Here is a 224,238-nt window from a genome sequence, read left to right on the forward strand (position 1 = left end):
ACGGCTACCCTGTGAGCCTGGGGGCTGTTGCCCATCTCAGGGATGAGCGAGGTGAGGCTGCAGTTAGGCCACGGCTCCCGGTGCCGAAGACTGGTGAAGCAGCAGAGCTTCCTGAAGGCAAAGCTGCATGAGGTCTGTCTGAGTGGACCTCAGCCTCCCCCGGTGAGTTTGCCCGTGGGGGGAGAATGAAGTCAGGACCCTCCACGTCAGCAAGCACCTCAGTAGCCGCAGCAGCCCCTTCCTGCCTGAGGCTTCGGCCTCCCCCACTGTCTTCCGAGAGGGTGGTGCTGCAGGGTCCCGACCTGTAGCCAGTCCATCTGCCCCATGTCCTCCTTTCTCTGGACCCCAGAGCCTGGCCTAGATCCCAGGCCCGCTATCTGTGTATGCACGGCCCCTCACGGGTCCTGGCCATGGTGCAGCATGAGAAGGGATGGGAATCAAGTGCTCCTAAGAACCAGGGGCCTCATTCTGATGGACTTTGTCTGCATTCCAGGGGAATGAGATCAACCACCAGAAAAGAAATAAGGTGAGCATATGTGGCGCTTCCCACAGGGAAGGGTAGGGAGTGGGCCTCAGAGATGTCCCTTGGAAGAACATTGCTTGGCTCCATCCCCTCCACCTCACATTTCCTGGGATCCCTTGAGAAGAAAGCAGTGCAAGTCCCATCCCGTTAGAAGATGGGGACAGATGCATGGCATCCAGGAAAACTTCCCGCAGGAGAGGCTACTGATATTCATCTCTGAGAATAGGTGGAGACCAGATGAATCTGCAGGCAGGAGGGTGGCCATGTTTGCCAGGACCTGGGATGGGTCCCCGGTCCCGCTCCTCAACCGTCACCAGGCCCTGCAGCTCCCCCCCCCCCCCACCCCAGGCTCCCTATGCATCCTGTGCTTCTCTCTCTGCTCAGGAATACCAAGTCATAACGGACATCATGCTGCTCCAGGTGGCTGCCGAGAATTACACTCTAGAGCCCGAGGATCCTTTTTGGGCCTGGTTCCAGGCTATGGAGCCGCTCAGCGAGGCTGAGAGGTGAGGCCCATCAGGAGCTGGGTCGGTGAGGTTCGGGGTGGACTCTTTCTGCTGGCCACTCCTGGGATCCTCCTTCCCTGGGCAGCCTCAGGCCTTGTTGCCGGGGCGCCTGACTCCAGCTGTGGGCAAACACTGGCAGGGACTCTTGAATGGAAGCTCCTGGGCAACTCACAGGTGTCCCTCTGTCCTTAGCTACACCCTGTCCTGCCAGCTGGAGCCCCGGTCCTAGCTGGTCAGCAGCACTCAAGAAGGAGAAGAACTGGCCGCAGTCAACCTCAGGGCTGAGCAAGTGTCCAGTGGCCCTGCAGGGATTCCTCAGCAGCTGCATCCTTGCGCCCATTTCCTCCACACCCCTTCCCCCCATCTATTTCCTTATGTAGGGGGCACCATTTAGTTGTTTTAAATAGTACCGTGATAGATTTGCATGTTAGGAGATTAAAGCCCTTGTTTTGTTTTAGAACCCATGTGTGTGGTTTGGGTCTTTTACTTCCTGCAGTAATGGAAAACTTGCACAGACTCTCATATTCGTTCCTGACCTAGGAAATCTCCCAGAGTCATCAGCTACTGTATGTGGGAGGAAGGAGAAGTGCCAGCCCTTCTCCCTAGCCACTGGAGGGCACCCCAAAATCCCCCTTACTCAGAGCACGGGTCCATTTCAGTCAATGAATTTGGGCAAACAGCAGAGACAGCCCCTCAGAACTCCTGAGATTTAGAGGTTGCAGGGACTTTCCCAGGAGTAGCAACAACCACTGAAAGTGGGAGTCTTTAAGACTTCTCTGCCCCAGAACTCCTTCCTGCCCCAGGACTGGGGTTGCCTTTCTCCGCTCTAAGGCCAGGAAGACTGTGTCCTGCTTCTTCCATTGAGATGCTTTTTTAGTTTTGTGTTTGGTTTTGGAACTTGTCGTATTGTAGTTCAGTCTCTGGAACTGCATCAGCACCTAGTGGGGAAAAACACGGAAGGAGATCAAATCCTGCGTGTGAAGGGGACAAAGCCAGAGGAAGATAATTTGCAGATGGACTCAGGGCAGGCAGGACTTTCCAGCCTCAGTCTCCTTGTTGGCCGTTTACCAAGTTTGGCATCTTTCTGGGATTCTTGTCAATGATCTCTGGATACTCTTTCCTGCTTGTTTTGTGTGTTGGGAAAAGATGGGAGGGGTACCTTAAAGGGCACACCTGAGCCTGGTTCCATGAACATCTATGCTGACCTAGGAGCCAGGATTTCCAGCCTTCGTGCATCTCCTTATGTGGTTCTTCTGAAGCAGCAGTTCCCTCCAGGCCCCAGGCTCTGGGTCAGATGCACAATAGCTACTGTTCCCTGGCTGGCATCTGATGGATCAGGGATGGGTTCTCTCTTGCCAGGATAATGGGATTTTTTTTTTTTAATTTTTTTATTATGTTTTGTTATTCCCCATACAGTACATCATTAGTTTTTGATGTAGTGTTCCATGATTCATTGTTTGCCTATAACACCCAGTGCTCCATGCAATACGTGCCCTCCTTAATACCCAGCACCGGCCTAGCCCAATCCCCCACCCCCTCCCCTCTGAAACCCTCAGTTTGTTTCCCAGAGTCCATAGGGGAAGACTTTTTTAAACAAACCCAATTTGATGAGTTTTGACACGTGTATATACCCATGATAATGAACATAGTCATCATTCTCAAAAAATTCCCTGATGCCCTTACAATCCTTCCCTCCCCCAACCATCCCGTCACCAGGTAATCACTGGTCTACTTTCTGTCTGTCTGTGTTTGTTGGTTTATTTTTATGCAAGGGTGCTCTTTATTTTTTTATTTAAATCCAATTAATTAACATATAATGTATTATTTGTTTCAGAGGTAGAGGCCAGTGATTCATCAGTCTCATATAATACACAGTGCTCATTACATCACGTGCCCTCCTTAATGCCCAGCACCCGGTTACCCCATCCCCCACCACCTCCCCTCCAGCAACCCTCAGTTTGTTTCCTATGATTAAGAGCCTCTTATGGCCTGTCTCCCTCTCTCTCATCTTGTTGTGTTTTTCCTCTCTTCCCCCATGATCCTCTGTTTTGTTTCTTTAATTCCACGTATGCATGAGATCATATAATTGTCTTTCTCTGATTAATTTATTTTGCTTAGCGTAATCCCTCCAGTTCCATCTACATCATTGCAAATGGCAAGATTTTATTGTTTTGATGGCTGAGTAGTATGCCATTATTCATACCACGTATATATATTCCATTCCATATATACCACATCTTTATCCATTCATCTGTCAATGGACATCTGGGCTCTTTCCATAGTTTGCTGGTGTGGACATTGCTGCTATAAACATTGGGATGCAGGTGCCCCTTCGGGTCACTATATTTGTATCTTTGGGATAAATACCTAGTAGTGCAATTGCTGGGTCATAGGGAAGTTCTGTTTTTAACTTTTTGAGGAACCTCCAAATTCTTCTCCAGAATTAGGTACCAGTTTCCATTCCCGCCAACAGGGCAAGAGGGTTCCCCTTTCTCCTCATCCTTGCCAACATCTGTCATTTCCTGACTTGTTAATGAGGTGGTATCTCATTATGATTTTGATTTGTATTTCCCAAGTGATATGGAACATTTTTTCATGTGTCTGTTGTCCATTTGTATGTTTTCTTTGGAGAATGTCTATCCGCGTCTTCTGCCCGTTTCTTGCTTGGATTATTTATTCTTTGGGTGTTGAATTTGATAAGTTCTTTATAGATTTTGGATATTAGCCCTTTATCTGATTAAGACATTTGCAAATCTCTTCTCCCACTCCGTCGGTTGTCTCTTGGTTTTGTCGACTGTTTCCTTTGCTGTGCAAAAGCTTTTCATCTTGATGAAGTCCCAATAGTTCATTTTTGCCCTTGTTTCCCTTGCTTTCTGTCACTTTAGGTTAATGTTGCATCCCCTGGAATTTTATATACACGGAAACAGGATGGACAGTATGTCCAGTATGGTTTGTTTTACTCACCCTAATACTTTTCAGATTCACCTTTGTTGTGTGCACCAATAGTTTGTTACTTTCCATTGTTGAGGAATATTCCATTATATGGATATACTAAAATTTGTTTATCCATTCACCGGTTGATGAAAATTTCAGTTTTGTCCAGTTTGCTTTTCTACATTAAGCTGCTATGAGCATTCATGTTCACATCTTTGTATGGACATACGCTTTCATTTCTCTGGGAATGGAATACCTAGATCGAATGGGAAACACATAACTTTTTTAAAAACTGCCAAATTATTTTCCCAAGTGGTTTTACACTTCTATCAGCAGACAGGGCACGGGATGGGGCCACTTTGCCATCACAAGCGGGAAACTGTGAGACTGGACCCTAGAGCTTCAGGTGGGGAAGCAGCCTCGAGAGATGGGCCTTAGCCAGCCTGACCCGAAGTTCGATGAGTGAGTGAGTCTAGTCCTTTTTTTTTTTTTAAGCTTTTATTTGTTTATTTGAGAGAGAAAGAGATAGAATGGGGAGAGGAAAGTGGAAGCTGGGAGAGAAAAAACAAAGCTGAGAAGATGGGAGAAGTGGGAAATCTCCAAGGGCAGTCTGCTCACCTTGCAGACACCGGAAAGCGGGCAGCCTTCTGTGCTGAGCACGACACAAAATCTGCAGAGAGAACACTGCTTTCGTGGGGATTTAATACTGATAATGACTTTTGTCCAGCCCACGATAGAAACAGGTCCAGGGGAGCCCCTGCAACTGCATTGTCTTTGCTAAACCAGGATGCACTGCCTGTTCACCCTGGAGAGAAGGTGAGGGAGCCTCCTCTGGACTCAGAACTGGTCCTCCCCTCCCCCACCCTGCCTTGGGAGGCTGAGGAGCTCAGTAACTGAGAGCACAACTTTGGAGCCACACGAGCTGGGTATGAATCCTTTCTCTGCCATTTACTTGCTGGGTAGACTTGAGCTGGGTAGTCATCATCTTCTGGCCTCAGTTTACCCATCTGGAAAATGCATTTAATAGCACTTATCTGATGAGTTGTGACAATGAAATGAGAGAACCAATGGTTTGGGGCAGAATTTCCCAGAAAATGTACATCTTTTCTTCTCTAGAGGCTGGTGCAGGTATGTGGGTGCTCTGGATGGAGGCTAACTTGAGCCCTAGCTACAAGTTTTCCAGGCCAAACGGGCATTTCCGGTTAGGAAGATGGGAGTTTGTCCCCGTCCGGGACCTGCTGAGTGCTGTACAGGGAAAGGGTTTCCCCTCTGTGTGTTGGGGGGGGGGGGGCGGGTTGTGAGTAATGGGAAGTGGGTGTGTGGCCAAGACCTGAGAGCAGTATCCCTGGAGAGCCCCACGGGTGAGGTCCTGGGGTCACTGCTATAGGCGGCTTAGCCCCTAGGGCTGAGCCTCTGGACAGGGCCTGGAAGAGGTCCAGCTAGTGTGCCCTGTATCCCAGACACCTGGAACGCCATGGCGGGGCAAGGAGTGGGGAGATCTGTGTGAGCAGGTGAGCAGGAGTGGCTGGGGCACCCCTAGCTCCAGCTGAGGATGAAACCACACCTGGGGCAAATCGTTCACATGTCCCCTCAAAAGAGCTGCATCCACTGCAGGCACTACTGGGGGGCATGACCCTTCCCCCCACCCAGAGGAGTTAATAGTCCCACATTCCAACATCCCTACATTAAATTCCTGTGGGAAGTGAAATTTCAAACATATTGTAAAACGTCCATCAGCAGCCTAGTTCTGAAAGTCCAGAATGTTCCCTCCTGGGCAAGGAGCACATGGTGGTTGTGGCCCATCTTGCTTTTACGCTGGCCAGAGTTGAAGGAGGGAATCTGGCTTCTGGTCCCTCAAATTGTCCCTCCTTTGTTGTGCTTCCCCTTTGAGCATCTTCCCTAGGGGTGCCCCCTGGCCCCTTCCCTTCTGCTCTTGCAGCCTCCCCCCTCCCCATTTCACTGATGAGGAAGTTTAGACTCAGAGAGGTAGAGCAGTCCCCTTAGGGCCACTGGGCTGTCACGTGGGGGAGCTGGGGGTTGAACCAGATTGGTCGGACTCCTCTCTCTGTTCTTCTGCAGGGTGTCCCTCTTCCCTGACCAGTCTCCTGGTTCTGACCACCTGAGGGCCAGCATCCCCGGAGGGCAGGTGGCACACCCATACCTCCCAGTGGCCCATCTTACTGGATCTTCGAGTGCCCCGGGCACCAGTTTCCTGGATCCCACTTTTTCTCATTCCAGTGTCTCTGTGTGGATCTGCAGGCTGGTCAGCGCCTTGATGTGGGCAATAATGTGGGCTTCGGTGTGTCCTTGGTGACACCAGCTTCTTACCGCCCACCCTCTTTACTGTGCACCCACCCCCAGTCTTAAAGTGTGCTTCTGTTTCCACTATGAGCAAGTCCCTCCTAGGGACAAGCCCTCATCAGACTAGGGAGGTGGGAGGGTGCTTTTCAAGGAGGAAGTGCTCCCAGGATGCAGCTGCTTTGCCAATACGCAGGAAGCCCTTCCTGAATGCTTCCCACAAAAGGTCAGCGCTCAGCCTGTGTGGCGCAGTGCAGGAAGGGGAGAAGCCGCATGGTCTTGTGTGTTTTGTTTTTTTATGTGGGGTCTGAGCGTAGCAGAGGCTGCACAGGGAGAGGGAGGAGTGCATGCTTTGCAGTGGGACAGACTGCAGCTTTGAGCTCCAGCCCTGCCACCTGTTCCATCGCTTGCATTTTTCCTTTGTCACGGTTTTCACAACAATAGAATGAAGATGATGTTAACATGCCCGTGCTGCAGGGCTGCTATGAGGTTTGGAGACTGTGGACACAGCATCTGACCCACAGAGCTGAGGAAAATCAGCTTTTACTAACACTGCACTCTGGGCGGTCCTTTGAATGATCGCCCCTCCATGATCAAGATGAACAGTAACCTGTACAGGAATGCTATTGCTACCCCATGATACTTATGGAGGGTATATTGTGCCAAGCACTCTGCCGAGTGTTTGACAGGAACAGTTCATTTTCTCCCCACAACAACCTAAGGTTATGGAGCTTCTCTGTAACCTCTATTAACAGATGAGCAAGGACGTTATGCCACCTGCTCAGTGTCTGACCCTGGGGAACAGTTGAACTTGAGCCTGGGTCAGCTTCACTGTCCATGGACTCCTGAACCTGAGCTCTTGGGCACCACAAAGTATGCTCAGGGGATGAGGAGGGTCTCGGCTGCACAACCTGCTGCTCATCTCCTCCGTCTACCTTTCGTCCTCTTTGTATCTGTTTGCATCACTTTTTGTCTTGCCCTTTCCTGATTTTCTGCTTTTATTAGGCAGAGGAATAATCAAAGCCGGCCTCCAGAACATCAGTTTTGAATGCATCATGATAAGGTTGAGGTCATCAAATGTGTCAGTTATCCATGGCTGTGTCACCATGCTAACATCTAGGGCTTAAAACCACAAGTATTTGATTTGCTCGTGATTCTCTGGTTGGCTGGTTGGGGCTGAGTGCATCTCCACAGTTGTGCTGGTCTGCCTGGGTCTCTGGTGGCCGCAGCTGGCTGACTACTTGGCTAGGGCTGGGTGGTCAAGCACAGCCTCACCCACGTGTCTGGCAGGTGGCAGCTTGTCAGCCAGGGAGGATCTGCACTCTTCTATGCAGCCTCCTCACCAGACCTGCTTGGACTTGTTTAGAATCAGGTGACAAGAAAGCCAGACCATCTCCTGCAGCTTCGGCTCAAAAGTCACACCACATCCCCTGTGACACATTTTCCTGGTCAAAGCAAGTTACAAGAGCCATCCGCATTCAAGGGGTGAATGACTGGATTCAATCTCCTGTGGGGAGCAGCGTCAACAAGTTGGTGGCCATTTTTAGTCTACCAAAGCGCCCCCACCGCCCTGCAAAGATCCCCTCACTATAATCCCCTTTGTCCCTCCACTCCCTTCCCTGACTCCCACTCCCTTCTTACACTTTAAATAACAGTTTCTTACTTCCCATCACCCAAAGCTGTACTCAGTTACTCCACAATATCTCATTATGTGCCAGGGACCCAGAAGTGAACAAAGTCCCTGCTTGAATGAATCTAACGTTCTGGGAGAGGGACACACAACCAAGAAATAAACAAGCACACAGTGTAGGGCTGTGGAGGACAACAGCTGCTTTGCAGAACAACAGAGCAGAGTCAGGGGGTGGGGGGTGGGGGTTCCTATTATACACAGAGTGGTCAGTTGGCATCTGATGAGGTGACACATAAGCCTCAAAGACATGAGGGAGTGACACGCTCCAGAGGGAGGAGAGTTCCAGGTGGAGCAAACTCTGGGGACCAAGGCCCTGGGGCTCACATTCAGAGACACACTTCCTTGCAAACTTGGATGGAGTTAAAAAAATTCTACAAATAACCATAACACATTTCATTAAAGAACAACAAAAACATATATAGTAAAACTCTTGCTACGCAAAATTGTTTTATTTTACCTGCTTCTGTTACAACTAGAGTCAAATGATAGCTTCTGAGGACAGAACGGTGGGTTACCTTTTTGGGCTTCAGGAGTTCACCTTTGAAAAGGAGTGTGGCCCTAACCTGCCTCCTGGCTTGTGGTGAGGATCAAAGTGACACCATAAAGATGAAAGTTGCCCTGCCTCTGGTTTCATTTCCTACCGCAAGGTTGTCATTTTTTTTTTTTTAAAGAACACAAATCAGATATTACTTCCTGCTTGAAACCCTCCCCAGGCTCCCTGCGGCCTAAAGAACAAACGCCAGGCTCCTAAGGATGCCTGAAGAAGACCCTGGACGAGTGCATTTTTGCCCCTTCCACTCGGCGTCCTGGGTCTGCTCAGCTGCCCTAGGCCTGGTGACTCCCAGATCCCCGGGGTCCTCCTCTTCTGTCTCCAGCCCTGAGACCAGCACGCAGGCCCCACATCTGTCTACCTCCAGCCACCTCCCACAGCCTCTTTCAGGCCGTCTTACAGGGTTCAATCTAAGTACAGCCCAGCATTAGCTGCGATGCCACGGAACACACCCCTGAGCCTCACTCTCGTGTGTGCAGAGGGGCCCGGGACACCTAACTCCTCGGGGTGGGCAGGAAGCCTGGCGAAGACACGCGCGAGGACTCGGGCCAGGCCCCGGCCCACTGCGGGGCGCGACTGCGCGGGTTCCGGCCCTGGGGCTGGGCTGCAGGGCGGCGGGCTAGGGAGGCCCTGCAAAGGGGCCGCGTCCGGGCTGTGCGGGGCAGGGCAGCGGGTGGGAGGGCTTCCCCGAGGTCGGTCCAGCCCCGCCGGCCCAGAGTGCCGCCAGTGGGACCTCCGGGACCTCAGCTCGGCGGGCCGCGCTTCCCGGCCTCCGCCGAGGCTTCCCCAGACCCGGCCACCACATGCGCGCTCAGTCCCTTGCCGTCCTGAATTCCCGGCGCGACTGTCTGGCGCGGTCTCGGAAGCGGAGCCCCGTGGCGTGCAGGGCATGCGCGGGCCGCGGGGCGCATGCCCGGTCCTCCCAGCGCGGGGGCAAAGATCGGTGCGGGGACTCGGCCCGGCGCGCGCCTTGGCGGTGAAGCCCGGCTCAGCCGGTCGCCGCGCACGCGCGGCCCGCGCCGACGGACGCAGCACGGCCCCGAGGGTGCAAGCCCGCTGCCACCGCTGCCGCCGCCGGGCCGGGACGGCTGTGCGCCCGCGGCGTGAGGCGTGGGAGGGAGCGCCGCCCGTCGGTTCGCGGCGCCGCCTCGCAGTGGTCTGCCCTCGCCTCCCGGCGCCCCGCGCGGTCCGAGTGAGTGCGGGCCTGGGGAGGGGGCCGGGACGCGGGCGGGCGGGCCGGCTCCTGGAGCTGGGGGTTGGCGGGGCCTAGCGGGGCCAACGAGCCGGTCCGCAGGGCGGATGTGGCGGAGACGGGCCCCTCCCGCGCGGGGCTCGGGAGGCCGAGGATGTGGGGAGGCCGGAGAAGTGGGGAGGACGAGGGAGGGGCCCGGGGAGGACGGCGCTGTGGGGAGGACCGGGGCGCGGGCCGGTCGGGAGATGTGGGGCGGACTGGCGGTCTCCGGGAGGACGGGGATGTGGGGAGGCCGGCGTGGGGACACGAGAGGCCAGGGAAGGGGGACGAGGGGGCGGGTTCTGGGAGAACGGGGATGGGTGGAGGACGGACCTGTGGGGAGGTGGGCGGGCTCCGGCAGGCCAGGGGACGAGGGGAGGCTGAGGGCTCGGGTAAACGGGGAGGTTTGGGGGACATGAGAAGGCCTGGGGGGCTTCGTGAAAGATGGGGAGGTTGGTGGATTCGGGGGTCTCGGAGAGACGGAGGGGCTGGAGGCCGGAGCGTACAGGGAGGTTGGGAGCTTGGGGAGGCCAGCTGGCTTTCTTGGGAGCCAGCGGATTGCCTCAAAAACAAAAGCGGGGAGAGAGGAAGGAGGAGGAGGAGGGAAATCCATAGACGGGGCGTCTTCCAGTAGGATGGTCCACAGCATTACTGAACAACAGAAGCTTAACCAGAGAAACACAAGATCTGGACCGGGACACTGGCTGCTGGGGTCTGCCAAGCCCTTCCCCTGTGCTGGCGGGTGCGGGGTGGTCCCCACACAGAGCCCGGCCCAGGAGGACATGCCCACTTTAGAGCCAAGGAGGCTGAGGCTCAGTAAGGGCTGGCACCTCACTCAAGGCCACAAAACTAGAAAGCAGCCACGGCCAGGCCGGTTAGCAGGCTCCATCAGTGCCGACACCCACACTCTCCTCGCTGGAGCCCCGGGAATTTAAGGGGACTGGCACGTGACACGGGGTCCCGGCGCCCAGAACCCCCCAGCCTCGAAAACACCCGGAGGACTGCAGCAGGATGGTGCAGACGCGCAACAGCACCCCGCGTGCGTGGAGCCCAGAGCACGAGCCCCAGGGACAGGAGTGCCCACCCTCTCCCTGTGGCCAGGGCACGGGGCCCTCCCTGCAGGGCCCTTTGGAAGCCCCTCTCCGCCAGTCCCCACAGGGGTCACAAGGATCTGACATTCTACAGCAAATGGCCAAGGCCTAACCTTGCTGACTTCTTCAAAGTAGTCGAGGTGGCAGCCCATGAGGAAGGACGTCGGTGCCATGATGAAGTCTAGCATCTGGCGCGACAAGACGGGCACGAACGTGTGCTGCCACTGCAGGGGGTACAGGTAGGCCAGGAAGCACTCAGCGACCAGCGGTAGCAGCGCCCAGCTGGAGGAGAAGAACACCATCCGCTGCTCCATGAGGAGGCACGTTAGGATCTGGGGGAGATCAACAACACCGTGTACACACCTCTGACCACGCGCCATGCACTGAACATGCGTGTGAATGCGCCACCAAAACCACGTGGAGCCTAGGTCTCACCCAGTTTCCCTGCTGTTTGCCAAAACGAAAGCCCCTTTAACCCCCAAAAGCACTGCTTGTAAATGGTGTGCACAGTCCTGAATGTCTGCTTGAAGCCAAAAAGCAACTATTCCCAGTGTGTTGTGGAACATTTGGAACATTCTGGAATGTTCTGGAACACACGTGCCCTGGAATCACCCTCCAGACGATGACAGCTTAGATGCCCCACCAAGCCAACCAGCACGGACGCCCCAGGTCCGGAGGGACGCTTACCTGCCGCACTTTCTCGGGCCTGAAGCACAGCAAGGGCAGGTGAAGGTCCAAGTCGATGACCGGGCTCTCAGGGTCCACGCGGGAGGGAAACACGATCTGTAGTGGCTTCATGTTAAATATCTGTGACGACCAAGTTCCGTAATTAGTTCAGAGAGCCGCTCCCAGCAGAGGCCGAAATGCACTGAGACTCTCCGTTCTGGCACCGAGGGTGTCTGACCTAGGATACGTGTTTGAAGACTCACGCTATCCCCGTATATGTCACAGAACCAAACAGTCCAGAGACACACAGAATTGCTGAGCAAGGCTCAGACGTGAATCAAGTACTGAATGTCTTTTTCGGCCAAACTTCCCTAAACTCTTTACTTCATTAGCAGACTGCCCATCGGCAAAGATAAACTGACACCTGGACATCTGTCCCGATCAGCACAGGTTCTAAGTCAAACACGATCGGGTTACTCTCAGAACACTTACTGCATATTACAAATTCTCTTAGTATTTTCAACGTAATTGTCAAAGCTCTTTAAAGACGTGCACTTTAAGAAATCGCTGAGAAAGACTTTATTTTTCTCAATGATGGTATCTCAAAATTACACTTTGATTCAAATTCAGTATCTGCAGAATGCCCCTTCTGTGTAAAAGGACGCGGTAGATGGAGGGGGACGGTAGGGGCCCCTCCACCGAGAAGCCTTCCAGCTCATTGGCAAGTTCGTTCCTGACCGTGGGTGTCAGCCTTTTGGGGGGCACCCAGGAGCGTCCCTGGAGCCCTGGGGACCAGCAGAACGGAGTGACCCAAGTGTGAGGAGCACCGGGCCACAAGCACAGAGAAGATTCGAATCTGAGCACAGAGAAGCTCCCGCCAGGAAAAGTGTGGAAGGAGGACACACGGAGAGATGCGGAGCACTGGCTGGAGAACAAATGTTCGCCTTCCACACGTGCTCACACCTGCATCACCACGGCTCTGCGTGAACGCTTGTGCAAAGAACCTGAGGGCAGGAGAAGCCTTCTTTCTGCAAGGGCTCCCCGACGGCACCGTCTTGTCACCCACTGGCCCACAGAAGCAAGACACATCAGAATCAAGGCGGACGCGCTGTGTGGACAGTAACATCCTTTTTATTTAAAACAAAACACGGTAGAGCAGAGTTACATGCTCCCAGCGGTGATGAACTATGAATCATTGTAAAGTTTATATGAAAAATTCCCCTCAATATTTCAAAAAATAAACATATCGACCAGCTTCCCAACTACAGGTAGAAACTAATACAAACACCAGTCATTCTACCAGGGACGCTGTTGGGCCCCCGGGATGCCAGCAACCTCACGTGCGTGAGACCCACACCCTCTGAGCTGGGCTCTGCTGTCCACCCCACCTCTCAGGTGAAGAGACTGAGGAGGGAGAGAGATTTCGGGGAAACACTTTCCAAAGTTCAGCTTTGACTGTAGCCCCACGCAGACAATAGGATCCACGCACAAAGCAACACAGGAAGTGAGTCCGGTAGAGTGAGACGGAAAAGGCGCATTTCACGTGCACACCCAGCGACTTGGCCGTGCTCTGAAAGCACGTAAAATCAGACCCGCTGGTGGGCAGAGAAGCGGCAGAGCGGGCCCAGGGACGCGGGGTGTCTGCTGCTCTCGGGCCGGTGGTCCAGGCGCCGTCCGCGAAAGGGCACCGAGCCAGGCCTGGTGGAGGCTGGGCGCCACCGCCCCTGACGCAGACAGGAGATGCCCCACCCGGCGCCCACACGCTTGATTCACAGGAACCACAGCTCCTGACCACTAGCTACACAGCATCTCCATCAATGTTTGCTTGTAGTGGGTTCTGGAATTCCATGCTGAATCGGCTCCGGGGTTAGAGAAGAACCTTGGCCTTGGGTTTTTCCAAAACAAGGAACAGCCACAGTGGTTCAACACTCCCAAAGATGGGTCAGGGCCACGTATCAATGAGGACCCCAGAGCTGGTGAGGCCGCACGAGGGGGATCACAGCGGCTAGTCTGAGCCAGACTCGGCTCATTCGGACAAATGCGCAAGAACCAAGACGCAGGCCCTGCTCTGTGAACAGGACAGGCTAACGCCGAAACACGACCCATCCGTTCATTCATTCACTCGACAGCTGTGGGAGCAGCAGGCATGGTAACAGCGTCGCAAACGCAGCTCTGAACAGGGCCTTTTCCTCATGCAGCTTGGAGGCCGATGGAGAAGATGGACATTGAACAAAACACACACGTGTGCGGGCCCTAACTGCAGACCATGCTGGGCTCTGCAGGAAGGGAGCAGGGCACAGAGAGACGGGTGGGAGGTCACACAGAGGCCATCCCGAAGAACCTGACTTCCAGGAACAGCATATGCAAGGGCCTGGGGGCAGCACCTGCGAGGGACTGAGGGAAATCCAGTGTGGCTGGACAACAGTCAGCAAGGGAGTGAGGACATGAGACAGAGCAGGACACTGATACAGGGGCTAGGGATGCAGGACTGCGGCAGCTACGCAGCGAGAAGCCATTGTGGGGTTTTACGCACAAGAGGAGAGTCCAATGGATAGATGTTAACAGTCCCTGCAGCCACTATGCAAAGGATGAACTGAATGAAGGGTCAAGAATGGACGTGGCCAGACCAATGGCTCCCCAAGTCACGCAGATGGGACCCAGTGGCCCTGCGTGGGGTGGTGGCCGTGGCCAACTAGAGGCAAACGCCGGGAGCTGGCCGGTCAGGGATGAGCCATGGATGGAATGCAGGGGTGAAGAGAAGAGGCATCAAGAACGACCCCCAGGAAACTTTCTCACGGGGGTGGTAAAAGTCGGAGAACCAAATGTGAGCTCATCCAAGACTCCGAGGTACAGAAGATGGGTATGGGCGCGGTTCGTGCATTACTCATGCTCAAAGGCGGAACATAGTACATACGGTTAACCCTCAAACTGCCCTGAACTCAGCTTTGTTCACTGCTTAGCCGGTCCTCAGGGAACACTTGTTGAGTGATTAGAGCAAGAACAGAAACTTTGATGACTTCACTGAACCATAAAAAAATACCAATTATCCACATAATAAAGATGAGAGCCTTGCACAAAACAAGAACCCAATAAACGTCCCTACAAAGGTTTCTGGGAGCGGAACCAAGGTCCTGGGGCAACTTGCTCTGTCTCTGGGCCTGGAATGCATCTGGCAGGGTTCCCTCCCCCATCCCACACACTGTAGTGTGATATTAAAAATATACATTTTAAGTTCATGATCACATGTCTCCTGCGAAATAAAATTAATTTTTCAACTGTGAATAATAATCAATACGTAGAGAACCGAGATCTCTATGTCTAAGCTTCCAGAAAGGACTGAGTGAAGCAGAGTCGACATCTATGACCTTCTTCCAGACACTAATCTGGCAGGTGCTTGTTTGAGAACGAGGAAATGCCCGGTGGTTGCGTCAGTCTGGAAGATGCCAGGCCAGACAGGTGTCATCACAGCTCAGCCGTCTTGGCCCATTACTCGGCAAAGGGGGAACGTGGGCTGCCTTTCTGCAACTGTCCTTAGCCCGAAACCCTCAAGTGGTGAAAGAGCCAACAACATCTCAGGACGAGCGTGCCAGGGAACCCAGACCCACGGAAACGCTTGGCCACTTATTCAACAACACGGTGGCACTGGGAAAAACCAAAAAATAGGAAGCCAGGTACTTTTCATTAATCACCCCGGACAGGAGAAAACATGAATCAGTTTAATACAATACCCAATATTCCAGACAAATAAACCAAATGAGCCGGTGTGTTAAGCACTAAGGGGGCCCATCACCAGCTCCACACCACGTATCACGGGCCGCCCGGCAAACGCATCTCTAGAAACAGCGTAAATAGATGATTCTGTAAGGAACCTGAGAAGCGTAATTTAAACACCCTGGAACGTAAGAAACAGTTTAAAACATTAAACCCATCGTCGACATAGGACTTTTACTATTCATAAAGAAAAGACAAAATTCCAGATTTAATGACCAAATGAAGCGGTCCAGGCGGCGGGCTAGGTGTCAAAGACAGTTTTGCAGCAAAATCTTTTATGTGATTGTCAACTTCAAAATCTTTACAGAGCTTCAGATGAGTCAATAAACTAAAATAAAAAAAAATCAAATCACAAAATAAGTATGAGTATCCAATTGTCATCTTAGCATTTCTTTTTTTATAATTTTTTATTATGTTAGTCACCATACAGTATATCCTTAGTTTTTGATGTAAAGTTCCATGATTCATTACTTGCGTGTAACACCCAGTGCTCCATGCAATACGTGCCCTCCTTACTACCCGTCACAATGGAATATTACTCAGCCATCAGAAAGAACGATTACACAACATTGCAGTGACATGAAGGGGACTGGAGGACATCTTAGCATTTCTAATCAGCGCTGACCTGTCTGCCAGTGTCGGCAGCCCCAGGGCCTTCCAGGCTGGGGGCGGGGGAGGTGGCGGGAGGACACTGACGACAACCCTAGGCCTCAGACAGCAAGGTGAGGCTGCCCAGGGTCAGGACCTGCCTGCAGGGGGGCACAGGAGAGGTGGAGCGTGGGGGGATGGGGGCTGGTCATGTTCTGTTTCTTGCTGTGAGTGCTGGTTACACAGCTGGAATTCATGCAATTTTCTGTCTGGGTCATACTTCAGCAGCGAGTAAACATCTCAAAGGAAAGTGCTTGGCCACGTTTGTTTCCCAAATGCATTCTGACTTTTGAAGTACGGTTGGCCCTTGAACAATGTGAGGGGTTAAAGGTGCTCTCCCCCACGCAGTTGAAAACCTGCATAGAACTTCTCAACCCCCAAAAAACTTAATTGCTGATAGCCCGCTGCTGACCTAAAGCCTTACCGACGACACGAACGATCGATTAACAGGTATTCTGCATGTAATATGCATTATATCCTGTATTCTTAGAATAAAGTAAGCTAGAAAAGAGGAAATGTTTTTAAGAAAATCCTGAGGAAGAGAAAATACATATATAGGACTGTACTGTATTTGTTGAAAAAAATCCAGGTGTACGTGGACGCGCACAGTTCAAACTGCGTTGTTCAAGGCACAGCGGCAAGTGACTGAAACGCATGACGGACCAGCAGGTGCCTGGGGGCAGGCGGCTGGGAAGTGACCACAGGGTGTAAGGGAACTTTGGGGCGTGGTGAAAATGTTCTCTGTCTTAATGGCAGTGGTGGTGACATGGTGTCTACATTAGGCAAAATTCAGCCAACTGCCCTGGAAACCCCACCTCTGTGCCCTGGGGCGGTCCCCGGCCTCACTCGCCACAGCAGGGCCACAGCAGGGCCCACGCGTGTCCCGCAAGCCAAGCGCTTACGCTGTTACTTTAAGTAACAAATCATAAGTCCGCCTGGGGTCAGTCAGGGCGCCTAGGTGGCGCAGTCGGTTAAGCATCTGACTCTTGATTGGAGCTCAGGTCGCGATCTTAGGGTCATGAGATCAAGCCCGTGTCAGGCTCTGCACTCAGCATGGATCCTGCTTGGGATTCTCTCTCTCTCTCCCTCTGTCCCTCCTCCCTGCTCTCTCTCTAAAAATAATAAATGAATAAATCTTTAAAAATAATAATAGCTCTTCCTGAAGTTAGTGTCAGGAAATGGAGATAATTCAATATTCTTCCATATTTTAATTATTGTCAAAGAATAGTATCGAGTTAAAAAAAAAAAAACCAGACTCTCCATAATCTAATTCCCCAAATACAACTAAGCATTCTCTCCCAATTTCTGTCCACACAGAGGCCTAGTTTACACGCCACCATTATAGCAGAAAAACAGATTTTAAAAATCTATAAATCTGTATTTATAAACTGCCTTTTGCATTTCTGTCATCTGTTTTTCTGTTTTCTAGTTCGGGTCATTTAGCAACGACCATCAGGAGACAGAAAACTCGAGGAGCAGGGAAACTGAACACGTTTTTCGAGTTAAATGTTCCTTTGCATTAACGTCTAGCAGGATGGTATTTGTTGCCAGTCACACGTGAATGATCACGCGTACAAAGGCCGAGAAAGTGAAGCAGGTGCTGTCCTCCCCGCAGGCCCGAACCCGTTCCGTTCGAGAAAGGGTGGCAACACCACCCCCAATTCACAGAAGAGGAAACGAGATGGGTGCACAAGCCACCTACCCTCAGGTGCTGAAGATTACCAGTTAATTAACGAAAAGGGACCCTGTCCTAATTTATCATCCTATCACTGCCCACGCCCGGGCAGACACGCCCTACTGAGCACGCAGTCCCGGAGGGAGACCCGGCGAGCGCTCTGTTCTGTGTCGGGGGCAATAAAACGCAGGCTAGACCCAAACTATGGGCAAACACCAGCCACATTTTGAAAACTAAAACATTAAGGCGCTGGAACTTGAGCTCCGAAGGTGGTGAGTTTGGTCAGGAAGGATTCCTGCTCATCCCTCTGACCACAGTGTGAGAACCAAAATGATGGTCTTTCCAGAAGTCTGCGACTTGCCAGGGGTGGAGGGTGGGTATTACAGCATTAAGGCAAACCTCCGTTGGCCGCCTCTGTCGTTAACCAAACCACTGAGAATTCCAAGACTAGAACTTGGTGAGAACGAAAACCAGGCGGCCAGGGCGCGTGTGGCCGGGGGATGGACCGTGTCCACACGCCACAATCATCCCCCGACGACAGGCGGCAAGTGCGCCCGACGCGATTCTCTCTAGAGTTTTCAAAACTTCTCTACGTCCTCAGGCTTTCTACTCAATATCATCAGCATTAAGGCACTTCAAGATTCCACCCCAAGAAAAGATAATTCGTTAACTGTCATGAACTTAACAGGACTGACAGCAGCGGCAGCCTGATTTTCTCAGATAACAGGAGAAGAGCTATTTCTGATGGACGTCTTTTTTAAAAAACCAAACAACATAAAATCCTCCATACTAATTTTACTTCCCACAGTTTGGTTTCATCTTCCCTTGTCTGGCAGACCTTCCCCACAGGCTACCGCCTCGGGAAGCCTCTGGGCCTTCACGGGAGCTCCCGTCACCAAACCAGAGCCCTCCCACCACCGCCAGCGCCAGGCGTGGCCTCGCAGACACGCGGGCACCGCACGGGCTCACCAGGACAGGCAGTCCTTGAGGGCGTTGTAGTAGGGGAGCTTGGAGACCACGCACACCGCGAACGGTCCGAAGCAGCCAGCCACGCCCGCGGTCGGCCAGGATGGCTCCCAGTGCGCCTTGCCGTTGTAGAAACACGACTCGTCCTGGAGAGAAGGCAACAGGCCCGTGTCACCCTCCGATCCAGCTGGTCCCAGCTTCTATCCTCAGCAGTGTGGGCCTCTGCAGACAGAAGCGAGAGGGCAGGGGCCCAGACAGCATCCTGCTCCCCCGCCACCCGGCTGGCGCCCCCTCCGGTGTCACCGCAAGTCCCAGTCAGCGTGGATGCCCCCCCTGTGTCACTGGGAGTCCCAGTCCTCGCAGATGCCCCCCTCCCCCAGTGTGTGATGTGCTGAGGTGGCAGAGACAATGACACGTCCCGACCCCAGATGGGAACACAGTGAGAACACAGTAAGACACAGAAGGGGCCATGGGCTCTGCTTACACAGGAAAAAACCTCCAGCACTGGGCCATATGTGTGTGTGTCGGTGGGGGAGAGGGGGGGTTCTCAGCTGGAGAAAAGTACCGGCACCGAGATTCCAGAAGGCACAGACCACTGCAGAGCTTACGAGTGGCGCATCAGTGAGGGCCACAGTCTGGCCCCCGTGGAGGGTTGTTTGGGGTTTTTCAGTAGGGACGGCGGACCGTGATAACAGCTCCACCTGGGGATGGTGTGAACGCGAGGGTCTTGCAAGACAGGGGGAGAGCCCGGCAAGCAGTGGGCACGCCATTCGTCTACCCACCAACCTTGAACCAAGGCCCTCAAGTCAGTGTGCTGGGCCCCCAGGCAAGTCCCCTCACCTCCCTGTGCGACTGCCTGCTCCCTCAGCGGTAAAATGGGGATGATGCTGAGAGTTCCCAGCCCCGTTCGCTGTGGATTAAATGAACGACTGTGCAGGAGGGTCGTCGGCACCGGGCTGAGCACACGGGCAGCTGGCATATGAGGACCACAGTGCCGTCTGCACTCCGGGCGGGGCTGCGCGTGCAGTCCACGGAAAGACAGGAGCGCAGGACAGGGCGTGGCTGGTCACTGGGCACGAGGGGAGGTGGGGAGGCCAGCATGTAGGGCCCAGAGTCACCCCGAAACCACGCAGGCACTGAGAGGATGGGCGAGGGGTCACGCACACCCCAGCAGCCAGGTGTAGTGGGGGAGTCACAGGCAAAGCAGAGGCTGTGACCTTTTTAAAATGTATTTAAGGATAAGAGAAATAACATGTACTTCTCATAGCGATCACTTCACAGACAGGCTCCCAAGCACCTTCCTGAATAATCCAGCCTCCCATCCTGTCTCTGCCGGAAGCGCTGGCCAGGGAGGGGCAGGAACTCTGCCCCCGGCTCGTCTCCCACCCCTACCTAACCCAGGCAAGCAGGCAGGCTGCCAACGCCGCAGGCCCAGCAGCCCGCACACACGGCCATGAGGGGTGGCCTCCCCGCGCTGCCCACTGCCCACCCTAGTCCAGGGGTCCAGGGGACGCCTAGTCCAGACACGGAGGTCGCGCACTCAGACATCAGCAGAATGCTGGACTCCCACAGGTTTCCGAGGCACATCCACAGGCGTGAAGGGACAGAGCCCATCGAGTTGAGCCTTATGCCGTGACACTTAGGGATAATTCTCCCAGCACACCTGGCCCAGCCTCTGACGGCAGAGTGGGGAGGAACAACCGGGCAGCCACCGCCCCCTCGGTGTGGGATTCCTGGACTTCCCCAGGGTAAAGCACTGCTGCTTCTGGAAACCCTCTGGACACAGGCCGTGGGTCACCCCGCCTCTTCAGGTGCACGGCGGCCCCTGCGACCTCCAGGGGCCGGCTGGCTCGCACTCGTGGCCCTGCCGGGCGGGGGAGGGCCAAGTCATGCTCTGGAGGCCCAAAGCCGTCACCCCGCATACAAGAACACAAATGTCCCTCCACGGACATGTGGGAAACAAGCTGTGGCTCACATACACTGGGCGGTAGGACTCGGCCGTAAGGACAGAGGTGCTGCTGCCCCAACGTGGATGAACTCTGACCCCATTCACTGAGTGCACGAAGCCAGACACAGAAGCCACATGCAGCCTGAGTCCACTGACACCAGGTGTCTGAAGCAGGCAAACCCATGTGGGCAGAACGGGGGGCCGGGGGCCGGGGGCGGGACTTCCGGGGTGATGAATGTCTTTTGCAACCAGACGTGGCAGGGGCTGCCCGCCAGCGGGAGTGTATTTAGTGCCACTGACCCACACACGCTAAAATGATTACAATCGTGGTGATTGCGGGAAGCGTGTTTCAGCAAAAATAAACACCAGCAGATTTCAGAGGGAATTCACGGCAGTCACGTACGTGCAGGGGTCGGGAGTACTGGGCAACCACGGCATACTTCTGTTCCCACAGACATCGGTCAGCACCAGGAAGTGGACACAGTCCTCCTTCGGTTCGGAGGCCACGTACACGCCCCCTGCGGGTAGAGAAAGAAGAGGAAATCTCGGCACGGCCCCGTGGCATCCACCTCCAAGGCTGGGCTCTCCGTGAGCCCACTTTGCGGCCTACAGAACCTGTCCTCGCCCTGCCAGCTGTGGCACTTGGGGGGTCGGGCCGCCAGCCAGCCGTGGCCCCCTCCGTCCCTCCGTGGGTGCCCATTTCTCAGCCACCCTCTGTGCTCTGCAGAATTTAGCGAAGGAACATAAGAACAACCGCAGACAAACCCTCTGGGGTGTGCCTGGGGGAGGCGACCATTTCTGAGCATGGCAGGTGCAGGGGTTGTCCTAGCTGTCCCCGGGTTGTAATCCCTGAGACCGGGAGACAGCAGCCATTCCCGATGGAACCTCCCAGACAGGGAATGACGGACGGGAAGTCCCTAGTCTGAGTCTTCTACACCAGCCACTCAGCGTTTCTCAAAGACCAGTGGAAAACATGAGGGCCACCCACTGCCGGGAACAGGCCAGGTGGGGAAAGCATGTGAGCCCGGGCTACAGGCCCCGGGGTCCCCAGAAAACAGGGGCCAGAGAGCCCGGCGGAAGTGCACTCTGGGGGGAGATGCTGCAGGCTAACTGGACTCATCCTGACCCACCGGCCGGACCTCTGGAAGACGGGCCTGTCAATCAGAAGTGAAAATCCTTGGAAAGCACCTCTACCAACCGTGCTGGCGATCCCGACAGCCCTTCGTCTGGGATTCGCTCTCCAAAACATGGGGGCTGCACTATTGGGCTGCACGTCCTTCAGCTCCCAAACCCCCAAGATTAAGAGAACTGAGACCTGCAGTTTGGCCTCGGGGCTGCCAGGGGTAACCAGCCCCCCCGTCTGTCACCCTTTCTTGACTTGGTTTCTAGAAAGCACCATGGGGGAGTTGGGAAAGCAGGGCGGGGGATACCTGGGAAGCAGAGCTGAGGCAGGCCAAGCAGGTCCACACCGTTGGGGACACTAATGTCTTCAGGAGGGAGGCCCTTCCAGGGCTCCGTTTTGGGCTTGTCCCTCTTCTTTCTGAAGGAGCGCCTTCTGGTCTTGCTCAGAGTCGCGGAGGGGGCGCCAGCCATCTGACTGTCATCCTTACTGACGAAAGGAGGCACAAAAACCGACAGGACCTCCAGATCGAGAGAAGAGGGGCTGCTGACCCCCTGCTTCAGGGACACCTAAAGGGAGTAATACGAGTAAGCCAACAGCGCTTACCCTTGCTCCGCTGTGCGCCTTCTGTCCAAGCACCCACTGTCGCTCTGTTCCCCTTCGACCCGCCAGAGTGCCGGTTCCGCACCCACGTGTGTGTGTGTGGCCTCACCCACCAGTGGCCCAGGACAGGAAGGACGGCAAAGAAGCTGCTTTTAGGGACCCATCAGGCCATGCGTTCAGGCAAGTCACCCACAGCACAGGGTCTGGCTCTCCGGCTGCCCCTGGGCACACAGCCCGGCAGTTGCCAGCCCAGGACTGACAGGCAGACCTCAGTTCACATCCAGCTCTGCTTGGACTGCAGCAGCGAACGCCGCATCCCTGAGCTTCCCTCTCAAGGGGGCAAGGTCGCAGGTCAAAGGCTCAACCCCAGCCCCCACACCAGAGGCCCCAGTTCCCTCCCAGGTTGGGGGGGCCGCATACTGTCCAGCCCAGTACAGATGGGGTGCCGGCGTCATGCCCCATGCCAGTGGTCCTGTTGCCACTGACCTGGGGACACGGACCGAGGGGTGAGAAGAAGGACTGCCGGCCTCAGAGAGAAGAGACACACCCTTCCTCCAGCAACCAAACGGTCACCCCAGGTCTACACAACAGGGTCATTCAGCCTGAACACTTTCGAACTTTAACTTGGTACCCGATTTTTACAAAACCTTTTGTCTTTTCAGTCTTCCCCCAGATAATATGAAGAGCACGGGCTCTGCCTCCGACCTCCGTTCTGTCTAGCTACGATGCCTGAGACGGGCCACTCCGCAGAGGCAGTTGCCGGACTGCTCCCCGAGCTCCCAGAAGAGGTCAACAGGCCGTGACAGAGAAACGGGCAGGTCAGCTCCAAGCTAGTGGAGAAACAGAAGTCAGGGGCAGGATTCGCTGGGTGGCAAGCATGTGGGAAGGTGGGAGGATGCCGGGGTGGGGTGGGCTGCGCGGAATCAAAGATCTCTGAGGGACTCAGAGAGGGCATGAGGAAGGACATCGTTGTCACCAGGAGAAATGGAATTGTCACCGGCAGGGAAGGGACAGCCAGCATCACCGTTTCAGTAAGAATCGTGGAGCCAAAGGGGAACTCTTACCCTTGAGAGGATTCATACAAGGAACTCCCATCAGTAAATACACTCTCTAAACTCAAAAAGCTTATTTTTATTCTGTATAATTTAAATTCAGGCAATAATTTCTTTATATTTGGAAAAAAGTTTAGTACCAGTGGGAACAAAGACCAAACATGGGAAATCCATAGTACTGGATAATGTTTACATCTTTGTGTATCAGGCATGAAAGGAAACCACGTCTTGAGTTCTATAAAACCTTTCTAAAACTTTCCTTATCACCATCCAGCAGTTCGGACCTACTTAACTATGAAAGTATGCACGTCCGCTCCTTCCTCACGTCAAACATCACATCGGTGAGCACTGGGCACAGGTGGTCACAGCGTGGAGCCGGCCCCTTGCCTGCAAACCCCCCTCTGCTCTTCCCCTCTGCCCTGACGCTCCTGGGTAGGGCCCCGGCAGACCCCTCCTTCCAGGCTGTGACCCCCCCAGGGCTGACTCCTTGCCCCTCCTCAAGTGCCCCGCCTGGCTGGCAGTCTCCACACTCACATGGTGTCCTCACCTAGGGACGGCGCCCAGAGTCCCACTGCCAGCTCAGACCTCTTGCCAGTCCCAGACCGCACCCAGCTGCCTCCAGACATAAGGCGGGTCCCTTAAACTCACAGCTTCAAAAATTAAGCTCCTGCTGATTTCCCTAAAACCCAAGCTTCCGCCCATATGCTTGCCTGTGATAAAGACAGTGACCCTCGGGTCTTCGGAGCCACCAACCGCAGAAAGGTCTCTGAAAGCAGCCCCAGTGCCAGCCCAGCTGCGCACCTGCAGACCAAGCAGCCACCCACCCCGGGACTTAGAGCAGCTACAGACTCCACAAACTAATCCTTCAAGGGTTCTGCCATGAGAATGGCATCGCCTCCTCCCGCCCGGCCCAGGACGCCCCACCCGCACTGTCCACTCTCACAAAGGGGGGGCACCTGGGTGGCTCAGTCGGTGAAGCGTCTGCCTTCGGCTCAGGTCATGATCTCAGGGTCCTGGGATGGAGCCCCAGGTCCGGCTCCCTGCTCAGCGGGGAGCCTGCTTCTCCCTCTCCCTCTGTGCCTCTCCCCTCCCCGCTGTGTTCACTCTCTCTCAAATAAATAAATAAATAAATAAATAAATAAATAAATAAATAAAAATCTTAAAAAACAGAACACATGTGACCTCATCACCTGCCCCAACGGGCGGTGGCTCCTGCCACTGGCACCAGCTTTTTACCCCTGCAGACCCTTCGATGGATCCAAACCAGCCTCACACACCATCCCTGTCCCTCCACCAGCATGAAAATGGAATCTGTTTCCATACATTACCGTTATTACCACGTATTCCATGTATGTGGCACACGTGTGCTACGTCACAGGGCAGGACGACGACCTGCATCGTACGCCTGAGCAGCAGGCCAGCCTGCTTCCAAAGCCAGGGTGCCCCCAAAGCTGTGCCCCGCTGAACCTCTCGGTCTCCAGACACAAGCGCCCATGGTCCAACGCTGTGCTTTTTCCCTGCTCTCCACTCCGCTGGACTCGTGCTCACCCCCTCCCCGCTCCTCCTCTTCACCAGGGATGCCCCCTCCACCCCCACTGGAGGGAGACTTTCCTCACCTGCAGCCAGGACAAGGCGCCTCTTCTAGACCATCAAGCCCCTGGCTCCTCACCTTCTTCCACCACCTCCACCTCCCCTCCTCACCTCCTACAGCACCTCCTTCCATCACCTTCACCTCTCGTCCTCACCTCCTACAGCACCTCCTTCCATCACCTCCACCTCACCTCCTCACCTCCTACAGCACCTCCTTCCATCACCTCCACCTCCCCTCCTCACCACCTACAGCACCTCCTTCCACCTCCCCTGCACCTCCTCCCTCCTCACCTCCTACAGGACCTCGTTCCACCACCTCCACCTCCCCTCCTCACCTCCTTCAGCACCTCCTTCCACCTCCCCTTCACCTCCTCCCTCCTCACCTCCTACAGCACCTCCTTCCATCACCTCCACCTCCCCTCCTCACCTCCTACAGCACCTCCTTCCATCACCTCCACCTCCCCTCCTCACCTCCTACAGCACCTCCTTCCATCACCTCCACCTCCCCTCCTCACCTCCTACAGCACCTCCTTCCACCTCCCCTGCACCTCCTCCCTCCTCACCTCCTAGAGCACCTCCTTCCGCCTCCCCCTGCCCTGGCTCAGCACCTAGAGCACTGATGCCTTCCACGTTGTACTCTATCACCTTCAGAGCTGTTGGTGGGCTGGGCCGGGGACTGTGTGGTCTCTCTGTGTCCCCACATTCAGCCAGCCGACGGCTCTCAGCGGAGGTTGCTCATCCATTCACATCCTCGCGCTCCGCGACCTCTTAGAGCGCAGCAGTCCGGATGCTGAAGGGAATGCGGTCATCATGCTAACGGCAGGAGACTACCTCTTGCCCCGCCATTTATCTAGTCCCTTAAAGTAAGATGGCCTAAATTCAGCCAACTTGGCATTTGGCCATACATCACACATCTGTTTTTCCACTGAACGTATGTCCTTGCGTCTTTTCTGGTTGGATAAGCAATACAGTCTCATGTTAAAAGCTAACGACAATACAGGAAGAATAAAATACATAAGAATAGAAAGGAAAGGCCTTCCCCCTAATTCCACGAAAGGGTGGGTAATACTATGCACAGCGGAGATTACAGCCTTCCCGTTTCTTATGTGCGTATATATCAATATGATTTGTCCCCCTACATACAATCATCTCCTTTTACTGGTTCCACTAGCTTTTTTCTCCACTTCAGCATATGGGGTGGCTGATTCCCTGTCACAGCTGTATGGTGCCACACGGGGACGACGCAGTAACAGCCCTACCGAGGGACAGCTGGCGTGCTCTCTTCTTCGTCACACACACAACCTGAGCAAAGGCAGCGGTGAACAGTGTCTGCCATACATACGTGCACGTGTCCGACTGGGTCATCAGAGTAAGTTCCTGAACGCACAGTCCTGGATCCCAGAGCATTGCAACGGCCCCTCCCCTACGGGCGAGACAAGGTCTGTTCTCACAGCCTGGGGACAGTCACTCCTGCTCTTCTCTCGCCCACACTGATTTACTAACCCCTCCCCGGGAACAACCATTTCAGTCCAAAAAACCAGAGCTAATTAAAAAGTGAGACACATACACCCTAACTGATAGCATCACAGATTTATTTCTTATTCTTTTTTTTTAAGATTTTATTTATTCATTTGAAAGAGAGAGAGACAGCCCGTGAGAGAGGGAACACAGGCAGGGGGAGTGGGAGAGGAAGTAAGCAGGCTCCCAGCGGAGGAGCCTGATGTGGGGCTCGATCCCAGAACGCCGGGATCACGCCCTGAGCCGAAGGCACACACTTAATGACTGAGCCACCCAGGCGCCCCCACAGATTTATTTCTGTTAGATTATAGAGCGGCACTGATCTTCACACAGGATGGGCCATAATCTGTGAAATAAAACAGAAAACAGATTTGTTTAGCGCTCTAGAACTTGCTGTCCACCACCGTTAATAGCCACGTGGCTATTGAAATTGAAATTAAAATTCAATGAAGTGTAAAATCCAGTTCCTCAGTGGCACTAGCCATGCCTCAAGCACCTGGTAGCCATGTGTGGCTAGTGGCCGACACACGGATGGCACAGATGAAGAACACTGGCGTCATCACTCAGAAAGTTCTGGTGGACAGTGCTGCTCTAGAAGCCGAAAGCCTGGACGCTCTCCACCAAGAACCGCTACAATGTTGCCTTCACACCAAGAATTACGCCAGTGAGCTACTCGAGGCACGGAGCTCTCGGCCCACTCGGAGGGTTAGTGGTAGATCCTTCCACACCCCACGCCTCGTCTCCACGGCAACCACGGAGTAGAGAGAGATGTACAAGCCAGAACCTCCCATGGGGTGAACGTATTCTCCAAGTCTTTGTCACTACCCTCACAAAACACCACCCATCTAAGAAATGAAATGGAAAGTTAGGACTCCTTACTACCCTACCAGGAAGTGGAATGTTTCTCATACCTCCAGGCTTGTTTTCATCTGTCACCGAGCAGGAATGCCTCAACGACAGAGAAATGGTGATTTTCAAAGTTATAAAAAAAGCCTCAGACGTTAGAAATAGAACTGCTATAACAGCAGAGTGGCCAAGTGAAGTCACATGTTTAGGTAACTGTAACGTCAACATCGGCCTTAAAGGAGGCTCAGCCCAGGAAGTTGGATCCGTCCCGAAAGGCTGCCTTTTTCCTACTCCAAATATTTGCGCTCCACCTCTTGCTGAACCCCTAACAGAATCAGCGTGTAGGATAAAAAGGGTAATAGCTAAAATGCAGAGTAGCAAACTGCCACTTGCCTGGGAAAGCCGTGGCCTGTTTGGGGCAGGAAAGCACCACCGTGCCATTCACCCTGCTCTCGAGACACGTCTCACCCTGGGGCAACCAACATGCATGCCGAAATCACCCAAGAAGCAACTGAAACCAGGTCATTTCCTATCAGAAGAAAAAGGAGGCAATGCCATTGGCAAATTAGAGGCAGGGAGATAACTCAGTCGATGAGGGTCAGAGGAGACAGAGGTCAAAGGGGATGCAGACATCACCGGGATTTGGGGAGTAAGAAAGGAGGAGGGAAATGCAGAAACCATCGAAGTTGGCTCTGTATGAAGTTAAGGGAGACAGGTCGCCTGGGTGGCTCAGTCAGTTAAGCATCTGCCTTCTGCTCAGGTCATGATCCCGGGGTCCTGGGTCCCTGCTCAGCGGGGAGTCTGCTTCTCCTTCTCCCTCTGCCCCAGCCCCTCTCCTGCTCTATCTCTCTCTCCCTCACTCAATAAATCTTAAAAAAAAAAAAAAAAAAAAAGCTAAGGAGACTACCAAGACATTAAGAGACATTTATCCAGTTAATTTGAGCAATATCTACCTTCTCCTGATGACCTCAACCCTTTCCGCTGCACCCCTAAATACTCGGGTGCCTTCCTGTGCCTCTCACTGCTGTTGTCCAGAATGAGATGAGGACTTGCCCAGGTAACTGGGCGGTAGAGCCGGAATCTCGGAGTACTCTGGGCATCACCACTAACCAGAGAAAAATCCACAGATAGAGTCATATGGACATCCTGGACCAAGAGAAAAAGAGGGCCACAAACCAATTCAAAAGAAAGCCTGGGTTACACAACCAAGAAAAAGCAGGGGCACAGTAAAGAAACACAGAGAATGAGTGTCCAAAACTGCTGCTTTCCGGGAAAAGGGTTTGTCACTCTGGCTGCTAGCACACAGAGAAAGAGAAAAGGGCCCCGGGCGGGGGGGGGGGGGGAGTAGGCAGCCTTTTCTGCAAGCGAGAAAAACAGTTAGGTTTCATCGCAAAATGACTAAATGCAGAACATTTGAAAGTGCCCCTTACATCTAAAACCCCAAACCTCACGATGCTGTGCCTGGCACAGCACCCACCACCGAGGAGACAGTAAGTCCGGGATAATGAATGAAATCCTTTCTTCCGCGAGGACGTAACCCCAGGCGCCCCGGCGCACCCCCGCCTCCCCCCATCAGCCGCCTTCACCCTGCCCAGGTGTGCTTCCCGAAGCCGGAGCGGCCGAAGGCGGAGCACCTGGAGGCGCGTCCTCCGAGCCCGCGCTCTTCTCCGGCGAGGGCTCCCCAGTCCGCAGACCCCCGCGACTCCTCCGCGGCCAGGACAGCCAAGGTCCCCGCACCGGGCGGGCTGCGGTGGAGGGGGGGTCTGGCCGGAGCCCCGAGCACCGCCCCCACCCCGCAGACGCCCGGGATGCCGGGGCCAGACCCGCGCTCCGATCGTAGCCGCCGCCCGGCCGCGCCCCGCCTTCGTTTCCCCACCGGCCCCTACCTGCTCGGGGCCGCGGAGGCTGTCCCGGGAGGGCCCCAGCAGCGGGCACAACTCCAACAGCCCTGAGGACAGCGCCAGGTGCTGCGGTGCGGCCTCCGCCATAGCTGCTTGGCTGCTGCGGCCCGCTGGGCGCACCCCACTCGGGCGCCTGGGGCCGCCGACCCCGACCCCAGCCCCGCGCCCCGCGCAGCGCCGCCTGCACAGCACCCAGGCGCCCCACAGCCAGCCGCCGGGTCCCCGCAATGAGCGGTCGGTGGAGCGGAACCTCCCCGGGGGAGGGGCCTCCTGGGGTCGGGGCCTCCATGGGGGCGTGGCCGGCTGCGGCGCGCGGGGTCCGGTGGGGGCGGGGCCTCCATGGGGGCGTGGCCGGCTGCGGCACGCGGGGTCCGGTGGGGGCGGCCGCGGGGCCCCGCGCCAGGTCGTCATTTCCTTACCGGCTCGCGGATCCTGGCGCGTGCGCCGTGTCTGTTCGCGCGCATTCGCCCCATTGGCCCCGCCCCACCGGCAGCCCCCTTCCCGGGGAACGGAGGGAAGTGGGCGGCGTCCCCAAGTGGCAGGCGAGGGCGCCCAGCCCCCGGGGCCCAGGGCGTGAAAGTCACCTGCTCTGGGGAGCCCCGGGCCGGCTCTACAGGGCGAGGAGAGACCTAGGCCTGGTGCGACCCCGGCTCTCGCTGCCTCCTGGAAGCCCTCCTGTGCCCTGGACTGCGGAGTTGGTCGGGCGTGGACGGCAGAAAAGGCTGGTGGGGAAGGGGTAGAAAGATCCATTCCTGGTTAACCCAGTTAACCTTGCTGGCTCTGTCTAGTGAGAGGTTGAGCAACATTCGGCAGGAAACCCCGCGGGGTGGGCACGGCTGGAATGGATGGAGCCTGGGAGCACAGAGATGAGGAGGGTCTGAGAGGAGACAGGGCCCGTCCCTGGCCAGCTCCAGACTGGCCTGATCCCGGGGGACCGTGGGCCTCCCCCAGCCACAGACTGGGCCCAGGAGGCTGGCTTTCGTGGCTGATCCCAGTCCCAGCTCTGCCTGCCCGCCAACCTTGGCACATCCCTATCCCTCTCTGCAGGCCAGCATAAGCATCTATAAAACCGAGCGGGTAGGGCACTTCGGTGGCTCAGTGGGTTAAGTGTGTGCCTTGGGCTCAGGTCATGATCCTGGGGTCCTGGGATTGAGCCCCACATTGAGAGCTCTGCTCATAGGTGAGCCTGCTTCTCCCTCTACTGCTCCCCCTGCTTGTGCTCTCTCACTCTAGCTCTCTCAAATACATAAATAAATAAAATATTAAAAAAAAAAGCGGGAAATGATATGAAAGGAACTTTTCTAGTTCTAATAATCCATGATTCATTTTTTAAAAACCACAAATGTTTAATAATAATGTCAAACATCTGTCATCAGCCTAAGATGAAAAGGAACAAAGCAATGTCAGAATCACAACGGGGATGGGTGGGCCTGGACCTGGGAGTGCAGTATTCCTCCAACCTTCCCAGCCTGGTGAGGCCCTCACTGCCCGCAGCCTGACTCGTGGGTTCCGAGTTTCACTCACTAAGTCACCTATTTATTGGCTGTGGGTCACTGCTGGTTCTCACTTAGGTCTGGCATCCGCGATCTCATTGGTAGTTACCAATGAGACAAGTAGTTACAGTCGCTGACTTCCAAAGCAGGACAGATTTTGCTCATACTTGTCTGGCTCTCTCCGTGGTGTTGTCGTTGTTGGTGGCCTCAGCACAGGGCAGAGTGGAGATACCCATGAACCCCCAGTGCCCAGGAAAGGCTCACTGATGCGGCTTGGAGGCATGAGCCACTCCAGGAAGGCAGCAAAGCCCTGGGCTCTAGGGACCTGGGCTGGAGCCTGGCTCTTGTGCGAGCTGTGGGACAGCCAAGCTCTTCACTGGCCCTAAGCCTCGGCGCCTTCCTGTTTGTTCAAATGCTGCTGGGTGTGGTCAGGACTCGGGGAGGTAAACACTTGGCGGCTGTCAAGAAGACCTAAGTGAGGCTCGGGCGAGAGCAGTGTCCCTTTTCCTTCAAGAGCTGCAAGGGTGGGTTTGAGGAAGGGAGCTTCTGGTGTGAACGGGTCCGGGCCTGGCTCCCGCCGTGCACGGGGCCTGTGAGGTTCTGCTTCTCTGGGCTTCACCCTTAACACCCGAGAAGGCCACAGGTCCTCCACAGGGCTCCTTCTTTACCCTGTGCTTTTCGGTGAGTCCCCAGTGCTCGTGCTGCAGACGCCTGCCCTGTCCTTGAGTGCTGATGGGATTGGACACAGAAGTGCAGATAACCAGCCACCAAAGGCACAGGTGGAAAAGCCACATAACGGCCATCTAGAGGCAGAAGATGCAGGCAAGGGAGAAGTGGGAGCACGCAGAGCCTGGCTAACGGGGCCACCTGCAAGGGCGTAACACCGCCCCACGCTGGAGCCAGGGAAGGGACAGGTCGGACAGGCTGCAGAGCTCGCTGTTACAGGGGCTCTTGCTGCGGGCACCCCCATCCCTAGGAGCAGCCTTGCTGCTCTGTCTCACTCTCAGGATTACTGTGAAGAGCAAAGGAGAAAATAGATATGAAAATTGTTTGTAAACCGTAAAGGACAGAGGCAAAAATAGGGGGATGGGCACACCGTTGTGAGTAATGCTGAACAACACCGAACTGTCGACTTCGAAAAGGTTACTTTTACGCTATGGAGTTTCATCTCAATAAATTTTTTTTAATGGAGTTTATTTTTTTAAAAGGTTTATTATTTAGCGTGTGCAGTGTGGGGGAGGGGCAAAAAGAAGGAGAGAATCTCCAGCAGATTTCCGGTAGGGCTGGATCGCACAACCCCAAGACCCCCACCTGAGCCAAAACCAAGAGTCTGACGCCCGACCGACTGCACCACCCAGGCATCCCTCTAACGGAGTTTAGGAGGACCCGGTCTCAAACTGTGCTATATAGCAGCACGCCTTGTGCGTTTTAGCGGTGGTTTAGGTGTTAAAATTCTTTTAAATATAGGGAATAGAGGGAAGCTTCATGACGTTGGATTTGGCAATGATTTCTTGCATATGACAGAAAAACACAGCCAATGAAAGAGAGAGAAACTGACTTCATCAAAATTAAAACCTTTTTGTGCATCAAAGGATTCTATTAAGAGCATGACAAGGCAATCCACCGAAGGGGACAAATATTTGCCTGTTCCCTTATCTGTAAAACAGGGATGACCCCCACCTCACCGGCTGTTGGAAAAATTGAACCTACCGGTGACTGTGGAAGAGCCTCGTGCAGAGAGCGGGGACATTTGAATATTTACAAGTCCGACCCGGGAGGCATATGGGCCTTTCGAAGTCTGGGCCCCCATGTTGCCAGCCCCACCCCTCCTTGAGCCTGTCCTGCACTACCCAGACTTGGTCAGGGCCCCCCCACCAAATGCATGGTGCTTTCCGCCTCCCTGCAGGGCTGCCCAGAGCACACCTCAGCCGAGGGCTGCACCTGTGTTCTCCTACCTCCTCCCCCAGTGGGAGGGGCTATTTCCCTCCAAGCTACAACCCTGAACTCAGGGTTCCGGCCTCCTCATTCTCATACCCCTGCTGCAAATCCTGATTCCAATATGTGCTGTCTTTGACCTTGGGCAAGTGACTTTCTCTCTCTGGGCCTCGGTTTCTTGTCTGTAAGATGGAATAGTACTACCTACTTTGCAGGGTTGTTCTGAGGGTCCAGCGTCACATACACCACGGTCGATGGTCAGGTGCGATCGGCATGACCTTCTGCTCTCATGGTTTATAGGAATCATCTACAGGGCCAGTCCTCTGACTTAATGGTAAGTGGACGCTGGGTCATGTTGACATGTATAACCGTAAGCGTCCACACACGACAGAGCCGAAATGCCCACTGCAGCGTTCGGGTGCTCGTCACCATGTTCCAGCCGGTGTTTATTGTCCTCAAATCATTGCCCTTTTTACACCTCTGGCCGAGAGCTCCAGAGGTAATGTGTGTTTCTTCCATCAAGAGTTGAGGTGCCCCATTGCCCTTAAACCTGGTTGCAAATTATTTGACTCTTAACCTATGAAACTTTAATCCTTTGTGTGTGTGTGACACGTGTTCATGAGAAAATACATTTAAGCAAAAAGAAAAAGCTCACACCACCCAGGATAAGCAGTTAAGTTTTTGATGTACGTCCATACACACACATGCTCCGCCCACACAGTTTGGGATTTAGTCCTACATTTGTGAGCTGATACTAAACAGACTGCTGTGTAATCTGTTGTGTTTTGCTTTACAGTCTAGAATGAATATACTTTCGCGCAGATGTGTGAAATCTTCCAGTTGAAAAACAGACCTGGAGAACAGGTCAAAATACAAAATCCAGTGTGATGCTGGTAACAAGGAAAGGACCTAACACGAAATTCCACCAGATGATTAAAAGTAAAACAAAGGTCAGGGGTACCCCAGAAACGCTAACAGAAAGAAATCAGGGGCCAGATTTTCACATGAGGCAAAGCAGGAACTCAAGGCCTAGAGCACACACGGTGAGGACAGCTGAGGGAGTGTCTTGGCCTACGAGGCACCAACACAAACTTGTTTCTGACTCTTCTTCTCTCTTCCCTAAGCCTTTCGGGCTCAGCTACTCCTCTTGTCCTTTCTCCAGGGTCCAAATGCCCCAGGGGCGTGTCCTCTTTCCACCCGTGGCCAGGCTGGGTCCGCCCTCCCCGGAGGTTTCCTGTGTGACCTCCTTCTGCTCCCAGGGCATAGCTTCCGGAGGACAGGCTGTCTTGGCCTTTGGCACTTCATCCGATGTACGCCTACCGAGCATTCTTCTATTTCTTTGGAATAAATTAATCCTGCAGGGATCCAGAGCATTTTCCTCCCCCAGGGCCCAGGAGAACAAGCGTTCTGGAAGGATCCGGGGCACTTCTTTCCTTCTCCAGCAACACGGAACTGCACTACAGCTAAAACAGTTAAATTATTTATTCCTCACAAAAGTCCTGAGCTGAGGGCTAGCTGGTTTTCCACGTGAAAATATAAGCCAGGCTTTGACTTTTCTTGGTAAAGTTTACATATCCATAAACAAAGAAAAACATGAGTCTGAATAAAGAGTTTTCTCCAGGGAACGAGAGGACCAGCACATCAGGAGAAAATGTTGGCTATGAAGAAGTCAGACGTGACCGCTCCCAGACCCAAGCTGTCCGAAGGCGCTCGCTGGGAAGCCGCTTCCCCTCCTGAGCCTTCGCGTGCTCGGTTCTATTGGGATGTTTACTGAGCACCTACTATACGTCTGGTTCTGTGATAATAGCTGGGCCCGCAAAGAATAAAATACAAGCCCTCCCCGGCCCTCCCCCCGGAGCTCCCTGGGCAGCAAGTGCATACCCAGGGAAGAGAGGGGGGCAGAGGCGCTAGGAATCAGAGCAGGGCTCCGGCGGGGGGCTCGGGCAAGAGGAGAAAGCCCTGAGACCAGCCAGGAAGGTGAAGAGGCATTTTCCAGGGAGAAAAGGCCTGGAGAGCACGGCAGGCAAGGCAGTGGGGACGGTGTGGCGTGTGCAGAGCCCCACAAGCAAGTCCTTGGGTCCCGCAGCTGAGGAGCTGGTGGGGAGGTCTGTCCTGCCGTTGGCTCTGCCCTGGCCCCGGAACAGCGTCCAGTGCATGGGCTCCAGCGCACATTGGGGAGGGATGAAGACAGCGGGAGAGGGGGCGGGGGCCAGGTTGGGAAGGCTCAGGCGCCATGCTCGGGAGGCTGGCATCTGTCCTGGGGATGGTGGCAAGAGGCTGAGGACTTGGCCCAGGAAAGACATGGGGCCAGTGAGGTATTTGAGGAGACTGACCCAGGCTGCAGGGCAGAGGCCGGAAGTGGGATCTGAGCTCTACAGTAATCAGGCTGGTGAGCGAGGGGTCCGAGTGAGCACTGGGTGCAGAGTGGGGAGGGCCCAGAGTGAGGAACCCTTGGGAGGCAGGATGGCAGGACAGGGACGGGGCTGGGGGGGGGAGGTGTGAGTCCAGGCTTCTCCTCTGTGGCCCCACAGATGACGGGCCCCCGTGCCACCTCCCCAGCGTGGACAACACCGTCCTCTAGAGGCCTGATGTTCTGCCCTCGTGCTGGTCCGTCCGCTCCCAGGGCAGGGACTGTGGCTGAGATGCCCACTCCCTTGGAGCCCAGCACAGTGATCGCACAGGAAGATCTCTCTTGTCGGGACCAGGCGGGTGAGCGGGGCAGAGGAGCCTCAGAGGGACCGATGACCTTGACGGACTTGTGAGCATCTAAATGGGGCATCCTGGGGGCTGGGTGTGTGTGTGCATGTGTGTGCACGCGTGGTGAGCAACTCGTGTACTCCTGTGCCTCGGGCTGGGCCTCTTTCGTCCGCTCCCATGGTGCAGAAGGACAGGGATTGTGAGAGAGCCAGGGCGCAGCTCCAGCAGAGGGGACGTGGAACGGCTGCACAGCCGATGAAGCCCGAGCACCCTCCGGAGAGATGGGGTCGCAGCAAAGCCACGGGGCCGCCACGCCTCAGGGGGGCCGCCTTGCCAAATGCCTCCGACCTGCCCAGACAGCCCACCCTAAGCAGCTAGAGCCCCGCTGTCGAAAGTAGTTTTCTCTTTCAAATATTCGTAAATGAGAGGAAGCCATGTGTTGGTAAATGCTTACCGCCGGTTCACTCGGAGACTGCGTAATCTCTGAGCTCAGCATCTCACAGGGTTTGCACGGGTCCAAAGGGCGGCCCTTCACCCTGGCCTCAGGTCCAACAAGCCCTCCGCCAGGCACCCCCACGAGCGGTGGAGGGCCATGTGTCGGGCCGGGCCCTGTGGTCCTGCAGGGATCGAGGCCATGCCTGGGTCCAGCCAGGCCTCACGAGCACAGGGTCAATGCTCTATGTCGTCAGTGGTGAAATGAAGTGAGAGTACTTCCCTCCCCTAAGAGCAACATTCGGTCTGCACAACAAACATTTATTGAGTGTCTACTGTGTGCGGGCCGCCGTTGTGCCTGGCTGTTCTGGGGCGTAGTGGGGTTGAAATCGGACCTGTCCCGACATGGACCCAGCCCGGCTCCAGCAGGCTAGGGGCCCCCAGGCAGGCTCTCTGTGCTCTGGGCACGTTACTTCCCGGGTCCCGGCTCTGCGTCGGGCACAGGGTAATAGGGGTTCAAGGAGTATTTGATGAAAAGAAGATCAAAGTCCCCCTGTCCACTGGTTAGGGTCCAGCTGGGCTGCAGGGTGCCTGCCATTCAGCAGGGATTTTCCCCGGCCTAATACTGAGTAAAAGGATAAAGTCACAGGAGAACCCCCGCTATGGCATCATTTAACAAAGTCCAAGCGTGGACAGGACACACCTTGGTAAGAGTATGAGGCAGAGCGGGGTGCTGACGCTGAGTGCGGGCCGGGCGCAGTGGCCGTCTGAGGGTTCAGCGGGTGGGCCAGCGGTGCCCGTGTTACAATTAGACATATTCTTTTTTTTTTTTTTAATGATTTTTTATTTTATTATGTTAGTCACCATACAGTACATCCCCGGTTTCCGATGTAAGGCTCGATGATTCATTAGTTGCGTATAACACCCAGTGCACCATGCAATACGTGCCCTCCTTACTACCCATCACCGGTCTATCCCATTCCCCCACCCCCTCCCCTCTGAGGCCCTCAGTTTGTTTCTCATAGTCCATAGTCTCTCATGTTTCATTCCCCCTTCTGATTACCCCCCTTTCTTTATCCCTTTCTTCCCCTACTGATCATCCTAGTTCTTATGTTCCATAGATGAGAGAAATCATATGATAGTTGTCTTTCGCTGCTTGACTTATTTCACTTAGCATTATCTCCTCCAGTGCCATCCATGTTGCAGCAAATGTTGAGAATTCGTTCTTTCTGATAGCTGAGTAATATTCCATTGTATTTATGGACCACAACTTCTTAATCCAGTCCTCTGTTGAAGGGCATCTCGGCTCCTTCCATGATTTAGCTATTGTGGACAATGCTGCTATGAACATTGGGGTGCATATGGCCCTTCTCTTCACTACGTCTGTATCTTTGGGGTAAACACCCAGTAGTGCAATGGCTGGATCATAGGGTAGCTCAATTTTTAACTTTTTAAGGGACCTCCACACTGTTTTCCAGAGTGGCTGTACCAACTTGCATTCCCACCAATAATGTAGGAGGGATCCCCTTTCTCCACATCCTCTCCAACAATTGTTGTCTCTTGCCTTGTCAATTTTTGCCATTCTAACTGGCGTAAGGTGGTATCTCAGTGTGGTTTTGATTTGAATTTCTTTGATGGCTAATGATTTTGAACATTTTTTCATGTGTCTGTTAGCCATTTGTATGTTTTCATTGGAAAAGTGACAATTAGACATATTCTTTGTAAATAAAAAATACTTTGTATATATGAAGAAAGAGAAAGCCAACGGTCTCGTCTATTTCTGGAGCACCATTGTGTTTGAAACGATGCAGTTGCATGGAGGGTACTTCCCCACTTCAGACACCGTGCACCTGTCCCAGACGCCCCGAGACAGCGGGCAGGCTGAGAGAATGGGGACAAAAGGTGACTTCCACAGGAAACAGGGAAGCCAGCCCTGCCCAACGGGTCGTTGGCTGCCACTGTGGTCGGCTGCTGCCGGGTGCTCAGGCGGGAGGAGAGGACAGATGCGAGAACTATCTTAACCCATCCAGACCAGGAATTAAGACAAGTAAAAATAGACAGCTAACAGTAAATGGGGAGAAAAGAGGAAGTCAGGCGCTAACCTGCACTTGAGAGAGGCCCAAGGTGACTCAAGGTAATTTTCCTCTGCACCTGCTGTTCCTGTTGCCCTAGAACGCTCTTTCCCCTTCCCTCCCTGATAACTCTGACCTACCTTTCATTCGTTCAGATACCACCTCCTCCAGGAAGCCCCCTGAACCTGCCTCCCTGATTCCCAAGTTAGGGTGACCCTCTGCACCCCAACACACCCCTCAGTCCCTCGTCACGTCCCTCTGACCATGAGGCTCATGTCCTCTGTGCCTGTCCCTGGGCTTCCGACCTACTGGCCAGCCTCCCCCTCACTGGCTCCTGGCTCCGGAGCCTCGGTTCAGCCCCTCTCACACGGCACTTTTCAGAAGACAGGGTGCTGCCCTACATCCCGCCCGGTGCAAAGAGCATGGGCATTAGAGGCAGAATGACCCCTACAAGCCCACCCTCAACCCTTCACCAGCTGCAAGGGGGGAGAGCCAGGCAGACCCCACGAGGCTGGCATGAGTGATAGGTGGACCCTCAGGAAAAGTCAGACGCTCCTGCTCCACCCTGCCCTGGACTCACCCCTCCTTGGGACCGTCTGCAGTGCTACCCAGCCTGTCCGGGTTCGACGGAGGTGAGGGGCAGGCTGTGGTAATGACGGCAAAGTCTGCGGACTGCTCGCCCAATCGCTGCTCAGTGCCTGATGCATACACAGGCCTTCTCTTATCGATTGTCCCTGCAACGCGACGACAATGTGCCACCCCATCTGGTAGATCAGGACCGAGGCTCATCTTGTCAGCTGTTGACCCAGGAGCGAACAGTGGGCAGTGTGAGGATACGCACCTGGGTCAGTCTGCCCCCAAAGCCCAGGCCCCTGCCCGAGGCCGACCTGCTTCTCTGTGCGTGGTTGGAGCCTTCCCCGGCTGGACAGGCTCACCCCGTGGGCCATTCGGCTCCTCTTCAGGGGGTTCTAGCATTCGCTTGGCAGTTAACAATAGCTCCCTCACTGGAATACTGTATTAGTAGGGATTTTCAGACCATTTGGCCAAAGTCGATCAAATCTATAGCTCCAGGACCGTGAGAGTTCAAGGCCATCACCTCACAGTGCTCCGTAAATCCACTGGGACCTGTCTCCGCACACACAGTGCATGTTGGCATAGACACTGGGGTGGCCTGGTGGCTTCCCTGTCTCCCCACGACCCAGGGCAGTGTTTTCAGCTGGGTCCTGAACGAAGCTCAGAGAGGACAGAACAGGGCCTCAGGAACCCAGAGCAGGGCCTCCAAGGCCAGACTGGAAATACCACCTTCCCAAAAGAGAGGGGATTCATTCTCTCAGGGCTCTTGAGGGAGCCTGTGGAGGCCAGTCCATGCAGGTCACACTCTCTCTCACCAGCCCAGGAGGGTGGTCCTTCTCCTACCCACAGAGAAGGCTCGGAAGTGCTGGGCTTGCCTGGGCCCCGGCCAGGAGCTGGGTCCCTTGGGCCAGCTCAGGTCAGAGTGGCAGTGGGGCTCTCTTGTCCCATCTCTGTCCCTCTTCACCTCCAAAGCCAAAGCCAGGCTGACCCCAGGGTCAGGGAGGGGCAGAGGCCTGGAGGCCCCCCTGCTGCCTAGCCCCAACCCTCCTTTCCAGGTGTGCACTTACACCTGTGTGTTTGCCTCTGCACGTGCACACCTGGGAGGAGGGAGACCGAGAGCTAGCTGGTGGACAGCTATCCCTGGGACCCGGGTCACCCCCTCCTCCGTTCACCCCGACCCAGAGACGTCCTTAGTCCTTATCAAGCACTGGAGCCCTTCCAAGGCCTACGCTCAGCTCAGCTCGGGGCTTTACAGAAGGAAGGTGCCCTTTCCACTTCCCCCCACGCATCTAGGAACATTCCTGCTAAGAGGGTGGAGGCCGCAGGCACTGAGCAGGGGCTCCATGGGAGAGACACCCCACCCTGCATGGGAGGACTGGGGACGCTGACATCAAATGGTCTGGAAGGGCCTGGCCGGGAGAGTCAGCCAAGGTGCATTTTGTTAAAAGCAACACAGGCTTTGGGTCCCAGGCATTTTCATTACCTGAAACACAGCCCTTGACCTGCGAGTGGGTTTAAGAGCTCGTTCCCGCTCCTACTGGGGATCAGACCCTGGAGAAGGAGACAGCTCCTCCCCCGCCAGACAGGGGGCTGCAGGCAGGATGGTGTCCACCTGCTCCCCTTTCAATCAGGGACTGGAAACCCAGGAGAGGGGGCACAGGAACCTAGGGGCATCTTGCACCTCGTCCCCCCACCCAGAACTTGCCCGCAGCCTTCACCTGCAGCATCCCACACTGACCCCCACCCCTCCTCTACTCCTCTCTAGCCGCATCCCCTCCTGGACTGGCCATTCTTGGTTCTGACCTGGGCCTCAATGCCCAGCCTCAGGTCAGCACCATGACCTGGGTTCCCTGGACAACGGAACCAGGTCTGCCCTCCGAGGCAGCCCCTGCATGTGGGGGCGTGGCACACCCTCAGGGCCGCTCTGTGTCCCTCACCCTAGCAACCAGATTGGGGACTGAGGAGGTCAGGGGCCAGGCCAGCCTCCTGCAATGACCTCTGGGCCCCAGGACTTGTCCTTGAGCATTCTCAGTACCACCTGGTGTCTCTCCTTCCTCCAAACCTGCCCCCACAGAGCCCCCCCCCCGACGCCTGTCCAGCTGGCAGCCAGTCTTGGGCCTGTGGGAGCCACTCTGGATGCCACTCACCCGCCCCACCCCTGGACAAGCCCCAGCCTCTCACCCCACAGCTCTGTGCGTCAGCCCTGTGCCCCTGAGAAGCAGACCTCACATGGGACTGTATCAGGGGACAACTGTGAGATAATACAGGGAAGAAGCAGGAGCGCCCATCAGACCCTCGGCCGGAGGGAAAAGGGTCCCTCGGAATCCACATCCCCTGAGCCTCGGAACGTGACCTTACTCGGAAATAGCATCTTTGCAGATGTGAAGCCACGGTCGGACGAGGTCATCCTGGATTAGGGCAGGCCCTAAACCCGACCTGAGGACAGCTGCCCTTCTGTTTTTCGTGCACAGTGTTGGCCCGTATTTAATGAGTCTCTGAAAGGGGATCTAGAGACAGATTCCCCAATGCACCTACAATGGTGTTCACTGAGCGTCCACTGTGTGTGTCAGGGATGCAGAGACAAGTCAGCAGGTGCCCGCACCCCCAGACCTCCCCACAGTGCCAGGGCCCTGCTCCAGGCCACGCTCCAAGGCGGTGGGGAGGCAGGCCTCAGGCCCGGGTCTAGGGCCCCTGCTCTGCATGCTTGCCCCCAGGGGTGCTAGGAGGCTTGCTAAGCCTGGTGTCAGTCCTTCCTTCTCAGAGACAGCCATTCAGCCCGTGCCAGGCACAGAGAAGCACAGAGCTTGGAAGCAGCAGGGCGTGGCCCCCCCTGCACTGCTCCCCAGCTGAGTGACCGAGTGACCGTCTCGTGCCACTGCAGGGATCTAAGTCAAACGGGGCGACCCTCCCCAACGCCATGGCACCCTGCCCCAAACAGAAAGAGGACTCTGGATTCGTGGGTACTGTGGGGGTTTTCCTACAACCATTTGGAACCGGTTCTAATGAAATGCTTTTTAAAGAATCATAAATGGAAGTGCCGAGTCGACCCGTAATTCTGCTCTTTCCCTTACTGTGAAACCTTTCTTTAGTCAAAAGTGCATCGATGTAAAATAACCTCTCCTCCAACAGACCAAGTGCTGCCCTGATCTCTGCATCCGTCTTCCCAACCCCCAGACGGGTCAGGAGGCCGCCTCACCACTTCCCCGTGCTGGCGGCAGCCGGCTCCGGGGTCCAGTCTTCCCGAAAGCAGTTTGTTCTCACCCTGAGTTTTGCCAGCGTAGCACGAAGGCTAAGCACCTGCCCTCACTGCATCGGCGCCCTGGCTTAACTTCCTGGTTTATCTGTGTTTGACGTGTTGGACGAATGCTCAGCTGATGATTCTGTGGGAAAAAATCCACCCAGAGAAACACATGAAAGACACGTGCGGCGACGCTCTCAGATCCTTTACGCTTGCAAACCTTAGCAGAGCTCTTCCTAAAATCTCGGCATTTGCAGAGAGACCCGCAGGGTGACGATAGTGCCATCTGTCAAATCGTAGCGTTATCTACGGACTTTATTATCGGATCTTCACCACATTTCTTGAGATAAGAACGAGTATCCCATTTCACACCACAGAACGTTGGGGGCTAGAGCTGCCCAGCGTCTTGCAGCTGGTGATTATTGGAGCCGAGGGTTCCTGGATGCCTGCTCTCTTCGAGGGTCTCTGGTCAAGCGTCTCCCACTGACCCCCACCCCACAGCACGCTCTGGGCCAGGACTCCCGTTGGACCTACTTCAGAAAAGTCAGGCATGGAGGCGTCCCGAGGCAGCTCTGGAGATGGGAGCCAGGGCCACGTGTCTGTCCATCCCCAGAGGCCCGGTGAGCCCTCGGGGCACAGCGGAGTGGAGCATCGATCCTTTGCCACCAAATCTGATCCCCATCACGCACCAGCACCTTAACTCAGGACATCTTTGTTATCCTGGACTTCCGGCACGTCCCCCACCTGCGTCCTAGCCAGGGCTACTGGTGGCCACAGGGCTGCCCTCCTTGTCCAGCCTGGCACTCAGGTCCCCAGCCTGGCCTGGTGGAGCCCCCTTTGCCCCCAGCTGGGGCCTTGGCTTGACCTTGACTGCCCTCCTCAGCGGACGCTATGGCCATAGGGAGCCCGCCAGGCCCCCTAATAGCAGTTGCCCTGCTGGACAGCTGCTTGCTGGCAGAGGGGTCCAGTCCTCACTGCTGCCTGCCATGGGACGTGGCCCTTGGTGCAGGCCGAGCTGAGCAGAAGGCTGGGGGGTGGCACCCAGAGTCTGGCAAGGCTGTCCAGCTGCTCTGCCCACGATCGGATTGTCCTATACCTCCCCGCCTAGGGTGCTCCATGGCTCCCTGGTGCCCTCAAGATGACCTGCAGCCCTCGGCGTGGCCCATGCAAGGCTGGCCTGTGCGGTCTCAACTCCTGCTCCCCACACACCCAACTGCCTCCCAACTAGAAGAGGCTCGGCAGCGTCTAATTCTCCAGGCCCTTCCAGACCCGTCCATGCCATTTTGCCTTCCCCACGTCCCCAGGCAGCAAGCCTCCTCCTTGGAAGTACCCTGGCTTACCCAGCAGGTGCACCCCGGCCCGTGTCCTATCTCACTTTGTAATTAGAAGGAGTGACTCTGAGAACAGGGTGCTAAGTCGGGGTCTAGGGATGGCAGGCACTCAGACACGGACGGAGCCAGATCACGGAGGCACCAAGGGGAGACAACTGCTGGCCCAGCAAACGGACGCAGAAGCAGTTCACCCAAAACAAGATGCTAAGTGAGGTCGCCAGCGTGTTGCCAGGCAGGGAGGGGCCCCCTGGAGTGGGCGGGGTGGGGGGGGCATATGAGCAGAAGCTGGGCTGCCTGCCGCCTGGCTTACCCAGGACTGTTCCTGCACTGAGAGCCCCACTCCCCAGGATCCCCTCCATCCAAAAGGTCCTCGTGGAGGCCCCTTCGTGGCTCAGAGGCAGGACCATCAGGCGAACAGGCTGGGGACCTTACCATGGGCCCTTGTTATTGACCAGGTCACTGAAAACTCCCAGTGAGCTCAGAGCTGGGTGCTCCCCACACAATTCTACACACCCTCCCAGACCCTGTACACGTGGGCCCCATCGGACAGTGAGAGCCCCACTGGGTGGGCTTCGGTGTGAGTCACGTGAGACAGCAGGTTTGGGCCTGGGTGGTGGTCTTACATGAACGAGTGAGTATGTGGCCTCCCCTTCTCTTTAAAGCTGCTTTGCAAATCAAGGACTGAGCCCAGGTCGCTCCTGCCTCGCCCCCGCCCCTCCCCTGACAGAAGCAGCCCTTAATCGGACCCTGTCCTTGCCCTGCCTCCCCTCTCGGGACAGCAGCCAGAGCCGCTCTGGGAAGCCTAAGGCAGCGCTCTGGCCCAGAACTCCCAGTGTTCCCAACATTGGTGTCATCGAAACCGCATCCAGCTGGTTAATTCTACACGTATCTATTTTTCACCATGAAGAAGAAAGGCCCTACCGGAAGTGTGGCGGGTGGCCTGGGATAAATTGTGGCAAAGCCAGGGTGGCTGATGCAGGGGAGCGAGGGGCGAGCAGCCAGGGGCGAGCAGCCAGGGCGGAGGTCACGGAGGACATGGGATGAGAGCCGTTCTGGGCTCAGAATCTCCAAAGCGTCATAGCCTGGAGCCAGCTGACCACAGGGAGCTGGCCTTGGCCACACGATGCCACGGAGCACCTTCCCAGCCCGGGCACCCAGAAAGGACATGGGGTACTCTTCTCTCTTCATGGCCCACTCCGTGGCCTGGGAGTAGGGCTCTAGCTCGCTGCTCCTGGGGGCTCCCTCTCAGGGCATCTGGGCTGCCGAAGGTGGTGACATGAAGCCCCTCCTCTCCCCCATGTCCCCTCTGCACTGCCTTCTGGCCTCCTCCATGTTCGCTTTGGCTTAGGGTCCAGTGTGAGCAGGGGCTTGCTTGCTTGCTTTCTTTCTTTCTTTCTCTCTCTCTCTCTCTCTCTTTCTTTCTTTCTTTCATTTTTTTTTAAAGATTTTATTTATTATTTGAGAGAGAGAATGAGAGAGAGAGAGCATGAATGGGGGCAGGGTCAGAGGGAGAAGCAGACTCCCTGCTGAGCAAGCCTGATGTAGGACTTGATCCCGGGACTCCAGGATCATGACCTGAGCTGAAGGCAGTCACTGAACCAACTGAGCCACCCAGGGGCCCCAGGGCCTTCCTTCTTTGCTTTTGGTGCCATCCTTGTGAAAAGAGGGTCATTTTAAAAAAATCTATTTTAGTTCTTTTTTTTCTGACATTCAGTTCCTTATATTTGGTTAACGATTACAGTTAATAGAGCTCCTTAACCATGAGGTTGAGGAGGGTGTGTAGGAGACTGTTGGTCTCCCAATATCCATTATCCCCTTCTCCCTTTCTAACAGAACTTTTATATTGCTGGAGATGGCAATGTGCCCAACTGAAAAATGACATTTCCCATCCTTTCTTCAAAATAGGAGTGAGGAGCCATTATGTGAGGCTTCTAGGAACGTTTAAATGCATGACCCTCTTCCTCATTCCTCCTTCCTGTTCCCCAGAGGTAGGATGTGATGGCTGGATCTCTAGCAGCCATTTTGTACCACAAGATGATAGGATGGCAGTGCAGAAAGATCGGAGGCACCTGGGTCTCTGGTGACTGTAGTTCCAGATTTTTCTAACATGAGAAAAAACAAACTTCTATCTTGCATAAACTGCCACTATTAGAGGTTTTCTGTCACTTGTTGCCTAGTCTTAATGGCTACAGAAGGTATAATCCTGATCTCCGTTGTACAGAAAGCAGCATCATGCACCCACTCTGGGCTGGTCCCCAAGCTGAGATCTGCACACACTCTGCCTCAGTAGTCCTCACTGTGGCTCTGTGAGGCAGCTGCCAGGGCCCCTGATATCGGGGAGGAGACTGAGACCAGAGAGAACAGAGGACTTGCCACGGCAGAACTGAAGTCCCCCTAATCGGGGTGTCCCTCCTGCTCCAGCCGAGACACCCCAGGGAGTAAACACGTGATGCCGGAGATGTGGGCTTCTGGACACACAGCGAGAAAGCGACTTGGGTAAGTCGAGTATCCTGAGCCCCAAACCACAGGATTGAGGCCTTGTCTGTTCATGGCGGCAACAAGTCATCTGTGCAGTGGTGGCTTGAACCCTTGGGGACTGAGTCTCCCCACCCTTGAAGGGGGCGGGATGGGTGGGGCTGCTGTCAGCCATGGAAACCCCTCCCGGCTCTGGGATTCTGGTGCTGTGCGCTCGAAGACTTCTGCCTGCTTTGTCTGTTTCTAACCCTCCCTGTCCCACAAAGGGGGCAGCCCCAGAGAAGCTCACTGAGCCCCTGCCCAGGCTGGGAGGGAAACTTTTCTGTGGTTCGAGAACCTTCTGAATCAGGCAGGAGCCCTGTGGAAGCGAAAGAGGAAGTGTCCTTGTGTCTACCTCCCTCTGGTGACATCATGCTTCCTTGCTTTGTGCAGAACCTACAGGTCTGCGGCCCGCCCGTCCCCTGGGAGCACCTCACGCAGTTGCTGTTCCGGAAGGGCACATACACAGCCCTGGGCCGGCTCTCCTGGAAACAGGAAATGCTGGTGTGGGGCTGGAGATCCGTTCAGAGGGTTTTCTGGTCTCCTTAGGGGAGGACGGCTCCTTGAGGTCAGTCAGGTCCTGTTCACCAGCACATCCCACGGGGGTGGCCCTCAGTGCAGGGGAGGAGGCCAGCTGGAGGGTCCTGCAGGTGAGTCTGGCAGGCCTCGGAGGGCCCAGGAACCACAGACGGGACAGGTTCCAGCCCCAGCTTTGCATGTAGGAGCCAGGTGACCCCGGGCAAGTTGCTTGCATCTAGTAACAGCGCTTCTCCCCAGGAAGGTGGAAACCGGATGACCCCAAGGGCCCCGTGTGGATCCCGGCACCGCCGGCCAGCTACGCAGCCCTGGGCAGGTCAAGACCTTGATCTCTTCATCTGTCAAATGCAGCTCGAAGCAGTTCAGGCCAGAAAGAAAACTGGGCAGCACGGACTTGAAAGGCCCCCCACAACGGAGCAGGCTCTCGCTGAGCCCACCATGATCACATACGCCTCCACTCTGTGCACGCAGCAGGCACCAGTGAATGAGCGTGCCGGACAACTGTGTGCGATTACACAGTGGTGGAGAAGCAGGCGCCGGGTCAGACACGCACACACTCACCGACCACCCCCCTCTGTGTCCGCTGAGTGCCTACTATGTGCCAGGCCGTGGCAGGGGCTGAAGGTGCCACCACCCACGAGAAGGGCATAGTGTCCTCTCTTGGATCTTACACTCCAGCAGGCGGGGGACATAAAACAAATACAACAATGAAAGCCTTTCAGTCTGTATCAGAAGCCAGGATGCGGGAGAAGAGACCGAGGGAGCTGGAATCTAATGATGAGAGAGGCAGACTGGGGCAGAGCCCCCAACGGGCCCACATGTCATGTCCGGTGTGGCTGGAGAGTGTGCTGAGCGGGAAGAATGGGACAGGAGAGGAGGCAGTGACGAGGCAGGGCCAGATGAGCCAAGGTCTTCCTAGTCAGGGTGGGGAGGCTGAGTTTATTCTAAGTGCACTTGGCAGAAATAGGTGGTTTTCAACCAGGGGAGGGACGTCGGTCTGACATGGCCTCTGCCACTTACTAGCTCTGCACCAGGCTCTCCTTACCCTGTCTGTGCCTCTGTTTCCCCTTCTGTAGAATGGCACCCACACTGCCAACAACTTCAGATGGTTTTGGCTATTCGTGCCTTTACACGGTACCTAGCACGGAGGACGTGCTCAGTAACTGTCAGTGTGGTGGTTTTTAAAACAATGACTGCAAAATCTTGGGCACTCATCCCGCTGAGAGCAGGGCTGTGTGTCCTGTCCCCTCGAGTCTCCGGTTTGGTGAGCGCTCTAGCACTGTGCAGCCGAGGTCACGCAGCACGGCCTCCCGAGGCTGGGTCACGAAAGCCCTTGGACCGTCTGTCTGGTTTCCTCGGACAACTCGTCTCCAGATGTTTCCCCTTGGGATGCTCAGACGTGGCCGCCACGTGGTGAGGAAGCAAGGCCCCACGGTGAGGCCGCACGGCGGGCTCCCGCGGCCTGTCCCAGCTGAGCCCCGTCACCCTGGCATGGGAGTGAAGAAGCCTGCAGGTGGCTGCAGCCTCCAGCCGCTGAATGAGCTCCGTCACAGCTGGGGCCCTGGGTGTCATGGAGCAGAGACAAGCTGTTCCCCTGAGCCCCGTCCAAACTCATGCCCCCAGAATCCGTGAGCCCAGCAGCACAGTGACGAGTTCTGAGGGCTGGGACACAGCCACAGAGGATGGGGAGAGTCCGCCCCTGATGTGACATCAGCCACGCCCGCCTGGCCCACGTTGTCCTCACTCCTCAGGACATCTGCCTGTCTTGTCTTCTCTAGCCCTCACTGTGGTCTCTAACCATAGATAATCTAAACTTGTGGTTTGAGAACTTGTTTTTTAAAGATTTAATTAATTAATTAATTTGTTTGAGAGAGAGAGAGAGCTCGCAAGAGAGCACGGATCGGGGGCGGGGCGGAGGGAGAGGGACAAGCAGACTCTCCGCTGAGCAGGGAGCCCGACTCGGGCCTCGATCCCACGACCCTGAGATCACGACCTGAGCCGAAACCACGAGTTAGACGCTTAACCGACTGAGCCACCCAGGCGCCCCAAGAACTTGTTTTTAAAATGGCAGGATTCTTGGCTTCAAATGAAATCTCAGGCAAATCCAAGTGGAACTGGGGTGGTGAGGCCTGAGTGACCCTCCCCCGCCGCCGCCCCCCACCCCCTGGCACGGCGGCCCCTGGGCGGTCTGGGCACTCGGGGCCCCGGGAGCGCAGTCCTCCCTGGTGTGGACAGGAGGGTCTCTCTGTCTGTCCGGAACTAGAACGTGATCAGCAACAGGGGGCGTTACCGCAGCGGCAGCCGCCTTGCTGGGCGACGGCTCGCTGCACACGTCACACCCAGCCTCTGGTTTGCAGTCTGTCCTCGACGCCCCAGGACACAGAGTGGCCATGTCACCCGCCCCTCCAGTCCTCTGCCCCTGCAAGGAATTGGCCTCAGGGGGCTTTACGGAATTCCATGAAGGGGTATAGAGAGAAGTCAGCCCAGGGCGAAGCGTGCGGGAGCTGCTCAGAAATGACCGACCAGGGGACGTTCGTACGACATCATAGGTGCTTCACAATGATTCAGGGGTCTCAGCTTCCTCGGGAATCAGAACACCTGAGTGCTGCTCTGGCGGCTCCATCCCCCTGGTGTGCCTCAGTTTCCCCACCAGTGAAATGAGGGGCCTGAGCTCAGTGCCCGAAGAGCCCATATGGCACCAGGCTATGGCTCCGGGCCGCACAGACTGGACTTGCTGGGGTCAGGGACGCTGTCCCTGCGGGCCCCTGCTCGGCCACAGCCTGGCACTTCTCTCTCCGGCTCCGGGTTCTTCTTAGGCTGGCGAGGGTGGAAGCACGTGTTCTAGCACCAGGGGGTGTCTGTGACCATCCTGCCTCCTGACTCTGGCCACAGCTGGAGTCATGGGGCCCCCAGCCATGACTCCCGGCAGGCCTGCAGGAGTTCGGGTGGGAAACAGACTCCCATGGGGCCTGGACCAGCAGCCACTCTGGTCTCTCACAGGCCCAAAATCCAAAGAAAGGAGAGGAGGACCTACAAGCAGACACACCCAAAAGTTCTGGGTTTCTTGTTCATTTCTTCTTTGCTTATGCTTCTCTAAACCAGTGATTCTCAACTGGGGAATTCTGTCCCCAGGGGGCATTTGGTAATACCTGGAAACATTTAATGTCCCAACTGGGGGAGGAGGGGTTGCTGGTGTCTCGTGGATAGAGACCGGGGTGCTGCTGAAATCCTGCAATGCATAGGGCAGCCCGACAACAAAGAATTCTCCACCCCAAATTTCAACAGTGTCAAGGTTGAGAAGCCCTGGTCTAAACCAAATCCCATCCACTCTCCAAGCTTCACCTCCTCCAGGAAGCCATCCTTGGTCTGCTGTCCCTGATTATTCCTACTGGCCTTTAATCAGGTTTTCCAGCAATAGTAACCAGCCTCCCCCACGAGGGGAACAGCGTCTACCACCTTAAAAATCACCTTTCTTTGTTCACGTTTGTATCGTAAGATAAAACATCTACAGAGAAACACACATAACCTATGTACAACTTAGTGAAGTGTCATCAACGGGATCCCTTTTAACTGCCGTCCAGGCCAGGAAAGGAAACTGTCGCCCCGCCTCAGCTGCTCGACGGGCCACGTGACGTCATAGCCTTACCTGCCCTGAAGCAAACGCCGCCCCGTACAGAAATGGCTTTCCTGCAGGCTCTGTCTCCCCTTGTCATCTCCCATTGCCGTCGCTAGACAAGGTGGTTCAACTGCACCCTTTGGAAATACTAGAGTCTTTCCTTTTCGTTGCCAGTGTGGGAGTAATGAACTGACCTGCTTTCACCCCATGCAGGTGACCAGTCAGGGTCTTTGTTTACTCAGCGTGGACACATGGATGTGGACGTAGTTGAAAGTCTCAATCAGTTGCAAGTACGATGCTTTTTCCAGCTGAACTTGACCATCTTTGGCCAGTGGACACGTCTGCAAGTTTGGACCCAGAGATCTTTCAATACGACCCTGGTCTGTGGCGGCTTTCTTGCTCTCTGGTGTGTCCAGATGCTCCAGGCTCATCTTGTCTATTTCCTGCTGCAAACCCCGAATCAGCCATTTCTCCAAAAAGCCTTGGTTTATTTCTGTAAGAAACTGCATTTCAAGAGCACAGTGTGGACCCAGGGACGCTCATTTATACTGAGTTAGTCCTTTTTTTTAAAAAAGGCTTTTTTGGGGACACCTGGGTGGCACAGTCGTTAAGCGTCTGCCTTCGGCTGAGGGCGTGATCCTGGCGTTCTGGGATCGAGCCCCACATCGGGCTTCTCCACTAGGAGCCTGCTTCTTCTTCTCCCACTCCCCCTGCTTGTGTTCCCTCTCTCGCTGGCTGTCTCTCTCTGTCAAATAAATAAATAAAATCTTAAAAATAATAATAATGAAAATTTTAAAAATTAGAAGCTTTTTTGGTGGACAGAGCTAGGAAATATACCAATATTTCTTTTAACTATAAAGTGCTTCATGAGTTCAAACTGATACTTCCAACTCAAACTCCAGGCCTCCAGCATTTTGACTTAAAGTCTGTCGCACACCTGCTACCCCTTTCCTTGCACGTTTAGAATTCAGGCTCAAAGAACCTGATAATCACATCACAGTATCTCATAATTACTCATTTGCTCTCTCCCTCATCCCACACTCCACCGGCTTGGAGTAACAATACCAGCGTTACTGCCACAGGGCTGATTCCCGAGACAACCCACCGTCTCGCAGGCTCTCCCCAGTCTCACTCTGGTTTCTATGTCTCTCCTGTGCCTATGCCGTTGGTAGGATCTGCGATCCTGTGCGATCCTGTGCAGTCCTAGATCCTCACAGACGTCTCTTAGCTTTGGTCCTAGAGCCAATCTTCCTTCCAGACTTTCCCTGGTTGCTCATTCTCCAGATGGTTGTTTGGGACCCTCAGACCCTGGCGGGAGCAGTCCCTGACTCCCCGCAGCCCGTGCCCGCGCACCTCTCCTGCCGGAAGGTCTGGTTTGCTGGAGGCTCGGTACTGGGCTCACATTTACTTTGCTGGGTATCTTACACATGCTTCTCCACTTTCCTCTGGCAGGAAGCATTGCCATTGGAAAGTCTGAAAACAATCGAATTTTCATCCCTGTAAGTCCCTCACTCTGTTTACCTAAATTCCTGAGGGATTTTCCTCCTTTTTCTTTAAAGGATTTTACTAGAATGTGTTTATATTCTCAAATACACGGTGTGCTCTTGATACGTAGTTCCAGCTCCGATTTCAGGGAAGTTGTCTGGAATTGCAGTGTTAGCGTTTGTCCATTCCTCGTCCGTGACCGCCTCGTGCAGGGGCTCCTGCTACCTCTGTGTTGGGTCTTCTTTGCCAACGGACCTCTGGTAGGCGAGGGTCAGCTTTCTCTGGAATGCTTTTTACCTGCGCCTTTGTTTCTTTTTGGATTTTAAGAGCGTTCCTCCTAGTCACTGTTTTGTTTCTCGCAAGGCTTTATCTACCGTGCTCTTTCTATTTTAGTCTTTATTTCCACAGTTGTTTATTCCTTTGTTTTGAATCTTTCCTGAATTTTGGTGCCTCCTATCCTGGGTTTTCTATCTCCGGTCTACACTGCTCTTTTCCTGGCTTTTACTGTGTCCTTAACATCTGTCAGCTCACCTTGGAATGAAGAGCAGGTTACTTTTCTCCTTTTTCATTTCACGTGGATCATTTTTGGTCCTGAAAACAGTAGGTCACAACTTTGGTCTGGTTTGTGGTGTGTCTTTCTGGACTGCTTTCCTTGTCTACCTGGGGTAGTATTCTGCCTTTTATTCTCTCTTTTTACATAAGAACATCATTATGGAATTTTAATCTCAGTGCTTTTCTGTTGCTCACATTTGGGTGAGATTAGTTGGTTTCTGAGCTTTTAGGTGCTATGGTCTGGGACTGCTTCTCTAACTCTCTGAGCCTGCGTCTGCCTGCATCGGGCAAGACACATGGCTCGGTGTCTCACATTCGGGGCTCCCTGGTCATTCTGAGGGTTCACGAGGCTCGGCCCCCATACCTCCTGCAGCCCTTGTGCTCACCTACTTTGGGACAGTGAGACTCCTGCAGCCAGCGGCTGTCCTCTGAGGCTGTGCACGCTGCTGGCGGGGTCCTGGGGCCGCTTGAGGGCTGTCCTGTTGTCAGGCCGCCCAGCTGCGTCCTTCTTTTCCACCCATATGGATGTAGGGTCCTTTGGGGGCCAAGCCCCTACTCTGAGGCCCATCCTCTGACGGGTGGAGTGACGGAACTCCAGATGGGTTTAGGAAAACTGAGATCAGAGGGACCTGAGCTCCCTTTTCTGGGGAGAACCTGAACACTGTCAGCTTATCTCCACCTACTTCTATTTTGGGGGTCATGGGGACATCTTTATCTGAGTCTTGTCATAAATGCTGTTCTTTGATTTTGCTCTCCAATTGTTCTTTTTTTTTTTTTTTAACATGGGGATTCGGGGGTATTTACAGCTAGGCTGCCCTCCAAACTGCCATCACCTGGAGCCTTCACAAGCCCTTCCATTCCTATGCCTGTTCCATTTACTCCTCCCGGTAACCTGGAGCAGCATGCCATGTGACCGGCCCCGAGGGGGAAGCAACCTGGCCAAGGGCCCTCACCTGACCTGTGGCCAGCTGGGATTTGTCTCAGGAGATGACATCATGGGCCGTGACAGCACCTGGCACCGCACCTGACAGCTAGCGAGCCACCCGGCATCCCTCACTTGCTGAGCACCTACCATGTGCCACACCCCACGTGAGGATGGGGGTGGGGAGGGCAACTCACCTCTGGGCAGCCCAGACTGTGGCCCCCACCACCTGCTGATTCTCCACCCAGACACCTCGCCGACCAGCCACTGCCCCTAGCGGGACCTCACCGCTGCTCCCTGGACGACAGAATATTGTGTGGTCTCTACCTTCACCCCATACCCGTTCAGTGTCCATACAGCCAGAGCCCTCTGGGGCTCCCTGCTCCCGAAGGACCCGGACCAGCCCCCTGGTGGGGCGTTCTGGACCATCTTGGCCCTCCTCATGTCTGTCTCTCTGGCCACATCCGAGCAGTGCTGTGTGCGGGCTGATACTCATGAGCTGCTAACCGCTCAGGGTTTCCCCTAGACTTCCTGCCACCTGCAGCACTCCCGGATCTGGCCGCGGCCTGGAGGAGAGTTCCAAGCTCCCGGCCCGGGGAATGGCTGACGGAGCAGTTCACAGAGAACGAGAGAGCCGGCTGCAGGCCGCCGCGCACCTCCGCGCTCCGCGCTCCGCAGAAACACATGGGTGAGAGGCACCTGCCTGCCCCCGGCCCGACCTGCCTCCCACAGTGGAGGCCAGCCAGCTTCCATCCCCGGCTGAGTCCCCTGTGACAGTGAGGTGGGGATGAAGAAACCCCGGAGAATGCGGGGAAACTGAGGACAGAGGGGACTGGAGCCCTGGCCTGCACCTTCACACTGGGCTGAGGCAGCCTCACGGACATCTCTGCACCTCAGAGTGTGACAGAGTGTGGGTCCCCATGGGCACGGCAGTGGGCACCCCACAGAGGCCTTGCTGTTGAGCACAGAGCACGCGGCCATTCTCTGCGTAGACCAACACCCAAAGGTGACAGAAATGGGGCCACTTCAGCCACGTCAGGGCAGGTAGGTGAGGACTCAGAGGGTCAGAGACCCCACATCCAGGCCCCCGCCCCCGGGAGCCCAGGACAGAGGGGCAGCGCTAGGGGACCAAGAATATACCCACAGCTGGGAGCCAGCTGGCCACAAACCCATGTGGCACTGAGCCCGCCTCAGAGCCACGTGCCACATTTGGCGCATGGTAGGAGCTGATCAGTGTTTGCAAAGCTGGAAATCCCACGAACACAAACAGAAGGGTACTCTGTCTCACAGATCAAGAAGCTGAGGGACTTGCACAGGTGACCCAGCAAGACTGTGGCAAAGCTAGGGTCTGACCTGGGGTTCTCTGAGCCTGGAGCCCTGGCTCCCAGCTGGTCCACCTGTGGCAACATGGTCTGGACAGGCCACAGGGGCCCTGAGGCCAAGAGAAAGTGCCAGGTGATGCCAGGGAGGGCACCTGTCCGGCCGGGAGTCCCAGGTCCTTGCTGCGGTGGAATTGAGGCCTGGGTGAGCACGGCCTGGCTCGGCAACCCAGAGTTTTCGGGAGGGAAGGACACCGCCCGCCCCCTGCAGCACTACAGGCCTTCCCTCCTGCCCAGCCCCTCCACATGCCGAGTGTGCTGGGAAGAGGAAGAGCGTCTCAAACCAGTTCCCCAGGGTCTGGCCTGGCCCTGGGCCCCAGCTGTCCACCCTCCTGAGTCAGCTCTGACTTCCTGATGGACAGGAGCCGGGCCGGGGGCTACCTGGGTCCCGTGCCCTCTACATCCGAGCCCTGGCAGGCTGCCCGGGGCTGCGCCCGCATCCTCGAGCGTGGACTGCATGCGCGCTGCGTGGCGGGTGCCAGTCTGGGTGGGGTGGGTGCAGCCAGAGCAAAGCTGAGGGGCCGCCTGGGAGTCAGAGGCCACGGGGCTCCGCGCGGAGACGCGTTATTGTCTGCGGAGGAGAGTCTCAGGTGCCGGAGAGGATGGCAGCTTCCCAGGGCCCCCCAGCCAGCACACCGCTGCCCTGGACTACGTGCTTGTGTCACCCCAAATTCGTGGTGACACCCTAACCCGCACTGGGGCAGTATTAGGAGGTGGGGCGTTAGGAGATGGTTAGGTCGTGAGGGCGGAGCCGGCCTCGCTCCACCATGTGGGGGCACAGTGAGAAGACTGAACCAGGAGGAGCCCCCCAGGAGCTCCCCCCAGCCGGCTCCCTGCTCTCAGGCCCCTGCCTCCAGACTGAGGATAAGTGTCTGTGGTGCCCGTTACAGTAGCCCGAGCTGACCGAGTGGGGGCCGAGCCCGGCTGTGAGTCCAGGAAACCTGAACCCCAAGTTCATGACAAACACGTGAAATAAATAGTATGTTAGGTGAGGATACATGCAGGCAGCAAAGTAAAGCAGCAGGGCTGGAGTGTGTGTGTGTGTGCGTGCTTGTTCCCGTCTCCGTGTATGGATGTGCGTATCGCTGCGTGTGTGCGTGTACACACACGTGTCTGCCTGTGTGTGTGCACATCTGTACCTGAGTGTGCAGGCACGTGTGTCACTGTGCATATGTGCACACACGCGTCCGCATGAGTGTGTGCGTGTGCATGCATGTGTGTGCACGTCTGTATCTAGGTGTGCAGGCACGTGTGTCACTGTGCATATGTGCACACACGTGTCTGCATGAGTGTGTGCGTGTGCGTACCTGGGCATGCTGGGGGAGGTGGGCCGGTCTTCTCGTGGCTGGAACCTGCCCTGCGGTGGAAGCTCCCACTTGACCTTGCTTGTTCCTGGGGTCTGTCCCAGGCACGTGGGGCAGGTCTGTCTCCTGTCTTTACTCCCTCTCTGCACCCAGGCCTGGCTGGGGGCTGACCCACGCAGACCTCACCCGCTCTCCATCAGCCTGGGGCTGGAGGGGGGGCAGCTCGGCCCCGGCAGCGAGGGAAGTGGTGAGGACGAGGCCAGCAGCACTGAGCCTCCGTGGAGCACCTGCTGCCCGCTGGGCACCATGCCAGGGCCTTAGCGGCATCGCCCTGAACCCTCCTGAACCGGGAAACCTCATCATGCCCACGTGAGGGCTGAGGATTCCAAGGCCAGCAGAAGTAGCATTTCATGCTCAGGGTCCCAGAGAACAGGCTCCCCACACCGGAGTCACCTGCCACCAGACCTGGAGGTGGCTCGCCCAAGGGCATACGGGCCTGGAAGCCAGTCTCCTTTCTGCTGCAGCCCAGGCAGATGGGCCCAGAGATGGAGCATTCATTCATTCATCCATCATTCATTCTCCATGACAAGGTGGCCAGCGGTGCACCGTGAGCCCCGAGGACTGGCTAACCCAGAGGCAGGAGACACGCTCTGCTCCAGCTCTGCTTCTGCGTCCGAGAAGTGAGGGTCCTAACACCTCCCTCGTGGTGAGATGATCAGGGCCGGTGTCCTGCCAAGTGCACAGGCTGCCTCCTGAGATGCCCCTCCCCTCCTGCCCTCAGTGTCGCAGGGGAGCTCTGGTCTGAGGGGCCAGCAGTCTGCCCTGTGGGAGGACGAGGGGCTCCTCCAGAGCGAGCCCAGTTGCGAGAGTGTGCCCCACAGGAGGGCACGGCGGGGAAGACCCCAGGGTGGGGAGCCAGGGCCCTGTCACCTCCACGCCACAGACTCACCCCAGCAGCTGGGCCATCGCTCCGGCGACAGAGGGTTGCACCTGGAAGGGCTTGGCAGGGAAATCTGTGATGTGGAATGCCCTCCATACCCGTCTAAATGGCACGTGTGGGAGCGGCCTGGAGGCACGCTGTTTGAGATACTGCGGTGTAGACAACCACGCCATGACACGCTTTGTTTTCCTTAAAGACTGATTTATTAGGGCTCCTGGGTGGCTCAGTCAGTTAAACATTCAACTCCTGATTTTGGCTCAGGCTCTGATCCCAGGGTCATGAGAGGGAGCCCTGTGTTAGGCTCAGCAGGGAGTCTGCTTGGGATTCTCCCTCTCTCCCTCTTCCACGGCCCCTCCCCCATAAAATAAATAAAATCTTTTAAAATAAATAAATAAATAATTTAAAAAAGAGAAGATATTCTTCTACTTTAAAAAAGATTTTGATTTATCTATTTGAGAGAGAGAGAATGTGAGAGCACCCGTCAAGGGGAGGGGCAGAGGGAGGGAGAGAATCTCGAGCAGACTCCCTGCTCAGCGAGGGGCCCGAGGCGATGCTCCATCCCACGACCCTGAGGTCATGAGACCTGAGAGGAAACCAAGAGTCAGTTGCTCCGCAGACTGAGCTGCCCGGCACCCCAGCCGTGACATGCTGGGGGCGGGGCACAGATGAGAGGTACGGAGGTACTGAGGCGGCCCTCTCTGTAAATGCACGTCTCTGTTTGGTTCATTTTTTTTTTTAAAGATTTTATTTATTTATGTGACAGAGAGACAGCCAGAGAGAGAGGGAACACAGCAGGGGGAGTGGGAGAGGAAGAAGCAGGCTCACAGCGGAGGAGCCTGATGTGGGACTCGATCCCGGTACGCCGGGATCACGCCCTGAGCCGAAGGCAGACGCTTAACCGCTGTGCCACCCAGGCGCCCCTGTTTGGTTCATTTTTGTACCCTGGGCACATAGTAGGTGCTCAGTAAATCTCTGCTCAATGAACAGATCAACAAAGGACGGGCGCTGCTGAATGGTCGTGGGATGACAGGTGGTTTTTCTTTCTTTTTGCCTATTTTTACATTTTTTTGGCAATAATTACATAGAATTTTTAATGTGAGAAAAAAAGAACCGCAGAGATTTCAAAACCTCGTCACTGCACATCTGGTGTGGCCACAAGGAAGTGAAGGGGCTTTGGGGCAACAGCAGCTCTGTGAGGCCCCAAGGGTCACAACGGCCAATGTGACATCTGCATGTGGCTGAGACGCACAGAGGGTCTGGAAGGAACCAAGCCATGGGAGCTGGGGGGCTTTTCTTCCCTCGCTCATGCCCCCTGCTTATCACACTGCTGGGGTAATGGGTCTATTCCAGGAAGGGACACAGGACTGCGGGGCACGAGGGACACGGCTCCAGAGCCTCTCACTTCACTCCAGGGGCCTCGGTTTTCCCACCCGTGAAATGGGCTGATGACAGAGCCCTCGGCCAGTGTGAGAAGTGACTGCTGCCGTCCCAGGGCTTGGCCCCCGCCGTGTCATCAGGCCCGCTTCATTTCCTTCCCTTTTCCTGCCCTGCTGTTCCCAGGGTTAAGCAAGATGTTGCTCATACACGTTACTGCCGGTGGCAGAGGCACGGAAGAAGGGCCCGTTCCCGCATCACTGAGGCTGGCCCGGGGAGAAGGAGGACAGGAGGGTCCTGGACAAGGAGCAGGGCTGAGCCCACAGCCCAGGGCTGGGTCTCAGCTTGGCCACTCAGCAGTGGGCACAGCACCCCTCTGTGAAGGGGGCACGGTGGGGCCCACCTGTCAGGGCTCTTGAGATGGCTCGCTCTTCCGGTGGGTACCCCCCCCCCGTGCCCAGAAGACCCTCTGTCCCCACCCTCCTGTGCAACCCTGGCTCAGCCGCCAGCCTGTTTCTGCTGCCTGCCCTTCTCCTGCATCCACTCTCCAGCAGGCCCGGGGCTGGCCTGGAGCACAGCTGGGCCTTTGCTCTTCTCCCTCAAAGCCCAAACTCAAGGAGCTTGACTCACGGTACTGACTGGTCTGCTTCCTTGTGGTTTGGGAGGAAAGGAACATGTGAGACGCAACGTCGGAGCCTTGGGGCCCATCTCTCTGCTCAACGACCCTGTGCCGGTCCCGCTGCTCGTGGCTCCGCGTGAGCGCTGGTGGGCCCACTGTGTGTGGGACTTCGGTGGGACCGCAGGCAGCACTGGGAAGCCCACGGAGCCATGGCCCACGTCCGTGGAGGATCGGGGAATGTGCACCTGCCCAGTGCCACGGAAACTGTGTGGTTTGTGCAGGTTTTCGCTCTGCTGGTGAGAAGAGAATGCGTTGGCATGTACAACCCACGGAATACAATCTGTATGGTCTGGGTGAGTCTGCACACGAGCTGAACGCTTGTATTTAAAACTGGCATCCCACAATATAAACACGGATGACAAAATTCAGCATTTTATTTTATTAGCATTATTAATTTGATCAGTACTTATTCAACAAACCAATGATGTGAAAATTTAACATTTAATGTTTCACTACTCAGAACTTTTCCTTGTCATCCTTCTGTACTTTCTTTTTAAGTTTTTCGCCGTTATAACTTTCACCTACTCAAAAAATAAAATTATATTGAAAACCAATCTTGCCATGTTAATGGGTCAAAACACTTAACATTCTTAAGATGGCAACGCTTCTCCAAGTTCATGTACAGACACTATGCAATCTCTATCAAAATTCCAGACCAGAGGAGACCTTGGGCTACCAGACCCTGCTTTGTCCACACATGCAGAGAGTCAGAAGTGGCTGGGAATTCACATCTCCCTAGAGTTACCGTCCATGCAGAGATGGACAAGCTGACCCAAAATTTCACATGGAAATTGAAGGGACCCAGAAAGGCTGAAACAATCTTGAAAAAAGAACAAAGTTGGAGAACTCAGACTCCACCGTTTCAAAAGTTACTAGGAATTATGGTCATTCGAGGCTGTGTGGTACTGCCATAAGAATGCAGGTGTAGGCAGGTGAAACAGAGTTGAGGGTCCAGAAATAAGCCCTCACATTTTCGGTCAACTGATTTTTGATAAGCATAGAAAGAATAATTTTTTCAGCAAATGATACTGGGACAACTGGATGTTCATTTGCAAACAGAATGAAGTCGAACCCCTACCTCACACCATGCGCAAGAATTAGCTCACAATGGATCGAAGATCTAAATCTAAGGGCTAAACTATAAAACTCTTAGAAGAAAACATAAGGGTTAATCTTCATGATTTTGGATGAGGCAATGGTTTTAGATATGACCCCAAAAGCACAGACAACAGAAAAAAATAAGAGGCAAATTGGATTTCATTAAAAATAAAACCTTTTGTTTTTCAAGGGGCACCATCAGGAAAGTAAAAAGACAATCACAGAATGGGAAAGAATCTTTGTAATATACAGCTGATAAAAGACTTATATCCAGAACATATGAAGAACCTTAAATGCAAAAATAAAAACGCAAATTTAATTTAATCCAGTTTAACAATGGGCAAAGGATCTGAATATACAAGCACTTCAAAGAAGACATACCAATGGCACCTAGCACCTGAAAGATCGCAGCATCGTTAGCCGACAGAGAAAAGTGAATCAAAACCAAAATGAGATGCAACTTGTATCATCCAGCTCAGCTGCTGTAACAAACACCACAGGCCAGAGGCCGAAACAACAGTAACTTATTTCGAGAAGTCCTGGAAGTTAGAAGTTTGACATCAAGACATTATCAGGGCCAGGGGCGCCTGGGTGGCGCAGTCGTTAAGCGTCTGCCTTCAGCTCAGGGCGTGATCCCGGCGTTCTGGGATCGAGCCCCACGTCAGGCTCTTCCGCTAGGAGCCTGCTTCTTCCTCTCCCACTCCCCCTGCTTGTGTTCCCTCTCTCGCTGGCTGTCTCTCTCTGTCAAATAAATAAAATCTTAAAAAAAAAAAAAAAGACATTATCGGGGCTGGTTTCCGGCAAGGCCTCTCGTCCTAGTGTGTGGACAGCGACCTTCTTGCTGCGTCCTCACGTGGCCTTCCCTCGGTGCATGCTCACACACACACACACACACACACACACACACACATGCATGCATGAGTCTGCTATCTCTCATCTTATAAGGACACCACTCCTACGGGGTTAAGACCCACCCTTATGACCTCATCTAAACTAAATGACCTCCCTACCCTCAAACACAACTTCACTGAGGGTTTAGGGCTTCAACATATGAATTTGGGGGAACACAATTCAGTGCATAACACCACGCACGCCCCTGGGACTGGCTTATTCAAAGAGACAGATGATACTGAGTGTTGTAGAAAGCATGGAGGGATTGGAACCCTTATGTTCTGCTGGTGGGAGTGCCAGGTTCCACAGCTGTATGCCTTGGGAACAGTCAGCAAAAGATGAGTTTTTGAACACCAAAGATTCTTTTTTTATTATTATCGTGATAAAATACACGTTACATGAAATTTACTATTTTAGCCATTTTTAAGTATATGGCATTACGTAAATTCAAATTCCCTTGCAGCCATCACCACCATCTATCTCCAGAACTTTTCCGTCTCCCCAAACTGACAATCGTCTCCCCCAACACTAACCCCCCTGCCCCCAGGTGCCAGCCCCTGGCTCCACACAGTCCTCTGTCTCTCTGCACCTGACCACTCCAGTTCTCTCTCAAGTAAGTGGATCGGGCTCTGTCCTTTTGTGTCTGGCTTCTCTCAGCCTGTTGTCTTCCAAGGTTATCGTGGTTACGTGTGCCAGAATTTCTCTCCCCCCTTTCTTTTTTTTTAAGATTTTATTTATTTATTTGAGAGAGGGAGAAAGAGAGAGAGCGTGGGGGGGATCAAATGAGATGACGTAAGCAGCTGCTGGGCAAGCAGCCTGTGCCTGAGTCAGAGCCCCACCGTGGGGCTGCTATGATCCCACGCCACCGCTCCAGCCTCCCAGCTGACCCTCTTCTCCCGTGCCCCTGATCCCCAGGGCGTCCACGCCCCTCAGCATCACCCCATTTACATCTCCAACATCTTCTCTCGCCTGCTCCCTCTCCTTCAGCTCTCCCCAAACTGAAGCCACCCCCCCTGCCAAATGTGAATGAGTCAACTTCACCTCCTGTTGTGGGTCAGATCGTGTCCCCCAAAAAGATATGTTCAAGTCCTAATCCCTGGTACCTGTGAACACCATCTTATCTGGATATAGAATCTTTGCGGATGGAAGCAAGTTCAGATGAAGTCAGACTGGAATGGGGTGGGTCCTAATCTAGTGACTGCTGTCCTTATAAGAGGGACATTTGGACAGAGATTGGAGGGGTGTCTACGAGCCAAGGATCGCCAGCGACAGCTGCCAACCACCCGAGGCCGGGAAGAGGCAACGAAGGATCCTCTCCTAGAGGCTTCTGAGAGAGCACGGCTCTGCCAACACCCTGATTCCAGACTTCCAGCCTCCAGAGCTGCGGGACAATACATTCCTAGTGTTCCAAGCCTCCTTGTGGCACTTTGTTAGATGGCCCAAGGTGACTAACACACTTACACAGTCCCCTCCCCAGGATCCCTTCCCCTCAACATCTCCCCCGTCCCAATACTATCTCACCCTTCCAGGCTAGCCTCAAGAGCCTCCTTTTCCTCCAGGAAGCCTTCCCTGAACATCACTCCCCCTCCTCCCCTCCCACGGCTGCTTCTGCAAGTGTGTGCCCCCGCCCCCAACATCTCATAGTGCTTTGTACCCAACTTAACATGTACCGCGTTCTGCCCTAAAGTAAACTGTGTGAGAAGACCTCCTGGAAGGGAAGATGCTTCCTTCCTGAAAGAGGTGTCCCTGAACAGGGTTCTGCAGGATGAGTAAGAGTTTGCCAATTGGCCTAGGATTTGGCAGCTTTGTGACAGTCACTGAGTACATTTGTTTAGTCATGTCTTCACTCAACAATCATTTATTAAGTGACTTTGCCCAGACTTGTTCACCAGAATGTGGCCCCCAGGGGCAGGGCCGCACCTCATTTATCTCTGGCTGGGCCCCCCTGCTCCCAGGATCTCCTAGCAGCCCTGGCCCAGGCTCAGCTTGACTTTATGCCCAGCGAAGTTTGTGACTTGAGGGCATTTTCCAAGGGCGGATGAAGCCTTGGGCATGGGAGCGTCTGGCAGGAGGGAGGGCAGAAGGCCACAGAGCCTCCCAGGTTAGCGAAAATAGGACTGCTCTGTGTTGGAAGCACAGAGGCTAGGGAGACGCTCTTGGTTCCAAATCCCGACCCTGCTACTTCCCAGCTGAGAGATCTGGCGGCGCTAAGGTTCTGGTCTGTACCTGTTAAGAGGGGGTAACAGAGCCCGGGGTCAGGTGGGCACTCGGGGCCAGAGGATGACTCTGCCTCCCGCAGTAACGGCACTGGCCAGCAGGGGTCTCCAGAGCGACTTGAATGCTCTGGCTCTGGCTTTGGCGCAGGGTGGGCGGGAAGCTGGAGGGAGGCTGTGTGGCAAGGTCTGTCCACCTTGCACTCAGCCGACAGGTCCCCCCGCAGAGCTCCAGGACACGGCAGGCGGGTCAGGCTGGGACACTGTGCACTGAGCCGGCCTATGGACCGGCCCTGGGGACAGCGCAAGGTGACACACGTTTCTGCTTCCAGCGGGGTCGCCGCCCACGGGTGTCTCACAGGGCCACAGACGATGCCAGCCAGGGCCATGGGGTGGGGGGAGGCCACAGGGCTCTGATGGTAAAGACCTCGTGCTTTGCGCAGCTGCCCAGACCCAGGCACACTTAACTCATGTGAGCCTTCCTGCAGCCCGTGTTACACATGAAGAACCAGACACAGAGAGGTTAGGAGCTTGCCTGAGGTCACACAGCAGGTCGGTGGCAGAGCTGGGATGACAACCCAGATGATGTGGTAATACCCACACTCTGACCACCGTGCCTCATGCCTGGTAGAAGCAGCCCTGGCTTCCTGATTAGGCGGGGGTGACAGCCAAGGACAACTTAACAGAGGAAAAGGAGAGGAAAGGAGGTCCTGTGGAGGGAACTGCATGAGCGGAGGCTCAGAGGCATGAGAATACAGGCAGAGAGGCCAGTCGTGCAGAGGAGCTTCACGGGAAGGAGGGTGCAGAAGGGAACTGCTGTAGAGCTGAACGCAGGGGACTCACAAGGTCAGCTCTGTGGGTGGAACCTTCCCGGCGGCTGTGGGGTGGGCAAGGACTAGGGGGGCCAAGTGGGAAAGCCAGGGAAGAGGCCAGCGCTGTCTCCGGGAGGAAGCTGCAGCAGGTTCTGGAGCCTCGGTCAGGCCTCCCTTGGTGATCAGAGACAGAAATCTGCAAACGGCAGTTTTGAGGCTCCAGGAGCATCCCCTCCATGGGTGGCCATGCAGCTGGCCCCTGAAACTGAAATCAGGGCGTGGAAAGCCATCAGGATCCTGTCTGTCTGTCTGTCTGACCAGCTCCTCTCGGCCCCTGGCTTCCTCCCTCCCTCTCTCCTGCACCTGTTCTCCACATGGCAGTATATGTGGCCCCTTCAACTCCCAGTGCAGGCATAAAGTCCCACAAAAGGAAGCCACTGGCCTCACGTGGGGCAGATGCCCACCCCAGACGGGCTCTGCTGTGGGCGGGACAGATTGTGCAAACGTGTGGCAGGTCCCCGGGAACCATGTGGCTGGAGCTGGGAGTAGTGGCTCCCAGAAGGAAAGAGTAGGGCCACACCAGACCTCTGGAGCCAGCAGACCTCTGCCCTGGCCCGAGCTTGCAGACACCTGGCCTTAAAATCCAGCTTCTCTGAGCTCAGGTAAATGTGAGGTGGCCCAGCCAGCTGGACAGGTCAGTCCTGGGCACAGTTCCACCAGCGTGAGCTTACTTGTCTCTCCAGTGTCTCTGCACCAGGGGGCTTGAAGGCATCAGAGAGCTCTAGGTTCAAATCCTGGTTTGGTCACTACAGTAGTTTAAAGGTGACCATAAATTCTTTGATGTCCTTTCTTTGAGAGTCAGGTCCCATAACTGCTTGACCAATAGAATATGATGGAAGTGACGGCGTCCTTATTTCTGGGCCTGGGCTTTTAGAGAGAGCTGGGTTCTCGGCTCCTGGAGCACCTGCTCTAGGAGCCAGGCTCCCCTACTGTGAGGACGCCCACGCGAGAGGCTCCCGGCAGAGCCAGGGCCCGCTTGGTGGCAGGGAGCGGACCGTCCAGGAGGCGGGTCCCCATCCAGCGGCCCTGGCTGACGCCGTGGAGCACAGAGCAGCCTTCCCCACTGAGTCCTGCCAACATGCAGGCTTGGGAACAAAATAACATGATATGAAAGGTTTTCAGCCACTGAGTTTGGGGGTGTCTTGTTATGCAGCAAGAGCTCACTTGAAGTAACTTATCACCTGTGTGGCCCTGGGAGGAGGACGCGTGGTTTCTGGAACCTGTTTTCTCATCGGAGAGCAGAGAGAGTCTGTACGTCGCGGGGTTTGGTCAAAATTGAGCATCCAGGGGCGCCTGGGTAGCGCAGTTGTTAAGCGTCTGCCTTCGGCTCAGGGCGTGATCCCGGAGTTCCAGGATCGAGTCCCACATCGGGCTCCTCCGCTGGGAGCCTGCTTCTTCCTCTCCCACTCCCCTGCTGTGTTCCCTCTCTCTCACTGGCTGTCTCTCTGTCACATAAAAAAAAAAAAAAAATCTTAAAAAAAAAAAATTTGAGCATCCAGAACACTGCTTAGCGCTGTCATCCAACTCCCGAAACAGCGTCGAATCAGCGAATCCCCACGTCACAGGCAAAGCTGCTGAGGACGCTTGCCCAGGTCACACACCAGCGAGCAGCCGCACGAGGATTCAAACCCAGGATGGGGCTACAGTGCAGTCCCAGAATTTTCCAGACACAGCCCTGCCTCTGCAAAGCACACACCCCTAAGACAGCCTTCGGGTCCCACTGACTTTGCTTCTTTTCCCAGAAACCACCGTCTTCCCTTTCCAGAGAAATCCCACCTCCCCAAGAACGGCTGCAGCAATGCTCCCACCCTCAAGTTGAAGGGCAGATGGGCAGACCCCCTGGGCCCAACTTTCCTGACCGATGGCACGTCCTTCTCCGTGGTGACACTGCCCTGGCCCTGAGACCTGCTGGCCTGGGAGCAGCCCTCCCCGATGGTCACACTGCTGCCGGCAGTGACCCCGAGCAGCGGATGGCAGCTCTGACTCAAGGCTCAAGAACTTCCGGGGGTCTGAGTGCCCACCTGGCATCTGCACCCCTGTGTCGACCGCACCTCCCCCTTTCCTTTCCCTCCCAGAGCGGCTGGAGGACCAGCCCCAGGCAGGACTTGGGAGGCTGGTGACAACATGAGGTTCAGGGTTCAGCAGGGTACCTGGGGCTGCAGGGGAGCCCCAGGAGTGCTGTGCCCTGGGCAGGGGCCTCCAGGGGGCAAGTGAAGCTGTGGAGAGGTGGGGCAGTACTGGGAGCTGGGATCGGTCAGCACCCGTCCGCAGGTCCATTTCTCACCACGTTCATGCGGGAGGTCTCACGGGTGGTTGGCAGAACGCTGAATCAATTTTCTTTTCAAGGTAAAAACAAACAAACAAACAAAAAAAAAAACAAGGAACAACTCGGCAAAGAAGGCAGGCAGGTAGAAGCAAAGAATAAATAATGGTGTTGTGTATTCTAAGCCATAGCTGGGGAGACAGGGCCCCCGCCCCAATACAGTGTGATCCCCAGGGAGGTCACCAGCCTGGAGGGATGGGAGGGGACAAAGAGAGCAGTTGCCCAGAAGCTGCAGCGAGGAGTTCCCCTTGCCAGGCCCAGGCCGAGGCCTGCTGTGACCCGCGGCCATGTGGTTTCTGAACCGTGCGTGGTTAGGACGCGACACAGTGCACTGTAACGGGACAGTGCTCTTCCCTGTGGCTGAGGCACGGTCACACACAGCTGGCTGGGGGCCAAGGCAGGCAGCCGCAGGGCGACGGGGCACTTACCAGAGGTCACTGGGAAAGGAGACACGGCCACGGGCAGGGCATTTCCAGCTCTGCTCATTTTCTGCTGTGTGCCCTGGAGGAAGTCCCTCACCCTCTCTGTGCTGAGTGGCCTGGCCTGTAAAATGGGCCCTGGCTGTTCCACACAGGAGTGTGGGGTGACCGTGCGTGCGCCCCACCCACCCCGAGGCTTCCTCTCCCTGGCCTCCCCACCGCCTCACCGTCCTCCCTGTGAGCCCTGCGGGGACTGCCGAGGGCTCCCCTCTGGACTGCCCCCACGGTCCTCTGGAAGGGGCCACTGCTGTCCCTGTCTCCTCTCCAGATGGCACCACCACCTCCCCCGCGGGAGACGTTTTTCTGGAAGGGCTTCGGGCAGGAGACCATGGCCAGGTGTGGGAGCAGAGCTGAGAGAGTCTCCAAGGGAGGCGGCACCCCAGAAACAGACACCACGGAGGTCCCCGGGGCGGCCGCACCTCCTGCTACAGACAGAGGGACGCTTCCCACCTGACACATCATACGTGCTGCGGGCCGCGTGCTGCTGCTCCAGTGGCTCCCTCACCGCCCCAATGTCACCCCACAACGTCAGCACACACCCAATGCACCGAAGGCCTTTCTGGGAGGCCGAGAGCCCACCTGGCACCTGCACCCCTGTGCCTGCCGGCTCCCCTACCAGGTGTGTGCGCAAGTCCGGCAGCGGGAGCCGACGGGGCTGGGCGGCTGGGTCCAGGGAACCATCTGGAAATGCACATGGAGTTGGGGAGCAGGTCCTGCCCCCGGCCGTTGTAACAAACTCCTGCAGACTCTGTGGCCCAAAACAACTGTGGTCATTTTCTCACTGTTCCAGAGGCCACAAGTCTGCACGCGGATCCAGTGACCAAAATCAAGGTGTTGGTAGGATGTGCGCTCCAGCGGCTCTGGGGGGAGTCCGTTCCCTGCCTTCTCCAGCGTCGGGAGCTGCCTCCCTGCCTCCCCGGGGCCATCCTGCATCTTCAGCGCCAGCAGGGTGAGCACTGCCTTCTGTCCCTGTCAACTCCCACCCCGCTTCCCTCTCCGACACTCGCGATTGCATTCAAGGCCCATCCAAACAACGCGGGGCAATCCTCCCATCTCAAGATCCTTAACTGAATCACACCGGCAAAGTCTCTTTCGCAGAGCAGGTAATATTCACGGGTTTAGGGGATCAGGACCTGGCTATCCTGGGGGACCCTGATCCAGCCTACCGCAGTGTGGAAACAGCTGGGGGGCTGCTGCACTCTTGTCCGTGCCTGTCATTTATGAGGACTGAAGCCCTTCTCCCACACAGCCTGTGCACAGCCGCAGGAGCCTTCTTAACCCAACACTCAGGCCGCCATTTACCAAGAGGTCAGAGTTGGTTCACAAGCGGAAACTTAGGTGCTTTCTCCACAGTAGGCATTTGAAATCACTTAATTAACCTAAACCATGAGAGGAGTCACCGGGCAATGTTCCCCCGGTGTTAACTTTACCGTACAAACTATTTTAACACATTCTTTCAGCAGAGTTGTGTAAAAGAGAGCTTCTGCAAGGAGAATGAGCAAACCTGAGTCCTAGGGTCATTTGCCAGGATGTGTTCCACAGCAGTGTGGGGGCGGGGCCTGCAGGTCCCTGGATCGAACCAGTCCTGATGCCAACCCACATCTCCTCTGCCCCACCCCACGCCAGCCCCACTGGGGTGGGTGACCAGCTCTGGGCAGGCGCCCACTCAGGGTGTCACCCGCCGGCCCCTCGCCTGGGCCCGGGATACACCCCACCTGCATCCTCCCCAAGGCTTCTCCCCAGGTGGGAGGCCCTTGGGGGCAGCTCCACGCTCAAGCAGTCATGCCCGTGCAGCCACCCCTGACCACTCAGCCAGGGGAGAAGCCAGTGGGTAAATGCTGCCCCAAAGACAGTTCTGAGATCCCTCCACAGGCTCCCCGGGAGCTGACACAGGATGGACCCCGGGTGCCCCGGCCGAGCCCAACATGACACCTGCGCCTCAGTTCCTCCTCTGACCCTGCTCCCTGAGGTCAGACTGCGGGCTCTGCAGAGCGGCCACCCCTGAACCGGTTACTCCTGGCTCCTGGGTTCAGAGCCACCCTTCTGATCCACTTGCAATCAGAAGGAAGGAGGACGGCAGTCTCCTGTTCAGAGCAGGGGCACGAGGGGGGCCTCCTGCCAGACAGCGGCTCTGGGTCGGCTTTCTCAGAACGGGGGGCCCTGGAAGGAAAAGGCTATCAAACGTGTGTGCCAGCCGGCTCTGCTGGGGAGCAGAGTCCCCACAGTGAACACCCATCCTCCCTCCGAGGGCCCAGGGTCCGGGACTGAGCCGCCGGCTGCTTCTGCCCCAGGTCTCTCACCTGCAGCCTGGACGGGGCTGACGTGCCCTCGGCCACGCTGTCGCACTCACGTGGCTGTCCTCCCCACGCGGGCCTCTCCACACGCGCCCGAGCGTCCCCACGGCCCGGCGCGCCTCCCCTGCAGCAGCGGTCCGGGGCCAAGACGGAGGCCACGCCGCTGGCTTCCGCCGCCCCCATGGGTCACATGGGTCAGCCCGCCCCCGACGGGAGGCCACTTCACGATGTGAGTCCCAGGGAGCGGGCTCACTGGAGGTCAGCGTGGAGGCTGGCTGCCCCTGCATAAGAGTAAAAGCTCTGTGACCCGGGTGTCTGAACCAAACCAGCTGATTTGGACACAATGTTACATTTCCCCGTATAAACACCAGAACTAAGTCCCCGCGAGGTCCTTCCTTTGCCCCCTGGTCTGCTGCTTCTCGGTTGACACGTCTGGGCAAGGACGGAGAGCATCTAGGACTGGCCTGGTGTTCGCTGGGCACATGAGAGGGTCCCTCGGTCCCCCCAAAGCCCCCGGTCTCCAGGCCCTGGGCTGGGGGAGGCTGAGCAAAGAGGCGTGACGTTCAGGCACATGGTCAGTAAGAGGTGGGGTGGGGATTTGGACTAGGCTGGCCAGAGCCCAGCCATAAGCTGCCCAGGGGAGGGGACAATCTGCAAATAGGGTTGACCCTGGGTCCCACCCCAAGTGTTCGTGTGCCATAGCGCCCCATGCCCCAGCCTCCAACCACCAAGCCCTTTTGGGGCCCTTCCCGCTCCCCCCCCCCGCCCGGCCACTGGCTCATGAGCTCCTGGGCCTTGCAGCTTGGCTCTGCCCCACATGCTGTGACCTGCTTTGTCCTTCCCAGACACTCCAGCCCAGCCCAGGCCATTTGGCCTGACCCAGTCAGTCCCCTCCAGGGGATGGAGTCTGGAGACAGCCTTTGGCCCCACTAGGGCCAGAGACCCACGGTCTGGAAGCCCTCAGCACTGTTCCCAGCAGGTCCTATCTATTCCGTGTGCACCTACTGTGTGTCAGATGCTGCGCTGGGCCCTGTGACAAGCGACGCCTCGTGCCTGCTCTCAGGGAAGTTACGGGCAGCAGAGGGGACAGGCAGAAAACCAGCGAATGCCTGGATACATTGGGCTCCTTGTTATAAGTGCCTCCTGGCTGGTCACTGGATTCTGTGAGGGGGCTGCGGGGGCGGGGGTGGGGGAGGGGCTTTCCAAGGAGGTGACATTCAGGCTGAGATAGGAAGAACACCAAGGAGTCGCTGAGGCACATAGCAAGGGGAACAGAGCTCTAGCGAGGAGACAGCAGTGCAAAGGCCCTGAGGTTGGAACACTTGGCACAGTGGAGGGACTGGGAGAGGCCAACCAGGTTGGCACCCCCGCCCCGACCTCGCCTCTCTGACCCCAGCCTGTGTAGGAAAAGAGAGATAATAAACCTAGTCCTGGGAACTGAGGATGACAAGGGTGGAACGTCTGTGTGCTCGGTGACTAGCGCTAGTGTTAATGACAGTGCAGGGGCACCTGGGAGGCTCAGTCAGTTAAGCGTCTGCCTTTGGCTCAGGTCATGATCTCAGCGTCCTGGGATCCAGCCCCACATGGGGCTCTCTGCTCAGCGGGGAGCCTGCTTCTCCCTCTGCCTGCTGCTCTCCCTGTTTGTGCTCTCTCCCTCTCTCCCTCTGACAAATAAATAAGTAAAATCTTAAACAAAACAAAACAGTGTAGACAGGCAGTGGGGGTGGCAGGGGCAGTGCGGTCCTGGAAGGAGGGGCCGAGATGGGGTCTTGCAGCTGACCCTTCCCTGCCTGTGACTTGGGGCCGGGTTCCACGGTCAGATGAAGTTGTATGCTCAGGAACAATGCCCCCGGGGGCCAAGCATCTATTTTGTGTGATCCAGACACAGCCCCCATATGCCAGGAAAGTGGGGCTCACAGGTGGGTGCGGGAGTGGGCCCTGGGTCTGGGCTTCCACAGGCCATCCTCACCCAGGCCACCCCGTCCCTGCACAGGAGCAAAAGAGAGTGTCTCAGGGATCCGGAAGCTGTCCCACCAACCACAGGACAGCTGTGGGCCTAGAGGCTGAACAGCAGACACGGATGGTGGGGGGAGCTGTTGTCACATCATCCCTGAAAGGTAAGCCTGGACCAGGGGAGGGCCATCTGTGCAGGAGGAGCTGCGTGTGGGGAGGGTGGGGACACCTGCTTAGAAGGTGGGGTGCCCCCCTCCTCCCTAAATGAACTAGGTCCAAAAAGGGTCTGGAGGACAGAAGCTGGACCCTTGAGGCCCCACTGTGTGCTGGGCTGTGTCTCTGCCCAGCTCCATGCTCAGCTCCATGCTCAGCTCCATTGGGCTTCCATCCTGCTTCTGTCCTGGCCTCCTTCTGGTTTCCAAAGCTTCCAGGAAAGGGCAGGAGGAGGGAAGTGGTGGGATGGGCCTGGAACTGCCTGTTCTCTGAGTTCCACTGGGACAACCCAGAAACTGGGGCAGGGAGGCCCAGACAGAAAGGAAAAAGAGGGGAGGGGAAGGGAGGGGAGGGAAAGCAGGGGAGAAGGAGAGGAGGAAGGGAGGGGAGAGTGGGAGGGGAGAGGAGAGGAGAGGGGGAGCAAAAGGGAGGGAGAGGGAGGGGGGAGAGGGGAGAGAAGGCAAGGAGAAGGGGAGGAGAGGGAGGAGAAAGAGGGGTGGAAGGGAGAGGAGAGGAGCCCAGAGAGAGGGAAGGGAGACCTGGCATCCTGGAAGATGCTGTTTGCACACTCCCTAGGGGGAGTGTCTGGCCTGAATGGCGGCCAGGAGGGGTCAGTGTGGGTGTGTGGAGCAGAGCATGTGAGCAGGAGGGTGGAAGAATAAGTGTGTGCTTGTGAGTGAGAGCAAGCGAGGGTCTGTGTGAGTGTGTGTGCAGGTGTGAGGGGTGCTGTGGTGACAGCCAACAGAGCCCAGGAAGCCCAGGGACCAGGAAGGCCCCCCCACCCTGTGCAGGACTTTCCCAAGGCTCTGCCCTCAGCCCAGGAGCTGGGCCCCCCACTCCTGCGTCATCCCCATTCCCCTGGGACAGAGAGGGCCTGTCCCACCTTGGAGGGGACACCCCCACGGGCCCAATGCTGAAGTCACCCCCAGCAGCCCCCTGCAGAGCATCACCCCGTTTCACTGACGAGGGCGACTGAGGCCCTGGCAGGGTGCGGCTGAGATGGGAGGTTCACCCCATCGCCCACCTCCTGCCCGGTGGCATTGAGGGAGCCAGGCGCCCGCGGCAAGCCCAGGAAGGCCCAGGGTCGCTGGGCAGGACTTTCTGCAGGCACTGGGTCCTAGGAGGAGCCTGGAGGGATAGCAGGACCCTTGGCCATGGCAGGCAAACACAAGGACATGACCTTGTCCTGCATGCATGCACGTGTGTGTGTGTAAGTGTGGCTTGGGGGGAGAGTGGGGAACAGGGACCCTCATCTCCTGGCTCAGTCCCATCTTCCTTTTGCTGGTTCTCCCCCAGCACTGACCCACCATCCCCTGAAACCCCGCCCCACCCCACCCTCTGGGATCCCCGTGGGAGTGCTCCTCCCCAGGACCTTGGCTTCACCCCTGCCAGCTCCCCCACCCTGGCTGCCCAACAGGTTGGAGGGGGTTGAAGTGTCCCCCCAAAATTCATGATCCCCCAGAACCTCGGAATGTGGCCTTATTCAGGAAAAGCGTGTTTGCAGATGGCATTAGTTAACACGAGGTCATGTGGGAGCAGGGCGGTCCCTATTTCTAGGGACTGGTGTCCTTGTAGGAGGAAGGGGGACTCACAGAGACACGGGAGGAGGACACATGGAGACTGAGGCAGAGACGGAGGGGTGCGGCCACAAGCCAGGGAGGCCTGGGGGCCCCAAAGCTGGACGAAGCAGGAAGCCTGCTCCCCCAGAGCCTCACAGGGAGCCCGCCTCGGGGACACCTTGACTTCAGAGCCTCCAGACCCTGGGAGGGTATTTCCTGTTTTCTAAGCCACTTGGTGGTCATTTGTGGTGCAGCCCCCGGACCCAGACACAGGGCTGCCCCCTCCTTCCCTGTCGCCTCCTCACTTCCACCGAGTTCTGGAAAGAGCAAAGCCCCAGTACCTCGGCAGAGGAGGGTTTGTGCAGTGGGGTGGCCCCAGACCCCCACTCAGATCCCCAGCTACGGGTGGCCACCACCACCCCAGCTCCCCACTCGTGGCGCAGCCCCGGTGTCCTCTGGGTGCTCCAGGGCAGAGACTGAGGCTGGGGAGGGCCACGAGCTCCGGGAGAGGTGCAGGCCACCTCTGATGGGCCACTGGGCTGCAGGACTCCCCGATGGCCTTGCATAACGGAAAGGGACCACGGAATGCTTACGGGCTCCCTCCCTTACCGCACAGACTTGCCCCACAATCCTGCCTGGGCATCTGCTCCCTGGGGGGCCCTGTTCAGTGCTGCCAACACTGCATCGCTCTCCCCACACTGCAGACGCCAAAACCGAGGCTAGAGCAGAGCGGCCTCTCCTGGCCTGCACCCCAGCCTACCCCCTCCGCTAAGCAGCTCTGGGGCAGGCAGTTCCCCCCAGCTCTGGGCCTGGTTGCCATGGCTTCGGAGGAGAAGAAAGAGGAGAGGATTCCTGAGCTGCATCCAGAAAGACAGGCTCGCCCCCCCCCTCCTTCCTCACTCCCTTTCTCTGATGTCAAAGTGGCCCTTTGCGCAGCCAGAGGCCCGTGCCACTTCCTCCCCCACGGCCACGGCCGGGAGCAAAGGAGGTCAGAGAGCCCAAGGGGCCAGGAAATGAGTCAGGGGACCCCAGCCTGGCCAAGACTTCCTAGAGTGAGGGCTCCAGACCCTCCTTCCCACAGGGAAGGGCCGCCAGCAGCTCCCCTACCAGCCGCTGCTCTCTTGCCTCTGTGCCTTCAGCTATGCAGTTCCCTCCATGTGGGCAGCCCTTCCTCACCCTTCACGTCCAGCCCCACTGGGAAACGTCCCCCTGCATTCTGCACCTGCCTCCATCCCTGCGTCTTCATGGGGCTCTGAGGTCTCCTTTCTACCCGGTGTCCCCAGGGCCGGGATAGGCTGCTGCTCAGTAAATGAGTAGATGTTGCTTCATTGTTGCAATGTCCCCTTCCAGATGAAGAAGGGAAGGAAGGAGGGAGCTGATGAGATGTCAGTCCCCCTGATTATCCTCCCCCATTCGCAGTGGACCCAGCACGTGGGTCCGGCTGTCCGCGTGCTTCCCAGCACAGATCTCCGCCCTTTGGGGTCTGTCAGCTTCCTGGCCTATGAGAGTCTCCTTCCTGGGGGAGTGGGTGCTCTCTCCACACCACAGAAGAGTGGGTGCTCAGAGAATGTGTGGGAAGGAAGGAAGGAGGGAAGGAGGGAGGGAGAGAGAGAGGGAGGGAGAGAGGGAGAGAAGGAGGGAGGAAGGAGAGAAGGAAGGAAGGAAGGAAGGAAGGAAGGAAGGAAGGAAGGAAGGGAGGGAGGAAGGAAGAGAGGCAGGAAGGGAGGGAGGGTAGGAGGTAGGGAGGAAGGAAGGGAGGGAAGGAGGGAGGGAGGAAGGGAGGGAGGGTAGGAGGGTAGGAGGGAGGAAGGAAGGAAGGAAGGAAGGAAGGAAGGAAGGAAGGGAGGAAAGAAGAGAGGGAGGAAGGGAGGGAAAGAAGGAAGAGAGGGAGGAAGGGAGGGAGGGTCGGAGGGAGGAAGGAAGGAAGGAAGGAGGGAGGAAGGGAGGGAGGGAGGAAGGAAGAGAGGGAGGAAGGGAGGGCTGGAAGGAGAAGGAGGAAGGAAGGGAGGGAGGCGGGCGGGAGGAAGGGACCCCAGGTTCTGGTCGGGTTCAGGAGTCTCACCCAACCCGTCCAGGACCAGGAGCTCCGGCAGCCCTGACTCTGAGCCAGCCTCAGGGTAAGCAGGAGGTGGCAGGAAGGTTGAACATTCGTCCAGGTCTCGGCAGCCCCCACAACGACGCGGGCAGCTAGGTTGAGGGGCTAGAGATGAGGGCACAGGGTCAGGGGGCACGGCTGCCGGCCGCAGGCAGACTGACCAGCACCAGCCACCAGGAGCAGGTTATGCTCAGAAGCCCTCACCTGGGGGGCTGGCTGACAGCAGGCGGGCACGCGGCGGAGGGCCCCGAGCGGTCCCCTTGAGGGCGTGTCCTGCACGCTGGGCTCCAGGCCCAAGGTGGGGAGAAACCAGTCCAACTTTCCACTGAAAATAAATACCCCAGCAGGCCTCTGTGGGTAGGGAGGAGGGCTGGCTGTGTGAATGGCTTGCTTTGCACACTTCCATGATTATCTGAATTTTTACCAAGAGCATAGATTATATACATATTTGTTGAAGAAAAGAAAATAAATATCTGATGACCCCAAGGCCTCTGCCTTCCCTGGAAACTTCTACACTGCTGGGCAGTTGTGACAAAGCCCCAGAAGATCTGTCTTCCACAGGCCCTCAACCCACCTTGGGAACATGTCCTATGGGCTAGACCCCTCACCCAAAGGTGGCCATGCATTTTTTTATCATTTTGCTTCTTCATTCCTTCACTACTCTGTGTCAGGCCCATGTCCCCTGAAAGCTGCCAGTCTAACAGGGAGACAGGTACGAGGACCACATACCCACCATACCACCGAAGAATGTGGTGTAGAAGTATAGCTGTGGGAGTAGTGAAGGAGGGCTTCACAGAGGAGGTGACCTTTGAATGGGGCCTTGAAGAGCGAGTAAGAGTTTGTCAGAAGGAAAGCGGGTAGGGGAAGGACGTTCCAGGCAGCAAGGAGAGTGTGAGCTCCAATGTGGATGTGACCGAGGTGCCAGGAGGAGTCTGGGGCAAAAGGGACACGAGTGTGGGGCAGGGTGGTTAGCAAGAGATCAGGCTGGATGGGTGTGGAAACCAAAATCACAAAATGCCTAGATGCTGGGCAAGGGGCTTGCAGATTTTCCTTTGGGCCAATGACTGTGAACTTGCTCACCAAGGACACAGCTTTGGGTTTTGGGTTTTTTTTTTTTTTTTAAGATTTTATTTATTTGTCGGAGAGAAAGAGAGCACAAGCAGGGGGAGCAGCAGGCAGAGGGAGAGGGAGAGGCAGGCTCCCTGTGGAACAAGGAGCCTGATGTGGGACTCGATCCCAGGACTTTGGGATCGTGACCTGAGCCGAAGGCAGACGTTTAGCCGGCTGGGCCACCCAGGCGCCCCTGGGCTCTGGATTCTGACCCACAGGCCACGGTTGGAAGTTCCCAGCTGGTTCTGACCAACTCCCGGGGTTGGTGTCCACTGCTGTAGCTGGGGTCATTGCAAATGTGAGAATGACAGGATCCGGCTAAAGGCTTGGGAGGACAGTGATCTGCCTGAGGCCCCAGGGATAAGGGGCAGAGCCGGCCTCCAACCCAGGTCACTCTGACCCCAAGACCACCCCTGCTGTCTGTCAGCGTGGGCTGGGGCCTCGTGCTCCCTTTGCTCATGTGCTCAGGGGCTTCCAGGGTCTGGACCTGCTGCGCTCAGGGACACAAAGGTACCAAGTCATGTTTCAGGCGCTTTGTCTCCAGAAGGGAGCATGAAGCTGTCCTCCGAGCTCCCACTCCCAGCCCCTTCCGGGGGCAGCTCCTGACTTCCTTTCCCTCTCCACACAGCATGGGGTGTCCTCGGAGGCTACCCTGAAAGAGCAGACTTTGGCATGAGACAGACCCGAGTTCACGTCCAGGCTGTACCTGGAGGGGACAGGAGGGTCTCAGGCAAGCACGTGCTCCTCCAAGCTTAGCGTCCTCACCTGTAAGCAGGGGTGGAGGGTGGGGAGAGAAAGCATCCCTCAGGGGATGGGGGAAGAGCTTCAGCACAAGGACCTGGGCGCGGGGCCAGGTGCGGAGCCGACCCTGAGCAAAGCTCACTCCCTTCCCGCTGCCTGCAGGTGCGCCCGGGCTCCACACCTGCCTCACCCTATTTGGAGCAGGATCATGGGGGAGTTTCCACGCGGAAGGGCTGTGTCTGCTGCCAGCTAGGGTGCAAGGGAATTACACGCAGGGTGCAGACGTGTTCTCTGATGACTTCATGAGCGAGGCATGCTTGGGCAGAAAGGTCTCTATTCTCTGAGGCCGGGGACTGTAAAGCTGCAAGACTCTGAGGACTGACCCTGAGCAGTGGTGTTCAGTCCCCTTGGGTGCTGAATACGTTTTGCCAGCAACGCCTTGTGTGGGTGCCCAGTCTATACAACGGATAAAAACTGGGCCGCTCTGCTTGAAGAGGGGGTGTGGAAGGCGGTCCTGGGGAAAGGTCCAGGGTCCCATTTTCCCTGTAGCCCTGGATCCTGGGGAGATGGGGTTGGAGCTGCTCCTGGCTGTGGATCGGGGTAGCTGGGGAGAGGGCACTGTGGACAGAGTCCAGCAGCCGATATTTACCAGCTGGTATGAAAGGACTTCTGTATCCTCAAAACCGCATGCTGGTGCCAGTGTGGCTGGGCCAGGGAGCTCATGTTTCACAGCAAGAAGTCAGTCTCTACAACAACAATGATCATATGTCTTTGTGAAAAATCATAATGATGTCAACCTTTTAATGTCCCCACGGTCTCTTCTCTTAAACTTGAAGGGATGTTTTATTGAAAACCTCTCTTGTCTAGAAGAACTATTCATATGAATCCAGCAATTCCATTAGCTTCCCTTTCTTTTTCCTTTGTTAAATTCAAGTACAATTACATAAATATAGTACCAATATATGATTCTTCTGGTTTTGTAAGTCTTTCTACCTATCTGTTCCTCACCCATCCTTCTGTTTGTGTATTTGCATGTAAGTCCCCCGAAATGATGTTCACCTAATGCCAGTGGTTATTTCTGGCAGGTGGGACTGGGGCTGGGTTCTCAATTCCATCTTGGGGATTTTTGGCATGTTGTGAATTCTTTGTTATGAGCAGGTAGCACTTTTATTTTGTTTTAATGGTTTTTTTTCTTAAAAAGTAAGATGGAAAGAAAGCATTAAGATCATTAACCAGAATTCATTCTGGAAACTGAGTACTGAGTACTAAAGCCAGTGATGACTGCTATTTTTCTTTTTAATTTCTAAAATCAAGGGAAAACTATTTTACTTTTAAAATGAGGGGGAAAGGACATTGTGGAGATCGTGAATCAAAAGCGGCTGGCAATGATCTATTCATCGACAAATATTTATTGAACAACTTAATGCCAGGGTCCCGTGTTTCCCGTTCTCTTATAACTTCAGGTTTTCAGTCCCCGCATTCTGTAAAACCTTTTCTATCACACAGTCCCTGTAATTCTTATAGGCTGCCACTAGGTGGCAGTATGCACACCCGTATTCTGGGTGGCGCTGTGCTGAGCTGCTCAAGTCAGGTAAGATTTCAGTTCAAGACACCTATTACTGCTTTGTAAGTTCTCATTGGCAGAATTATGTCATAGACACATCTGTGTCTATATCTATATCTAAAATCTGCAGTATCTATATACAGATACAGATATATTTTAGGATTGGGAACATTACAATTAAGGGTGCTCGACTACTTGTCTTCCTCAAATCAACACTCCAGACACAAGTCAAACAACAGACTAAAGCAAACAAACACGATACTTCTGCACACGAGACAGGGTGGCCTAGAGGCCAAGCACCCCAGCTTTGGAAGCCAATAGATAGGAGTCCAAATCCTGGATTCATCCATCATTTGCTTCATCACCTTAGTCAAATTACTTGAGATCCTTTGGCCTCAGTGTCCTTGTTTCAGTGCTGGGGATCTAATGGAGTCTGAATCACGGGGTTGTTCTGAGAGTTAAGTGAAATGGGGTAGGGAAAGAAATGAGGATCTAGCTGTTAGTATTCCTGCAGTCATTTCCACCTAGAAAACTCCTACTCATACCTGAAGACCCAGCTCAAAGGTCTCCTCCTCAGTGAAGCCCCTGCTAACTTTCTCGCAGGGAGTGAGACACTCCAGAGGGAGGAGAGTTCCAGGTGGAGCAAACTCTGGGGACCAAGGCCCTGGGGCTCACATTCAGAGACACACTTCCTTGCAAACTTGGATGGAGTTAAAAAAATTCTACAAATAACCGTAACACATTTCATTAAAGAACGACAAAAACATATATAGTAAAACTCTTGCTAAACAAAATTGTTTTATTTTACCTGCTTCTGTTACAACTAGAGTCAAATGATACCTTCTGAGGACAGAACGGTGGGTTACCTTTTTGGGCTTCAGGAGTTCACCTTTGAAAAGGAGTGTGGCCCTAACCTGCCTCCTGGCTTGTGGTGAGGATCAAAGTGACACCATAAAGATGAAAGTTGCCCTGCCTCTGGTTTCATTTCCTACCGCAAGGTTGTCATTTTTTTTTTTTTTTTGAAGAACACAAATCAGGTATTACTTCCTGCTTGAAACCCTCCCCAGGCTCCCTGCGGCCTAAAGAACAAAGGCCAGGCTCCTAAGGATGCCTGAAGAAGCCCCTGGACAAGTGCATTTTTGCCCCTTCCACTCGGTGTCCTGGGTCTGCTCAGCTGCCCTCGGCTGGTGACTCCCAGATCCCCGGGGTCCTCCTCTTCTGTCTCCAGCCCCGAGACCAGCGCGCAGGCCCCACATCTGTCTACCTCCAGCCGCCTCCCACAGCCTCTTTCAGGCCGTCTTCCAGGTTCCAATCTAAGTACAGCCCAGCTGATGCCACGGAACACACCCCTGAGCCTCACTCTCCTGTGTGCAGAGGGGCCCGGGACACCTAACTCCTCGGGGTGGGCAGGAAGCCTGGCGAAGACACGCGTGAGGACTCGGGCCAGGCCCCGGCCCACTGCGGGGCGCGACTGCGCGGGTTCCGGCCCTGGGGCTGGGCTGCAGGGCGGCGGGCTAGGGCGGCCCTGCAAAGGGGCCGCGTCCGGGCTGTGCGGGGCAGGGCAGCGGGTGGGAGGGCTTCCCCGAGATCGGTCCAACCCCGCCGGCCCAGAGTGCCGCCGGTGGGAGCCCCGGGACCTCAGTTCGGCGGGCCGCCCCTCCCGGCCCCCGCCGAGGCTTCCCCGGACTCGGCCACCACACGCGCGCTCAGTCCCTCGCAGTCCTGAATGCCCGGCGCGACTGTCCGGCGCGGTCTCGGGAGCGTAGCCCTGTGGCTTGCTGGGCATGCGCGGAGCGCCGGGCGCATGCCCGGTCCTGGGGGGGGGGGGGAGGGCGGAAGCTCGGCGCGGGGACGCGGCCGGGCGCGCGCCGTGGCGGTGAAGCCCGCCTCAGCCGGTCGCCGCGCATGCGCGACCTGCGCCGACGCAGCACGCCCTGAGGGCGCTATCCCGCCGCCGCCGCCGCCAGCCCGCCGCCGCCGCCAGCCCGCCGCCGCCGCCAGCCCGCCGCCGCCGCCGCCAGCCCGCCGCCGCCGCCTCCGCCGCCAGTCCGCCGCCGCCGCCGCCGCCGCCGCAGGGACCGCTGTGCGCCCGCGGCGTGAGGCGTGGGAGGGAGCACCGCCTGTCGGTTCGCGGCGCCGCCTCGGAGTGGTCTGCCCTCGCCTCCCGGCGCCCCGCGCGGTTCGAGTGAGTGCGGGCCTGGGGAGGGGGCCGGGACGCGGGCGGGCGGGCGGGCCGGCTCCTGGAGCTGGGGGTTGGCAGGGCCTAGCGGGGCCAACCAGCCGGTCCGCGCGGCGGATATGGCGGAGACGGGCCCCTCCCGCGCGGGGCTCGGGAGGCCGAGGATGTGGGGAGGCCGGAGAAGTGGGGAGGACGAGGGAGGGGCCCGGGGAGGACGGCGCTGTGGGGAGGACCGGGGCGCGGGCGGGTCGGGAGATGTGGGGCGGACTGGGGGGTCTCCGGGAGGACGGGGGGGACACGAGAGGCCAGGGAAGGGGGAGGAGGGGGCGGGTTCTGGGAGAACGGCGCTGGGTGGAGGACGGACTTGTGGGGAGGTCGGTGGGCTCTGGCAGGCCTGGGGACGAGGGGAGGCCGGGGGCTCGGGTAAACGGGGAGGTTTGGGGGACATGAGAAGTCCTGGGGGGGTTCGTGAAAGATGGGGAGGTTGGTGGATTCGGGGGTCTCGGAGAGACGGAGGGGCTCGAGGCCGGAGCGCACAGGGAGGCCGGGGGCTTGGGGAGGCCAGCAGGCTTCCTTGGGAGCCGGCCAATTGCCTCAAAAACAAAAGGGGGGAGAGAGGAAGGAGGAGGAAGAGGGAAATCCTTGGGGACCTGGAGGGGGGGCGGGGGAATAGCCCTGACCCTATATGGGGACTCACTGGCCCTCAGGGAAGGGCGGGCTTCGCACCCGGGTCCGCGCGGGCTCCTTCCCCGCAGCTGGCGCGCAACTTGCTGTGGCCCTGTGGTTTTCGGGGCGAAAGCCCTGGAGACCTCGTTGATTCATTGTGCCTCCAAGTTTACCTCTTCCCAACCCAGCCCCCAGCTCTGCTTCTGGCTTAGGTGGAAGAAGGACTTGCTGTTTCTTTCTCTCTCCTTTCCTTTCTTTTCTCAGGAGGAGTGAGTGAGTGAGTGAGTGAGTGAGTGAGTGTGTGTGTGTGTGTGTGTTGGTTTTATTTAATTGGAGGATTTAGCTTAATGCACTAAGGGTAAAAAGAAATTTTTTTTAAGTCATTTCAACAGTGTCTCATTCTTGCATAGTTAGCCTGCAGCTGGGTTTTTGGCAGTGAGACTAAGATAATAGTAATGTAGTAATTGTGGGAACTGGTTGAAATACATTCAAGCTGAAGGCGGTGTAAGGATTTGGGGATCTGTACTTAAGACGACCAACGCTGGGATTCTTAGGTAGAATGTTGGGATTTTCTCTTCTTCAAAAGGAGTAATTCTAAAGTACTAGAAAGCAGGTGTCCTGATACCCAAGCCGGCACTCTTTTCATATTACGCAATGCGTACAATGTCAAGCAAGTGTCATCAGGTCTTGGGTTCCATATCCATTAGTGATAGCCAGACTATTAAAGTTCTGTAAGCCCCTGGTGAACTTTTCATCTTTTGGGGAGAATGAGGATATAGGAGAAATATTTGTTTTCTCAGGTGTGAAAAAAAGTTGTAACTCTTTAAAGGCAAGCAAGGCCCATATGTCTTTGAATTTTAGTTCTCCGGAAGGATAACAGGTATGTGTAGTAGATACTCAGTAACCAAATAAATGCAAAAAAATAAAAAAAAACCTTTGCTTTTGTGTATACTCTTGTAGCAGGCGTTGTACTGGACTCTGCAGGGTGATAACTGGATGAGAAATGATCCTCTCCAAAGGTCTTTGCAGCCGAGGGAGGGAGACAGAGAAGTCAGTCAGTGATGATGGTACAGTGGGTAAGTCCTGTGATAGAGGTGTGCCCAGGGCATTATGACGGGTACTCATCTTTCTTCAGTCCCCCACATTCTTAACCCTTTTTATACCTATTGTTATTTCCCCTCTACCCCAGACCTATTTTCCCCATACCTTCCAGTAGCCTCTTAGTAATTTTTCTTCATGGTCATACAGACTCATCTCTTCTTCACATTTGATTTCTGGCTTACAGTTTCCTGGAGATCTCCGTTCTCTTCTTTTCTGAGCTGCTTGCTCCTTCGGTCTTTTATTGTGTTGTCCCTGGATGTTCCTTTGTTCTCATCGTTTGGCTTTTGTCCAGAGTTGGATTTTATGTTTGTGGCAACTCTTGTCTTTGTCTTTCTTCACTGACTTCTTCCTTTTGGTGGCGTTAATTACTTTAAAAAGATAGTACAGTGTTTTTGGACAAGTTGAAGACAGCCTTCAGCATGCCCTCCTCTTGAGCAACACTGCTCCGGCTTGGACTTGTTTCCCTCTCTCCTGGTGAACAGCCACCATTCTGGAATCTCCCTTCATCGTCATCCTGGGGCTTCCCTTATCCCTTCTAATGGAAGCTCATGCCTTGCTCATTTTTTGTTGATGCTCGTGTTTTGGTGGAAGACTTTCTCCAGGGGCTTTCTGACATAGGATGCTTAGGAGGCAAACCTTTTGGGACCATGCATGATTGAAACTTGATTGATGGTTTCGCTGGGTATAGAGTTCTGTATTGGAATTCATTTTTGTTCATAAATTCAAAGATTGCTCCATTGCCTTCTTGTTTTCATGTTACTGTTTTAGAATTCAGAAGCTATTCTCATTTTTCCTTCGTACTAAACTTTTACCCCCCTCCCATCTTTAGAAGCTTGTAGGAGTTTTACAATTTGTCCAAGTCTTTTGAAATATCGTGATGGTGTACCTTGTGTGGTCGGTTTTCATCCACTGTGCTGCATATTCAGCGGGTCCCTTCATTCTGGTAACTGGGAGTTTTCAGTTCTGGGAATACTCTTTGGCATTACTGTGCTGAGGTTTTCTCTCTTGCTTTTCCTTATTTTGTTTTTCTGGAAGTCTTATTATCCGGAACTTGGCTGTCCTGGGCAAAGGTTGTAATTATCTTAATACCTTTTTCTTCTTCTTCTTCTTCCTTCCTTTGCTCCTCCTTTTCTGCCTTTTTTTGGGGGGGGGTCTTTTTATTCTCTGTTCAGAGAGGTGACTTCAGTTTGACTTAACCTTTTCTTTAGTTTATTATTTCTGATTTCAGAAAGGTTCTTTAGAATTCCAAGGGCTCTTTTTCTATTTTTCTAGAAGAACATCCTGTTTTTCTTTATTGATTGCAGTGTTGTCTTACCTCTATATTATTGATAGTTTGTATAGTCTCTGTTTCTTTTAGGTTGTTTCCTTCCTTTTCCTGTCTGACGTGGTGGGGCCCTTTGACTTTTACATCAGGGTATTCTGGGTGGGCCATGTGTTGAGGGTCCCCAGGGTTAGTATCTTTAGATCTGTCTTTTGGAGCTGATCAGATTCCCCAGAAATATTCTCCAGTCTCTTTCCGGCACAATTCTGACTTCAGAATCTGGAAGCCAGCGGTGTGCGTGTGTGGTCTGTTGTAGGAGAGCTGGAGAATTCACTGTTCACTGTATATACTGTCATTAAGTCCAGCTCTGTTCAGTGCAGCTGGGCAGGGTGACTTCAGTCCATAGACGCCTCTACTTTTCCGGGGAATGCCCCCTCCCATCTTCTTTCAGAGTGAGGGGGCGTCACGTTGTGCCTGGCGTTGAGGTTCTGGTTTCAGCTTCCATGGCCTTCCCCGGCTCCTCTGTATTTGAGGCTATGCCTTCTTTACCCCCGTTCTGTCTACACTGCTGCTGCCACTTCTGGTCTTCTAGGACACTGCTGTGCAAGTGGAAGTGGTTCCCGTGTATTCCACTGCTGAATTAGGACCTGGCTTTCTTGGGCCTGCTGCCTCCTTTACTCTACTTCAGTCTGTTATAGTTTCTGTCTCCTCCAGGTTTCTTCTTTTTACTTTTTTGTTTTTGTCTCAATCTTCCATGTTAGAAGATTTCCTCAGTACTTCAAAAATCTTGGCTTTTTTCTCCTTTCAGTTCTCCCTGTGCTGTTTCAAACATTTTTTAAAAAGATTTTATTTATTTACTTATTTGAGGGAGTGAGTGTATGCACAGGAGAGAGAGCAGAGAGCACAAACGGGGAGGGGCAGAGAGAGGGAGAAGCAGACTCCCTGTTGAGCAGGGAGCCTGACCTGGGGCTCCATCCCAGGACCCTGGAATCATGACCTGAGCTGAAGGCAGATGCTTAACAGACTGAGCCACCCTGGCGCCCCTGTTTAGAACATTTTTAAAAAATATCTCTGTAGTATAGTTTTGATGGAAGGCAGTGGAACAGATGTCTATACTCTGTCATTGTATCGTGCACTTATTAGCCAACCACACCCTGTTAATTTATGATTTTTGATATGTTTGAATAGTTTCCAGTTGCTTCACATGTATTTCTTTTTTTTTTTTTTTTTTAAGATTTTATTTATTTATTTGACAGAGAGAGACAGCCAGTGAGAGAGGAAACACAGGCAGGGGGAGTGGGAGAGGAAAAAGCAGGCTCCCAGCATAGGAGCCTGATGTGGGGCTCGATCCCAGGACTCTGGGATCACGCCCTGAGCCGAGGGCACACGCTTAACGACTGAGCCACCCAGGTGCTCCTTCCTGTGTGTTTCTTAAGTAGAAATAGGTTTGAAGACAGGGACGTGGTGCCCTCTTCTCACCCCTCATCCCAGGCGTTGCCCAGTAGGCTTGTGTGGGAGGTGATGGAACTGGCTGAGGGGTGAGTTCAGTAGAGCTTCAAGAAGTGAAAGGAAGGGGGTTTTAATGCGCATGTTGTCTCTCCTTGTCAGGTTCTCTGAGGACTATGGAAAGAGGAAAGAGAAACCGGGAGCATTTCCTTTAAACCCACATTTGATTTCTTCACAGAGTTACCGTGGCCTTCAGAACTGTGAGTATAATTCTCTTGCTACATTTGTGTTTTGGTTTTTCCTTTTGTTTTCATTTTTCTTTCATCTGTCTTAAGGTTTCTTTGACGTATACTAGAAACAAATAAAAGCTAGTTGATTTGCAGAGTAGGTGAGGGAAGAAATATTAGTTGTTTAGTGCCTTTTATGTGTGGAGAGAGGCAGGCAGGATGACAGTCCTGTCCCTGATAGTTGTGACAGTAGCAGCATGTGCCCTAGAAGAGTGGCCCAACAGGGTCAGCACTGGGCCATCCAGCTCCTAGGTGAGTCTCTGTCAGTAATCCCCTGAATGAGGCTACCCTTTGCCCCTGTTTCACATTTGCATAACTGAAACAGAGGTTAAAGGTTACTAAGTTAGTAAAAAGCAAAGCTGGGATTCAGACTCTGTCTGGCTTTGGAGCCTGTGCTTTTTACTTCTGTTTTATTCTTATGGGCTCTGGATTCAGATGTTGGCTTGGCTGCTTACTTACTAACTTCACTAACTACCGAAACCTAGCTTTCTCTCCATGCGAACTCTTCACTGACTACTTAAACCTAGCCCTTTCCTCTGACAAAGGGTGCTCTCCCAGGGTTGTGGTGAAGATGCCATAAGAAATGTGAAATGTGCTCAGCATTCACAAATGTTAGCAATTGCTATTTGGTGGCAGTTCCCCCACTTTAACGAGAGGAAAACTAAGCCCCAGAGATTGGGTTATTTGTGATTTGTTAATTTGTAACCTTGGCACTTGTGCTGCACTCCACAGTTGGGAGGTTATAGAATTGAGATTCTATTCCAGTTTGTCTTATTTCCAAAGACTGCTCTTTCTGGTAGGCCTAGTGGTAAATCGAGGACAGATCGTTGATAGAAGATTCATCAATCTGTCTTGTGGTATTAGCATTGGTAAGATTTTAGCAATACATTGCTTTGGTGCAAAAGCCCCATAAACTTAGACTTCATGGATTCAGAATTCAGAATCATTTATAATTACGTTGAATTTGACTTTGGCAAGTGTGTTTGTCTTAGATGTCCAAGGGGCAGGACTCTGGATTGTTTTTCCATTTCCTTCTGGGGGTCAGTTCACTTTACTCCTTTGTTCTCCTTTCTCCCCCAAACCCACTTTTGTTTCTGCCAGGATTAGGTATTAGGGAAGGGAAGAGAAAATTGTGTCCCGAAGTTTCAGTTTCCAAGTAAGGCCTGGAAGTCTTGCTCCTTTTCTCTGATTCCCTCTACCCTTTCTTGGCTATGAGAGGCACCTGTTCTGTGTGCTGTGCCAGGTGTGACTCTGCTGTCTTTTGGAGAAGGCCATGCCCAGCTGTTTACATCCCTTGTCTTCTCCCCACCCTCCCTGCACATTTCGATGTTTCTTCCTGTAACAGTGGGCTATATTTATTGGGTACAAGTCTGTTTCTGCATCTTTAAGGGCAAAGATTTTGTTATTTCGTTTCTGCATGTTTTCTGCTTGACCCATGGGTAGTTTTCACTAAATGCTGGATGAAGTAGTGTTTAATGCTTGCCACAAAATAAGTTCTCTTTTCTTAGTGGATCCAAACAAGAGGGAGAATATCAAGTATAACTTTTCATCAGCATTAGCTATTAAAAATCGTTCGTCATGGTAGAGCCCAAGACAGTTTCATATTTAGCAGAAATTACACAAAATTTTTCTTCTTAATGGGATGTGCAGCGGAACGAAGGCCTGACAGGGAACTGAGAGCCCGTTCTTGGCTCACTGGAACTTTGAGCACCGGGATATAATCTGCTGCTTCTAGTTTGGCGCTCCCCTCCCCTCCACCCCTGTTTGAAAATATGTAAACCCAGGAAAATAACCTTATAACCAGTGTTTCTATAATTGTTTCCCCCAATTCTGGACAACTGGTGAGGCCACACGAGTAAGCCTGGCTTTGTACAGCATCGACTTAATGGTGTTCCTCTGAGATCCGGGGCCCTTGATGTACCTGAGGGCCCTGGTCCACTTGAGCCCCTGCAGGATGGATCAGGTTCTTGGTTCTTGATTTGTTTTGGGGTGTTGCATTCTTAAGGCAGAACTTGGGATGGAGGTGTTTTACAATCAGAATTCTAGGAAAGCAAAGCAAAGTTTTGGAGGAGTTGAATTGCTGAAATATGTATGGAGATTATTTTCAGGGTTAATGGGGTGTGGGGAGGCAGTAGACAGAAAGGAAGGTTGCCCGGAGACCCATCTGAAACCCCCCATTTGGTGAATAAAGATAGGTTATTTAGCGTCAGGGCAGCTGAGAACAATTGACATAGATTGAACTGTGAGGTTCTGGGGCTGTTTGTCCAAACAAAGAGTCGCTAGGGTAAGGCGGTGCTGGCTGTCAGCTCCGGAGGGCAGCTGTCCCTCCCTCAGTGTTGAGCCCTGAGATTCGGCTGAGGTTTGAAAGGCTAGTGTGTTGGGAATAGACACTGGTGGTGGGGGTTGGAGGGTGGGGGAGAGTAGAGGACAACCAGGAGATTGTCGGCACGCTGTTCAGGGAACCAGGTGAGCAGCAGCGGAGGCTGGGATTGGAGCAGGAAAACTGGAGGTGGTGAGAAGCAGTTGGGCCTTGGATGTATTTCAAAGGTAGAAGCAGTAGGATTTGCTGACAGATTGGATAAGGGGTGTGAGGACAAAGGGAGGAGTTGAGTTGACTAGAAAGCTCTTGGCCTGGGCAACTAGATGGGGGGAAGGCTGTGGGTGGAACTTGGTTTAGAGGGGCAGATGGGGAGCTCACTGTAGGCATTTTAAGTTTGTGATTCTGTTAGGGATCCAAGTAGAGATGTCATGTAGGCAGTTGTAAATAGGCATTTGGAGCTTGGAAGAGAAGTCTGAGCTGGAAGTGGCCATGAAAACGCAGGGACGGTCTGTGGTCACCGAGGGAGTGAGCACAGAGAAGACAAGCAAGCCTGAGCCTCGGGTCACTCTGCCATCGAGTGCTCAAGGACGAGCATGAGCAGTGTTTGGCACAGAGCAGGTGTGAAGAAGACCACAAGCACTGGCACCATGGGAAGAAGGGAAGAAGTGTCCAGGAGGAGGATGTGATCAACTCTCTGAAGTGTCAGGAAAGGTCATGATGAGGACTGAGGTTTGGCCTTCGGGTTTGGCGACTTGGAGGACACTCTGGCAAGTGCTCGGCGCCGTGTGGGGGCGTGGTCAGAATGAAAGCCCGCCTGGACGGTGGTGTGAAGGGGGAGAGGGTAGTGAGACAGATTGCATCTGGGTGACTTAGGTCCAGGGTGTACGGTCATCCTCACACTTACTCACCGTCTGGGTGCTGAGCAACGCAGCCGGGTCCCTGAGGTCCGTGGTGGTGTCTTCATGTCACGGGCGGGGAAAGGTCAGGTTCAGAGCTTACAGTAGCTTTCTCAAGAGTACGGAGCCGGCAGGCTGACGCCAGGTCTCAGGCCATGCACGCTGTCCTCAGCTGCCCTGCGTCCTGAGGGTGGAGAGACACTGTTGAAGGGGGGAAGGGGGTAGTGTGGTTGAAAAGTTGTAGGAAAACGCTTATGTCCTGCTGGAAGTGCTTCTGTTAGAGATTCTGTTTCTTTTTCTTACTTAGAAATTTCACTTCTATCAGAGGGTGGTACGTGCATGTGTTCAAAAGTAAAACAGTGTTGAATGGTTCATGCAGAACCCAGCGGGCTCCTGTCCTGCCTCCACCATCCGCCTCCCAGAGCTGCCTGGAATCCTGCTTATCTGTTTCTTGTAGCATTTCTGTCCACGGTTCCCAGCAATATCTATGTAGAGGCAGGGCCATCTATGCGTCACTTTTAGAAAAAGTTACATTTTGAACTCCCATCTTCCCCCACATAGTTGTAGCACAATTTTTGTTTAGAGCCATAATTTGGCGAACTGTTTTGACTTTGTTAATGTTGCTCACTATTGAGCTGGTGAATGTAGCATGATTATATTCTCTTTTAGTTCAACTTTTTGTTTTCCTGTTTTCTTGAGCTTAACAGTTGCCACTTTTTTTTTTTTTTCTGTTTGCTTGATATTCTTAAGAGTTCTCACTCTCCCTGACAGTAAGGCCTCTTAATAAAATTTGCCATCTGCTCATGTGTATTCCTTCTGTCTTCACCCCCAGGGACATCTGTTTTCTTGCGTGCTGGACAGGTTACTCTCCCATGGTAGCAGGGTTGAGGTGCGTAGGGCAGATCCTGCAGGAGCAGGCGAGACCGGGTAGAGAATCCTGATGGGGAAGACAGTGATGGGGAGCTCAGAGGGAGGGGGACGGTGTCCTCCTGAGGGAGCAGGTCCGGGCATGGTGAGTGGGGCTCGCGGTAGTTGGGGAAAGGCATTCCAGGTGGAGAAGGTGAGAAAAAGCAGAGCGGGAAGAGATAGGTTACTTTTCGTTAACCTACAAAGCCTGTATTGTGGCGCCTCGCTAGGTGGTACATGTTAACTTAGTTAGTGACTCTTCTTTTAAGACCTTTAAATAGATTTCCATGGAAAATGTGACATTCAGATCGTTAAAAATCTGTCATAAATTTTTTATTTTTTGAAAGATTTTATTTTTTAAGTAATCTGTACAGCCAGTGTGGGGCTCAAACTTACAACCCCGAGGTCAGGAGTCGTACACTCTACTGACTGAGCCAGCCAGGGGCCCCCGTCATAAATTTTAATATTTTCTTAAAACCTGCGCATAGGATATATCAAGACACTTAAATCCAAGAGATCATCTTAAACTGTTGATTCCATGTATTCATGGAAAAATCTTTATGGACTATCCCGTCACTGAGGCGGCCCAGCCAGTCATCGTGCGGGCGAGACCAGTGCAGCCCCCCGCTGCGGTCGTCAGGCAGGAGCAGGATGAGCGACCACAGGACGTTTCAGAGGCTGCTCTGTGTCTAGCTGGATGCGCAGGATGGTGTGCAGGGAGGCCGCGGTGTCGCGGAGGCGGGCAAGCGCAGCCCTGTCTCCGTGGCTCAGTTAGGGAGGCCCGTCGCGAACTCGGGAACGAGTTGGTGCAGAACCAAGAGTGAGTGGATTGGCTTCTTTTGAAAAGAAGCATCGCGCAGTTTGAAATGCTGAGGCAGGATTATAGGAAATAAAGTCCGTAAGTGCCTTTCAGGACTGCCAACTGCAGGGCACCTTTTACGTAAATGTGCTGCACCTTTTATGTGGGTGCCTGGCTATTCTCATGGACGGTCAGGAGCCTGTGTTTAGTTCAGTGGGTCCGCCGTGTCCAAATGTTACCTGCTTCCTGAAGCTTCTGCTTTATGCTCCAGGCTTTGCGCAGGACACCCTTTATCTTGCCAATAGTAGTTACGTTTGTGATTCAGGAATTCTACGTGAGGGAAGTCGTCAGAATTGTGATACCTGCCGTTTATGTGTGTCATTCATCGTGTGTTTTGAGTTGTGTGTAGTGTTTATAATAACAAGGTAGTGATTACTGTCCCCACGCTGCAGAGGAGAGCCCGGAGCCAGATACCAGTCAGCCCGAGGCTCCACGTGGTGGTGGCAGGCTCTCCTGTTCCTTGACATGAAAGCTTAGCCCTTGCTCTGAAGTGCACGTGGTGCTCCTGTGTGCGGGCTCTGCCTGTGATAGAGAGGGGGAGGGCTGCCGCCCACCGAGCGGTCTGCAGACCCTCAGTATTGTCACGTGCCAGCCGTGCTTCCGCCACGTCGGGATGCGTTGTCACTAGTGTTGCCAACCATTGCATGTGGTTCCCCGTCATTGGTGTTTCTGCTCATACTGAAGAAAGATTATGGATTCATCCCATACTTGTAAAAATGGGAAAATAGGTCTGTTTCTGACCCTAGTAGTAGGCAGGCAGCTTTTCCTGTGCTTCTTACACTCTGACTAAGGGGGAGAGAGGATGTTTCTTTCTTTCTACCTGCCTTGGCATATCGTTGCTATCTGCCAGGGGGGAGGGGCAAGTGGGGCGTTGGGAGTGGCGATGGCAAGGAAACATGTTAGATTTGTGTCTCCTGCTCATGAATTCTAAGTGCTTTAACAAAATAGACAAACTTTCCATCATTTCTTCTTTGATAAACTGTCTATTAAAAGGATAGGTGTCTCAGCAAAAAATTCAACTGGAAAAATGGTGAGAAGCTTTGAGTAGATACTTCATCCATTTCCTGTAGATAACAACATGCACACAAAAAGACGCTCCCCATCATCCCTCATTAGGGAAGTGCCCGTGACCGCCGCAGTGGGTAGCGCTGCAGTCCTGTGAGAATGCCTCCCATTCCCACAAAACAAGGCAGCAGAAGGGGACAGTGCCCAGGTGCAGGGCTGTGGGACAGCTAGAACTACAACGTGCTTTGCTGGTGGGGATGCAAAGGGTTATAACCACTTTGAAAAAGTAGTGTGGCAGTTTCTTATAAACTTGAATATATGCTTCTCATACGATCCAGCAGTCCTACATGAAGGCCTTTACCCAAGAGACATGCAAATTTATCTCTACACAAAGGCCTGCATATGATTGCTTATAGCAGCTTTATTCCTATTTACCGAAGATGGAGAACAACTCGGAGGTCCGTCAGGTGGGAAATGCGTGAACAGGTTGCGGTGCACCTGTGCGGTGGGGCAGTCCTTGTACAGCAACACAGAGGTACTGACTGCTGACATCCTCAGCAAAACAGGAGCGCGTCCAGAGCGTTCTGTTACGGGCAAACACAGAGCTCTGTACAACTGTGGTTCCCCCCTGATAACATTCGGATAAAGGCAAAACTATGGGAACAGATTGGATCAGTGGTTGCCGGGGGCTGAGGCTAGGGGAGGAGAGGACTGAGTACAGGAGGGCGTGAGGGTGCTTCGTGGGTGATGGAAGTAGGCCATGTCTGCCCTGTGATGGTGGTCATACACTGCCTGTGTCAGTCAGAACCCAGCGAACAGTGTTTTACTGTATGTAAATTTTACCTCAATAAGCCAAACCCAAAAAAAGGTGGATGACTTATGTATATACACACGTAGGTATTACACACACACACAGGCACACACATTTATACCCACGCTTGAGCTCCCTTTTTCTTTCCAGTGGATTAAATTTAATTTTTCTGGATTAGGTATCCTGAAAGTTTAAATGAAATAGATTGTAGCACAGACACTTTGTGAAAACAGAGGATCTTGGAGTCTTTGGTTGATTTTTACATTCTTATTCACGACCTGAAGGCTTTATAATGTGGTTTGTTTTTGTATAACATGGTTATGTAGTATGGATGTCACGTAATTAGCATAAATAAAAGATGTTTTATCAGTTAAATTATTTTAAGATTCCTTCCATGTTGTTCAGGCTCTTGTAGCTGTGGAGAAAAATAGTTTTACTAGCTTTAAAAATTAATAAAAAATGTTTTCTTTGATTCATGACAAACTTAATTATACAGTCTTCAGCTCTGTCTTTAATCAGCTGTAATTGTAGGGTATGATTATATTTCAAACCGCTAGACCTAAGAATGTACACAGAAAATAATACAAGTTAGCTTCACCAAACGTAAGGCTTCATTGTACTTGCGAGTCAGGTCTCTTCACAGTATGTAAGAGGGTCGCTTGTTATTAGTATGTGGTGCTTTGCGATGCCCTGCAGAGCAGTTGTTCAGCATTTTTTCCTAATAAACCCTTCTTAGCAAAGCCACAACAGTGGGCAGGGAGGGGGATTAGAGTGGAAAGTTGTGTATTTACTTTTCATTTAAAAATCAAAATCTGACTATAGACAATAAGAAGGCCATTCATTTAAATGATGAGGTCTTCCTTATTTTGCGATCAGAGGATATTGCCGTGTGTGGTTATAATGGAATCTGATACAGTAAGATGCAGTGTAAGAGGCCCTTCCTGAGCTGCTTTATGTTTGCTTATCCCGTGCGCTGCTCTGGGGGCTGGGGGCTGGCTTCACTGTCTCTGGTAACCTTGTCCTCTGAATGGTCATCACGTAGTCAATATGCACTAACGGCCTCCGTGACCGTTGTGTTTGGGAACAGAAGGAGTAGGCTGTTCTGCCTTGCGTTTGTTCTCGTCTGACTGTCCCTGTGTTTTGCTGTGGGAATCTGTGCGCTGACTGGTTTTGAGGGTTTGGCCCCTGCTGGGATGCTTCTTACAACTGGCGACCTTTCCAGCTGCTGTCCGCCAGGTGGCTGTCCTGCTGCAGTTGTCACCGTGCCGCCCAGGGGCGCTGTGTGGGTCCCAGTGTGAGTGGTGTGTGCCGCTGGACGGCCCGCCCGCGTGGGGGGATGTCTGCGAACAGCTTACAGTGTGACTCGCTGTTCCACTGAGAAGTTGTATTTGTAGAATAGAAGAAAAACGGATGTGGAGCATGAAGTTTGAAAAGTGTTTAACCGTGTTTGTTTTCTCTTGTGGTTCAAAAGGGTACTTAACGGGTCTTCTTAAACAAAATGTACTAAAAGATATTAAACTCCTTTGGGGTTTTTCTGGATGACTCAGGATCCTCAGTACGAACACCTGTCATTTTCAGCGTGTGGTGGCCCCGCTTCTGCTATTTTCCTCAATATGAGGCTGTGTGGCGGGCAGCCTCTGAACACCCTTCTACCACCCTTTCTAATTTGCTACTCCTTGTTTTTGTTGTTGTTGTTGTTTGTTTTGTTTTAAAATGAAGCCTTGTGTGTTTTTCTGGAAAAGTTGTAAGTAGTATAGGCAACTTCCAAATACCCTTTCACCTAGATTGACCAGTTGTTAACATTTTGTGACATTTGCCTGCATGGCCCCCTCCCCCCACCTGTGGATATAGAAGTACACGTGGCACATTTATTTTCACACACTGGAAGAGAGTAAGTTGCATACTTCATGCCCTTTACTCTTAGATACTTCAGGAAGTATTTACCAAGAACAAGGACTTTTGGGGCGCCTGGGTGGCTCAGCCATTAAGCGTCTGCCTTCGGCTCAGGTGATGATCCCAGGGTCTAGGGATCGAGCCCTGCATCGGGCTCTCTGCTCTGCTGGGAGCCTGCTTCTCCCCTCACACTCCCCCTGCTTGTGTTCTCTCTCTCGCTGTCTCTCTCTGTCAAATAAATAAATAAAATCTTAAAAAAAAAAAGAACAAGGACTTTTTACATAGCCCAAAATAATCAGTATAGTTATCAAATTGGCAAATTTAACATGGGCCACTCTGTAGTTTACAGTCCATATTCACAGTTGCTCTGTTAATTACAGTAGTTTTCCCCCATACAGGACCCAGTCTAGAATTACATGTGGTATTTATTGATGTTTCTATGGTCTTTTTAGTCTGGATATGTTTCTCAGCCTTTCTCCATCATGGAGACTGTTCTAATTGTTTTGTAGGTCTTTCTTCCGTTTGGGTTCCTGTGATGTTTTCTCATGATTAAACTCAGATTACGCATTTTGGGGGCCAGGCTATCAGAGAAGTGGTGCTGTGCCTTTCTCAGGGCATCATATCATTTCTCATATCCATTATTCGTCTCAGGATGGCACATGATGCCGGCTTGTTCTGTTATTGGTGAGGTTAACATCTAGGAATTTGTGGGGCTGCAGATTCTTGGACCCTACTCCTGACCTGCTAAGTCAGAAACTTAGGGCTTGAGTCTATGTTTTTAACAAGCCCGAAAAATGATTTTGATGTATTCTAAAATTTGAGAATTACTGATCTCAGGTGATCAAGTTAGGGCGGCATCTGCCTAGTGTCTGCTCTCTAAAATTAGCGTTTATCCTTTGTAATGAATGAGGAAATCTGTAGGGAAATATTTGAGGCTCTGTGACCTTTTGAGCCTTTAAACTGATCGTTTGGCGCCCCCACGGATGATTCTTGCTTGAACTAGTTATTACTAGGTAGTCGTGCAGTGGGGACGCTGTTCTTCTCACCTGTCAGCTGGCATTCTCCCTTAAGGAGAGTTTCCCCTCCTTTGTTGACTCACTCAGTTGTTCACCCAGTAGTACTTCACGGATGCTTGTTTGATTCAGGGGCTTATAGTCCTTAACTCTCATTCATTTTGATGCTGGAATGCCCCCTGATTTGGTTTTCCAAATCATCTCCTGTGTTGTTTTGACACGTCCCCATTCTTTTCTGAGCACGACCTTCCTTTTGGCACAGTAAGATACTCCCAGCATTTCCTGTAGTTTCTCTGCCCCTGTGGTGCAATCAGCTATTTCTCCAAGATTCCCTGGTTCCTTTTGGTGGGAGATGGAATTTAGAGGCCGGGATCTGAGTGGGAGGTGTGCTCCTTTGCTGCCAGGTATTACTGCTTCCCAGCGCTTCCTGTGTGTGTGCACGTGCTTGTGCAGCTCTGCTCCAGATGCAAACATCTTGTTGTGTTCGTAGGAGCCGACGAGTCTCCGATCAGTTTCATTGGCTTCCAGTTGATGCATTTTTCTTCCCTTCTCTTCTCTTTCTTTCGCAGTCTCACATGCACCTTTCTACTTCGATGGTTAGTCAAAGGTTGGAGTAGAATGTATTCTCAGATTTGGGGGTTTATCTTGGGGTTCCCCTGCTTCCAGCATCCCTCCTTTACATATCAGTTGGTCCTCCAGCCCCCATTTCTTTCTTCTGAGACCTCACGCCAGTAAGACTTTTGCTTTCTGCCAGTAGAGCTCGCCCTGGGTTGGGAAGCATGTTTAGTCAGAGGAGCAGCAAACTGGCAGATGTCCTGGGGTAACTCCATTGTTCAGGGGAGAGCCTTCACCTCTGGTGTGTGCCTCTGGGCTTCCTGGGTTGTCCTGCCTATGCGCATTTCACTGTCTGCCAGGGATTTGGGCAGTGTATTTATATTCAGCCTTGGAGCTCAGCATTTTGCAGCCCTCTTGTTTCCAAAATTTCCCCCTTAAATTTATAGCCAGTGTGCTGCGCATTAAGGTGGTACGGTAGGGCTGCAGTCCTGCCCTCCCAGAGTTGGGGCTCACAGTATTGCCAGGCAGGAAAGTGACAAACACTCCCTGGTTTGTACCAGATGCAGGGACAGTTCTGACAGTAACTTCTTCTCAAGTGCTTGCCTGCCTTTGGTCATTTTCCAGTTCCTTCAGATGGTTGGTTTTAGTGATTTTGTCTGATTTTTATAATGATCTATGGAAGAAATTGCTCCATTGTCTTCATGTAACCATTACGGAAGGCTCACTCTCCCTTTTGTCTTATTCTTTTCCTCTGAAATCTAGCTTCATCTTTATTTTTGTACCCAACGTTTCATTATGGTAATTTTCAAACAAATGGCAAAGTTGTAAAAATTTATGGTTAACATCCATAGACTTCTCCACCCCCTGGATTTTACCTATCATGTGTTATTATTCTTGCTTTCTCACGTAAATAACCAATTATCCATTTCTCCATATAGTAATCCATTTTATTTTTTAGGCTGTATTTCAAAGTGCGGATATCAGTATACCTCACCCTATGTGTTTCAGCGTGCATATTGTTTACTAGATAGAGTTCATTGTTTGTTTAGCGTATTTTTCTTTCAGTGTAAAATTTCTATACCAGCTGCACATAACTCAAGTATACATTCACTGAACTGTGGCAAACGCATCCACCTTTGCAACCCAAACACTTATTGAGACATAGACCATTATCATTTCCCCCAAAGGTTCCTTCGTGTCCTTAGTATTCACAGTCCCTGCCGCAACCCCTGCTGCCATTCTCACCCTGACCCCTGACAACTGCTGCGTTCGCCCCCTCAGTTCAGTTCTGCCTGCCCAGGGGTTTCCTGTCAACAGAATCATACCGTGTACATGGTGTACGAGGCTTGTTTTAGCATAGTGTTGCTGAGCTTATCCATGTTGTTAGTGTATCTGTAATTCATTCCTTTTTAAATTATTATTTTTGGGGGGAGGGCAGAGGGAGAGAGAGAATTTTTTTTTTTTAAAGATTTTATTTGTCCATTTGACAGAGAGAGAGGAGAGGGAGTACACAGGCAGGGGGAGCAGCAGAGGCAGAGAGAGAAGGCTCCCTGCTGAGCAGGGAGCCCAACTCAGGACTCGATCCCAGGACCCTGGGATCATGACCTGAGCTGAAGACAGACGCTTAACCGACTGAGCCACTCAGGGGCCCCGGAGAGAGAGAACCTTAAGCAGGCTCCACACTCAGTATGAGGCCGTGTGGGGTTCGATCCCATGACCCTGGGATCACAACCTGAGCCGAAACTAAGAGTCGGATGCTCAACCAACTGGGCCACCCAGGCTCCCCCTTGTCCTTTTAATCACAGAGTTGTGTTACGTTGTATGAGTCTGTCATATCTTGTTTATCCGTTCCTTTCTTGATAAACAGTTTTATTTTTGAAAGAAACTTTTGCTGGATGTGTAGAATTCTAGGTTGATGGTTTTTTTCTTTCAGCATGCTAAACATACTGTCATTATCTTCTCATCTTTGTGCAGATTTCTGAAACTCATTTTCTACAACTTTTCCATCTCTGATACTCTACCTTGCAAATTTGAGCCACTCAGCTTCCCAAAACTTGGGAGTTTTCTCACCTTAACTCCCTGAGGCTGCTGCGCTGTGCTTGGATTCCCTTCCTGTGCCCCGCGCCACGGTGGTTCCCAGCTGAACAGAGAGGGGATGGTGGGGCTCACAGGCCTGTGCCGCTCACTGTCTCCAGATCTGAAAAAAATAGTGTCATGGATTTTTACCGTTTTTCTATTTGTTTACCATGGCGGGGTGGGGGTGGGGGGTATCGTTTTCCGTACCAGTTACTCCTGCACGTCTGAAGTGGATGTCCCTAAGTCAATGCTTTTTAATGGAAAGCAGTTCGTATGCTCTATTTCTAAATTTTCTGGAAAATATTGTGAAAGAAATTTACTTGTTTTAATTTTTTTTTTTAAGATTTTATTTATTTATTTGACACAGAGAGAGACAGCCAATGAGAGAGGGAACACAAGCAGGGAGGGAGAGGAAGAAGCAGGTCCCCAGTGGAGCAGGGAGCCCAATGCGGGGCTCGATCCCAGGACCCTCAGATCAAGCCCTGGGCTGAAGGCAGACGCATAACGACTGAGCCACCCAGGTGCCCCTACTCGTTTTAATGTTGATTTAGCTACCGATTTTACGATCTAGAAAATCTCAGGTTGGTTTCCATTTTGACAGAGGGGAACCTGTATTTTGGGCAGACTTTCATTTTAGTTATTTTGTTATTAAACTGGCTTAGGGTAATTGGTTTATTCTGCATCGTATTTAATGGAAAGTAGCATTTCTTGCCTGCCTTAACAAATGCTGTCCGGTTTGTCATGAACATAACAGTTAATCCCAACTCCAGGAAAAGCCTGTTTGTTCCGGTCTCTTGCCCACCCTGTTGGTGCAGTGTTAGTGTCTCTGAGCCGCAAGGATAGCTGGGCCTGGTAACACGTGAACATGAATAGGAGGAAACGTGCGAGGATCTAGTCACTCATTCTGCAAGTAGCTGAGCTCCTGCAGTGACCCAGGCCCCGTACAGAGGTACTGTTCCTTTTTTCCTCTGATCTTTCAGATGATTGGTTGGAGATTGGGAATTGTTTCTGGCTTTTCTCCTAGTTTTTGATATAAATTTTAGTACCTAAGTCTATGCCTTTAAAAAATACCTTTGTTAATTTGTGAAATTGAGATTATCATTAATAGTTAATGCTAAAACTGTGAGTATTAATCAAAATAATTTTTTATGATATAAATCTTTTATGAAACGACATACCATAAAATGAGTGTGTACGTACCTCGTCGTTTTTACCTACTAGCGATGGCTGCTTTGAAATAGAAAGCCCAGTAGAGTAATGGTGTTTGGGTGTGCGACATAAGTTAGGACCTACTCGAGAATGAGGGACTGACGGTGATTTCTGGGCCCCATGGCTAGACTAGTACTTGAAACTTAATGGGGAAGGATTTGGGCACCTGGAAATGATAATTTTGTTCTGGACCTGCAGTGTTGTTGGAGACCTACCTGTTGCATATTTGTGGAAACTGTTGATCCTACATTTATCATCTTTTGGTGGACCTAGGGCAGATGAGACTTGGTCAGCCCTCAAGCTGAACTTTCTTTACCTGGGAAAACTTTAATCACTCTTGTGTGCACTTCATTTTGTCATAAATCCTGATAAAATTTCTTGAATGAAAAATTCTTCATTAGTGAATATATAAGATTTTTAAAATTAATAACTATTGGTCCTCTTGAATTTGACTTTTAATCTTAAATATTTAGATTTATGAAAGATTAGAATATACTTATTAGGCAACGAAGGTCATTTTCTGTTATGGCGTAGACATCTGAAAGATCGTTCGGACAGTTGAAGAAAATATATCCTCCTTTCTGTTTGCCCTCACCCCCTACCTTTTCCCCCCACCTTACTTTTATTTAAGTAAGAAGATGTGAAAGGGAAAGATGGCAGTGTATACCTTTTTATGCAAAAAAAAAAAAAAAAAGGTGGAGCTAGTTGATGAGTGGATTTTATCAGGAGGGGAGGATAAAAAGCCTGGCCGGGTGTTTGCATGGCATTTACACAGTGATCCTGATGGCTGATTTCGTATTAGGACCTATTGTGGCTGCTGCCACGACTCAGCCCCCATGGGGCCGCAGACTTGTTTCCTTTGCTGCTGTTTGTGGGCTTGGTGACTGGTGCCTTCTGTCTGCAGCCTGTGACCTTGTGTAAGGGGGTGGGGATGGGGCTGCGATAGGTGCACACAAGGGAGAGAGCGTGCTGTCTTCTCCCGGAACTGTGAGCCTGAGCCTGGGCTCAGCTGAGCGGGAGGTTGTTAAGAATGAGAGTGTAGGGGCCCCTGTGTGGCTCAGTTGTTAAGCGTCTGCCTTCCGCTCAGGGCGTGATCCCGGGGTCCTGGGATCGAGCCCCACATCAGGCTCCTCCGCTGGGAGCCTGCTTCTTCCTCTCCCACTCCCCCTGCCTGTGTTCCCTCTCTCGGGGCCTGTCTCTCTCTCTGTCAAATAAATAAATAAAATCTCTAAAAAAAAAGAGAGAGAATGAGAGTGTACACAGTGTAGTTTTCCACTGTATAGAAAGATCTCGTTGTATGAGGTATGGATTGTAGCTTTGAGGTCATGTGCAAACAGCTGGCAATGTTCTGTGTAAGTTTCAGGCCTAGGAATATGTAGTTCTGTTTTACATTAAACCCTGCAGGTATTGATGCTGTGATTTTTGTGTTCTCTTATTCTTGTTAGATTAATTCACATTTCTGTTATTTACTTAAAGACGGTATTTGATTTCCATAGAAAGCTTGGGAAATATGCGTTAGGAAATTCCTATACTCAGAGGTGGTTCTTAGGGGGGAATTCAGGATGCCAATGAAAGGAGTATGCCTTAAGCCACCTGTGATTCTGTCCAGACTTTATATGTACTTAGAGCAAAAAACAAACGTACTTTCTCTCATAAATAATTTAAATGCACTTTATGTAGACAAAGTCATTCAAAGCTTTATTTTTAGCACAGTGAGGTGTAGAAATACTTAAAACCATAGCAGAACTAAATTATAGTTTCCCTGGGAAGTAAATATAAAAGCATGCAATCATGATTATAAGAAGGAAATTTAAATACTTTTAACATATTTTTCCAGTTCCTTGGTCCTTCTCTCCCCAGTCATTCAATGGGAAGTAACGTAGATTTTTTTAAAAATATTCAAATTATACATACATATATGTATATCTGTGTATACGTGTGTGTATTCAAATTAAACATACATATATGTATATATGTATACATATATGTATATGTGCATATGCATGTATTGTGTGTATATATGTACATGTGTGTGTGTACACACACATGTTTTAAGTAACTCTTGTATTATAGGAGATCCACTGTTTCCCCTTAGGATCAGATTTTGAATGTGTTCAGTTGTTGCTGTTAATTATCTTTCCATTGTTTATGATGTTTAGTTTTCCTGCTTTTAGTGACCACTCTTATTATCTATAAGATGCATGGAAAGACTGCATCCCAGAAGAGCAGTAGTCAGTATTATAATGGTTTTATTTAATTAACTGAAAAAGGTTTTTTTCCTCAAATAATATCTTTCTAGGAAGTTAAAAAAATGTTCTCCAGAATACCTTCTATCTTAATGGATTGAAGGCTGCAGGTACAGGTAATTTTTTAGATTTCAACCTTTTATGGGGCTTAAGTTGAAAATGTTGTATAGTGTTTCAGCTTATAATTTTGCCTACTTTTCAAATGTAGTACACTAAAGGGCATGACTGTGGGACTGGTAAGTTTTGAGTTGCTTTTTTACATTTGCTCTTGGAAGTGTGCAGAGGCCTTATAAGGAGTTTCAGTTTGGGAATTAGGAACAGACAGACTGTCCTTGAGGTAGGTCAGGATCTGATCTTCTTCTCAGGTCAATTAAGGTCCCTCAGTGGGACAAGCGGAGGCAGGAAGGTGCCCACAGTTCGTGTCCCAGGTGAAATGGATTGCCAGCCGGTTGCTCCTTTTGTCTTGGTTGGGGTGTCTTTTCCAGCACGGCTCCCGACCCGCTCCCCAGTCTTACCTGTTAGCCACTTGTAGACTTTGTGATGCTCTGTGCATTTAGCTATAAATGTTGCTTCATCTGTACGTGTTTTTCTTCTGTTGACCTCCTCAGGGGTTTTAGATTTATAAAAAGTAAAATGCCCGTTGCGTCTTCTGGTTTGGCCACTGTTGATTGTATTAGTTAAAAAAAGATTTGAATTGAGAAAGGTTTGACCTACTCTGAGAGGATAAAGACATACTGAGAATTAAGATTACATAGATTGTCAGCACATTAAAAAAAAGTACTTCCCTTTTGTTGGTTTCAAATAACAGAGTGAATCTGAGATAGGGCTTCAGAAGCCGGTTTAGAACTGGATCTTGGCTTCAGATCCCTGAATCCCTCGTAGTCCGCCCAGGATGAGATAACCCTGTATGAGCAGGGAGGTAACTTCCTTATGGGAGGACGTGTCCAGTCAGGGGTCCCTGCAGCCAGAGAGTCATGGATACATCCGAGTCTCTGTATTGTTTATACTGAGAATCCGTCAGGATAAGTTATGATGAGACCTACCTGCTCACTTCTGCACCAGGGGAGTTGCACCTTTGGTGAATTGTAATCTTGATTCTGGATCCCTTCTCAAGACATTCGTGTGAACATTTTTTCCCAGAGTAGCCTGTGCTATAATGTGTGTAATAGAGCAGTTTCCTGGAGCATTGCACGGGTGGGAAATGTTGCTTCTTTCTCCATTTTGGTTCTCTCGGTTGTGGATGGCTTGCCTGGCAGACATGCAGAAAACATCTGTATACTGCTGAAGTTGTTCTGCCCCCACACTTTCCTTTAAAACTCTCTGGATTCTGATTGGCTCTACACGTTAAACATACTGACTTCTGATTACGGGCTTAGGGTGTGTGTGACAACGTTGTATTTACAGTGCTGCTTCATCTTTAACTCAGTTGGGTGTTAGAAAAATAAATGTGTGTGGTAGGTGTTCCCTCAGTTCTTTTAAAAGACTTTTTGTGGAAATTTTGGAAAAATTGGATAATGAACCCTTTTTCAACCTTCTGCCCTTGTTTGTCCTATTTCTTCTCTCCCAGACTTTTGTTTCCTGGGGTATTTTATTACTTTAAAAATTTTTTTTATTTTTTAAAATATTTATTTATTTGAGAGAGAGAACACAAGTAGGGGGGAGTGGCAGGCAGAGGGAGAGGGAGAAGCAGGCTCCCCACAGAGCAGAGAGCCCCATGCGGGGCTGGATCCCAGGACCCTGGGATCATGACCTGAGCTGAAGGCAGACGTTGAACTGACTGAGCCACCCAGGCACCCCAGATTGACTCCTTTCAATATGATTTATTGCCCAGTTTGAGGTATACTATGTGTGTCAGAACATGCCATCTAAAACATACCTGTCTATATGCAGAAAGTCAAACATAATATAATCATTATGTAAGATAGTGTTGTTCCCCAAGTACTACCATTAATAACAAAGTTCTAGCATTTTTTTCAAATGTTTAAGAATTAAAATATACCAGGATAATTAAGAATAATGTTTGGCTCTTTATTTAATTCAGCCTGAGGATAAACCTGAAAGATTAGGGGCCTTAAGATATTTTTCTTTTTTTTCTTTTCTTTTTTTTTTTTTAAGGATTTTATTTATTTGTCAGAGAGAGTGTGTGCGTGCGTGCTTGAAGGGGGAGTGGCAGGCAGAGGGAGAGCAGGCTCTGTGATGAGCAAGGAGCCCAATGAGGGACTCGATCCCAGGACCCTGAGACCATGACCGGAGCCAAAGGCAGACACTTAACTGACTGAGCCACCCAGGTGCCCCTGTTTCGCTGGAGTATTTTAGAGCTAATCCCAGACATTGTATAAAGTTTCACCCATGAAAGTTCATTGTATGTCCCTAACAGATAAAATATATAACCATAATACCTTTACCATGCCTCACATAGTTAAAAGTAATTTAAAATCTTTTCTCTCAGGGCACCTGGGTGGCTAAGTCGGTTGTGTGTCCAACTCTTGATCTCAGCTTAGCTCTTGATCTCAGGGTTGTGGGTTTGGGCCCTGTGATGGGCTCCACACTAGGTGTGGAGCCTACTTAAATTAAAAAAAGAAAGGAAGAAAGAAGGAAAGAAAAAAGTAATAAAATCTTTTCTCTAATAAAACTCGGTAATGTTTAATTTTCAAATTTCCCCATTTTTTAAAAAAGTCTTTGACCTGTCAGTTGGCATATCTCTAACATTTCCCACTCCTGCCTTGCACCCTTTCCGTTTTATTTTTAAATAACAGCTTTTGTTGATGCTCTGGAAGAAACTGTCATTTATCCTATAGAGTCTCCCACATTCTGAATTTGGCTGATTGTATTATGTGATGTCATTTAATTCATAAAGTTTAAAACTGGTTGCTAGAAGTCCAGCTAGAATGAGCTTCAACTCTGGGGGTAAGAATACTTGCTGTTGGCTTCACCTCTTAGGGACGGTGACATTAATCATTTGTTCAGATGGTGGTGTGATCCTTCCACCTTGTGGCTTTTGTGGGTGTTGATGGTGGCTGCCTGGGTACTTTGTATCAGAATTGCAGACACGGTGACAATCTGATTCTGCCTTCTGTATTTGTTTGCTGGAGCCCGTGCAGAAAAGGTGGGATAAATGGATAATTCTTGTATTTACTAGCTTCAGAATGAGTTTGTTCTCTACAAGTGAAAATTATTTTTAGTCTCATAAATGCATAGATGTTAAGATGACCTATATATGTGTATGTGTACACACATACGTAGATGTTAATTTACTGCATTCTTTCTGATGGTCAGATTGCCCTTCAGAGGTATCTTCTGTGTCATATGCAGACAATGAATCATTGCCACTAGATCAAAAACTAATGACGTACTGTATGGTGACTAACGTAACATAAAAAAAAAAAGATATCTTCTGTGTCCTTTGGAAATGGCTCCAGTAATGTTTTTATAGTTTTCTTGTTTATGGGCACTATAAAATAGTTTCAGACTCAGTTTGTACCCTTATTGCCGCAGACCTGAAACCAGCCATCTCTCTAAGGAGCCTTGATTCCTTGTCACGTTTTAGTGGGAAATGGTGTTCAGGGACTAGAATCTGGATACTGTGATAGGTAATGCTGGAATCTTATTTCTTCTGGGCTTTTTTAGGGTATAGAGATAGGAAGTGTGTATTTTTCAGAAAGAAAAAAAGTCATGAGTTTATCTCGATACTTCCAACTTAAATTTAAGATTACAGTGGGGCGCCTGGGTGGCTCAGTCAGTTGGGCACCTGCCTTCTGCTTGGGGTCATGGTCCCAGGGTCCTGGGATCTGCCCTGCGTCGGGCTCCCTGCTCAGCGGGGAGTCTGCTTCTCCCTCACCCTCTGCTGCTCCCCCTGCTCGTGCTCTCTCTCTCTCTCTCTCGCTCTCAAATAAATAAAATCTAAAGTAAAAAAATTATAAGGTTAAAATGGTTTACTTCTTTGATTTTATGTTTGTATGTCATTTCTCTTTTGCTTAAAATCTTGGTTCTTAACACTAACACGTTTGTGTCATTGCTTCATCATTCATGTCTGTGAAACTTGCGTGTCATTTCAGAATAACAGTGCCAGTGTTGTCACTAACGAGACCTCTGAACGTGTTTGAACGTGGTTTCTCTGTTTCATCTTGGTTTCAGTGATGCTATTACTAAAAGCAGTGTTAGACTTCATTATAGCTCTTGTACGCCATAGGGTGTAGTGCACTGGGATGTACGGTCAGATTACAGCTCCGCGCTGAAGTTACACCACGCTTTGAAAGTTAGGCTTATTTCTTTCGTTTTTGAAGGGTAAGGAGCAGTGGGAACTCTCAGACACAACTGATGGGAGTATCGTTTTGTACGTCCACTTTGGACAGTAGTTTGGTGGCACTTACTACAGTGGAACATGCACACTGGCCTCGTGGTTCCGTTCCAGGTGGACACACAGCAGAGATGCGTGCACGCGTGTACCAAGAAACAAGTGATTTGTACTAGTCCCAGACTGGAACGGAGAGAGAACTGGGGTACATTCATATGATGACGTGCTCTCCAGCAGTGACTGTGAAGCTCCAGGACACAGCGTGGGTGCTTTTCACAGCATACTTTGTAAAGAATGGCTAAGCCCCAAAGGATACATACTGTGTGATTTTCTTGTAAATTAAAAAAAAAAAGGATGTTTTTGAATCTCCATGTTCTAATGTACACGCGTGCATATTTCTCAGTGTAGCTCATCTTGACCGCTTTATTTCACGCTGCAGCCTGCATTCCCCTGCGCGCCCACTTCCTGTCCCTCCGACCCTGCTGAACTTAGTAATTTTTAAAATAACACCACTTGACAATATACCGTATAATTTAGTTATTTATGATTTCATTGTTGTCTGTCTCGCCTAATAGAATGTAAACTCCATGTGGGCAGAAAAAATGTGTGTGTGTGTGAGAGAGAGAGAGAGAGAGAGAGAGAGCGCTACAGAGTCGGTGGTAGCTGGTTGACGCCATATTGGTAGCTTGAAACCAAACAGGGTGGGAGTATTTATACCACAGAAATCAGCACACACCACAGAGCGGGGCTGCCCCCACTGACTCCGCACAGAGCCAGTTGTTACACACTCACCAGGGCGTCCTGGTGCACATCTCTGTCTTTGCACACACACTGAGGTAGGGATTCATGGTATCGGAACAGTGCCCGGCATGCAGGAGGTGCTCACTAAATTCTGAGGTGAATTTTATTATTGAAGAAATGTTGAGGTGCAAATGGCAGAAACTTACACTAGCTAAAGTGAAAAAAGGGAATATATCATTTTATGTAACTTGGAGCGTATTTAACGAATAAGTTACCGGTTGGTATCTGGAAATAAGTCTCTAGAAAGTCAAATGAGAAAAAGAAGTACCAATAAATCCTAAAGGAACGGTAACTGCCGTGGAAAATAAATAAGTCTAATAGTTCTTTGATGTAGCCTTGTTTAAAATTACAAGAAGTTAAACATCAGCTCCCAGTCCGCCCAGCCCCGCCAGCCGCACACCCGCTGGTAGTTGCTGCGTCCGTCTTCCTCCCCAGCCCTCGGCAGCCGACCACTGAGCTCTCTGACCCACAGATGTGCCTGTTGTGCACATTTCATGTGATCGGAATCCCGCATCCCGTGCTCTTCTGTGTCCAGCATCTCACTTAGGCTTCCATCCACGTGGGAGCACGTGTGGGCACCGTCGCTTTTTGTCGTGAGTGACGTGCAGCCGTGAAGACGCTGCGTTTGCCTCTGGGTGTCCGGCCCGCCGGAGCGTGCGAGCTGCCCTGGCCTCTGGCGGCAGTCGTGTGCGCGGAGCCCGGGTTCCACTCGTTCCCCAAGTCGACAGATACGTGGCAGAGGTGGACGCAGCTGCGGAGGCCCAGCCCAGCTTCTCGGCTCTTCACCCTCGGAAGCTCTCGCGGCCTCTCTTGTCCCCACTGCCTCAGCGGCTCTCTGAACGGTGTATTTTATGTGCTTTTCACCGTTTTCTACTGCCAGCTGTTGCATCCGTCTTGGATTCAGAAATCTCACGTCTCTTTTTTTCATTTTACCTGTTAGAGACTAATTTTTTGATTTAAAAGAAGGAGGAAGGAGGAATGTTTTAATAAGTCAGCCATTTACAAATGTCCTTTTGTGTCAGTCTGGCCCTGATGAGGTTCAGCGTGGCTTGCGGAGTGGGGCATTGCTGCTGTCAGTCAGGCCCTTTGGACCGAAGTAAGAAGGAAAGAACTACGATTTCTGCCATGTCAGGGGACATGGGAATATCCACAATCAAGCATTGATTTTGCCAACAGATTTTTAGGACTTACCTCCTTTATTTAAATTCAGACATTTATAAGTCATCGAGTTTTCTGGTCTAATGTAAAAAATTCGTTATAACTGTTTCAAGTAAGATAAGGCTCTGACAGTTGAGTTACTGTAGTTCTGGTCCTTGAAAAAGAAACGTTAAGTACCTTTTTTGTCCTCAGAAGAGAACTTTAAAAATTGAGCGATTGTATTTAAGATGCATTGGGCAGAAATGTTTCTAGTTTTACAGACCCCTTAGGTGATAAGGCCTGGACGTGGGGAGCCTTGGAGTTGAGGTGGACAGAGCCACTGGGAGAGAGTGAAATATGGGGAGGACCAGGATTTTGGGGAGGCATTGGTGGAGCCAGTGAAAACCTCGGTAGTCAAGATAAGTAATAGCTTGATGCAGCGTTTACAAAAAGAAAAACAAAAAAAAACCTTAATGCAAAAAAATCCATGGTGAACAAGATACTAAAATTTTAAATAAAGATAAGAGCAGTATTTTTCATTTTTCCTTTAGCCTTATGTGTTAGCTAATGTGCAGCATTGCTCCTTATTCTGTCTTTATTTCTACTTAGAGTTTAATTTACTCTTATTTTTCTTACTTCTTTAGACAGTTGATGTTTTTACCTTTTAAATAGAAGCACTTGAAGTTTGAAATGTCCCTCTAAATACTCTCAGCTATGTCCCAAAGATTTTGATGTTCTAGTTTTATTATCACTGTGTTCTGAACATTTTCTGATTTCTTTTTTGATTTGTTATTTGATGGGCATGTTACTTAGAAAGGATTGCTTTCTTGGGAAATAGTGGGGACTTGACTAGGTACTGTATCTTTAAAATAGTTACTTTTTATGTTCACTTATTATTTTGAACAGAAATATAGATGGCACAAAATTCAAATGGGCAGGCAGGGAATCCTAAACCTCCCCCTCTTTAACCCGATTTCTGCTGAATTCTCTGTCTGGAAGAGTCACTGTTCATAATTGTGTAAATGTCTGTGGGTGATCTATGCATATAACAGGAAGCACATATGTGCATGTATTTTTCCTTTACAATGAAATACCACAGTCTACATACTCTTCTATACCTTTTTATTATTTGAAATATATATCTTGGGGTTCCTGGTGGCTCAGTCCTTTGAGCGTCTGACTCTAGATTTTGGCTCAGGTCATGATCTTAAGGTCGTGCGATCGAGCCTTGTGTAGGGCTCTGCTCTGGGCAAAGAGCGTGCTTGGGATTCTCTCTCTCCCTCTGCCCCCAACCCCTAGCTTGCATGTGCTCTCGCTTGCTCTCAAAAAAATTTTTATATAGACAGGTATATATCTTGAAAATGTATGCATTTTAGGACTGGGAGTTACAGTTTTCTTTTATACTATGTGGACTTTTTTCATTGATGAGTGTTTTCCAGTGTCAGTGAAGAATTTTCAGTGAGTATCTTTTTCCAAACTTTATTTACTCATTTTTTTTTCTATTGACATGTAGGCTGTTCCTAGTTTTTTAGTTTTGTGAATAAACCTATGATTCATTTAAGCCTCAAACTGCCTTAAACCTTAAAGGGGATTACTAGAGGTTTCTTGGACCAGTCTGACGGAAGCTGGATCTGTGGGTGCAGTGACTTAAGTGCTTGTCTTCTTGTGGGCTCTGAACTCCTTAGGGGCCAGACCTCTGTCCGTATTGTCTTCCAATCCCTGATGCTTAACTCATTGCACCAACACAGAAGATGTGGAACAGTGCCCTAGGCACGCAGCACTCTCAAAGCCCTTGATGCTTGTAATACTTAATTCTCATAACAACTGTTTATAACTTTATTTAACTGATGAGAAAACCAAGTTCTAGAGAACAGTTTTTTAAGAAAGTGCCCAGAGTCCTATATCTAGTATGTTGCCACGTGGGGATTCAGGGAGTACTTACCAATAAGCTGAATGGACAACACTGGACTTTCAGGTTGAAGGTGGTGGAAAGATGAATGAGTTTGAGCTTTGGGGTCGTTGATTTTACAAGGTCCGATCTTAACTCCAAGTCCTTTACCTCTGTCAGCCTCAGCTCCCTCTTTCTTGAAAATAATGTTGTTAACCTTGAAAATAAAACTGCCAGTCATTTTGCCAGCGAAAATGGGTTTATTTGGGAACAGCAAAGAATTGCAAAGGCAGGCAAGCAAGCAGGGAGGCAGCACAAAGGAGAGGAGTGCTCTTTTATAGAGGAAAGGTGGGGAGTTGGGAGGGAGGAGGAACCTTCCTCCCGCTGGGTTAGTCAAGTGGTATCCGCCTGCAAGGTGCACCTCTCCTTGTTGGGCCTGCAGTGGGGGAGGAGTGGGGAGGTGAGAGCTACCCCTGCTGGCCTCCAGACTCCATCCTAAGTGGGGCCTCCTGTTATTAATCTTCACGACGTATTGGTAATGACCTCAGAGTTTCTTAAGGAGTTAACTTTTCCTCGTAGTATTGGACTAGTGTCCTGTCTTTACTCAAGGACCGGTGGTTGTCATTCCCTTTTGCTGCTTCTTGCGCTTTGGGCACGTTCCTAGCGTCTCAAGGCTTTTTTCCCTCATCTACAAAAGTAGACATAATTATATTCGCCAGCTTGTTGTAAAATAAGCAAGAGACACTCCATTAAAGTGGTTTTAGCATTCTTTGAATTTTTATTGTGGTAAACAAAAAACAAACAACATAATTTATCCTCTTAACCATTTTTGTACAGTCGTGTTACATATATTTACATTGTTGGGAACCAGATGGCTGGCACTTTTTATCTTGCACACTGAAGCTCTGTCCCCATTGTTTTCTGAGGTGATAGCACCCTGGGTCACACCATTTTATATTCCCACCCATGGTGCACAAGGGTTCCGGCTTCTCAGTGTCCTGGCTAACGCTTGTTATTTCCTATTTCCATTAAAAAAAAAAAAAGAAGTAGTAATCATCCTGATAGGTGTGAGGTTATTTTTAACATTTTTTAATGATAAAAAGTTTTAGGGAGAATTGGAAAAATGACTTTAAATTTCTTGCTAAATCGGAATAGTATCTGTTGATACCAGTGTGAGAAAACCAAAAGCATAGAGGAGGGCCTTTGAGCAAGAGGACCCACGACTGTGTATCTGTGTTTGGGAAGAAAAGTCGCCTTCTTCAGGGCTCTCCTTAGGATACAGCTGGGGGAGGACTGGACCCCTACGATGCTGCTGATCCTTCCTGAAAATGGGCAGTGTAGGTGGTAGAAGGGACCTGCTCGCCAGCAGGGCCCCCTGCCACCCACGGGCCTTCCCGTGTGGCTGTGTGGGTGTCACCGCACAGCCGATATCCCGCAAGCCACCACTGTTTTCTCAGCCGCAGTCCCAACAGGGCACTCTGCTGTTTGCTCGGTCAGGTGAGCGATCACACTGGGGGTAAACTGGATTTCCCGGGTAAAATAAGAATCTACGGCGACAAAATGATAAAGTAAGTTGGCTGTATATTGATGTTCACTAAAACAGGAGTTGCAAAGTTTATTCGAATGGTGTTAACATTCAAATAAATAATGGCTTGTTTTTCAGTATTTGTTACTTGGTCAGTATACGCCAAGAAACCCCACTCTGTTTTATAACACGTACAGTTAGGGTGACAGTTTTGGTCAGTTTCTGGCCCCGTGCTGTGTTATGCCTCTACTAGTATATTTGAAAAACTCAAGTGGCATCTTCTTTGAGATTTCAGGAGCCTTTTTTGGTGGCAAATAACCTCCCAGCAGTTTCTAAACCTAGAATTAGCTTTCATCTCCTCTTTGGCAGAACACATGAGAAATGGCCATTAGTGTCTGTGAAAATACTCTAGTTGAGTATTGTCTAAATTGATAAGAAGTTCAGAATTTTCTGCCTCTTGCGGTTGCAGTTGCCCTTCTATTTTATGTATCTTATTTTGCTTAATTCATTGCTACGTGTATTTCCTGGTGATTGTGGTGCATCTCCCCGGTCCCCACTCCATGTCCAGCATGTACTGTGTTGGCTTGTGTCCGCAGTCGGGGGATCGCGGACTCGGGAGGACTGTCATGGGAGCCGCAGAATTTAGTGAGTTGGAGTGCTGCATGGGGATGAGAGCAGCCTGTCTGTCTCATATTCTTTCTGTGATTCAGTCATCCTTTGTAAGCCGAGGGAGTCCTGTTTCCTGGTTCTCTGGAAGCCTTTGCAGCCTCCGGAGGTGGTGTCGTTACCGGTGGTGGCTTGAGTGTGTGCTCTTGGCAGGTGTCCCAGTGCTGGGGCCAGCTCTGCCGCCGACCAGTTAGCTGTGACGTCAGGCACGTTGCTTCATTTCTCGGTTCCTCGGTGTGTCCGCCTGTCAGGTGTGCCTTGTGAACTTGCTGGTTGTTGGAATTATTGATTGAGAAAATAGGTGAAGTCCTGCAGTGGGTTAGCGAAGGAGCACACGCTGGAGGCTGACTGCCCGAGCGCGATGTCCAGCTCAGCTCCGCAGGAGGTCTGTGACCTCAGACAAGTTACCTAGCACCCCATGCTTCTGTTTGTCATCTCTTACACGGGGGTAGTAGAACCTATCTCATCAAGTTGGTTATTAATACCTGAGTCCATATGTTTAAAGTATCTAGGATAGGGCTTGGCACAGAGTAAGCATTAACTTGGCATCCCCATTGTATCATTATCATTATCTTCTCTTTGTCATTAGTGTTGCTGTTATGCTATTTGCTGACTGCCACGTAGTCCCTACTCACGTGATAGGTATTGTCATTGTCCTTGTGGAAGTTCAGGATGGCGAAACGAGTCTTTCCTTGTCTCACAGATGGAACTGGAGTTCCTTTGTATCTTCCAGTTGCAAATTTAGTGCCTTCCTCAACTTCCCCAGAGTTCCTTCAGAGTAACAGAAGGGAGGAGGTATAGTAATTGTTAGAAACTCTGCAAGAACGGCGAATAACACCGTCACCTTTTGGAGTATGTTGTATTTTGATACCTATTATCTGTTTGTCTTCGGAATATGCTTATATCCATTCTTATGACTAAATTTCTTTAGTCCTTATCAAGTCTTAATTTTTGTTGATAGATTAAAATTTTCAGAAAAGTTACTTCTGTTTTGTGGTGGAAACAGGCACAAAGACATAGGAATGATAACTCTGTGAATCGTAATAGAATTAAGTTTAGGATAGCACACCCAGCTTTTGGAAGTCAGGGTGTGTTGTAGTGATCAGCTGCTAATTGGAGCTATCGTAGTCTAATAGTGTTGGTTTTACTTAGATCTAGAACTCTTGATTAAAGCAAACATAAAAGAAGTAAGAGAGGTAAATTTTGAATTCTGTATGTGTAATATGAATTCCAGTTTTCTTTCACATTCCTCCTGTTAGCTGACTTGGAAGCATTGACTAGGGCTTTCCTCTTCCCAGAAGTACTGCCCTCAAGTATTAAGGCCAGCAAATAAAAGCATACAACTGTATGAGAAATGTGCGAGTCAGACTTGGATTTGTGTGATGTGCTTTTGGTGATATTTATAAGCAGCTTTTTTTTTTTTTTTTTAAGATTTTATTTATTTGAGGGAGAGAGAGAAAGTAAGCACAAGTTGGGGGCAGGGGCAGAGGGAGAGGGAGAAGCAGGCTCCCCTGACATGGGACTCTATCCCAGGACCCTGAGATCATGACCTGAGCTGAAGGCAGATGCTTAACTGACTGAGCCACCTAGGCGCCCCTCCTCCACCTTTTAAAAGATTTTATTTATTTGCGGGAGAGAAGCAGCTTTTTCCTTAGTCGTTCTTTCCGGTGACTTTCTCACCTAAGACCAGGTTTCTGTAGGGAAGCTGTAGTGGACAGTACTGCACAGTGTATGAAGGGCTTTGGATTCCCTTTTCTCTCCCTGATCTTGCTCATCACCTTGTTTGCTGGCCTTCTAATGATTTCTGTCTAATCTTGCACAGTATTGTCATTTTTGTCATCCTGAAATTTGAAGTGGAGGTTCTCCTGGGAGTACCAGAATACTACAGTTGTGTGATTTATTTTTTATGTGGGATGGGGAGAGGTGGTCTGCATGGTCTTCCTAGATTTTGTGTCAGTTTTTCTTTTCCAATTTTTATATTCTTGAAAAAGCAACATTTTCAAATGGTTTACTTCTACTTATTCGGTGAATACTTACCAAGCACCTGAGCTGAGTGGGGTCTCAGAGGTAAAGCAGTGCCCAAGACTGAGGCAGGCCATGCTGCCACTGAGCTTAGTGCCAAGTCCTGACATCTAGAATGTCTAGATGCTTTTTTTGTGACCACGGCCTCTAAAAGAGAAGAGAAATTCCCTCTGTCCTCTCCTTGTTGCCTGTAGGTGACTGATGGATGTGTGGGATGTGGCCTGTATCTCTTCCTGGTCACTTCAGTAAGAAGGCCTGGAAGACAGTATGTGCAGAACAGATCAGATTCTTTCCTATCGTGGAGATGGGGTTGTAGTGGGGGCAGCTGGACAGCAAACGAACGTACTGTGTCAGTCAGTCCCGTGGTATTTGAGAAGGTGTAAGTGCCGTGGGAAATGAAGCAGGGTAAGGGCATGGGGCAGGCAGTAGAAAGGTGGGCACGGGCCTGGTGTGGGCAGAGGACAGCAGGGAGGTCAGTGTGCAGTGTGTGGAAGGCCACGAAACAGGAGCCAGGCCGTGGCGAGACAGAGGGTGTAGGTGCGAGGGGAGCCACCTGTACAGGGCCTTGCGGACCATGCTGAGTATGTAGTTTGCACTGCTTCTGGCAGAATTGGGGAGCTGTCGGTGAGTTTTAGCGCAGTGAAATGGTGTGACGGGCGTCACGCAGGGAACTGGTTGGGAACAGAGTATAGGGCCTGTAGCAGGCAGTGGTGGCACATGAGGCCTGTAGCCGCGGCCTGGTGGCACATGGCAACAGCTGGGCTGGTGGTGGCAGCAGACGTAGGGGCATGTGCACGGTCCAGATTGGGGTCCGAGCAAATTGTAGTCTCTTTCTTGTAAGTTTTAATACGTTTACCTGTGAGGGAGGACTTCCCAGAGTTGCTTTTAACTATACTGATACGATAAAGAGTTTTTTAAAGAAACTAGAACTTTTTAAGGAATGACGGCCTTTATGTTAGTGCGTGAGTTTCTTATTCGGAGCGCATAAAGGGACTGCTCACCGTTTTCACTTAGGCCACCATTAATGTAGGCCTTTCCCGCTCTTTTCAAGACCTCACCGGCTCGAGAATCTAAGAGCCTCATTGGTCTTTCCTGTTTATCGAGAAGCAAACAGGAGTGGTGCCGTCCCAGAGTGACGTGTCCTCGCGTAATTTCTCAGCCCTTTGGCCGTAGGCCCGCGCCCCACTGCCTGAACCACACTCTCCTCTTCGCTGCACGCGGGGAACGAGCTGCTGTGTGTCGGGAGTGACGTGCGGCGGTTTTCTCTGTGAGAGCGCCCAGCGCCCTAGCTTCTCCTCGGTGTGGCAGAGCCCCGTCCTCTCCTGCCCGCCCGCTCTTCTCAGTGGCCCGAGTGCTTCTCGGCTCTTCCGGGCTGCTGCTTCCGGCGGGGCTCTGCTTGGTGGCCTGGAGGGGTCTTGGCCTCTTTCGTCTTGTCATCTTTTGTATCCTCAGAACTCTGCACATTAGGAGGTGATATTTGGATATTGAGATAAATATAAATTAGCTCGAGGGGTGGGAGAGAAAGCTGCCGCCCACTGGTTACTTTGCAGTCAGAGAGTTGGCTTCTCCTCTCTGTCACCTAAAGAGCTCCCACGTCTGTCCTCTCGTCACCTCCTCTACTGCTGTGGAGGCTCCAGCCGCCGTGCCACTTGCTTGCACCAAGCCCTCTCTCTCCCGTGCAGGTGGTGCCGTGGCATTCATTCAGTCTGGCTCAGAAACCTTTTCTGGGTGTGTGCGTACAGGAAGACCTCTGGCTTCTTGGATGACAGGTGGGCTCTGCGAAGCCGTGTCTCTTCCTAGCTAAACGACTCCATCTTTAACTCCTCTTTCAAAGATGTGACAGCACTGGGGCGCCTTCGGCTCAGGGCGTGATCCTGGCGTTACGGGATCGAGCCCCACATCAGGCTCCTCTGCTATGAGCCTGCTTCTTCCTCTCCCACTCCCCCTGCTTGTGTTCCCCCTCTCGCTGGCTGTCTCTATCTCTGTCAGATAAATAAATAAAATCTTAAAAAAAAAAAAAAAAGATGTGACAGCACCGATGTTCCTCAGAAGACGTGAAAATTGGGTGTGTAAAATATCGTTGGCAACTAGTAAAGGTAGCTTCTGTTTTTTAAAGTCTAGAGTCGTAAGTTCCAAGAGAGACTCCGAGTTTGCCTTTGTGGTTGGCATGTCTGTTACTTGATGGTTCAGATTAAACCCGAAGCCATTCTCAGGGGCCTGGGTCAGATACCAGACTTGCTCCTGTGGCGTGCTTGGATTCCTCCTATGATGAGAGTAGGCCTTTGTGTCCCGAGTGTCCTCAGTAATGGTGATCTTTCTGCTTGTTTCTTCTGTTTCTTTCCTAGCTTGCTTGCCTGTGTTTTTCTGGAGCCCCTTTTCTTCCCAGTGTTGCCTGGGGTCAGAGTTCCTTCTGGTGAATGATATGTTTTCACTGGGGGCATCTAAGAGGTTATTTGAGCTCTGACTGCTATTAGGAGGCTGAATGTAACGTCTGGAGACAAAGCCATCATCGAGAGTAGTATGTCAGAAATGAAACTAGCTGTCCTGGGGCATCACTGGACACAGATAGGCCTCTTGTTCCCCTAGCCTTTTTCAGCTCTTGTTTTCACAAGTTAGTGAATTCATAAAACCCTGGTCGTGGTCACAGTTAAGCAGAGGACTCGATTTTTTCTTCGTTAATGGGATTTGCTACGGACAGAATTACCCGCGTAGTAGGAGAGCTGAACTGTCTATGTCTTGAATGTGTATCACGTGTGCTCAGACAACAGAGGCTGTAGGAGCCCAGTTTCTTACTGTCTCACTGCCAGAGTGGAGTGTGTTTAAATAGCTACATTTTAGAGATGACCCAGACTCTCAGTTTGAATGGAAAAAGTGTAAGTAGCTTTACATTTTTTTGAAAAAAACTTGTACAGATTGTTAGAGTGTTTTTCTGTCTTCCTTCTTCAGTATGAGTTTAGTACTCACTCATGTTTTGAAATTAAGAAATTGGGCATCTTGAATTCCTCAATATTCCCTAAGCTAGTTTTAAAAGAATCTCGCAACTTCAAATTCTTGTTCTTGTGTGTTTTCTAAATACTTTTATAAATTTGCAGACTTAAAACTATTGATCTGAAAAAACCTTTACCTTGGAAATATCTGGGTTCCTATAGACATAGTTTCTACAGATTTGTTTTTAATGTTGATCAAGATGTTTTCCCCTGCATTATTCATTTTTCATCAAGACAATTACCTTAAGTCTTAAGGTCAGAATTAGGCTGGAAAAAGGCCAAAGGCATGAGTTTGAAAACAAAAATAGTCGGAGGAGCCATCTACAGACATGATCTGGGTCAGACTTGATTTGCAGCTTACTCAATTTTAGAATCGCCTGTTGGTTTTGTGAGCAGAGGTCTGCCAGATGAATTGAGCAGAAGGGTGGGATTAGCATATTAATTGGGTGCTGGCTACTGGCCTTCTTTTTCTCCTCCCTCTTTCCCCTCCCTCCCTCTCTCCTTCCCTGAATGAATCTAGGAACACAGGCCCCTGGGGTCACATTACTGGCTGGTTTCCTTCTGCTCTGGAGCTTAATCTAGCCAGGATGGTCTGTGTTTCAGATCGCAGAAGCAGAAGATTCTGTAACTGAGAGGCATTCTTCAGGCTGCCGGAAAATATTACAGAAGGAGCACCTCCCAAATTTTGCTTCAAGCTCTGAGAAAAGGAGCACACAGGGGAAGCTTAGTGTGGCTGTGGATGGAAGGGAACGCTGTGGGAGCGATGAAAGGGGACTTGGTGCGCGGACGCCTGGTCTGATCTTGAGGCCTGAGTTTATGTTGCTGGAACTGGCGGGCCAAGAGGCCCTGAGACCAGCAGGTGCCGTCTGTATGGGGAAGAGCGGCTGTAGTCCATTTCCGATGTGTTGGGCTAAAGGTATAGGTAACTTAAAAATCTGTTTGGTTTAAATTTTATTCAGATTCATGCTTTTGCATTAAAAAGGTGGATAAGAGTTTTTCAGACCTTATTTCAAATAGATTTACAACGAAATTTAAGGAAAAATGGAAATCGATGTACTACAGGTTTGCAGCTCTTGGCATAAAACCAACTAGATAGCTTTTAGAAGTAAATAAAAATATTTTTATCAAAGTGCATTTTAAGTAAGTTATCTTTTCTATTCTGTGTCTCTTATAGTTTTATGTTTTATTTCGTGTGTTAATTAAGGCACCCATATCCGTTCTGTGATGTGGAAGTCGAGGCTAATTTTAACTTCAATAGGATTGGAGGGAAAAAGTGATGTGGTTTTTCTTTTTTCAAAAGTTGGTTCTCTTTACTCACTGTAAAGATTTTGTATTTAATTTGAAATTCCATATTATCGTAAGGTGGTCTTATCACTAAGGGTTAGTAATACTTGGATAAACATTTTCCAGTTTAATGTTTTTAGGGTTTTTATTTGTATAAAAATATAAAATACAGCATTTTCATTGTAACATTCAAGACAGTATTTGGGAAGCATGTTTAGAAGTTAAAAATGCCGTGTAATCCATGTATGAATAAGACCAAATAATTTATCTGCTTCTCTTAAAGTATTAGTGAATATTATTCCCGGGGGATGAAGTCCGTAATAAAGAATTTAATACGGATACTGGTATTTTAAAGAGTATATTCAAGTATCATGTTAACCTACTCAGGAAAGACTTTTACAAGGAAGAAACCTGCGCTGGGTGAAGACCTGAAGTATTATAGTAGACCTTCAGGCTGATTCGGTTCAGTGTTTGGCTTGGAACTTTCAGAGCCGCCAGGATGTGGGGGTGCTCGCGCCCGCCAGACCACGGTTTAGATCGCTGTCAGATCGCGTCTCATTTACCAAGTTGTCGGCATCATCTAGTAATTCTTGTCTAGGCTTTTTAACATTTCCCCTTCCTTCCTTCCCTTCCCTTCCTTCCCTTTCTTTCCTTCTTTTCCTTCCTTTCTTTGCTTTCTTTCTTGCTTTTTAGGTAATCTCTACACCCATCGTGGGGCTTGAACTCACTAACCCCAAGATCAGGAGAGTCGCCGACTGAGCCAGCGCCACTTTTAAACATTTCTAAAACATGTGACGCCAGACCTCAGATGTCAGACCAAACAAAACGCCTGTCACTTTATTACCTAATTAGGTATTTAGAGTAAAGATTTTGCTGAGTTAAATTCAAATTGTTGAATTTTAAAGGGCTTTGGGTATGGAAACTTCTGAAAACTGTAACTTCTCACCTGAGGACTGCACAGTATAATTGAGCATGACCAGTAACGAGTGCTCAGAGGCAGAGAGCTCTTTACTATTCTTGTTGAAGATTTTGGTCTCTCCCAGACTTGTTGGGACCCGTATGCACAATGCTGCCTCCGTGGTGTGACAGTCCTCTGTTAGCCCTGATCCTTAGCAATAAGGCTCTGATTTCACTAAGTCTAGGCTAGATTCATGTCTATGAATCCAGTAGCAATGGATATTAAATAGTTGGCTACTGGGTTTTTAAGAAATTCAAGGTGACTTTAGAAATATGAGCTTCAGAAGGAAAGAGAGACTGAGGTGCTTTTGCTCATCCCAAAGCAATTGATAGAAGCAGCTTATTTCCCAGTATGTTTACTGACTGGCAGAGCTCGTGAGGAGAGGCGTTTTTCACTGAGACGTCATTTCGATAGCGGTCAGGGTTGGGTAGGAGAGCAGAACCACGTGTGTGGAAGAGGGGAAGAGGTAGGGACAGCATCAGGCTTAGATCATTGCATTTGCAGGCTGGAGCAGGCCGTCACCTCTGACGCATGGTCTTGTTTCTGGATTGTGCAAGAGGAGTTTTCTGACAACACTAAGGAGGTTGTCACCCTGTCCCCTTCTCAGGGCTGAGTACACCATCTCCCCAGGGGCACGCAGTGCTTATTGCTGTATTGGGATCAAGTGCCATTTAAAAAGTCCAGTCTCATTAAGTGTATGAGTTTCATGAGTCATTGAGTTTTATGGCTTCACAGGTAGGTGAAGCTGGTTACTCCCACCTAGTGAGATGGCCTTTGTCAGGAGCTAGGGAATTACAAAACAACTAATGTGTATATAATGCCAAAAGCACTCTGACAAGCTGATTTTGTCCCCATGGGAGTCCTACGCTGTAGGAACCATTGATGGCCCTATTTCTGAGATTGAAATTGAGGCAGAGAGTGCTTAAAAAAAACTTGTCCAAGGCCCTATAGCTTCTAGACTTTAGCCAGGCAGTCTGCTCTGGACGTTTTTGCCCTCAACCTTTGCCATTGCCTTTCAGCTAAATAGGGAGAAATAATGGTCAACAAGAGGTTTTAGCTGGACAAAGGAGAGGGAGAGGGTAGCTTTTGGTGTGGTTTATAGATTATTTTCTGGATAAAATGTAAAAATAATAGGAACGGTTTATTGGCTCTTGCTTGGTGGTAAAGGAGAATGAGAAATTAAAGATTTCTTTAAAAATTCAGGAGTGGGGGAGCCTGGGTGACTAACTCTACTAAGCGTCTGCCTTGGATTCAGGTCATGCTCTCAGGGTCCTGGGATCCAGCCCTGCATCAGGCTCCCTGCTCAGTGGGGAGCCTGGTACTCTCTCTCCCTCCTCCTCTCCCCCAGCTTGTGTTCTTTCTCTCTCTCAAGTAAATTAAAAAAAAAAAAAATTCAGGAATGACCCCAGCTCTGTAAAGGTATCTGCTGGTTGTTTCTCTGTGGTTAGTTTGAATGTACTTCTCTGGGGTTCGTGATGATAGTAAGGCAGTGTGCTGGTGTGTCTGTGCCCAATGCTGAAAGTCACCACCCCAGAGGCAGTTTGAGGCCTGAGCTCTGTTGTTCAGCACCTGTCCCCCGTCTCTACTGCTCACCACGAGTGCTATTTGAGGGAACTGCAGTGAGCTCCTTCCCGGGGAAATTGGCAGTTTGACGTTCAGTGCCACTCACTCCCATCATTTCTCACCTGACTACTTAGCTTCCCACTCTTTTGCATTCCCAGGGTGATGCTTAGTTTTTTCTGGTTTTGATTTATTCGCCCTTGTCTCTGAGGCCTTTGTGTGGTTCAGATTTGAGTTGGGAGGCCAGATAGGAGTTCTGCCCACATCTCTGACTGACTGTGTTACCTTGGGCAGGTCACGGGAGATCTAGAACCCGTGGTTTCTTTATCTTCATTGCACCTGCGCCATGTACCTCACAGGGTTATGGGTGAGGGCCAAAAAAAAAAAAAAAAAAAAAGAAATTCCTGAAAGTGTCTTTTGAAGTATAAATGTATAGCATTATTAATGTTCCCAACCTCCCCAAGTTTCTTTGTCTACTCCCTGCTTTGATGCCATGCATAAGCTTTGGTCATGGTATCTTTTGCATTACTTGTTTACCTCTGTACCCTCAAAGGCCCTGTGTCTTACTGTCTTTGAATTTCCTAGCACTTGGCTCAAGGCACGTTGGAATGGGTACTGGCTCAGTAATGTTCAAATGAATGAGTAAAGAATGTCTGTCTAAGGGATGTTTCTGGTCATAGTTGTTTTTGTCGTTGTTCATCGTTTTTTCTGAATGAAGACTTCCTCCTTGTCTCTATGCTTCTTGAAGTTAGCCTTGTTAAAAATCTGCCCTTTCTTACTTTCTTGTGTTCCCTTTTGCAGGATGTTAAATTCCAGTATCTGTGGCCTCCTTCTTCAAGGGCTAGGCTTACTTTTAAATATTCATCTGATGAGTCTTGCTTTTAAACAATCAGATAAACAATCAGATAAATCAGTTCTTCCAGCTATTGACTTAGAGATAGAAAATATTTAATATTTATTGTTTGTGTATTCATTTAACAAATACGCCTTGAGTACCTTTTGGGTACCAAGCTCTGTTCCTGGGGCTAGGAACAGAGCAGTGAACAAATTGGATGAGATTCCTGGCCTTATGCAGCCTCCGGTCTAGTGGCGTGTCAGTCAGTGAAGAAGGAAATGAATACATAAGAGAATTTCAACGAATCTTAAGAGCTGTAGGAGGGAATCACGTGAAGAGGGCTTCTAGACCAGTGAGCAGTCATCATATTTATAAATAAAACTGAATATGTTACCGATGTCGTGCTCTTAGTTTCCCTTTGTATCAGGTTACCTGAAAGGTATCTAATGGTGTTGATGGTGAGTACTTGAAGCTCTAGCCCATCCATGCCTCATCCACAAGAAAGATACAGAATGGCTGAGGAGGAAGGTGGCTATTCCCTGGACTTTTGGTTTCATGAGAGCACCTCAGTCTGTATGAGTGCTCCTCAACCTTGACTAGAACCCTCTTTGTTCAGGTAGCTCTTTTTGAGTATCTCTGATGGACCAAGGGGGACCCAGGAAAGATAAGGGAGTCATCGATCACCCAGTAACTTCGCTGTGCCATCTTGCTGTGTGTCAGTGCACCCACATCCTCAGTGCCAGGGAAACTGCTTGCTTATGGCATTGTGTGTCCACATTCGTTCTCCACATTGTTTACAATGTGCTCTGGATTATAAAGAAACAGTACAAATAAAATATGCCCAAGCCAACACCAGAGTATTTCATTAAGTACATAAGGACTTCCTAAAAAAATTTACTTTTACATGAGTAATTAAAGAGGAATAGACTTCTTCTGACAAAAATTTTTAACAGAAACTGGTAATAGTGACTTCCCCCCACCAAGAAAGAAACTAGGAGGGTAGGGCACAGAATTTGGGATCACAAATTAGCAAATGGTACAAATATAGCAAATAACAGGAAAATCATTCTCTTCCTGGACTAAGGCCTGTTAGACCACCTCCTAAGTAAATATGTCTTTAACCTGTTCACTTTCTACTTAGTCCAGGTCACCTCTGCTGTCACCTGCATGGCCAGCATGCCTTCCTCTCCTCTTGATCCCCTTGTCTACTGTCCACGCAGCAACTAGGGTGATCTTTTAAAACACAACCATGCCACCAGCAGCCTCACGTGCTTGAAATTCACACCTGGTGTCACCCTTTGCCTGTTTGCTAAGCTTCGGCCATACTGCCCTTCTTTAACTATCACTGTCCTGAGCACCCCACCCTCCTTCAAAGCTCAGGGCCTTTGCATATGCTGCCCCCTCCACCTAGGACGCTCTCTGCCTCACTGAAGCAGGCTTCTCCTTTAGATCTCAGCTGAAATGTTTCTTCCTTGGAGAGAACTTCCCTGATTCCTCAATCCAAGTCTATCTTTAATTAATTATTCTCTCTCGCAGAACTCTGTTGTTTTCCTTCATGGCATGTATTCCAATTTGGTGTATCTGTATTTATTATCTGTCTTCTGCATTAGATTGTGAGGGCTATGGGGGCAGACGTCTTTACTGTGTTGTTTACAGCTGAAATACCAGAGCCACTTATTAGCACGTAATCATTTAGTACATATTTGTTACATGAATTAATGAATGAACAAACTGCTTGGGAACTTGAGTTCAGGACTTTATATCTGCCTTACGCATACTGTAAACCTGCTATGGTTCCGTTCCTCACTCCATTGGTGAAGATTTTGCTGTATCTCTCCTTAAACATCGCAGTTGGAAAATGCTCCCATTATTCATGTGCTCCACAGATCTTACCAGCATGTTACTGATTTCTATGACCAAGTAACTGATAAAAACACTGTACCTAACAAAGCCAAAAATGAAACATCAGGTCACAGACGGATGTCTCTCTAGGTTGAGAGCTGAATATCTCACTTCTGATCCTGGAGTTGATACTCCTTTGTGTCTTACTCTTCGCCAAATCAAGAGAACCTATGAAGTTTGTCACACAGCCAAATTGTCCACTGTGCCACCACCACGCTCAGCTCTCGATGTTCTCTAAACCTAGAGCCCTCTCACACACCGCACCGTGGCCTTCTGTAGCACGGATTCTCGGGGAGCTCCACTCAAGCTGCTGGAAATCACTGCTGCTCCTGTTAAGTGTACACATCTCCTGTTATCCCTTTACTGCGCTAAGGTAGCTAGTAGTGAAAATGAGCAGGGGAAACTATAGGTTTCACTTTGTTAGGATTTTTATTTGCTCCTGTCTCATCTCTTTTAGATTCACTCTAATATCTTGCAAGTCGTATCATTCAAATAAATATTTACTGAGCATCTGCTGTGGACCATGCACTATTTGAATCCCCATAGATTTAGGGCGATCAACACAAACCCCCTCAGTCCTGTATAGCTACAGTATGATCAGGCGCACAGAGAATTAAAAAAAAATCATATCTAAAAACTGATGGAACATTATCTGATTTCAGTATCCTATTTCTTAAGTTGCTTTAAAATACCAATCTCGGGGCGCCTGGGTGGCACAGCGGTTAAAGCGTCTGCCTTCGGCTCAGGGCGTGGTCCCGGCGTTCCGGGTTCGAGCCCCACGTCAGGCTCCTCCGCTATGAGCCTGCTTCTTCCTCTCCCACTCCCCCTGCTTGTGTTCCCTCTCTCGCTGGCTGTCTCTATCTCTGTCAAATAAATAAATAAAAAATCTTAAAAAAAAAAAAAAATAAAATAAAATAAAATAAAATAAAATACCAATCTCATTAGGGTGCCTGGGTGGCTCAGTTGGCTGGGTGTCTGGTTCAGGTCATGATCTTGAGGTCCTGGGATTGAGCCCCATGTCAGATTCCCTGCTCAGCGGGGAGCCTACTTCTCCCTCTCCCTTTGCTCTTTGCCCCTGCTCGCGCTCTCTCTCTCTCAAATAAATAAAAAATCTTAAAAAAAAAATCAATCTCATCAAAACTTACACATCAGACTGGTTTTGTTCATATAAAGCTTTCATCTCCTCCAAAACTTGCCTGAGTCCATCCTCCTAGAACATACAAAATGATATTGATACACGTCCATTAATTCCACCAAGTCTGTAGCAATGTCTGATCTACTCTATGTTTATCTTTGATTCATATATCTTATCAAAAAGCAGTACCTGTGGGAATGCCTAGAACAAGTGTTGGTGAGGATGAGGAGAAAGTGGAACCCTCATACATTGTAGGGAGGAATATAAAATGGTGCAGCCCTATGAGAAACAGTCTGATGGTTCCTCAAAAAGTTTAACATAGAATTACCATATTATCCAGCAATCCCACTCGTAGGTATACTCAAAAGACTTGAAAACATATGTTCATTCAAAAACTGTGTATAAATGTTCAGAGCAGCATTCTTTATGGCAGCCCCGAAGTAAAAACACCCAAACATCCATCAGCTGATGAACTAATAAACCAAATATGGCATATCCGTTCAATGGAATATTATTGGGGCATAAAAAGGAATGTCGTCCTGCATGCGTCAACATGGATGACCTTTGGAAACATTATTCTAAGTGAAATAAGCCAGACACAAAAGGATAACTATTGTGTGATTCCACTTACCCGAAATATCTAAAATAGGCAAATTCGTGAAGACAGAAAGTAGATTAGATGTTACCAGGGGCGGGGGGAAGAGGGAAATGGGGAGCTATTGCTTAATGGTTACAGAGTTTCTGTTTCAGTTGATGAAAAAGTTTTGGACAGAGGAGTGATGGCCGCACAATGATGTGAATGTAATTGAGGGCACTGAAGTGCACACTTAAAATTGGCTAGAATGGCAGCTTTTATGTTATATTTTACCACAATAAAAAATAGAGGAAACAAGCAATAAAAGGAATGAATTACTGACAACGTAAGCAATCAACATACTGATGAAGGATATTCTCAAATACACTGTACTCAGCAAAAGAAGTCCGATACAAAGGAGTACATACTGTACGATCCCTACTGGCCCTTCCCAGAAAAAGTATGCAACTCCTGGCACCCTGAATCCAGACACCTCCCCGCAAAAAAAGACAACTATAATCTGTAGTCGCGAGAGTACATCAGGGCTTGCCTACGGCTACAGAGAGTAGGTAGCTACAAAAGGGGAAAAGGGAACCCTTGGGGTGACAGAATCCTTGACTGCGGCACTAGTTATAAGGATGTATAAATTCATAAAAAACTAAAAAAATCTGCTAAATTTGTATTTTGTTGTATATAAATTATATCTCAATAAAATTAACCAAAAAAACCCACCACTCCTTTAGAAGCAATAAAGCATGACAAAAGTATGTAAATAACTTTAACGAAAACAGATCTTAAAAAATTACTACAAGGGTAGTAGTGATACCTAGTCCTGGGATCAAGTCCCCCATCGGGCTTCTTGCTCAGCGGGGTGTCAGTTTCCCCCTCTCCCCCTTCCCCTCCCCTGCTTCTGTGTATGCTCTCTCTCTCAAATAAATAAATAAAATCTTAAAAAAAATCACTACAAAAAATGAACACTTTGGTTTGCAACAACAGAAGGACCAAAGGTGTTTCTCTACTATCCACCTTGGGGCAAATTTTTTAAAAAATTTCCTTTCGAAGGATAAAAATATTAAAATTCTGAAGTTCATAGATATTACACAGTAGGTCTGTCAGCAATCCAAAGATAAGTGACCCAACTACTTTTAGGGCCAACATACATGTAGCAAAAACATTTTGGCGCTGTTGGTATAACTACAAAATCAAGAACTTAACCCTCTTCAAACATAAGAAAATACGTAATTCCCAATGAAAAACGTAAGCATGTCTTCTATCTTCCCTTTCATCAAGTAGTTAAACAGAGATCATGGAAAAGTCTGATTTATTAGAATTCAGTTAAATATTCCTATTATCAGCAAATACTATTTTAAGGAATAGCTGAAACTCCTGTATGATTCATAGATCTGCAGGTATACAAAAGACATGTGTGAAATAATTTTTATAAAAATACACACATGGGGGCACCTGGGTGGCTCAGGCGGTGAAGTGTCTGCCTTCAGCTCAGGTCAATCCCGGAGTCCCAGGATTGAGTCCCACACTGGGCTCCCTGCTCAGTGGGGCGTCTGTTTCTCCCTCACCCTCTGCCCCTCCTCCCTACTTGTGTTTTCTTTCTCAAATGAATAAAATCCTAAAAATAAACACACACACACACACACACACACATATGCTGGGGCCCCTGGGTGTCTCAGTTGGTTAAGTGTCTGCCTTTGGCTCAGGTCATGATATTAGGGTCCTGGGATCAAGCCCCATGTTGGGCTCCCAATTCAGTGGGAGTCTGCTTCTCTCTCTCCCTCTCCCTCTGCCCCTACCCTCTGCTCGTGTTCTCTATCAAATGAATAAAATCTTTTAAAAAAATTTAAAAAAGAAAATACACACATGCTTTCAGATTTAGATTTATCTATAGTAAAAATTGTACTGTTTTGTGTTCCCACCTCAGGCTGGGAGCCCAAGATAATTTTTCTAAAACCTCACTTAAACTATTAGCAGTTCTGCATATAGAAAGTGGACAATTATTTCAGTTTGCTGAATACAGCACCTAACCTTGAGGGCGTGGAATGAACAAGGCAGAGTCCCTCCTCTAGACCCAGTGACTATCATCTTCCTGGGAACAGTGATTCTTGAAAGGTCCTGTGGGTCATGGGCCTATCAGCCCTCACATCAATCAGATAGATTGGCCTGTCCCCGCTTGGCTGTGTCAGAGACTGGCCAACCTCCTCAGGCCGAGTCTTCCAGGCCGCTGAGTCACCTGAGCAGACGGGTTTGTTAGTGGAAGGTGCCTGTGCGGCAAAAAGCTGCAAAAGGTGCTCTGCCAAACTAAAACCTAGAAAAAGGAGTGATTTTATAACTTTTAAGTTTGCCTCTGAACCCCCCCAAAAGTGGTAACTTAAGATTTGAGTGAAACAGAGAGCTGCATGGACTGAAGGTCTGAAGAGCCAGTCGTAAGGCCGGGGCGGCCAGCTCCTGCTGGACGAGTCTGTGTCTCTTTGGGCTTGTCTCCTCATGTGTTACATAACCTCCAAAGTGCCTGGTTGTCTGAGTGCAGCATGGGGTCGTATTTTAGAGCCTGCGTGCCTTGGCATTCTGGCATCTCTGCTGCCCGTCCCACCACTGTCTCCTAACTTTTTAAATGAAGTAACTGTTCTGAAAGAACAACAGACAGGAAATCTAGGAAATCTGTGTTCAAGGTGAGGCTTTGCTCCAATATGCTGTAAGTTCAGACAAGTCCCTGAACTTGATCTATAATTTCTTTTGGCTCAGTCTCATTTGCAAAATGACCTAACTGTTCGACCAGGCACTCTCTAATGTTCAAAACAAAACTCACCTTTCCCCAAACACTCTTCCTCCTGATCTCTGATGCTGTATCTGAGAGAGAATCCCCTCAAGATCCTCTGTGATTCCTCCTTCATTCATTACCCATCCCATCTCCACCCCTGTTCTAACAGTTACAAGTCCTGTTTGCCTCATCTCTGAAACCCAGACACTGATTTCTGGGCCCAGCGACCAGACACAGTTTGGACCATACGCAGCTCTCACAGTAGGTCTGTCAAAGAGCGATCATAAGCACCCCTGCCACTGTTCTTTCTTATCTCCAATCTATTCCATGTAGTGCTGCCATCACCACCCTCAAAACGTAAAAAACTGTCCTGTCACTTCCCTGTCTAAAATCCTTTACCAACTTCCAAATGCCTTATACATGAATACACAACTCTCCTAGGCCTAGAACCCACCTTTGTAGCCTCTGCACACACATCAGTCCCCCCTTCCTATGTGACCATGAGTCTCTGCACGGCTGTATCCTTCAGCTGCATTGCCTATCTTCCTTCTCAGAGTGGGGACCTCATCCTTCCAGGCGTGGCCCCAACGCCCCCTCCTCTACCCCAGCTCCTACCAGCATTTCTCCTTATGCTCCTGTGTACACCTCTCTAGTGTCCTCACACTGCATTCTAATACTCACATTTCGTGCCCAGCAGAACATGCCCGGTATCCACGCAATGGCTGCCCTGTGTTAGGGAAAGTAGTCAAGGATGGAATTTAAAGTGCAAGTTTGAAACCAGACTGCCATGGTTTAAATCCTAGTTTCACTTCCCACTGGCTATGGCCAAGATACTTAATCTCCCCAAGCCTCTGGATACATGGCTGGAAGAAATGGTTTAAATCTCAAAGTGTTCTTATAAGAACAACGGGTAACATAGGCCACGTGCTTAGCACCCTTTTGAGGTAGTAAGAGAAAAATAAGAATAATGGTAATAAGTAGTAGTGAGTAAGGGACAGGCAGGGCTAGGTAGGGAGAGAGAGGTAGGGGGCTACGGGATCAAGCTCATACAAATCTCAAAAATTCAGAGATATAAGGAAACCAGAGCTAAGGGAACAAACCAGACCATCCTGTCCCAGGTGTGGGAGCTGGGGTCTTATTATGACAGCTACGTGTGACCAACAAAGAATTACAGGACGCTAAAAAGGAAGCAAGCCACTGACGATGTTATCACTAGTCCTTACTCAAGGGTGTATCAATAGAGAAGTAAAAAAGGTTTAAGTTCCCTGGCTAGCTTTCTATAAAAGACCAACCCTAAAAGCCCACAAGGGTAAACCTGTCAGGACCCCTCCCCCTCCCGAGAGCTTCTTCTGTTTCATCACTTACTGAACCTCTATCGGTTTACTCTCCTTTGTCTGAGAGATTCAGTCTTCGACTAGGTGAGACAAGAACCTCGCTGGTCTCCCACTTCAATAGCAGCGGCAGTGGCAGACAGAAAATTAATAGCGAAGACTGACGTCGCTGCTACTTGTATGTCAGGCATTGTCCAGAGAAGCTGACATATACATATACCACTCCTAGGGCCCTCGCGACAGGAAGAGTTGAGTACTATTATTATACTCTCCCATTTTTGCAGAAGAAATGGACAGCACAGAGAGTCTGAGTAACTGCCCCGAGGTCACAAGTAGGCTCCATGCCCAAAATGGGGCTTGAACTCAGGACCCTAAGATCAAGAGTTGCAGGTTCTGACCACTAAGCCAGTCAGGCACCCCAACCACTGAACAGACAACTTATCCAAGGTTACTCAGCTTCTAAAGTGGCAGACTTTGTATGTAAGCTTTCAACGCCACAGAAGCTCCTTTGATTTTAGAAGAGTCATTTTAAAACATTTGGAAAATAGCTCTAATGGTGAAGTCTACAAAGGGGGGAAAATACCCAGATTCACACGAATTCACACAGCCATAATTTACCTATATGATTATGGAAATTTTCATAACCATATAGAATCAAAGGTGGAAATTACTGCTATAGAAACAGTTTGTTTTACTTGGTTACCTTTTAAAAAGCAACATTTCTAAAAAGAAAATATGACTGCATTCTAGCTAACCCCAGAAACTATGTTCCTCTTTTGCAAATAAAGATACAATAGCTGTGTAATCTGAATTGAGTGACATTTCCTTTTCAGCTCTACAGTCAGGGATAATTTAGCTAAGTTTTATTAAATACACAGATCTATAGTGGACTGTGCTACAGAACTGTATTCCAAAAATCACCAGTATCCACAACCTTCCTCATATACCTTTTTAATTTCAGAATCTCGGCCTGAGCTTCTTTTCCTTACCTGTACAATGGGGCCAACAGTACACACTTCTAAGGGGCTGTGGTGATTGATTACTCTTTAAGCAAATATTCATGAAGTGCTCACTCTATACTGCATATTGTTCTAGACACTGAAAATAAAGTAGTGAACAAAGTACTTGTTCTCAAGTCTACGTTCCAGCGTGGGATACAGATATACTGATGATAAATATATTAGTGAAAAGTGCTAAGGAGAATAAGCCAAGGCAGGTAAATAGAGTGATGATGAGAGGACCTGAGGGTTTTGTTGGTGTTCAGAGAAGGCACAGACCTGCAGTGTGGAGCGAGTAAGGCATGTGGAAACGGGGCCATAGGTTGGGTAGAGAATTACGGGCAGCAGGAATGTAAGTACAAAGGCCCCAAGGAGGGGAATGGGTGGCTCACACACGTGCCACCCACACCTCTCCTTGGGGTCCCCGCATCAGCAAGGAGGCAGTGACACTGGAGCAGAGTAAGGGAGGGAGACCCTGTGGCTGATATCAGAGTGAGGGCTGGAGGCCATGTCAGGTAGGACCCTTGTAGGCCCTCTCACAAGTTTTCTGTTTTATTTTCAGTGAGATGGGAAACCATACAGGTGTTTTGAGCAAACAAGTGACAGGATTGGAGCTACGTCTTTAAAAAGAACTTTCCGACGGCTGAGTTAAGTAGACAAAACTTGACAATGGTGGAGGCAGGAGACCACTTATGCTATTAAAATAATCCAGGTGAGAGAAGATGGCAGCTTGGGCCAGGGTGTGGCTGGAGGAGGTGGTGAGAAGTGGCTGTGTCCTGGATAGATTTTGAAAGGAGTGCTAATACAGACCTAAGAAGAGAGGATTCAAGGATGATCCCAGGGTTTTGACCTACGGAAATGTCAATATAAGGTTGCCGTTCCTGAGGTGAGGAAGGTTACACGTGGAGTTGGGGGAGGGAAAAGAGTTGGGAGCTCAGTTTTGAACATAGGAACTTTAGGTGCCTACAGGATATTAGAGTGGATGAGTAGACCATTAGATAGAGGAGCCTGGGGTTCAAGGAAAGGGTATGGACTAGAGATACAAATGTGGGTGTCACCAGTGTAGCATAGTATTTAAAGACCATACAGAAAGTCAATGTGGAATATCAGGAGCAAGAATTTCCTGTCCCCTTCTAGGTCTGTCAAGCTGTACTAAGAATCAAATTGATATGAGACAGATTAACAGGAGAAAATCAAATTTAGTTTCCTACATACAGGGAATCCACACTGACATGGAAATTCCAAAGATAGGCAAAATAAGGTGTGTGTGTGTGTATCCATCCTGAACTAAAGAGAATCAGGTGGGGGTCTGGGACTTTGAAGGGAAAGAATGCAAGTCACAGGGCAAGAAGAGCGAATGTTTGGTAATTAGATGCTTGCCTTGCCATATAGATGGGTCACTTGGATAAGACTTATTTCTGGTAATAACCATTATTAAATTGGGGAAAGACCCCAATTTAGATTCTTCTATTAGTCAAGGAAGGGGCAAAAAGTTTCTTTCATAGGGAGGAAGTCCATAGGGTCTTGATTGCCTTTAGGTCAAAATAATCTTCAAGCCAAAGTGGCCCACCTTGGAGCAGCCTGGCCCTTGGCCCCTACAGGACCAAGAGTTGAGGACTGTACGGGTAAGGCCCAATGCCAGCCAGACTCAATAACCCTCACATTTCTCTCTTCTCAACAGCCCTCCCTTCCTTGCTTTTTTTTTTTTTTATTAAAGAGGATTTTGTAAGTGATAGGGTCAATTTTTTTTTTAACTTTGGTTTCTGGATTCCTAATCTCCAGTATGTGCATAACAGTTTAAAGAATTCACCATTTAAATTTTAAAATTGTATTTGAAGCTATCCACACAAATATGAATGCCAGTTGTGATATTTTTTATAACACTGTCAATGAAATTCTTTTGCAATTTAGAACTATCATTACAAAGCTAATAGAAGGAGCTATGAAATTTCTAAAGGCATTTCTAATTGATCTTAAATTTATCAATTGCCAATAGTTTTCAACTTACAGAAATGTTGAAATTTTGAATGTTGAAAGTTCACTTTGTGATAAGTAAGCCAATCTCTCGGTTGTAGATCTTTTCCAAGAAATATTAAAGAATGCCAAAGCTGTAACACTAAATTTGTGAAACACCTCTTTTCTTTGTAAGATGAGTTGAATTAGTTCTTATCTTGGGTTCCACAAGTGTAAATTTATCTTTGAAACAGATTTTTTCCTTTTTTATTTTTTTTAAAGATTCTTCAGTGATCTGCACACCCGACCTAGGACTGGCACCTACAAAGCCAGATCAAGAGTCCTGTGCTCCACCAGCCAGGCGCACCTCCACCAGCGACTACTAACTGCTTTACACAAATCTAAAGTCATATACAGATTTTAAGAAGTAAGTTGTTTAATGAGTTCAGTTTTCATAAATTCAGCCCAATATTTTAAAATTAAATTATCTATATGCTTGTGTTAAAAAAAAAAGTACCTGAGAGCGTATTTTTTAAATTAAAATCTTGTGGAAAATAGTTATGAATCATGAGAATGGTGATTTGTTACCGTTTGCTCTTTGTTTTCATAAGCCATTACAGAAACCTTTCCGAGGGGTTCATTCATACTGGCTTCCCAGCATTAGGGAAAATCACAATCTGGGGCGGGAGAGGTGGGAGCCCGCTTTCCTCTGCGGCTCGGGCTCGCTGGGTGCTTTCCGGCCGGCGTCCTCCCACGTTCGGGCCACTGATTTGGGGCAGGACCGGCTGCGTTGGCTCCTGGCGCTGAGCACCCAGGCAAAGGCGGCCCTCTCACCCGCGGCGACCGAGCTCAGACCTCTCAAGGGCACCACCGGTCGCTCGCCCGAAAGCGACTGTGACTCCCCGCAAGGCTTCGCCCGCCCTTCTCCAAAATGGGGGCAGGTCGGCGCCGGGGACGCTGGGCGCGCTCCCGGCGGAAGCATGGAGGGGGCGGGGCCGGTGGGAGCCCGGCGCTGATTGGCAGGCGCGGCCGACCTGATCCCAGGCGCGGGTCCCTAGAGTCGGGCGCTGAGGCCTGGGGCTGGGATGTGAGGGGCTGCGGGCTCCGGGCGGCAGCTGCTCCTGCGAGTCGCGGCGACTGCAGCGCGGGCGGGCGGGCGAGGTCAGCGGACGCCGTCGGCGGCTGGCCCTGTCGGCCGCGGGATGAGGAAGCGGACGGAGCCCGTCGCCTTGGAGCATGAGCGCTGCACCGCCTCGGGCTCGTCCTCGTCCGGCTCGGCCGCCGCGGCGCTGGACGCCGACTGCCGCCTGAAGCCGAACCTGCGGTGGCGGGCAAGGGGCCGGCAGAGCCGCGCTGCGCCGCGGACGCGGGCATGAAGCGGGCGCTGGGCAGGGGAGGCAGGGCGCAGGGGCGGGGCCCCCTACCTGGCCCGCAGGCCGCTCTTAAGCCCCCCGCCCCTCCGTACGTTTCTTGCCTGCAGGAGCGCCCCACGTCTACCCTGCATTCTCACGTGTCCTCTTTCCCTCGCCTGGCCCGCCAGTGAGGCCCGCAGGCATCCTTTCCCCAGATAGCTGCTTGCCGGAGGGCCCCCGACTGTCCCCTTCCCTCCCCTGGTGCCCTTTTCTGGCCCTCCGCGGAGCCCAGCCCCGTGCCCTTACCCTCCCCAGGTGACCCAGTGGTACCCCGTCCTCGACCGGCTGGACCAGCGTCTTTCCCAGGGGCTGGGAGCAGGGGGCAATCACGACCCCACGTTGGAGAGTAGAGGAGGGCGTGGGGGGCGTCCCTTGTGAGGCTCCTGGACGCCTCTCACGTAAGAGGTGGGACGTGGAAAGACAGGCTCCAGAGCCAGAGAGCATTGGGATTCTTGGCCTCAGATCTACATAGAACTCAAAACTGAGCGCCCCTCTTGCTGGGCTGGCCTGTGCGGAAGCTTACCTTTTCCCGGTTTCTCACTTTGGTAATTTTTTCTCGGGTAACTAGTTGTCAGAAGTGGCATTCTCTGCTGGACCTTTGGGGGAAGGTTCAGTGGTGTGATGTGGCCAGGGGTACACCGCATCGTCAGCTGTTGGAGGGAAACCTGTCGTTGCTTGTGCAGATGGCTAATGGTGCTTGAAATTGGATTACACTGAGTTGTCTCCTTAGGAATCTCTGTAGAATCTGGAAGTCTTAGTTTTTTTTTGCGTTGTCTGAATAGGAGATGAATGCATCCAGGTAAAGCTGATTTCAGAATTAAGATAGTGTATTTCACAGGGACAGATCTCTCCATATGCTAGCTTTGTAATTAATCTGGCTGTTCACAGAACGTATCATTCATGGCAAGTTTGAAGTCTGGGTGTTTCACGGTTTTGAACAGGTTAGTATGTAATGTTCTCAGGTGTTGTTGCAGAGTCGTTTCTTTTGGGGTCAACTGGAACGCCCTTAATTGACACTGGCCACTTCAGTGTCAAATATTTATTAAAATAGCCTCTAAAAATATCAATATCATTGCCTAAAAGATCATGAAATTGAAATTGAAAATATTTGGATAAATAATATTTATCCAAATAAATAAATATTTATCCAAATAGGCACTTCAACATTTCAACCTCATTGCTTAAAAGGTTATGAAATTAAACTATAGTCTTCTCTAAGTCAGTGGTTCGCATTCTTGCCAGAAGGGCAGGGACTGACAGTATTTTTTTTTTCTATAAAATTATCTAGTAACTGGTCAATATCTTTTGTGAAACTAATTCTAGCTTGAATGTACTTTTGTAAACAGGTTTGGCATTACACCTAGATAAGTTTGGGAATTCTTCCTTTGAAGAAATGAAATTATTAGGCACAATAGTGTTTGGGGAAACAGTGCTGGCCCGAAAGATGTATTGTATTTCAAAGATACGTTTATTTTCATTTTTGTATCAGGACAAAGAAAGACATTCAAGAGGTGCTCATATCCTTTGGAGGAACGAAAGACTGTTAGGGAATAAAAAGAGAAGCAGAGGGCAGGAAAGCCAAATGTATGTGTTACTCCGTGGTTTCCTTCCCTATTTCTTGGAATGTTCTCCTGGTCATTCTTCTCCTTTGTTTTCTTCTTCACCCAGGTCTCTGCCCAACTGTCACGTCCTCAGAGAGGCCCATCCAAAATAGACTTCTTGCCACTCCCAACACCCTTATTCTGTTTGCTTTTTTCATCACACTTATCTCCCTTGACCTTGCAATTGTCCGTGTACTTAATTGGCTTTATTGGTTCTCTCCTCCCCTACAATAATGGAACCCTATGAGAGCAGGGGCCTTGTTTCCTCCACTTTTCTGTCTCTAGTGTATGGCCATAGTAGGTGGCGGAAAATACTTATTGAATTAGTATCTCTAGCATAAATTCCTAAGAAGTGAAATTGCTGGGCCACAGAGTGTGTGTTTATAATTTTGAAAGGTGAGGCCAAGGAGTCCTCCAAAGTACTGATGGATACTTTTTCCCCGGCAGGTCAGTTACTTCCTTTCCCCCAAATACTGAATATCACCAAATATTTGGATCTTTTCTCTATTTGATTGATGAAAATGACATCTGATTTGTAGCTTTAATTTGCATTTCTAATTGTTAGGTGGCAATTTTTGTGTGTTTTTATAAGCCTATTGTGTACCTTTGAGTCTCTCAGTACGTGCCTTTGTTTGGGTCCTATTGTGCACATTTTCAAATACACAAAAGTAGGGAAGAGAATATAATGAACCTGGATGTATCCATCACGTCTTTTTAAACAGTTTGCCATGTGTTGCCAATCTTGAATCATTTGTCCCTCTTCCCTCCATTTCTTTGTAGGGTGGGGGACTAGAATGTTTTAAAACAAATGATTTTATTCGTAACTACTTCAGAGTATAACTTGGGAACTGGAACAAATAGAGACTTTTGAAATATATATAACCTCATTGCTATATTTATCAAAACTTTTTTATATTTATCAAAATTAACAATTTATTGCCTAGTACTAATTTAATGTAATATCCAATCTACATACACATTTCTCCAGTTGTCTCAGAAATGTCTTTAAAAGATTTGTGTAAAAATCCTGTACATTTCTTAAATTTATTCCTAGTTGATCTTTTTTGTTGTTGAAAATAGGACCCTTTCTTATATTACATATTTTTATTATTGTACTTTACTAATTTTTATTTTATTTATTTATTAGAGAGAGAGGAGCACAAGTAGAGGGAGTGGTAGGCAGAGGGGGAGGAAGAAGCAGGCTTCCTGCCGAGCAGGGAGCCCCATGCGATGTGGGGCTTGATCCTAGGATCCTGGGATCATGACCTAAGCCCAAGGCAGATGCTTAGCCGACTGAGCCACCCAGGTGCCCCTGTACTTACTGATTTTTCAAGCAGTAACTTATGTCATCATATTGTTTCTAGTAGTTTTTGCAGTTGGTTCTCTTGGATTTTCAGGTATAATATCATATCAGTTACAAATAATAAGAATTTCATTCCATGTTTTTTACTTTTTATGTCTCTTGTTTCTCTTTTTGGTTCCTTTGTATTTCCAGGACGAGATCAAATACTAAGTGAGAATGATAGTGGGTACGTTGTCTTGTTCTTTACTTCACTGAGAATGCTTTTAGTGTTTCTGCCACACTAGTTATTTTACTAAGGGCTGTGTTGTTGCTCTTTGTTTTTTTAATCAAAAATGGTTGTTGAATTTTATTAAATACTGTTTTAGCATCTGTGAAATTATACAGATGTTCTTCCTTGACCTGTTCATATGAATAATAGTAACAGATTTTATGTTATTGAATCATGGTCATATTATTGAATCATCAGTGAAAACTCTGTTAGTGTGTAGCCAGATTCTAGTAATATTTTACTGAGTCATTTTACATTGTGATTTGTGAAACCAGTTTGTAATTTTGTTTTTAATGTAATCTTTATCAAGTTGTTTTAGTGCTTTCCTTAGCTTTATTAAAAGCTTTCTCTGCTTTAGCCAGTTTAAATACTCTTGAAATGATCTGTTTCCTTAAATTTGGTGGAATTCCCCAGTAAAACTACCTAAGCTTGGTGCTTTTGGGGCGCCTGGGTGGCTCAGTTCTTAAACCTCTGCCTTCTGCTCAGGGCGTGATCCCAGCGTTCTGGGATCAAGCCCCACATCAGGCTTCTCCGCTAGGAGCCTGCTTCTTCCTCTCCCACTCCCCCTGCTTGTGTTCCCTCTCTTGCTGGCTGTCTCTCTATGTCAAATTAATAAATAAAATCTTTAAAAAAAAAAAAAGCTTAGTGCTTTTTTAGATTTGCTATCATTTTCTGGTTTAGTTTTGGTGATTTATACATTCATAGAAAATCATCTGTTTTATCCAGCTTTTTCCTCTGTATCTGGGGCTGTTATCCCTGTCCTGTTCCCTGATTTTGTGTGCTTACGTTTTTTTCCTTTTTCCCCCTTTCATTTATTTATTTATTTATTTTTTAATAAAGAATTTTCTTTTTTTCTTTTTTTTTCTTTTCTATTATATTATGTTAGTCACCATACAGTACATCCCTGGTTTCTGACGTAAAGTTTGATGATTCATTAGTTGCGTATAACACCCAGTGCACCATGCAATACGTGCCCTCCTTACTACCCATCACCAGTCTATCCCATTCCCCCAACCCCCTCCCCTCTGAAGCCCTCATTTGTTTCTCAGAGTCCATAGTCTCTCATGCTTCATTCCCCCTTCTGATTACCCCCCCCTTTCTTTATCCCTTTCTTCCCCTACCGATCTTCCTAGTTCTTATGTTCCATAGATGAGAGAAATCATATGATAGTTGTCTTTCTCTGCTTGACTTATTTCACTTAGCATTATCTCCTCCAGTGCCGTCCATGTTGCAGCAAACGTTGAGAATTCATTCTTTCTGATAGCTGAGTAATATTCCATTGTATATATGGACCACAACTTCTTAATCCAGTCATCTGTTGAAGGGCATCTCGGCTCCTTCCACAATTTAGCTATTGTGGACAATGCTGCTATGAACATTGGGGTGCATATGGCCCTTCTCTTCACTACGTCTGTATCTTTGGGGTAAATACCCAGTAGTGCAATGGCTAGATCATAGGGTTGCTCAATTTTTAACTTTTTAAGGGACCTTCACACTGTTTTCCAGAGTGGCTATACCAACTGCATTCCCACCAACAATGTAGGAGGGAACCCCTTTCTCTACATCCTCTTCAACCTTTGGTGTTTCTTTCCTTGTCCGTTTTTGCCATTCTAACTGGCACAAGGTGGTATCTCAGTGTGGTTTTGATTGGAATTTCCGTGATGGCTAATGATTTTGAACATTTTTTCATGTGTCTGTTAGCCATTTGTATGTCTTCATTGGAGAAGTGTTCATATCTTCTGCCCATTTTAGGATTTGTTTATTTTTTTCTCGTGTATTGAGTTTGAGAAGTTCTTTGTAGATTTTGGATACTAGTCTTTTATCTGTAGTGTCATTTGCAAATATCTTCTCCCGTTCCGTGGGCTGCCTCTTAGTTTTTTTGACTGTTTCCTTGGCTGTGCAGAAGGTTTTGATGTTGATGAAGTCCCACAAGTTCATTTTATCTTTTGTTTCTCTTGCCTTTGGAGATGTGTCATGAAAAAAGTTGCTGTGGCCGATGTCGTAGAGGTTGCTGCCTGTGCTCTCCTCTAGGATTTTGATGGATTCCTGTCTCACATCGAGGTCTTTTATCCATTTGGAGTTTATCTTTGTGTATGGTGTGAGAGAGTGGTCAAGGTTCATTCTTCTGCATGTAGCTGTCCAATTTTTCCCAGCACCATTTATTGAAGAGACTGTCTTTTTTTCCACTGGATGTTTTTTCCTGCTTTGTCAAAGATTTTTTGCCCAAAGAGCCGAGGGTCCATTTCTGGGTTCTCTATTCTGTTCCATTGGTCTATGTGTCTTTTTTTGTGCCAATACCATGCTGTCTTTGTGATCACAGCTTTGTAGTACAGCTTGAAATCAGGCAACGTGATGCCCCCAGCTTTGTTTTCCTTTTCAAGAATTCCTTGGCGATTCGGGGCCTTTTCTGGTTCCATACAAATTTAAGGGCTGTTTGTTCCAGTTCTTTGAAAAATGTCATTGGTATTTTGATTGGGATAGCATGGAATGTGTAGATTGCTCTAGGTAGCGTAGATATTTTAACGATGTTAATTCTTCCGTTCCATGAGCATGGAATATTTTTCCATCTTTTTGTGTCTTCTTCAATGTCTTTCAAGAGCGATTTGTAGTTTCTAGAATATAGATCCTTTACATCTCTGGTTCAGTTAATTCCGAGATAATGTATGATTTTTCATGCTATTGTAAATGGAATGGATTCCCTAATTTCTCTTTCTTCAGTCTCATTGTTCTTGTATAGAAATGCAACTGATTTCTGAGCATTGATTTTGTATCCCGCCACATTACTGAATTGCTCTATAAGTTCTAGTAGTTTGGGGGTGGAGTCTTTTGGGTTTTCCATATAGAGTATCATGTCATCTGCGAAGAGAGACAGTTTGACATCTTCTTTGCCGATTTGGAGACCTTTTATCCCTTTTTGTTGTCTGATTGCTGCTGCAAGGACTTCTAGTACTAAGTTGAAGAATAATAGTGAGAGTGGGCATCCTTGTCGTGTTCCTGACCTAAGGGAAAGGCTTCCAGCTTTTCCCCATTGAGAATGATATTCACTGTAGGCTTTTCATAGAATATGAAATTGAGGAATGTACCCTCTATTCCTACAGTCCGAAGGGTTTTAATCAGGAAAGGATGTTGTATTTTGTCAAATGCTTTTTCTGCATCAGTTGAGAGGCTCATATGGTTCTTGACTCTTTTCTTGCTGATATGATCTATCACACTGATCGATTTGCGAATGTTGAACCACGCTTGCATCCCAGGGATGAATCCCACTTGGTCTTGATGGATAATCCTTTTAATGAACTGTTGCATCCTATTAGCTAGGTAGGATCTTGTTGAGAATTTTGGCGTCCAAATTCATCAGGGATATCGGTCTGTAATTCTCCTTTTTGATGGGGTCTTTGCCTGGTTGGGGGATCAAGGTAATTCTGACCTCATAGAATGACTTTGGTAGTTTTCCTTCTATTTCTATATTTTGAAACAGCTTCAGGAGAATAGGTATTATTTCTTATTTGAATGTTTGGTAGAATTCCCTGGGGATCCGTCAGGCCCTGGACTCATGTTTTTGGGGAGGTTTTTGATCACTGCCTCAATCTCTTCATAATTAATCGGTCTGTTTAAGTAACCAATTTCTTCCTGTTTCAGTCTTGGTCGTTTATAGGTTTCCAGGAAGGCATCCATTTCTCCCAGGTTGTTTAATTTATTGGCATAAAGCTGTTGATAAAAAGTTTCTAATGATCCTTCCTATTTCATTGGTGTAGGTTGTGATCTCTCCCTTTTCATTCATAATTTTATTAATTTGGGTCCTTTCTCTATTCTTTTGAATAAGTCTGGCCAGCGGCTTGTCGATCTTGTTGATTCAAAGAACCAGCTTCTAGTTCTGTTGATCTGCTCTGCTGTGCTCCTGGTTTCTAATTCATTGATCTCTGCTCTAATCTTGATCACCTGCCTTCTTGTGTGTGGGTTAGACCTGTTCCAGTTCCAGCTTCTTGAGGTGTGAATATAAAAACTGCATTTTAGATTTTTCTATTCTTTTGAGTGAGGCTTGGATGGCTGTGTATTTCCCCCTTAGGACCACCTTTGCAGTGTCCCATAGGTTTTGGACCGATATGTTTTCATTGTCGTTGGTCTCCATAAATTGCTTAAATTGATTTTTAATTTCCTGGTTTACCCAATCATTCCTGAGCAGGATGCTTCTTAGTTTCCAAGTGTTTGAGTTTCTTCCAAATTTTTCCTTGTGATTGAGTTCCATTCTCAAAGCATTGCGGTGTGAGAATATGCAGGGAATAATCTCAGTCTTTTGGTATCGGTTGAGACCTGTTTTGTGACCCAGTATGTGATCTATTCTGGAGAACGTTCCCTGTGCATTCGAAAAGAATGAGTATTCTGTTGTTCTGGGGTGTAGTGTTCTGTATATATCTATGAGGTCCATCTGGTCCATCTGGTCCGTTCAAAGTTCTTGGTTCTTTGTTGATTTTCTGCTTAGGTGATCTGTCTATTGCTGAGAGAGGAGTGTTGAGGTTCCCTACTATTAACGTATTATTATCTATATCTTCCCTACTATTAACGTATTATTATCTATATGTCTCTTTATTCTGGTTAAGAGTTGGCTTGTGTATCTAGCTGCTTCCCTGTTGGGAGCATAGATATTTATAATTGTCATATCCACTTGTTGGATACATCCTTTAAGAATAATATAGTGTCCTTCTGTATCTCTACCTACCTCTTTAGTTTAAAATCTAATCTGTCAAGGTACAACACCCAGTGATGACAAAAATACTCAACAAAGTAAGATTAGAGGGAACGTACCCCAAAATAATAACAGTAACCATATATCTAAAACACACAGCTAACGTCATACTCAATGGTGAAAAACCAAAAGTTTTGCTTCTAAGATCAGAAAGAAGACAAGGATGTGCACTCCCAGCACTTTTGTTTAATATAGTACTGCAAGTCCTGACCTCAGCAGTCAGACCAGGAAAAGAAAGAAAAGGCATCTAAATTGGTAAGGGAGAAGTAAAACTGTCACTATTCGTGCATAGCACGATAGCACGATACTGTATCTAGAAAACTCTAAGGACCCTACCAAAAAAAAAAAGTCACTAGAACTCATAAGTTCAGTAAAATTACAAGATGCAAAGTTAATACACAGATCTGTTCCATCTCTATGCACTACGAATGAAATAGCAGAAAGAGAAATTGAGAAAGAAATCCCATTTACAACTGCACCAACGATTAAACACACACACACACACACACACACACACACGGGAATAAATTTAATGAAAGAGGCTTTAAGACCGGGACTCTGAAAACTATAAATACACTGATTTAAAGTCATGACACACACACAGAAAGTAAAGACATTCGATGTTTGTCGATTGGAAGAATTAATATTCTTAAAATGTCCATACTATCTAATCCACAGATTTAAGGCAATCCCTATCAAACACCAACAGCATTTTCCACCGAACCAGAACAGACCTAGAATCTGTATGGAATCGCAAAAAATCCTAAATATCCTGGAACATGGCTGGAAGTATCACAATTCCAAACTTTAATTTACGGTACAAACATGTCGTAATCAAAACAGTATGGTACTGGCACAAAAATAGACACACAGAGCGATAGGACAGAATAGGAAGCTCAGAAATAATTCCACAACTATATGGTCAATTAATCTTCAACAAAGGCCACAAAAGTATACAGTGGGGAAAATAAAGCCGCTTCAGCAGATGATCTTGGGGAAACTGGACAGCAACGTGCAGAAGAATGAAACTGGACTTTTTTTCCACCATAGACAAAAATTAACTCAAAAAGCTTAAGGACCTAAATATGAGACCTGACACCATAAAAATTTTAGAAGAGAGCACAGATAATTTCTCTGACATCAGCTGTAACAACACTTTTCTAGATATGTGTATATGATCCTTTTAGTGTATTACTGAATTTGGTTTGCTAATATTTTGTTGAGGATTTTTGTAAGTGTATATTAGGAATATTGGCCTGTAATGTTTTTCTTGCAGAATCCTTGTCTGGATCAGGTATCAGAAGAATTCCAGTTTTATAAAATGAGTTTGGAAGAATTCCCTCCTCCTTTATTTTTTGGAAGAATTTGAGTATTAATTCCTTTTTGAATATTTTGTAGAATTCACCTGTGAAACCATCTAGTCCTGGAGTTTTGTTTTTTGGAGGTTTTCAATTACTGATTCAACCTGCTTACTAATAATCTGTTCAGATTTTCCATTTCATCAGGATTCAGTCTTAGCAAGTTGTATGTTTCTGGGAGTTTATCAATTTCCCTTAGGTTGTCCAATTTTTTGTATATAATTGTTCAGAGTAGTTTCTAATGATCTTTGGCATTTCTCTGGTATCATTCTTTCATTTTTTATATGAGTTCTGTCTCTCCCTCTCTCTCTCTCCTTGTTTTTGGGGGTGGGGGAAATCTAGGTAAAGGCTTGTCAATTTTATTTTCAGAGAATCAGTTCTTAGTTTCGTTGGTATACTCCATTATCCTTTTAGTCCCGCTTCATTTTTCCCTGCTCTAATCTTTGTTATTTCTTTCCTTCTAATAACTTTGGCCTGATGTGTTCTCTTTCCAGTGCCTTAAGGGGTAAAGTTAGGTTGTTTGTTTGAGACTCATCTAGTTTCTTGAGGTTTCATTTATTACTAGGCATATGTGGTGTTTTAAATCCATTTATGAAACAGAAATGAACACTATATTCAGTCATAAATTAAAACAAAACTTACGTATCTTTAGAGTTCAGTAATTCATCAGTTGTGTATAACACTCAGTGCTCATCACAAAACCCAAATATATCATGAGGTTTCATGTGTCCTCACACTTTTCTTTAAGCTTCTAAAGCATATTGTAGAATTTTTTATAAATTGTAAATTTTCCGTATGAGATATGTGAGTTTGTCTGTATTTTTTTAATCCGTTGCTTTTATTGAGTTTATGGAGATGACTATGACTAATTATCCACCCTTGTCTTTGTGCAAACAATGAAAACAATTAAAGCAGTGTTTCTCAAACTTTGGTGTGCATTAGAATTGCCTGGAAGACTTGTTGATGCCAAAGGTAAATCCCACTGGATTCTGATTCAATAGTTCTCTCGAGGGCTAGAGTATTTGCATTTCTGACAAATGTGTAGGTAATGCTGCTGGCTTTGGGGCCATATTTTTGAGAACTGTGGAATTTGTCGAGCCTCTGGGACCTTAACTATCATCTAATAATTTTTTTTTATTTTTCATACACATCATAAATATACTTTAAACTATATTATAGGCAGCTTGTGTTGAAAACATAGTGCGTTAGTACTGTTAGAATCAGAAAGGCAGTTTCTATCTAACTGAATTCTGACTACGACAAGTAAAGGGTATGGAGTCACAGGGTCAGAAGAGTTAGTGAATAAAGGATATTTGGCTGTGTTCCTGGAATATAGGTGCTCCTTCCAAGTGTTCTGTATTATGGTAGCAATTGAAAACAGCAATGTGGGAGCTCTGTGACCTTGGGCTCAAACCGTTCGGATTAAGCTTGGGATTCCTAATATTTCAATGAGGTTGAACTAGAGGACAGCAACTTTCAGCTACAACATGCAGCAGTGTTAACTACAGTGATTGTGTAGCACATGACATTCTCAGGACTTACAGCTGTGGGTTGTACCTTTTGATCCCCTTCATTCAGTTTTCCCTCCCGTCACCCCGTGCCTCTGGTAACCATAAATCTGATCTCTTTTTCTATTTGTTTTTCTATTTGTTTTATGTTTTAGGGTCCACATATAAGTGAGATCATCTAGTATTTGTCTTTCTCTGCTGACTTAATTAGTATAATGTCCTCAAGGACCATCCGTGCGGTCTCAAGTGACAGGATTTCCTTATTTTTATGGCTGAATAGTATTCCATTGGATATACAGACTACATTTTCTTTATCCATTACTCTGTTGATAGATACAGGTTGTTTCCATATCTTGGCTATTGTAAATAATGCTGCTATGAACATGGGGTGGCAATACTTCTTCAACAGGCTAACTTCTTTTTTTTCAACATGTTAATCTCATTTTGTTCAGCTATGTAACCAGAAGTGGAATTGTGGGATCCTTTGGTTATTTTATTTTTTATTTTTTTTAAAGATTTTATTTATTTATTTGACTGAGATAGAGACAGCCAGTGAGAGAGGGAACACAAGCAGGGAGAGTGGGAGAGGAAGAAGCAGGCTCCTAGCGGAGGAGCCTGATGTGGGGCTCGATCCCATAACGCCGGGATCACGCCCTGAGCCGAAGGCAGACGCTTAACCACTGTGCCACCCAGGTGCCCCTGAACACCTTTTTTATGTGCTGGTTGTCCATTTGTCTTCTCTGGAGAAATGTCTATTTAGGTCCTTGGTCCTTTCTTTAGTTGGTTTCTTTTTTCTTTTATATTCTTTACTTTCTTTTCTTTCTTTCTTTTTTTCGCATACAACTGAGTTGTATGAGTTATGTACATATTTTAGGTATTAATTTCTCCTCAGATACATGATTTGCAAATATTTTCCCATTCCATATGTTGCATTTTCATTTTGTTGATTATTTCTTTCACTGTGAAGAGGCTCTTGAGTGTAGTACCACTTTTTTTTTTATTTTGTTGCTTGTGCTTTTGGTGTTAGTTTTAAAATATACTTACCAAGACCAATGTCAAGTAGTTTATTCTCTATGTTTTCTTGTAGGAATTTTATGATTTCAGGTCTTCCCTGTAAGTCTTTTATCTATTTTGAGTAAATTTTTATGGATGGTGTAAGATAGGGGTCCAGTTTTGTTCTTTGACATGTGAATATCCACTTCTCCCAGCATCATTTACTGAAGAAGCTGTTTTATTTCTCTCCATTGAGAATGCCTCCCTTCTCAAAAACCGTATGTGTCTGGTTTATTTCTGGGCTCTTGTGTTCATTAGTCTATGTGTCTGTTTTTATGCCACTACCATAAGATTTTGATTTCTTATAGCTTTATAATACAGTTGAAATCAGGCAGTGTGATGCCTCCAGCTTTATTCTTCTTTCTAGAGATTGTTTTGGTCATCCAAAGTCTTTCATTGTTTCATTCAAATTTTAGGATTTTTTTTTTCTTACTGCAAAAAAAGTCATTGGAATCTTGATAGGAAATTCATTGAGTCTATTGGTGGCTTGGGTAATTAACATTATTTCTTGCAATTCATAAACATGCAATACCATTCAATTCGTTGGTGGGTTTCTTTTTTGTATCTGTCATCAATGTCTTGTTTTCCGTGAAGAGATCTTTCACCTCCATGCTCAAGTTTATTTCTAAGTATTTTGTTCTTTTTTTTCCTAACATAAATGGATTGTGTTCTTTGTATCTTTTTCCCTTATATCTTTTTCAGATATCTTGTTGTTGGTGTATAGGAATGCTACTGCTAGTTGTACATTTATTTTCTATCCTACAACTTTACTGAATTCATTGATTAGACCTAACAGGGTTGTTTTTATAGTCTTTAGGATTTCTATATGTCACCTGCAAATAGAGACAGTTTTAACTTCTCCCTTCCCAATTTTTATGCCTATGATTTCTTTGTCTTGTCTGATGGTTCTGCTAGGACTTCGAGTACTGTATTGAATAGGAGTGTTGAGAGTGGGCACCCTCGTCTTGTTCCCCATCTTACATGACAAATTTTCAGTCTTTCACCAATGAGTATGATGTTAGCTGTGGGTTTGCCGTATGTGGCCTTTATTGTGTTGAGGTACGTTTCTTCACGATCCAATTTGTTGAGGGTTTTTATCATGAATGCATGTTGTACTTTGTCAAATGCATGTCAAATGCTTTTTCTGTATCTATTGAGATATTCATATGATTTTTATCTTTCATTCTGTTAATGTGATGTGTCACACAGTGATTGATTTGCATATGTTGAACCATCCTTGCACCCCCTGGACAAATCCCGGTTGATCGTGGTATATGGTCCTTTAAGATGCTGCTGAATTCAGTCTGTTAATACTTAAAGAGAATTTTTTCATCTATATTCATCGTGGACACTAGTATATAATTTTCTTTTCTTGTAGTCTTTTTATTTGGTTTTGGTATCATGGTGATACTGGCCTCTTAAAATGTGTTTGTGTGTATTCCTCTTATGTTGATATTTTTGGAAGAGTTTAAGTAGTACAGGTGTTAATTCTTCTCTTACGGCAGGTCTAGTAGTGAGGAACTCATTTAGCTTTTCTTTGTTTGGAAAAGTCTTTATCTCTCCTTTATTTCTGAAGGACAGCTTTTCCAAATAAAGCATTCTTGGCTGACAGGTTTTTTTCCAAGTGGAGATGTTTTGACCTGGAAGGTTCATTGAAGAAAGGTGACCGTGATCTTGCTGCCCTAGGCCAGAGTTTTCTGCACAGCCGTATTTCCTCTGACCCTCTAAGGAGGCATGGAAATCTGCCAGGGAACAAAGCCACACGGACAACCTCCTCACGTTAAACCCAACCCCCTGACAAGTGGTGGTGAAAGGCCAACCAGGCAGAGCAGCCTGAACAGCGGAGCAGCAGGCCCCTCCCCCAGAAGACAGACTGGAAGAACAGGTAAGTGACACGCTTATTTCCTACAGGACTGCAAAACTCCAGCGCCAGGGGAAACTAATATATTGAGGTCCAGGTGTTCCCTCTAGACTCATTTATACTTCAAGCTAAAATTTTACATTTATTTAATTTTTTTTACCTTGTTATCATCTCAAATACTCTTATTTCCCAATTTATGATTTGAAGTGGGTTTTTATATTTTCATATCTACCTTTTATACTTTTTATACCTCATACCAATCCTTTTCACACTACTACATTTTGTTATGTATGTGAAATGTATATGTTATATATATAAGTTCCAGATTGTTTGCAATTTTGGGACATGGTGTCTTCTAAGACAGAGACCAAAAATCAATCAGGAACAGACAGATCACCCCGCCTTGTCCACCCTGAGTGCTTATAGTCTCTCTGCCCCACTGTAATGACTGTTTAGGATAATCGTCGCTTTGTTTGGGTATCTGTGGTAGCTTCCGACCACTTGGAGTATTTTCTAGAGTGCGTCTTCCTTGGTTTGTGGTTGATATTTTGGACTCTGTGTATTCGCTCAACCATCCCTCAATAGAATGACTAGAAGGAGAACTCTCAACAAAGAAAAGAACCGGAGACCATGTCCTCTGCCACAGAACTAATTTTAAGGATATAAGCATGAAGTCAGAGGTAGCATTCAGGATGGCAATCGTAAAATCAATAGCTAGGGTAGGAAAAAGCATTAATGACAATATGTAATATATAAGGGCAGAAATGAGATCTAATCAGGCTGAACTTAAAAATGCTATGCATGTGATGCAGGCTGAATTGGACGCTCTAACAGCCAGGGTCAGTGAGGCAGAAAAGATAATAAGTGATCTAGAAGATGGGCTGATGGAAAGGAAGGAAATTGAAGAAAATAGAGAAAAACAACCCACAACACATGAAGAGAGACTTAGAGAATTTAATGGTACATTGGAAAGAACCAATATCAGGATCATTAGGACAAAGAAGGCGGGCTGGAAGGTATATTTGATCAAATCATGGCTGAGAACTTCCCAAATCTGGGGAAAGAAACATGCATTCACGTCCAAGAGGCAGAGAGGACTCCTCCTCAAATCAATAAAAATAGATCAACACCACGACATATAATAGTGAAGCTTGCAAATCCTAAAACCAAGGAAGCTATGCAGAGAGTAGCTAGAGGGAAGGGATTTCTTACATACGGAGGGAGGAACATCAGAATAACATCAGACCTGTCCACAGAAACCTGGCAGGCCAGAAAGGGCTGGCAGGGTATATTCAGGGTAATAAATGAGAAGAAAATGGAGCCGAGTACCTTATTTAGCAATGCTATCATTCAGAATGGAAGCAGAGATAAAGAGTTTCCAGGATAGACAAACTGAAAGACCATATGACCACCAAGCCATCCCTACAAGAAATAATAAGGGGGATACTGCAGGCGGACAGATCCCGAGGGTAACAGACCAGAAAGTAACAGAGACAATCTACAGAAACAGGGATTTTAAATACAATGGCACTAAATCCATAGCTTTCAATACATATTCTGAATGTAAATGCTCTGAATGTTCCACTAAAAAGACAAACAGTACAAGATTGGATTTTAAAAGTAAGACCTATCCGTATGTTGTCTACAGTAGACTCGGTTTGAACCTAAAGCCCCTCCAGATTGAAAGTGAAGGGATGAAGAACAATTTACCACACTAATGCATCTCAAAAGAAAGCTGGGTAGCAATCTTCATATCAAACAGATTAGATTTTAAACTAACGGCTGTAGTAAGAGATGTAGGGGGACACCGTATCATACTTAAAGGGCCTATCCAGCAAGAAGACTTAAAAATTATAAATTTCTATGCTTCCAATGTGGGAGCAGCCAATTATATAAACCAATTAATAACCAAAGTAAAAAAACTTATCTATAAAATACGTTAATGGTGGGAGACTTCACCACTTCACTCACAACAATGGACAGATCATCTAAGCTGAAGATCAAAATAGAAACAACTTAAAAGACATTATCACTGAGGTAAAAACACAGTCCACAAGACGGGAGACCGTAGTGCAAACCATGGGTCTGAAAGGGGCTCAATATCCGGAATATACAGAGAACACATAAACTCAGCAACAAAAACCAAACCAAATGTAATGTGTCAATGTGCAAAAAAATGTGAATACACACATCCTCAAAGACACGCACATGAAAAGGAATTTGAAAAGATACTTGACTCACTAATTTTTAGGGAAATCCACATTTTATTTTATTTACTTATTTTAAAAAATATTTATTTGACAGAGAGAGACAACGAGAGAGGGAACACAAGCAAGGGGAGTGTGAGAGGGAGAAGCAGGCTTCCCACTGAGCAGGGAGCCTGATGCGGGGCTTGATCCCAGGACCCTGGGATCATGACCTGAGCCAAAGGCAGATGCTTAATGGCTAAGCCACCCAGATGCCCCAGAAATCCACACTTAAAAAAGCAATGAAATAGCATTTTTCATCAAGATGACTCTTCCACACACACACACACACACAAAAAGAATTAGAAGAAAAGAAAAGAACAAGTGTTGGCAAAGATATGGAGAAATTGAAACCTTGTTCATTGTGTGTGGTAGGAATATTTGAGCATAGTTGTGAAATCAGTATGGTAGTTCTTAAAAAAAATTAAAATTAGACTTACCCTGTGTTCCAGTAATTCTGCTTTTGGGGTATATACCCAAATTAATTGACACCATGGTCTTGAAGATCTGTCTGAACATACATTTTCATGCCATCATTAGTCATAATAACTAAACCATGAAAACAATCCACTATCTGTCCAAGGAGAAACAGATGTTGTTTATACACACGATGGAATAAGAATGAATAATATCTCAGAAGAGGAAGAAAACACTGACATATGCCACAACATGGGTGAACTTTTACATTAAGTGCATTCATAAAAATGCAAGCTCTGACTCCACTTTTGGGACCTACCCAAAGTAGATTCATAAAGACAGAAAGTAGAATGGTGTTGCCAAGGGCTGGAATGAGGCAGTAATGGTAAGTTTCTGATTCATGGTGTAGAGTTTTAGTTTCACAAGATGAAATGAGATGTGAAGTTGGGTTAGACGGAGGTTGTAGAAAGGGTATTAATGCATTTAATACATTTAAAATGTATTCCATGAACTTAATGTACTTAATGAAATATAAACCTATAAATGGTAGATTTGTAGACGGTAGATGGTAGATTTTTGATTATGTGTATTGTATGTCAATAAAAATATTTTTTCTTTAAAAACTGCAAATACAGAGAAATGAACACAGGACAATTTAGTCTTGCCATTTTGGTGCTGCTATTTTGTCTCACCCATTTTCGTGGAGACAACTTTGATCCAACAAAATGTTCTCATTCTGTGCCCACTTAAAAGCTTAAAATCAGAATTTTCCAAAACATGAAAATTTTTTCAAAACGGTATTTTCAGAGTTAATTTAATAAGACATTTTATTCCTTGATCAATTTTTAAAAATATAGCACAATTTAAAATTCTATTTTATCTACTTTAACTTTAATTCACTGATCTTAAAAATCAGAATCAATTTTTTATGCAAATGGCTTGGATTTTTTATCCATATCATAGTCTACTGACTGTGGGTTCTGCTGTTTTACATTTTGCTTATGTGTCATTATTTTTACCAAGTCAACTTGCCTGATGCCCATTATGAATATTAAAATATTTTTTGCCCAGTTTTATTGATATAATTGATCACTGTATATAATTGACACACTGTGTATGTGTAAGGTATTATGTGATAAGAAATCTCAGAATTTACTCTCTTAACACCTCTCAAACCATAGAGCGGTATCAACGGCAGTCATCATGTTGTACTGTAAATCCCTGTTATTTATCTTAAAACTGGAAGTTTCTACCTTTTCACCATTCACTCAATCCCTGCCCCCACCCTCCCCTCTGTTTCTTGTTACTTTAATCTGATCTGTTCTTCTGAATTAGTTTTCCGCCTTTTCTTTTCTTTGTTTTAGATTCCACATAAAAGGGGAAAATGTCTATGTATCTATCATCTGTATAGTATCTATCTCCCTATATATATCTATACCTACACATATATAGTGTTTGCCTTTCTCTGTCTCACTTGTTTCACTTGGCATAATGCCTCTAAGTCCAAAACTGTTATCACACTTAGCAGGATTTCCTTTTCTTATGGCTGATTAATATTCCATTATGTAGGTAACACTTCTTTATCCATTCACCACTAATGGGCACTGATGTTTTCCTTGTCTCAGCTATGGTAAATAAAGCTTCTTGCACATGGAAGTGCAGGTATTTCTTAGACATATTCCTTTGTTTTCTATGGAATGTTCCCAGACGTGGAGCTGCTGGACATACGGTGGTTCTGTGTTCAGTGTTTTGAGGACGCTCCATACTGTTTTGCACAGTGCCGGCGCCAGTGCGCATAGGCTCCTTTGCTCCACATCCTCACCAGCATTTGTTGTCTCTTGTCGTTGTTATGACAGCTGCTCCAATTGATGTGATAGGTCATTGCACTTTGGGCTTGCACATACCTGCTTATCATTTGTTTATGTTCTCTGGGAAAGTGCCAGAGCACTGAACACTGTCTCTGGGGTCCAGCGGCAAGACCAGTCTCCATTAGACCTTCAGGGTCCTCGTTTGGACATACAAGGGTGGGTGCAGAATCACTCTTCTGGCTGAGGTGAGGGTGCTGGAATAGTAAAGAGGACACCATGGGAGTGGACAGAAAAAGGAGGAAAGGGAGGTTTCTGTGGTCCCTTATTCTGCTCTTGGAGCCTGGAGATCCTGCTCCTTTGCCACTCTGACTCTGGAAAGCCACTGCCTTGAGGACACCCAAATGAAAGCACCCTTTCTTTGGTGGTGTGCCTGCCTGGGGCTGTACCACTAGAGACAGAGAACGTGATGCAGGGTGCTTCCTTGTCCGTGGTGCCTCATCAGTTCTGCTGGAGATACTGGAGCAGGAAGAGTCAGGCAGAGGCCATTGTGGTTGTCCCCTCGCCCAGAAAAGCTCGAAACTTTTAGTTGCGCTTCTCCCTACAGTCTAGCTTGTTAAAAGGGGAGGTGGGCTCCAAGATCTTCTCAGTTATTCATTCAGTAACTATACACTAAGCACTCCCCTATGCCAGGTACCTTGGTGGACCCATGAGGAGAGCTGAAAATACCAAGAGCTCCCTGCTTTTAGGGGCTCACAGTCTGGAGATGGACAAAGCACAAACCAAAGACGCGAAAGAAAAGAGCAAGTGCTATATACGACGACTGAAGTGTGTAATGAAGGAAGGCTGGGGAGTCATTGGATAGGAAAATATGAAAGGCCTCACTGAGGGTGACATTGCTGAAAACAGATTGACAAAAGGGAGCTAGACCTGCACACGTCTGTGTGCAGTGTGTCAGAAAGAAGGGACCGCTGTTGCAGACACTCACTAACAGAGCTGGTTTGGCCAGAGGAGGTGAAAAAGGCAGCCCTCGTGGCTGGAGGGACACTAGGAGGAGAGCAGAGGGGAGGGAGGAAGGCAGGGAGAGGTGCTGAGGCCTGGGAGACTGTTACTTATCTATTGTTCCTATGTTACTGCATTGCCCCAATACCCTTAATCTTAAAATGTATATATTTAATTTCTCACAGTTTTTGTGGGTGAGGAGTCCAGGCACAAATAAGCATAATTCCCCAGGCTCAAGGTGTGTCAGAGGCTGCAGCAGTGACTGAGGCTAGACTGGCAGAGGATTTTCTCCCAAGTTGGCTCACATGATTCGGGAAGCTGTTTGGACTCAGAATCTGAGTTCCTGTGTGTCTTCTGGCCTTGGCACAGGCCAGGTTCTCTGCCATGTGTGCTTCTACACATGGCAGCTCAAAATATCTGTGCTCGATTTTTGGTTCAGAGATGAAGAAGAAAAAGGGAAAGGGAGTGAGACGCAGAACACAAGAAAAGTAACTAGGAAGTTAGAAACTCTTTGCAATTGAAACTTAGACATCACATTTCATCACATTGGCTGCATCCTATTGGTCAGAAGCCAGTAACTAACCACCTAATGGGTAGAGAGTGATGCCTATACCACAAGTCTGGATCGGTGGGAGCCACTGTGAAGGCTGCTCCGCTCATAGACAAAAATGAGGCAACTGGGGCGCCTGGGTAGCGCAGTCGTTAAGCGTCTGCCTTCGGCTCAGGGCGTGATCCTGGCGTTATGGGATCGAGCCCCACATCAGGCTCCTCCGCTAAGAGCCTGCTTCTTCCTCTCCCACTCCCCCTGCTTGTGTTCCCTCTCTCGCTGGCTGTCTTTCTCTGTCAAATAAATAAATAAAATCTTTAAAAAAAAATTTTAAAAAATGAGGCAACTGGGTCTCATTCTAATTATAATGGGAAACAATTGAACAGTTTAACTACAGAGGATAGCAATATCTGCTTCTTCGTTCATTTCCACCCCATCATAGTGCCCACATTTACACAAGGCCAAGTGGGAAAGTGTTCCAATATTACATTGTTGGAGCCCAGGCCTCTGTTGAGCGGCCCTCCATGCCAAGTCCCACCCCTTCTTGTAATTCTTCCATCCTGAAAATTGTGCTTCAGATACACAGGGGACCACCCCACCCATGTTATATTATCCACATACACCTGATGATGTCTCTAAGAAGTGGATTCTAGCCTGATCCCCACTAAGCAGCTTGGGAAAGTGGGGAATATGTGAGAGACACAATGATTTAGGACACAGAACTGGGAAAACAAAAAAGGTCTGAATTCAGCTCTGTCTCCTGAAACCTCAGACCCTGGTTACATTTCCAGAGAGTGGTGGCTATGGCATTTTTCGCTCATAGTGTACAGTTAAGGAGATGACATGGGGGAGAAAAGTAAACAGTTCGTTGCCAAGAGACGGCAGAGGCCAAGGTACTGGAATCTTGAAGAAGCGACCTCACTTCCTTGGTGATAGGCCCCAATTGAACTTAGAACTCTGGTAACCAGGCACATACATTCAACGAAAGCCTGCTTTCCAGCTCACTTGAGTGGAGACGTCAAGAGAACAAGATGTTCTGTTGCTGTATTCCTACTTTCAGGGGCTTTGGGCCCAAGAAAGTCCAGAGTGAGAGACTTTTATGTCACTGTAGACATCAGCTCAGCCTTCTTCTCTGAAGCTTCTGGTTATGTGGCAGGAGACACCAATAGGTAACACAAGGCAGCTCAGGGCAGCCCACTGAAGAGAGGCAACAACAGTGATCCTACTTCAGCAGGCCCACACCTCTTGCCCCTCACTAAGTGTGTGTGTGTATGTGTGTGTGTGTGTAGAGGAGGGGGCAGAGGAAGGATGCCCTTCCTGGGCAGAAGCAAGGTGCCAGGTGTTGGAACCTGGCCCATCTTTCATGTTCACACCCCAGGTCATAGCAGGCAGGATGAGAAGCTGAGTGCTGGGGACCAAGCTCAACCACCTGTATGTTAATCATGAGCCCTAGGGTTTCATCTGGCTTCCTCTTTGTTGTATGTCTTTTCTGCTGCTTCTCTTAGCCTTAACTGGAGAACACGATTTCTAATGGGGCTGGCCCCTTGTGGCAATGTCCCGTGAGGCCACTAATGTCTCCTGGCCCCATATATATGGGGCACTGCATTTTCGGAGCTGCACCCAGGAGATCATTGATGAGCTGGTCTGTGACTTCAACTATTCCAACTTCCTAGACAAGTGTCAGGTCCACCAGACCACCCAGGATCAGTGCTGCCTGAGGTGAGAATGGGAAGAGGGTTCTCCACACCCAGGGCCCCCACACAAATATGGGGGCAAACCTGTGGCCCTCCTATTCTCACATGATAGCTACAACCACAGGTTTATCTATCTGCCCTGTACTTAAGTACACATCAGATACCTAGTAGCTATCATGTGAGAATGCGCATCTGAGAGGGGAGTAGAACCAGAGGGATGAATAGTTGGAGGGGAAGAGTCCCCCTTGGGAGGAGCCACCTTGAACAGCAGCGTGGAGCTTGGAGTTTGTGAGGATGATCAGGATGCAAATGCCCTCCTTCCTTCCCTCGTCTCTATTTGCTCCTGGGCCATCTTGTCCTGGGCCCCTCAGTGAAAAAGAATGGAGTGAAATCCAGGGAGTCCAACCAGGCTCAGGCCACATTCTCAGCTTTCTGAGCTCTAGCTCTGACCTGTGACCCCTATCTAGGACACTAGTCTCCCATGTGAAATAGCTGGGTGAACAAACCTCCCCCTGTTCTCTAGGAGCTGTTCAAGAACCTGCTGACCCATCAGTGCCTGGGCTCCGTCTGGTCCAAGCGCAATAAGCCTGGCAGTGAGCACCTGGCACCCACAGTCCGGGCCACTGTCGCCCAGTTCAACGGTGTGGCCAAGTGTGTCATCACCACCTGCCTTGGCAACCCAAGCATGACAGCCCGGGACAGGGCCATGGTGGTGGAGCACTGGATCAAGGTGGCCAAGGTATGCAACGGGAAGCCCAGCCGAGGTGCTCTCCTGAGTCTCGGGCACTGCTCTTCCCTTGATCGGGTGTCAGGGTGGAAGGCCCTGGTCTTTGCCCTAGGGACTGTGCAGTCCCTAGGCTCTTCCTTCCAGAGGCTGACTGTGACTTGCATGGCCCAATGTTGGGATGCTCAGTTCCTACTTGACTTCTTCCTTGGAGTGAGGTAAAATCCTTTCTCTCCCAGCAGTGGGACTCTCTGGGCCTCACGTGTGACCTTCGGCAGGTCCCTGGACATCTGCTTCATCCAGGAGGAGTGATTTAAACTGAGGGTGACTGAAGCTCTAGAGAAAATCAGCCTCCACTACCCACGTGACAGCTCATTCTCTTCCCTCCCCAGGCCTGTCAAATCCTGCAGAACTACTACTCCCTGAATGCCATCGTCTCGGCTCTGCAGACTGTCTCAATATACCACCTCAAGAAGACATGGGAGAACGTTTCCAGGTGAGACGGTCTCTCTGCATGGACGGACCAGGATGGATGAGGGGTCTCCCAGAGGCCTGTCCTCTTCCCCCTCAGCCAGCTTGGACCTCCTGGGAAGCAGCAATCCCTGACTACAGGACCTGGGCTGGCAGGCGGGTCTCTCAGCCTCCCTGGAGAATAGGCCACCATGTCTCCTGCTTTAGAAATCAGTTTTCCTAAATGGTCCCCCACAAGGCTGAGCTGAATAAATATTTTCATGTGTTTACTTTACAACCACTAAACTCTGCCCAATTGCAACCAAAATTGACCAAAACAGAGCTGCTCAATTAATATGGGAATGGAGTCCTAGGATGACCTACATCAGAGCTCTCTCCCATGTCCTACAAAGACCTTAGTGCTCAGAGGATCCCAGAGAAAACTGTTATCCAGGCAATTTGACACTTTGGGGTTCTCAAATAAAAGGGACTTGCACTCAACCCTGCCACATTATTCCTCCAATCGTCCTGCCTCCTTTCCCTCTATTCAGGAAGTGCTTTCAAAACTTTAAAAAGCTGGGCACTGAAGACAACCCACAGAGCAGGAAACTAGTCATCAAAGTAGCATGGAAGGTGCAGGTCTGGAAAGAGAAGAAGGGTGTGAGGGAACAGGGTCCTGCATGGATGAAATAGGGAATGGCCTGAAGCATTCCTTGGAGAGGGGAAGCCTTTGGCATGAATGTGGTGACAGGCTGGGGTGAAGATTCCGTTGGGGGTGGAACAACCAGGTGCTGCTCAACCAGATTCCCTAGCCTAGACACCCTGTCTCTCTGTGTCAACAGCTAGTCCAGATGGACACCTGTACAAACCTTGAAAGCCCAGAGGACAGGGCTCTGCTCAGTGAAGGGGTTGGGATGGGTTGAGGGCCACAACAATCATGATAGTAATACGATACTGAGTCCTCAGGAGACGATGGGAGGTAGGTAGATTTCTCACTTTTCCTGATGAGAAAACAGGCTCAGGGAGGCCAGGCTGCAAGCTCAGGGTCACACATAGAGTGAATGTTGGAGCTGAGATTTTTCTAGAATCACTCATGGCATGCTTAAGGATAATGTTTATCAGTTATCAGCTGACTTAAGTCAGATGTCTAGGGCCTGAATTAAAAGATGGTGGGGGCAAGTGGACTGAGGGTATTACGGTCTCAAGGATCTTGTCCTTGGCCCTGCAGGAGCAACCATCTAATAAATCTGCCACCCTGGTGATGGCCCTCCGGAGAGCCCAGAAGAAGAGGCTGCAGAAGAAGGTGAGTGTGCCTGAGGCCCAGGGCCTCCAAAGTCAGAGGAGAGGGGCTTCTCCCTGAGGGCTGGAAGCCTCCAAATCAGTACAGGTGGGACTTCAACTCCAGCTCCACTTCCTGTTGCTTCTAAAATTCTTGTTTCAAAGTGACCAGCAGGAGGGTCTAGAAAGCTGGATCCAGAATGGGTTTCGGGATGGGGAGGAGCCCAGGGCTATATACCCTGTGATTTTCTAAAAGCAGGCCCTGGAGGTGATTAGGAAGAGTATGATGTTCTTGGAGGGTGAGGGGAAAGGGAATTGAGGGGAGACTGCTAAGGGTCCTAGGCTGCTCCATGTGGGAAACTGGGGTGGGCGAGGAGGCTGCAGCATTTTCAGGGGAGGGTCCCTGTGGGCACCAGAGAGCAGGGACTCATCCCAACCCTCCCCCTCATGACACAGGGTGTTGTCCCCTAACTTGGCACTTTCCTCACTGAACTGGTGATGCTGGATATTGCAATGGAGGACTATCTGGAGGTGGGTGAGCCTGAGGATTGTGGGGGAGGGACCAGAATCCGGAGGTTTGGGAGCAGAGCGCCCCTGTACTGAGCCCTGAGCTCTCAGGACTCGGCAAACCTCCCCTCATGACAGCCTCACGGCTACCCTGTGAGCCTGGGGGCTGTTGCCCATCTCAGGGATGAGCGAGGTGAGGCTGCAGTTAGGCCACGGCTCCCGGTGCCGAAGACTGGTGAAGCAGCAGAGCTTCCTGAAGGCAAAGCTGCATGAGGTCTGTCTGAGTGGACCTCAGCCTCCCCCGGTGAGTTTGCCCGTGGAGGGAGAATGAAGTCAGGACCCTCCACGTCAGCAAGCACCTCAGTAGCCGCAGCAGCCCCTTCCTGCCTGAGGCTTCGGCCTCCCCCACTGTCTTCCGAGAGGGTGGTGCTGCAGGGTCCCGACCTGTAGCCAGTCCATCTGCCCCATGTCCTCCTTTCTCTGGACCCCAGAGCCTGGCCTATTTCCCAGGCCCACTATCTGTGTATGCACGGCCCCCTCACGGGTCCTGGCCATGGTGCAGCATGAGAAGGGATGGGAATCAAGTGCTCCTAAGAACCAGGGGCCTCATTCTGATGGACTTTGTCTGCTTTCCACGGGAATGAGATCAATGACCACAAAAGAAATAAGGTGAGCATATGTGGCGCTTCCCGCAGGGAAGGGTAGGGAGTGGGCCTCAGAGATGTCCCTGGGAAGAACATTGCTTGGCTCCATCCCCTCCACCTCACATTTCCTGGGATCCCTTGAGAAGAAAGCAGTGCAAGACCCATCCCATTAGGAGATGGGGACAGACGCATGGCATCCAGGAGAACTTCCCGGAGGAGAGGCTACTGATATTCACCTCTGAGAACAGGTGGAGACCGGATCAATCTCTAGGCAGGAGGGTGGCCATGTGTGCCAGGACCTGGGATGGGTGCCCGGTCCTGCTGCTCAACCCTCACCAGACCCTGCAGCTCCCGCTCCCCCCCGCCAAGGCTCCCTATACATCCTGTGCTTCTCTCTCTGCTCAGGAATACCAAGTCATGACGGACATCGTGCTGCTCCAGGTGGCTGCTGAGAATTACACCCTAGAGCCCGAGGATCCTTTTCAGGCCTGGTTCCAGGCTATGGAGTCGCTCAGCGAGGCTGAGAGGTGAGGCCCATCAGGAGCTGGGTCGCTGAGGTTCGCGGTGGACTCTTTTCTGCTGGCCACTCCTGGGATCCTTCCTCCGTGGTCAACCTCAGGCCTTGTTGCCGGGGTGCCAGAGTCCAGCTGTGAGCAAACACTGGCAGGGACTCTTGAATGGAAGCTCCTGGGCAACTCACACGTGTCCCTCTGTCCTTAGCTACACCCTGTCCTGCCAGCTGGAGCCCCGGTCCTAGCTGGTCAGCAGCACTCAAGAAGGAGAAGAACTAGCCGCAGTCAACCTCAGGGCTGAGCAAGTGTCCAGTGGCCCTGCAGGGATTCCTCAGCAGCTGGGGATTTGCGGTGCATGCGCCCCATGTGTTCCACACCCCTTCCTCCCATCTATTTAGTTATTTGACGGGGGGCAATATTTATTCTCTTAAATAGTAAGTGGTAAATTCAAATATTATTATATTAAAGCCCTTTTTTCTTTTAGAGCCCAAGAGTGTGGTTTGTTCTTTTACTTCCTACAGTAACGTAAAAGATATAGACTCTCATATTCATTCCTGAACTAAGGAATCTTAAAGCGTCATCAGCTATTGTATGTGGGAGGAAGGAGAAGAGCCAGTCCTCCTCCCTAGCTACTCATACAATCCCGAATTCCTCCATCACCACAACTGTGCCTGGAAGTTTGTTGAATGTTCCCTTCCTCGGAGATAGAGCAGAAAAGACTGTCCCAGGTCTTGACCTCCTGAGTAGGAAAGTCAAAGTGTGGACCTAGGCCTGTGTCCCCGTTGCTGATGCTCTGTGCTACTGATCTGCACTTATCACTCAGCTACGGGATCATTAGTCACAGAGCAGGGGGGTTTCAGCATCCGTGTACACTCCCAAAGTACTAAAGTGTACACATTTCCCAAACACTGACCACGTTATAAGGTGGCCTCAGTGGTCACATAACCCAGAACAACTATAGATGGATTTAACAGCCAGCTCTGACATAGTCATTAGAGTGAAAGTCACATAGAAAGTCCACATGCTCCTGGTCAGTCCACTGATTCTGAGAGCTAAGAGGCCCCATGTAGGACAGTGCAGGCCAACATCTGTCATAGCTGAGGTCATTGCTTGTACATGGCCCAGAGCACTTAAGAATCAGGAAGATAATTTAATGTGATTTATGACATCACCATACCATGAGAAATGCTCAAATCCTGTAAGTCCATACCCAAGATACAGTGGCAAATAGGAATTTAAAGTAAAACTTGGCTTTTAGCTTGGTGCCCATCACCCTTGTTGCAAATCTCCTAAACAGCTGGGTTAGGGAGTGTCAGTGTTCACTCCGTGCCTCCTTTACTTTCCCCATTGTGCAATCTTGGCACCCTTGTCACAGATCATTTATCTATGTACGTGTGAGTTTATTTGGGGGCTCTCTGCTCTGTTCCACTGGTCTACCGGCCTGTTTTTATGCTAGTACCATTCTGTTGGATTACCGTAGCTTTGTAATATGCTTTAAAGTCAGGAAGTGGGGGGATTCCATCTTTGTTCTTCATTCTCAAGATTGTTTTGGTTATTAGGGGTCCTTTGTGGTTCCATATATATTTTAGGGTTTGTTTGTTTGTTTGTTTCTATGCAGTGACATTGGGATTTCTGTAGGTCGCTTCCTCTAGGACCTGGTGGTTGACCTTACTGTTTAGTGTCCCAGAGTCTTAAGTTGTGCCTGTCATGTGTGCACGAGCCCAGAAGTGCCTATACATGAATGATCAGATCAGGCCAGCAAACTACAACCAAGAAACAACCAGCGGAGGGCAAGTGACCTCTTTTTCATCTTTGGATTCTAGAACTGTGCTCTCCAGGGTGCTAGCCTCTAGCCACATGTGTCTGCTTATAATTAATTTTACACCAACATTCAGCGAATTAAAATAACACCACATTGCTCAGTCACACTAGCCACATTTCAAATGTGCGCATACTAATTTGAATCTCAGGTGGTAAGTTTGGAGGTAAGAGCTGCAATGTGCCTGTAGAACTGAGAGTGTGAAAGCTGATTCATTCAGCATCTCTGTCTCATTCGAAGGTTTGTAACTGTGATCAATTCTTGTTGAAGGGCTCTGACTCCACCAAGTATAGAGAACTTCTGAGAACCCACAGGAAATATCAGGTTGATGCCGTATGACCCACACAACCTCAACTAGAGGAGGAGGATAGGGTGAGCCCCTCTAATTGATGTGTTTCTATATATCATATTTGTGTTTCTATAGATTTTCTTGTGGAGAGCATTCAAGATTCCAGCAGTGAGGAGGATGACTCTCCAGGTAGGGAACAACACTCAGGTAGGAAGCAATGCAAGAGGGTTCCGGGTACAGTTGGGTTGCACCTGCTGCTCTGGAGACTGCGGAAGGTGGATAAGAAAGCAGAAGGGTAGGGAAATATATGTACAAGTCTGATTTGTTCATTTCATATTTTAATGACATATTAGTAAGAGGAATGGAGTCCATAGGTATCAGGTGTGCTGTGTTTGCAATCATTTTTGCTTTCCTATTTAAAAATTCTTTCCCATGGGGGCGCCTGGGTGGCACAGCGGTTAAGCGTCTGCCTTCGGCTCAGGGCGTGATCCCGGCGTTATGGGATCGAGCCCCACATCAGGCTGCTCCGCTATGAGCCTGCTTCTTCCTCTCCCACTCCCCCTGCTTGTGTTCCCTCTCTCGCTGGCTGTCTCTATCTCTGTCGAATAAATAAATAAAATCTTTAAAAAAAAAAAAAATTCTTTCCCATGAAACCTGTACTTCCTTCTCTTTCCCACTGCCAGATGTCAAAGCTTAGGTTCTGTTTCATTAGCACCTCTTGGGATTTTGGTATCTTTCTTGTTATTAACCTTGATGGATGTAATCTGGTGCGACCCAACAGACACTTGAATCTGGATACAAAGTTCTAGCATGAGCCAGGAGGTAGATGAGAGGTCAACTCTCTCCCTTTTAACGTACAGGACTAGTAACATTATGTTCCTGTCCTGTTTGCTCCTCCTTAAAGGCCACTTCCATAGCTAGGTAAGTTGAAGAATCTTTCCTCTGCAATTTTGCATATGCTCCAATGTCCTTTAGCTCATCCCAGCCTCCATACCTCACCCAAGTCTGAACTGTGAATGTGCTTCCATCTGAAAGAGGCCCATGTGCAGCTGCCCTGGAGACCCTCCATGGCCGGCAGGGATTCTAGAGGACTGTATGAGGAGCTGCTGGGCCTATTTCACACACCCGCTTTTACAGCCCTGCTGACCTGGTCACCTGGCATTGACCACAGGACACGACCTCTCTCTGGGCAGCAGGGCAGGGAGTCAGTGCTCCTCTCAGAACCCACTGCCTCAGCCACACATTGGCCCTGCCCCCCACACCTTGGTCATGCCTACCCCAGGCCTGCCCAAAGCCCACCCTCCCAGTCCTTCCAAGGTTCAGGGCAAACTCTGGCAGGTAGTGTGTGTTTATGTGATCGCATCAGCTGTAGAGCCCCTGTTGCCCCACGTATAGACTAAGGGAATTTAGACAAGTTAGCTTACTTCTGATTTCATGTTCATGCTCTCTAGGGGGCTAGGAAACCTATGGGATTTTTTGAGAACGATCTTCAAGTAACTGCAATTACCCCAGGCACAGGACAGGTAGTATGTGGAACTCATTGCCATTCTCTCCCATAGGGCCCAACAAAACCCCAGTCCCATTACAGGTGCCCCCTGGGTTTGGATGGATTGGTTAATTGATCAATTGATTGATGAGGGAGGGTGGCAGTATACCCATGATCATTCATCCGGTGTCCCCATATTTTAAAATAACATGGCTGGTAGAGGCTGACACGGAGAAGGACGATGAACACTAAATAGTGGAGAGAAGTGGAAGGGGAGTACTGAGTCATGAGTACCGAGGAAGGCAACATCACACACAGAAATGCATGCGGACAGTGACTGCCTTCTTGTAAGGACAAGATGACACAGGAGTTCATTCATGGTCACAGTTATGAAATTTGAAGGCTGGAAAAAATATGTTGCAGATCACAGAGACCCATTCCCTCAATGCAGAGGGGAAGACAGAGTCATCCCCAGGTCGGCCGTTATCCTGCCAGGAGCAGTGGGTCCAAGTTCTCACCCCAACCCTGACTGTCCCCGTCCTTTCCCAAGGCTCCTCCTCCCCACTCCTACAATTATCCATGCACAGGATCACATGCAGGGAGCAAAACTCTACATGCAATTTATTTCCTCTTTCCTCTCTTTTCACTTTGTTTTTGCTATCTATAAGCTCCTCTTTGTAGCTCTTCCCCCATTCCCTCTTTATAATTCTCATCCTGTAGTATGTGGTCTCATACAGGCACTTAAGGTCCTTGGATCAATGTCTATAAAACCTCCTGCAGCCTACCTCATTCACATTCTTAGTGTTGCTCTGGCCCCTTACGCTGGGTCTGTACCACGGACTCCTGCTGAGCAGCCCTGAATGGCCCCAGCCAGGAGCTGGGCTGGGAGTCGGAAGGGTCCCTGCTGGGGGGGCCCTGGGAATTCTGGATCTGCCCTCAGCATCCTCCACTTAATGGTTACCTGCCCTGGGCGGCTCTGGTTATGCCTGATTCTTGTCTTCCTTTCAGCTGTGAACAAATTTTTTTGTAATGGACTCAAAAGAAGGAAAAGACAAAGCAAATTGGGGCAAAGAAGAACAGGAAGAGGAAATGTGAGTGCAGGGCGCTTGGGATGAAAACGGTAAAGCAAACGAGTGCACATGTTCTCCGTTGCTTCCCTAACTTCCTTGTTGGCACGGCAGGAAAACCAACCAAACACTGGGGTGACCGCTGATGCATGCGGCCACAAAAGCGGAGACAGGGTGGTGGTAATAGTACATACAGGCAACATAACTACCTTCCAAGGACGCTGCCACACTCTTTCTGAGCTAATTATGTGTAATCGTCGTGCCTAGACTATACATGGAGTAGATGATTTTATTCATGTAACCTAATAAGTTAGATATTATTCTTAAGTCCTTCTATAGGAGGCTGCCAGGGTCCTGGAGATGCTCTGTGTGTCAAATTGGTGTTGGCAACAGATGCATTTATATTACAGGAAACCATAAAGCTAGACATTTAAGATTCAGGGACTTTACAATATGTAAAGTAAACATCAATTAAAAAACAAATGTAAAACTATTTTTTTCTACAAAACAACTCAGGCACAGATCGTTTCCTCTGATTTCTACAAAGTGTTTTAGAAGTGATGCCACTCTCCGACATCCTCTTCCAGAGAACATATGCAGAGGGAACACACCTACACTGCTTTCATCAGATCAGGAGAATTTGGATGCCACCTAGCAATAGACATCACAGTAAAGGGAAATCACAGGTTAACTCTTCTGAACGTAGATGTCAAGATCCAAAACCAAACATCAGTGGTCTATAAATCCACAGAGTTTTTATAAAGGAATGAAACTGGGATTTCATGGAGTGATTTCCATTGGTTGATGTGAACAGGATTACTGGGTGTTTGGGTGCTGCCTGGGACAGTGGTGAGAAGGGACAATGCCATTGGGTTGGTGGAATGAACATTTGGTGGCAGAGGGAAGAAACTCTCTCCCTGCAACTGCAAGGTCTAGAGAAGGGTGAGGAGTCTACAGAGACTTCAGAGTTTGGGGAGCAGGAAGTGCACACTCAGAGTGTAGGCTCTGCCTGCTCAGGCTATTGCTCAGATCAGTGGTCAGAAGACAGTGGAGGACATGTCAGCTTCATCTATTAAACCAGCAAAGCACCAGTCCATCAGGTCACTTTCCTCATTAGCTAGTGGTTCATCCAGGGTTGGTTCTTGAAGGCCAAGCTGATTCATTAGAGAGGAATTATATGTGCAAGTTGGCTTGGAAAATCCTGGGCTCTGGGCCACATAGGAGTCAAGCAGAGCACTGGTCACACCGTCGGTCTGCCTTGAGGCAGCTGATGTGTGATGACGTGGGAGGAGGAGGGATTTTCCCCCGACCTGTTAAGGGACTTCCTTTCAGGAAAATATCATAGCTTTTGGGTCAGAGATTGAAACGTTTGGGTGGAGGCATGTGCCCTTCTCTTGGCTCCAGCACCTTCTATGTCCTGACAGCAACTTTGGGGCAGGAAAATTTGGGGAATGGAGGGAGGGTAGCCCTTGGTTCAGAAGTCCAGCACATGATCTGGAGGACTCAGGGGAGGCGGTAGGGGTTGTTCAAGGATCTCTGTCCCCAAGGAAACAACTACTTTCCTATCTCAGATCTGTCATCAGCCTTGTGACTCCAGGCGTCATTTAAAATCTCTACAATTTAGAGCCATGAATCACAAAACAGGGGTCACAGCACCTACCCTGCATAACCCATGAGGATGATGGGGGATGACAGGAAATGATGACAGATACTCTCCATGAGCTGTAAAGCATCATGCCCATGTGAGGGCTGAAATGTCACCTTGCACCCTCCCCTGCCCTGTATCTGTTCGAGTTTCCTCTCCGGAGGCAGCCACTCCTGTATTCCTTGCTTATTCTTGCAGACAGTTAATGCTGGAACACTTATGTAGCACTTACGCAGCACCGGTCATTTTCTCCAGGTGATGTCTGGACTGTCTTATATTAAGCTTCGTAAGGGAATACTAGTAAATAGGCCTCATGCCGCAGAACAGGGAACCAGGGACAAAGGGGTTAAGTAACTTTCCCAGGTACATGTGTCTTCTAGCATGAGTTGATACCAGCCACCAGACACCAGCTCTCATGCTCTCGCTCTCTCTCCGTCCCTGTGCTGTGCTGCCTTTCTACATTGTCTCATCCTCATAAAATCACAGCCCCATCACAGATCATAATACCCCTCTTTGCTCATAGAACAGAAGTGCAGCATAGGAATGAATGAATGTGCTCCCAGGGTCTTCTCTCAGCTGCATATCAACAGTTCTATTTTCAGTATGTTTTCTAGGATTGTGGCTCAGGTTATAAAAAGAGAAAGATCATAAGGGATTCAAACACGGGATTCACAATATAACTATTTGTGTTTAAGAAGATCTGCTGGCTGTCCACTGTTCTGCTGGCTGTGCCCACAGTGGTTCAGCCACATTGAAATGGGCATCTGACCAAACAACATGGTAGGGCCACAAATATCACCCCCACTAACTACTCCATTGAAGGTGGCATGGGAGTAAAATCAGTAATTAGATTCAAGAAGAAGGACTGTGGTTTGTACAAAAGACACTGGATGTTGGAAAGGAAGGAGTGAGCAGGGAAGGTGCATACTCAAGGGCCAGTGTGGCTACTTCCTGCTCTCAGCCATGCCTTCCATAGTGGCTGCTCTGAGGGTGGGTCAGATAGTCAGGGAGACACGGGAGGTGTGTAGATTTCATCCACTAAGCCACAAAAGTCCAGCCTGGCAGACCCCTCTCCTAGTTAATGAACTGCTCATCATCCAAGTTTGGTCAGTTGAAGACGAAGCTAGTTCTTTGGGCAACTGTCACGTGGGCAGTTGGTTTAGAATGTCCTGGGTTCTGAGCCAGTTGGGAGGCAAGCAGACTACTGGTCATTCAGGGTGATCACCTGACCACCAGGGAGTCTCACTGAAAGGCAGCAGATAGAATCAAGTGCTGGGGGCAAGTGAGGGGAGATGGAGACATGCTCAGATCCCCCCACTCCATCAGGGGTTGTTCTTCATTTGGAGGAAAGACAATGTATTTTGAGTCAGGGATTGAAACACAGAGCCAGGAGTTGGGTCAGGATTTGAGCCATCCTCTTGGTGCAGGCACCTCCTTGACATACCAGGTGTCTGCCTGCAGAAACCTTGGGGCAAGAGGATATGAGCAAGGGAGTGAGGAAAGGGCTCAATTCAGGTGTCCAGGACCTGATCTCGTATTCAGGTGATCAGGGATCTCTATGTCCAGGGAACCGTCTGTATCCCCTGACTCAGAACCATCATTCAGTTGCAGTTGAGCTGCAACTCTGAGAAAGTCACTTAATCTCTAAATTTCAGTACCTGCACCATGAAATATGGATCTCAGCCCCTACTCCTCCCACCCTGTGAGCATCACAAGAAATGACTTTTCATTATTGGAAGTTGAATATTGATGTCTCCAATTGTTATTGTTGAGGGGTCTGTTTCTCTTCATTTTTGTCATTTTGTTTTATGTATTTTGGAGTTCTCTTGTAAAACGTTCATAATCTCGAAGGATGGGCCCTTTTGTCATTATAAAATGTCCTTTTTTTTTCTAGGAGAAAAATGTCATAAAAGTTTGTCTTATATTATCAAAGCCAGTCTCGTTCTCTTTTGGTTACTACTTGCTTAGCATTTATTTTCCTTTTATTTTCAACCTCTCTGTCTTAGACTTAAAGCGTGACTCCCTCATAGGCAGCAAATAGAGATTATAGGGTTTTTTTAAATCCATTCTGCCAATATCTGCCTCTGAATTGGAGTATATAATCCATGAATATTTAATTACTAATCAGCTAGCATTGGTATCTGTTTTTTGTTTTGGTTTGGTTTTTTGGCTGTATATGTCATCTCTTTTCTAATAGTCCTCAATTACCGGTTTTTTATGTTATGTTCTAGCGTACCGAATACATTTCCATGGTGCTTCTTTTGCTATATATTCTGGGTTATGTTCTTAGTAGCTTCCCTCAGATTATAATTAACACCTTAAATTATAACATTCTAATTGGATTAATACCAGATTAATTTCCATGGCATATAGAAACTACCTTCATGTAGATTCAATGCACACCCTCCCCTTATTGCCATGGTCATACAAATTATATCTTTATACACTGTGTGCTCGTCAGCATGTTTATAATATTGACTTCAGGTGGTGCCTTTTAAATCAGGAGAAAATAATACATTGTTTACAATTATACACATCTTACATACTTTTATATTTTTTATTTAAATTCATTAGCCAACATATACATACTTATATATTTACACTTTCTTGTATATTAACCTATGCAACTCTTTATTTCTTCATGTAGAATTAAGTTACTCTGTTGTCTTTTCATTTCAGCTTGAAGGACCCTTAGTATTTCTTTGTAGGCCTTGTGAAAGCAGTGGGTTCTCTCAAATGTTATCTGGGAATGTCTCAATGTCTCCTTTATTACTGAAAGACATCTGCTAGATACAGAGCTCTTGGTTGACAGTTTCTGTCTTTTGGCACTTTTCATGTCATCCCACTGCCTTCTGGCCTCTGGTGTCTGATGAAAATTAGCCATAAAATTGAGGAGCCTTTGTAAATGATTAGTTGCTTTCATGATTTTCTCTTTGTCTTTGGCCTTGAACAATTTTATTATGAGGTGGGTTTATCCTGCTTGGACTTTTTTGAACTTCTTGAATATTTTTATTAATGTTTCTCATGAAATTTGGTGAGATTTTGGCTATTGTTACTTCACATATCTTCACTGTCCCTCTCTTTTATTTATTTTATCTTTTACTTATTTTATATTTCATTCCCTGTCTTTTATTTTTCTGGGGACTTTTCTTTGTGCATATGTTGGCATGCTTATTGTATTATACAGGTCCGCGAGGCTCTGCTATTTTTTTCTCCCATTCATATTTTTTAACTCACTGTTCATCAGACTGGATCTCTATTAATCTATCTTCAAATTTTTGTCTTTTTCCTGCTCAAATCTGTTGTTCAGCTTTGTTGTGGCTTTGTGTCTCCCCAAATTATACATTAAAGTTGTACCCCACAGTACCTGTGAAAGTATCCTTATTTGGAAATAAGGTCTTTGCAGATATAATCAAGATAAGGTTACACTGGGGGCGCCTGGGTGGCACAGCGGTTAAAGCGTCTGCCTTCGGCTCGGCGTGATCCCGGCGTTACGGGATCGAGCCCCACATCGGGCTCCTCCGCTATGAGCTTGCTTCTTCCTCTCCCACTCCCCCTGCTTGTGTTCCCTCTCTCGCTGGCTGTCTCTATCTCTGTCAAATAAATAAATAAAATCTTTAAAAAAAAAAAAAAGATAAGGTTACACTGGATTAGAGTGTGCCCTGATTGAATGGCTGCTGTCCTTATAAGAGCAGGGAGGTTTGGACACACAGACACAGAGGGGAGAAAGCCACCATGTGATGACAGAGGCAGGGTTTAGAGTGATGCAGATGCAATCCAAGGAAAGCCATGAATTTCCAGAAACTACCAAAAGATAGCAAGGGGCAAGGAAAGATAGTTCTCTAGCTCTTTCAATAGGAAACAGAGCCTAAGTTATAGCTTGACTCAGATTTCCAGCCTTCAGACGTGTGAAAGAGTAAATTTCTATTGTTTTAGCCCATGTAGAGTGTAGTAATTTCTTACAGCGGTCCTAGGAAGTGAATACAAGCCCCTTTAGTGACATTTTCAGTTGTTACTATACTTTTCAACTCCAGAATATCTGTTTCTCTTTTATAATTCACATCTTTTTTATTGTTATTCTCTATTTGGAGAGATATAATTCTCATACTATGTTTTAGTTCTTTAAATATCATTTCCCTTAATTCTTTACATATACTTAAAAGCTGATACAAAGTATCTGTCTCGTAAGTCCAGTGTCTGGACTTTGCTTAGGGACAGTGTGTATTCATTGCTTTTTTCTCCTTGTATATCAGCTTATGTGTGGGGGACAGCCCAAGAGCACCTCCAACATCCGTCCCTCTAGAAAGACTAACTGAACTCAGTATATAGCCATCCTGATAGTTATGATTTATTACAGTGAAAGCACACTAAGCAAAATAAGCAAAGGGAAAGGTGCATGGGAGGTTCAGAGAAAACCAGCCACAAGCTTTCAAGAGAACTGCTCCAGTGGCATCACAAAGGTACACTTCATTCCTCCAGCAATAAAGTGTGAAACATCTTCCAGGAAAGCTCATTGGAGACTTTGTACTCAGAGGTTTTTAGTGGGAACTGGTCATTTAGGCACCCTCTGCCTCGCACATACCTGAATTTCAGAGTTCTATCAGCAAAGATATGTTCTGCATAAACCACAGGGTTTGCACCAACAGTCTAGGCACAGCAAGCCACACTTACCAGAGAATGGTGGGGACCCTCTTGATTCCAAGTTCCCAGACTTCAGACAGGGTCAGTCTGACAAGCAGGCCTGTCATAGGAAAGCACACTTGGCCCTGGTATGCCAACTTTTTTCTGCACAGTCAGACTTCTGGTTTCCCTGCAGGTATCTTGTTACTGGGGAGGGGGACTGTAAATTGGTTATTTAAAATAATATCATATGACAACTCTAGAAATCGGATTCTCACTCTTCCCTAGGATTTGTTGGCTTTGCTATTTTTTGTCATTGCTTTCTCATTAGTGACTTTAATGAACTAATTCTCCAAAGTCTGTATTCTTTGTCACGTGTGACCACTGTAGTCCCTGCTCAGCTCTATGGCGGTCAGCTATTGGCCGGAGAGAGATCTCACGAACAGCCTAGAACTAAGTCATTCAGTCTTTGTCGAAGGGCTTCGTGAGCATGTTGAATCGTATCTTCAAAATTCAGCTGGTAGCTGAAAACCTTCATTGTTGCTTGTGCAGAACATCCAGGTCAGGCAGGGGGAGAGCTAAGGGCCTTCTAGGGTCTCTCCTGGGTATGCTTACAGTGTTCTAGATTCGTAAGAATAAGTCAGAACTTTTCAAATCCCCTCATGGAAATCTCATTTTTTGGTGGTCCTTGTAAGCTTTTTATTACTCTATTGTTTGCTCCAACTAATATCTATCACTTTAACCAACCAACCACAAGTTAAGCAACTGCCTATAATTTCTTTTTTGACAATTATGCTGGGAAAAGGCTTTTTGTTCTGGGCAAGCTCCAAGTGAGATTAAACACAAACAGTCAAACAAGTAGGGTCTTGCAGACATCCCTCAGACCCATTAGTGGTAATTCTCTAGAAATGAGGTTTTGAGGGAGCTCCGGACCCATTCTGTTCTCTCCAGTGGCTGCCGCATTGCTGTCTTTCACTGTGAACATGGGCTTTAGTTTTCTGAACTACTCTGCAGCCACAGGGCAGGGGATGGGACTAGGCCATGTTAAAACAGCACAAAACTCATGGTTCTGACTGAGACTCACCTGTTTTTTTTTCCTCCCTCTTCCACCAGTATCAACATTCCCTCTACTGCTGCAAGTTTGAGTTTATTTCCAGAGTTCTTAAGATGTTGGTGGCAATTTTTGCCAGTTTCCTCATTGATTTTTTTTTGAGGAGAGAATTTTTGGAGGTCTTTAAGCTGCCATTTGCACTAAAGTCACTCACCACATCATACTCATACTCAAGCCACAGTCCATGACTGATTATCCTCAGGTGTTTGCAGGAATCACAGTTCAACGTAAACTGTGTCTCAGAGAGACTCCTCATGCAGTTGTGTGCACACTGTTAGGTCACAGACATGAAACTCAACTTCAAAATAGAGCATCACTTTAAAAGGAATTAAATTTTAAAAAAATAAAAGAATTTTCTTAAAATCGTATACTGAATAATATGACGTGGCACCTCTGGATAATAGTGACCAACCAGATCCTCAGGTTGAATTTAGGTCATTAAACAGGGCTTTGTTGTTATATTCTTCCTCCAACTTAAAAAAAAACTAAAGCTTATCATATGCACAATTTTGTAATGGTAGAGTTTGGATATTTAATATATGTATGATTTCTTGAACTTGTAAATTTACTTAATTCATCTTCACAGTCATAGAGAAAGTTGGGAATAAAATCAATTATCTTTGGCCATGTATATTTTACTTATCTTGATAAGTCTTGTACTATACAGAAAGAAAACATGAAGATATACAGAGATTCCAAGATATGGTGTAAAGCTGCCTATCATTCTAAATCCACACTGTATCTTTAAAATATATGTACAGGCACCGGGGGGGGGGGGGGGGCTCAGTCGTTAAGCGTCTGCCTTCGGCTCAGGTCATTATCCCAGGGGCCTGGGATCGAGCCCCGCATCGGGCTCCCTGCTTGGCGGGAGGCCTGCTTCTTCCTCTCCCACTCCTCCTGCTTGTGTTCCCTCTCTCGCTGTCTCTCTCTCTGTCAAATAAATAAAATCTTTAAAAAAAAATAAAAAAAATACATGTAAAATTGCTCCAAATTGCCCAAGGCCTCGCTAGAGCAGTCAAGAGGAAGTAGCTGATTTTCATCATCCTGTTTGCCTGGAGACCACTCCAGACACGTACATCACACTGACGTGTGTGCAGCAGACGGGTTGGGAAGGACTCGGCTTCTCGCTGGGCCTCATGTCACAGTGGAGTCTGAGCCTCACGACAGCATTACTGTGGCTTTGAGTTGACCGCACTGAGCTGTGTCTAGGCAGCATGCGGTTTGCTTGGTTGGTTACGAGTTGTCTGTTGACTGCGAAACAGCTCCAGTCACATTGACCTCCCATCGCCTCGTCCTCAAACTTTCCTCATCGCCTCCTGATTCCATCCATATGATGTTCTTTCTGCAGGCATCACCTCCTCCTCCACTGCCCACTCCAGCCACTACCCAGGCTGCACCCCAAGTTACCCTGAATGCATTCCTCAGATAGGGGTTCAGTCAGCCCCTCTTCCAGAGAACCTCCCAAAATCTCCCTGACTAGAGCTGTGCCCAGGTCATCTTTTTCAGGGATCTCCTATTAGTTGACCTTTTTATTGTGTGGTTATTTTATGTATATCTTCCCAAGAATAATTAGGATCCATGGAGGGAGAGAATGTGAAGTTCTTACCAGTAATCCTGCACTTACCTCCTTGCACCTGGTGAACGGGACAGAGATTCTCCAGAGACAGTGCAGTGAGGACAACACGTTGCAGTGGGGAGGGTGCAGGATCTGAATCTGCATGGTCTGCACCATGCCTTGCTCTGCCATTCACACCACATGACACACAGCAGGATCAAAAAACATTTCTAGGAGATGTCTCCTCATGTCGAAAACAGGACTAACAGTCATTCCTCAAGGGGGCATTTGTGAGGAGAGAGAGAAGTTGTATTCATGTAAGATCTTGGGATGTATCTGTCATGCTACCCTTCACTAAATGTTGGTTGGTGGCCTACTGACAGCCTAGTCTCACATTACTGGGTCATGTCCTCTGAGCAAAGCATGATCACTCAGAGAGGCATGCGCCTCTCTGCAGCTCTGAGATCCTTGTCTTGTCACAGCTGTCTCTCTCCATTGTCACAGTCAACCCCAGTCAACCTATGTTATGGGCATTATTTTCTCAGTTCTTTCTTTTGTGTCTGACATTTTGTCTTTTTCCCTGCCACTTTTTCTTAAAACATGGGTGGCTACAGCTGGATGTCTCTCCTGGAGTCTAGAGGATGTAGGATACATAGTAGCACTGTGGTGTCACTGCCCTCCCGGCCAGGTTGACCACGGTCTCTCAGGGTTTTTCCAAAGACCCACCCTCAGGGGTCTTCCACATGTCCTAAGCAGTCAATGCATTTGTTCATTTAGTCCAAACTTGTAAAATAAGTTTGGTCACCTCTGCATGCAGCCTACCTGCAAAGGAGTTAAGTGACTTGTCCAAATTGAGGCAAAAAAGCATGGTTAATCCTATAGTCACGGAAGACATGGGATGAGCCATCAAGACAATTTCCTAGAGAAAAGAACTCACACATGAATCCTTAGAGGTCACTTCTTACATCGATCTATTCAATGAACACATCATTCTAAATATACTCAGTTTTCCGTTGAATAGGACTTTACAACTAACTGAAGCAGCATGCATCACCAGAATACCAGAGGGAGCTAAGTGCGGGGGCTTCAGAGGGTCACAGTTTTGAGGACAGCATTCATCCTGTGCCAAAGTCCAATGACGCACTGCGAGCCCAGTGCGAGACACAGCACCTCTCTGTCCAGGAGCCCCCGACACTGAGATTGCCGAGACGGTGTAGACTGTGCCCAGGGCCCTGAAATGGAAAGAGACACAGGGATGGTGAGTCTGAGGTCATATGATGTCTATAAGAAGGAAGTGGCAGGGCCTCCCCTGATCCACTGTCAGCAAATCACCTGAGCAGAGAGTGAGAGGAGTGGGGAGGAAAGAGGACGAGGCTGTGATGGAAAGACCCTTCGAGTTCTGCTTCCTGCGGGGCCCAAAGTCGATTTTACCTACTGGCCCCACTCAAAGGGAGGACAGGGAAGTCATGCAGATCCTTCCCCTCCCCTTGATGGCCTCCCACAGCTGATGTACCCCAGGGGTTTGTGGCAAGGCAGGCCCACAACTCCTCCTGCTGTGTTAGGGCCAGATGTACATACAGAAGGGGACCTTGGAGAGAGAGTTGCATGCCCATCCACCTGTCCACTATCCCCTCCTCCCAGAGGGGGGTCTCTTCACTGCCCAGGAGCCTCCTCTTAAGACTGCAGCCTCTTCCACAGCCTTGCACTCAGTGAAGTGACCTCCACAGTTTCTTCTTCCATTGTAGATCACTGTAGAGGGGGATCCAGAGGGAACCCAACCTCAGAGAGAACTTGTTCCAGATTCAGAACAGTAGAAGGGGCCCCTGGGTAGCGCAGTCGTTAAGCGTCTGCCTTCGGCTCAGGGCGTGATCCCGGCGTTCCGGGATCGAGTCCCACATCGGGCTCCTCTGCTGGGAGCCTGCTTCTTCCTCTCCCACTCCCCCTGCTTGTGTTCCCTCTCTCGCTGCCTATCTCTCTGTCAAATAAATAAATAAAATCTTTAAACAAAAAAAAAAAAAAAAAAAGAACAGCAGAAGGACCAAAGACCATGACAGATCAGCCAAGACCAACCCACTTTCCACTGTGGCAGTCAGGGGGATCCCCTTCACCTCATCCTGTGTTGCTCTCTCTCCATCATTCCTGATTGGGGGACAAAATAGGGAAGGCCTCAAGGAGAGGGAGAGAGCGCTAAGCACATCTTGTGGGTGCTCCACTCTGAGGAATGGGAGGGACCACCCAGCCCTCTTTGGCACATGCCAATTAACCTCTGCCTGATACTGGACCCAAGGGTTGATTGGGTCTGTTGTTTGGGTGTACACATATAGTATCAGGAAATTGGAGGGAAGCAGAACTTTCAAGGGAAGAAGAGGGACTCTGCATTTTTTTCCCAGAGCAAAGCTGGTTCCAGTCACTAACATAATAATCCACACCAATACTTCCAGTGCAGGACTGAGTGATCTGACCAAAAGCTCCAGAAATTGTGGACAGCTGGGTCAGCAAACCATACCCAGGATCTTAGAAATGGGGGTGCATCAACCACACAGTCTCAGAGAACCAGAGGAGAAAGGACGGCCCCCATTACACTACTCCAGAACTCAGCAGCAGCCACTTGGCCACAAAATGACAGCAATAACTCTGGACAGTGAGAAGGTACAGACAGCCAACAGGTTTTTATCTCACTTCCCTGTGAGCCTTGAGGACAATGTAGGCATCAAGCTGCTGTCCCACACTAAGCAGTAATAATCAGCCTCTTTTCCAGGCTGAAGCCCAGAGATCAAGAAGCCTGGCTGCCTGACCTGGAGCCCAGGAAGCTCTTCCGAGAGGCAATTGCAAATCTGGGGGTCAGGAGTTTGGCAACAAAGCCCAGGTGTTGCTGAAGCTGAGCTGCTCCCCTAGTGCACGTGCTGGTGGCCATCTCTCCTTGGCCCTTGGACACTGAGGGTGGCTGAGTCAACCCCACCTGGACCACAGACCCTGGCACGGGGGAGGGACAAGTAGAACAGTGAGTTGGGTGAATGAGGGAGTGGACCAGAGCTGAATGAGGGGCCCCCCACAAATCTTCCACCCAGAAAAGTTCAGCTCTCATCTGTGCAGAAAGTGAGGAGCACAATGAGAGGGGCACAGGTCGTGTATAGATGCTCAAGAGCTCTGCTCCCTGAGATTCCAGAAAGGGGCAACCCTAAGTCCCTCTTATTCTCTCCCTAGGCACCATGGGGAGATGGGCTCCTGCATTCATATATGTCCCTGCTCCTTGACAGCCCTGGGTACCATCTCTAGCAGAATGATGCCCCCCACAAATGTCCATGTTCTAATCCTTGGAATCTGCCCGCATGTTGCCTTACATGGGGAAGGGGAATTAAAGTTGCAGATGGAATTAGGTTGCCAATCAGCTCACATTAAAATCAGGAGATGATCCTGGATTATCCAAGTGGTCACAAGGTCATGAAAAGTGGAAGTGCAGCAGAAGAGTCCACTAGGATGTGGGGCAGTCAGTCAGCTATTGCTGGCATTAGAGGTGGAAGGGGCAACTAAGCAGGGAGTGTAGACAACCTCTAGAAGCTAGAAAAAGCCAGGAACCAGATTCTCTCCCAGCGCCTCCAAAAAGGAACACCCTACAGACGTATTTATTTTAGTCCAGTGAGGCCCATATGAGACTCTAACCTGCAGAAGTGTAAGACACTATATTTATGAGGTTTGAAGGCAATACATTTGTGGTAATTGGTTAAGGCAATGGGAAACTGATACAGTAATTCCCAAGTCAACGGACTGAAGAAGAAGAATCTTGATCATTTCAGCAGATACAGAAAAAGCATTTAGGACAATTCAACATACATTCAAGATTTTAAAAACTCTCAGCAAAATAAGAATTAAGAAAGACTTTGTCAACTTGATGAAGGACACTTACAGTTTATAGTTAACATAATAGTGATGGAAGATAAAATTATTTCCTCTGAATTCAACACGACAGAGGAGTTGGGGACTATCATAACAAATACTAGGGTCATCTACTGATTTCATTTCCTTTGGATGTATCCCTAGATATGTGATTACTGGATCATATGGTGGTTCTATTTGCAATTATCTGAGGAAACTCAGTACTGTTTTCCATAATGGCTGTACCATTTTACATTCTCACTAACAGTATATGAATGTTCAAATTTCCATTTTCTTACCAACATATATATAAACCATCCTAACAGGTGACATGATATTGTCCTTTGATTTGGATTTCTCTGATGATTAATGATGCTGAGCTGCTTTTCATATGTCTGTCAGCCATTTGTATTTCTTCATTGGAAAAATGTCTATTGAAATATTTAGCCCATTTTTATGTTGGGTTAAACACTTTCTTAAAAGATTCATTTATTTTGAGAGATAGAGAGAAAGCACAAGAGAAGGGAGGGTCAGAGGGAGAAGCAGACTCTGCTGAGCAGGGAGCCTGATGTGGGACTTGATTCCAAGACTCCGGGATCATCACCTGAGCAGAAAGCAGATGCTTAACCAACTGAGTTATTCAGGCGCCCCTGGATTAAACACTTTTATTTTAATGATTAGTAGCAGTTTCTTATATATTTTGGATATTAGCCTCTTTTTTATTTTTTAAAGATTTTATTTTTTAGAGAGAGAGTGAGCAAGTAGTAGGTGGGGCATAGGACAAGGTAGAGAATCTCAAGCAGAATCCAAAATGAGTATGGAGCCCAAAGCAGGGCTTGAACTCATAACCCTGAGATCATGCCCTAAGCTGAAATCAAGAGTTGGATGCTTAATCAGCTGAGCCACCCAGGGCCCCTAGTCTCTTTTCTGATACAAGGTTTGCAATTGGATTCTCCCATTCTATAGACTGCCTTTTCATTCTGTTAATTGTTAAAGAGACTATCCTTTCCTCATTGTGTACTCTTGGCACCCTCATCAAAGATCATTTATCCATGTATGTGTGAATTTATTTGGGGGCTCTCTCTTCTGTTCCATTGCTCTATCTACCTGCTTTTTTTTTTTTAATTAATGTATAGTATATGTTTCAGAGGTGAAGTTTAGTGATTCATCAGTTGCATATAATACCCAGTGCTCATTACATCACGTGCCCTCCTTAATGCCCATCACCCAGTTACCCCATCCACCCACCCAACTCCCCTTCCGCAACCCTCAGGTTGTTTCCCAGAGTCAAGAGTCTCATAAGGTTTGTCTTTCTCTGATTTCTTACCCTTCAGTTTGCAAAGAGCAATGGACAGATGATCTAAGCAGAAGATCAACAATCAACAAGATCTCACTCTTTGCATCAAAAAACAAGGGCTTTGGATGACACACTGGACCAGATGGACTTTAGAGATATATTCAGAGCACTTCATCCTAAAGGAGCAGAATGCACATTCTTCTCAAGTGCACATGGAACATTCTCCAGAATAGATCACATACTGGGTCACAAATCAGGTCTCAACAGGTACCAAAAGACTGGGATGGTTCCCTACATATTTTCAGACCACAATAATGTAAAACTTTTTTTTTCTTTTTTCTTAAGATTTTATTTATTTATTCGACAGAGACAGAGACAGCCAGCGAGAGAGGGAACACAAGCAGGGGGAGTGGGAGAGGAAGAAGCAGGCTCATAATGGAGGAGCCTGATGTGGGGCTCGATCCCATAACGCCGGGATCACATCCTGAGCCGAAGGCAGACGCTTAACAGCTGTGCCACCCAGGCGCCCCCACAATGCTGTAAAACTTAAAGTCAACCATAAGAAAAAATTTGGAAGACCACAAATACATGGAGCTTAGAGAACATCTTTTTTTTTTTTTTAAGATTTTATTTATTTATTTGACAGAGACAGAGACAGCCAGCGAGAGAGGGAACACAACCAGGGGGAGTGGGAGAGGAAGAACCAGGCTCATAGCAGAGGAGCCTGATGTGGGGCTCGATCCCATAACGCCGGGATCACGCCCTGAGCCGAAGGCAGACGCTTAACCGCTGTGCCACCCAGGCGCCCCAGCTTAAAGAACATCTTACTGAAGAATGAAGGCGCCAAGCAGAAAATTAAAGAATTAAAAAAAAAATGGAAGCAAATGAAAATGAAAACACGACAGTTCAGAACCTTTGGAATGCAGCAAAGGTAGTCCTAAGAGGGAAGTATATAGCAATACCGATCTTTCTCAAGAAACAAGAAAATTCTCAAATACACATCCTAACCTTACTCCTAAAGGAGATGGGGAAAAAACCCAGCAAATAAAGCCTAAAGCCAGCAGGAGAAGAGAAATAACAAAGATTAGAACAGAAATCAATGATATAGAAATCAAAAGAACAGTAGAACAGATCAACAAAACTAGGAGCTCATTCTTTGAAAGAATAAGATTGATAAACCCTAGCCAGACTTATCCAAAAGAAAAGAGAAAGGACTCAAAATCACAAACGAAAGAGGAGAGATCACAACCAACACTGAAGAAATACAAACAATTATAAGAACATATTATGAGCAATTATGTGCCAACAAACTTGGCAATCTGGAAGAAATGGATGCATTCCCAGAAACATATAAACTACCAAAACTGAAACAGGAAGAAATAGAAAACCTGAACAGACCCATAATCAGCAAAGAAATTGAAGCAGTAATTAAGAATCTCCCAACAAACAAGAGTCCAGGACCAGATGGCCTACCAGCGGAAACCAAACATATAAAGAAGCATTAATAACTTATTCTCCTGAAGCTGTTTCAAAAAATAGAAATGGAAGGGAAACTTCCAAACTCTTTCTATGAGGCCAGCACTACCTTGATCCCCAAACCAAAGACCCCACCAAAAAGGAGAATTACAGACCAATATTCCTGATGAACATCGATGCAAAAATTCTCACCAAGATACTAGCTAATAGGATCCAACAGTACATTAAAAGGATAATTCACCGTGACCATTTAGGATTTGTTCCTGGGCTGCAAGGATGGTTCAACATCTGCAAATCAATCAATGTGATACACCACATTAATAAAAGAAAGGTCAAGAACCATACGATCCTCTCAATTGATGCAGAAAAAGCATTTAAGAAAATACAAAATCTTTTCTTGATAAAAACTCTCTGCTGTGTAGGGATAGAGGGAACATGCCTCAGCATCATAAAAGCCACATATGAAAAACCCATGGCAAATATCATCCTCAGCGCTGAAAATCTGAGAGCTTTTCCCGTAAGGTCAGGAACATGACAAGGCTGTCCACTCTCACTACTGTTGTTCCACATAGTACTGGAAGTCCTCGCCTCAGCAATCAGACAACAGAAAGAAAAGACATCCAAACTGGCAAAGAAGAAGTCAAACAAGGTACTCTATGGAGAAAGTCCCAAAGACTCCACCCAAAAATTGCTAGGACTCATACAGGAATTCAGCAAAGTGTCAGGATATAAAATCAGTGCACGGAAGTCAGTTGCATCTTGATACACTAAGAATGAGGCAGATGAAAGAGAAGGCATCGATCCCATTTACAGTTGCCCAAAAAACCCATTAAATTACCTAGGAATAAACAGAACCAAAGAGGTAAAGGGTCTGTACTCTGAAAATTATAGAACCTTATGAAAGAAATCAAGGAAGACACAAAGAAATGGAAAAACATTCCATGCTCATGGATTGGAAGAACAAATATTGTTAAAATGTCTATGTTACCCAAAGCAATCTACACATTCAACACAATCCCTATCAAAATACCATCAGCATTTTCCATAGACCCAGAGCAAACAATCCTAAAACTTGTATGGAACCAGAAAAGACCCCAAATAGCAAAAGTAATATTGAAAAAGAAATCCAAAGCTGGAGGCATCATGATTCCAGACTTCAAGCTATATTACAAAGCTGTAATCATCAAGACAGTATGGTACCGGCACAAAAACAGACACATAGATCAATGGAACAGAACAGAGAATCCAGAAGTGGACCCTCAACTCTATGGTCAATTTATCTTCCACAAAGCAGGACTGAATACCCAATGGAAAAAAGACGCTCTCTTCAACAAATGGTGTTGGGAAAATTGGACAGCTACATGCAAAAGAATGAAACTTGACCACTCTCTCACACCATACACAAAGATAAACTCCAAATGGATGAAAGACCTAAGTGTGAGACAGGAATCCATCAGAATCCTAGAGGAGAGCATAGGCAGCAACCTCTAGGACAGCAACCTTTTTCATGACACATCTCCAAAGGCAAGGGAAACAAAAGAAAAAATGAACTTGTGGGACTTCATCAAGATAAAAAGCTTCTGCACAGTCAAGGAAACAGTCAAAAAAACTAAGAGGCAGCCCACGGAATGGGAGAAGATATCTGCAAATGTCTTAATCAGATAAAGGGCTAATATCCAAAATCTATAAAGAACTTATCAAAGTCAACACCCAAAGAATAAATAATCCAAGCAAGAAATGGGCAGAAGACACGAATAGACATTCTCCAAAGAAAACATACAAATGGACAACAGACACATGAAAAAATGTTCCATATCACTTGGGAAATACAAATCAAAATCATAATGAGATACCACCTCATTAACAAGTCAGGAAATGACAGATGTTGGCAAGGATGAGGAGAAAGGGGAACCCTCTTGCCCTGTTGGCGAGAATGGAAACTGGTACCTAATTCTGGAGAAGAATTTGGAGGTTCCTCAAAAAGTTAAAAACAGAACTTCCCTATGACCCAGCAATTGCACTACTAGGTATTTAGCCCAAAGATACAAATATAGTGACCCGAAGGGGCACCTGCATCCCAATGTTTATAGCAGCAATGTCCACACCAGCCAAACTATGGAAAGAGTCCAGATGTCCATTGACAGATGAATGGATAAAGAAGATGTGGTATATATGGAATGGAATATATATACGTGGTATGTATAATGGAATACTACTCAGCCATCAAAACAATGAAATCTTGCCATTTGCAATGATGTAGATGGAACTGGAGGGATTACGCTAAGCAAAATAAATTAATCAGAGAAAGACAATTATCATATGATCTCATGCATACGTGGAATTAAAGAAACAAAATAGAGGATCATGGGGAAGAGAGGAAAAATACAACAAGATGAGAGAGAGGGAGACAGGCCATAAGAGGCTCTTAATCATAGGAAACAAACTGAGGGTTGCTGGAGGGGAGGTGGTGGGGGATGGGGTAACCGGGTGCTGGGCATTAAGGAGGGCACGTGATGTAATGAGCACTGTGTATTATATGAGACTGATGAATCACTGGCCTCTACCTCTGAAACAAATAATACACTATATGTTAATTAATTGGATTTAAATAAAAAAATAAAGAGCACCCTTGCATAAAAATAAACAGACAGACAGAAAGTAGACCAGTGATTACCTGGTGACGGGACGGTTGGGGGAGGGAAGGATTGTAAGGGCATCAGGGAATTTTTTGAGAATGATGACTATGTTCATTATCATGGGTATATACATGTGTCAAAACTCATCAAATTGTGTTTGTTTAAAAACGTCTTCCCCTATGGACTCTGGGAAACAAACTGAGGGTTTCAGAGGGGAGGGGGGTGGGGGATTGGGCTAGGCCGGGGCTGGGTATTAAGGAGGGCACGTATTGCATGGAGCACTGGGTGTTATAGGCAAACAATGAATCATGGAACACTACATCAAAAACTAATGATGTACTGTATGGGGAATAACATAAGATAATAAAAAATTTAAAAAAAATTTTCCCCTAGAGCTGATAAGGGGGTGTGGTACCTGGCCCATTTGGTACTCCTATTCTGGAAAATTCTACTCCTTACCTGGCATTCTTAGAGAGGTATTCCACCAAGGCTTCCAAATTGTCTTTCTGTAAAAATATTTTTTCATTATTTATTGATTTAAGAGAGAGAGCGCGAGCACGAGCAGGGCCAGAGGGAGAGGGAAAAGCAGACTCTGCTGAGCAGGGAGCCTGACGTGCAACTTGACTCCAGGCACCTGGGATCATGATCTGAGCTGAAGGCAGACGCTTAACTGACTGAGCCACCCAGGGGCCCCCAAATTATCTTTTGTAAACAGAATGGAATGGAGTAAGTATGTACTTTGATCTGCCTTCTGCTGTAGGCCTGCCAACTCCGGAACCTAGAGTCAACTTCTGTCCCCAGCAGACGAGGAAAATGAAAGGCAATGGGCTGCTCCAAGGTCACTTCTCAGGTCATGGCCAACCCAGTGGTTTGTCCTCCCACATGCCAACTGTGGGCCTGTGCTCAGGTCACTGGGACACCTGGCTTCCTAAACCCTTCATAGATGTCCATTTTTTTTCTGGTACGTGTTTTCCCTGTGAGGCTGGATTGAGACCATTTTCTCTGTCGTTCAGAGTTTATAAGGACGCTCTTGGAAACCGGTCTCAGTTTCAGGGCAATGGTATTCCATCCTTCCATTGTATCCCCAGGTCACAACTCTTTCGTCCTCCTGAGCCGCTTTGGTCATTGGTGCCTTTATCCCAACTCTTTACGCGGCCAGCCTCACCCCTCTGGAGACCTCATGAACCCAGACTCTGCACAGGCAGTCTGAGGATCAGGCTGACATACCTGTGCTTGGCCGGGGTAATAAATGCCTTCATTATCCCGGACCACCCAGCTAATATTTTATCTTCAATATGAATGCCTCACTCCACAAAGGCCCTGTTGTTCTCACCCTTAGGCTGTGGCAAAGCCTGACCATAATCTCCCTGTTCCTAAAGGACTCACAGGGCTCAGGTTCAAACTTTTGTGAGCACTTGCAAAATCCTTTGGGAAATCAGTGTAGTTTATAGCAGTGTCTTATGCCACACCTCTCAGGCTCATCTGCCCCACTTAGCGGATTTCCAAGTGAGCCCGTGCACCACACACAGAGTGGCCCCTAGCGCCTGCCTCTGCCCACGTGTCAGGGCTGACTCAGGAGCTCAGGCTCCCACCTTACCCCCTTTCAGCCTCGGCCATCCCTCTTGAAAGGACTATGTGCTCTGCACACATCGCAGAGATACGGGAGGGCACAGGAAGGAAACCCACTGAACGAAAGAAGCTCATAAACTATTGACCTCCTTCCATCCTGCCTCCATATACCCCGGAAGAGAAGAGCAGGAGAGGCCTGCCGATGTGGACAGAGCCCTGCCCTGGCTGTTATCTTCCTGACAATAAAAAGGCCTCCTCATTGTAGCCAAACTGTTGCTGAAAATTCTGTTTTCACTGGTGAAACAGATAACTTTTGTCGAATGGCCCGCTGGCTCCTTGTTCTCAGTGTGGTCCGTGGACAAGCGGCCTCGGCATCTGCTGGGAGCATGTTGGAAATGCAGAGTCTCAGGTCCCTCCCAGTGTTACTGAATCAGAATCTGTATTTTCATGAGATCCTCAGGGGATCCGGGCCTAAGATGATGTCTCAAAAAACCACTGTTGAATGTTCCCCAAAGAGAAAGCTAATCAGCACCTTGGTATACCAAATGGGGAAGGCACGGTTGTTTCCTGGGCCTTTTTGGCAGTTTCTAGCATTCTAGAATTCCATAAAGGGTTGATTCTCCAGTGGCCCTGATGGGAATTTTTCTGGAAGAAGGGAAAGAACACCATCCTTGCCGGGAAATTGAGCAAGGACGGAAGGTATGCATGGGCCCAACAGCAAGAGCTCCAACGCGCCAAGGCTGATCCCCTGCTCTAGAGCTCTCTGCTGTTCTTATGCTAGATCCCTTTGTGTCAGGTGATGGGATGGGAGATTGTTCTTGCTTCTGTATTGCTGTAACCCGTCCTCTAAGATTCACTTTTGTTGTATCCCAAAGTTTTGGGACCCATGTCTTATCGTTGTTCTTTACTTCCATTTAATTTTTACTTCATCTTAGAATTCCTGCTTGAATCACTAATCGTTTGGGAGAATGTTCTTTGACCTCCATGTATTCATGGTCTTCCCTGGTGTTTTCTTGTGGTTGATTTCTAGTCCATAGCATTGTGGTCAGAAAAGATGCATGCTATGATTTCCATCTTTTTAATTAGTGGAGACTTGTTCTGTGGCCTAATAGTGATCTGTTCTGAAGGACGTTTCATGTGCACGCAAACGGAATGAGTGTTCTGCTGTTTTAGGACGGGATGCTCTGCATGCGTCTGTTAAAAGCAGTGCATCACCCAAAGCCACTGTTTCCTTGTTGATTTTCATTTTGGATCAAGTCCACATTAATAGAAGTGGGGTGTTAGAACCCCTACTGTATTGCATTACAGTCAATTAGTTGCCTGCTGTTTTTTATTAACTTTTTTTTTTTTTAGATTTTATTTATTCGACAGAGATAGAGACAGCCAGTGAGAGAGGGAACACAAGCAGGGGGAGTGGGAAGGAAGAAGCAGGCTCATAGCGGAAGAGCCTGATGTGGGGCTCGATCCCATAACGCCGGGATCACGCCCTGAGCCGCAGGCAGACGCTTAACCGCTGTGGCACCCAGGCACCGCTTATTAACTATTTTATAAAAGTATTTGAGTCCTCCTATGATGGGTGTCTAAATATTTAAAATTGTTCTATCTTCTTGTTGCATTGTCTCCGTGATTATGACACAGTGTCCTTCTTTGTGTCTTACTACTCTTTCTTTCTTTTTTTTTTTTTCATTCTGTTTTGTCTGATAGAAGTATTCCTACCTCTGCTTTGTTTTGGCAACCACGTGCATGCTAGATGCTTCTCATCTCCTCACTTTCAATGTGCAGGGGACTCAGTAGGTCTGGGGGCTCAAGCTGAGTACCCAATTTCGGACAAATTGGTGTAAGAGTGGAAACTGAGACTAAGTGTGTAAACTAGAGAATGTTTGAGACATGGACTTCAGAACAACATGGACCTAAAAGTCCCCTTGGCCACCAAGGAGAGGGTGGGTTTCTCTGGTCAAGGATATGGGCCATGGGGCACCATCGTGGCTCTGCCTTTAAGTTTCTGCCTTCGACTCAGGTCATGATCACAGGGTCCTGGAATGCAGGACTGCATCAGACTCCCTGCTCCAACGGAAACCTGCTTCTCCCTCTCACACTCCCCTGCTTCTGTTCAATCTCTTACTATCGCTCTCTGTCCAATAAATTTAAAAAAACTTAAAAAAAAAAAAAAAAGGATATGACCCATTATCCTGGCAAGAGAGAACCCATCCCTGATCCACCAGATGCCAGCCAGGGAACAGTGGCTACCATGGATCGGACGCAGAGCCTGGGGCCTGGAGGGAACTGCTGCTTCAGAAGAACCGCATAAGGAGATGCACGAAGGCTGGAAATCCTGGCTCCTAGGTCAGCATAGATGTTCATGGAACCAGGCTCAGGTGTGTCCTTTAAGGTACCCCTCCCATCTTTTCCCAACACACAAAACAAGCAGGAAAGGGTATCCAGAGATCACTGACAAGAATCCCAGAAAGATTCCAAACTTGGTAAACGGCCAACGGGGAGACTGAGGCTGGAAAGTCCTGCCTGCCCTGAGTCCATCTGCAAATTATCTTCCTCTGGCTTTGTCCCCTTCACACGCAGGATTTGATCTCCTTCCGTGTTTTTCCCCACTGGGTGCTGATGCAGTTCCAGAGATTGAACTACAATACGACAAGTTCCAAATACGGGGGCAATACAAAACCAAACACAAAACCAAAAAAGCATCTCAACGGAAGAAGCAGGACACAGTCTTCCTGGCCTTAGAGTGGAGAAAGGCAACCCCAGTCCTGGGGCAGGAAGGAGTTCTGGGGCGTACAAGTCTTAAAGACTCCCACTTTCAGTGATTGTTGCTATTCCTGGGAAAGTCCCTGCAACCTCTAAATCTCAGGAGTTCTGAGGGGCTGTCTCTGCTGTTTGCCCAAATTCATTGACTGAAATGGACCCGTGCTCTGAGTAAGGGGGATTTGGGGGTGCCCTCCAGTGGCTAGGGAGAAGGGCTGGCACTTCTCCTTCCTCCCACGTACAGTAGCTGATGACTCTGGGGGATTTCCTAGGTCAGGAACGAATATGAGAGTCTGTGCAAGTTTTCCATTACTGCAGGAAGTAAAAGACCCAAACCACACACCTGGGCTCTAAAACAAAATAAGGGCTTTAATCTCCTAACATGCAAATCTATCACGGTACTATTTAAAACAACTAAATGGTGCCCCCTACATAAGGAAATAGATGGGGGGAAGGGGTGTGGAGACAATGGGCGCAAGGATGCAGCTGCTGAGGAATCCCTGCAGGGCCACTGGACACTTGCTCAGCCCTGAGGTTGACTGCGGCCAGTTCTTCTCCTTCTTGAGTGCTGCTGACCAGCTAGGACCGGGGCTCCAGCTGGCAGGACAGGGTGTAGCTAAGGACAGAGGGACATCTGTGAGTTGCCCAGGAGCTTCCATTCAAGAGTCCCTGCCAGTGTTTGCCCACAGCTGGAGTCTGGAGCCCCGGCAACAAGGCCTGAGGCTGCCCAGGGAAGGAGGATCCCAGGAGTGGCCAGCAGAAAGAGTCCACCCCGAACCTCACCGACCCAGCTCCTGATGGGCCTCACCTCTCAGCCTCGCTGAGCGGCTCCATAGCTTGGAACCAGGCCCAAAAAGGATCCTCGGGCTCTAGGGTGTAATTCTCGGCAGCCACCTGGAGCAGCATGATGTCCGTAATGACTTGGTATTCCTGAGCAGAGAGAGAAGCACAGGATGTATAGGGAGCCTGGGGGGGGGGCGGGGAGCTGCAGGGTCTGGTGAGGGTTGAGCACCGGGAACGGGCACCCATCCCAGGTCCTGGCACACATGGCCATCCTCCTCCCTGCAGATTCATCCGGTCTCCACCTGTTCTCAGAGATGAGTATCAGTAGCCCCTCCTCCGGGAAGTCCTCCTGGATGCCATGCTCTGTCCCCATCTCCTAACGGGATGGGACTTGCACTGCTTTCTTCTCAAGGGATCCCAGGAAATGTGAGGTGGAGGGCATGGAGCCAAGCAATGTTCTTCCCAGGGACATCTCTGAGGCCCACTCCCTACCCTTCCCTGCGGGAAGCGCCACATATGCTCACCTTATTTCTTTTCTGGTGGTTGATCTCATTCTCCTGGAATGCAGACAAAGTCCATCAGAATGAGGCCCCTGGTTCTTAGGAGCACTTGATTCCCATCCCTTCTCATGATGCACCATGGCCAGGACCCGTGAGGGGGCCGTGCATACACAGATAGTGGGCCTGGGATCTAGGCCAGGCTCTGTGGTCCAGAGAAAGGAGGACATGGGGCAGATGGACTGGCTACAGGTCGGGACCCTGCAGCACCACCCTCTCGGAAGACAGTGGGGGAGGCCGAAGCCTCAGGCAGGAAGGGGCTGCTGCGGCTACTGAGGTGCTTGCTGACGTGGAGGGTCCTGACTTCATTCTCCCCCCACGGGCAAACTCACCGGGGGAGGCTGAGGTCCACTCAGACAGACCTCACGCAGCTTTGCCTTCAGGAAGCTCTGGTGCTTCACCAGTCTTCGGCACCGGGAGCCGTGGCCTAACTGCAGCCTCACCTCGCTCATCCCTGAGATGGGCAACAGCCCCCAGGCTCACAGGGTAGCCGTGAGGCTGTCATGAGGGGAGGTTTGCCGAGTCCTGAGAGCTCAGGGCTCAGTACAGGGGCGTTCTGCTCCCAAACCTCCGGATTCTGGTCCCTCCCCCACAATCCTCAGGCTCACCCACCTCCAGATAGTCCTCCATGGCGGTATCTAACATCACCAGCTCGGTGAGGAAAGTGCCAAGGAAAGGCACGACACCCTGTGTCATGAGGGGGAGGGTTGGGATGAGTCCCTGCTCTCTGGTGTCCACAGGGACCCTCCACTGAAAATGCTCCAGCCTCCTAGCCCACCCCAGGGGCTCACGTGGAGCAGCCTAGGACCCTTAGCAGCCTCCCCCCCACGGGTTCCCTTTCCCCTCCCCCCCCAGAACATCAGACTCCTCCTCATCACCTTCAGGGCCTGCTTTTCAAAAATGCCAGGGAATGGAGCACTAGGTCGGTCCCTCCCCACCCGCAAAACCCATTCTCTATGGACCACTCTGGACCCTCCTCCTGGTCCTTTTGAAATAAGAATTGTAGAAGCTGTGGCCCCAGAAGCCGCAGCTGGAGTGGGAAGGCCCCCCCCTTCCTGATCTTTCCTTTTTGGGAGGCTTCCAGCCCTCAGGGAGGAGCCCTCCTCCTCCTCTGACTTTGGAGGCCCTGGGCCTCAGGCACACTCACCTTCTTCTGCATCCTCTTCTGGGCTCCCCGGAGGGCCATCACCAGGGTGGCAAATCTATTGGATGGTCGCTCCTGCAGGGCCAAGGACAAGTTCCTTGAGACCATCATACCCTCAGGCCACTTGCCCCCACCATCTTGGACGTCAGAACCTAGACATCTGACCTAACTCATACTGATCCTGAGGCCCCATTATCCAGAAGCAGGCCGTGAGTGATTCCAGAACAACTCACTCCAACGTTCACTCCATGTGTGACCTTGAGCTTGCAGCCTGGCCTCCCCGAGCCTGTTTTCTCATCGGGAAACGTGACAACTCCACCTATCTCCCATGGTCTCCTGAGGACTCAGGGTCCTATTACTCTCATCATTGTTGTGGCCCTCAACCCAGCCCAACCCCATCACTGAGCACAGGTCTGTCCTCTGGGCTCTCCAGGTTTGTAAAGGCCCCCACCTGGACCAGCTGTCGACACAGAGAGAGAGGGTGTCTAGGCTAGGGAGTCTGCTTGGACACCACCTGCTTGCCCCCTCGCCGCCAACGGCATCCTCACCTAGGCTGTCGCCACATTCATGACAAAGGCTTCCCCTCCCCAAGGAATGCTTCAGACCATTCCCGACTTCATCCACTCAGGACCCTGTTCCCTCCCACCCCTCCTCTCTTTCCAGACCTGCACCTTCCAGGCTACCTTGATGAGCAGGTTCCTGCCCTGTGCGGTGTCCTTGCTGCACAGCTTTTGAAAGATCCTCAATGGCTTCCTGAAGAGAGGCAAGGGAGGCACGATCAATGGACGAATAATGTGGCAGGGTTGAGGGCGAGTGCCTTTTCTTTGAGAACCCCAGAGTGTCAACCTGCCTGGTTGAGGGTTTCTTCTGGGATCCTCTGAGCACTAAGGTCTTTGTAGGACATGGGAGGGAGCTCTCATGTGGCTCGTCCTGGGCCTCCCTTCCCATATTCATTGAGAAACGCTGTTTGGGTCAATTTGGGGTTCAAATGGGCAGAGAACTTAGTGGCTGTCAAGGAAACACGTGAAGAGATTTAATGCAGCTCAGCCCCATGTGGGACATTTGGCAAAACTGATTTCTACAGCGGGAGGCATGGTGACCTCCTCACCAGGGAGGCTGAGAGACGCACCCACCAGCCCAGGTCCTGTGGTCGGGGTTTGCCGCCTCCCAGAAGGTCCAAGCTGCCTGAGGGGGAAGAGGACAAGCCTCTGGGAGCTCCCTCATCCATCCTGGTCCCTCCATGGAGAGAGGCCTACTCACCTGGAAACCTTCCCCCACGTGTTCTCGAGGCGGTGAATGGAGACACTCTGCAGAGCTGAGAGGATGGCACGTAAGGACGAGTAGTTCCTCAGGGTTTGACAGGCCTGGGGAGGGAAGAGAATGGGCTGTCACTTGGGGAGCCGGCACCTGATTGGCTCTCAAGCTTCAGTCCCCCTCAGGGGAAAGTGCTCCTGCTGGAGGAAGCCGCTGTCCAGGGACCTGCCGAAGGGCACACGTGAGGCCCAGAGGAGGAGGAAGATTTTACCTCACTCCAAGGAAGGAGCCAGGCAGAAAGGGAGCATCCCAGCATGGGGCCATGCAAGGCGAGGTCAGCATGCCCCTGGACGGAAGAGCCTAGGGACTGCACAGTCCCTAGGGCAAAGACCAGGGCCTTCCACCCTGAGACCTGATCAAGGGAAGAGCAGTGCCCGAGACTCAGGAGAGCACCTCAGCTGGGCTTCCCGTTGCATACCTTGGCCACCTTGATCCAGTGCTCCACCACCATGGCCCTGTCCCGGGCTGTCATGCTTGGGTTGCCAAGGCAGGTGGTGATGACACACTTGGCCACACCGTTGAACTGGGCGACAGTGGCCCGGACTGTGGGTGCCAGGTGCTCATTGCCAGGCTTGTTGCGCTTGGACCAGACGGAGCCCAGGCACTGATGGGGCAGCAGCTTCTTGAACAGCTCCTAGAGAACAGGCAGACCTTGGTTCACCCAGCCATTTCCCATGCAAGACTCATGTCCTACGTAGGGGTCACAGGTCAGAGCTGGACCTCAGGGAGCTGAGAATCTGGCCTGAGCCTGGTTGGAGACCGTGGATTTCATTCCACTGTTTTTCCCTGAGGGAACCCAGTACACAATGACCCAGGAGCAAACAGAGCAAGGGAAGGAAGGAGGGCATTGGCACCCTGATCATGCTCAGGAACTCCCAGCTCCAGGTGGCACTGCAAGGTGGTCCAACCCAAGGGGGCTTCTTCCCCTCCCCTCCAACTGGTCATCCCCCTGGTCCTTCCCCCCTTTCAGATGCACATTCTCACACGGGAGCTGCAACCACACGTTTTTCCGTCTGCCCTGTCCTCATGGACACATCAGATGCCTAATCAATGCTGAGGGTACTCATCCTCCAAGGCACATGAGTGGGTGACCCATGGACTTGACTGAACACAGGGAGCTGCCCTCCTCCACCCACGGGACCAGGGCCTGCCCATTGGTCTCTCCATTCTGGCTCATTTCTTCTCCCTAGTACCTCCGTATCAGTGCTTATCAGGGTCTCTCGCTACAGTCCGCAGCTGGACAGTGAAAGCTTGGGGCTAAGCGCCCTGATGGGTTGACAGGGTTGGGAAGTGGTGGAGCTGAGATTTGGTCCCAGACCATAGGAGTCCACATCAGGGAAAGGCAGGTGTGGGGCAGGTGAGAGCAGAAGGAAGGCCTGCCCCTGGCCCACCCTGAGAGCCCAGCTGCTCACCGCATCCATATACGTGAGCTGCTCTGCCACCAGCCTGGGAGGGAAGTCCAGGAGGTCGGGCTTCTCCTCACCCAGCTGGTTCTTTGGGGTGACACAGCGGTGGCAGGAAGCCTCTGGGGCCGCGGTGGGCTCTGTGGCTGTTGCCTGAGTGAAACTTTCTAGCAAAAAGGGTGGTCCAGCTGACTGCTGCTCAGCACCCGGCACACATGCAGAAGATGGGAGCACGGGTTGCAGTTCTGGAACAGCTGACGGAGGGGAGGCTGGCTCTGACACCGCAGGTGACAGTTGACACAGAGCCGGGGTCGCCTCTAGCTCTATAGGAGGCCCTGTTCCTGGCTCTGCCGCTGGAAGGAGCCCTGGAGCTGGCACTGGGGCAGGAGACAGAGAAAGGTTCATCCACATCACTGACTTTCCGGATGCCTTTGCAAAACCAGGACAGACCCCATGGCCTTGAAAGGAATACCCAGCCCATGAACCGCATCCCAGTTAGCCTTCCCAGCTTGCCATCCCCCTTACCCTCCACCTCTGCCTCAGTGAGTGCCAGAAGTTCCCGCTGCATCAGGAGAAGGGGGACATGGTTTGTCAGGTCCCAGGCATGCCACTTCAGAACCATGGCCCCATGTACATAGTCCACCTTGATCTCGACACGGTCACAGCCCAGGGACTGATAGATAGCCTGCAAATTCTGGTCAGGCCAGGTACCCAAGATGGGAGACAGGGTGCTAGGGAGAGTCATATGTGGAGCAGAGTCAGAGGCCTGGCCTTGCATTGCACATGCTACTCCCACAGCACCGTTCTTTCTGTATGGGTCCCAGAGGATGGCCCCAGCCCCCTTCCAACCCCTCTCTAGCTGCCCTCGTATTGGGAGGCCTGGTCCTCCTGAAAACCTGAATGAGTCTGGTTTTTCCACTTCTCCTCTCCTCTACCTGGCCATGGGCCTGGTCTATTCTATCCTCCATGCACACCAGTATCAAGGCTCAGGTTGGAGGCAGATTTGTGAGTGGTGGGCTCAGCACAGCCTCGGTTCTTGGCCCCGGTTGGGGTGGTCAGCAGGGAGGGGCAGGCAGAGCAAGTTGGGACCGTCAAAGGGATGGGTGTTTCAGGCACCCACTGAGCCCAGACTGTGCTCTGCCGCCCAGAGGGCCCGGGACCCCCTCCACAGCCTTCTTTGACTCATTTGCTTCTTCACATGAAGCCCCCCAGATGAAGCCCACCCACTGGAAATCAAGAGATCGGTGAGATCCCTGGTTCGGCAAATCCCTCCCCAGCCACCACCCCTGTAGTCCCCCACCCTGCTCTGTGGAGGCAGCCAGCCCTGCTTCTGGACCCAAACCCCTGTCCCAGTTTTACTTGATCATTTCATCTGTCCTATGATCCAGCTCTTGGTGGATCCTTTCAAAGCTAGAGGCGGCTACGAAGATATCACATCTAACAACCATTGGACATGCATGCTTAGGGTGTGCAGAGTGCCTATCTGACCCTCTGACTAGAACTGAGACCCAGACACTGTATCTCCTCTCTCCATTCACATTCCTAGGTGCTTAATATACATTCTTGAATGACTACTTCCCAGCCCGCACTTTCCAAATCCTGAGTGGCCCGTGGGCTGGTCTGCCTGCTCCCAGTGTGCCCCTGAGCTGCTCACACAAAGGACAACTACCAGAACCATCTAGATGGAATCTCAGAAGTCCTTTGCACATGGGGAAACTGCCTGCTTTGCATTTCCTTTCGTCAACCCAGAAGGGCCACCGGCCTGTGAGGGTTGCACTTGAGAGCTTCTTGACCGGAGAGAGAGAACTATTAAGCAAGAAGATGCCCAGCACGTCCAGGAGCCCTTTCTACAGAGCCAAGCACCAGAGTAGCCCGTGCCATGTTTCCTCCCATGATTTCCTACAGTACCTGTATGAGGTTCATCCTCTTAACCACCCCAGTTTTCAGAAGAGGAAAGGGAAGGTCAGAGAGGGGTAGGGCCATTCCCGAGATGTACACCCAGTAGATGGGAGGCTCACCCTGTGCTGTGCATGGGGTGGGCACTCACCGATTGAACTGCTGGCCCAGGACCTGTGTGGCTGAAGTGAACATCTCGTACATGCAGAAGATCGTTGAGGTGGTTGAGATGCTCCCATCTGGGAAGGATGGCACCAGGGACTGTACGAAACGCTCCATTGTGCCTTCTCGGAGCCTCAGCATCGTCTGGGCCTCATCCAGGGACAGGGATGATTCCTTTTCCCACCAGGTAGAGAAGGGGGGTGTGGGGGGCAATGGAGTCAGCTTCAACACCACGAACCACCAGGATGATCAGGGTCTGGTGCTCAGACCAGAGAGTCCCATCCCTTCGGGAACTTGTGCAAGAAAAGGGACTTGAGGGCCCACCCAGAAAAAGGCTCTAGGCTTGAAAGTACAATTGCCTTTAGGGGTGAAATGAGAAAGCATTGGTCACTTCAACACATCTTGTTAGCTGAGCCACCACAGCCTTTCTCTCTCTGAATAGGCTTTATTAAGAACTGTATGCCTTTGAGTCATCAGTCAACATCCCTACTGCAGACAGGAGAAAGCAGAGGCTTAGCATCTCCAACGCTGCTCGAGATCATAGACGTTGGGCCTGAGAACTGTCCAGAGCATGGAATGCATGGCATTTCCCTAGGCTGCTGCGGCCTGCTCTGTTCCTCAGGTGGGGAGAAAGGTTCAGGGGAAATCCACCTTCCTCGGCAGGCCCCAGGGGAGCCGGTTGTTTCTAGTGTGGGTTCTGGCCTTGCCGTGATCATCTGTGGGTCCTGAGATTGGACATCAATCTGGACCTGTTCTCACCCCAGACCAGCATTGGATGCTGTTGTGGGCCGAGGCACCTGCTGCTTGTCAAGGGAGATGGAGTAGCTGAGCCCTTGGAGCAAGCAGCTCCTCAAAGATGGCCTGGATTGAACTCTGAAAAGACAGAATCCACTACCTGGGCCAGGAGGCATCAGAGGCCTTGCACCCAATCCGTGCTTGAAAGGCTGAATCACGGTGGCAGACAACCTCCCATACGGAGGTCCAAAAAGACATATGAGGACACAGCTTGTGACCCGGGGGACATACAATGAGTCGATGTGTTCTGAGAGGTGATACGTTACAGAGGAACATATAGAATGGCTTCATCCCACCGTTCCTTTTATGTTCAATCACCCTGTGTGGGGTGAGGATTCATAAGGCCTTGGACACGTTCTCCAAGGACAGTGGAGCTGGGTTCTACACAGGATGGCTGGGGTGAGTCAAGAAAATACTCAAAACAGTAGCAAAATGCAAAGACACTCATGGCTGTGGGAAAAGTCACACAAAACAGAATGAAACAGAATAACCCACGCCCCAAACTGCAAAAAACATGAACACTATTCTCTACCATTCCCACCTATGTGAAGAGTGTCTTCCTACCTTCTCCCATAGCTGGTGGTGGAGGTGTGGATACTGGGATGACTTTGTGGTTGGGCCTGCGGGGCACTCATATAGAAACACCATGGGAGGGCCCCAGGTTTGTCCCCATATTTGTGTGGGGGCCCTGGGTGCGTGGAACCCTCTTCCCATTCTCACCTCAGAGCGGCACTGATCCTGGGTGGCCTGGTGCACCTGCCACTTGTCTAGGGCGTTGTAGTTGAAGTCCCAGACCAGCTCTTCGATGACCTCCTGGGTGCAGCTCTGAAAATGCAGTGCCCCATAGACATGGGGTCAAGAGACATTAGTGTCCTCCCGGGACATTGCCACAAGGGGCCACCCGCATTAGAAATCCTGCTCTCCAGTTGAGGCAAAGAGGGGCAGCTGAAAAGACATCGAGCAAGGACGTAGCCGGATGAAACTCTAGAGCTCGTGATTAACATCGAGGTAGTTGAGCTTGGTCCCCAGTGCTCAGCTTCTCATCCCGCCTGCTATGACCTGGGGTGTGAACATGAAAGATGGGCCAGGCTTCCAACACCTGGCAGCTTCCTTCTGCCCAGGAAGGGTGTGTCCCACATCCTCTGTCCCCTTCTCTACACATAGACAACCAGCCCCCCACCCCAACACACACACAGGGACACACATAATGAGGGGCAAGAGGTGTGGGCCTGCTGAGGTGACATCAGAGTTGTTGCCTGCTCTCCAGTGGGCTGCCCTGAGCTGCCTCGTGTTACCTGTTGGTGTCTCCTGCCACATGTCCAGAGGGCTCGGAAAAGCGGGCTGAGCCGACGTCTACAATTATTTGAAAGTCTCTCTCTCTGGGCTTGCCTGGGCCCAGAGACCCTGAAGGGAGGAAGGCAGCAAGAGAACATCCTGTTCTCTCGAACGTCTCCACTCAAGTGAGCTGGAGAGCAGGTTGTCTTTTGAATCTGGGTGCCCGGTTACCAGAGTTCTAAGTTCAGTTGGGGCCTATCACAGAGGAAGTGAGGTCACTCTTTCAAGATTCTAATCCCTGGGACCATGTGTTCAGTCAGACCTATCCAGAGCCCCTTCTTGGCAGTTGACTCCTTAGCTTTCTCCCCCATGTCATCTCCTGAACTGGACACAATGAGCCAAAAAGGCCATAGCCACCACTCTCTGGAAATGGAACTAGGGTCTGAAGCTTCAGGAGGCAGAGCTGAATTCAGACCTTACGTTCTGTGTTTCTTTGCGCACTTGTGTGTCCTATGTCATTGTGTCTCTCACGTAGTCCCCACTTTCCCAGCCTGCAGTGTGGGGATCAGGCTAGAATCTACTTCCTTGGGACATCCTCTGGTGTCTGTGGATAAGAGTATTTATTACATGTGTGGGGTGGTCCTCTGTGTATCTGAGGCACAATTTTCAAGATGGAAGAATTACAAGAAGGGGTGGGACTTGGCATGGAGGGCCGCTCAGAAGAGGCCTGGGTTCCAGCCCTGTAATACTGCAACTGTCACTTTCCCTCTTGGCCTCATTTTAAGGTGGGCACCATGATGGTCTGGAAAAGCAAGAAGATGCAGGCATTGTCATCCTCTGTAGTAAAACCATGCAATTGTTTCCCGTTATATGAAGAACGAGACCCCGTTACCTCGTTTGGGTCTATGAGGGGAGCGGCTTTACCATGGCTCCCAGGGATCCTGACCTGTGGTATAGGCATCAGACTGTAACCGCTAAGTGGTCAGTGACTGGCTTTTGAACCACAGGACATATTCAACGTGATGAAGTACCATGCCTAGAGCTTCTCTACATGTCATGCAAAGAGTTTCTCACTCCCTAGTTACTTTCCATCATGTTCCACTACTCACTCCTTCCCTTTCCCTTCTTCTTCTCTCTCTCTGAAGCAGAACCAAGCACCGATGTTTTGAGCTGCCATCTACAGAGGCTCACAGGATAGAGAACGGAGGCAGTGCCAAGGCCAAAAGACACACAGGAACTCAGCTTCTGAGTCCAGATGGCATCCCGAGTCACATGAGCCAACTTATGACAAAATCCTCTTCCAGTATGGCCCTGGTCACAGCCGCAGCCACTGACACACCTTGAGCCTTGGGAACCATGCTAATTTGGGCCCACATTCTTCACCCACAAATACTGTTAGAAATTAAAGCGATGCACCTGCACATGCAGGGTATCAGGGCAATGCAGTCCTGGGGCAACTCTAGATAAGTAACAGTCTCCCAGGCCTCAGCATCTGTCCCTGCCTTCCTCCCTCCCCTCTGCTCTCCTCCTAGTGTCCCTGCAGCCACCTTGGCTGCCTTTTTCACTCCTCTGGCCAAACTGGCTTCTGTTATTGAGTGTCTGCAGCACAAGTCACTTCTTCCTGAAATGCTGCTCCCTGACGTGTGCAGGTCTAGCTCCCTTTGGTCAATCTGTTCTCAGCAACCTCAGCCTCAGTGAGGCCTTTCATATCTTTCCATGCAGTGACTCCCCAGCCTTCCTCCGTAGCACACTTCATTCCTAGTACAGAGCGCTTGCTCTTTTCTTTCACGTGCGTTCTCTTTGGAGCTTTGGTCCATGTGTAGACTGGGAGCTCCTAAAGCAAAGGAGCCCTAGGTAATTTCATCTCCGCGCACGGGCCCAGCAAGATACCTGGCATAGGGCAGTGCTCAGTGTGTAGTTACTGAATGAATAATTGAGAAGATCTTGGAGCCCACCTCCCCTCTTAAGCACCTAGACTGCAGAATGCTACTAAAACTTTCAAGCTGTTTCTGGGCAGGGGCGACAACCACAATGGCCTCTGCCTGACTCTTCCTGTTCCAGTTCCTCCAGCAGAACTCACCAGGTACCATGGACAAGGAAGCGCCCTGCACCCAGTTCTCCAGCTCTGGTGGCACAGCCCCACGCAGGCACACCAGCAAAAAAAGCCATGCCTTTTCTCGGGGGTCCTCAACGCAGTGCCTTTGCAGAGTCACAGAGCAAAGGAGCAGGATCTCTATTTTTCCCTTCACTGTGGAATCTGAGACAAAGAAGAGAAAAGGAGGAAGACTAACTCAGAACAAGAGATCAGATAGAAGTAACCAGAAGCAGAGGGCGGAGGGGGTGCAGGAATTGAGTGAATGGTGAAAAGGTACAAATTCCAGTTTCAGATCAATAAGGAATAGGGATTTACAGTACACCCCAGGACTACAGTTCATTACTGCTCTATGGTGTATTTGAGAGGTGTGAAAAGAGCAAGTTCTGAGAGTTCTCATCACAAAGAAAAACCTCTCTTTCTTTTCTTTTTACTTCATTTTTGTATCTCTAGAGATGATGATGGCGGCGGACTAAATTTATTCTGGCGATCGTTTCACAGTATACGAAAGGAACATCATTACGCCAGGTATCTTAAACATACACAGTTCTGTATGTCAAATGTATCAAAACAACTGGAGCAAAAAAATATTTTAATATTCATAGAGAGCATCAGGAAATTGGACATGGTAAAAAGAACGTCACGTAAACAAAACTGAAAACAGCAGAACCGAAAGCCAGTAGGTTATCCTAGGGGTTAAAAACTTCAAGCCATTGGCATAGAAAGTCGATTCTGAAATTAAAAATCAGTGAATTAAAATTAAAGCAGATGAAATAGAATTTTAAAATTTTGTTCCATTTAACAATTTGTCAAAGAATAGAAAGTCTTAATAAGTTACCTCAGATAGTAACTTTTGAAAAAACTGTTCATGTTTTGGAAAATTCTGATTGTAAGCTTCCAAGTGGGCACAGAATGAGAACATTTTGTTTGATCAAAGTCGCCTCATGGAAAATGGCTGAAGCAAAATGTCTGAGATGGGACCTAAACGAAAGGATATAAATGGCTAGACGAAATTGTCCCGAGTTCGTTTCTCCGTATTTGCAGTTTACATTTATTTTCATGTCGTTAAGTCCATTAAGTTCATGGAGTACATTCTAAGTGTATTCCATGCATTAATATGTTTGAACAACCTCCCTGTAACCCAGCTTCACATCTCATTGTATCTTGTAAAATTCAAACTCTATACCATGAATCAGAAACTTCCGATGACCGCCTACTTCCAGCCCTTGGCAACACCATTCTACTGTCTTTGGCAATTTACTCTAGGTAGGTCCTAAGAGTGAAGTCAAAGTGTGTATTTTCATGAATACTCATCTACTTAGCATAATATCCTCAAGCTTCACCCATGTTGTGGCAAATGTCAATGTCTTCTTCCACTTTGAAGAATGAATGCTATTCCAATATGTGTACATACAACATCTGTTCCTCCCTCGACAGATACTTGGATTGCTTTCATGGGTTAGCTATTATGAATAATGATGCCATGAAAATGTGTGTTCAGATATGTCTTCAAGACCATGCTGTCAATTAATTTGGGTATACACCCCAGAAGTGGAGTTACTGGAACACATAGTAAGTCTAATTTTAATTTTTTTGAAACTACCATACTGATTTCACAACTATGCTGTTAAACATTCCTACCACACACACTGAATAAGGCTTCCATCTTCTCCACATCTTGGCCAACACTTGCTCTTTTTTTCCCTTCTGATTGCTTTTTTTTTTTTTTTTTGGAAGAGTCATCTTAAAGGATGTAAAATGGCATCTCATTGCTTTTTATAATTTGCATTTCCCTTAACATTAGTGATGTATCTTTTCAAATTTCTTTTCACGTGCACATCTTTGAGGATATGCCTATTCCCAATTTGCACATTCACGCATTGCATTCATTTTGTTGTCTGTTGTTGAGTTCATGTGATCTCTATTCATTCTGGATATTGAGCCCCTGCCAGATAGACAGTTTGCAAATATGGTCTCCCATCTTGTGGATTGTGTTTTTACTTCATTGCTAATGTCTTTAAAGTCACAAAGATTGTAAGTATTCTGAATGTCCTGTACGTGAATTTATTTTTCTTTTCTATCCTGTGCCTTGCAGGTCATATCCATTAAAGCATGGCCAAATCCTATTTTGTGAAGCTATGAAAATGAATATTATTGGACTGCACTTCCGAGATGAAAAAGGTTCATTAGTGGAGTAAGAGAGCAGCATGAACTGGAGAAGCACGGGCATGATGATGGGGTCATGACGCTATGTGATCGCAAGAGGATAGGAATATGTATGATGGGCCAGCATGAGCTGTGTACTGGAAATGGGACCTTGTCCATTTTGTGCAGCACCTACGTGGATGATGGGAGCAGTGAGACATATGACTGGACGGATCCCCGAGCTCAGCCCTTCTTCCAAGTTAGACTTTCATTGCACTCTGATCCATTAACGTTTGAAGAGTTTCTTAATCAGATGAGGGACATAGTCTTACATGCTAGAAGGTGATGAACGTGGTGTGTGGGCGTGTCTGCAAGGAACTCCGTATCCCTCCCGTCTTGGTGAGCCACTGTCTGGAGTCAATGGCAAAGAAGGTTAGAGTACTAAATTACACTGGGGTCAAACCAAAGGGGAACAGTATGTCCCTCCTATGCTGAGCTGAAGTCAGGCAAGACCTTTATATGTTTGCTCTGTGTTCCCAGTTCATGGTCCCTAAGTTCTGCAGGTTCCTCTCTGGGAGAGAGGAGATGGACATGTTTGAGGGGGAGCTGGAGAGCTGTATCACCACCAGGAATGAGACCGAGAGCCGACTCCCAGTCATCGTGCAAGTGAAAAAATGGGATCAATGTCATCAAAGAGAAAACCATCAGCCACCAGTATTCATGCCGCCTGTGAGGAAATCTTGTCGAGAGGCACTTGTAAGTGATGGAGGGTGCACACCTGTAGTAACTCTGTGGCAAGTACAGATGTTACCTGCTTGAGGTGACCCACCTTGAAGAGACAAAGTTTTTGCCACCCTGTCAAGGGTGCTCAGAATGGACTCGAAGGGCAAGAGGCCTGGAACTGAAAGCATGTTTGAAAGTCTCTTTAGGGCTGAAATGAAAAAGGCAGCATGCCCTGAAAACTGCCTCACCTTGAATAGGCTAGCTCCCTTCATTGCTTGTGGGAAGAAAAGAAATCATCCGGTATTTTTCGTATTGAAAACAAGAAAACACAGAACCTTGGATTTCCGTTATTTTTTTATTGAAATTCGATTAGCCGACATACAGTCCATCCTTATTTCAGATGTAGTGTTGAATAACTCATCAGTTGCATATACCACTCAGTGCTCATCACATCACGTGCCCTCCTTTATGCTCCTCACCCAATTGCCCCATCCCCCCACCCAGCTCCCCTCCAGCCACCCTCAGTTGTTCTCTGTGCTTAAGAGCCCCTCATGGTTTTGCTCCGTCTCTGATGGCTTCCCGGTCAGTTTTCCCTCCTTTCCCCTATGATTATCATCAGTTTTCACTCATATGTGGAATGTAAGAAACAGTGTAGAGGATCATAGTGGATTTTCTTTAAAAGGATGTTATTTTCTGTCTTTCCATGTTTGACTGCATTTCACTTTTCTTTAAAAATGACACGTTCAAATGATATGTCCATTGACCCTGGAGGGTTGGGCGTTCTTCACACTTCCTCAATGAGTTAGGACCCTGAACCAGGTGTCAGGAGAACCTCCTCTGTGTTATTGTTCCCCGGGTGCCCTTGTTGGGCTTCAGCTTCCTTATCTGTAATACGATGAGAGATACGAATGCTAAATATTTTCCGAAAGTTGTTCCCGCTACAAACGTTCGATGGCTACCGATAGTCGAATATTGCTTCATCCACGAGACAAAGGTTAGGAATCGTTATTTCAATTACTTCGTGAAGACACACAACCAAGTAGAATGAGAACACCAGAGGAGCATCGCTCCAATAGGACTCGAGTGAAACTCTGCTCCAACTGCCAGTAGCATAGGACGTTACCTTTTACGTGAACACAGAGGTGGGCCCTGGCCTTTCCATAGAAACAGACTGTCCTTTTGTCTTTGGACATTTTCATTTACCTTTCATGTGGATTGACGTTCAGCCCGATGAGACCTCATGAGGAAACTCTGCGTATTCTAAGCTTAGATCTCATAGGACCGATTTTAAGTTTTGAAACTACACTATAATTGACAGACAGTGTTATATTCCTTTCAGGTGAACAGCAGGGACTCAATAGTTCTGTACATTACTCAGTGCTCAGCACCATAAGTGTACTCTTAATCCCCATGACCTATTTCACCCATCCCCCCCCTGGCCATCCCCAGTCTGTGCTCTACATTTGAGACTGGTTTTTTGTTTGTTTTCTCTTTGTTCTTTCTTTTTGTCTCTTAAGTGCCACACAGGAGTCAAACCCATGTTAACATAACACACATCGACTTTAAAGCTTACCTCCGTTTCATGGTCTGGATGAAATGTGGTGACTATACCACCACGTTGACTCCACAGTGGCTCCCAGGGATCCCCACCCGTGCTATATACCTCCCTGTCTATCCACTGCCTGGTTGCTAATAGGTTTCTGACCAAGAGAATATGACAGAACATTGTCACTTTCCTGTTACTCTCTTCTGTTCCCTTCCTTTCTTTCCTGTATCCCTGCACTGGGGAAGCAAGCACTGGTGTTTAGAACTGCCCTACATAAAGGCCCACAGAGGAAGGAACCTAGGGAGTGCCCAGGCTAATAGGCAGAAAAGAACTCAAATTCAGGATTTCGCTTAAACCCACTTTGTTGAGTCTGAGCTAAATCCTGACATTAGTCACATCAGTGACTTGGGAGCAAATCTTACCACAGTTGGGCCTCGGGTGAGGCGCAGATTGCATCACACAGAGACCTGGGGGCAGAAACACCCAGTCTCAACTGTGCGGAGATTCCAGGCCCCCCCGAATTGGGAGCTAGGAAATATCACGCTTCAGAAGTGCTAAGCTTTCTAGTAGTGTTCTCAGAGACAAACGGATAGTTAACTCAGTCGACCAGGCTTCGGCACCTGGCCCTCCCATCCACTGCCATCTCTTGTTCTCACCTTCCAGCCTCCACCAGCCACTCTGGCCACTTTCCGAATCTTCTCTGGTCAAACTAGTTTCTGTCTGAGAGATTTGGCCCCAGCGGTGCCCTCTCCCTGACACACTGTTCCCAGAGGTGTGCAGCTCTTGCTCCCTCTTGTCAATCTGCTACCAGCAGATGTCACCATGTGGAGGCCTTCCAGACCCTCCTCTCCAGTGACTCCCTAGCCCTCCCTACTACACTGTGCTGGTAACTGGAGTATAATATCTGCTCTGTTCTTTCACACGTCTTGCTTTCACGGTGTTCTCCATCAGAACAGCAGAAACAACTTGGCCATTTGCAGACTGCACTGGGGCGCACCAACTCACCTGGCACAGGCTGAGCGCTCAGAGCATAGTTGCTGAAAGAAGAAATGGGAAGGTCTTGGGGCCCTGCCTTCCATCCTTGTCACCATGTCCATTCCTGAGCCCGTTATGCTAGCACTGGGATGGGCAATGTGAGAGGCTAGAATGGATATCAAGTGGCCAAGATGTACTCGGCTGCTTAGTGCCTTTTCCAGGTTGAATGCGCTTGGGTGGATGTCAATGTGTGATGCAAAGATCATCATACCTGGTGCCCACTCCCATGGGTCCACCTACATGTCTGTTCCCCACGACTAATTGTCATAAATCTTCTTCCTCCCAGTCCCTGACCAACGAGCCAAATCATCTACCACTGCCACGAGCCAATGTATATTCTTTCCTCAGGCTGCTTTTCTTTCCATACCACCTGAAAGAATTGAAAGAATTTTGAAATGCTCGAAAGAATTTCCCGTCGCTGCATTCTATCAAGACTACCCTGAACGGGGCTGTAGTATATCTGCAGCCACTTTCCATCCTGCAGCCACATCCAAGCCCATTCAGCCATGAACCAACCTCAGTCTTTTCCCTCCTCTGTCGCCTGGAGCAATATTGGGTCTTCTGCCCGTCCTCTCTGAAGCTCCTCTGGCCCGTTCATGGGGACTTGCGAGGGAGCCCGTGCACCACACACAGAGTGGCCCCTAGCACCTGCCTCTGCCCACGTGCCAGGGCTGACTCAGGAGCTCAGGCTCCCACCTAACCCCCTTTCAGCCTCGGCCATCCCTCTTGGAAGGACTTTGTGCTCTGCACACATTGCAGAGATACAGGAGGGCACAGGAAAGAAAACCCACTGACCTAAAGAAGCTCCTAAACTATTGACCTCCTTCCATCCTGCCTCCATATGCCCTGGAAGAGAAGAGGAGGAGAGGCCTGCAGGTGTGGACAAAGCCCTGCCCTGGCTGTTTATCTTCCCGGCAATAAAAAGGCCTCCTCGTTGCAGCCAAACTGTTGCTGAAAATTCTGTTTTCAGTGGTGAAACAGATAACTTTGGTCAAATGGCCTGCTGGTGCCATTTGTCAGGGTGGTCCGTGGACAAGTGGCCTCAGCATCCGCGGAGAGCGTGTTGGAAATGCAGAGTCTCACGTCCCTCCCAGTGTTACTGAATCAGAATCTGTATTTTCACGAGATCCCCAGGGGATCCAGGCCTAAGACAATGTCTCAAAAACCACTGTTGAATGTTCCCCAAAGAGAAAGCTAATCGGCACCTTGATATACCAAATGGGGAAGGCATGGTTGTTTCCTGGGCCTTTTTGGCAGTTTCTAGCATTCTAGAATTCCATAAAGGGTTGATTCCCCAGTGGACATGGTGGGAGTTGTTGTGCAGGAAAGGAAAGAACACCATACCTGCTGGGAAATTGAGCAAGGACGGAAGCTATGCATGGGCCCAACAGCAAGAGCTCCAACGCGCCAAGGCTGATCCCCTGCTCTAGAGCTCTCTGTTGTTCTTATGCTAGATCCCTTTGTGTCAGGTGATGGGATGGGAGATTGTTCTTGCTTTTGGAGCTGGCCTGTCTTGCTGTAACCGGTCCTCTAAGATTCACTTTTGTTGTATCCCAAAGTTTTGGGACGCTTGTCTTGTCATTGTTTTTGGATTCCATGTAATTTTTTTTCCTATTTTGAATTCCTGGTTGACCCACTCATTTCTCGGGAGCGTGTTCTTTCACCTCCTTGTGTTCATGGTCTTTCCAGGTTTTTCTCTTGTGGTTGATTTCTAGTCCATACCATTGTGGTCAGAAAAGATGTATGCCATGACTTCCATCTTTTTGAATTAGTAGAGACTTGTTCGGTAGCCTAATATGTGATCTGCTCTGGAGGACGTTCCATGTGCAATCGAAAGGAATGAGTATGTGCTGTTGGAGGATGGAATGTTCTGCATGCGTCTGTTAAAACCAGTGCATCACCCAAAGCCACTGTTTCCTTGTTGATTTTCAGTTTGGATCATGTGTCCATTAATAGAAGGGGGGTGTTAGATCCCCTACTGTATTGTATTACAGTCAATTAGTTGCCTGCTTTTTGTTATTAACTGTTTTATGTATTTGGGTCCTCCTATGATGGGTGTCTAAAAATTTAAAATTGTTCTATCTTCTTGTTGCATTGTCTCCATGATTGGGACACAGTGTCCTTCTTTGTGAGTCACTACTCTTTTTTTTTTTTATATTCTGTTTTGTCTGATAGAAGTATTCATACCCCTGCTTTGTTTTGGCAACCAGTTGCATGCGAGATGCTTCTCATCTGCTCACTTTCAATGTGCAGGGGACCCAGTAGGTCTGGGGGCTCAGGCTGAGTACCTAATTTCGGACAAGTCAGTGTAAGTGTGCAAACTGAGACTGAGTGTGTAAACTGTTGAATATTAGTGACAATGGAATATTACTCAGCCATCAAAAAGAACAATTTCTCAACATTTGCTGCAACATAGACGGGACTGGAGGAGATAATGCTAAGTCAAGTCAAACAGAGAAGGAAAATTATCATATGGTTTCACTCATTTATGGAACATAAGAAGTAGGAAGATCAGTAGGAGAAGAAAGGGAAGAAGAAAGGGGGGGTAAACAGAAGGGGGAATGAACCACGAGAGACTATGGACACTGGGAAACAAACTGAGGGCTTCAGAGAGGAGGGGAGTGGGGGATTGGGATAGGCTGGTGTTGGGTATTAAGGAGGGCACCTATTGCATGGTACACTGGGTGTTAGACGCAAGTAATGAGTCATGGAACTTTACATCAAAAACTAGGGAAGTACTGTATGCTGACTAACATAATAAAAAAAATTATTATAAAAAATATAGAGATGATGGACTTCAGAAAACATGGACCTAAAAGTCATGACGGACAGCAAGGAGAGTGTGGGGTTTCTCTGGTCAAGGATATGGCCCATTATCCTGGCAAGAAAGAGCCCGTCCCTGATCCATCAGATGCCAGCCAGGGAACAGTAGCTATTGTGCATCTGACCCAGAGCCTGGGGCCTGGAGGGAACTGCTGCTTCAGAAGAACCGCATAAGGAGATGCACGAAGGCTGGAAATCCTGGCTCCTAGGTCAGCATAGATGTTCATGGAACCAGGCTCAGGTGTGCCCTTTAAGGTACCCCTCCCATCTTTTCCCAACACATAAAACAAGCAGGAAAGGGAATCCAGAGATCACTGACAAGAATCCCAGAAAGATTCCAAACTTGGTAAACGGCCAACGGGGAGACTGAGGCTGGAAAGTCCTGCCTGCCCTGAGTCCATCTGCAAATTATCTTCCTCTGGCTTTGTCCCCTTCACACGCAGGATTTGATCTCCTTCCGTGTTTTTCCCCACTAGGTGCTGATGCAGTTCCAGAGATTGAACTACAATACGACAAGTTCCAAATACGGGGGCAATACAAAACCAAACACAAAACCAAAAAAGCATCTCAACGGAAGAAGCAGGACACAGTCTTCCTGGCCTTAGAGCGGAGAAAGGCAACCCCAGTCCTGGGGCAGGAAGGAGTTCTGGGGCGTACAAGTCTTAAAGACTCCCACTCTCAGTGGTTGTTGCTATTCCTGGGAAAGTCCCTGCAACCTCTAAATCTCAGGAGTTCTGAGGGGCTGTCTCTGCTGTTTGCCCAAATTCATTGACTGAAATGGACCCATGCTCTGAGTAAGGGGGATTTGGGGGTGCCCTCCAGTGGCTAGGGAGAAGGGCTGGCACTTCTCCTTCCTCCCACATACAGTAGCTGATGACTCTGGAAGATTTCCTAGGTCAGGAACGAATATGAGAGTCTGTGCAAGTTTTCCATTACTGTAGGAAGTAAAAGACCCAAACCACACACATGGGCTCTAAAACAAAAAAAGGGCTTTAATCTCCTAACATGCAAATCTATCACGGTACTATTTAAAACAACTAAATGGTGCCCCTACATAAGGAAATAGATGGGGGGAAGGGGTGTGGAGAAAATGGGCACAAGGATGCAGCTGCTGAGGAATCCCTGCAGGGCCACTGGACACTTGCTCAGCCCTGAGGTTGACTGCGGCCAGTTCTTCTCCTTCTTGAGTGCTGCTGACCAGCTAGGACCGGGGCTCCAGCTGGCAGGACAGGGTGTAGCTAAGGACAGAGGGACACCTGTGAGTTGCCCAGGAGCTTCCATTCAAGAGTCCCTGCCAGTGTTTGCCCACAGCTGGAGTCTGGCGCCCCGGCAACAAGGCCTGAGGCTGCCCAGGGAAGGAGGATCCCAGGAGTGGCCAGCAGAAAGAGTCCACCCCGAACCTCACCGACCCAGCTCCTGATGGGCCTCACCTCTCAGCCTCGCTGAGCGGCTCCATAGCCTGGAACCAGGCCCAAAAAGGATCCTCGGGCTCTAGGGTGTAATTCTCGGCAGCCACCTGGAGCAGCATGATGTCCGTCATGACTTGGTATTCCTGAACAGACAGAGAAGCACAGGATGTATAGGGAGCCTGGGGGGGGGGGGAGCTGCAGGGTCTGGTGAGGGTTGAGCACCGGGACCGGGCACCCATCCCAGGTCCTGGCACACATGGCCATCCTCCTCCCTGCAGATTCATCCGGTCTCCACCTGTTCTCAGAGGTATCAGTAGCCCCTCCTCCGGGAAGTTCTCCTGGATGCCATGCTCTGTCCCCATCTCCTAACGGGATGGGACTTGCACTGCTTTCTTCTCAAGGGGTCCCAGGAAATGTGAGGTGGAGGGCATGGAGCCAAGCAATGTTCTTCCCAGGGACATCTCTGAGGCCCACTCCCTACCCTTCCCTGTGGGAAGCGCCACATATGCTCACCTTATTTCTTTTGTGGTGGTTGATCTCATTCTCCTGGAATGCAGACAAAGTCCATCAGAATGAGGCCCCTGGTTCTTAGGAGCACTTGATTCCCATCCCTTCTCATGCTGCACCATGGCCAGGACCCGTGAGGGGCTGTGCATACACAGATAGCGGGCCTGGGATGTAGGCCAGGCTCTGGGGTCCAGAGAAAGGAGGACATGGGGCAGATGGACTGGCTACAGGTCGGGACCCTGCAGCACCACCCTCTCGGAAGACAGTGGGGGAGGCCGAAGCCTCAGGCAGGAAGGGGCTGTTGCGGCTACTGAGGTGCTTGCTGACGTGGAGGGTCCTGACTTCATTCTCCCGCCACGGGCAAACTCACCGGGGGAGGCTGAGGTCCACTCAGACAGACCTCACGCAGCTTTGCCTTCAGGAAGCTCTGGTGCTTCACCAGTCTTCGGCACCGGGAGCCGTGGCCTAACTGCAGCCTCACCTCGCTCATCCCTGAGATGGGCAACAGCCCCCAGGCTCACAGGGTAGCCGTGAGGCTGTCATGATGGGAGGTTTGCCGAGTCCTGAGAGCTCAGGGCTCAGTACAGGGGCGTTCTGCTCCCAAACCTCCGGATTCTGGTCCCTCCCCCACAATCCTCAGGCTCACCCACCTCCAGATAGTCCTCCATGGCGGTATCTAACATCACCAGCTCGGTGAGGAAAGTGCCAAGGAAAGGCACGACACCCTGTGTCATGAGGGGGAGGGTTGGGATGAGTCCCTGCTCGCTGGTGTCCACAGGGACCCTCCACTGAAACGCTCCAGCCTCCTGGCCCACCCCATGGGTTCACGTGGAGCAGCCTAGGACCCTTAGCAGCCTCCCCCCCACGGGTTCCCTTTCCCCTCCCCCTCCCAGAACATCAGACTCCTCCTCATCACCTTCAGGGCCTGCTTTTCAAAAATGCCAGGGAATGGAGCACTAGGTCGGTCCCTCCCCACCCGCAAAACCCATTCTCTATGGACCTTTTTAGACCCTCCTCCTGGTCCTTTCGAATTAAGAATTGTAGAAGCCGTGTCCCCAGGAGCCGCAGCTGCAGTGGGAAGGTCCCCCTCTTCCTGATCTTTCCTTTTTGGGAGGCCTCCAGCCCTCAGGGAGGAGCCCTCCTCCTCCTCTGACTTTGGAGGCCCTGGGCCTCAGGCACACTCACCTTCTTCTGCATCCTCTTCTGGGCTCCCCGGAGGGCCATCACCAGGGTGGCAAATCTATTGGACGGTCGCTCCTGCAGGACCAAGGACAAGTTCCTTGAGACCATCATACCCTCAGGCCACTTGCCCCCACCATCTTGGACGTCAGAACCTAGACATCTGACCTAACTCATACTGATCCTGAGGCCCCATTATCCAGAAGCAGGCCGTGAGTGATTCCAGAACAACTCACTCCAACATTCACTCCATGTGTGACCTTGAGCTTGCAGCCTGGCCTCCCCAAGCCTGTTTTCTCATCGGGAAACGTGACAACTCCACCTATCTCCCATGGTCTCCTGAGGACTCAGGATCCTATTACTCTCATCATTGTTGTGGCCCTCAACCCAGCCCAACCCCATCACTGAGCACAGGTCTGTCCTCTGGGCTCTCCAGGTTTGTAGAGGCCCCCACCTGGACCAGCTGTCGACACAGAGAGAGAGGGTGTGTAGGCTACGGAGTCTGCTTGGACACCACCTGCTTGCCCCCCTCGCCACCAACGGCATCCTCACCTAGGCTGTCGCCACATTCATGCCAAAGGCTTCCCCTCCCCAAGGAATGCTTCAGACCATTCCCGACTTCATCCTCGCAGGACCCTGTTCCCTCCCACCCCTCCTCTCTTTCCAGACCTGCACCTTCCAGGCTACCTTGATGAGCAGGTTCCTGCCCTGTGCGGTGTCCTTGCTGCACAGCTTTTGAAAGATCCTCAATGGCTTCCTGAAGAGAGGCAAGGGAGGCAGGATCAATGGACGAATAATGTGGCAGGGTTGAGTGCGAGTGCCTTTTCTTTCAGAACCCCAGAGTGTCAACCTGCCTGGTTGAGGGTTTCTTCTGGGATCCTCTGAGCACTAAGGTCTTTGTAGGACATGGGAAGGAGCTCTCATGTGCTCGTCCTGGGCCTCCCTTCCCATATTCATTGAGAAACGCTGTTTGGGTCAATTTGGGGTTCAAATGGGCAGACAGCTTAGTGGCTGTCAAGGAAACACGTGAAGAGACTTAATGCAGCTCAGCCCCATGTGGGAGATTTGGCAAAACTGATTTCTAAAGCGGGAGGCATGGTGGCCTCCTCACCAGGGAGGCTGAGAGACCCACCCACCAGCCCAGGTCCTGTGGTCGGGGTTTGCCGCCTCCCAGAAGGTCCAAGCTGCCTGACGGTGAAGAGGACAAGCCTCTGGGAGCTCCCTCGTCCATCCTGGTCCCTCCATGGAGAGAGGCCTACTCACCTGGAAACCTTCCCCCACGTGTTCTCGAGGCGGTGAATGGAGACACTCTGCAGAGCCGAGAGGATGGCATGTAAGGACGAGTAGTTCCTCAGGGTTTGACAGGCCTGGGGAGGGAAGAGAATGGGCTGTCACTTGGGGAGCCAGCACCTGATTGGGTCTCAAGCTTCAGTCCCCCTCAGGGGAAAGTGCTCCTGCTGGAGGAAGCCGCTGTCCAGGGACCTGCCGAAGGGCACACGTGAGGCCCAGAGGAGGAGGAAGATTTTACTCACTCCAAGGAAGGAGCCAGGCAGAAACGGAGCATCCCAGCATGGGGCCATGCAAGGCAAGGTCAGCATGCCCCTGGACGGAAGAGCCTAGGGACTGCACAGTCCCTAGGGCAAAGACCAGGGCCTTCCACCCTGACACCCGATCAAGGGAAGAGCAGTGCCCGAGACTCAGGAGAGCACCTCGGCTGGGCTTCCCGTTGCATACCTTGGCCACCTTGATCCAGTGCTCCACCACCATGGCCCTGTCCCGGGCTGTCATGCTTGGGTTGCCAAGGCAGGTGGTGATGACACACTTGGCCACACCGTTGAACTGGGCGACAGTGGCCCGGACTGTGGGTGCCAGGTGCTCATTGCCAGGCTTGTTGCGCTTGGACCAGACGGAGCCCAGGCACTGATGGGGCAGCAGCTTCTTGAACAGCTCCTAGAGAACAGCCGGACCTTGGTTCACCCAGCCATTTCCCATGCAAGACGCATGTCCTACGTAGGGGTCACAGGTCAGAGCTGGACCTCAGGGAGCTGAGAATCTGGCCTGAGCCTGGTTGGAGACCGTGGATTTCATTCCATTGTTTTTCCCTGAGGGAACCCAGTACACAATGACCCAGGAGCAAACAGAGCAAGGGAAGGAAGGAGGGCATTGGCACCCTGATCATGCTCAGGAACTCCCAGCTCCTGGTGGCACTGCAAGGTGGTCCAACCCAAGGGGGCTTCTTCCCCTCCCCTCCAACTGGCCATCCCCCTGGTCCTTCCCCCCTTTCAGATGCACATTCTCACACGGGAGCTGCAACCACACGTTCTTCCGTCTGCCCTGTCCTCATGGACACATCAGATGCCTAATCAATGCTGAGGGTACTCATCCTCCAAGGCACATGAGTGGGTGACCCATGGACTTGACTGAACACAGGGAGCTGCCCTCCTCCACCCACGGGACCAGGGCCTGCCCATTGGTCTCTCCATTCTGGCTCATTTCTTTTCCCTAGTACCTCCGTATCAGTGCTTATCAGGGTCTCTCGCTACAGTCCGCAGCTGGACAGTGAAAGCTTGGGGCTAAGCGCCTTGATGGGTTGACAGGGTTGGGAAGTGGTGGAGCTGAGATTTGGTCCCAGACCATAGGAGTCCACATCAGGGAAAGGCAGGTGTGGGGCAGGTGAGAGCAGAAGGAAGGCCTGCCCCTGGCCCACCCTGAGAGCCCAGCTGCTCACCGCATCCATATACGTGAGCTGCTCTGCCACCAGCCTGGGAGGGAAGTCCAGGAGGTCGGGCTTCTCCTCACCCAGCTGGTTCTTTGGGGTGACACAGCGGTGGCAGGAAGCCTCTGGGGCCGCGGTGGGCTCTGTGGCTGTTGCCTGAGTGAAACTTTCTAGCAAAAAGGGTGGTCCAGCTGACTGCTGCTCAGCACCCGGCACACACGCAGAAGATGGGAGCTCGGGTTGCAGTTCTGGAACAGCTGACGGAGGGGAGGCTGGCTCTGACACCGCAGGTGACAGTTGACACAGAGCCGGGGTCGCCTCTAGCTCTATAGGAGGCCCTGTTCCTGGCTCTGCCGCTGGAAGGAGCCCTGGAGCTGGCACTGGGGCAGGAGACAGAGAAAGGTTCATCCACATCACTGACTTTCCGGATGCCTTTGCAAAACCAGGACAGACCCCATGGCCTTGAAAGGAATACCCAGCCCATGAACCGCATCCCAGTTAGCCTTCCCAGCTTGCCATCCCCCTTACCCTCCACCTCTGCCTCAGTGAGCGCCAGAAGTTCCCGCTGCATCAGGAGAAGGGGGACATGGTTTGTCAGGTCCCAGGCATGCCACTTCAGAACCATGGCCCCATGCACATAGGCCACCTTGATCTCGACACGGTCACGGCCCAGGGACTGATAGATAGCCTGCAAATTCTGGCCAGGCCAGGTACCCAAGAAGGGAGACAGGGTGCTGGGGAGAGTCATATGTGGAGCAGAGTCAGAGGCCTGGCCTTGCATTGCACATGCTACTCCCACAGCACCGTTCTTTCTGTATGGGTCCCAGAGGATGGCCCCAGCCCCCTTCCAACCCCTCTCTAGCTGCCCTCGTAGTGGGAGGCCTGGTCCTCCAGAAAACCTGAATGAGTCTGGTTTTTCCACTTCTCCTCTCCTCTACCTGGCCATGGGCCTGGTCTACTCTATCCTCCATGCACACCAGTATCAAGGCTCAGGTTGGAGGCAGATTTGTGAGTGGTTGGCTCAGCACACCCTCGGTTCTTGGCCCCGGTTGGGGTGGTCAGCAGGGAGGGGCAGGCAGAGCAAGTTGGGACCGTCAAAGGGATGGGTGTTTCAGGCACCCACTGAGCCCAGACTGTGCTCTGCCGCCCAGAGGGCCTGGGACCCCCTCCACAGCCTTCTTTGACTCATCTGCTTCTTCACATGAAGCCCCCCAGATGAAGCCCACCCACTGGAAATCAAGAGATCGGTGAGATCCCTGGTTCGGCAAATCCCTCCCCAGCCACCACCCCTGTAGTCCCCCACCCTGCTCTGTGGAGGCAGCCAGCCCTGCTTCTGGACCCAAACCCCTGTCCCAGTTTTACTTGATCATTTCATCTGTCCTATGATCCAGCTCTCGGTGGATCCTTTCAAAGCTAGAGGAGGCTACGAAGATATCACATCTAACAACCATTGGACATGCGTGCTTAAGGTGTGCAGAGTGCCTATCTGACCCTCTGACTAGAACTGAGACCCAGACACTGTATCTCCTCTCTCCATTCACATTCCTAGGTGCTTAATATACATTCTTGAATGACTACTTCCCAGCCCGCACTTTCCAAATCCGGAGTGGCCCGTGGGCTGGTCTGCTTGCTCCCAGTGTGCCCCTGAGCTGCTCACACAAAGGACAACTACCAGAACCATCTAGATGGAATCTCAGAAGTCCTTTGCACATGGGGAAACTGCCTGCTTTGCATTTCCTTTCGTCAACCCAGAAGGGCCACCGGCCTGTGAGGGTTGCACTTGAGAGCTTCTTGACCGGAGAGAGAGAACTATTAAGCAAGAAGATGCCCAGCACGTCCAGGAGCCCTTTCTACAGAGCCAAGCACCAGAGTAGCCCGTGCCATGTTTCCTCCCATGATTTCCTACAGTAACTGTATGAGGTTCATCTTCTTAACCACCCCACTTTTCAGAAGGGGAAAGGGAAGGTCAGAGAGGGGTAGGGCCATTCCCGAGATGTACACCCAGTAGATGGGAGGCTCACCCTGTGCTGTGCATGGGGTGGGCACTCACCGACTGAACTGCTGGCCCAGGACCTGTGTGGCTGAAGTGAACATCTCGTACATGCAGAAGATCGTTGAGGTGGTTGAGATGCTCCCATCTGGGAAGGATGGCACCAGGGACTGTACGAAACGCTCCATTGTGCCTTCTCGGAGCCTCAGCATCGTCTGGGCCTCATCCAGGGACAGGGATGATTCCTTTTCCCACCAGGTAGAGAAGGGGGGTGTGGGGGGCAATGGAGTCAGCTTCAACACCACGAACCACCAGGATGATCAGGGTCTGGGGCTCAGACCAGAGAGTCCCATCCCTTCGGGAACTTGTGCAAGAAAAGGGACTTGAGGGCCCACCCAGAAAAAGGCTCTAGGCTTGAAAGTACAATTGCCTTTAGGGGTGAAATGAGAAAGCATTGGTCACTTCAACACATCTTGTTAGCTGAGCCACCACAGCCTTTCTCTCTCTGAATAGGCTTTATTAAGAACTGTATGCCTTTGAGTCATCAGTCAACATCCCTACTGCAGACAGGAGAAAGCAGAGGCTTAGCATCTCCAACACTGCTCGAGATCATAGACGTTGGGCCTGAGAACTGTCCAGAGCATGGAATGCATGGCATTTCCCTAGGCTGCTGCGGCCTGCTCTGTTCCTAAGGTGGGGAGAAAGGTTCAGGGGAAATCCACCTTCCTCGGCAGGCCCCAGGGGAGCCGGTTGTTTCTAGTGTGGGTTCTGGCCTTGCCGTGATCATCTGTGGGTCCTGAGATTGGACATCAATCTGGACCTGTTCTCACCCCAGACCAGCATTGGATGCTGTTGTGGGCCGAGGCACCTGCTGCTTGTCAAGGGAGATGGAGTAGCTGAGCCTTTGGAGCAAGCAGCTCCTCAAAGATGGCCTGGATTGAACTCTGAAAAGACAGAGTCCACTACCTGGGCCAGGAGGCATCAGAGGCCTTGCACCCAATCCGTGCTTGAAAGGCTGAATCACGGTGGCAGACAACCTCCCATACGGAGGTCCAAAAAGACATATGAGGACACAGCTTGTGACCCGGGGGACATACAATGAGTCGATGTGTTCTGAGAGGTGATACGTTACAGAGGAACATATAGAATGGCTCCATCCCACCGTTCCTTTTATGTTCAATCACCCTGTGTGGGGTGAGGATTCATAAGGCCTTGGACACGTTCTCCAAGGACAGTGGAGCTGAGTTCTACACAGGATGGCTGGGGTGAGTCAAGAAAATACTCAAAACAGTAGCAAAATGCAAAGACACTCATGGCTGTGGGAAAAGTCACACAAAACAGAATGAAACAGAATAACCCACGCCCCAAACTGCAAAAAACATGACCACTATTCTCTACCATTCCCACCTATGGGAAGAGTGTCTTCCTACCTTCTCCCATAGCTGGTGGTGGAGGTGTGGATACTGGGATGACTTTGTGGTTGGGCCTGCGGGGCACTCATATAGAAACACCATGGGAGGGCCCCAGGTTTGTCCCCATATTTGTGTGGGGGCCCTGGGTGTGTGGAACCCTCTTCCCATTCTCACCTCAGAGCGGCACTGATCCTGGGTGGCCTGGTGCACCTGCCACTTGTCTAGGGCGTTGTAGTTGAAGTCCCAGACCAGCTCTTCGATGACCTCCTGGGTGCAGCTCTGAAAATGCAGTGCCCCATAGACATGGGGTCAAGAGACATTAGTGTCCTCCCGGGACATTGCCACAAGGGGCCACCCGCATTAGAAATCCTGCTCTCCAGTTGAGGCAAAGAGGGACAGCTGAAAAGACATCGAGCAAGGAGGTAGCCGGATGAAACTCTAGAGCTCGTGATTAACATCGAGGTAGTTGAGCTTGGTCCCCAGTGCTCAGCTTCTCATCCTGCCTGCTATGACCTGGGGTGTGAACATGAAAGATGGGCCAGGCTTCCAACACCTGGCAGCTTCCTTCTGCCCAGGAAGGGTGTGTCCCACATCCTCTGTCCCCTTCTCTACACATAGACAACCAGCCCCCCACCCCAACACACACACAGGGACACACATAATGAGGGGCAAGAGGTGTGGGCCTGCTGAGGTGACATCACAGTTGTTGCCTGCTCTCCAGTGGGCTGCCCTGAGCTGCCTCGTGTTACCTGTTGGTGTCTCCTGCCACATGTCCAGAGGGCTCGGAAAAGCGGGCTGAGCCGACGTCTACAATTATTTGAAAGTCTCTCTCTCTGGGCTTGCCTGGGCCCAGAGACCCTGAAGGGAGGAAGGCAGCAAGAGAACATCCTGTTCTCTCGAACGTCTCCACTCAAGTGAGCTGGAGAGCAGGTTGTCTTTTGAATCTGGGTGCCCGGTTACCAGAGTTCTAAGTTCAGTTGGGGCCTATCACAGAGGAAGTGAGGTCACTCTTTCAAGATTCTAATCCCTGGGACCATGTGTTCAGTCAGACCTATCCAGAGCCCCTTCTTGGCAGTTGACTCCTTAGCTTTCTCCCCCATGTCATCTCCTGAACTGGACACAATGAGCCAAAAAGGCCATAGCCACCACTCTCTGGAAATGGAACTAGGGTCCGAAGCTTCAGGAGGCAGAGCTGAATTCAGACCTTACGTTCTGTGTTTCTTTGCGCACTTGTGTGTCCTATGTCATTGCGTCTCTCACGTAGTCCCCACTTTCCCAGCCTGCAGTGTGGGGATCAGGCTAGAATCTACTTCCTTGGGACATCCTCTGGTGTCTGTGGATAAGAGTATTTATTACATGTGTGGGGTGGTCCCCTGTGTATCTGAGGCACAATTTTCAAGATGGAAGAATTACAAGAAGGGGTGGGACTTGGCATGGAGGGCCGCTCAGAAGAGGCCTGGGTTCCAGCCATGTAATACTGCAACTGTCACTTTCCCTCTTGGCCTCATTTTAAGGTGGGCACCATGATGGTCTGGAAAAGCAAGAAGATGCAGGCATTGTCAACCTCTGTAGTAAAACCATGCAATTGTTTCCCATTATATGAAGAACGAGACCCCGTTACCTCGTTTGGGTCTATGAGGGGAGCGGCTTTCACCATGGCTCCCAGGGATCCTGACCTGTGGTATAGGCATCAGACTGTAACCGCTAAGTGGTCAGTGACTGGCTTTTGACCCACAGGACATATTCAACGTGATGAAGTACCATGCCTAGAGCTTCTCTACATGCCATGCAAAGAGTTTCTCACTCCCTAGTTACTTTCCATCATGTTCCACTACTCACTCCTTCCCTTTCCCTTCTTCTTCTCTCTCTCTGAAGCAGAACCAAGCACCGATGTTTTGAGCTGCCATCTACAGAGGCTCACAGGATAGAGAACGGAGGCAGTGCCAAGGCCAAAAGACACACAGGAACTCAGGTTCTGAGTCCGGATGGCATCCCGAGTCACGTGAGCCAAGTTATGACAAAATCCTCTTCCAGTATGGCCCTGGTCACAGCCGCAGCCACTGACACACCTTGAGCCTGGGGAACCATGCTAATTTGGGCCCGCATTCTTCACCCACAAATACTGTTAGAAATTAAAGCGATGCACCTGCACATGCAGGGTATCAGGGCAATGCAGTCCCGGGGCAACTCTAGATAAGTAACAGTCTCCCAGGCCTCAGCATGTGTCCCTGCCTTCCTCCCTCCCCTCTGCTCTCCTCCTAGTGTCCCTGCAGCCACCCTGGCTGCCTTTTTCACTCCTCTGGCCAAACTGGCTTCTGTTATTGAGTGTCTGCAGCACAAGTCACTTCTTCCTGAAACGCTGCTCCCTGACGTGTGCAGGCCTAGCTCCCTTTGGTCAATCTGTTCTCAGCAACCTCAGCCTCAGTGAGGCCTTTCATATCTTTCCATGCAGTGACTCCCCAGCCTTCCTCCGTAGCACACTTCATTCCTAGTACAGAGCGCTTGCTCTTTTCTTTCACGTGCGTTCTCTTTGGAGCTTTGGTCCATGTGTAGACTGGGAGCTCCTAAAGCAAAGGAGCCCTAGGTAATTTCAGCTCCGCGCACGGGCCCAGCAAGATACCTGGCATAGGGCAGTGCTCAGTGTGTAGTTACTGAATGAATAATTGAGAAGATCTTGGAGCCCACCTCCCCTCTTAAGCACCTAGACTGCAGAATGCTACTAAAACTTTCAAGCTGTTTCTGGGCAGGGGCGACAACCACAATGGCCTCTGCCTGACTCTTCCTGCTCCAGTTCCTCCAGCAGAACTCACCAGGTACCATGGACAAGGAAGCGCCCTGCACCCAGTTCTCCAGCTCAGGTGGCACAGCCCCACGCAGGCACACCAGCAAAAAAAGCCATGCCTTTTCTCGGGGGTCCTCAACGCAGTGCCTTTGCAGAGTCACAGAGCAAAGGAGCAGGATCTCTATTTTTCCCTTCTCTGTGGAATCTGAGACAAAGAAGAGAAAAGGAGGAAGACTAACTCAGAACAAGAGATCAGATAAAAGTAACCGGAAGCAGAGGGCGGAGGGGGTGCAGGAATTGAGTGAATGGTGAAAAGGTACAAATTCCAGTTTCAGATCAATAAGGAATAGGGATTTACAGTACACCCCAGGACTACAGTTCATTACTGCTCTATGGTGTATTTGAGAGGTGTGAAAAGAGCAAGTTCTGAGAGTTCTCATCACAAAGAAAAACCTCTCTTTCTTTTCTTTTTACTTCATTTTTGTATCTCTAGAGATGATGATGGCGGCGGACTAAATTTATTCTGGCGATCGTTTCACAGTATACGAAAGGAACATCATTACGCCAGGTATCTTAAACATACACAGTTCTGTATGTCAAATGTATCAAAACAACTGGAGCAAAAAAATATTTTAATATTCATAGAGAGCATCAGGAAATTGGACATGGTAAAAAGAACGTCACGTAAACAAAACTGAAAACAGCAGAACCGAAAGCCAGTAGGTTATCCTAGGGGTTAAAAACTTCAAGCCATTGGCATAGAAAGTCGATTCTGAAATTAAAAATCAGTGAATTAAAATTAAAGCAGATGAAATAGAATTTTAAAATTTTGTTCCATTTAACAATTTGTCAAAGAATAGAAAGTCTTAATAAGTGACCTCAGATAGTAACTTTTGAAAAAACTGTTCATGTTTTGGAAAATTCTGATTGTAAGCTTCCAAGTGGGCACAGAATGAGAACATTTTGTTTGATCAAAGTCGCCTCATGGAAAATGGCTGAAGCAAAATGTCTGAGATGGGACCTAAACGAAAGGATATAAATGGCTAGACGAAATTGTCCCGAGTTCGTTTCTCCGTATTTGCAGTTTACATTTATTTTCATGTCGTTAAGTCCATTAAGTTCATGGAGTACATTCTAAGTGTATTCCATGCATTAATATGTTTGAACAACCTCCCTGTAACCCAGCTTCACATCTCATTGTATCTTGTAAAATTCAAACTCTATACCATGAATCAGAAACTTCCGATGACCGCCTACTTCCAGCCCTTGGCAACACCATTCTACTGTCTTTGGCAATTTACTCTAGGTAGGTCCTAAGAGTGAAGTCAAAGTGTGTATTTTCATGAATACTCATCTACTTAGCATAATATCCTCCAGGTTCACCCATGTTGTGGCATATGTCAATGTCTTCTTCCACTTTGAAGAATCAATGCTATTCCAATATGTGTACATACAACATCTGTTCCTCCCTCGACAGATACTTGGATTGCTTTCATGGGTTAGCTATTATGAATAATGATGCCATGAAAATGTGTGTTCAGATATGTCTTCAAGACCATGCTGTCAATTAATTTGGGTATACACCCCAGAAGTGGAGTTACTGGAACACATAGTCAGTCTAATTTTCATTTTTTTTGAAACTACCATACTGATTTCACAACTATGCTGTTAAACATTCCTACCACACACACTGAATAAGGCTTCCATCTTCTCCACATCTTGGCCAACACTTGCTCTTTTTTTCCCTTCTGATTGCTTTTTTTTTTTTTTTTGGAAGAGTCATCTTAAAGGATGTAAAATGGTATCTCATTGCTTTTTATAATTTGCATTTCCCTTAACATTAGTGATGTATCTTTTCAAATTTCTTTTCACGTGCACATCTTTGAGGATATGCCTATTCCCAATTTGCACATTCACGCATTGCATTCATTTTGTTGTCTGTTGTTGAGTTCATGTGATCTCTATTCATTCTGGATATTGAGCCCCTGCCAGATAGACAGTTTGCAAATATGGTCTCCCATCTTGTGGATTGTGTTTTTACTTCATTGCTAATGTCTTTAAAGTCACAAAGATTGTAAGTATTCTGAATGTCCTGTACGTGAATTTATTTGTCTTTTCTATCCTGTGCCTTGCAGGTCATATCCATTAAAGCATGGCCAAATCCTATTTTGTGAAGCTATGAAAATGAATATTATTGGACTGCACTTCCGAGATGAAAAAGGTTCATTAGTGGAGTAAGAGAGCAGCATGAACTGGAGAAGCACGGGCATGATGATGGGGTCATGACGCTATGTGATCGCAAGAGGATAGGAATATGTATGATGGGCCAGCATGAGCTGTGTACTGGAAATGGGACCTTGTCCATTTTGTGCAGCACCTACGTGGATGATGGGAGCAGTGAGACATATGACTGGACGGAATCCCGAGCTCAGCCCTTCTTCCAAGTTAGACTTTCATTGCACTCTGATCCATTAATGTTTGAAGAGTTTCTTAATCAGATGAGGGACATAGTCTTACATGCTAGAAGGTGATGAACGTGGTGTGTGGGCGTGTCTGCAAGGAACTCCGTATCCCTCCCGTCTTGGTGAGCCACTGTCTGGAGTCAATGGCAAAGAAGGTTAGAGTACTAAATTACACTGGGGTCAAACCAAAGGGGAACAGTATGTCCCTCCTATGCTGAGCTGAAGTCAGGCAAGACCTTTATATGTTTGCTCTGTGTTCCCAGTTCATGGTCCCTAAGTTCTGCAGGTTCCTCTCTGGGAGAGAGGAGATGGACATGTTTGAGGGGGAGCTGGAGAGCTGTATCACCACCAGGAATGAGACCGAGAGCCGACTCCCAGTCATCGTGCAAGTGAAAAAATGGGATCAATGTCATCAAAGAGAAAACCATCAGCCACCAGTATTCATGCCGCCTGTGAGGAAATCTTGTCGAGAGGCACTTGTAAGTGATGGAGGGTGCACACCTGTAGTAACTCTGTGGCAAGTACAGATGTTACCTGCTTGAGGTGACCCACCTTGAAGAGACAAAGTTTTTGCCACCCTGTCAAGGGTGCTCAGAATGGACTCGAAGGGCAAGAGGCCTGGAACTGAAAGCATGTTTGAAAGTCTCTTTAGGGCTGAAATGAAAAAGGCAGCATGCCCTGAAAACTGCCTCACCTTGAATAGGCTAGCTCCCTTCATTGCTTGTGGGAAGAAAAGAAATCATCCGGTATTTTTCGTATTGAAAACAAGAAAACACAGAACCTTGGATTTCCGTTATTTTTTTATTGAAATTCGATTAGCCGACATACAGTCCATCCTTATTTCAGATGTAGTGTTGAATAACTCATCAGTTGCATATACCACTCAGTGCTCATCACATCACGTGCCCTCCTTTATGCTCCTCACCCAATTGCCCCATCCCCCCACCCAGCTCCCCTCCAGCCACCCTCAGTTGTTCTCTGTGCTTAAGAGCCCCTCATGGTTTTGCTCCGTCTCTGATGGCTTCCCGGTCAGTTTTCCCTCCTTTCCCCTATGATTATCATCAGTTTTCACTCATATGTGGAACGTAAGAAACAGTGTAGAGGATCATAGTGGATTTTCTTTAAAAGGATGTTATTTTCTGTCTTTCCATGTTTGACTGCATTTCACTTTTCTTTAAAAATGACACGTTCAAATGATATGTCCATTGACCCTGGAGGGTTGGGCGTTCTTCACACTTCCTCAATGAGTTAGGACCCTGAACCAGGTGTCAGGAGAACCTCCTCTGTGTTATTGTTCCCCGGGTGCCCTTGTTGGGCTTCAGCTTCCTTATCTGTAATACGATGAGAGATACGAATGCTAAATATTTTCCGAAAGTTGTTCCCGCTACAAACGTTCAATGGCTACCGATAGTCGAATATTGCTTCATCCACGAGACAAAGGTTAGGAATCGTTATTTCAATTACTTCGTGAAGACACACAACCAAGTAGAATGAGAACACCAGAGGAGCATCGCTCCAATAGGACTCGAGTGAAACTCTGCTCCAACTGCCAGTAGCATAGGACGTTACCTTTTACGTGAACACAGAGGTGGGCCCTGGCCTTTCCATAGAAACAGACTGTCCTTTTGTCTTTGGACATTTTCATTTACCTTTCATGTGGATTGACGTTCAGCCCGATGAGACCTCATGAGGAAACTCTGCGTATTCTAAGCTTAGATCTCATAGGACCGATTTTTCTTAAGTTTTGAAACTACACTATAATTGACAGACAGTGTTATATTCCTTTCAGGTGAACAGCAGGGACTCAATAGTTCTGTACATTACACAGTGCTCAGCACCATAAGTGTACTCTTAATCCCCATGACCTATTTCACCCATCCCCCCACCTGGCCATCCCCAGTCTGTGCTCTGCATTTGAGACTGTTTTTTTGTTTGTTTTCTCTTTGTTCTTTCTTTTTGTCTCTTAAGTGCCACACAGGAGTCAAACCCATGTTAACATAACACACATCGACTTTAAAGCTTACCTCCGTTTCATGATCTGGATGAAATGTGCTGACAATACCACCACGTTGACTCCACAGTGGCTCCCAGGGATCCCCACCCGTGCTATATACCTCCCTGTCTATCCACTGCCTGGTTGCTAATAGGTTTCTGACCAAGAGAATATGACAGAACATTGTCACTTTCCTGTTACTCTCTTCTGTTCCCTTCCTTTCTTTCCTGTATCCCTGCACTGGGGAAGCAAGCACTGGTGTTTAGAACTGCCCTACATAAAGGCCCACAGAGGAAGGAACCTAGGGAGTGCCCAGGCTAATAGGCAGAAAAGAACTCAAATTCAGGATTTCGCTTAAACCCACTTTGTTGAGTCTGAGCTAAATCCTGACATTAGTCACATCAGTGACTTGGGAGCAAATCTTACCACAGTTGGGCCTCGGGTGAGGCGCAGACTGCATCACACAGAGACCTGGGGGCAGAAACACCCAGTCTCAACTGTGCGGAGATTCCAGGCCCCCCCGAATTGGGAGCTAGGAAATATCACGCTTCAGAAGCGCTAAGCTTTCTAGTAGTGTTCTCAGAGACAAACAGATAGCTAACTCAGCTGACCAGGCTTCGGCACCTGGCCCTCCCATCCACTGCCATCTCTTGTTCTCACCTCCCAGCCTCCACCAGCCACTCTGGCCACTTTCCGAATCTTCTTTCGTCAAACTAGTTTCTGTCTGAGAGATTTGGCCCCAGCGGTGCCCTCTCCCTGACACACTGTTCCCAGAGGTGTGCAGCTCTTGCTCCCTCTTGTCAATCTGCTACCAGCAGATGTCACCAGGTGGAGGCCTTCCAGACCCTCCTCTCCTGTGACTCCCTAGCCCTCCCTACTACACTGTGCTGGTAACTGGAGTATAATATCTGCTCTGTTCTTTCACACGTCTTGCTTTCAAGGTGTTCTCCATCAGAACAGCAGAAACAACTTGGCCATTTGCAGACTGCACTGGGGCCCACCAACTCACCTGGCACAGGCTGAGCGCTCAGAGCATAGTTGCTGAAAGAAGAAATGGGAAGGTCTTGGGGCCCTGCCTTCCATCCATGTCACCATGTCCATTCCTGAGCCCGTTATGCTAGCACTGGGATGGGCAATGTGAGAGGCTAGAATGGATATCAAGTGGCCAAGATGTACTCGGCTGCTTAGTGCCTTTTCCAGGTTGAATGCGCTTGGGCGGATGTCAATGTGTGATGCAAAGATCATCATACCTGGTGCCCACTCCCATGGGTCCACCTACATGTCTGTTCCCCACGACTAATTGTCATAAATCTTCTTCCTCCCAGTCCCTGACCAACGAGCCAAATCATCTACCACTGCCACGAGCCAATGTATATTCTTTCCTCAGGCTGCTTTTCTTTCCATACCACCTGAAAGAATTGAAAGAATTTTGAAATGCTCGAAAGAATTTCCCGTCGCTGCATTCTATCAAGACTACCCTGAACGGGGCTGTAGTATATCTGCAGCCACTTTCCATCCTGCAGCCACATCCAAGCCCATTCAGCCATGGACCAACCTGTCTTTTCCCTCCTCTGTCGCATGGAGCAATATTGGGTCTTCTGCCCGTCCTCTCTGAAGCTCCTCTGGCCCGTTCATGGGGACTTGCGAGGGAGCCCGTGCACCACACACAGAGTGGCCCCTAGCACCTGCCTCTGCCCACGTGCCAGGGCTGACTCAGGAGCTCAGGCTCCCACCTAACCCCCTTTCAGCCTCGGCCATCCCTCTTGGAAGGACTTTGTGCTCTGCACACATTGCAGAGATACAGGAGGGCACAGGAAAGAAAACCCACTGACCTAAAGAAGCTCCTAAACTATTGACCTCCTTCCATCCTGCCTCCATATGCCCTGGAAGAGAAGAAGAGGAGAGGCCTGCAGGTGTGGACAAAGCCCTGCCCTGGCTGTTTATCTTCCCGGCAATAAAAAGGCCTCCTCGCTGCGGCCAAACTGTTGCTGAAAATTCTGTTTTCAGTGGTGAAACAGATAACTTTGGTCAAATGGCCTGCTGGCGCCGTTTGTCAGGGTGGTCCGTGGACAAGTGGCCTCAGCATCCGCGGAGAGCGTGTTGGAAATGCAGAGTCTCAGGTCCCTCCCAGTGTTACTGAATCAGAATCTGTATTTTCACGAGATCCCCAGGGGATCCAGGCCTAAGACGATGTCTCAAAAACCACTGTTGAATGTTCCCCAAAGAGAAAGCTAATCGGCACCTTGATATACCAAATGGGGAAGGCACGGTTGTTTCCTGGGCCTTTTTGGCAGTTTCTAGCATTCTAGAATTCCATAAAGGGTTGATTCCCCAGTGGACATGGTGGGAGTTGTTGTGCAGGAAAGGAAAGAACACCATACCTGCTGGGAAATGGAGCAAGGACGGAAGCTATGCATGGGCCCAACAGCAAGAGCTCCAACGCGCCAAGGCTGATCCCCTGCTCTAGAGCTCTCTGTTGTTCTTATGCTAGATCCCTTTGTGTCAGGTGATGGGATGGGAGATTGTTCTTGCTTTTGGAGCTGGCCTGTCTTGCTGTAACCGGTCCTCTAAGATTCACTTTTGTTGTATCCCAAAGTTTTGGGACGCTTGTCTTGTCATTGTTCTTGGATTCCATGTAATTTTTTTTCCTATTTTGAATTCCTGGTTGACCCACTCATTTCTCGGGAGCGTGTTCTTTCACCTCCTTGTGTTCATGGTCTTTCCAGGTTTTTCTCTTGTGGTTGATTTCTAGTCCATACCATTGTGGTCAGAAAAGATGTATGCCATGACTTCCATCTTTTTGAATTAGTAGAGACTTGTTCGGTAGCCTAATATGTGATCTGCTCTGGAGGACGTTCCATGTGCAATCGAAAGGAATGAGTATGTGCTGTTGGAGGATGGAATGTTCTGCATGCGTCTGTTAAAACCAGTGCATCACCCAAAGCCACTGTTTCCTTGTTGATTTTCAGTTTGGATCATGTGTCCATTAATAGAAGGGGGGTGTTAG

General features: G+C 49.5%; 2 protein-coding genes and 6 long non-coding RNA genes across 9 annotated transcripts; 5 read left to right on the top strand and 3 right to left on the bottom strand.

Moving 5' to 3' along the window:
• The first annotated feature begins 911 nt into the window (after positions 1–911).
• LOC148108148 (uncharacterized) lies at positions 912–184,503 on the top strand. Its single transcript, XR_015721147.1, has 2 exons — positions 912–1,029; positions 176,688–184,503. It is a non-coding gene; the product is annotated as an uncharacterized LOC148108148 (long non-coding RNA).
• On the top strand, positions 9,430–24,997 carry LOC148108149 (uncharacterized). The gene is made up of 3 exons (XR_015721143.1): positions 9,430–9,693; positions 22,883–23,038; positions 23,547–24,997. It is a non-coding gene; the product is annotated as an uncharacterized LOC148108149 (long non-coding RNA).
• LOC148108150 (DENN domain-containing protein 3-like) lies at positions 10,608–22,682 on the bottom strand. Its single transcript, XM_087853927.1, has 9 exons — positions 22,641–22,682; positions 22,112–22,186; positions 21,928–21,977; positions 20,901–21,015; positions 18,553–18,695; positions 15,477–15,588; positions 11,511–11,630; positions 10,817–11,155; positions 10,608–10,733 (listed from the first exon to the last, which is right to left on the bottom strand). Exons 1-9 carry the CDS (start codon positions 22,680–22,682, stop codon positions 10,608–10,610), a joined length of 1,122 nt encoding a protein of 373 aa, XP_087710053.1.
• LOC148108151 (uncharacterized) lies at positions 26,438–29,847 on the bottom strand. The gene is made up of 2 exons (XR_015721142.1): positions 29,113–29,847; positions 26,438–26,726 (listed from the first exon to the last, which is right to left on the bottom strand). It is a non-coding gene; the product is annotated as an uncharacterized LOC148108151 (long non-coding RNA).
• LOC148108152 (uncharacterized) lies at positions 58,350–158,373 on the top strand. Its single transcript, XM_087853928.1, has 9 exons — positions 58,350–58,493; positions 66,345–66,412; positions 68,368–68,599; positions 79,498–79,790; positions 84,421–84,518; positions 154,890–154,993; positions 156,176–156,250; positions 157,782–157,903; positions 158,097–158,373. The coding sequence occupies exons 1-9, from the start codon at positions 58,350–58,352 to the stop codon at positions 158,131–158,133; spliced, it is 1,173 nt and encodes a 390-aa protein (XP_087710054.1). The 3' UTR covers positions 158,134–158,373.
• Positions 184,504–196,273: 11,770 nt separating the features above from the next.
• LOC148108153 (uncharacterized) lies at positions 196,274–199,711 on the top strand. Its single transcript, XR_015721148.1, has 2 exons — positions 196,274–198,081; positions 198,605–199,711. It is a non-coding gene; the product is annotated as an uncharacterized LOC148108153 (long non-coding RNA).
• Positions 199,712–205,753: 6,042 nt separating this feature from the next.
• On the bottom strand, positions 205,754–206,329 carry LOC148108154 (uncharacterized). Its single transcript, XR_015721199.1, has 2 exons — positions 206,212–206,329; positions 205,754–206,019 (listed from the first exon to the last, which is right to left on the bottom strand). It is a non-coding gene; the product is annotated as an uncharacterized LOC148108154 (long non-coding RNA).
• A 9,408-nt stretch (positions 206,330–215,737) lies between these two features.
• LOC148108155 (uncharacterized) lies at positions 215,738–220,018 on the top strand. 2 transcript variants are annotated; one of them, XR_015721150.1, is made up of 3 exons: positions 215,738–215,996; positions 217,270–218,388; positions 218,912–220,018. It is a non-coding gene; the product is annotated as an uncharacterized LOC148108155 (long non-coding RNA). The 2 variants fall into 2 exon arrangements; XR_015721149.1 differs by lacking the exon at positions 215,738–215,996 and having other exon boundaries at positions 216,804–218,388.
• The last annotated feature ends 4,220 nt before the right edge of the window (positions 220,019–224,238 follow it).

This window comes from Ursus americanus, chromosome 22 (genome assembly GCF_024610735.1).
Source record: "Ursus americanus isolate L20-20 chromosome 22, mUrsAme1.1.p, whole genome shotgun sequence".
In the NCBI taxonomy this organism is placed as follows: Eukaryota; Metazoa; Chordata; class Mammalia; order Carnivora; family Ursidae; genus Ursus; species Ursus americanus.

Excerpts from the sequence above, each read along its gene's own strand:
- LOC148108150 (XM_087853927.1), bottom strand. The coding sequence starts at position 22,682 with ATGGGGCATGACGCCGGCACCCCATCTGTACTGGGCTGGACA. Across the intron at positions 21,978-22,111 it reads CGGTTTTTGTGCCTCCTTTC|TGTCCCCAACGGTGTGGACC; the intron begins GTCAGTAAGGAT and ends TGAAGACATTAG. Across the intron at positions 15,589-18,552 it reads CTCAAGGACTGCCTGTCCTG|TTTATTGACTCATCTGAAGC; the intron begins GTGAGCCCGTGC and ends TTTTTATTTTAG.
- LOC148108152 (XM_087853928.1), top strand. The coding sequence starts at position 58,350 with ATGGCCCACGTCCGTGGAGGATCGGGGAATGTGCACCTGCCCAGTGCC. Across the intron at positions 79,791-84,420 it reads CGGCGCCCCGCGCGGTTCGA|GTTCTCTGAGGACTATGGAA; the intron begins GTGAGTGCGGGC and ends TCTCCTTGTCAG. Across the intron at positions 84,519-154,889 it reads TTACCGTGGCCTTCAGAACT|GCCTGTCAAATCCTGCAGAA; the intron begins GTGAGTATAATT and ends TTCCCTCCCCAG.